Source organism: Homo sapiens, chromosome 2 (genome assembly GCF_000001405.40).
Source record: "Homo sapiens chromosome 2, GRCh38.p14 Primary Assembly".
In the NCBI taxonomy this organism is placed as follows: domain Eukaryota; kingdom Metazoa; phylum Chordata; class Mammalia; order Primates; family Hominidae; genus Homo; species Homo sapiens.
In genome coordinates, this window is record NC_000002.12 from 107,674,973 (window position 1) to 107,963,330 (window position 288,358).

Consider the following 288,358-nt stretch of genomic DNA (forward strand, 5'->3'; position numbering starts at 1 on the left):
TGCTTTTGCAAAGGAGAGCAGAATACTTGGGGCATATTTTTAAATGGTTAGTTTTTCCTTCCCCTTACCAAAAGCATAAAGGCATTTTCTCTTGTCTTCACCCTGAGAACCTGGTAGACATTTTGCTTTCCCACACCAGAATCTAGAGTGAGCTGGAGTTGAGTATTTCTTTCTTCCTAGGTTAGTTAGGCTCTGGTAAAACCCCAGTCTATTAGGCTTTGGTGAAATAGTTTCTTTTGATAGCAGGCCATGGTAAGAACTGAATGCTCTTGGCATATTTAAAAATGGCTATCCCCAATCCCACTCTTATCTTCACAAAGGTATTTTTCTCCAGTCTGCACTGTGAGAATCTGGTAGGGCTCTTGGAGATAAAACTCAGGAAAGAGAGTTTAAGGAATCTCCTTAAGACTGGCACCTCTGGAGGTTTGAACCCTCAGGCTTGTCCACCTGAATTGCCTTTAGCAATTCATTAATTATACTTTAAATTTTCCTTCCTTTGTACTGTCTCCAGCATCTGGCTTCTGCTCCAGTGAGCTGAGGTTCTCTGTAATCACCTGTTGCTCCAATCGTGGGGGCAATAGTCTCTCTTGTGACCTCAATTCTATGATGGACCTAAGAAAAGTTGATAATTTGTAGTTTGCTCAGCTTTTTCTGTTGTGAGGACAGGAATGATGATTTCCAAGCTTCTACGTCAGACTCAAAATGAATTCTTTATTTATTACTTGCTTTTCTACCTGCATACTACCATATAATACCAAATATGAATAACATTCATAATATGAATAATATTCATATTAAATATTAGAAAAGGTGGTTGTAAAGATACCATTCTTCATACAGATTACTAATTCCTTAATGTTGAGAAAGCCTGAGCAGCTTATGTCAAGCAGAAATATGTATCATTAATTTTTCATGGTTAAAATTATTGATTCACCTTTGTAAGCATTTCTCTGGCATGAAATACTTTAAAAAGTAATGCAGGCCAGGTGTGGTGGCTCACGCCTGTAATCCCAGCACTTTGGGAGGCCGAGGCAGGTGGGTCACGAGGTCAGGAGATCAAGACCATCCTGGCTAAAACAGTGAAACCCCGTCTCTACTAAAAAAATACAAAAAATTAGCCAGGCATGGTGGTGGGCACCTGTAGTCCCAGCTACTTGGGAGGCTGAGGCAGGAGAATGGTGCGAACCTCGGAGGTGGAGCTTGCAGTGAGCCGAGATCTTGCCACTGCACTCCAGCCTGGGTGACAGAGCGAGACTCCATCAAAAAAAAAAAAAAAAGTAATACATATGCCTTGGATATGTATTTTACTGGTCAATATACAATTACATTGTTGTTGTTGTTTTAAAATTTCATTTATGTTTCATATTCTCTCTCTTTTGTTGTGGATCCCTGGACCTCTTGTGTCTTCTCATTCAGAATTTTTACCATGGTCTTACCAATGCTTTGTGAGTTCACTAATCCATGAAACAGAGCCTAGGCCTGTGCAAACTGAAACTACATGAGATTTGCATTACCCTAAATGTTGTAAGTTTACTCTCCAATTTGTAGGAGAGGTCAAGTTTTGTTTTTTAAGTAATATAACTGCTTTTTAAGATTATTTCTTCCAGTGAATGTCTGTTTGATATTTCAATTCTTAAGATGTTCTAATATTTATATTTTAAGTTAAACATCATTTCATTTTTCCTAGAATATATATATAACCTCACCAAAATCTACTTTGCCATTGAGGTCACAAATAAAATGCTAATGCCTCCCAGCTTGGATATCATCTGAAAATTAATTATTAAAGCTTTTTATTTATTCTCCAAATTTGGTTAAAAGGCAAAGCTAAAGATATTTTGCTGTACAATAACCATAGACTTTGTGCTCCTCCAATATATGAAATACATATATATAAAAATACATTTATATTTTTATATATAAACTCTATAAAATATAGATTAATAAAAGGAGGCCTTTTCTTAGGTCACTGAATCATGATTATAATCTTTCTCCATCCAGAAGCTCTGAGTTTCCACATCAGCTATAGATGATGTGTAAAGGACCAGGGATGAGAATAAGACAGCTATGTGATATTGACCACATCAGCCATGAACAAGGGCTCTTCTGGGGAAATGTTCACTCCACAGCCTTTACTGAAGGACTGCTTCTTTTGGTGTTATCATCTGTGGCTTATCAATAGAGAACACAGATCTTTACATAGGGAAAAGGGGCCCATTTATGGAGCCATGTTTCATTAATTTATGCATTCAGTTACTTCTTCACTCTGCTGAGTCCATGATATGACTCAGGCTATTCTATTTCCTGGGGCTATAATGATGGATGGCAAGGACTGTCTTTAGTGAAGGAGTAGCTCAGAGACCCTGGAGGGTACATAAAAGTAAATACTTAGAAAAGATGATAATCACTATGATGGGGGTAATCGCAGGAGGCTAGGGAACAACACAGTGGAAGAGTACAAATGAGACTGGAGCGAAGGGGAAAAATAGTGTTCACATAGGAGATGCATTTCAAGGTCACATATTGCAGACTGATGAAATAATATTGAGATGAGGAAGAGGACTGTATTCCAAGCAAAAACAGATCCACAGGCAAAGGACTGAAGATTGCAAATAACCTGGTATGGCTTGATTATGATTAGGGAATATAGAAAAGTGTGTTTGTGTTTTTAAAGTAGAAGAATTTGAACATACTTATATATGAATGTGGGAAATAGCAAAGGACAAGTGTTGTTAATAAATATGGAAGAATCCGATAGGATGGATGAAGGCTTTCCACAACTTAGAAACAAAGATTTAACATGGACTTAAAGCGAGCAAACAGTTGTAAAATTATCTTGTCAAGTTCCACTAAGAAACACTTTACTATATTTTCAGCTAGTAATAAGAAAAACATTTTTCTAGATTTTCGGCTACATAAATAAGATTAGTAGAAAAAGTAACATTTTATCATGTACCACATTAAATATCTGCAAAATAATAAACCACATAATGCACTTATGGCAAACCCATAGATTGTTTAATGCCTTTGACCATCAGGGCCTTGATTTCTAGCGTCAAAGAAAATAAGACAGTAGATATTACACAGGGTTGATGATTGGCAAGAAAGAAATAGTGGGAAGTTATGGAGAGGTGGTAAGATACCAGTGTTGAAGAGAGACAGGGACTACAATGAGCATGAGGCTTACGTGTAGCCCCATGGAGGAAGAGAGCCAAATAAAATCAAACAGGGGTTAATGGGCTGGTACACTAGGATAGAACTGAGAAGAGGAAGACTGAGATGCAGATTTACTGAGAGCAAAATAATCAAAGGTAAAGTCAGAGAAGAGAATGTGGAAATTCAAGAATTTGAAGATAGAGTCATTTCAAAAGCTGCCAAAGATGGTAAAATTTAAGGTGGGTTCCCAAGGAAGTTTCCCTCAGTTACTGAGGAGGATGATTCAATGTCAGTGAAAATGTTATGGTTTTAAGATACGCAGCATACACACACACAAAGACAACAAAATTTATTTGGCATAGCAGAAAACTCTTTGTGTCAATTTTCCACCTGTGCTTATCATGGGCTATTTCATAACCTTTTCTAGCCTTCAGGCTTTGTTATTGAATTTCAGGTTTCTTGTTCTTTCATTAAAATGGTGCCTTCTCATATGATCTTCTGTGATTTTCACAAATGCTGGATCCTGAATTACAAAAGATAATAATTAAATTTAAAAAATAAAATTAGAGGATCATACCTATTGTGTCTCATTTCACTGCTACGTGGATACTCTCTCCCCTTAATATTCACCCATCTTTACCTGTTTGTAACACCACACATGAACACTATCTCCACCTAAAAATCTTTCCTAAGCTCACACTCCTACCATAGCCGAATTATTTGCCTCTTCTCCTTGCTACTGTAGCAACCTATGCATACCTCTAGCAACCCAATGCATCATGCAACAATGTATTATGACTATCCTCTTATACAAAGATCTTTCCGAATGACTTCAAAACTTTGAGGTGAATGATATCTAATTCACCTTGTTTTCCCAGTACACAGCAGTTACTTGATAAATATTTGTAGAACTGAACTCTCTTAATATATCCCCATGCTCTGCTTATATTTGTGGATTGTAATCTTTTTTCTACCAAAATTATAGTAGCTAATATGTATTGATTGCTTACATACCAGGCACTCTGTATGTATCACCAAACATAGCAAATCTGTGTGTTACACATTATTCCCATTTTACTAATGAAAAAAATACAATTGTTTTCATATACCACTTAGAGTATTAAATTCCTTGCATATGATCACAGGAATTCTCACTATAGAGCCACTTGATTGTATTTACTGACCATGATATGTCACCTGAGGGGTACCGCCACCAGTAACCATGGCTCACAAAAGGATAGTGATTCTTTCTGGAAGCAGGAAGGCTGAGGTGTACCATCAAGGAAAATTATAAACATTTCAGTAAAAGGAAGATGTGCTTAAGTGAATATTGATCAGATAGATGGCTTTGAAATCCACTGGATGTGGAGTGAAGACTTTTCCTTGTCTCCACACCGAGAATCACCATGTGTGCTGAGACTCATCTCTCCAGTGATCCAAAGATGAAGTGTAGAAAAAACCTAGCTCAGAGTGTGCATTTCAGAAGAGTAATTTTACTGGGTGATGCTGGTAGAAGAAAAGCCTAGCAATCTTACTGGAAAATGTATCAACCTCTCTTCTCATTTCCTGAGTTTACAAAAAATAATAAAACAGCCCTGGTAAGCAAATGTTTGGTGGATTTATGCCCTGAAGAAGAGGTTAGACTTAGGATGTAAGTGGCAAGAGGCTGGGCCTATGGATTGAAAGATACTCACATGTGTGGCATCCAGAACTCATAACTGATCGTGTCCTATCTTTATAGGCAGAATGAGTAGGGTGAGATTGAGTTAAGTACCACAACTCTCAACCTGTTTAACAGCCACCTCGTCTTCACTCACAACAGAGGAAAGAGCCATATATTCCTGATTTAATTCTCCTTTCTTTACTGTGATGACTTTCTAAAGCAATTCTAAAACTGCACCAACAATAAGAAAAAAATCATTGAAAAAATAGAATATCAATTTAAGAAAAATAATTCCAGATTTATAGGTCAAGCAGAATTAAGGTGCCATATTGAACATTAATTAAGGGTATCTCTTCTTCCCCTAAAACACTAATAAATGGTGACAAAGGACACACACATACACACAGAGAGAGAGAGAGAGCACAAAGGATGGAGGGTCATTAGGAGACAAGAAATGTTTAAAAAATACTATAGGAGATGAAGAACTGATGCAGAAGTGGTAGAGAAGCTACATGGGTAAAGGGAAGTGCCATTGGGAAAACTGTGCACATGTGACTTGGGCCTCCTTCCAGAATCTCAGAGAAGCTCTAAATTTAGAAAGGCCAAAGAAAACAGGACATGTTGTAAAATGTTCAAAACAAGGATAATATCTGAAAGCCTATCCCTCTACCATTTGTCTTTAAATTAGCTCAAGGAAGCTGAACACTTTTCTCCAATCAAAAAGTGGGAGTCTCAAGGCATTCAAAAAGCTTTAAATGAGTGATACTGCTCACTCTCCCTGAAGATCCCTTTGTTCACTCTTCCTGAAGTAAAGATTACCCCATGTACTGTCTTCATATATACAGATCTCCTATACTATATTCTACTATCTCTCACACACAAAAATAAGCTGCTTATTTCAGAGTGAAGGTGTTAGAATAAAAAAATTGCAAAGGAAGTCCAGATTCCCTGATTATTAACATCTTATATTAGTATGGTACACTTGTTATAACTAATAAACTGATTTTGACACATGATGATTAACTGAAGTTTTTCTCTTCCAGGATCCTATGCAAGATCCACCACATTTCATTTAGTCACCGTGTTTCTTTAGGCTTCTCTTGCCTGTGACTGTTTCTTAGATTTTCCTTATTTTTGATGAGCTTGACATTCTCTAACATCAGGCATTTTGTAGAATATCCCTCAATTGGGATTTGTCAGATGCTATTCTTATGATTAGACCAGGACTATGGTATTTTTGGAGGAAAAACACAGAAATGAAGTGCTATTTTTAACGTGTCATATCAAGAATACATGGTGTCAACATGACTTGCCGCAGATAATGTTAACCTTGATCACCTGGCTGAAATATTGTGTTTTAGGTTTCTTGGCTGTAAAGTTACTCCTCTTTCGCCTTTTTTGTGCTGTACTTATTGGAAAAAGTTACTGTGCACCGGCCACACTTCAGGAGTGGAAAGCTGAGGTCAGAGTAACTACATAAATTTTTGGGAATTCTCCTACATGGGAGAGGTGTCTCTTTCCCCAGTTATTTATTTAATTATTTATATTTATATTTATATGACTTGTGGATATTTATTTTACACTTTGGTTGATAATCCAACCCAAATATTTATTTTGTTGCTCAAAATGTTTCAGTGTTGGCCACTGGAAGCTTGTTCTGCTATCTCTTACTTTCCTTTGATACACCCCCATTGGTGTAATTTTTTTTTTTAGCTTTCTCACTTTCTGGCACTATAAGCTACTTGTCTTGCATATTCCCTGTTCCAACCCTAGGATAGACTATTTTTGTAAGGAACCCTGGATCCTCTTATTGAAGAATGGTATTAGAAATGAAGACCTTGGCATTGGGCATTATTACTTCCTTTAACATATAAATAGGGACCAAGGATCGCCAGACATTTACATAAATCTTGGAACAAGAAAGAGAAAAATAAAGTTAAATACTCAACAAGATATCCCAAGAACAGCAGTCCCCAACCTTTTTGGTACCAGGGACTGGTTTCTTGGAAGACAATTTTTCCACAGACCAGGGTGGGGGGATGGTTTCAGGATGATTCAAGCCCGTTACATTTATTGAGCATTTTATTTCTATTATTATTATTACATTGTAATATGTAATGAAATAACTATACAATTCACCATAATGTGGAATCAGTGGGAGCCCGAGCTTGTTTTCCTGCAACCAGACAGTCCCATTTGGGGGTGATGAGAGACAGTGAATCAGGCATTAGATTCTCATTAAAGCATGCAACTTGGATCCCTCACAGGCGCAGCCACAATAAGTTCTAGCTCCCAGGAGAATCTACCACCCGCTGATCTGACAGGAGGTGGAGCTCAGGCGGTAATGCGAGCAATGGGGAACAGCTGTAAATACAGATGAGGCTTCACTCACTCACGTGCCCTCACTGCCTGCTGTGCGGCCTGGTTCATAACAGGCCATGGTTGGATACCCGTCTGTGACCCAGGGTCTGGGGACTCTTGCCCAAGAAAGTAGTGCTAATTCAGGGTATACAAAGAAAAATATGCAGCATCCTCAGTTACAAGATATTGTATCCAAAATTTAAGAACAACATGCTAGGAAAAATGCTAAATTATATGCATAAGAAAGAACTCAAGGAAAACAGAAAAATGACAAATGCAATTAAAAATTATTTTGAAAGTCAATAGAAGCATTGGAAAAATAAAGTCAAAACTCAGAGAAAATAATGCCAAAAGTCATAAGATTGCAGTGTATATAAGAAAAGATAACACTCAGCCATCTATCAAAGGAGCTCAACCAAGAGTTTTAGAGTAAGAGAACAGTCAAATTGGTGAAGGAGAAGATATTAAAGAAATAATACAAGAGAACTTCTCAGAGTCAAAAGTTATACATCTCTGGACGGTTTTGATGGTTGGAAAAGACCATGTCTAGATACATTATTGTGAAATTTAAGAGCACCAAGAATAAATAGAGTATACTAAAAGTTTTCAAAGGAGGAAATTACTAGGTCCTTAACAACGGAAAATAGCATTAGATTGACATTAGATGTCTCAACCTCAATACAGGATGTTAGAAAAAAATATGTGAACATTTTCAAAGCTCCAAGTATAAATACTTTTTCAGTTTGGAATTCTATAACCCAGGAAACTTTCTCTTTTTTTTTTTAATTAATTAATTTATTTATTCATTTATTATTATACTTTAAGTTCTAGGGTACAAGGGCACAACGTGCAGGTTTGTTACATATGTATACATGCGCCATGTTGGTGTGCTGCACCCATTAACTCGTCATTTACATTAGGTATATCTCCTAATGCTATCCCTCCCCCATCCCCCCACCCCACGGCAGGCCCCAGTGTGTGATGTTCCCCATCTTGTGTCCAAGTGTTCTCATTGTTCAATTCCCACCTATGAGTGAGAACATGCAGTGTCTGGTTTTCTGTCCTTGTGATAGTTTGCTCAGAATGATGGTTTCAATTAATTATTAGATTAGAATAGAAACATTTTCAAACATATGGAGAAGTGGAAAATGCACATTCCATCAGTCTTCCTGAGGAGGTTACCAGATGTCCTCGTTCCAACAAAATGAAGGGGCACATTATAACGAAAGGCAGGAGGATGGGAGAGAAAGGAAGTCGTGGGCTTTTCTTGAATAAACAAACATAAATGCCAGAATGACAGCTCTGCAGCAGGCCTCACGGAGCAGCCTGTCCAGGATAATGCTGCAGGATAAGTGTTCTAGGAGGGTGATATCCAGGAAAAATGTCACATGAAATTTTGCACTATCCCTGAAACTCTGAATAACTCATACAGGCTCTAAGGGCAGACAATAGTGCAATTAGAAATGCCAGGAAATAACCAAAACTGCTATAAACAAAACCAAACCAAAACTGTGAGGGAATGCTATTCTATAATACCACTTGATGTATATAATATCTATACAGTTGAAATAATGTCAACCCAATTAATTAATGATAGTTGCATAACTCTATTAGGAGCAGGTGAGATGAAGGTGAATGCCCTTTATAGTAAAGTCTTCATTTATCAGAACAGAAAGTCAATCTACAATGACTAAAATTGAGGAATTCATGAATGGAAAAGCCTAAATTGTAAAAGTGGCAGTCTCTGGGAGAAGGGTTAGGGTACTTCTGGGGGAAAAAAGAGATTTCTGGGTTTTTATTTCTTATTATTATAAACATCACTTTTTTTTTTCTTTTTCAAGTATGTACACGTGCTATTTGCATATAAAATAAAATGCATTACCATTTAATATATACATACAAACTTAGGCAACTAGTTAAATGTTCTATGGGAGAGGAAACTGGTTTTCTAGTTCTCTGCCTCTCCACTGAGGGAGACAGAGCCTCTGTGCTATCGATTTGGGCATTTTTAGCATATAGATGGAATTGAAGCCATAAAGTTTTGAGTTTATCCAAAGAGAATGTGGAAGGACGAGGCAAGAAAGCCTCCGACAGATCCCAGTCATAAGCGAGGTAGGTGTCATAAGAATCGAGGGAAGAAAATTGAGAGATTGATCAGCGATCATAATATAGCTAACATTTTGAGTTCTTAGTTTGTTTCAGGGAATGTTCTCTTTACATATATTAAATCATCTAATTCTCTCCATGAAGTTGATACTACTGTCTATATTTTCCAAATGAAGTAAATAGAGATTAAATTGATTATACACATTTCCCAGGTTCATAGAGTTTACACTTGCAGGACCTGGGATTATTAAATAGGCATTCCCTTTCTGGAGCTCATATTCTTAACAATCCGGTTATCCTATTCTGTGGAACCCTGCCAAGAAATCAAGGATCGGGAACTGAGGGTTCCTTGACTTTAAGGCCCACAGCACACTGGCTTGCCTTGAAGAAGTTCAGCTCCACTTGAACGAGGGATGGGGACTTACTCAACAAACATTAATCAAAAGTCTAAAATGTGCAAATCTCTGTCTTGGAACACGTGGAAATAGAGAGAACTAAATATGTGGCTCCTATATGCAACAGGCCCATACTTGAGTTGAACTTCCCATTCATGACATTCAAGATCTAGAGAAACTATTACAATTAACAGTTCTTTTCTTCTGCCCCACACATTCCATTACAGAAAAGATGTCCACTTTTGCCCCCCCCCCGAACTATATTCTCCAATTAAGAAATCGATGCTGATTTTATTATCGTTTTTAGGTTCTGTGTGCACAGGGACAGCTTGATTATGCTAATCAACATCACTGAGTTTCTAGATTATGCAAGTGCCTTCATTTCAAATCTAGGGATGTTGCAGAACAGCAAATTGGTTTAATTTGACTTTTTTTTCAATTTGTAAATGTACGTGTTGTGCGTATGTTGCGTATATGTGTGTATTGTGTAGCTACACATCCAGGGAGCCAAGAGCTCTCACTTTATGATAATGCAGAAAGAAGGCAAAGCTTCTGCTACTGTAAAATGACACTTTCCATCCTTACAAGAGTCCTTTTGTTCCTGGGTTTTCTCTTGCTATATTTCCTGAGATTCTTTTCAATTCTTTCCATTCCTTTGTTTTTATTTTTCTCAAATCCCTTCTTTGTTGGTTGTTCTTTCAGGAGACCCTGAAGGGCACAAAGGACTGAAGTTACCACAGCATAAAAATGCCAGGAGTTTAGGAACTACTGAGCAAATGAAAGACTGATGCAGAAGCAAACACCTTCACAGAGCATTTCTATTCTGTTCTAGCCTCTAGGCAGATTCATCTTGCTCGCTCTTTTTATTTCATGCATATTGATTCTAGGACTGTTTTGTACAGCTATCCGCTGTATCTCCTGACAGAAAAAAGTGAAGGCATATAGATGTGCAATTACACTAGTCCAGCAACACAGCATGATGCATACAGTGAATAAAACACATTCTTTACCAGAGGTTTGAGCTTTCAGCAAACAGTGTGCCCTAATTTGCCCTAATGTTCTGTCCTCTGAGCTATGGCAGTGATAAGCAGATGATGGTGCAGGGGGCTCCAGCCGAGCTGAATGGAAGCATACTGAGTTCAAAGCACTTTAGCTTTAAAGCAAACCCCTCATTAAGAAACATGCAATGCAATATTGACTATGGTAAGGATAGAGGCAATGGCAAATGAAGACAGCATTGGTAAAAATAGCACACATTTACTCCCAACACCAGTATTTAATCCATTATGAAGTCATTTCTTTGCCTTTTTCTAATTCAACATTCCTTTTGAAAGCCTCCTCCAATGCCATTCAATAAAAGCAGCTGTGATTATCTGAGTAGCAGGTTGCAAAGCCTCAGATGGAAGAAAAGGTGGTTATTCCAGTGGCAGCCCTAGGAAGCCCAGTGTCTACTGCCCTTCGAGCCAAGAGGCCACCTTTGGATGCTTTCTGAGACCTGGTTCCTCCTGCTATCACACTTAACCTTTATATGAAGTGTTCTCCTTCATTTAAAATGAGCTATAAAATAAGAGGCTTCAATAAATACAGCACCTGCATCAAGTGGGATTTGAGTGTATAAATGTCTCCAAATAGTCCTTATTAATGGTAGCCTGGAGCCACTCCTGTAGCAACAAAGTCCTCAAGTCTAATGAACCATTACAATGAAGAGAAACAGTGACTTGGTCTTAATTCCACCCTCTAGAAACGTTCTCATTGAAGTTGTCTTACTGAGGAATTATTCTAAATATATATAAGGATATTCTCTCAATTCTAAATGTGTACTGTAGCCTAGAATTTTAAGTTTCATAGGCTTTCCCTTGATTTAGTAGAATTGACAACTTTGGTGATCTATATTTGGAAATTTCCAAAGCAGATATCTTACTCCATGTAAAATACTGGCTCCAGATTTTTTGTTAAGTGATTGCTATTTTTCTGTGACCTCATAATAGTTAAATTTAGGACCTGGAATTGCCAACACTTTGCTTCAGCAGAGGTAAAACTGCTACTTGTGCAGAAGCCAGGGAGGAGGAAACACAGAAGCCGTCCAGGCGGCGTTCATTCATGTGATACAAGCAGCCCTCCCCACCATTTTGCACCTGCTCTTGCCTACTGTCTGGATCTGGCTCTATTGTAACATTCTATACCTTGGTCTTATATTCTCTTATTGGTCTTACATTCTCTTGTTGGTTCTTCTATCAAATTGTTTTTCTCCTGAGAATTTTCTTGCCTTGCGTTGTTCTATAGCTCCAGCATATGAACAATGCTGGTCACACAGTAGGCATTTAATTATTGCTTTTTACATGAATACTTAATGAAAATCATATCTAAACTTACAGAACTACTGATCCATCTGGGAGGAATCTTAATCAATGCCACATGTGATGAATAAGGAAACATATCGACTGCCTAAAAAATCCATGTCTGGAGTAGCAGACCCAGGAGCAAAACTCAGGAAAACCTGCCCCCTCGCTTTGGCTGCTTCACTTGTTTGCAAAGCTCCTTCAGATTCAGCGTGCATGTGAGCCGGAGATTTGCCCTGAGGTGGAAATATGGGCAAGCAGTGCTTGCCTGAACTGCCAGGAATTCTAAAGCTGCACCAGGGTTCAGAAAGAGAGAGACAGAGTGCCACTGTTGGTTGGTGATGATTACTGCCTGAGGGTGTGAGTGTGTTGGCGGTTGTGGAGGGAGGGTTTGAGGATCAAGGGCCACACACATTTAAATAAGCTCCACGTCTCTGAGCACCTGCTTTGTGCAGGTCATTGTAGCACAGGGCTAGGGGTGGCATTTGAAAACAAATGAGGAACCTACCTAGGATCAAATATTAAGCAAGCTGGAAAGCTGTCATGAGTTTATGAAATGGTCACTGGACTCTGAAAAGAAACGCGACATCCAAAAATCTGGGATTGAGTTCAGAAAAATCTCATTTAGCAGCTGTGTAATCATGGGAAGGTTACTTGAAGTCTCTGAGCTGCGGTATCTTAGAAGGTATTAGGGAGAATGCCTTTAATAGTCAATAATAGACTAAAGATAGCGTATGTCGTAGAATAATTTACTGTCTCATTTAACCCAAAGTAAAGAAGTAGGTACTCCTAGAATTGGTGAGCTGCATAAACTGTTGATAACGTAAAAACACAGGGACCTCCCCGCTTTGACTCTGTCACATTAAGGATCAGGGTGTTAGAAGTGCCTCCACAGCAGTCACAGGGTGGCTGCACCAGCTCCAAAAGTTCAATGCACACACAATGATAATCCAAAGCAAAAAATGGGGAGGCAATGGGAAGCCTCTCCTTGTTGGTCTCTCATTATTAGGAAAGAAAATATATCCCAGAAATTTCGCTACAATTCACTGGCTGGAATTGATGCCTTCACCCACACCCCCAAGTCAATCCACAGTGAGGGGAAGCCACCTGCACGGTTGGTTAAGAGGAGCAGGATTCATTCCCTGGGGCCTGGCCCACTGCGGCGGCAGACCTGAATAGAGTGGGAACGCTGAGAGTAAGGAGGAAAAGGAATTGGTGTTTGTTAGGAAACCTATCCACCAACCTTTCCTGAGGCTTGAGGTGATGGGAACCGAAGTGCACTTGGTCAGCTATAAATCAGTATACGAGGTAAAATTATTTTCATCATAATTATTTTTGCTGACAGTGAGTGTTTGTACCTGGAGCATTTCACCTCATTCCTTCACTAAGAGAAACTCCATAATAATAGGTTATCCAAGAAAGGGAAAAGTATCCATTTTTTTCTTGGTTTCTGACCTTAGGTAACAGATCTGGTAGCTAGGACAATGAAAGCCTCTGTGCATGTTCTCCAAGGGCACTGTGTCCTGTGCCCAATGGAAGGCAAGAGGGTGATGGAGAAGAAGCGTGCAGGGCAAGAAGCAGAGCTGAGGCATGAATGGATGTTACCTGGGGGCTGCCCCACTCCTGCCAGTCACCCTTCCCTGGGAACATTCCATACACATGTGTCTAGTCTGTGTGGCCCAGCCCGCTGGTCAGAATGAACTGGTCCCAGGGAGGACACTGGACTGCAGCTGGTGCAGTCGTTTCCTCTTGCCTTGAAAATTGGGAACGGAGAGACACAAAACTAGAAGTTGCTGCAGCAGAACACCCTACAAGACAGAGCTGGAGCTGTGGTAGGAAGGCCCCTGTCCTCCAGCTCCTGAAGTTCCTAGCATGGCCCAGGCCCTTTAGATTTCACGGGAGACTAACAGCGTGCTTATGAGGAGAGTAATTGTGAACTAAACAAGCTGTTCTCTCATCCCCTACTCCCCTTTTTCCTTTGATATTGTTCACCTTTGACCACTGACCCACCACTACTGACACTGGGTCAGTGGGTCTCTTCCTACCTTCAGAGTTTCAAAATTTTAGGTTCTGAGGTGAGAATAGAAATAATTCCACACACATAAAATAAATTTGGCAGTCCAATCTTTTCTCAGGTTGATAAAGAGTATCTGTCTGGGTAGAGGAGAATCCCAGGGAAATCAATGAGGGCTCAGATGCTGATGGTTTTTGCCACCATGTACACACATTCTCACACACACATACATGCATGCACATGCACACACAAATCCATGCACATGTTCACACAGATATACATGCACTTGTGTACACACACACACACACATTTACCACCACTCCTGTACCACCCAAAATTGATCCTAGATTGCGGTGATGAAACTCCCAATTTAGTTTGTAGGATCTGAAAACAGAGAAATGGTTTTCTCTTTCCTTGGAAGAGTCATAGGACTCCAGAAGAATGACTGTGCAGGTGACTAGACAGAAAAACATTAGAGTCTCACTGAGATCCTGGTACCTTGGTACACCATAGGAGGAGAAACAATGCACTGGTGTGCAGCCGAGCAAGGAATGATACTGAAGAGGCGACAGCTCCTGGGTCTGAAAAGTCTACAGAGACAACAGAACAACCACTGGCCTGGACCTCTCCACAGATGTTGGTGTGAGCAGAGGGCCCTGAGGACAGAGCCACACTGCAGGCCACTGAGGTCCTCTTCCCTTAGATCCATATGTAAGTCTGAGTGAAAGGCGGTACAGCTAAGGGATAACTGCTGTGGGATGGGGGTTGAAATAGAAAAGAAATGAGTTTTAGAAAGGGAAATAATATTTCTGGCACATATATATATATATATATGTTTGTGAACTGAGATTTATACTCATGATACTTTCAACAAATTTCTTTTTATGCTTAAAAGCCACATAGAATGCAATTTTTCTGGAGGTATTTTTTTTTATTTATTTGTTTTGCTTCAATCAAAATACATAAACCAATACCAAAAGACATCTCATCCAGGTCTTTGTGCTGCAGCTACCAGACAAGCAGACTGTAGGAGTTTTTATTTCCTTCTTTCTTTCTTTTTTTTTTTTTTTTTGAGGCAGAGTCTCACTCTGTCGCCCAGGCTAGAGTGCAGTGGCCCAGTCTCGGCTCACTGCAACCTCCGCCTCCCAGGTTCAAGCAATTCTCCTGCCTCAGCTCCAGAGTAGCTAGGATTACAGACATGCACCACCACACCTGGCTAGTTTTTTGTATTTTTAGTAGAGACAGTGTTTCACCATGTTGGCCAGGCTGGTCTTTAACTCCTGACCTCAGGTGATCTACTCGCCTTGGCCTCCCAAAGTGCTGGGACTACAGATGTGAGCCACCACGCCCGGACTCTCATTTTGTTTTAACTAAAGTTTTTATTGAAAAAGTACATGCATACACAAAATTATGCAAATTGTAATCATCCAGCTTGATGAATTATCACAAATCAATCACCCATGTGACCAACAGTCATACTAATAAATTGAATGTCACATCTCTCAAACCCCTCCCAGTCATTGCCACATCCATTGTTTCCAAGGATTAACACTAGTCAGACTTCCCACATCACTATTAGCTTTGCCTATTACGGTCTTTTATAGCCACAGAATCAGGTATGTATATTCATGTCTGATTTCTTTCATTCTCTTTCTGTTTCTTTCCCTATGCCTCCTCCACCGCACATACAACACTTCTACACTAAATATCCCAGTCATTTCCTACACACTTCTGAAACAGTATACATTTATTCACTTATGATTTATTTTTGATCTATCCACAGTGTAATAATTTTGGACAGTAGTCTCGTCTGCCTTACTCACCACTGCAATTTCAATACATAACAGTGCCTGACATCAGTAGGTGTTCAATAAATATTTGTGGAGTGCATAAATTAATGATTTGAACATTGTCTCCAAAATGTTTCTTTCTACAAATATATGTTCTCAACATGAAAAAGTATTTGGCCATATTTATCTGGCTTCTCTTGTTTACAAACGCTGCCATGTCTTAAAACAATTAGAAATGATCCCTTTTGAGTTTGAAGTTTGCTGTTGACATTAGCATATTTTCAGAATTGGGAGAAATGGCTGTGAGCTCAGAAGCAGACGTTTTTCTTTGTACTTTTGTGCAGTAATCAGCAAATAACATGACTGAAGGAGGCAGAGCATCATGCAGTAAAATGGTGTGCATTTTAGGATGAGCTATGTATTTGATTTGTATAATTTGGAAATGGGAACTTCAGTGATAACTTTAGTCACTGAATAAAACAAAGCTCATGAGACAGGTTTGGCATACTGAGTTGGGTTTTTTACGCTAGCAATAAAAAGGCAATATCTTATTGTGTAGCCTGTATTGTGGATATCTTGAGTTCTCACATTCCATCAACATTTCTATTTAAGGAGCAGGTGACTGCACACTGTATGAGGACTTTCTACTTCTCAATGCATTTTATGCCCTGTGAAATAGCTGACTCTTTCAGTAATAGACAAAACAGCAGGACAACAACTGACCTCCCCCTACTGCCACTTCCACAACCCACACTGAAGGACAAGGTCTACCCCAGGTGCTCACTGGGTAGAAGAGATGCAATACCTGGGTGCCTACTAGAGAAAATCAAAGAGGGAGGCCACTCTGCTGTGGGAGTGACCTTTGACATAAAAACCTACCCAGGAGCAGAGCTCAAACCATTGGTATTCTCTGAATTTAATAAACCCTTCTTCCAAAGGGAGGAACAAGAGAGGTGGTTACAGAGCCTCACATAGCATAACTTCAGATGGAAACTTTCACATCGGTTCTACAGATGGGATCCCTTGGAAAACAGGATTATTTGCCAATACTGTCTCAAGAGCACAGAGATGTTTGTGGAAGTTCCTATTGTGTAAGCCATCCCAACCTGGGCAAAGATAATATTTTTCCCACTCTTAGGTTCTTCCCTATCATGTCTGGGGTCACTAAGCAAGTGGATACTGCCCCTCGCCTGACTTGCTGTTTCCCTCCTGGGTAAAGTCATCATCTGCTGAAATAGCATTTGTTACCATTCCTGCACCTGCCATGGCCTGGCTATCTGTGGCCAAAGCTTTAGGTAGCATCAATATTTCCTTACTGTCTTCTCTTATGCCTCTAATTTAAAACAAGCTAAAGCAAGAAACAAAACCCAGGAAACAAGAAACATAACGAACATCAAAATTGTGCTTTAAACTCTTTTTCCATCACCCAACCCTAGGAAAGATTTAAGCTTTTAATTAGGTTTTTCGCAACCAAACTTCACCTTTGAGACAGAAATATACTGGCTATTCACAAGACAATATTTTCAAAGTGTATTTCATGATAGAATAATTGTTCAGGATATTAATAGTTGTTCAATAAAGATAGGATCAAATATCATTAGAGGTTATACAAAGAGAGGGTCAATATATTGAAAACATGGGGATGAAGCAGATTTCTTGTAGCGTGGGACTTTATAGAACCTTAGACATGCCCAGATGTGTTGTGATTCTCTAAAAAGGACTGTAGTTGGAAGTAGTTCCAAAATCAACTTGACCACCAAGTACAGTAATTCTAAGAGCATCCTGTGGTTTCCATAACACTCTTTGATCAGTGCTGTTGTAGAGAATAATAATTGAGCAAACTCTCCGTCAGTTAGCACAGCATCAAATTTAATAGCATCCTTGATCCTTCTATCTCCTTTGCTTATATAAATTAATATTAAAGACCTGTTGTAGTTAGGAAGCACATATTTAAACAGATAAGGAAGCAAAGACAATGAGCCAGAAACGGTTTGAAAAGTGATTCAAATTGTTCTTTTTAAAAGAATTATCTGCCTTTGCAAGACTCAGAAACTCAAGGGAAGATTAGTTGATGAGACTGTCCCATTTCATGATCTTTGTTTTCCCTTTGTCCATATTTACAGAATTGAAGAGATATCAGCAAACACTAACTCAGAATCCCATGTACTGAACTGTTTAAAAAGAGAGTAAGTCTATTATGGCAAAGATACCACAGAGGCAGAGATGTGAACTGGAAAGGACTTTTACCTCCTCCACGCATGATATGACAGGGGTGTCTGCTGCTTCATGATAGCCCTGTTTGTCTTAACAAAATATGATGAGTAGCAATGGAGAATCCTGCTAGGAGCAGTAACTGAAACTTCAAAACAGAAAGAAAGAAACAATTATGGTTAAGGGGACTGAATGTAAGGAAAACATTTGTCTTCATACTCTGCTCAAAATGTGTGGATGAGCATATGAAAAAATCCAACCAATAGAGCTATCTAAATCATGAAAGCCTTCCATCTGTTAAATTTTATTTCTTATTATGCTTACCAATGCATGCTTGTTAAATAGCCTCTAGGCCCATGTTAATATCAAGATTAAAAACATAAGTTATTTTAATAATATTATCCAAGTGAGACAGGTGGCAAATCTACCACTCAGGAAGAAATCAAGCCTGGAAACAACATAATAATCCACAGCACAACTGAGAGAAAAATATTCAAAAGCTTCCAACAATTCATGAACTTATTATTAAATAAGATAGACAAAATAACTATTCAGGCGGTTTGTAGTAAATTTCTTAATCGAAGACCATCTTGCAGTATTTTTTATGCTGTGAATCCACTGAAATTTGGCAAAAAAAAAAAAAAGGAAATTAACTTCTTCCTTTTTGTTCCATTAGTTAAGTATAACTGAGATCTAGATAACCTCAGAAAGCGAGGACAGTATTTTCATCTGCATAGCATTCCTTTAAGTCTGTTATTACTCTCGATCCTTCAGTTGATTATTGTTTATTTCTGCCAAGTCAACAGATTCCACTGTAACAGTGCTTCAGTATGTTTTCAAAATTTGAATGTATGTCTATTTCTCTTTTCTACTGTAGGAGATTCTAAACATTATTTGTGTAACAAATCAAAGTTTTCCAATGCCCACAGAATACTAGAGATGTCTTACGTTAGAATCATGAGATCAAAAGTTTAGAACATGAGGATTCTTGGAGATAATCGCATTCCCACATTTTACCATCAGAAAAGCAATGAGGTGCATTGGTATGCAGAGTACTGGGATTTATCTGGCCACACCTCCAAAGGCTAATCCAGTCCCCCATCTTTCCACGTCTGCGTCTGCTCCCACAGCTGATTCCACTCTTCTTCTTCTTTTTTTTTTTTGACATGTAGTCTCAGTCTGTCACCAGGCTGGAGTGCAGTGGCGTGATCTCGGCTCACTGCAACCTCCGCCTCCCAGATTCACGCTATTCTCCTGTCTCAGCCTCTCCAGTAGCTGGAACTACAGGCGTGCACCACCACGCCCAGCTAGTTTTTGTATTTTTAGTAGACACAGAGTTTCACCATGTTAGCCAGGATGGTCTCTATCTCTTGACCTCATGATCTGCTCCGCCTCGGCCTCCCAAAGTGCTGGGATTACAGGCATGATCCACCACGCCCGATGGACTCCCCTCTTCTTACAGCATCAGTTCCTTCCCAGTCCTCACACCACCTGGGCTTCAGGCAAGAAGAGTTTTAATAACCTCCTGTCTCTGGTTAGGTAAGGTTTGAATCAAATCATTCTTGGATTGTTGATTGGGCTGCTGGGCTAAGTACTCAATGGTTTTTGTTTTCGTTTTTAGTTTGGTTTGTTTTTATGATGATTTTATTTAGAATATGGTCGTGCATACACATACATACATGCAAGCACACCCACATATGCACAGCACACACACCCACATGCACTCCACATGCACAGCAGCACACAAACGCACACCACATACACATCACGCACACACACCATGTGCATGGCACACCCACTCACATGTACACCCCATACCCACCCACATGTGCAGCACACACACCACATGCACAGCATACACACCACCACATACTCACATGTACACCACATACATACCCACGTGCACATCACACCCACATCATGTGCATAGCACACATGTACACATGCACCGCACACACACCCCACATGTGCAGCACACACACCCACATGCATACCACACACACCCACATGCACACCACACACACCCACATGCACACCACACACACCCACATGCATAGCACACACACCGCAAGCTTTCTCATCTACAGGGATAGGCCCTAAACACGGGCAATTTTCTCTTGTCAGTCAGATACTTTGCTGATTGACCTCACTTTTGATTATATTTACTCTGATACCTTATCCCTGGGTTCTGCCTGTCAGGATATCTTAGTATTGGATTCTGGAGAATCTCAAGGGTGATTGAATTCCATAATCCAAAACCCAAGCTATTGCTGCCTGACTGAGCCGCTGCTTTCAGCCAGGCATACCGCTCTGTCTCTGGCCCCAGGGAGCGTATGGTCCCTGGCTGGGTCTCAGTATAATCCAAACCCCCTCCACCTGCTTAGTCAAGTTATGAATACCTTGCCATGATGAAAAATTTTGAAATATTTAAACACCAATCTTTCTCGAAGTTGGCTATTCTTTCTTCCAAATTCTGTTAAATCTAATAATCCACAAAGACACACCTAAATTGACAAAGATGAATGCCTTTCAAAGAAATGTAAAAATTATTTTGTAGTCTAAAATATATTTTCTCTATGCAGATAAAGCTCAAATAACCGAGGATTTATGTCACATCTTCTTTAAAAAGTGTGTTCTCATAAGATAGAGGCATATGCTGCACAGTGAAATGCCAGAATTGAGATTAATTAGCCCAGAAATCAATGCACAGAAGTGCACCTAAGATTCATACGTCCTCATGCCTTGAGCTAATGTAAAGTAGCATTACTCAAGGGAAAAATAATTTCCAAAAGAACTGAATATATGAAACTGTTATCCCATGACAGAAAGTTAATAGGCAAGCGGAAGGTGTTATTTGGTGGCTGTGACAAAGCAGTATGAGAGATTCTAAATTTTTAAGTGTTCTTTTTTTGTAAATTAACTTTACCCGTCAGAAATTTTTCCTGTAGAGGAGAGCTGAAGATCGGATGTCTCTCAAAATCAGAGAAAAAAATGAACCCAAAGGCAGCAGGGCTAGTTATGTCTGGCAATCACGAGGAACCTGAACAAGTTCAGTTTATTATTCACTAGGAAGTTAGGGAGTCACAGAATGAACAGATGTATAAATTTCTAGTACAAGATATTCAGCTTCTATTACATGAAAGCAGGCTGAAGATTTTAGGGTGTTTTTCTCAGAGGCCCCATAGTGCCAAAATGTAAACCAAGAGAAAACTCTAAATAAATTGCTTTGGGATTATTTTAGCTTTCATATTATAATTTAAGCCAACATTTGCGTGTCAAAATCTAGACACTCCCAACATTAATTGCAACTCAACCAAGCCACCCATCCAACATATATAACCTGGATCGAAGAGGGCATCACGAAAAAGTGCATGTAGTTATGTTCACAAACACTGTGAATCCTAAATCAGCTCTCCCCAGCCTATTCAGGACACTCATCACGGCTGCTCATTTATGATGCTTGCCATAAGGAGGAAGTGAGGTGCAGTAGAAAGAGCATGAGCTAAGTAGAGAGACCTGTGTATCCTTGAGCAAGTCACTTGACCTCTCTAAACATCAATTGCTTCGTTTGTAAATTAGAAACAAGATCTACTTTGAAGACTTGAGTGCATTTAGAAACACAGTGAGTGACAAAAAGTGAGCACTCAAAAATGCTTGTTTCCTCTGTCTTCTTCAAAATGCGTATGCAAAGGAATACTCTGACAGTGTCACTGAAAATTTCAAAATAGACCTTGCATCCTTTCAATAGCCTTCGTATGCTCTTATTGACCAGGGTCTGTTGTGTGTCATGGAGGAAAAACTTTTTCTCTACTCTGTTAGGTCAGCGTCTAGGGGCCTGTGAATTAAACTAGCAAAAGACAGATTCACAGGAGAAAAATCACACATTTAAAATTAATATTTATGTGCATGAGCATTCACAAAAAAGAAATAATACTCAAAAAGGCAGTTAAACTTGGGGGCCTGTATACTATTTTAATAAAAGAGGTTTGGACTTAAAGGGAAAATAAATTGTGGGGAAGTGACTAGGAAACACATAGGAAGACTAATGGAGGATAAGATTTATTTTAGCAAGGGGTGTTTATGCAAACTCACCTTCACAGCACCTCTCCATCTCTAATGATAAGAATTGTTCTCTTCCTGATGGGAGGGGAAGGGAGTGGGCATTTTTCAGATAGGGAAATTTATGCCCCACTTTCAGACACATAAAAGAAGGCTTTCATACCTCTTCTAGCATGTGCTGATTCTCAAATGCCTGCAGGTCAAAATAATCCTTATGCCAAAGTTCAAGAGTTAAATTGTATAGGTAACTTACTCAGAATAATAGAGAAAGATCCAGAAGAAACATTATTTGCAGCTGTATCCTAAAGACGTGGTGAGGTTTCTGATTTCTGGAAGGCATCTTGCAACTATGTTTAAGTACAATTCAAAGAATGCTTTTACAAGATCAGTTGTTCAGAATAATTGCTTAACCAAACAGAGGTTAAATAAACTTTCAGGTCAGCTTTTCTTAAAACAAAACTGATGTATATGTCTCTGGGATCTTGCCATGCATTTATTCATCATATTCACCATTATGCTATTCTGGGGTGGTCCTGCCAGGCTAGACCTCCCAGTAGTAATGAATATTAATGTTATTGTGGAATGAGGTGTAATCCTGCATGTATATGGAAAAATGCTTCCTATTTTTAAATTTGATTAACCCTTCAGTTAATCAAACAGATAGTTTCCATTTATTTCACTGAGAGGTAGTTTGCTGTAAAATCTTAAGGTTTTGAAAAATTATAAACAGGAGAAATTGCAACTCAGAAATTCTAGGATCCTGTATTCACCTGGGTCACAGGAAGAATCTAACCCACTAAACAACACTAAATAGAGTGAGACTTCCAGGAGACTGTTCCTTCGCAACATCCCCATTCCAGAACAATCTTGCAATCAATTGACACATACAGTATTTTTTTTACTATCAAGTGGGTTCCATGCCTTCTGCTATTTCCAGTTCATCAATGCAAGGTCATTAGTCTTTCCAAGCTATGACACTGGAGAATACGTGTTTCCAAATGGATCTTGGCATAAAGAATCTTTAAGGATTTGTCTCTGTAATCACTGCGATTCATTCTATTATTTCCTTTTTTTTTTAATACTATTTCCACTGATGGCCAGAAAAGAAAATTTCTAGGTTTAAAAACGAATTAATTCCTCATGTTTTGTTGTTTTAGAAGTCAGATGTTGCCTGAAGCCAGGCAGAGACGATAAGGTGTAAATTCAAAGTCTGATATACCTCCAAGTCTTTTGAGTGGACTCCAAATCAACATTATAGAGAATCAAAATGCTGCTACATCCCATAACTCTTGCTATTCCTGTTTCTGGCTTCTTCAGATTGAAGACCACCAGCCGCAATGAATTATGCTGAACTCCATGGTGGTTTTGTGACAGTAACATATGAAGACCAGAATGAGACCACAAAGTCCACTTGAAACTTGAAGTTAGATTTCAGGGCTTGATTTTTAGCAACATGTATGCCTAGCTGGATGCAGCAGTCTCCAGATGTATTTGACAGATATTGTATCCCTGCTTTTGCAATCCTTCAGCTTGTGGTGGTTATTTTTTTTCCCTAGAGCATCTCAAAATTGTAATTAGATTCCTTGTTGTTGATGGCATAAATGGGTTTCAAAAAGTGCTTGTAGCCTTGTTTAATTTCCTAATGAATAAAACCAACAGCACACGCTTAAGACAAAAGATCTTAATCATTTATTAAACATTTACCTGATATCCAAGTTTCTATTAAAATTGTTTTACTATTATTCATAGCTTTTGACAAACCAATAAATAAGAGACCCTTACCCCTGTTTCAGAAGTTCTTTGACTTGCAAACTCAAGTTATAGATTATAATCAGTAAAAGATGATTCATTCTCTTCATTTTCACACACACTCAAAACAGTATCTCTCACTCCTTGTCAGTCTCAAATGCAGGCTTAGTATGCCTACAGGTCATTCCTTGTCTTCTTGCAAACTTATTTTCTTTGACTCAGTGTTCCCAATGAGCGAGGAATGACCTTAATCTGTGATGGAAAACATGACACAGCAGGTATCACTCAGATGACTGAATATCTCTGAATATATAATATGCACGCAATGTCTACTACACAGGGATATAAAAAAGATTGCTAGACAGAAAGAAAGCTTCAAGCAGCAAAGCTTCAAACTTTTGATAGCAATTTTATAACGTCTTCACATCCCCTTAAAATTTAGACCAAACAATTAAAAGACTTTTTTTGGATTATTTACAGTCCATTATGAGCTGAAACCCCCCCTCTCCCCCAATGCATATGCAGAAACCCTAAACACCAATGTGACTGTATTTTGAAACAGACCCTATATGGAGGTAATTAAGGCCAAATAAGGCCCTAAGGGTGGGCCCCTAATTCCACAGGACTGGTGTCCTTATAAGAAGAGGAAGAGACACCAAGGATGTGCAGGCACAGAAGAAAGGCCACGTGAGGACACAGAGAGAAGGCAGCTGTCTACAGGCTGTGGAGTGGGACCTCAGGAAAAATCAAACCTGCTGGAACCTTGATCTTGGACTTCCAGCCTCCAGAACTGTGAGAAAATAAACTTCTGTTGTTTAAGATACTCTGTCTGTGTTTTTTTTTTTTATGGCAGCCTTACATAGTCCATGTAGGGGTTTCACAGATTTTTTAAAAAGTATTGAGTTTGGTTTATATATTTAAAAAGCTAACATAAGAACAATAAAACCTCTAGCTTGTGAATAATATTTTTTACTGTTAATGAACACAATAATTCCAGATTGATGATAATACTATAATGAGAAAACAGACTTTCAAATTCCTTTATGACATTGTTTTTAATACGAAGAGGCAGTGCTTTGAACATGTAAAATTCATAAACAAATCTCATTTATCTGCATGTACAGGATACAGCAATGGCAACCCTACATGAAGGTACCATTATCTCTCGTAATATCATCCAGTCCCCAGCTGTCATCTCCAGATGGCATTTCATGGAGCTGACACCATTCTGTATGGCTTTAAGATTAAGCTAGAAAAAGTTATAATTAAACATAACAAAAATTACTAATAGTCATCCTTTGAAAACAATGCCTGAAAAATGTGAAAAGCAATAAATCCCATTAAAGAGATGAGCATACAATCATAGAGAATTGAAGCCCAAAAGCAGTTCATGGATAGTCTAGGGAGCTTCATCTACATTGTGCAGCTCCATTCAAATGTAAATATTACACTGAAAGGACTTTCAATTTATCTTCCCACTTCCGTTACTTCAGAACAGAGAAATGAAGTCTCTGGTAGCCTAGAGGTTAGGTTAGGGGGGGAGGGGCAGATGACAAAGTTGGTTCATCACAAGGTAAGAGCTCATAGCAGAGAACTTTACTTATAAGGGAGACTCCTGAAAGGCAATCTGTTCAGGGAGTAAATTAGGAAAAAATACCCTGCTCTGAGAACCAGACTATAAGAAGACATTCCTATTTTGATCCTGACTCTGTATGGAGGAGAGAAAAAGAGAAAAAGAAAAAAGCCTTCTTTGACAACGTCAACCTCATATAAATACAAAAGCAAGATAAATACTACATATGTGGCTCTGTGTAACTCCAGTCAAAACTTAAGTTAAATAAATTTCAGGTTTGCAGTGCCTCTAGGTGGCTTTCAGAAGCAAATCATCTCTGTGATCTCTGACCATCTCTGATGACCCCTTTATCTGGTCCAAAGTAATTCCCATAAATGATGTATCAAAGGAAATAAGCTTATAAGAAAACCATAAAGCATTTGCAGAATAAAACATGATGGGCAAAAGTGAGAAAAATAACTCATTGGAGAATTACAGTCATTAATTTTGCAGACAGTAGAATTAACTTTTTCTTTTTTTTTGAGACAGAGTTTTGCTCTTGTTGCCCAGGCTGGAGAGCAATGGCTCGGTCTTGACTCACTGCAACCTCCGCCTTCTGGGTTCAAGCAATATCCTGCCTCTGCCTCCTGAGTAGCTGGGATTACAGGCACCCACCACCACACTGGGCCAATCTTTGTATTTTTAGTAGAGACGAGGTTTCACCATGTTGGTCAGGCTGGTCTCGAACTCCTGACCTAAGGCAATCTACCCACCTCCGCCCCCCAAGTGCTGGGATTACAACAGGTGTGAGCCACCCAGCCCACCAGAATTAACGTTTTTAAAATATAAATATTTAATATGTTTATTAACATAGGAAGATTATGAAAAGTATAATAGAAGCCAGAAATATTTGAAGAACAAAATAGAGCTTCTAGAAGATAAAAATTTTAATAAATGAAATTAAAAACACAATGGAAGAAAACTATAACAGATTTCAAATTGCACAAAAAAACTACTAAGCTTTAGAATATAAAGGAATATTACAGAATGCAGTGTAGAGAGACTAACTGGAAACATGGAGACAGGAAGTAACGGTCAAGAGAGATAGGGGCTTGGTGGAAGGAGCTAAGATATATCTAATAGGATTCCATAAAGTAAACATGGTGAGAATAGGAAAAAAAAATAATTAATGGGTGAGAATTTGCAGAATTGATAAGAGATTCCAATTCTCAGATTTAGAAAGTCCCCCGCTCAAACAAAACAACAAAAAGCTATCCCTAAACACATCACGCCAAAAGAACAATTAGTATGGCAACTGAGTTTTCAAAGCAGTAATGAATGCCATCAGTCAATGAAATAATATATATGAAGCAATGAGAAAAATTAACTGTCCATCTTGTATTGTATGTATGGAAAATCTATGTTTTATGAATTAATAGGAATCAAAAACATTCACAAATCAACAAAAACCTGAGGGATTTTATTTACAAAAGATGCTCATTAAATAAAATTCTAAAGTATATAGGTCAGGAAGAATGAAAATGATACTAGATGGGAGGTCTGAGATACACAGAAAAAAAAGCAAAGAAATGCTAAACTGATAAACATGGGTAAATCTGACATGCATTGACTATAAAACAATAACTGTGTTCAAATAATGGGGTTAAAAACAAAGCTGAAATAGAGTACTAGACATCAATAGTATACAGTTCGGGCAGACAGCAAGAATGAGTGATTCTGAAGTCTACTTGTTTCTCAAAAGAGGCGCAGGGATATTGCTACAATTATTAAAATTTATAAAGCAACTCACAAAAGAACAGAAGCAGAGAGTGCAACTTCCAAAGCAGCAAAGAGAAAAGAAATGTGAACAAAATGAAGCAGTCCTAAAAGTATGCTAGACATGAGAAATCATAGAGAAGATAGAAAACTACAGAAAAACAAGCTACAAAATAATGTGATGGAAATTTCATCTAAAAATCTTAGAAATTACATTAAATATTCTTTGACAAAATGTCTTTGTTAAAAAATACAGATTGTCAGGTGTACATTTTAAGTTTTCATGTTAATAAAAGGATAAAAATAGTCAAATCAAGTCTAAAATTAAGCAAAGGAAGATGATGTAGCTATGTTAATAGCAGATAAAACAGACTTTAATAAAATAAATTTAAGAAAAGATTTTCTGATAAAATTCCCCACAAATAGAAATATATGTAATGTTGAGAAAGCTACAAGGCAACTTTGTTATTCCACCATTTGACCGGAAGACATTCACACTTTCATGTCAATATCTAGAGGTTTTGTCAGACAAAAACTTGGTGGGGCACAGGAGATTGGGAGGACACTATTAACAAATATGGTTTAGCGTCTGGTAGAAATGCATAAGTTTCTTCATCCAATAATGGGAAATTGTATATCAACTTCAATTTAAAAATGGAATATAAATATGGATTCTACTACATTATGAAGCAAATCTAAGCACATGTTAAAGTTTTATTGTTATGCAGCCAGTGGCCTCTAAAATGAAAATAAATTAGAAATCTATTATAAAATATTTAAAATAAAGTAGTCTTTAACATTGGAAACTGTACTCCTTAATAATGTCAAGGGTAAGAAAATAAATCATAATGGAAATATAAAATACTCAGAAATACATATCAAGGTTTTAATAACCAGGCATAAACAGAACATATCCCCCAAAAAAAAGCAAATTAGAAAACTGTTGTGAATGTGACGAGTTAGACAAGAACTAATTGAAAGAACTTCCAAATTCTTAGATTGGAAGACTCAGTATCAAAAAGTGGTCAGTTTTCCCTAAAGATGTTTATAAATTTATTACCATCCCCCCAAAATGGCATTTTTTTTTCTGGTGCTAAAAACTTAACTGCAAACTTTCTCTGGACATGGGTGAACTCCTCTAGAATCCATGAGTGGGAAGAACTTGCTTAGTGATGACCTAAAATGCATGGAAAAGAGATTGTTAAATTTAATTTTACAGAAATAATTTTTAAAGTAAAGCCTTATTTTGTGTCAGGTAGGCTCTTTGGCACTTCAGAATCATTTTTTCCTCTAATTATCGCAGAAACCATAGAAGATAGGTTTAACATCCAAATTTTACAGAAGAGAAAGCTGAATCAACATCAGTTTACATAATGTCCCCAAAGTTCCATCCTAATAAACTGATAAAAGTTCATTCAACCCTCATGTAATTTTACCACAGTACCCATGTACTTAGCCAGTATACTCGTATGACTACCAATAATTTAAGAAATAGGCTAAACAGTAAAGAAGAGGACTGGAGAATTATATTACTCCAGAAGTAAAATTGCCTCGGAGCCTTCAGTAAAATATAGCACAGCAAAAATAATTTTTTCCTGCTTTATTTGTTTAAATAAACTGAAAATTATGGAAAGAAAAACCAAACAAAAAGATTACATAAAAAACAGAGTTTTAACCCCAATGTAATTAAAAGGTAGTACCCAAACTTAAGCACCACCAGTAAGCAAGGCTTGATTGCAATGAGGATGGGTACAGCGTTGAGGGAAGGAGGGTCTCCACACTGGCTCAGGCTCATTCAGACCTCTGATGGGGCAAACATTCTGCAAAGGTAGTTGTCATGCTCATAAGCAGCAATGCCTTGCAATGTTCTGGGGGCTCGAAGCTTTTGTGACTTTTCTCATCATTGCTGAGTAGTGGGATGATCAGATAGAGGTAGTAAATTAAAAAATAGAGAGCAAAAATGATTTAACAAGAAGCTGCGTACTGACTGGGGGTCCGGGGAAGAGAAAGAGTGGCAACCAACTTTGCAGCTGCTAATCTTAGTTGTCTGCCAAGATCTAAGGCTAAATCATCCAAAGAAAGAAATATCCCAAGAACCCTCCTGGGTAAGGAAGGTCAGAAAAAAATACAGCAAATGGTAAAGTCCAGCAATGACGTGCAGGCTGAAGAATTCAAGGAGAAGTGTACAAATGCCTGCAAGGCCCTTTGAAATGCATCTAAAAATAATATAGATTGATGATTGGAGAGAAGGATGAATACATTGATAGATACATAATAAAGCTAATAAAATGGTAACTGCAGACTCTAGCCAGTGGGTACACAGGTGTTCATTGTACAATTTTTTCAACTTTGATGTATGTTTCTACATTTATATAATAAAATGTACAATAAGGAACTGTGTCAAATAAGTCATTTCTTAAAAAAAAAAACAAAGGCAAAGCTGAAAATTATGTAGACACAATAAAAACTCAAACAACAGTCTGCCTCAGATCATCGTGCTGATCTTCCAAATTTCAGCAGGGATGGTTGGTTTTCCTGCAAACCTCGAAACAATCCAATTTAGTGACAAGTAATAATTAGAGCGTAGCCATTGTGCAACCTTTGCAAAGTTGTTGAAAATATAAAGAAAAGAGAGTAAACACAAGAAATAAGAAAAGAAGTGAAGAAAATCCACCAGTAAACAGTACTCTGAAGGAAATAAAATGTATAAAAACAATAAAAGCAAGCAACAAGACCATCATTTTCCATGAAAGCAAATATATTTAAATTAGTTTCTTTCAAACAGAAACTAAATATAAGATACGAGGGATCAATTAAGGAATTTTTTTTTCTTTTTTTTTTTTCTGAGACAGAGTATAGATAGCTCTGTAGCCAGGCTGGAGTCCAGGGGCATGATCTCCGCTCACTGCAACCTCCACCTCCCAGGTTCAAGTGATTATCCTGCCTCAGCCTCCTGAATAGCTGGGACTACAGACACGCGCCGCCACTTCCAGCTAATTTTCATTTTTTAGTAGAGACAGAGTTTCACCATGTTGGCCAGGATAGTCTCCATCTCCTGACCTCGGCCTCCCAAAGTTCTGGGATTACAGGCGGGAGCCACCGTGCCCGCCCTTTTGTTTTTTGTTTTAGTTTTTGTTTCAGTTTTGTTTTGTTTTGTTTTTTTTTTTTGAGACGGAGTTTTGCTCTTGTCGCCCAGGCTGGAATGCAATGGTGCAATCTCGGCTCATTGCAACCTCCGCCTCCTGGGTTCAAGCGATTCTCCTGCCTCAGCCTCCCGAGTAGCTGGGATTACAGGCGCCCGCCACCACACCTGGCTAATTTTTACATTTTTTAGTACAAATGGAGTTTCACCACGTTGGCCAGGCTGGTCACAAACTCCTGACCTCAAGTGATTTGCCCGCCTCGGCCTACCAAAGTGCTGGGATTACAGCCGTGACCCACCGCACCCAGTCAGGTTAAGGATTTAAAAAATATATATGAAGAGTAAACTAGCACAGATTAGGAAAGAAACAGAAGAGAAATATAAAATCATTCCATAATAAAAGTAATATTATAAGAGTCAATTAGGAGAATAAACTCTTGAAAACAGGTAAGATAGTTAACAAAGAAAAAAAGGCTTGAGAAAAATGTGCCTCATAAACTGGAAGAGGATCATAAAATATTACAGGATTGAAGATGGAGTGATTGTTCTAGAAGAGAGAGAAATGATATTTTAAAAACTCTAATAATAACTGTGGATGAACTAAAAACATAAATGGAAGAACAAACTTATTCCCACATATAATTAAAAAAAAATTCTATAAAAAAAAAAGATCCACATGTAGAAAATGCAGAATAGTTCAGGAAAAAAAAAATACAGAATTATCAACACTTACACATAACTTGGTGAAATAATGTTTGAAAATATAAAGACAAAGCCATGTCATCCTGAGATAATGTAATTAATTTTAGTCATATGGTTTCCATTAAAAAATTTATAAACGGGCTGGCTGCCGTGGCTCATTCCTGTAATCGTAGCACTTTGGGAGTCCAAAGCAGGAGGATCACTTGAGCCCAAGAGTTTGAGACCAGCAGAGGCAACATGGTGAAACCTCGTCTCTACAAAAAAAATATATATAGAGAGAGAGTATATATATATATACACATATATACACACACATATATATACACATATATACATATATACACATATATACATATATACATATATACACATATATACATATATAAACATATATACATATATACACATATATACATATATACACATATATACATATATACACATATACCATATACATATATACACATATACACATATACACACATACATATACACATACATATATACATATATGCACATATACACATATATACACATATATACATATATACACATATATACATATATACACATATAGAGTATATAGAGTATATATAGAGTATATCTATAGAGTATATATGTATATAGAGTATATAATACAGCCTACCATATATATAGTATACATATATATATACTCTATATACTATATATATAGTGTGTATATATATAGTATAGACCCTACCATATATATATATAGGAGTATATATATATACACACTCCTACTATATATAGTATGTATATAGAGAGTATATAGAGTATATATACAGTATATATACACAGTATATATATGCCATATATAGTATCTATATACTTATATATAGTATGTATCTATATACTTATATATAGTATGTATCTATATACTATATATAGTATGTATCTATATACTATATAGAGTATATATGTATATAGAGTATATATGTATCTATATATATACTCTATATATAAATACTATATATATACACTCTCTATATATATACTGTCTCTCCCTCTGTCTCTCTCTCTCTCTCTCTATATATATATATATATGTATGGTAGGGTCTCACTCTGTCATCCATGCTGGAGTACAGTGGCACAATCTTGGCTCACTGGAACCTCTACCTTCTGGGCTCAAGAGATCTTCCCAACTCAGCCTCCCAAGTAGTTGGCATTACAGGCACTGGCCACCATGCCCTGCTAATTTTTGTATTTTTTGTAGAGACAGGGTTTCACCATGTTGCCCAGGCTGTTCTTGAACTCTTGAGCTCAAGCAATCTACCCGCCTCGGCCTCCCAAAGTGCTAGAATTACAGGCAGGATCCCCCATGCCCAGCCAAAAAATACTTTTATGAATGCCAACTATCAAACTGGAAAACTTGTTTAAAAAATAAAATATCAACTATTGGCAATGAAAAAGATCCTTCACACTCCTTTTCCTCGAAAGAGAAAAATCATACAAACCTTTCACAATACTCACTACTTTTATAAAAAACCAAATCCAAATCCCAGGAAAAAAATTTGTGAAACAGTTGTTCAAAGCCTAACAATTAGGAGCATTATGACTGCAAATTTCTAACCATGAGAGAATGATTAACTGTGGCATATACACCAGGAAGAGTATTATACAAAGTTTAAAAGTAGTGCTTCAAATACGTAAAAAAGAAATAAAATATACATGAGATAATATTGAGAGGCAAAAATTCTTTATACAATACTATAATAAACTGTATAACTATATATACTATATAACTATAAACTATAAAATAGTTTATAGAATACTCAAGCATTAGCAAATACATTGGAAAGTAAATTAAAATAATAACACAATGAAGCAAAGTTGGGCTGATCCCAGAAACCAAAAGATGTTTCAATACTAAAACTTCTAAAATTAGATCAATAATACACAAAGGTAACTGGATAAAAATGATAAAACATGTAACTATAAAACAAGTCATCATTAATATAGATTGGAAAAAGCACTGGACAGGATACATAATGTGTTCTGGACTAAAACGGATATATAAGCAGGTTCCAGTATGTATCAAGCATGTCTTTTTTCTTTCCTGATGCTTTGAAATCTTGGGTCCTTGCTGACCCTGGAACAACTGCCCTTCTCAGGGCCAGCCAATTCTTAGAGGTAGCACAGGACTCACCCACAAGCATGACCTTCATATGCAAACCAAGCAAATCCAGAGTCTACACTTCAACCACCTCCTTATGGAGCTCTTATGCTTTAGGCCACTATCCACCTAATCTAATCATTCCAGGATCAGGTACCAGACAACTAGGGCCAGGCCCTCTACCCCAGAGCCTGTTGAAATTATTCAAACTAGGAATAAGTGTATAAGAACCAAATTTCTTGCAGATCACAACTATAAACTCTGGGCAAAACAAATAAGCAAGCAATCAAACAAACACGAAACATGCTTTAGGGCTCTCAGGAATAAACAAAAGCAGGATGGTATTTGAGGGGTGTAAAAATTTAGAGAAAGCAAGGAGAGAATGAGGAGTTAATTTCCTGCATCTGTGATGTTGATCTGAGGATAGTCACAGTCACAACGTAGCACAGGTTGATAAAACAATGTAGAAAGCCTATAATTTTTCTGACCAGAGACACTAGGGAAGGATCTTGAAACACCAGACCTACTAGAAAGTAATGGGGCAAATCTAAAGTGAGAAAATCAGAAAAGGAGAATTCCACACTCTGTGCATATAGGGGTTTGTGCGTGTTTTTGTTTGTCTGTGTGTGTTTGTATGTGTGCATTTGTCTAGATATGTTACCAAGTCTCTGGTGGGCCTCAAGCATACCTGTAGAAGACTGTAAGATGCTCATGTTGTGGTCCACCACAGGCAAGACAGAGCTTGCAGTCTGCAGTCTGAGTCTAACCAAGTAAAATAGCTGCTAAAACAAAATCGTCAATAGGCTTTGAAGGAATGTAACAGAATCCAGAGCATCCACAACAAAATATTCACAATGTCCAGAAGATAATCCCAAATACTCAATATACGAACAACCAAAAAAATGTGGTTTATCTTTCTTAAGGGAAAATAAAATCAACAACAGCAAACCTTAAATTAACACAGATGTTAGAATTACCAGACAATAACTTCGAATGCTCTTTAAAAACTAAACTTGAGAAGGATAATAATAATAGTATACATGCTTCTAATAAAATAAGAGACAAAATATCAGCAGAAAATTAAAATATATATGAAAGAGGCAAATTAAAATTTTTAAAAAATATATACACTTTTATATTTAAAATTTCACCAGCTGGATTTAATAGATGATGATATTAAAATAAACTATGAGACAAATTGAAAATAAATCAATAGTAATTAACAAAGAAATAGCAGCAATGATAAAAATAAATGAAAAAGGAAAAAACATTAAAAAAATGAGCCAAGCCAAGGGCCTATAGGATAATGTCAGAAGGACTAACAAATAGATGATAAGCTCAGCAAATTAAAAACAGAATAAACATGAAGAAAATCATGAGTCAAATGATGAAAAGAAAAAAAGCAAAGCAAAACAAAATCAAACTTTGACAGTTGCCAGAGAAAAACACTTAAATCAAATGGTAAAAGAATTTATGGCACTATGAACATTGCTTCAGGAAGTATTAACCAGTGATATTGAAACAAGTCTTTCAAGTACTGAAAAAAAATGCAAACCCAGAATTCTATACCTGGCAAAGATATCCTTCAAAAATGAAGCCAAAGATACCAACTAGATTGATGTTAGTCAAAGTGGAAGAGTAAGAATCTCTGAAAATTTTCTCTCTGGTATAAGCAAGGGAAAAAACAAACAAAAAAAATGTTAGAAACAATTTTGTCAACACTCTGGAAAAGAGCCAAAGGCTTACAGCAACCCAGAGAGAATTTAGTTAAAAACAAACAAACAAAAACCCAGCAAATCATGGTAAGAAAAGTGACAGTGAGCTTTGTTGCATTTTAACTTAACCTAGTCTCCTCTACCACTCTCCAGTAGCCTTAAAAACTAAAGCTTGCATTTTTGGTACGAAAGAGAGAACAGATCAAGCTCTTGAAAACCCTCATCTTCAAAGAATAGTCATTTTTTTTATCTGTCTCTGACTCCTAGGAAGACCTCACTAAATATGCTTGTCTTTATTTTTCCTCACTCCTACTCACCTAGTTCTAAAAGCCTCTCCTCAGGGATTGTTTGTTGATAACAAGACTGCCTGAAGTGAGAGATTACAGTTGGGAAAATAAAAGTCTAACCAAAAAGCTTAAAAAGAAAAGCTGAGAAATAAAATGACCATAGGGGTTTTGAAATTATCCGACATATTCATGGGAATCTAGAGGTCACACATGTGCATAGGGCTGTGTGTGTTTTCAGGAAAGACTGGAGAAGACCCTACTCTCACCTTTGGCTGACATTGAGGCTCTGTACAAACAGCATTCTAAATGGCCTGACCAAGTGTTGAAGACATGCCCCAACACACACACAGCCCCCCTGCAGGCTGAGAGACTTATGGATCCCAGCATTCCAAGAAATCACTGTCCACTCAACAGATGACATGTAGAATAGGAAATTCGGTGGCCACACTTGACAATGATACAGATTTTATAGAATTAGCTTGGAAACACTAAACACACAAACAACAAAAAATTAAATAAGCAAAAACAGTAAAAGCAAATGTATGAAAAAGATATACTATGTAAATAGTAATAAAAAGAGAGCTGGAAAACATACAAATAACAGAGAAAATAGACTTTCAGACAACAATTCTTACATGAGGCATGTAACAATATTTTAAACAGTAAAATGGTTATTCCATCAAGAAGATATAAAAAATTTAAACATATATGCATGTAAACATATATGCATGCACACAGTACATGAAGCCAACAAAATGAGTTAAAGGGAAAAATAGACAATTCAATAAGTGGGATATTTCAAAATCTTAATTTTAATAATGGATATAATAACATAGAATATTAACCTGGAAAAAAGACTGGAAAAACATTGTATCCAAATAAATCTTACAGACATCTATAGAAATAGAACAGTCCACCCAGCAATAACAGAACACACAGTCTTCTCAATTGCACATGGAACATTCCCCAGGGTAGACCATATGTCAGGCCTTAAAGCAAGTCTCAATACCTTAAAAAGGAGTGAAATGACACTATGTTCTGTGACAACAATGGAATGAAATTAGAAAGGAGTAATAGAAGGATATTTGGGAAATTAAACAACACACTCCCAAATAAACAAATCTCAAATATAATTGTTGAGAGCATTAGTGAGCCAGAAGCTGCCTGTTGGACATGAACAGAAAGAGATACAGGGAAGAGGGCAGATTGAGAGTACAAAGAGGAAAGAGCCCTCTTGCCATACGGAGGAAGTGGGAAGTACATGATGTACAGCTGAGGATTTTGTTTAACTGCCTATGAAACAAACAAATTGGAACAAATCACTCAGTATAGAAAAACAAAGAAACAAACAACACCTTAGTCTCTATTTATGTATTTGTTTTGAGTGGGTAAAAATTGTCAGTGTTTATATGGTAACTAAGTTATAGGCAGACATTTTTATCTTATTTCTCCAGTCTGTGAGAATTTCAAACAAGATCTGAAATTTTAGAGACCTAAATATGATGTGAGGTATACAGTCTAGCTAAACTTTATATAAAATGGAAACTTTTATTTTCCATTTAGAGAAAACATGTTGAATAATGAAATTGGCACTGTTAGTATAGCCTTCTGAAATACTCGAAGTGGCATTCTTCTGAAAAAGGAATATGAAATAAGTAAACGGGCTTTTTTCTTTAAAAAATAAGGTTTCTAGCGATATTTCTAATCTGTTATATTTATAAACACAATGTCTTAAGTCAAGTACATGTTTGCAACTCATCTTTTAAATATTGTCTTGCAATAGACATGTATTTCAAGTAAGTAAATTATAGCGTAAATTTAGACATCCAATTGGAAAATACTTTCATTGCATTTCTGAAATGTGAAAAAAATGCTATCTTTTCATGGGCCAGAAGCTCTGTCCATGTGTATGTATGCACACATGTATGTGTGCACGTGTGTGTGACATTTCACCATGCATGTTCATGCCCACTCACATACACCTTACAGACACCTATAGAACAGTCCACCCAGCAACAATAGAGCACACAGTCTTCTCAGTTGCACATGGAACATTGCCTAGGACACTGTGTTCTTTTTTATTTCAGAGGAAAATCCAGGTGTAGCTTGTGATGGGTGTAATCTGCACTTCAACCACAGTAAAACGTTAGAAATTGCTAGGCACTTGTTTCTATTGGTCTCATCTTCCTTTAACGTCTAGTCTAGTTGTGGCCAGTGTTGATCTTAGTAAGAATAGGTCAGGAACAACTGGAACCCATGTTGCTTCGCTACAAGGGATGGTAATCTTTGTGTAGAATCTGGCTGAGTAGGTGCTCTTTGCCCTCCTAAATAACGAGGTTTACTGAGTGTAACAATAATTTACAGAACTCTTCCTTCAAAGCAAAGAGTTTGTAACTTGATGTCAAATAATGCCACAGCAAATAGTATACAGCTTTAATGGTTACAGCAGCACAAGTTTGGGCTTTCTCCCAGGGTACTAAAAGCAATGTGCAAAAACCTATTTATATATATTCTTTTATTTTTTGAGACAGAGTCTAGCTCTGTCGCCCAGGCTGAAGTGCAGTGGTGTGATCTTGGCTCACTGCAACCTCCACCTCCTGGGTTCAAGCGATTCTCCTGCCTCTGTCTCCCAAGTAGCTGAGATTACAGGCATGTGCCACCATGCCCAGCTAATTTTGTATTTTTAGTAGAGACAGGGTTTCACCATGTTGGTCAGGCTGATCTCAAACTCCTGGCCTCAGGTGATCCACCCACCTTGGCCTCCCAAAATGCTGGGATTACAGGTGTGAGCCACCACGCCCTGCCTTATATATGTTCAAATATATATACACTATAGCAATAGTGGGAAACAAGAACAAATGTAACGTGAAAGAGAAAGTGAAAGTCCTCAAACAAGAGGACTGCCAAATACAAGTATTTGTAACCTGAGCAGTCACAAAGCGTAGTAACGGGCTTTGAACAACTTACGGCGTGATACCATGACCTTTTGCAGCATACCTAGGAAGGAGAGGAGCAGAGAGAGAGGAGAGGAGAGGAGAGGAGAGGGATATGGAAATGCTGAGGATACAAGAGCAGAGCAAAGATGACTTAGCCATTCACCCCTGGCTGAAGTGCCAAGGTCAGGATTAGTTATAAAACAACAATAATACCCACAAATTGTATGTGGCTTAGGTTTTGCATAAATACACAAAGGAAAACCAAAAGCCTAATGATTTATTTACCAAATGAGCCAATTATTCTCTTCTATTAAAGAGCCCAGTTGCAGAATTATAATCACATGTGATCTGAAATAGCAATAGTCTACTAGACTATTAATTGTCCGGTTTTAGGACTAGATTCCAAATAGAGATGAATTGTGCTTGCTTTTCAAACCAAGGTGAGGTAGACGGCCGTATGAGCAACCCCCAAAAGTGGTTAAGTTTAATGTCACTCTCCAAATCCCCAAATTAATTAGAATTTCTGCAGTTCATATACTTTTCTCCAATATGCATATTAAAGATATATGTTCATCTACGTTTGGATTATGAACAAAAGCATCTTTATAATTGAATATAATAAACTCAGTTTATGAAACATAAATTTTATATATATATGCAACTAAAAAGTATCCTGCTTTTAAATCCCCAAACCTATAACACGTTGGAAATTTATTCAAATTTTAAAAGCAATTCAAGTTCTGAGAGAATATTCTTTATGCTTTTTCTTGTTTCTAACTAGAATATTGGATTTTTCCATATATTTAATCCTATCATAATATTTTCATTAATATAAGAAAAGGGACAAATTATCTCTGGTAATTACTTTTAAAAATAGAAAGTATCAAACTACAAATTAATTAAGCAAATTTTTTAATGTTCTTAAATATGGAAAAAAAATTATGTCAAAGAATCCCTATAAAAGCATAGGCTGCAAAAGGTATATTAGCTTGTTATTTTTCTAAAATTATCATTGTAGTAATAATTTCAGAGGTCCATTTACTATTAAATATTACTTAGTGTCTTGGAAAGTTAATCTTCTGAGTAACTTAATGTTCTAGTTAATTTAAAGTTAATACATTAAAAAATGTAATTTGGGGTAATGTAGGATGGCCATTAACAAAATTGACATAATGTGTAGGTGACAATCACAGTGATCTATTTTCTGTCCCTTTTATAACTCTCAGTTTCAAACAAGACAGATATACTTAGAGCTTTAACTCTGCCAAGGCCTTGCTGAATAAAAGCTGACACTGTGGTACCTGGAACTCCCTCTTTCTCTACATCAGTGGGGAGCAGGTCGGAGTCACCCAAGGATACCTGGGGTGCGTGGGGCTACAAGACATGTTATTACCGTGCTCAGAGCTCCTGAGCTCCCTCACAGGATGGGGCCCCTGGTTCCTGGCTTTCATCTCAGGGCCTGACTTGGACATTAATTCTGTCTTGAACTGAAATCTAGCTGCCTGAATTTCAGAACTCCTTGCCTAGTCCTTGCCAATAACTTCACGCTAAAGCCTGGTCCTGGTTTTTGGAATTTTAAAATTTAGTTTGTATGGACCTCCTGATCTGTGATTCCAGAATGTGTCTAATTCCCCACTCATGGCTGCCCCCATGTTCTCCCCCGACCCTCTTGGAGGCTGATCCTTACCCAGTCCAGATAAATCTGGGGTTAGCTCAGGCCTCTGAATAGGGAAACATCTCATTTTGGTAAGATCTTCCAGCTCCTGTGCCATGTTGTGCTGACATCTTCATATCTCTCACAAGTGATAACTGAATTTGCTGCACACCTGGGTGCATGTGATTTATCACACTTAACAAACACAATATGTGGAATTTTTGAAGACTGATATTTTTCAAAGATCAGCCCCAATCTCACCCATATCCCAATAGACTTGCTACTGAAGTTTTTGGTCACGAGGATCACTCCTTGGATTAATACAATATTCTTAGATCTATTCCAAAAGTATTAACAGAAAGAAATAACAGTTGTTAACATCCATTATCACATGCAGCAGAGTCCTAAAGAAATAAGGTACAAGATAGGAACAATTTTATTTATTCATTCCAAATATATATCTTGAACATCTGATATATGCAAGTCTCTGGGCTAGACACAGTAAAGAGAAAATGGATTGGTGGTGAGCTCAGAATAAGCTGAAACTTGGTATAATATACAGTTGGTAAATTGTACTAATATTAAAGTTACTATGAGATGAATTTCTACATCACACAGTTATACATTCATAACTATCTCCAAGATGAAAATATAGAACATTCACATCACACTGGAAAACTCCCTCATGAGCCTTCCCAGTCAGTATCCACCTCCTCCCCCACAGTAACCTTTATTTTTATTTCTATCATCACGTATAAATTTTGCCTATTCTTGTGTTTCTTACTAATGTGTCTTGCTTCTTTAACTGAGCATTATATATCTGTGAAATTCATTCATGTTATTATGTCTAATAGTAGGTAATTTTTTTCTTTTTCGTTACTGTGTAGTTTTCCATCATATGGATATGCCACAGATTGCCTAGTTTACTACTGATAGATTTTTGGGCTATTTGTAGTTTAGGGATATTATAAATAAAGCTGCTATGTATATTCTTATACATTTCATTCAGATGCGTACTTCTGTTTCACTATCTCAAGAGTGAAAAGAAAAATATGTAAGTCCACTGTTACAATAGCTATTAATTTATTCAGTCCTGATTTGGGAGACTAGACATCAATTATTGCAAGGCAACATGTTACAAATTAAAATTCATGGCTGTTTGTTTGTTTGTTTGTTGAGACAGAGTCTTGCTCTGTCACCCAGGCTGGAGCACAGTGGTGCAATCTCCGCTCACTGCAGCCTCCGCCTCCCGGGTTCTAGAAATTCTTCTGCCTCAGCCTCCCAGGTAGCTGGGATTACAGACACACACCACCATGCCCAGCTAGTTTTTGTATTTTCAGTAGAGACAGGGTTTCACCATGTTGGCCAGGCTGGTCTCGAAGTCCTGACCATGGGTGACCGCCCACCTCGGCCTCCCAAAGTGTTGGGATTACAGGCCTGAGCCACTGCGCCCAGCCAAGATTCATATTTAACCCACCTGGATCTCAAGGAATTCAACCTAATAGCTAAGACAGATAACTAAGACACAAACTGTTTTTCCCCTCCCTTTCTTCCTTTTTTCTCTTTCTTCTTTGCTTTTTTCTTTCTCCTTTACTCAACCATTTGAGAATAACCTACAGAGATCCTATCCCTTTGCCCTCAATAATCTTGCTTGTATCTCCTAAAAACAAAGACATTATTTTACATAATCACAGTGCAGTTACACATTTCAGAAATTTTAGCACAGATACAATACTATTATCTAACACGCAGTCCATTTTCAAATGTTGCTGATTATTCCATTATTGCTCCTTACAGAGACCGTTTCTTTTTCTTTTTTTTTTTCAGGGTACACTTTAGTGTCACATGGTTCTCCAAGTTTCCTTTGGGGTTTTTGTTTGTTTGTTGTTTTTGTTTTTTATTTGCAAAGTATAAGCTTGTTTCATTTTAGAATACCCCTCATAAGTTTGTCTGATTTTGTCTTATGATTCAATTGAAGTTATGCACTTGGGGCAAGAACTGCAATACTTCAACAATAACGCAGTGTCTTTCCCAGTGTCTCACACCAAACAGCATCTGATGTCATTAACATTGATAAAATTAGTATTTTCTGTAATGTTAATTTTGACATCTTGGTTAAGAGAATGTCTGGAACATAATATGTATAGATTTAAAAAACTCTAACAATATAATGTTTGAAGACATTAAAAAAAACAAAAATTCTGTGTTAGAAAAAATAATTCACCTCCAGATACAGTCCTTTCATTGTAAAATGTAAAAATGAAGATAAACAAATAAAAAAGAAAAATCATACTTCTCAAAACAGGTGACTATTGTTAACATTCTGATGTAAAGGTATATACCCTTCAGGTTTCTTTTTTCTCATAGTAGTATAGATATACATACTTACAGATTTGTAGTTTTTATAAAAATAGTATCACATTTTACAAAATCAATTTTCTTAATCTTTATGGTGAACATCCTTCTGAAGTAATCATTAAGCTTCTACAGTGTCACCTTGATACTTCATAATATTTCATTTGCTTTACTTTTATCTGTAGAAGACAGGATAAATGTAAAAAAGGAAGAAATTTGAGACATAATTTATGAGGCACATACATCTATATGCTTTTTTGCTGTTGTTTGTTTGGCCTTATGTGTTCATAACATCTTTTTCATCTTTCATTTGGGATTTAATTGGATCTCCACCAACCTTCAAATTTCCTTTAATGACTCAGTTATTCTGGAGATGCCAATTGGTCAGTTCAAAGAATAAGAAAGATGATAGTGAAGGAGAGAGAGGAAACATAACATTGGCTAAATAGTGTTAATTAAAAAGAAAATCTGTATTTTCTTATTCTTTCTAAGTAAGAAACGTTTGGTTGTATTTGGTATTGCCAACAGGACTTGGTGAATGTTGTGTGTCACTCTGTGTGTGTGTGTGTGTGTGTGTGTGTATACACCTTTTTCCTTTCCATTAATATGTGATCATATCTAGAGAATATCATGAACATAGTTTGCAGCTTATTCAAAAACTAAACAAAAATACCGGTTTCAGAAAAATCACACTATCAACAGTGTACGGTCTGGTTGAAAACAATAGCAACTCTTAACAGGGGCTAGAATGCCTTTGTAAAGTGTTTCAGTAACCTGATACCTGAGAGTCTAGCTAACAGGAAACAAAGATGAAGACAGTAAAACTACTCGGGGCGGTGGAGGGTGGGTGTAAGCAGAGGTAAGCAGAGGTGAGAGAAAGAGAGCAAGCCAAAGTGTTAGGAATCTCGCTTCAAAAATATGGCACTTATAAAAGAAAATTGATTCAGAAGAAAAGCATCATAGTAAATAGAAAATCCATAAGCCATATCACCAAGCGTACAATCTCTGGAGAGAATAGAAGCTTCCTACATATGGAATGGGGTTTGAGCCAATTCCATTGAATCTAAAAGTGTGGGCTACTTTAGTTAATAGTTGGTTGATGCCTGAATTATAGGGAACACAGTGTGTGACTAGAAGTCTGAATTAAAAAGAAGTAGGGTTTAAAAAAAAAAGCCAATTATTTAACCAATTAGCTACATAGTCATGTGGGAAAATGCTAACTCTGTTTCTCAATTTTTCCTTCTACAAAACAGATATGACCACCTGACTCACGTAACCTACATAATCACCTAAATATCAAATGAGAACTTTTAGAAAAGTGTAAAACGTCTTTAGGATGAAAGACATTTAAGAAGAACATACTCAGAAATCAGTGGCAATATGTCAATGCCTGTGATCTAGATTGCAAGCTCCATGTCTTTAGAGCCAACTGTATTTTGTTCTTATTCACATGAAAGTACACTCAAAATTGGCATGCAAGTAAATAATTCATCTTCTTACCCTTCAGTCTGTATGATGATGACAACATTCTTCACCTAATTGTTCAATGCAGAAACCTAGGCATCCACCTTGACTCACCTCCTTACCTCCATATCTAAGCAGTTGCCAGAGACCATCAAGTCCACCTGTCTAATTAGTGTACTTCTCCCTATCCCGGTTGCCACAGATTTTATTAAACACTGTGACACCCTCTTTCATAATGCTGCAGCTGATCATAATGTTGATGATTAAGGTGATAAGCAAAAGCTTTTATGCCAAGCACAGTATCAAGCACTTTTCACATATTAATTCATTCAATCTCACAGTAACTCTACTACATGGATATATGATTTTCTCCATTTTCCAAATGAGGAAACTGAAGCACAGAGATAATCATTAAATAACGTCTTTAAATGAAAGCACTTGGTAAATTGCGAAGCCTGGCTTAAGTTTGAACAGCCTGACAGTATATCTCACGTTCTTAGACACCACATTATAATTAGGATGGCTTCCTTTGCTCTTGTTATCCCTTCAAACTATTTTTCATAACAAGCCTAGAATATTATAAGAAATATATAACCATTATTTCTTGACCTCAGGGTAAAAATGCAAATTTCTTTTTAGGACACAAAACACATGGTTCTAGCTCAGACCTCTGGCCTAATCCCCTGACTACAAGGCATCAGGCTCTACTCATATTGGGCTGTTTTCATTTCTCTGAACACTATTTTGTGTTATCCTGCATCTGGCAGGCCACTGAATATTCTTTTTTGTCCACAGAGGACACATTCTTTGCCAATTTTGCATGACTAATTTCTACTCATCCTTCAAGTAACTGTTATGCAGTTCTTCCTCTGGTAAGTCTATCCTGACCGTCTCCCAAGATGGCTTTAAGATTGCTTGCAATGATACAGACAGGAGAGAGAGAAATACTGGGTAGAAGAGGGCAGTTCACCAGCAAAGACCCCACCCTCAAGCCTGGAAACCCGCGGCCCTAAATAAGAATAGGCGTTTCTGTTCTCACACACGAAAAGTTGCCTTTTGGCCTGCCACGACCCCCCATTTTATACCCATATAAATTCTGAACCCCAGGCTCCAGAAGGAGTTGAGCAGACAAGCAGACGACGAGACAAGGAGACAAGCAGATGAATGGTATAACCACACGGCAAAGAGAGAAGAGGAGGAACGTCTGAACGCTGAGAGGTGTTTGACTGGGGGTGGTCAGAGAGGAGTTCGGCCGCTGGACTCCAGGGGAATATCATCTTCCCACTCCATCCCCGCTTCTGGGTCCCCATCGATCCTACTGAGAGCCACCTCCACCACTCAATAAAATCCCCACATTCATACTTCAAGTCTGTGTGTGACCCAATTCTTCTGGGACGCTGGACAAAAGCTTGGGATACAGAAAGCTGTCACACTGGCCCTCTGCCGTTGCAGAAAGGCAGAGTCCACTGAGCTGGTTAACACTCAAGCTGTCTGTGGACAGCAAGGCAAAAAGAGCACACTGTAACACATGCCCAGTTGGGCTCCTGCGCCTCTCTGTCTGCGTGCTCCCCCTCCCATAAGGGGTTTGGGCAGCCATGGCAACAGAACAGACGAGCCACATCCCTTTAGCACATCCTGCAAGAGGGATCAGGGAACTGCCCCGTTTCAGCAACAGATTCCTATTGCATCTTGTATTCTCTCTCAATTCATTCCATGTTATAATTGCCTGCCTACTTTACTGTATCTTCCAATTGACTGTAAACTCCTTGAATAACATGTGTGTAATTTAATTGTTTACCCTAATAAATTCTGGCATTCAGAATGCTCTCAATTAAGGGTTCTCAACATGAGGTCATTGTACAAACTTCAGCAGTCCAATTAATCCCCATGAAATCTTATGCCGAATGCTGTATTCTTATGGAAGTGTACTTTTTTGGGAGTGTGGGAAATAATCAGTCTATGATTTACCACTGGGCTAGGGTATGTTTGTAGGTAAAATAAATTAGAAATCTTCCAATAGCCTTTCTACAGCACCTATGTCCTAAAAAAAAGCCCATAATTTCTCAATATTCTCTAGGGTCTGCTCTTCCTGTAACATTGATACCTCCCTATCTCTTGTGTGGCAAGCTGGACATGCCTTCTGGTTCCATGATTCCATTCACGTTAGGAATTGACGGGCTGTGATCAGAAAATCCAAATCATCAAAGTTCTTTTACAAATTAAATGTCATCATTGAGCCTGGGCAGGAAATATAATTATCTTAGTCAATCGAGTATTCTAATTAACGGAGAGCAATAACAGGTGAGATGTGACTATATGGTGATGAGGTGGACTTATGTAAGTGGTTTGTGGAATTAATCTTATCACTTTAGAATTGCAGTTACATGTAGATTTTCAGGTTCCGAGGAAGCAGAATAGAGAAAAGGCATGCTTCTGATTGGAATTTAATCTCTGATGATTTGGCAAGATCTTACAGTGCTTTTGGGTTAGTGCTAGAAGCATTCATCATCATTGCCATAGCTGTACAAGTAATAGAGATTTCTGGTTGAAGCCTCAGTTTTCACTCCTCTCATTTAGACCTCAGGAAGAAAAGAGAAAGGTGTTAAAAAATATAGTGGGTGACTTCAAGGAGAATAAAAGAAATCTGTATTCATTGGCTGTGGTGGCTGAATTGTTTTCTGTTCTCTAACATGTATTAACCTTCTGCCCCCTTCTGTGGCCTCGTAACAGATTCATTATTACTTTTTTAATGATAAAAGTGTTTGGACAAAGTGTTTCATTAAAAGGACAAGCCTGAACAGGTCCTAAGCACAAAGCTCTATAAAGTAGAAAGTTAATATTCACAGAACTCTTACGTCCTTTGTATCCAACAGAAAGACAATAACACGTTAGTCATTTTTCAACCTCATTGGGGTATGGGGTGTACAGGAAATAGGAAGAAAATAAGAGAAGTGAGGACTGCCCTTTCAAGGCAATCTGTGGGGATCTTGGACCAAGTATTACATTCAGTCTAGCATTAATCAGTCTTCTCAAACACCTTACAATTAATTCTGCATAATAATAAAGGTGTCCAAAAAATCAAGGACTGGAAACACATTTGAATCAGAAACCGGAGCTCACAAAGAACTCAAGCTGTCTTCAGTAACTTAAGACCTACCTTCCCAACTGCCTCTTGGTCATCCAAAAGGCTGTTACATTTATCATGACACAAAGGAAATTTATCATCTTCTCTCCAGATGCAATCCTCCTCATTTCTACCTCATTTCACCCAAGGGGAACAAATTAATCATCTCGTCCTCTGAACTGCTTCTATACTTTGTTTATTGCACTTATAATTTTTTGAATGCTTATCTTGTTACATGTAAGTAAGGCATAGTACAGATTACACTCTAGCCTCTCCCATGACAGTGAGTAGACTGAGCCCTCTGAGAGAAGGATCTTTCATTTTACATCGACTATATCTTGCACAGCACTGACCTTTAGATAATATTTAAAAATATTCTGTTATCAATGGCATTTGCTAAGATATAGCAAAAATTATGTGTCAGACACCATTCCAAGCAAGTTATATGTACTACCTTATGTTTGCATATATAACAGCCCTATGGAACATATATAACTATTGTCTCAGACTCATAAGTGAAAAGACAAGAAAAGCACAGAAAGTTTAATAAACTTTCTTAAGACCACCTACCCAGTAGCAGAAAGAGCCGAATTCAAATCCAAGTGCTCTTTCTGGCCTCTCCATTATCTTCTTAATATTCTGCATAATATTATATTGTATCATGTAATGGTTTCCCTTTTTATTAAAAACTCTCATTCACTGCCCTCCCCAACCCTATATAGGGCAATACTAGATTCAATACCTCCAGGAATTACCACTGATTGGCTCACCACCAATTGGTCATGTTAGCAGACAGTCTCAGCTCTATTTCCAACTGAGTGCCAGCCTCATAAGTGATCATAAGGTCATCTTTTACCTAAATTTTGGCAGATTATCCTATCTGACAGCATCTGATTTCACTACCAATACTAGAGCCTTGCCATGCACCCTAACTCATTGTGTAAATAGTAACAATTAAAACAATAGAAACAGCTGTATAAATTCAAAACCAGGATGAGAAAACAAGAAACAACAATAAAATCTCAATCAAGCACTCCCAATAAAAAACAAAAATAGAAAAATTAAAAGCATAATAGTCAAACGGAAACCTAAGTCAAAAAAGATAAAAAATAATTCCAAATACATGAGAAATCACATTAAATATAAATGAGTAAATCCTCGATAAACAATAGTCATTGCCATTTTAAAAAAAAATCTCTAGTTACATGCTATACTGTTATACTATACTAATACAAAGAGATAAATGCTTACCACAGGAAACTTCAGGTGAAACAGATACCTTGACAGCAATAAGCATTATTAGGAAAAGAGAGGATAATTACAGATAAGAGGTAACTGTGGACTAAACTGTGTCCCTACAAAATTTCTATGTTGAAGTCCTCGGGCACAATGTGATAGTGTTGGGAAATGGTGCCTTTGGGAGGTAATTAGGTTAAGCTGAGGTACCGAGGGCAAGGCCCTCATGACGGGAATAGTAGCACTATAAGAAGGGACACAGGAGAGCATTTTCTCCCACTTACCATGTGAAGACACAAGGAAATCATAGCCATTTGCAAGCCAGGAAGACAGCCCTTACCATAACCACGTAATCAGCCTATTCTGGCATCCTGATTCTGAACTTCCAGCTTCTCAAACTCTGAAAATGAATTTCTGTTGTTTAAGCTACTCAGTCTATGGTAATTTGTGATGGCAGCCCAAACGGACTAATACAGATGTCCAATATCTCTAGAAGATGTGAGTTCTTTGGAACATAATCTCAAAATAGATAAAATGTATAAAATATCACAGAAAATCTGAGGAAAATTTAAAAAAATTCACTACCTTTATGGAAGAGCTTTCAATTAGGCAAAAATGTCAGTGAGGATATAGAAGATGTGAAAAGAACAGTTAGCAACTGATAAACTCAAACAATTAGTGAAGACACATCTGATCATGCACAGAAGAAGCATTGTGATAACTATGCACTAGCCATAAGGCAATCTCCACACACCAAAAAACCACAGCTCCTTCTCTCATCCAAAGTCACTGTTCTGTACTGTAGGTCATAATCGTCACAAAAAAATTTAAGAAGACAAAAAAGCCAAAATGTATAAGGATTGGGAAAGAACAAACAAAACTATCATTATTCACAGATCTTGTTTTCTGTTAAAATAGACAAGAGAACTTATAGGGGAAAAAATAAATAATAAGGGAATTTGGAAACTTTGCTAGATACTTTATATATATATATATATATATATCTCAAGATACTTGATATATATCAAGATACTTGATTATATATATATATACATTACATTTTATTCTGTTATCAATGGCATTTCTATACCTAACAACAAAATAAAATGTAATTTTTCTAGAAGATACCATTTATAATAGCAAAAAAGTATGTGTAAAAAAGAAATAAGTATTTAAAAGAAGTGTATCACCTAGATAAATAAAATTTCAAGGCTTTATTCAAATATATTAAAGTGGCCAGGCATGGTGGCTCATGCCTGCAATACCAGCACTTTGGGAGGCCAAGGTGGGCGGATCACCTGAGGTCAGGAGTTCAAGACCAGCCTGGCCAACATGGTGAAACCCTGGCTGTACTAAAAGTACAAAAATTAGTAGGGCATGGTGGTGAGCACCTGTAATCCCAGCTACTTGGGAGGCTGAGGCAGGGAGAATTGCTTGAACCTGGGAGGTGGAGGTTGCAGTGAGCCAAGATCATGCCACTACTCCAGCCTGGGCAACAGAGTGAGACTCTGTCTCAAATTTAAAAAAAAAAAAAATATATATATATATTATATATATATATATATATATATATATAATATATATATATAATATATATATATGCCTAAATAATTGGAACTTGGTGCCATTTCCAGAGATAAAAAAGATGTCCTACAGTTATCAATTCTCCTTAAATTAGTGTGAAAAATCAATCAATGTAAATTCAATCAAAATTCCAACAGAGTTTTTCTTGAATTTTCTAAAGCTGGACATATTCATTCTAAAATATATGTGGAAGAGTATACATTTTACTAAGAATAGCTAATAAAATTGTAAGGAAAAGCAATATGGTTAGAAGTGACCGCACAGATGGAGACTCTAACATGAAGCAACAGTACGAAGACAAGAAAGTAGAGCTGAAAGGAATGGTGGGACACAGGAGCACAATGGAGAGACTAGAAACACACTAGACCTTTATAACACACGTCATATGCAGAGCAGGCACTACCTGTCAGACAGAAGATGGACCAGTCAGTTAAAGGAATTCATTTGTTTGCCCATATGGCCAATCTGGGAATTGGATCCCTCATATACGAAATAAACTAAAAGGAATTTTATGTGAAGAGTCAAACTTCTAAACTTAAAAAGAAAATAAATGATCACACCGTTGTAATATCAGGATCTGGTTTTGTAAACAAGTTATGAAACCATAGATTGATAAATCTGATCATTCACAAATGAAACCTCCTGTTTATCAAAAGCAGCATCAAGTGTGTGTGTGGTTGTGTGTGAGTGTGTGTGTGTGTGTTTGTGTGACAGAGGCAGATGGACAGACACAGAGATAGAAAAACAGAGACAGAAACAGAGAAGATAAAAAGACAGAAGCTATAGACTGCAGTACTTGTGTATCACATCTAATTGGCCAAGAATCAATATCTGGTATATGTAAGTTAAATCTACAAAAATTAGAGGAATATAAGTAATTCAACAGGAAACTGGTAAAATTAGCCAAAGAGGTAAAGTGAAATATCTTTTTGAAATTTTAAAAAGTGTCAGTCTCTCATCAGAGAAGTGAAATTAAAATCCAGGAAAGTATAATTTTACACTATCAGATGGGTAAAAATTAAGTTATATGATAATAACAAGTTCGGAAAGCTGTGAAAGCATAGGAACTCTTACATACAGGTAGTGGCAGTAGAATTAGGCACAAAAATTTTGCAAGGGTGTTTGGTCTAAAAATGTTAAAGTCAATAATAGTGTTGGAATGTACCAAAACTTCATTCATAAGTTTACAGAAAGATGTAGAGGAATTATAAAAGGAGCATTATATGCACTTTTAAAACAATGAAACATCCTAAATATAAATTAAGAGGTAAACGTATAAATAGATTCTGACATTTTTATGGAGATATCATATAGCATTGATAAAGGAGGCACAGATGTACACCTATCACTATGGAGAAATCGCACAAATAAATTGTGAAGGGAATAATGCAAGTTTAAAAACACAAACTATAAAGACACATGCACATGTATTTTTATTGTGGCACTGTTCACAATAGCAAAGACTTGGAACCAACCCAAATGCCCATCAGTGATAGACTGGATAAAGAAAATGTGGCACATATACACCATGGAATACTATGCAGCCATGAAAAAGGATGAGTTCATGTCCTTTACAGGGACATGGATGAAGCTGGAAAACATCATTCTCAGCAAACTAACACAAGAACAGAAAACAAACACCAAATGTTCTCACTTATAAGTGGGAGTTGAACAATGAGAACACAAGGACACAGGGAGGGGAACATCACACACCAGGGCCTGTCAGGGGGTGGGGGGCTAGGGGAGGCATTAGGATGGGGCATTAAGAGAAACACCATGCAGATGACGGGGTGATGGGTGCAGCAAACCACCATGGCACATGTATATCTATGTAACAAACCTGCATGTTCTGCACATGTATCCCAGGACTTAAAGTATAATAATAAAAAAAAACCCACAAAGTTTTAAAATACACAGAAGGTGAAGTGTATCTGTGAAAACCTATAGGTAACATTTAAATATTGAAGCTTTTCCCTTACAGTTAGGACAGGACAAGAATGATTACTTTTACTATTTGTATTTAAAATGTGCGGTAAGTTCTAATCAGCACAATTGGGAGAGAGAGAGAGAGGTGGAGTGGAGGAGAAATTAATCAACAAAAGGAAAGAGAGAAAAAGAAAGGGAGAGAAGGAGAGTGAAGAAGGAAGGGAGAAGAGAGAGAGAGAGTATGTAGATAGATGCGAAGTTTGGAAAGTAAAATGTAAGGCATTCTTTATTTGCAGGTTACATGATGGTGTTATAGAAAATCCGAAGGAAGAAGGAAGGTACAAACACTGGAACTAATAGGTAAATTTAGTAAGGTCACAGGCTAAAGGATCAGTATACAAAAGATTAATTGTATTTCTAGTAGCCATAAATGATTGAAAAATAAGGCTTTAAAAGTCAGAATTGTTATTAGCATTAAAAAGAAGCCCTAGGAATACAGTTAACAAAAGATGTGTAAGACTTAGAAAATAGTGCTGAAATAAAATTTCAAAAAGCCAAATAAATGGAAGTATGAACTATATTTTTATATTGAAAAACTCAATATTGTTGACTTTAAACCTCTTCCAAATTGATCTATAATGCAACTCCAATCAAAATTACATCAGTCTTTCGTAAAAATAGCGTTTGGCAAGCTAATTGCAAAATGTATATGGAAATGCAAATGACCTAAAATAGCAAGGCAATCATGAAGAAGATAAACACAATTAGAGGACTTAACACTCCCTGATTTCAAGGCTTACTCTAAAGCCGCAGTAATAAAGATAGTGTGCTATTTGCAAAATTATATACAGATTGATTGGTGGAAATGAGAAGTCTAGAAATAGACCCACACATATGTCATAGGTTATTCTAAAAAAAAAAAGGTGTTGAAGCAATTCAATGAGAACAAAGTCTTCTCAATAAACAGTGCTGAAAAAACAAGATATCCATTAGGTACTATTTTTAAACTCTATTTATTAACTCATTTGAATCCTTGCACACCATATAAAGAAAATACTGATGGTATTTTTATTTTTATAGAAAACAAACTGAGGCACAGAGGGGTTAAATAGCTTGCCTAATGTCACACAGCACACAAGTAGCAGAGCCAGAATTAGAACTGATGCAACAGAGAGGTCAACACAAGCTAGAATGAACAGAGGACAGCTGGCCAGAAGAAGCTGTTTTGATGTGAGAAAGATAAAAAGCATTTATTTGGGGACAATTTTCTTTCATGGTTTTCTCTGGTTTCTTTTTCTGCTTTTTATTTTTCTGACTCAAGAAGTCCTTGCCCCAGTTATCCTCCACTCAAGAGGTCACTCTCCTGGCCTGGCTTTTCTGCCTCTTATATGGGAGGTTACCAAAGAGAGAACCACTTTGAGCCAGGAGAAGATAAGCCACTACTCACCCATTATGAAGTAGATAATGTGAATAGCTCTCTATTAAGGAAACTGGGTTTGTAATTTATGCCCAGAAAAGAAATCTCCAGGCCCAAATGGTTTCGCTGGAGAAGGCTACCAAGAATTTAAAAAATTAACATGAAATCTGTATGATCTCTTCCAGAAAACAGAAGAGCACTCTGGTTTAACACATGTTGGAGGTCCTAGCCAGTGCACTAAAACAAGAAGAGAAAATAAAGGCATACAGATCAGAAATAAGTAAATAAAACTGTCTCTATTTGATGATGATACGATTGTCTTCACAGAAAATTTCAAAGAATTCTAAAAAAACTCTCAGAATTAATAAATGAGTACAGAAAGTTTACAGTGTACAAGATAAATATTTTAAAGTCAATTGTAATTATTTATAATATTATCTAGTTTATGTGATGCATTTATATATTAATCATGTATGATAAAAGTTTTTAAAATATAATTTATAATCACTCAAAATAAATAAAATACATGTAAATCTAACAAACATGTACATAAATTGTATGTATGCTGAAGACTATAAACCTTGATGAAAGAAATCAAAGAATAACAGTAAAGTATTTCAAGTATTGAAAAATTCAACATAGTAAAGAAGTCAGTTCTCCCCAAATTGACATATAATTCTCATGAAAATCTCAAAAAGATTTTTATAGACATATAAAAGATTAGTCTAAATTTTACATGGAAAAGCAAAGAAACTAAAATAGTTAATATAATTTCAAAAAAAGAATAAAATAGAAGAGTTAAATATATTGGGCTTTTAATTTTTTTTTTTTTAAAGACATAATCTTGCTCTGTTGCCCAGGGTGGAGTGCAGTGGCATGATCTTGGCTCACTGCAACCTCAACCTCCCAGGTTCAAGTGACGTTCCTGACTCAGCTTCCTGAGTAGCTGGGATTACAGACGTCTACCACCATGTCCAGCTAATTTTTACTAGAGGCGGAGTTTCTCCATGTTGGCCAAGCTGGTCTCAAATTCCTGACCTCAAATGATCCACCCACCTCGGCCTCCTAAAGTGCTGAGACTACAGACATGAACCACTGTGCGTTACTGTATGGCTACAATGAAAAAAATTCTGTGGAATTGTCAGAGGTACAGACACAGAGATCAATGAAACAGTACAGAGTATCCAGAAATAGACCCACAGAAATTTACTCAAAAGATTCTTGAAAAAAGAAAGGTGCAAAAGCAACTTAAAAAGGAATATAGACTATTCGACAGTTCAACAAATGGTGCTGGAGCAATTGGACATCTATTGGCACAAAAGAGATCAAAAAAGGACCCCGATCTAAGATGCAAAATTCATCCAATTAATCTGAAATGAATACATGGATCATGGACTTAATGTGAAACAGACATTATAAAACTTTTAGAAGACAACATAGGAAAAAACATTCTATCTCAGGAAAGATGAAATATTGTTAGACTTGACATCAAAAGTACCATCAATCAAACAAAAATTTGATAAAATGGACCTTATCAAAATTAAAAATTATGCTCTGTGAAAACTACACTGAAGATAAAGATAAAAGCTACAGAGTGGAAGAAAATATTTGCAAACCACATATCCAACAAAGAAATAGAATTTATAATATATTTTTTAAAAACTCACAAAACCTAACAGTCAAGAAAAAAAACAATTAACTTGGGACACAAACAACAGACATGAAGAAACACTTCACTGAAAAGGCTATATGGATGACACATAAGCCCATGAAATGTTTAACATCACTCGCCACTAGACAAATGTAATGAGCTAACACTAAACATCAATCAGAATGGCTACTTTAAAAAAAAAAAAAAAGAACACCAAACGGTCATGAGGACGTGAAGTAACTGGATTGCTCATATTTGCTGATGGGAATATAAAATGGTAGATTGAAAAATCATTTGGCAGTTTCTTCAAAAACCAAACATGCAACCATCATGTGACCTGGCAACTGCACTTTTAAGCATTTACACCAAAGAAACAAAGGCTTAATTAAGTTAACACAAAAGCTGCACATGAATAGTTATAGCAGCTTTATTCATAATAGTCAAACACTGGGCACAACTCTGACTTCCTCCTGTGGGTGAATGGTCAAACGGTTCATGGTAAGCACACTTACCATAGAATACTGCCCAGCAACAAACATACAGGAACTGTTGATGCATGCAAGAATCTGAATTAATCTCCAGAGCATTATTCTGAGTGAAACGCCAGCCTAACAAGGTTGCCCAGTGTATTATGATTCTACTCATATAACATTCTTGAAATGGCAAAATATTGAAAACAGAATAGTGGTTGCCAGGGATTAACGAAAGAAAGGAACTGGAGAAAAGTTGGTGTGTCGATAAAAAGGGTGATATGAGGGATCCTTGTGGGGATGGAGATGTTCTCTGTGTTGACTATATCAATGGCAGAATCCTGGTTGTGGTATTTTACTACAGTTTTGAAGGGTGCTACCATTGGGGAAAACTACATAAAGGGTACTCACGATCTCCCTGTTTCTTATAATTGAATGTGAACCTATAGTTATCTCAAAATAAAAAAGGAAAGGGCTCAACAATCTTTTTTTTTTTTTTTTTTTTTTTGAGACGGAGTTTCGCTCTTGTTGCTCAGGCTGGAGTGCAATGGCGTGATCTCGGCTCACCGCAACCTCCGCCTCCCAGGTTCAAGCAATTCTCCTGCCTCAGCCTCCCGAGTAGCTGGGATTACAGGCATACACCACCACACCCGGCTAGTTTTGTATTTTTTTTAGTAGAGTCGGGGTTTCTCCATGTTGAGGCTGGTCTTGAACTCCTGACCTCAGGTGATCCGCCCACCTCGGCCTCCCAAAGTGCTGGGATTACAGGCATGAGCCACAACAATCTCTTTCCATAGACCAAAGTTCCATGAAGGACTGTCCCCCTTTATATTATCATACTAGCATAGTTCTGGGAACAGTAGTTGCTAAGTAAGAATTTGCCAAATGAATGAATAGCTTATATGACCATATTTTGTTTGCTTAAAAACATCAGAGAAAAAAGTTAAAGGGCACAAGTACCAAAATCCTGAGCAAAAAAAGCACACACATGCACACATACACACACACACAGATATATAAAAATGGCTTTAAGCATGTGGAAAATATTCAAAATTATTCACAATGAGATAAATACAAATTAATAAAACCCAGTGACACCTTGAAATGATGATTGAAGAAAATGACAAATTATGACAACACATCCTGTTCATGTGGCTTTGAAGAATTAGTCACTTCCACACGTTGCTGGCAGAAATGCAAACAATCATTGTGTAGAGGAATTTGGCAGTATCTAACAAAACTGTAAATGAACTTACATTTTAAACTGGCAATGACTTGTAGGAATCCACACTAGATATACACCTTGGACAATATGAAAATACACATATACAAAGTTATTCATCGTAGCATTGTTTTGACTTCCAGAGTATTTGCAACAGACTAAACGTTCACATATAGAAGAATGGTTACATAACCTATGGTAAATCCACAAAATGCAACAAATGGGAGAACATCTCTATGTACTGATAGAGTGATTGTAAAAGATATTTTTAAATGAGAAAAGTTCTCCACCTTTCATGTTAGAAAGAAAGGGATATACAAAAATATAACTGTGTTGCTATTTTGTACAAAATAATTACAAGAAGGGTAAAATGGATACATCACACTAGTGAGATTGATTACATGGAGAAGGTGAGTAGCAATGGGGTAGAAACAAGAAGAAAATAGAATGTGGTCACAGGAATGAGGTGGTAGTGACATCTCTCCATAGATAGATGATAGATAGATAGATAGATAGATAGATAGATAGATAGATAGATATAGAGATTATATATACATAATATACATTTACAGAACAGAAATGGAGATATGTGATATATATTTGCTAGAAAATATACTTATATTTCCTAGTTCTGTCTGTTGGCAAGATCTACAAGCAATGAGACTCCTCCAATAGGAAGGAATATACCTAGTACTCAAATCTTAGTTTCTAAATATGTTCTCTAATAAAAGAAACAGCTGCTTGGAGAAATATCTAGCTCTACTGCCAGGATAAGGAAAACACAAGATGAACCCACACATTGTATGGTAAGTAAGTAAATGCTCAAAATTACTGGAAGTAAGTAAATGCTCAAAAAATAACAATAGCATGTTACAAACAACAACAATAACAACATAAAAACCAACTGGAATGAGCTCTGGATTGCCAAAGCTAAAACAATCTGAGCAACATACTAGTGAGATTATTGAATTGCAACTCGTAGATAGAATAAATATCTAAAACTGTATACTGAATAAATTACTGAATAAAGACTCGGAGAAGGACAATGACTCCTCAAAGTAGAATACAACTTAACACATCCCTTCATTGAAGAGATAAAGAAAGTGAGAAAACCATCCTGAGGCTGATACCACAGTGATAATTATTGCAGACAAAAGTTATCAATGAATACTAAAATTTATGGGTGTAAGTGTGATGAGAAACACAGTATTTCCTGGGTTTTATAATATCTCTTCCAAAATATTAATTCATCACCAACAAGAGGAATTTTACAGTGGAGAAACCCTGAAGATATTACCTTAAGAAAATGTTCAAGATAAACATCATTAGTAATAAAATATATCTGCACCACATATACCTTGGTATGGTGCATTGGGAAGAGAATATCATTTCTGTAGTATCATTGCCAAATAAATTTGTAATCTGAATCTTATCATGAGAATATATCAGACATATCCAGACTGAGTAACATTCTACGAAAGAGCTGACCAGTACTCTTTAAAAGTAGAAGTCATAAAAGACAAAGCTTGAGGAATGGTCACCAATTGGTGCAGACTAAGGAAACAAAAAAATACACACATTGTCACAACCTGGACTGGATTCTGGCCCAGAAAAAGGACAATAGTTGAACAACTAATGAACTTCATATAAGGTTCTACAGATCAGTTAAGAATACCAATGCTAATTCGTGGTTTCCAAGTTTGTATTATGGTTACATAGTATGTTAATATTGAGGGAATCTAAGTGAAGGTTATGTGGAAATTTCCCACTATTTTCACAACTTTTCTTTAAGGTTAAAATTATTTTAAAGGGTTAATTAAAAAACAAATACTTCCAGTGAAAATGGCTCAGTAAACCATCGCAACTGGATAAAGCAATCCAGGACAAGTATTAGATTAGGCCTGTAGCCTTCCCATTGAAGTTCATAGTCTTAAGAGAGTCTTCACAAAGAATTTAAAGTTAGGGATGTGAGAGCAGAAAAATAATTTTTAAAAATGTAACTATAAGGAAATTTGGATCTGGTTATTGGCATACAGAAATGCCTTGAAGCAAATATCACATATCTTCTAACTTTTGTAGAGAAATCGATTACGAGGTAGTATGGACTGAATGTTTGTGCCCTCCCTAAAATTCATATGTGAAACCCTAACCCTCAATGTGGTGATAGCAGGAGGTGAGGCCTTTGTCGGGTGATTAGGTCCAGAAGAGGTTATAAGGGGATTAGTGGCCTTATTTTTATTTTATTTTATTTTATTTTCATTAGTATTATTATTATTATTTGAGATAGTCTTGCTCTGTCACCCAGGCTGGAGTGCAATGGCACGATCTTGGCTCACTGCAACCTCCACCTCCTGGGTTCAAACGATTCTCATGCCTCAGCCCCTGGAGTAGCTGGGACTACAGGCACAAGCCACCACGCCTGGCTAATTTTTGTATTTTTAGTAGAGATGGGGTTTCACCATGTTGGCCAGGCTGGTCTTGAACTCCTGACCTCAGGTGATTAGCCCACTTTGTCCTCCCAAAGTGCTGGGATTACAGGCATGAGCCACCATGCCCAGCTGGATTAGTGCTCTTATAAGAAAAAGGAAGAGACACCAGAGCTCCCCCTCTCCACAGGAGCACAAACAAGTGTCATATGAGCATGTACAGAGATGGTGGCTGCCTACAAGCCAAAAGAAGAGGCCTCAGGATGAAACCTGCCATAGATGGGATGACTTAAACAGTGAAAGTTTATTTCTCACTGTTCTGGAGGTTGGCAACTTCAAGACCAAGGCTGCAGCACTTTCGGTGTCTGGCAAAGGTCTGGTTTTTTTGTTCCTAGATGGTATCTTCTCTCTGTGTCCTCACATGGTTGAAGACACAAGGCAGGTCTCTGGCATCCCCCATCTATGGTGTTTTGGATGGCAGCTCAAGTAAAGTAGGTCCAGGGAAACTGAGTCTGGATTCAGAGCCTAAGATTACTGAAAATTCTGCTCCCAATTTTTCACTAGAAGGAGGGCTGGTAATACTATGGTGGGCCTAGGGAAGGCATGAACACACTTCCGATGTAGCCATGGAGGATAATAGAAAACAAAAGGAAGAGCAGATCCAGGAACCATGAGAAACATGACCAGAAGATGTAGCTTCTCCCAGAGGAAGAGTCAGGGCTCCTCTCTCCTCAGTTTTCCTGCTCTTCCCCTCCAGATTGTTCACTGATGCCCAAGACATCATGGTGGCTGCTAGACAAGTGACTCATGAACAGCTTTATTGTACACACACTGTGTATGGTGAGAGAAGCTACAATCACAAAGCATCAGTGGCTGAACTCAGTAAAGGTGTGTTTCTTGTCCGTATCATAGAACAGTGTGTGTTATGGGAGGGCCCCTACTTCACCCATTCATTGTCTCCACCATACCCTGGAACCTCCACTGGGTCCATTGCCGCTGCCCAGGAGGACAGTGAGCAGCATGTGTGGACGATCCTGGAGAGGTTTGAATGGGTCAGGCCTGTAAATGACACTGACCACTTGTCTCTCCAACAGGTCACTGACCAGAGCTCAGTCATGTGGACTCACCCAACAGGAGTGTTATCCAAGTGCCCTGTTTGCTGAGCATCTACCTGTTTCTCTCCCACACACACATCCTGGTAGAAGGATGGGGATCCTGACATACTCACTTAAAAGTTCGAAAGCAACTTTTTAAATTAAAAAATATATTTTTGAAATATATTTATAGTAATACACATAAATCTGGTTCATTTACTTACACTTCTCTAAAATATCTCAGGGTATAAATAAAAAAGTTTAATTCTTTATAGGTGAGAAAATTGGTTATTTTTCAATTTCTAGCTATTATAAGCAAGGCTGCAATGAACATCATTTATATATCCTTGTGGCCATATGGGAGCATTTTATTTCTATAAATGAATTTGCACACAAAAAAATACTGCAATACTGTGTCACATGGATGATGGCATACATATAGACTAAAGATATTCTACAATGCATAATAATCTCACATACTGATTTCTTAATAGCACTCCAAGTAGAAAAGTAGGAACAAAGGAAGAGGTGGTGAAAAACTAAGCTAGAATTTTAACATTGTATTTTTAAATTTAAAAATAACGAAATATGACAAATGGTTAACATATGTTTAAGCTGAGTGATGGATATCTGAGCCTCAGTTATTTCCGGCATGTTTAAAGCATTCAGTAATTAGAAAAATGTACTGCCAGCTGAATTTTAGCCATTTTAACAATTGTTGACCCTGTGTGGTCTCATCAGATGAGTTCTCAGACCTACACACCAAATCTCTCTTCACCAAACTTTAGGACCCATTTTTCACATTTCATTTGCAAATTCTCATTGCAGCCCCTTGCTTGACCTTCAAAACCAGCATGACAGGCTTAGGCATCCAGGGACCTATTAACTAACCATGTCTTTAATTTCTGTGCCAGGAAACAAGCTTACAGGAGACATTTCCTAGCCCTAATGTTCGATTTCTAATGCACACAGCTGGAACACAAAAATTGAAATGTGCCAGGATTTGGCTAATTGGGGGCACAACAGGTATAATTCAATTGTGTGCTCAGTTTTATAGCCTCTATTTTTGGAAGGCAATGAATAAGTAAATAAATAAAGGCATAAATGCAGTGTAAAAACCCTGTGATAATGTTATCCCGTCAATTAATTATGAACCTTTCAATACAGCTTCCTCTCTGTGAGCCTTGAAACCCTGAATTTCATTACGGCATCAACAAGAGTTTTCCCTTTTCTATTTAATTAAGTTTACTTTTCGATTTAGAGCCGATCACACGGACAAATGCTGTAATTCACTTGGAGGTCCACATTTCACTTTGCATTTATCCCCTTCTTGCTTTTGGGAATTTGTTGTAAGAAAATTGTCCAAGGGTGGATAGGCCATGCAAAAAAATGCTTAGGGGAATATCAATGAGTCAAACTTGACTGGGAAATATTTCCCTGCAGACACCAGCCTCCATTTCCCCATAGGGCACCAGTGGATTATTCTGAGAAGCTAACTCAGCACGGTCACTTTCCTCTAGTCCCATATATTATATTAGAATATCTATGTACATTATGCAAAATCCTCATAACAATCCTGCCTAACAGATATCAGTATCCTCATTTTATAGACAAGAACATTGAGGCTAACAGAGGTAGCAGACACAGAAAGGAAACACAGGTTTGTTTGACTCCAAAGCTGCTGAGCCTACCCCTACCCCACACATCACCTAGCTCATTTTAGGGATGTAGAAACAAATTTATTGTGGAACCAAAGCAAGGCAACCAAGAAATACAGCATTAAATTTCTTTTAATATAATAGATGCTGAATTTCCGCTAAATTAACATGTAATTAACTTTAGGCTAGGAGAATACAAGATACCAGTTAAAAAGTGTTTTTTTAAAGGGTCTGATGGTAGGATAAAAGACATTTTACCAGTTCAACCACCCCACACAAGGCCAATGTCCTACACTGTCAAACTTGCACAGTAGAATTTCAGGGGCCCAAGGCAAATCACTCACATCTTTCAAGATCCCCTTTATTCCAGTAAAGAACAAAGTCCTTCATTCTACTGAGGAAGACAAACTCAAATGCAAATAATTTGGAGAGCAACAATACAAATTCTTTAATAGTTTACCCCTTAACCAAGCTTTAATGTAGACAGTTAGAAGAGCAAAAGAATACTCCTCTCTTTTGGGGGAAAGGAGAGGAAACATGACATCCTCATGTTCTCATCCTGCCACTGCCTAGAAGGATTTTTGGATTCTTCTTTTACATTGAAGTAGACATCTCTGAGATTAGCACAAATTTATCCTTAAATGTTTCCAAATGTCACAGCAAAAGTCCATCCAAAGAGTTAAAAAAAGCTTTGGCATCTGATGAAAGTACAAGAGGGGTGTGTGTGTGTGTGTGTGTGTGTGTGTGTGTGTGTACATGCACAGACTCTTTATTACACTTTTGAAATCAGGAGATAGTAATAGTTTTACCCTCTGTCAGTGGGTGAGGAAAGGGCTGAAGACCCCAGGTGTCTCTCTTTGCTGGCTGATGACGCCAGCCACTGGTGCTGAAAGAATATAAGAATATACAGGGGCAGAGTGGAGGCTCTAAATTACAGAGAAGACACCAGGACATCCTCTTTCCGAAGAAACAGATAATGAGATACTTACACCTGGTTCAGTCTGATTCTATTATCAAAACATTTAAAAAACCCGCAGTGTATAAAAATGCAAGTACAGAGAATCTTCCCACGATATATCCCACGTAACTTTTGCACTCCATCAGATAGCACCTTAGTCTGCTGTTTTACCCCAGCCATTGCTCTGCCAGAAAGCTATACTGGTGCACCCCGATAGCACCTCCACTTGGGCGTACTAAGTCTACCACCTTTCACTCAGGGATTTCTATGCCTCTACATGAGATTTCTTCACGAACTCACTTGGCCATTATGAAAAAAAAAAAAAAACTCAAAGTAGAAGGACAAGGGTATTATCAATCCATGGGCTGACTTTCCACCAAAGGAAAATGAAAGCTAGTATATAAGTGTTCACCTTTTCTACCTCTGGTTGGACAATTACAGATTTATTAATCACAGCTTTCCAGAAAGACCCCAAAAGAATCAAATCCTAGTTGTTGACAGACAGTGGTGATCAGCTCTGTCATGTCTTCTTGGACTGGCTTTCCTTCTTCCCCTATCTTACTTGTCCCAGTACTCCATTCCTGTGCTTTGGGACCAATTCCCAAAATAAACCACAGGCATGTATATATGCTCTGCTTTTCCCAGAACACCAGGCTAAGGCACATGAGATGTCAAACATACCATAGCTTCTCATTGCACATTGAATTTTGTTTTTAAAATTGGTGGTGTTTTTCTTACAGTGAGGAGCAATTTTCATATCTAGCCAAACTCCACTCAGCTGGAAAGTTGATAGTTGCAATTATTTGAAATATCTTGCCTCCCATCCTGAAGGTAAGCATAAACATTGAACAATTCCCAGTAGAGCTTTGCCATATGTCTAATGTCAGAAGAAAGCTTTCCCAAGTGAATTTCCTCCTCCTGTAAATGTGCCCACACTTGCAACTCTAATACTGTATTACCAGGGCTTTCTCTCCATTATAATTTTTAAAATGATGTAGCTATATGCCCATTCGGCCTTCTGAATACACAGCTTCAAGTTGAAAACTTGGCCTGGCTCTGTATTTTCTTTTTTGTGTGTCAGGTCATCAGCAAGCCCATCCCCCTGGTAGCACTAGAAGGGTGATTAATGTATGTTATTTCTACAATTAGGACTTAATGTTCCCTTACGTGATTTGCTCTGTTAGTTCTGGATGGGTTACTTTTGTTTTTATACTTTCTCACGACTGATTTGTATTTTTACGAGTCTTCTTTAAGACAGTGTAAAACAGAGCTGGCAGGAAGAAAATTACTACAAGATAATATTCAAATTACATCCTGATGTGTATACTTTAATTTACAAAGGGGAGGACAAATATTCATGAGGTGCTTTTCATGTTAACGGCAGAAAGGTCCCTGCATATTTGCAAAGCCAAAATCTTTTACTTGCCTAGAGAGCCCTCAAATAAAATGGGCTTTGACACCCAACTGTGCATGCCCTCTGAGATTCTCTGGGGACCTCTAAATTTTTAAGTGGTTTATCATGGTGTTCCTGCAGGAGGCATTATTTCTAATAATGAAATTGATGCATTATCACCTGGTTCCATAATGCCTCACCACTAAGTTGAAAAACTTGATTGAGAGGCTCAATATGGTCTTCTTTGTTCTTGGAGCCATCATTTCTTCTCTTTTTTTTTTTTTTTTTTTGAGATGGAGTCTCCCTCTGTCGCCCATGCTGGAGTGCAGTGGCATGATCTCAGCTCACTGCAAGCTCCACCTCCCGGGTTCAGGCCATTCTCCTTCCTCAGCCTCCCGAGTAGCTGGGACTACAGGCGCCTGCCACCACGCCTGGCTAATTTTCTGTATTTTTAGTAGAGACGGGGTTTCACCATGTTAGCCAAGATGGTCTCAATCTCCTGACCTCATGATCCGCCCGCCTTGGCCTCCCAAAGTGCTGGGATTACAGGCGTGAGCCACTGTGCCCTGCCCGGAGCCATCATATCTAACATAAAAATTTGCACTTGCATCAGTGTACTTTTTAAAAATGAAAGAAGTAAACTTTAAAATAAATATACTATCTATAACAGGTAGGTAGAAATTTTTATTTGCCAACCTGGAAATGTGCCACTTTCTGTGTTTGCAGAATGATTTAACAAGTCATATTAGTCAGGCTTCTCCAGAGAAACAGATCCAATGGGACATGGAGATAGATAGAGATAGAGATAGAGATAGAGATAGAGATAGAGATAGAGATAGAGATAGAGATAGAGATAGAGATAGTTGGAGACAGAGCTAGAGGTAGAGACAGACAGTGACAGAAACAGAGACAGAGATAGAGGTAGAGACAGACAGACAGAAACAGAGATAGAGATAGAGATAAAAATAGAGACAAAGATGGAAATAGACACAGATAGAGATTTATGATAAGGAATTAGCTTACATGGTTGTGGAGGAGGCTGGCAAGTCCAAAATCTGCAGAGCTCATGCCCCACTTCGAGTAGTAGTTCACCAACTACCACAGAACTGGGAAGATCTAAGGTTCCCACTTGGAGGCCCTCAGCAGGAAGATCTCACTTACTTGGAGTGGGGGAGGGTTTGCATTTTGTTCTATTCAAGGCTTCAACTGATTGAATGGAGCCCACCAACATTATGAGAGCAATCTGCTTTATTCACTCTACCAATTTAAACATTAGTGTCCTCCAAAAACACCCATGTAGAAACATCCAGGGTAATGTTTGTGAAAATATTTGGGCACTCTGTGGCCCAGCCAAGTTGGCAGATAAAATTAACCATCATTCAAGTCAACCTCTGCTCTGCAGTGGAGGATCATACCAATTCTCTGCTTCTCAAATTTCATAAGATGAAAAACAACTGGAGAAAAGTATGCCAATCTCAAATTCATGATAATATGACTCAAAAATTATCACAGCTTTTCTTATTGTCTAGCACTAAGTGTTCTCGATTATACATGGCAGGGAAACTAAGGTGTGTTATCATAAAAGACATATCCAAGATGAAGTGTGTTAAAAGGCTGTGCTATTTATATGAAACTTCATTAATGGTTGTGGTATGAAGATGGAACTTCTGGTCACTAATCTCTGGGCTTTACCTCAAGGCAAGCTCAACCTTACTACAAGATCGGAGAGGGGTGAGAAGTATAAATTAGGTTGGGTCCTACCCAGGATGTGGTTTTAACAGTAGGGCTTGATTTCTAGCCAAAAGCCCATATCACACTGCACAAAGCAGATGAGGTGAACTAGGACTCTTAATCTGAGCCAGCATTTGTAACCAGAGGATTAATATCTGACGTGTTAGGAGATTGTAGAAAGAATTAATACAAACTGCCATCTTCAATGTCAGTGTTGTGGTCCAGGCCAGTGGTTCCCATATGAAATAAGAGGAAAGAGTAAAGCTGATGGAATAATTGGAGATGCAAAAGCCAAGAACAATGTCTAGATCTTAGACAAGTAAATTGAGTCAACCCCAGAGGTAAATAAGAGATTAATCATAAAACCAGAGAAGAAGCCAAGTAACACAAAGCAGGGCCACTGGAAGGCTGCAGTATATTTGGCATAAACACACCAGAATGTCACAGATTGTAAGTGTAGAGTAACCCAACTAAGTTCAGAGCCCACACATGCATAGGTCCAAGTCTGCTAAAACACTGCCAGACTTGGCAAATTCTGTGTGAAGACAAGTTTAAGTGTGAGTTTGCTTGGAAAACATTTCCACAGGACCCTAGAAGTAGCTTTACAAAGTCAATGAAGTGCAAGCTTCAGGGCTGCTCAGTCGCATGGGCTACTTCCAAGGCCCTGTACCTATTTTCAAATGTATTATGCTATATTTTTTCTTTACACAAAGGATCCCAAACTTAACAAACTCTGGATCTCACAAAACTTGGATTCACTCCTGCTGAGACCCTATCAAAGCTCTTGAGTATAATCTGCAGTTTTCAGCTTTATCAGACCATGCACAACCCTTCCTGGGATCTGTTTGTGTATGGATCCTTCATAGGGAAGGTTTAACTTTTTACAGCATAAAGGGAATCCCAAAGCCTCATGGAACAAGATCTCATTCATAGCTCTCATATTCACAGCTTTAGACATTTATCTCAACTGAAAAATCCAACAGAAATAAGCTGTAAAATTGTACAAGTATTTTCCAAAATAAGGCAACTTTAAAAAAGGAGCCAATGCAATTCTATTTGTAGATAAGTATTGAAACAAGTCAGTAGAAACATAGAAAGAAACCAACTACTGTAGTTGACAGACACTAAAAATTCCTGAGCATCTCATCAAGTAAATGGTCCTGGAACTGGACACATATACCTAGAGTGTAAGTCAAGGGTAGCAGCCTACTAAATACTAACAGGCAAATAATATGATGAGGTAACCCTGAAGTGCAAATTATTTCCTAATATCTAATGTCATAAACATTAATAAGAGGGCAAAAGCTGAGTGTGCATCTATAGTACCAGTTACTCCAGAGGCTGAGGTGGTAGGATAACTTGAGCCCAGGAGTTCAAGTCCAGCCTGGGCAACATAGCAGGATCCAATTTATTAATAATAATAGTAATAAGAGGGAAAAAGTAACGCAGTAAAAGTGTCAGCAAAAATATACTCATTAGTGACAACAGGCAAGAAAATTAGATATAATGTTATCACTTTTAAAAGTTAGAGCCACAGAAACAAACATAAAATTATTGCATGATTGCACAGCCTAGAAATTCCTGCACACTCCTCTGTCACCTTCTCCCAGAATAAGAATGAGGAAAGAAGCTGATATAACAAAATCCTGAGAAATTGTGCTAATATTTCTCAAACCAGAGAGAATTGGACTAAAGTGGAAAACTAGGCTTATAGGTAAATAGTTTTGATGTTAATTAATACAAAATATATAAGGAGGTGATGAAGAGGAGATGCAAAAAAAAATGGATCCAAGAGGTACAGAAAAAATAAATACAGAAAATAATTGTCTGCAAAGTAACAGTGCTGGAAAACATTGGAAAATTGTAACATTTTGAGGAAAAGACAATGTAACTTTGGAGATAAGAATCATGGTTCTAGGCCAGTGGTTTTCAAAGTGTGGTCCCTACATTTTCTGGGGGATCCCCAAGACCATTTCCATGTGTCCTTAAGGCCTAACCCCTTTTCATCTTAGTACTTAAACATAATTTTCCTTTTTAACTGAGTTAACATTTGAATTGATGGTACAAAAGCAATAGCGGTCAACCGTAGGCGACCCCAGCCATATCAAGACAGTCACATAAAACTGTGCTAGTACTTATTGTATTCCTTATCACATGTTCACAGGAAACAAAATTAGAAAAGTCTGGTTTCAGGCCAGGTGCACTGGCTATCCGTGTAATCCCAGCACTCTGGGAGGCTGAGGTGGAAAGATTTCTTGAACCCAGGAGTTAAGAGACCAGCATGGGCAAGATAAGGAGACCTCACTTCTATAACAGAATAAAATAAAAAGGTTTGGCATGGTGGTGCATGCCTGTAGTCCCAGCTGAGGTGGAGACTGAGGTGGGACGATCCTTAGAGCCCAGGAGTTGGAGCCTGCAGTGAGCTATGATCACACCACTGCACTCTAGCCTGGGTGACTAAGGACTCTGTCTTTATTTAAATAAAATAAGTCCAGTTTTATTCATATCTTGAGTGAGGCAATAAATATTAATTATAATAAGTTTCAACCTTTACATAGAATTTTGTCATTATTCTGTCTGATGAAGTGGGAGGTATGAAAGTAGGAAGAGTATCCTGAGAAAACAATCAAAAAGCTGTGATTGTTCGAATTGCAAGCTGAACTAGCTGAATTTTTCATGAAACACCACTTTCACTTGAAAAATTATGAACACAGAAACTATGGTTTTTCAAACTTGGGTATTTGGCCAACACTTTCTTACAAATAACCAAAGTAAAACCGTTGCTTTAAAGAAAATAGCTGGCAATCTTTGTTGCAAGTGATATAATGCAAACTTTTATGTGAAAATTAAAATTTAGGAAAATTTGCGTTTGCCACCATGAGCTTGTCACATTTTCAATATTAAAAGACTTTTCTGTTTAAATCAGTGGTGATAATAACAAATATGATTTGATGGCTGTTATGGTTTGGCTGGGTCCCCACCCAAATCTTATTTGGAATTGTAGCTCTCATAATTCCCACGTGTTGTGGGAGGGACACAGTGGGAGGTAATTGAGTCACGGGGGCACGTCTTTCTCATGCTGTTCTTGTAATAGTGAGTAAGTCTCACAAGGTCTGATGGTTTTATAAAGGGGAGTTCCCCTGCATATGCTCTTTCTCTTGCCTACAGCCAGGTAAGAGGTGCCTTTGCTCCTGCTTCGCCTTCCACCATGATTGTGAGGCCTCTCTAGCCATGTGGAACTGTGAGTCAATTACATCTCTCTTCTTTATAAATTACCCTGTCTTGGATATGTCTTTATTAGCAGCATGATAACAGACTAATACAATGACATTATATAGTGAAATGTGTCGACATTGAGAAGATACGATATAATTCAGTGAACAATCATTCCAAATAAGCCCTGCTTGATAACACAAAATCAAGCATGAGAAAAGATCCATTCAAAGTGCAAGACAGACCTACTTTTAATGTCACAGGAGAAAAAGTTCATTGTTTTTAGATTCCACACTGCAACCACCTTTAAGAAATTCCCACTTGTCACACTTTTGTATGGTATCAAAGAGGAATGCTAATTATCTGAAAAGGTATTATAATACAGCTCTTTTGCAAGTACATATCTGGGGAAAGATGGATTTTCTTCCTATACTTCCACCAGAACAACACATTGAAACAGACTGAATTCAGAGATGAGAGAATCCACCTCCATTTTATTAAGGCAGCATTAAAGAGATTTGAAAAAATGTAAAGCAATGCCATTCTTTAAATTAATTTTCTTTTTGTTTTGAAAAATATAGGTTTAAAAAATAAAATATTTACGCTAACATGTTATAGGCTTTATTGTCATTAGTCCATGAATATATATATAAATATATATAAATATAAATATAAATATATATAAATATAAATATATATAAATATATATGTAAATATATGTAAATATATATAAATATATATATATAAACATATATAAATATATATATATAAACATATATAAATATAAATATATAAAAATATATAAAAATATAAATATATAAATATATATAAATATAAATATATAAATATATATAAATGTATATGTATAAATATATGTTATATATAACATATAATATAATATATAAAAATATATAATATATAAATATATATATAAATATATAAATATATATATAAATATATATATAGAAAGTGTTCTGTGTAAGCTTCTGATATGGTAAATATAGTAAGATATAAGCAGTATAAACAAAAGCTCTCTCTCGTTCTCAATAATTTTCAAGAGTGTAAAGGGGTGCAAAGACCAAAAAGTTTGAGAAACGCTATTCTAGGTCGTAGATTAAAAACATGAGCAAGACATAACTTACATTAGTTGAGGGTGTCAGACAAATGTGAAATATGGTTTTATAATATCTTTTCATTAAACTATATTGCACCTTAAATAGATTGCTTAAAAATAAATACCCTTTTTGAAAAATAAGTATTTATCTGAAGTTTAGTGTTGTTTGTAATGCCCTATCAATTTATTTTTCTTCTATAAAAATCGAGCACTATTTTTTCTGCCAGTTTCAAGTAAAATTAAATGCAACAGATTTTTACTAAAAGAAATATATATAGTCCAATAAAATTTAATTTTTTTCTATTTATTTATCTATCAAGCTAGCTATGCTTCCACTTTTAAATATGCACAGATGCACAGATAGGTGATGTAGACATGTGTTTATGCAATACCACCAGTGACTATTCTGAGTTGTGGGACTTGAGATGATTTTCTCTTTTTGCTCTCTTCTTGGTACTTTTTCTGAATAACTTAGGTTTCAAAAAATGAACGTCAACATTTGAGTAACAACTAATTTAAACACACACACATACACACTATAAAGACTGGCAAAGTAAGATTCCCAGCAACAGACGTCTCTTTGAAATACCTTCCATATCCAACACCTTCCTCTTCTTCCTAAGAGGAAGTTCTTGGCTAAACTTGACCTCGTCCAAACTTATAATAATTAATCATTGAGCATTTCCAAGTAAGCACCTAATATGGAACCACATTCCCAATCAAATCCCCATTTTTTTCTTAGGGTTCCTTAGTGCATCTATGACTGCTGTCTTGGTTCTCTGATTATGATCATATTCTAGTTGGGAGGCAAGTGGAAATACTTGTGTGATATTACTCAATTCTACACTATTTCCATGGCCTAGACTCCCAACTGAAAAACCCTAGAATTAAAAATCCTATTGTCCTTTCCTTGGATTTCACATCAATTAGCGCTGTAGGTACTCACTCTGCTAATTCTAGATATATCTATTATGCAGAGAAACCAATGACTGCATGTGTTTCTGAGGCCATTTCATTTCTGTTATGTTTTTCTTTCACAAGGCCAAATATTCATTTATTTTAAAAAAGAAAAAGCTGTTCATATGTTAAAGAGGTCAAAATGCAATTTAAGAGCATAATTCTCCCCAAAGAGAAGGGATACTAATAAATGCTAGGACATTTTCTACTGCTAAGTACCTTGTTGCTTTTGGTTAAGTAAACACAACAAATGGAGAAGAGCTTGGAGCCTCATGGGTGATCAGGGAGGGAATGTGAAAGGAAGATCAACAGATCAGCGTCTACCTGAACCACGGCTATTGAGAAGGAGCGATACAAGAGAGCACGGAAGACAGTTTTGTTAAAGAAAAATAGTCATTTATCTATGTTTCCATACATCAGGGAATATATATTTTAGCTTTGTTTCTCAGCAGAAATGTATTATTTCTACCTTCAATGATTAGAATGTTCTTCCCATTCTCCCACTGCTCAGAAATACTGACCTCACAAAGAGAACATCACTGCACTTCTGGTTAAAAGATTGCTCTAAATAGTTATTTCTCAAAAGAAGACATACAAATGGCTAATAGGTATATAAAAAGATGCTCAACATCACTATCATCAGAGAAATGCAAATTAAAACTAAAATGTGATGTCACCTCATACTTGCTGGAAAGGCTATCACCAAAAAGACAAAGGGTAACAAGTGTTAGGGTGTGGAGAAAGGGAAACTTTTATACACTGTTGGTGAGAATGTAAATTTGCACAGCCATTATGGAAAACAATATGCAGGTTCCTCCAAAAACTAAAAATAGAATTACCTTATGAACACAAATCCCACTGCTGGGTATACATCCAAAGGAAATGAAATCAGAATCTTGAAAAGACACCTGTGCTCCTGTGTCCAGAATTGGTGGGTTCTTGGTCTCACTGACTTCAAGAACGAAGCCCCGGACCCTCGTGGTGAGTGTTACAGCTCTTAAGGTGGCGCATCTGGAGTTTGTTCCTTCTGATGTTCGGATGTGTTTGGAGTTTCTTCCTTCTGGTGGGTTCCTGCTCTCGCTGGCTCAGGCACGAGTGAAGCTGCAGACCTTCATGGTGAGTGTTACAGCTCATAAAGGCAGTGTGGACCCAAAGAGTGAGCAGCAGCAGGATTTATTGCAAAGAGCGAAAGAACAAAGCTTCCACACTGTGGAAAGGGACTCCAGCGGGTTCCCACTGCTGGCTAGGGCAGCCTGCTTTTAGTCTCTTATCTGGCCCTACCCACATCCTGCTGATTGGTAGAGCCCAGTGGTCTGTTTTGACAGGGCGCTGATTGGTGCGTTTACAATCCCTGAGCTAGATACAAAGGTTCTCCAAGGCCCCACCAGAGTAGCTAGATACAGAGTGTCGATTGGTGCATTCACAAACCCTGAGCTAGACACAGGGGGCTGATTGGTGTGTTTACAAACCTTGAGCTAGATACAGAGTGCCGACTGGTGTATTTACAATCCCTGAGCTAGACATAAAGGTTCCTCACGTCTCCACCAGACTCAGGAGCCCAGCTGGCTTCACCCAGTGGATCCCGCACCGGGGCTGCAGGTGGAGCTGCCTGCCAGCCCCGCCCCGTGCGCCCGCACTCCTCAGCCCTTGGGTGGTCGATGGGACTGGGCCCCGGAGCAGGGGGCGGCGCTCGTCTGGGAAGCTCCGGAGGCACAGGAGCCCACGGAGCGGGTGGGAGGCTCAGGCATGGCGGGCTGCAGGTCCCGAGCCCTGCCCGGCGGGAAGGCAGCTGAGGCCCGGCGAGAAATCGAGCGCAGCGCCGGTGGGCCGGCACTGCTGGGGGACCCAGTACACCCTCTGCAGCCGCTGGCCCGGGTGCTAAGCCCCTCATTGCCCGGGGCCGGCAGGGCCGGCCGGCTGCTCCAAGTGCGGGGCCCGCCAAGCCCACGCCCACCCGGAACTCCAGCTGGCCAGCAAGCGCCGCGCGCAGCCCGGGTTCCCGCTCGCGCCTCTCCCTCCACACCTCCCTGCAAGCTGAGGGAGCCGGCTCAGGCCTTGGCCAGCCCAGAAAGGGGCTCCCAGTGCAGCGGTGGGCTGAAGGGCTCCTCAAGTGCCGCCAAACTGGGAGCCCAGGCAGAGGAGGCGCCGAGAGCGAGCAAGGGCTGTGAGGACAGCCAGCATGCTGCCACCTCTCACTCCCATGCTCACTGTAGCACTATTCACAATAGCCAAGACAGGGAATCAACCGGTGTCCATCAAGGATGAGTGGATAAAGGTATCCATTCACACACATACACACACACACACACACACCATGCCCACCACAAATGATTCCTTTTTAAAATAATGAAACTGAACATTTCCATCATCAAATCTACAGCCTTGATGTCATAATCCTTAGTACTCACATGTATTTTGGAGCTCTCCCTTCTGTAATTAAGCTCGTCAAGCTCATCAATTAAATTCTATCACTCCATGGAAAAACTGGGTGTTTTTTTTGTTTTGTTTTGTTTTGGTTTTTTTTGAGACGGAGTCTTGCTCTGTAGCCCAGGCTGGAGTGCAGTGGCGTGATCTCCGGCTCTCTGCAAGCTCCGCCTCCCGGGTTCACGGCATTCTCCTGCGTCAGCCTCCAGAGTAGCTGGGACCACAGGCGCCCGCCACCATGCCAGGCTGATTTTTTTTGTATTTTGTATTTTTAGTAGAGACAGGGTTTCACCCTGTTTGCCAGGTTGGTCCCAATCTCCTGACCTCGTGATCCGCCTGCGTTGGCCTCCCAAAGTGCTAGGATTACAGGCATGAGTCACCGCGCCCAGCCCTGGCTTCTTACATTTAATGGCAAAATAAAAACTTTCCTGGAATTCAAGGGAGCAATGTGAAATGCTCATATTTGAGATTGTTTGTCTCTTCAAATTGCCCACTGGAAATATTGATGTAGAAGAACTCCCTGATCTTCTTCAGATAATCAAATTAAATTGTATGGATTTTCACCGATTTGTGTATTGTGTTGTTTGTAGACGAGGTATCCAACATTTCATTCAAGCCACCCAAATGTCAACAGTGCCTATCCACAAATAGAGTGCCTTGATTTATTTTTGAAGTGCTAGTATTTTATTTTTTATTTTTTAATTTTTGAGATGGAGTCTCACTCTGCCGCCCAGTCTGGAGAACAGTGGCGTGATCTCAGCTCACTGCAACTCCACCTCCTGGGTTCAGGTTATTCTCCTGCCTCAGCCTCCCAAGTAGGATTACAGGCACCCAACACCATGCCCAGCTAATTTTTGTATTTTTAGTAGCGACTGTGTTTCACCATGTTGGCCAGACTGGTCTCCAACTCCTGACCTCAAGCGATTCGCCCACCTTGGCCTCCCAAAGTGCTGGGATTACAGACATGAGCCACTGTACCCCATCCAAAAATGCTATTATTCTAGAAAGTAGTTATCATGTAATTCTGCCCATAATGATTCATGATGGAATTCCTTCCATAAGTTTCCTGGGTACTAAAAATGTTGGTGGGTTAAAATAAATTTCCTAATTGAAAAGCATATAAAAAATTGTACCACATGCTGACTTAATTGGCTATTCTGCCATCATTTCTATCAAGATAAATAATCAGAAAACCTAGCCAAGACACCATATTCATTTTCTTAGGATTCTTTCAGAGGAGGAACATCTCTACCTTTGATAGACTCTTCCACAAAGAGTTACTCAGTCCACCAGTGGCGGCAATTGAAATAAAAGCCTCACCATTATCCCTTATTTCCAGTAGTGGGACTTTATTTACTTTAGCTCATTTTAAGGAACCTGTAGCTAAATCCCATTGCCATCCTGCCCTATCACCGTCAAGCAAATAGCCAAAATGGAAGGATGGTGCAGAATTCTCAGAACTCCCTTAAGCACATTGTCAGAAGAGATGGACCAGTCAGCTTTTATAGGTTCCTCATTACTCAAGATGTCACTAAACCTCTGTCAACAAGATAGTTCTACTGACTTATTAAGGGAGTGATTTCTAAAGACTTGCCTTTAAACCTCTAAACCAACTAAACTCTATAAGAAAATAGAAACATATTCTTATAGTTTGTCTGCATCTACTCACTCACCTTTTAAACATAAGATTCAGCACTTTCTAAAATTGGCTTATCACTCATTTGCCTGCAAAGGTTTAGATTGATAGTGCACTAGAGTGGTCCTGTGGTGGTTGTTTACAGAGTTATTTCTCCCCCAGGGGAACCCAAACAGAAGTAAGTCACAGACTCTCCCAGCCATCAGCATAAAGTAGCTCTCTAAACTTCCTGAGGAATCGTCAAAGCTACAAAATAAGAGAAGCAACGACCTTTTGGTATGGAGACTACATCGTTTAAGATAAGTGTATTTGTCAGGGCCCTAGCAAGATACAGATAACATACTCTGGGGTAATTTGAGGTAGGTTTAGTAAGGCACCTTTTACAATAGTGTGAGCAGGAAGTAGGTATACTTCAAGAGATAGTGCAGTAGCTTGAAACTAGTGTTGGTGGAAATGTAACCACTCTTAGTCTCAAGGGGCTGAGAGAAGGGAGCAGTTATTGGAAAGGTTATGAAGAGAGTTTATAAAGAGAACCATGTTGAGAAGAGCAATCACCTTCATCAAAGGGCTCATCAGCCCAAGGCAACTCTTCAGGGATGGACCTAAGGAAATATTGATCCTAGCCTCACTCATTTTCTTCCCTCTGATCTTCTCCCCTTAGTTAGTCTTCTACTAACTTCCCATAGGTTGGACCACCTAGAAACCAGAAGGCAAGGGATCTCAATGATGCAGTCTGTCCAGTGAGCCTTCCTGAATAAACGGAGGGTTGGAAGGGTAGACGGTGGATGCAGAGAGAATAAAAGAAGTGACTTCACTAGTACAACCCAGGGAGAGCCTTGCAAATGAACCATTTGTAAGGATTGAGCAGGAGGCAAGAAAAATGTGTGGGAATAATACCAGGGCTTAGTCCTTTGGAATTCCTGCCATCGTCTGTCTTTTGGATGGAATTACCCTCAGATAGTAGCATAACAGGTAAGTGTCTTGACAAAAGCCTGTTCTATGTCTCTCTTTATTATTCAGTAAGATCTCATAAAGAAAATCCAGGTAGGCGTTTGGAAGTTAAAATTTATTGCCATCTTCAGCCATTATCAAAACACTGGGATCAGAACCTGAAGAATGATGCTCTGAGTATAGGGGGTGGAGAGGAGAGTAAAAAAATTCAGGCCCAGGACTAGGTCAATAGAAGCTCACAAAGAAGATGGCAATAATCATGAGTCTATGTTTACCTTTCTATGTATTTATAATACATCCACAGCTAGATACCTTAAATATTATTTGTTTCCCTTTAATCTCTCTTTATGATATAAACAGAATAGCTCATTTTCTTTAAGAAAAATATTATTACCACTCACATACATTCATTTACATAGGTTGTGTATGCAGGTGCACGTGTGTGTGTGTGTGTGTGTGCATGCCTTTTTGCTCTTTGGCTCTCAAATTGGTATAACAAACATTGTTGTGGTGGTTCTTTATACTCCAATCTCCTGAAAGACAGGAACTGTTGCAAACCTCTCCTATCTCCATCTCCAGTACAGAGTTGTGCACTTATTGCACTGGCCACCCTTTTCATAGCTACACAATACATTTCTACAGACTGACTTGTTTACCAGAATTCTCAGTACATGTTTCAGATATCCTGTCTGTTCTGGTTCCCAAATCCATCACTTACTTGATCTGTGACTTCTGTTTGAGATGGGTGAGACAAAATGTGGCAACCTGTTTACTTTTTACTCTAAATACAGTTCATAGCAAATGAAAAGATCAAAGTATGTGCTCTGAATACAAAAAAAAAAAAAAACCTACCAGAGGTTTGCTATCCACATTTTTGTCTTGTTGTTTGCACTTTTAAAGGAATAAATGCAGGTATAATAAATAAAACTCTAAAATAAGTGAAAAAATATTCTATGTCAGAGAATTGTCTTTATCCTGGTCTGGGACATAGAAAGACTAGGTTCTAGCACTAGGTTTTCCAATAATTTGCTGTTTTATCTTGGGAAAGTCATTTAACTAGTCTGATGCTGGGTTTCTCTGATGATAACTGAAGAGGGTAAATGGGTGGATTTGCATATGAGATTTAATGCTATTTTCAGCTCCAAAGTTTTGCTTGTAACATAAACTAAATAGCAATAGGAGAAATGCATGCACAAAGAAAAAATAAAAAAGCATTAAGAAATAGCAACAAATTATTGGTAATCAGATGTTGATAATTATAGGATGCCATCCAAAGTCCTAGAAGAATGAGGCCATAATGGCGAAAGCTTAGGAAATAACTGCCTAGAAAAGTGAATGAATAAGGTCCCTCCTGACAGATGTCAAAAATCGAGAAGCAAAGAAAGCATTGAGTGATGGATGAGACTGAAATTAAACCTAAGGTGATGCTGGAAGAGATGACTAATGATGTGAATTTCTTCAGCTTTTGTCAGCTAAATGTCATGGCATTCCTGCTAAATCGGTACTGCAAGCTTGGCATTCAAAGCCCATGAACTACCCTAGAATAGAGCAGATCCACTGCACCATCATATGCTTCATTTGGAAAGGGTTATGATAAGGACATGTAAGTTGCTACAGCCACAACAAATATAGAATCTTTTCTTTGAGGACTTCTGGATAGAGAGTTGATGAGGGAGGGGCTTTGAGGAACCTAATTTTATTCAGAAAAATCTTTGCTTCTATAGAGGGAGAAAGATGTCATTATCCCAAACGAAACCCTTATCTATTCAGAACCCATGTAATATAAGCATGGTTCAAAAAAGAAACAAATCAACAACATAAATAAGCGAAAACTCGTGTGGTTTTCTAAAAATTCATGTAGAGTGTCTAGCTTCAGAGTCTACAAAAAGCCTTAAAAACATTCCTTTGCCCACTCACTCCTACCATACCCTGTACTGTTTCAAAGTATTTTGCTTCACAAGTCAAACTGCAAACCAGAAATTTTCTTCCCTCCCTAACTTATTCCCTTTCTCTCTCCTCTTTCATCACATAGCTAGGAGTAACTTTGCTTAAGCATGAAAGAATATCTTCCTTTTAGGAGTTAGGGAAGAAGGAACATTGTTGTGGGAATTCCAAAGTTCTCTTTGCTGGGCTGCTTGAGGATGGAGACTGAATAGTACCCCTTGATCCATGAGATCATCTGTGCCTAGCGGTACATAGAATTCATCCTAGAGGGCTAAAATGAAAAGAAGCTAATGAAACCTCTAGTTATAGAAGTGTGTGTAGGTTCAGGAAGAAACAAAGGATGTTGAGGAACCGGAGGCCAGCAATTAATGTCCGTTGGGCTGAAGCACTGGGAGGTGAGGACAGTGCCCCTGGAGCCCAGTGGGAACCGAAGCTCAGAGTAAGTTCTGCCCAGCAGCGGCTGTAGTCAAGGAAGGCCCAGCTGCAGGAAGAGACAGACTCAATGCAGAGGACTTGCGGGGAAGGCGCCCCCTGCTTCTCATGCCCACTTTTCTCCTGCCCCCTGATCCCCAGTCACCAATTAGCAGGAGAGCCTGGGTGACAAGGTAGAGCGGGTTCAGTCTCACAGGGCACAGAGCAGGGAGAACAGAGTCAAGAACAGAGAGGCAGAAAGACAAACAGAACAACCAGTACAGCTACCTCCTACTTACATAAACATCACTGCTTAGCCAGCAGTCCTGGTTACTTCCTAATCACTAATTTTATTCTGTCACGTAGAATCCCTTATTCTTTTCCTTACTTCTTAAGACTATATGCAAGCCAGGATCTCAGTCTGAGCTGGAAGAAAAATACTCTAGGAACTCCTGTGAAGGAAAATGCGGAATGCACTTCATACCCACCCCAGGCTGAGAACAGTCTGATAGCCGTGGTGTGTCCAGAATTGGTTCCTTCCAGTGGGTTCTTGGTCTCGCTGACTTCAAGAATGAAGCCGCAGACCCTAGCAGTGAGTGTTACAGTTCTTAAAGATGGTGTGTCCAGAGTTTGTTCCTTCAGATGTGTCCACAGTTTCTTCCTTCCAGTGGGTTCGTAGTCTCCCTTATTTTAGGAGCAAAACCACAGACCATCGTGGTAAGTGTTCCAGCTCATAAAGGTAGTGCAGACCCAAGGAGTGAGCAGCAGCAAGATTTATTGTGAAGAGTGAAAGAAGAAAGCTTCCACAGCATGGAAACGGACCCAACGGGTTGCCGCTGCTGGCTCAGATGGCAAACTTTTATTCCCTTATTTGGCCCCACCCACATCTGGCTGATTGGTCCATTTTACAGAGCACTGATTGGTCCTTTTTACAGAGTGCTGATTGGTACGTTTTTACAGAGTGCTGATTGGTACGTTTTTACAGAGTGCTGATTGGTGCGTTTACAATCCTTTAGCTAAACACAGAGTGCTGATTGGTGCGTTTACAATCCTTTAGCTAGACAGAAAAGTTATCCAAGTCCCCACTCGAACCAGAAAGTCCAGCTGGCTTCACCTCTCAATAGCCTGCCCATCAGCTGTTCTGTTGCCCTGTAGCCTGCTCCAGATTATCAGTGAAATCACCGCAGCCAGAGACCCTGTGAGTTCCCACATATTTGATACATTTATTACAAGATTTTCTCTCTTAGAACTTGACATTTTGCAGTGGGTGTTTTGCATGGTTCTGAATCAACTCCTTTATCCTCTAAGGTCTAGAGGTGGACTGAGCTTAGAGCTTATAGAGTTTCCATCAAGGATCAGAGAGATTTAAACTTAGGGCTCAGTGCTCACAGGAACCCAGCCATGAGCTAACATCAATGTTGTTTCATCTTATAATATCTATTCTGAGATTTGGGATGCCAGTTTGGGTACCCTAACCATCATCATAGTAATATGTTCACAGATTAAAAAAACACAAATTCCTTGTTTAAAACAAATTACATATATATGTCATTTTTGGATTACCTTTAGCTAGATATAAAGTTGGCTGTTGCACATTCCAAAAATTTATAGAGTGAAAAATTTAACCTGGAACAGTTAGGGAATAAATAAGGAAAAACATTTAGGTGTACTGAATCTGTTTCATTTTACAAATTCCACTTTTATAAACACACTGAAAGTGAGCTCAGATTCACTAAATATTGATTGCCAGCATAGCAAGAATTTTACTTAAAAATTTCTCTTCTTGTGTTGATGAATCTGTATCAAGCGTTCTGATATTTGGCAACTAAAAGGAGCAGAGTGCTCTGTAGCCCTTTGAGGCTGTTGCTCACATCCAGGCAGTAGTGATTGGGCATTGGTTCTTCCCAAAAGTGGAGATGGTCTCACTAGCTTTAGCTATTAGGAAGGGTACTGTGTTACCTCTCCTAGGAATGTACACTGCTCCATTTTCCCTGTCTGGAATTCTTTAAAAGTTTTTCTGGTTTTTTCCTTTGTTTTGTTTTTAAACCTTGATAATCTCACCCTTCATTAAAATCTCACCTTCCTCTTGTCTTTTCCTCTTGTCTCCAACATCTACTTCTTGTCTCCTTTGCTGGGCTCTCTTTTGTATTCTGCTGATCCCTAATGTGGACAGCATGTAAAGCTTTTTCTTTTTTTCTTCTCTCCTCTCTATTCCTGCAGGCCACTTGCCACAGCTCTCTCCAACTCCACACCTTCCACTGTTTCTTTAACCTCAGCTTCTCTTCTCGGCTCCAGCTCCACATTTCCAGCATTCTGGGGATGTTTTATAGTGTTCATTTCCTAGGACTCCTGAAAAAATTACCAGTAATTTGGTAGCTTAAAAAAAATTACAAATGTATTCTGTTGCAGTTCTAGAGTCCAGAAACCTGGTCTGCTTCTCTGGGCTAAGCCTCCTTCTGAAGACACCGGAGGAAAATCCCTAGCTTTGGCTTTTCCAGCGTCAAGAGCAGCCTTGCATTCCTGTTCCGGTGAGTAGTGGCCGCCTGTATTTTGGTCTCATGGCCCCTTCTTCCATCTTCTTGGCCAGAAGTAAAGGATCTTTAAATGGCTCTCTGTCTGCTGAGGGGGTCTCCCCCACTCCTCTCTTCTGTTTGTGTGCCATCTGCGTCTGCCTCTGTCTTATAAGGATACATAAGGGTCCATGCCGATCATCCAGGATAAGCTTCTGGATCAAAATTTTTAACTTAATCACATTCGCAAACATTTTCTTTTCTTTTTTTCTTTTCTTTTTCTTTTTTTTTTCCACATAAGCTAACACCCACGTTCACATTAAGATGTGAATATCTTTTGGGAGGGGGGCATTTTTTAACCTAATAGCCTTCCCTCTGGGTAGTTTTGAGCATCCTAATTTCAATACATAGTGGACCTTCTGTTTCCATGGGTTCTGTGTTCGTGAATTCAACCAACTATGGATCGAAATTTTTTTTTTTTAAATGGATGGTTGTGTTTGTACTGAGCCTTTTCAGACTTTTTTTTCCTGTTATCATTTCCTAAACAATGTAGCACAACAACTATTTACTTAGCATGAATGCTGTACTAGGTTTTATAAGTAATCTAAAGATAAAGTATACGAAAGGACATGTGTACATCATATACAAATACTATACCATTTCATATCAGGCACTTGAGCATCCTTGGATTTTGGTATTAGCAGGGGGCTCCTGAAACCAATGCCCTAGGGATACCGAGGGATGACTATACATGACTGATTTGAAGACTTTTGTATTTCTAGTATTGGTGTTTCAATCTCCTGGCTTGAAACCTCAGTCACCTCTCTCTCAGTGCTTGCATTTACACACAGTCACATTTTCCTCGCACAGTCCTTCTCACCTGCCCTTGTTTCCTCTCTTCCTATTGTTACCAACTTAGTCCAGGTCCCTATTTATTTATTCTTAGTCCACTGAAGTAAACTCTTAATAATCTTGCTGCCAGCAGTCTTCTTCATTATAAATGCCACTACTAGGTACAATTTTCCTAAATCAATCTTTGATTGTGGCATAAAACAAGCCTCCCAAAGCCACCTACCTGCCTGGAGTCACAGTCTCACTTAGCCACATGAGGCTCAAATCTCCTAGCCTGATATTCAAACATCCCACTCTATCTTTTAATTTGCTTATAAGCCTGCTCTTCTAGGTAAACCCATTACTCAAAGAGAAACTTCCATTTTCCAATTTTTGCCCCCTTTTTTATTATTTATGTTTTTTATGGAAAGGAGCCAAGGTTTTCTTTAAAAGAATAAAATATGTTCTATGCCATAAATTCGATACATGTCAAACAGTTATGAAAAGCATTTTATTCAAGATCGGTGGCTGGGCCTGGTGGCTCGTTTCTGTAATCCCACCACTTTTTGGAAGGCAAAGGCAGGCAGATCCTTCAAGCCCAGGAGTTTGAGACCAGGCTTGGCAATATGGCAAAACCCTGTCTCTACCAAAAAAAAAGTTGGGTGGAGTGCACACCTGTGATCCCAGCTACTCAGGAGGCTAAGGTGGGAGAATCACCCGAGCCTGGGAAGGTTGAGGCTACAGTGAGCCATGATCAGGTCACTGCACTCCATTCTGGGTGACAGTGAGAGCCTGTCTCAAAAAAAAAAAAAAAAAAAAAAAAAACAATAACAACAAAAGAGTGTTAAGACTTCCTGAAAATTAGAATAGTTGAAACCTCTCCTCCAACTCTTCCTCACGTTCAATTTCCCATATCGTTCTTCCTCCTCTTCACTTCTGCTGTTCTTAAACAACCCATTTCACATGGCCCCTCCTTTTTGAAGTCCCCTCTGGTTATGACGTCACGCAGTGATCTTTTCTTCCTCTGAACAACCTAGTTCTTATTGACACGGTTCTTGTAGTGCTTTGCACTGTAGTTATTTGTGTCAATTCTTTTTAACCTTATGAGATTTTAGGTTCCATGAACAATGTTACTACACCATATTTTCTAACTTCCATTTTCCCTTTGTGGAATGCTGGCTTACATATAGTAAATACCTATCAAAACACCTGGTAAGTAAACCAGTGAATTAGGAAATGGCTGGTTTCCCTTTGGTTCTTTCCGGTTAAGTCCTAGCACCATGTTTACTACCTTTGTCCCCTTAGTTCCAAATCATGAATAAAGCTAAAAAAAAAAATCCTATACTTAGGTATCCTTTGGCTATGGCCGTGAACTCTTTAAGAAAGCTCAGAAACAATGAGGACACTGTCAGCTACCTCATTTCAATTATCAAGGCCTGGGGGAAAGTTCTTTTTATTGATAGTTTCTGCACTGTCCTAATGTTGCATCATTCTCCAGAAACAGTTCTTTGCTAAAATTGGACATGCAAAGATTACTTTTCTATTTGATGAACTTCAACACCCCCATCAACAGTTACTAGAGTCACTTATGTGTGATGGTACAGATATTGCATAGCTGTTTTTTGTAACTGAAAGCATATGATCAGAAAAAGAGGCCATTACCAAGAATTATTCTCTAGGCTGCATGTTAAATCTAAAATCAAATTACAGTTTAATCGACTATTTCATAGTAATTGCAGCATTTTTAAAAAGGAGTGACACAATTATTTAGGCAAGTGATGTAGAGGATTAAGTCCAGTATGTAATTTAGAGAAGAAAGAAAAGGAGAGAAATGTGTCTCTCTTTCCTTATAACTCAGAAGTGATAAAAACAACAGTAATATTTGAATATAGTCCCTTATCGTCCCTCATGATAGGACAAACAATTAGTAATATTCTGTGAAATTTGGAACCACATTTATATCTTATTTTGCCTAAATGACAGGTGGGGTACACTGGTGCAGAGTAAGGGACAATGGGATTTTCCAATGGAATAGCCCACACCTAACCATTGGCCAATACAGGAGCCAACAGCCACATGTAGCTATTGAGCATATGAAATGAGGCTCCTCCAAATTAAGATCTGCTGTAAATAAAAATAAGCACTGTATTTTGTGGAGATCTTATAAAAAATGATGTAAATTATCTCTTCAATACCATCTTATATTATTAGCTTTGAATTGATAATATTTTGGAGACATTGGGTTAAGTAAGCTATATTGTTATAACTAATTTCAGCAGTTTCTTTTCACTTTTTAAATGTAGCTCTCATTATATTTCTGTTGTACAGTGTTGGCCTAGACCATGACTCTATTTATTTAAACAATTGCCCAATATACATTTATTGAATTATAAATCCATAAAGTGCCTCAAAAACCTATTGGAATGACCCAACATGAACATCATGAAATGAGAATTAGATACCAATGTTCAAGTAAGGTGAAACAGGTAGTTTTCCTGAACTTAACTGCATTCATTAAGAGCACTTCTCAGGTTACTTAGCATATCTTTTCAATTTGCTCCATAGAATCATACTAGTCATACATTTTCATCTTCAATGTTCAGATGAGAACACATCTGGGGCACAGTAAGGAGGACCGATTGAGGGTCACACAGTCAGTATTGGCAAAACTGGGCCCGAAACACAAATCTTTGTCTCCAGATCTTTTATCTTGAGTTCATTGGCATTAGGACTAAAGTTTAATCATGTGTTGCATTAGTCAAGGGCCTACAGAAAAATAGAACCCAAGGGATCAGAGAAGGTGCATGGGGTCCTTTAAGGACACTGAGGATCTCCTTCCAAGTGTAGCTGTTACAGCCCTGGGAAAGGGTGTACCCTGCCGCCTCTCCTAGGGTGGGTGAGCAGGTCTCACACAATAAATCCTCTCTCTAACATTCCAGTCTCCCTAAGCCTTTGGGTACCTTCCTCTATGGTATACCAAGGCCTCTCTGGCATTCAGCTTTATTTAATGCAGGCCACCTTTTCGTTTGTGTTTCAGCCAACTAATCAAACAGTTGGAACCTTTTCTAACCCCATGAGCTACAAGGTTGAATCTAAAATTTCTGCTTGGTAGGCCCATGTCAATACATTAGGCCTGATCTAATTTATGTTTCTTCCATTATACCACACCCTTATATCCATGCTTACATATATTCTATGGATTTTTGTTTGTATAAACTGAACAATCATGTAGTTCTTTTGGAGTGTTGCATATCTATTCATAGTTCATACTTTGTACTTGAGTCTAGTTATGGGTCTAGAAGTAAAGAAGGGAAGCAGAAGTAGGGTTGTGAAAAGAATCGGTAGTATTTTGAAAGGCAAATACCTCAGGGGAAACCATTACAGTTTTCTTGGGTAAAGCAGGGTGAACATCTCCAGACAGGGTGGAAGGGCTGCTTCTACCAGGAAAAAACTTTCACTCGAATTTTAGGGGTTCAGTGTCCTCACCTTAATCAGAATCTTCTCATATGTCTCTATTCCAAATTTCAGGGTCTTGTTTCTTCCCAATTAATGCCTTCACTTTAAAGCAGACACCCGACATGGTTGGGAAATTCATTTAGTGTTGTAAGTCAACCACTTGGAGGAAAAGACTCTGGTTTGGTTTTCAGCAGCAATTTCAGCTCTGCTGCTACAGAACATAAAAGTTTTTTTAAGGGCAAACATGGAGACTTTCAAATCTTTTATGCAGCTCTTGATCTGAGAATTTATGTCCCCGAACTTATCCTTTTGTTTCTCCACTTTGTCCATTGACATTAGGGCAACCAGCCAATCTCACTCATCACGCTTATTTGTTTGACAAAAATGTTCTGAGATATCAAATACATGATCACCAATCACCAAGACCTGGGTTTTTTGTTTTTTTGGTTTTTGGTTTTTTTGTGTGTTTTTTTTGAGACAGAGTCTCACTCTGTCATCCAGGCTGGAGTGCAGTGGTGTGATCTTGGCTCACTGCAAGCTCCATCTCCTGAGTTCATGCCATTCTTCTGCCTCAGCCTCCCAAGTAGCTGGGACTACAGATGCCTGCAACCACGCCTGGCTAATTTTTTGTATTTTTAGTAGAGACACGGTTTCACTGTGTTAGCCAGGATGGTCTCGATCTCCTGACCTCGTGATCTGCCTGCCTCGGCCTCCCAAAGTGCTGGGATTACAGGTGTGAGCCACCGCACCAGGCCAGACCTGGGTTCTTATAAGTGTTTAATTAGGAGCATCCAATGGTGATATTTTGTGTATATTTGCTGCCACGTCATGCTAGGATTATCAATGCTTTTTTTTACTACTAATTCCTAAAACCCTGAAAGTAATTTAGAGAAATCGCCTTTAAGTTTCCATTCTCCCAGAATAACTTTCAGTACCAAAATCTGATTAATCAGCATTCTCCAGAAAACTAGACCCAATACAATGAATATACGTATATACACACAAACATGTATTCCTATATCTGCATATATATAATATAACATATATGAGCATTTGCATATTGGTTCATGTGTGGCTTATGTGATTTGAGGGCCTTGTAAATGCTAAATCTATAGGGCAAACTGGCAGGCTGGAAATTTAGATGAGAGTTTATGTTGCAATGTTGATTCTGAAATTCACATGGAAAGCCAGACCGAGGAGACTCAGACAGGGTTACAATCATTAGGCAGAGTGGTTTCTTCTTTGAGAAACCTTAGTCATTGCTCTTAAGGCCTTCAAGTGATTGGATGAAATTCATCCATATTATGGAGAGTAATCTGCTTTACTGAAAGTCTGCTGATTTAAAAAGAATCACATTCAACACATTCCTTCATAGAACATCCAGACTGGTATATGACCAAACAACTCGGCACCACAGTCCAGCCAAGTTGATACATAAAATTAACTATATCACATGCCTTTAATGATAGAGGTTAAAAAGCTTATAACTGAGTATTTGTGTATTGGCTTCAGCAAATTACTTCATAGAACATCCAGACTGGTCTGTGACCAAACAACTCGGCACCCAGCCAAGTTAACACATAAAATTAGCTATCACATGCCTTTAATGATACAGGTTAAAAGGCTTATAACTGAGTATTTGTGTATTGACTTCAGTCATTAGAAACAGAGGATACCGTAAGTAGTAGTTGCAATATGATTGTCAATTTTTACCGAAAAACCCACCTCCCTGGATTATGGTGATGAGAATTTAGGAGTCTCAGAATAGTCAGAAAACAACAGCTAATATTGAGTGCTTACTAGGTATCAGGGGTTATATTAAATATCGTGTATTCGTTAATTGATTTTAATTCCCACAAAAGCCCTATAATAGTTGCTGCTATTTTATTTTTAAAAAGATGCACAAAATGGCTGAAGAAATTATCCAAAGTTTTGAAGCTAGGAACTGGTAGAGCAGGAATCAAACCCAAGCAGTTTGATTCCTGAGTTGATGATCTCAGGGAAACAAAGAAGAAAGCGTGTCAGCCCCCAAAATACTTGTGAGTCTAGTGGAAAAGGAAATTATCAGTATTTGCAGATTAACCTTGATAAAACATAAGATTCAGGTGCTCTCAATTATAAAGCCAAATCATAATTTCAGCTTTGCAAAGCACTTAAGGAAAAATGAACATACTATTTATGAGCTACAGGCTGAAATATAGACATGTCTTCTTAAAATTAGAGATGTAATACTTACATACTATATATAGCATATATGCATATACTATGTGTAGATGTTTAACAGTAAATGGTTAAGATGATTGTTAAGGGTGTGAACTATATCTCCAGAATGGAAAAACATAAACTTTAAAGAGTAAAAACAAAAAGAAAACAAAACAAAAGCCCCAATGCAAAAAAGCTAGGAGGTCTAATATTCCCTTTGATAAAAAGAAGTGCTTTTAGAAAATACAGGTCAACAGTGCTCATTCTTGGATTTTGTTTGAGCAACTAGAGAGGAAAGATGAAAAGATAGAGAAAAAAAAACCTCTAGTTTTGAAGAAAATCCGTTTATATAAGTTGTATTGAGTTGTTTTCTGCGATACAGCCTAACCTAGCTGTTACACCAGCAGACTTCCAGAAACCATCGCTCAACTGTGTTGTTATTTGGCTTGCGGAAAATAGGTTGGAGTCTAAAGCAGGGCCTTTAATGTCATTCTATTGGATTTTGGAATTCTGCTCTCCAGTTATTGTTCTTTGTTGCCAGTCCAGAGGTATAAAGTGACTGGGCGTCTGTAGCTCTACCTAGTGGCAACTTCATTCTGCTGAGAAGTGACATTCTTTCAGCATCCAGTTGGAGGGAGACATGTTTAGAAGCTGCTGAGAGAGAATATTCAGAAGTGCTAAAAAGAGGCCTCGCTAGTGTCACAGAGGCTTTTTTTCTGGGAGTCTGACTAGGGATCACATGTGTTTTAGAGCCTAGGTTGTTAAGCAGCTCGTTATATATGATATTTTGAAATCCCTTCACTAATTATCAAGAGATAATTTTAAGCATCTACTACAAGCAGAGCGTGCTACTCTACTGAGAGCTGTAGGAATTCAAACGTCTTTTTCTCTTTTATTTCTCTGCCTGGCAAGACTTTTCATCCATCTGAATACTACTCAAATGTCACCTCCTTTGTAAAGTCAATCAACCCAGGAAAGCAATGTTCTGCCCCCAGTCCTATCCACCTACAGTCCTTTGCACATACATTAAATATAGGACCATCATTTTGTGGCATGGTTATCAGACAATGTCAAGCTCCCCATTTAGGACTATGTATCACTTAGAGAAAAAACATATATTCTTCATGTAGGCATTCCCAGAGCCCAGAGATACTGGATTTTGCCTTCTCAATATTTAGATACAGTAGAGTTCTCTGTTTTGTCTTTTATTTCATTTTAATTGGGGAATAAATAAAGTAAAAAGAGGCAGGTGTAGTGGCTTACACCTGTAATCCCAGCATTTTGGGAGGCTGAGGCAGGATTGCTTGAGGCCAGAAGTTGGAGCTAGTCTGGGAAAGACAGTGAGACATCCATATCTACCAAAAAAAAAAAAAAAAAAAGAAAAGAAAGAAAAGAAAAAGCCAGTCATGATAGCATGTGCCTGTAGTCGCCTGTAGTCTCAGCTGTTTGGGAGACTGAAGCAGGAAGATCATAGGAGCCAAGAATTTTGAGGCTGCCATGAGCCATGATCATACCCCTGTACTCCAGCCTGGGTGACAGACTAAGACCCCATCTTTAAAATAATAATAAAGTAAAAAGAGAGAAGGATCAGAATATGTGAAGAAAAATTTGGAAAACTGCAGCATCTAGAAAATATGTGATTTTTAAAAGTATATTAATGCCTAACAGAGAAATAGAGGAAGAAGCTGTCCATTTTTGAGAAACTACAATCAGTAACAACAATAATGGGAAATTAATAGCTGCAATTTGTTGAATAGCTGCCAGTTCAGTATGTGACTTCTGTAACAGCAATTCCTTACAAGAACCCCATGAGGTAGGTGTCATTATCCCAATTTAACAGATAATAAACAAGGGCACATTAGTTCACACAACTGAATATCTGAATCATTTTGGAAGATTTTAAAAATAAATTATGGTTGGGCCTTATACCAGAGCAACTGTGATCAAGCCTGCTCTGCTAGCTGTGCAAAAAGTTCCCTCCTTCTCTATTTCCAGAGTCGTTACAGTGGAGATATGGAAGAACAGCCAGGGAAAATATTTCCCAGCCTCCTTTGCAACTTGGTGAGCCAAGCGAGTTAGTGGAACCTGAGCAGAAGTGATGTGTGTCAGCTCTCAAACTGCACATGCCCGATGACTCCACGAAGCAATCTACCTCTTACCTTATTAGAACCTAGACATGGCAATCGAGCCTTGATCATGCTGGTGATTTAAAGGCCTTAGATCCATGTTGTCCAAAACAGTAACTACTGGCCACATGTGGCTGTGTAAATTTAAGTGAATTAAATTTAAATCAAAGGACAAATTTGGTTCCTCAATCACACTAGCCATTCTTCAATCACTCAAGTGTCATCTGTGATGAGTGGCTATTGTATTGGACAGCATGGATATAGACTTTCCATAACTGCAGAAAGTTCTCTTGGGCAGCACTGCCCCAGAGGGTGAAGTAGCCCCCAGGATGATACAGGAAAGAGCCTGCATCTGCTTGAATCTCCGTGTGTAGAGATCCACCTTCTGATCTAGACCCTTGGACTGTTACATGACTAAGAAAGATTTTCTTTTAATAAATCATAAAATTTAGGGGCCCTATTTGTTGTAACACTTAAGACCACCTTAACTTTCAAACCAACAGAATCTAATTTTCTGAAGATGGTATCTATACCTCAGTATGTAAAAAAAATATAACCCAGGGACAGGAGTGAAAGGAATGGCATCAGCAAATTGTCAGACAGGCAGCTCCAAGCTCCTGTCCACCCACGGAAACATCAAACATCAAATAGCAAACAGAACTGGTCAGGAAAAGCTTTCAAAGAACTCTAGAAAACATACAAAGGCTTACAGCAACCAAGGGGATGCTGAGCCAACAAAAAGACCGCTTAAAAATGGTAGGAAAGCTCTATGACATTTTTACTTGTCCTTGTTCCACTCCCTTTCTTGACTTGGCAGCATTCAGGAAAACAGAAGCCCAGGTTCCCAGTGAGGGCCATTGGTGCCTGATTCTGGAAAGAGTAGAGCAGAGCAGAGTTTATTAGCAAATTATTGTGTATGCCTGTTCTAACTTGCCCAGGAGCTACCTGAAGGACAGATGCAAGGTGCTCCTCTGTGTGTCACATAATCTGGAATTTACTGAGGCCTGAAAAGCTGTAGGCATTGCTCAAAAAACACTAGCAACCCACAGATGCATGGAGCAAAAGATTAGGTGGAGACATGCAATAGGCCATGTAAGGCCCTGAAGGAACAGTGAGGTAGAGTTTCTTTGAAAAATCTGTGCATTCAAAAGCAGGTTGTATAAGAGAAACTTTAGAAAGCCATGCACATGCTCAGAGATGCCCTGAGAAGAACCTCAGCTTTCAGATCACACTCATCCCTCAGCTCAATGCACAACTCCTAAGTGTTGAAAGAATTCTCTAGCACAGGGATGATCTGCAAAGATTGAGAGTGATGTTTGTTTGTTTGTTTCTTGTGTGTGTGTTCTGTTTTGTGCTCTCTCAGTCTCTCTCTCTCTCTCTCTCTTTATTTCTCTCTCTGGCTCTCTCCTGTTGAAGGAAATCTGCTAAAACTAGCTGAACAGCAGTTAGGGAACAGAGATTACAGTGACCACACATGATAAAGAACACAATCTTTCAAAAATAATTTTTAAAAGTTACTAAACGTGTGAACTACTACTGTTGTCGACAATCAGAAAAAAATAGCAAAACCAAAGGAAGGGAGAGTATATGATTTACAAGGTTACTACATTATAATATTCAAAAGTCCAGCTTTCAACAAAATATCAGGAAACATACAAAGAAACAAAGCCATAGTTCCTTCAAAGGAACACAATAAATTGTTATTTATGATTCCAATAAATTACAGAAACCATCCCTGAGGAAGCCCAGACATGAGACTTACTAAATATCATTAAAGAGCTAATTGAAAACATGGACAAATAAGAAAAGATCAGGAAATTATATATGAAAAATGACATTGTTAGTAAAAATATAGAAATTTTCATGTAATATATACAGAGATTTTGTTGGAGATGATGAAAAAGTTTTGGGAATAGTGGTAATGGATGTACAACATTATAAATGTCATTAATGCTCCTGAATTTTCCACTTAAAATGGCTAAAATGACAAATTATACATGAATTTTACCATCATATATCATTAAATACCAAAATGCATTCGAAGGTTCACAAAGGTTCCTTTGGAAATTTATTTTACACACATGCGAAGTTGTTCCCTGTTACTAAGCAGTGATAGGATTTAAATGATTATATCAAGGAGTGCCTAATAGAGTTCTTAGCATATACGTAGTCTGTTCTCAATAAATAATTCTTAAATTGTGTATAAATGCAAAAATTTTGACTAAACCACAGACATACACATCTGGAGTCTCTAAGGAATGGCCAACATTGGCCAAATTAGATCACACTGACATTAGTTTCCACTCTGTCACACACTTGCACAGATACACACACACATGCACACATTTTATTTCTTGCCTAATTCTTCCAATTCCATTTCAAGTATGACAGCAGTACAAGTATAGGAACAATTAGAAGAGGATAATTGGACATGGAATCAAGTTGTAAAACAACAACGTTGTCAAAAAAGGAGTGTTTTAGAAGTTCCAAACAGAAGATGATTAATGGTCAAAGACCAAAGTTCACATGCAGGTAAAAATGAGAGAAAATGATATTTTGAATGTGGCCGGAAAACAAAAGAGAATGGGGAATGTCTGTAATAGCAACAACTGCACATGTAGAAAGAAAAACTTAGAAGATTTAGAAAGCTGTAAAGCTTAGAGTTAAGGGTGAAGTGTATACCACTATATTTTAGTATATAACCTATAAAATTGTAGGCGCTTTTAATATGCAAAAATAACAAATAGCACCAGGAGGTAGAAAAGTAAATAGAATAGGGAAGACAAAATATTGTCATGCACTTGTAACATTCTAGCAAAGTACTGAGCTCAAAAATAAAATTTAATAAATATTTGACCACTGAATGATATATTAGTTCATGAATTCTTAACAAGTGATAAAACTATTCATTTAGGGCTAAAGCAGTGGAAAATAAAAATATCTCCAAGAGAAGCCATGATTTATGTCATCACTGGCTTCAGTAATACATGGCATGGAAATGGCAATGGAACACTGGAGGCCAGGAAAGAGGGGAACAGAGAACCACCACAGGATACCCAGGAGCATGAAATTGGGATGAGATGGAAGTGACAGTGGCTTCCTGGAGAAAAAGGATAGAAGTTGATGATTAGAAAACATATTGAATAAGGATAAAGCTGGACTTTTTTGAAACAAAAGAAGCATAGTTAAAATTATAGTATGCATGAGGCCAGGCACGGTGGCTCACGCCTGTAATGCTAGCACTTTGGGAGGCCGAGGTGGGCGGACCACCTGAGGTCAGGGGTTCAAGAACAGCCTGGCCAACATGGTGAAACCCTGCCTCTACTAAAAATACAAAAATTAGCTGGGCATTGTGGCGCACGCCTGTAATTCCAGCTACTTGGTAGGCTGAGGTGGGAGAGTAGCTTGAACCCAGGAGACAGAGGTTGCACTGAGCCAAGATCGCACCATTGCACTACAGACTGGGTGACAGAGTGAGACTCTGTCTCATTAAAAAAAAAAAATTATAATACACATGATCTTAATTACCAGTAATTTTTAGAATTTTAGGATTGTAAGCTGATGCACACTGGTAAATGATATTATCATATCTTCCACTTCGTTTCCGGAGACTTGGAAATATATGAATTGATATTCCTCAAAGGGAAGAAGATGAGGATTGAGAGTAAATCAGGAATGACTTTTAGTTGTTTTGTTAAATAAATAATTCATCTGTGCAATTACATCTTTCCATCCACAGAGTCAGAGACAGTGCTGAATATAGATTATAACAAATTGGTGAGGGGAACACAGACATATCAGCGTAATTAATAGTAGTAACAAAAACATGGCATGAGAGACTTTTTCAGAAAATATACAACACAGGTTATTAATATAGGAATTCCAAGGGTTTCTACTTCTTCCCCCGCCCCACCTTTTTTAGAATATTATACCTTAAGACAGCATGTCTGGTTTAAAACTGAAAGAATGTGAAACCCTTGGGAATAGCGATACACTTCAATGACAGGACTCAGGCTGATGCTGGGCAGAACCAAAATGTCTTTGAAATATCCAAATAATAATATTTCTGGTAAAAATATATTTTATATGCCTTACTGTCAAAAGCTATAAATACAGAGTTATTCTACAGTTATCAATGCCATCATGAATATATTTTTGCTTTTTTCCAGTTCCTTAAGAAAGTGTTGTCAACAGCAATTAAAGAGCCTTGTGCTTATTTCACTTGGGAGAGCAAATGCACAAAACCTGAGCTAATCTCAAGTCTGGATTTAACAGTAAGATTAATTTGCTTGCTCCTGAGCCACATGGAAGGTTTTATTATGAAGCGAGCTCTGAAAGAATTTCAGCTCAGTATGTCATGCAAAATGTTTAGACTTTTGTTTATATACGCTTTCATAATTTACATAACAAACAGGGATATAATAAACTAGTCCAAAATTCCAAGGAATCAAAAATCCAGCTCTGTGGCTATTGGAGGATAATCCATGAATTTCTACAACACTGGAAATGTTCAGTAAATATTATTTTGGAGGAACATGATAATTAAATATCAATAAAATTTCTGACAGCAAAATGGAGGGTGACATGGAGATTTATTACAGGTCATTTCTTCAGTAGTGTTCTGCATTTGCACAAACTCCAATCTTTCTTAAATAAGGGTGTTAAAAGGCTGTAAGGCACCTAAGGGAATGGGAGCATCTCACTGAACCTAGAATATTCTTTTATGAAGTCTTTTGTGTCTTGTTACATGATTTGTTTTCTTTAGGGGAACTAGTCAAACTCATATCATATCTCCATGTCTTCTGCTCAGAATTTCTGTGTACAGCTTCTTATCTTAAAACAATTGAAATTGCATCTCTATTTTGTGAGAAAGGAAAATCGTATGTTCGTGAGGGTTTAAGATTCTGTATTTTCTGAAGAGATGAGACAGTACAGTTTGAGCATCCCTAATCAGAAAACCCAAAATTCCAAATGCTCCCAAATCCAAACATTTTGAGTGCTGTCATGATAACACAAGTAGAAAATTTTACACTTTTCCTCAGGTGATGGGTCACAGTCAGCACACAGACACACAACATACCGTTTATCCAGCATCCTCATGAGGAAGGTGCCTCCTCATCCCTAGAAGACCCGTTTCCTGGATCCCTCCACCACTTCCGATGTTTCTTCTTACTTAAAAAAATTCAGTGTACAGTAACCTTTTAATCAAAACACAGCACCACAGGTGGAGACTGAAAGCTGCCATGGTTTGCTGTTGCTGTTGCTTAAGAGCTGATACAGGTGTCCGATGAGGCTACTGTGCTTCCTAGTTACCTTGGACACGTTAGTTTTTACTGTTTTATTTTCTGGCATATTATTTACTGTTAAGTACTTACATGTGAATAAATATAAGAACATGATTGCTTATTGGTAGCATGTAAATCCAGAGCCAAGAAGGATGGTGGTGATAAACAACCACAGGTGGTCCACATGCATGGCTGAGACAGTGACACCTTTGCTTTCTGATGGCTCAATGTACAAGAACTTGGCTTTATGCACAAAATTATTTTTAAAATTATATAAAATTACCTTCAGGCTATGCATATAAAGTGTATTTAAAACACAAACAAATTTCATGTTTAGACTTGGGTCCCATCCCCAAAATATCTCATGATTTATATGCAAATAGTCTCAAATCCAAAAAAAAAAAAACTTCCCAAATTGGAAACACTTCTGGTCCAAAGCATTTTGGATGAGAGATACGCAACTTGAGGTAACTCAAGGTGAGGCCTTGAAATTTCTGCTACTCCCTCCCACAGGCCTAGAGAATATCTCTCTTGAAGGTTCCATAATATGCCACCCAAATTCATCAAGAAAAAGTTCTATTTTCCAACTTACAATACAGGAGCTCAAGTGGCATTTTTCACCAGTCCCACGCAAATTTTCATTTTTCATGTTATAGCTGTTGAATTTACTCATAAAATAGCAGGATATGTCCAAGAACTGACTCTGCATATCTCATACCATCAAAATAAGCCATTCATTAAAGGCCTTCTCTATGAATGCAGACTGTAGCCAAAGAATCAAAAAGGGCATCAATGCAAAGAAGGCTGCTGGAGGTTAAATGACACAGCCAGGACTTGAAAACATCCTTGCCTAGCATTGTTGTAAAAATCAAGGCTGATCACAGAACAGAGAGATAGGTTAGTAGAAAGAGTCCAAAATATTAACAGAGACTCAGTCCGAGGTGATTTGGAAAAATATTTTCTTTGAAAAAAATCCTTTGCTGTCAGAATTGAAATTCATTTCTTCGTGTTGATAAGATCTTCAGGTTTTTAGTCCAGCTGTAGCACCCAGTGGGGCCTTTTGAGTTTAACAAACCCTTGGGACTCCCAAGACTATTATTGGCAACAGTTGTCCCCTCTCCACTCTGAGGGATACAGGACAGGAACCTGAGCTCATTCATGAGGACATCAGTCCTGAGGCCCCCTCTTCTGTGGGAGTTGTCATCATGAGAGTCTTCTCGGCCATCTGGACCCTGTTTTCTCTGGCTCGCCAGGCGAGGGCTCACATATGAAGGAAAAGACTCACATGGACAGAGTGCAAAGACTTCCCAAGCTTAGAAGATTCATGAGCCACAAGAACCAAAACCTTTGGTAACAATTCTATGGGCCTAACTAACAGCGTCTCTGCAAGAGACATGCCCAGTGGAAGCAGTCACCAGCGGCAGGGAAGTGCAAAGCTGTGATTTCCCATGAAGTGTTCATTGCTCAACTGCAATTTGCCAATCAGGGGTCGTTTTTACCACAAGAAATATTGCATGTAGCATAGTGGAAGATCCACCTTTTCTCAGGATGCTGGGAGAAGAGTCAGAAAGTTAATTAATTGTTACATTTTCCTAGAGAAGGGGTAACACTTCTCAACCCTTTCACTTGAGTTGGCATTTCCTCACTTGAGTTCTATGAAATAATATAATGGATGCAGTGCCAAAAAGAAAAATGGAAAAAGAAAAAAAAAATGTGGGAGGAAAACAGGAAGGCAGGGAGGGAGGGATGGAGGGAGGAAGCAAGGGAAGGGAAAAAAAGAGACAAAGTTTGTTGACAAACACCTGCTAAGCTCCATATATTAATGTGAACTTTGAAACTCCTAGAGGAAAATACGGCACATATGATTTCCCCTACACATCATATAGCACACTGTGTGCCACTAATCTCCAAGATGCCTCACGTTCTTATGAACAAAAAGAGTCCTTCCCTTCCCAAGCTGTTTTACCAAAACTGTTGTATAATGCTATTGCAAAAAAAGCTAGAGTTACATTGCATTGTTAAATAGAAGAGGGTTTCCTTAATTCTTTTTCATTAGTACAGGTCTTATCACTGATCCTTACTCACCTTTGGAATTTTCTTGGATTCAAGGCTCTACTCTGATTTAAATTCCCAATAGCAAAATGGGAATTCAAATGAGCTAATCAGGAGAGCAACATAACCAAACTAAATTATTTTAGTTTGCATTTCGGCAAACTGGGATTGTGCTGAAACAGAATTTAATACACATTAAATTAGAGTGACTGGCAAGGACCCGGAATAATTTAAAATTCTACAAAATCAAAAATCTAAATTACAGTAAGTGAACAATTCTGCATGTATCAGAATATAAGATGGTGACAATAAATGCAACCCTGCTCGGCCCAGTTAGTTCTGTCCTCTATAATACAGTATTTAGTTTTTCTTAATAATTTTCTACCTATGGCTATATAGAGAAATTTTAAACTTTTGGTTGTTTGATTTTTAAATCTGTAAACTCATAAGGATATGTGCATAAGAAAACGAGTTTATGAAGAAAATAAATTTTCATGCATTAACGATGATACGAAATTTAAAAGTGTTCAATTTCTTTATAAATGCCTGTTACATTTTTAACTAGAAATACAATTAACAAATAAACTATACAGAAAAGTCTTCTTGTAGCATATTAAATTGAATGACTGATTCCAGGGAGGTTAATGCTGGTACTGCTTTTAGACATGATCACCGTTAGCTATGAATATGAACATCACAAAGAGCAGTGCTGGGAAAAACATGATACGTTCCTCCTCATATTGTGGACCAATACAAAAATAGGGTTTATGGCCACATATTTCAAACCTTGATCAGTAAGAAAGCCTGAGTCCTGGCACAAATGTAAACACGGGCCATAAATTAGCCATAAAAAGGGCGCTACACTGTTCAGGATGCGAGGCCCTGTCTAAATTTACAAGCTGTTTGCAGAGCCTCTGAGACTAATGGATGAATAAAATATTCCAGCCAACTAGTAAAGTAAGTACTATGCATGATTGAAAAGTACTGTAGCTGACTGCTCTGATTAATGAGGGGTAAATTACCATTAATGTTTGTAATAAATGTGACAGACTATATTTCACTGAGAAGAAGCCAGGGCGCTATACCGGCTCTACTGGTTTAAGAGCTGTGGATGAAATGATGACTAATTAATCACTGGGATGTTTTAGAATTCTGTAACACTTTCTGTCTAAAAGCAGAACAGCCCTTATGTGCTGCCTAAGTGGGGAGCTGTTCTGCCCTTACCTAACCTCTTCTGGACCAGGGGTGGAGTTTTACTGACTTTTCAGATCTGTTTTTGTTTTGAGGCCACATATAATATCACGTTTAAAGAAATCCAAGTCTCTGAGAAAAGGATGAATTTGAGCTATAGTTGTCCTCATCCATTACAAGTTTACAAGTCATCCTTGACACCCACTGCCTAGGGAGATGGAATAAATCTACCCTGATGAAGCCTGAGTCCGGGACTCAGCTATGAGTGGGACCTCTGTGCAGGTGGGCTCGGGATACATAAAGGAGGCATGTGCAAAAGGCCAAGTAATCCAATTCAAGGAGCCAGGTGGAGCTTTGCTCAGGTAAAGAGTGGTGGGCAAGAGCTCATTGCTAATTCTTCATCAAGAGAGTCTGGCTGACTTAGGAAAGCTCAGAGCTGGACGGGCAGGCAGAGGCCTGTCCAACAAGCCAAAATCAGGGCCAGGATCAGGGGAAGTCAGAGGCTGCATCAACACTGACAGACAGGTGCATTTACTGAACTGTGTTATTAATATCCAGGTTACACAGATCCTGACAATCCCAAATCGGGGTCCAGGCATATCAAAGCCTGTCCTCAAAGAGCCTATGGTGACTGGAGGAAAAACAAACATGCTCAAATTCCTATGGAGCTATCCCTGTGTGAATCATTTCTGGCACCAGGGTTCTAGGCCTGTGTGCCTGCTAAGCCTCAACAGTATCACCAGAACGCACCTGGAAAACGGATTTGAATTTGTGACTGAGATCAGCTGTGTGGTGATGCTGCATAATCACCATCATCATCATCCTCCCTTATTTTTGAGAACTATTTCATTTTCCAAAGCATTTTCATACATATTTAGTTTCTCACTTAATTTTCACAATCAACTTGTAAGATAAATAGATGGTAGTTTCCTCACTTTAAAGTATCTGATGCTCAGAGAGGTTAAGGATTTGACCAAGATCATACACTTAGTGTAAGAGTTTCAAATATAACTCAGATATGTTGATCTCTAGTTCAAGGCTGTCCATCCCCACAAACACGTAAATAATGCATGAATTAATATATAATTCAAATATCCATATATTCATTCATTTACCAATGCACCTTTATACCTATTTATCTACTCATTTACCCATTCATCACCTCCTTCCCTCCGTCCATCCACCTGTCAATCCATATTTCAGGGTTTTTATTCCACCAAGCACTGCGTGATTTGGCTCCCATATTCCTCTCCAGTGTTATTATGAATACAACATTGCCAATGTACGAGCCCACGTGTATCTAATTCTACAGCTCTTCCGTTTTCTGAACTACCATTTTTCTCTATCGATCGATCGATCAATCGATCTATCAAGTATCTCTAGCTCTGTGTCTCTCCTGTCTCCATTTTAGTGAGGTTCTGGTTAAGTGGAATCTTCCTCACAATGAATTTCCAGACACACATAGGCCAAAGTGGCTCATTTCTGTGCCCCACTGGCATCTGGCACACCTCCAAAGAATCCCGATACACTTTGCAGAATCAGTCATCTGACTACTTTGTTTTCCTCTATGGTTTCCAGGAAAGGGCAAAGACTCTGTCTTCTGTGTCCATTTATTCCCTATTTCTAAGCGCAGTGTTTTATTCATGGTAGAAATTCAAGAGTTGCATTAAATGAGTAATTAATTTATTAGTAATAGTAAGTAGATACTTAAAATAATTTATTCTCTAAAATATGCTAAACATATAATGATAATGGTTAAAAGCATGGACATTAGATCCAGGTAGCTTCCACTTCCATTGGCCACTGTCTTACTCTGTGACATTCAGGAAAAAGAAATAACTACTCAAAATTTCTGTTTCTTTAGATGCAAAGTGGGTATATATTATCTGCCTTATTAGAGTGCTGGTGGATTGAAACAATGAGTGTAAAACACTTAGTATGGTTTTTGGAACATAGTAAACACTAAAAAAAATCAGATGTTATGATTAACCTTTATTTTTTTCTCATGAATTTTTGGGGTTAAACTTTTTCTTTTTTTTTTCTTTTTTTTTTCCCCCAGAAAAATGCTGTACTGAAAACAATGGCCCAGACACAAGCACTGTGGAGTCTGTTACTTTAGTGGAAAGTATCCCTGCCAGGCTAACACAGAGGGCTAGGCTGGTGGGAACCTGCTAGACAAGAATCCTAGACCGTGGCTGGGTCAGGATGCATTCTGAATTTCATACTAGAATCCCCTATAACTGGTGGAAAATTACCAAAGGCTTTGTTTGGGAGTGCAACTAGATGACCAGTCAGAAAGTCAGTGAGTCTGTACTCACTGCCTACTATGGGCTGGATAACCTTGGCCTGGAGGTGTATTGTCGATCAGGACAAAATCAACAGCGTCAGAGATTTCTCTTCCAGTGACAGACAGTGAGGGAAAATAAAATAAATAAATTTGATGATTCCAGACAAGGATCAATGCTAACAATCAAATAAAACTGGGAATTGTGATAGAAAGCAACAGGGGCTGCATTTGCTAGGTTGCCAAGACAGCCCCACTGAGAAAATGACCTTTGAGTTGGGACCTGAAAGATGAGAAGGGCCCGGGGAAAGTGTAAGCAGCAAGGACTTGGTGGGTTGGGATTTCCAGTTGAAGAAATAACAACTGCAAAGGCCATTGTCAGTGAGCTCATGGGAAACCAATGTGATGGTAAGCCAAAGGACAAACAGGAATTGGAGGCGAAAGAGAGGCTGCTGCACGTCTCAGGGTCCGTTTGCAATGCTTCAAGGGAGCGGCAGCAATGAGCAGTTAGACCCACAGTGGAAGATGAGACAACAGGGGAGAAGATTTCATTTTCCTTCCTCTCATCTTCTCAAGACCCCAAATAAGAGGCATGAGGAGTGGAGGAAAAGAACAGCAGGCAAAAAAAAAAAGGGGATATTCAGTATCTTTTGATTCTGGTCAAGACTTCAGTGGCAAATTAAACAGTATGTTAATTTCTATATCATTTTTCCCACAAATAATTTTTAAAACTTTCAGTAATGTGATATAATTTGAGATTAGATCATGCCACTGAGTTAAATAGCATGTGCCCAGCAGAGAAACGGTATGATGGCTTTAGTTTTGGAATGCTGTTTGCTTCCTCCTCTCTCTCCCTCCTATCTCTTTAGAGACACACACATATTCAGCAACCTGCACTGGCAGCTTCTGCCAAGTAATCCAGCCAGTACATATCCATAGTCCCTAGAAACATATTCTTGTTTACTCATCAGGTGAATTTCCTATTTCTTGAAATTTATCCTGGACACCTTCCAAGTTGATGACATAAAATTACCATTCATGCCAAGGTGGAAATGGAAATAGAACTAGTGTTGTTAGAAAGCATGTCCTATGGACTTATGCTTTGCCTTGGAGAGAGGCTATTCTTTCCAATATTTATATTATTTGTTTCCATTCAACTAGTAAACCTAATAAATATACACTCGTTCAGTTCTCCGTAATTACACTTATTAAGCCCAATCTTCCCCTTGCCACACTTGAGAGCCCTAGCTGATCACTCTGGCTTGTAAACATTTGTAAGGCGAGAGCATCAGTAGCCAAACACAGAGAACCATATAAAAGAATATCTGGAATGGATCTGAGATATTAATCTCAATTCATCCTCTAATTTTACAAAAATGAAACATGGAATCCAAAGAAGCAAGTGATTTTCTCAATGTTTTACCGTGAGGTTGTGGCAGGACAAAGTCTGAGCCATCACAGACTCCAAATGCAATGATTTTTCCTCCTCAGCAGAAATGAATGACAGCTTGTTATCCAATAGACAGTCTGAGCAGGCTGGTAGTGTGGGAGACAAAAGGACTAAATGACAAGGTAGCAGTCTGCGCACACACTGAGAACAGGGCTTTGCTTTGGGTTCCTTTGGCCAGACAGCACACATTGGAGAGGCCAGGAGGTAGATGTAAATGTAAGGAGTAATTTCTTGCACTTTGTAAAACATATTGTTCTGTGTACTAGTCTGCTATTCACACTCTTTTCTGTTTATGATCTGGGGTATGCACACTTCTGTACTACTCAGCTATGTGCTGGCAGCAAAGGGTTGCCAAACATGAAACTACACGGGAAATCTGACTTATTATGAAAGTCAAAATTTTATTTAGTGGCAAGTATTTTAAATAATTACTACTATGAGAAACATGGACTATGGGAAAACACTATTATATTCAACTCAAATTTTAAGGTGAAAAATGAGATTTCAAAATAATTTCTTATTTTAAAAAAAAGTCTTTTTGAGTTACTCCCTTTATACTCCCAAAGGGTATGAATTCTTTTCGCCTCAAGAATTCCTAAGGGTTTGAAGGCAGAAGAATATTCAGGAGAATTTTAAATTAAAAATTTAATCAGCTGATTAATTATTTAATTTTTAGAAACAACATTGGTATGAAATATTCTGACCAAATAATATTCTAAATAATATTTCATAATGAACCATTTTAATCTCGAAATTGCAAAACAGTATACATTCAAGAACTCATGAATTTTTAAAACTGTATGGCTGAAAAATAGCTTTCTGCATTTGCTTCAAAATTTTCTCTGCAGATGTGTCAATTCTGGCATTTTATAACAGCCTAGAGGGAGACCTTCCAACCTCAAGTCTGACAGCAAATCTGTCAGCCCACCATCAGCTCTGTGACCAAGAAATGTCACATGTGTGCAGAAGAAGGTCCTTGAGGAGTCAGGAGAAGGAGAAATATGACTCTTTTTAGTTATGGTTCCTCTTTTTTCTATTTTAAAGACATATTTATCCCTGCAGAGTATAAGCAGCTGTATTTTGAGAGAGAGTTTTTCATTCAAGCTAAGCGATTGCATCTTCATATATATGGTTCTAAAATACTATTACATCCCTACTGTGTCCCAGACGCTGGGTTAGGAAGCTGCATTGCTTAATTTTTTGCCTGAGGCTTTTAAGTCTTTTAACTGCACAGAGTGTTCCTTATGCAAGTTTTTGAGTTCATGTAACAATTCTACCTATTAGAATGTTCCTTATCATAATGAACATGCTGTGTCGAACAGAAGACTAAAATACTTTGACCATGGATAGTAAGAGAATAATGAGAAAGCATATTCTCATAAGATAATTGTCATTAAGAAAAGATGACAAAATCACCTATGCTAGGGTTTCCTGAAAGAATGATAGGTTAACAACATATAGTAGAGAAATGCATAGAGACATACCATAAAGAGCAAAACACAGTGTGGCGTCCTCCAATAGGATGATAGGTTATGGATTGTTTCAATGGATGTATATTTCAGGTATTTTCCTGCATATAAAGCTTTTAAAGGAAAATAATGAAAGTAAAAAGGAAACAGGCATGAAATGTCTTACTTCTTCAAAGGGGTGGTTCAGAGAGGCAGGCATCATAAATGTGATGAGCTATGGTAATCGGTATGGATGAGCAAATCCAGGCAGGGCTCTCATGACTCAGGTCCAGGTGACAGTAATCAAAAGATCTTCCACTGATCATGGAAAGGCCAGGAGTGAAGTCTATATTCCTTTAATTAAAGCCCTGACTTCTGGTAACGCTAAGAAAGCAGGAAGAATATCCAGTTCTGTAACCCATTCCCACCCAAGATTTAGTAGATTTACTCAATATCATCATAGAGAATGATGTAAACGGATGATGCCAAATACCCTTATATTTATAAACACACACGAGACTTATCTGGCAATACAGTAATTTATTCTAAGTCACAATTCAATACATCTTGTTTATGCGTGAGAACTTGACTCCCTCATCAAAACAGACACAGCCTAACTCAGCCAAAAGATCAAATTTGTTATCCGAACCCATGCGGCACTCATTTGTTCATGACTTACTAATTTTTCAACATTTATTAGCATCTACTGTGTGTCTGGACATTATACTAGGTGCTGAAGCTACAGAAATAAATAATCAGACCCAGTCTCTACCCACAAGGAGCTCACAAACTTGTGGGGGAGAAAAACATATGAAGAATAAACTGTAGACTGAGACATGCTGTAATTAATAAACAAGAGGGCATGAAAAGGTACTGCAATGGGCTGAATATGTCCCTCACACCCCCAGGTTCATTCACATATTAAAAATCCTCACACTCAAGGTGATGGTATTAGAAGGTGGGGCCTTTGGAAGGTGATTAGATTGCAAGCCCTCATGAATCGGGTTAGTGCTCTTATAAAACAGGTGTCAGAGAGCTGCCTCATTCCTTCCAGCATGTGAGCACTCAGTGAGAAGACAGCTGTCTATGACAGCTAAGATCTGCTGTGGCCTTGATCTTAAACTTCCTGGTGAGAATGAAAATTAACTTTGGTTGCTTATAAGCTACCCAGCTTATGGAATTTTGTCATGTAGTCTAAATGGACTAAGAGGGACACGTACCTCTAAATGAGGGAAAACAGTCAATAGTCAGTGAAAACGTCACTAAAGGGGTAACCTTAGACCTGAGACTTCAGGTCAAACTTGAAATTCTCCAGAAAAAGAAGAAGTACTGTGCAAAAATAGATAAATGTGAAAGCATGGACTTTATTTCCGGGACCAGCAATTGATTTTACCCAACTAAAATATAGTGAGTTTATGGAGGTCAGTGACAAAAAAAAAATAGTAATCAAGTCTGATGATGAAGAGCGGGAGCCTAAATAGCGAGAAGCTTTGTATACAATGCACAAGCACTTTCTTGTGGTAAGGTGGAAACCATGATGCCTTTTAGGCAGCTGAGTATATGATCAAATTTATATTTTTATAAGGCTCACCATGGATGGTGATGCATGGGTGATGAAATGGAGAAGACAAAACTGGAGAACTGGAGGCCGGGTGGGCTTTATGAGACCAGTGAGATACTGCAGGGAAAAAGATGCTGCAAGCAGGAAGGAAAGCAATGGCCTTGAGGGGGTAGTGAGGAGGAAGCTATGAGAGGTCTGCGGGAGATGGAACCAGCCAGGCTTGCTCTTCAATTGACTTGTGCAGTGAAGAGGAGAAAGTGTAATGGGAGATGAGGAGGAAACAAACCTCAGTACAGACTTTTTAGACCTGAAAAATAATCAGATCACAATGCATAAAAAATTGCTATATAGCCGAGTGACACTTAAAGAAAAAGATAGAATCTTCAGTGAATTCATTAGGAAACAGGTCAGGTTGACGAATTTAACAAAAGTTTAAATTTAACAATTTAGTAGGAAAAAATACTATAATTTCAAAAGAAAAAAAGATTAATTTTAGCTGGGTGCTATGGTGTGCACCTGTAGTCCTAGCTGCTCCGCTGGGGGCAGGGGGCCAGGGTAGGTGAGAGGCCCCTGAGCCTAGGAGTTCCAGTCCAGCCTGGGCAACGTAAAAAGGTCCCTGTCTCTAAAAATAAATTAATTAAACACAATTAAAATAATTTAAAAAGAGAAAATCAGGCAGTTAAATAGAAATTTTTCCCCAAAGTAGAAATAGTTATTCAAAGCAAAATGTGACCATTTTTAATGTTTATGGGCACATAATAGTTGTTCATACTTATGGGTTTGAAATACACAGTAAAATATTGTTAACCATAATCACCATATTGTGCTACCACTCACTAGATCTTATTTCTCCTACTGAACTTTGTTTTTTACCCATTAATCATCTCCTCTTTATCCCCTTGCCCTCCCCATTACCCTTCCCAGCCTCTGCTAACCATCATTCCACTCTACTTCTGTGAGATCAATTTTCTTAGCTCCCACATATGAGTGAGAACATGCAGCATTTGTCTTTCTGTGTCTGGCTTATTTCATTTAACAGAATGTCCTCCAGTTCCATCTACGTTGTTGCAAAATGTGATTCCTTAAAGCAGTAACCATTGTTACCATTTATATAGGGCTTACTATTTTCCCAGGTACTGTTCCAAGCATTATATATTAATCTTTTAATTGTTCTACAAAATATGCACAAAACGGATACATTATTATACCAATTTTTAAATGAGAAAACTGTGGCATGTAGAATTTAAGTGAGTCTCCCAAGATCATATGGCTAGTAAAAAGATTAATATATTCGAAATGCTTTGGCAAGTGTGATCAGAAAATAAAACATATATAGAATCTATAAATGAAGAAAAAAAATCAGGAAGTTGGGCAACAGCTACCGATATAATAGAGACTTAAGAATTGATTAGAAATGTCTACGTTCAACTTAATACCAGTAAATTTAAAATATTAAATTAAACTAAAATGTTAGGTAGTGAGAAAACTAAATAGATCAATAACATAGGGAAAATTAAAATGCTAATCAAAGACTTACCATTACCATCCTAAAGGAACTATTCCAAAGAATTCTAAGAGATATTTCTACAAAATTCTCAAAGAATTGATTGTTCTCACCTTATAAAAATTGTTTTAGAAGAAGGCAAGGCACATCTTCTCACTTAAAAGATAGGTATAGCTAGACACAGCCTGATAAAAAACCAATGCAGCACAAGAAAAGAAAAAACAAAACGTACTGGCTAATATAAGAACATAGAAAGGAAGAAATGCAGGGAGAGAAGGGGGGAGGAAAGGAGGGAAGCAAAACAATATCAAAACAAATCAAGCTGTACTTTAAAATGATAGAACACTATGACTGTATCAGTTTTTATAGCAAATGAGAGACTTAAGCCAATTAATTAAGGCTGAAAAGAAATTAAATAAAGATTACAGGCGTGGTGCCTCAAGCTTGTAATCCCAGCACTTTGGGAGGGCAAGGCGGACGGATCACAAGGTCAAGAGATCGAGACCTTCCTGGCCAATATGGTAAAACCCCATCTCTACTAAAAATACAAAAATTAGCTGGGCGTGGTTGCGGGTGCCTGTAATCCCAGCTACTCAGGAGGCTGAGGCAGGAGAATCACTTGAACCCGGGAGGCGGAGGTTGCAGTGAGCTGAGATCACACCACTGTACTCCAGCCTGGTGACAGAGCGAGACTCTGTCTGAAAAAAAAAAAAATGCTCAGTAGCCCCCACAATCAAATTTGGTGTCCATACCATCAGGAACAGTTTTTAAGTTAACAGCCTGGAATGTTCCCCTGGAATTCTTCCACCACTCCTGAACATGCAAACTGCCACCAACACCAACAACCCAGGGAATAAGTCCCTGCTCTAGGATGGCCCCTACTGTCCCTAAAAGCTGGCTGTTTCTGCTTTCCATGCGCTGCAGAGTGGACTCTCCCATAGCCCTTCCTGTTACCATTCTCTTGTGACTGTGTCTTCCTTGGGTCCCGTGATCAACTGAGTGTAGCTCACAGGCCTGTGTCCTAGCTGCCACAAGGTGAAGAGGGTGAGTTTCTGGATTCAACTTAAAATAGGCACAGGCCACAGAGTGAGATGTGAACCAGACAGGAATAGTGATAAAAGGTCTTGGAAAGCCAGAAAGTTTATCCTAGTAATGGAAGAATATTTCAACTTTAAAAATCTATTATGTTAATTTACTTATTATAGGATTAAAGGACATAAATCACAAATCTAAATAGATGATAAATTAAAAGATGATACAGATTGATAGAACAGATTTGTATAATATATAACAAAGGAGTAATATCAACAATATAAACAACTTTACAAATTCACAAAGAAAGACAAAAATCCCAGTAGAGAAGTGAGCAAGGCAGGAATGTGTAAGTCACAAAAGGGAATATTAAAATGCTTTTTTCTAAGCATATGAAAGATATTAAAACTCATTATAATCAAGAAAAATATTAAGAACAATAGGACAATGCTGTTGACTGGTTACATTGGTAAAATTTAAAATTTTGGTATTCTCAGGAGTGGTGAGGATATACACAAACAGATTGCCTTATAAACTATGGTGGTTGTAAGTTTGTTGCAGCCACACCACATGGCAATTCAGCTTCCGAATCTATTAAAGTACATACACTATGACTCAGAAGTTTCTCTACTTGTTACCTCTCCCAAAGAAACAGTCTCATGTATGTAAAAATAAGTATGTTCCGGATGTTCATGGCAGAATTGTAGAATAAATTGGTGTTTCAAATACCTATCATTGGTGAAATAACTAAACAAATGGTGGTCTATTCCAACTATTAAATCTCATGCTATGGTTAAAATGAAACAAATATACCTATATGTGCAAAGATAGAAAGTGATAGGATATGATATTGTTCATGTAAAATGTAGATTTATACACACAGGCATACACATAAAGCACCATATTTATTCCGTGGGTCCCTGCGTATGAGAAGCGATAACTCAGAGAAAGAGGTCTGGAGTAGCCCACACAGAACTAATCACGCCACCCAGCTTTGTGGGAGCTGTAGTGGGAATAAACTTGCAAACTTGGGGATTGTAGTCAAAGAACAGTAGTATTAACATTGATTTTATAATGTTGATAAGAAGACCAGTAGAAAAGGAGAATGTAAAGACACGGGAAAGTGGAGGGATTGGTAGTTTGAGGTTCTTCAGAGGGCAGGAAGTGATAGGACCTGGAAGACAACTTGAGGAGTCAGGTTTACACAGGTAAAGTGAGAGCTCTTTTGTCACCCAGAAGGGAAAAAATAGATGAGTTCAGCAATGGTTCATCCACAGGTTGGTAGCTGAGTTTCCATTTAGTGCTTCAGTTTTCTCAGGAAGCAGAAAAGTTAAAGTCTAGAAAAAATAAAAAATGAGCTATGGAGAAGGGGAAATGTGTAAGCAGCACCAACCTCCAATGGGATTGGTGGAAACTGTGGGTCTGTAATAGCCTCGACTGAGCAATTTTGTGATGTCCTCTAGCAGCTCTCAGCCTTCCAATCACAGGCAGAGTGATTCCAAGCAGCAGGACTCATCTAGACAGGGATGTTCAAGACCAGTAAGATGAAAGCACTACCAGGCAAGGGAATTAAAAATATTGATACAAGAGAGTGGGAGTGAAGGGCCATGAAATGCTACAGAGTCAGAGAAGGAGGTAAAGATCAAATTGAGCTGCTGTGAATGGAGAGACAATGGGAGACAGGTCACAGGGCCCAGAGGCTCTAGAGGAGTAAAGGAGTTGAAAAGTAAACACATGCAACTGTAGGGTGGCGTCAGAGACTAAGATTCCTAGATGAGGTATTCCAGAAGTGGGGCAGTTCCAGGCAAAGTCAAGGTCCAATCTGCGGATAACCAAAGAAGGGTAGAGGTGTAGGCCACTTGGGACAGAAAGCAGAGGAAATGGGGAGGCTGGATTCTCAGATGGGGCATTCACAAGGGTGGTGTGACACAGGGTTAGGAGACACTCACTCAATGCCAGCAAACAACTAAGGAAGGGGTGGCGAGGACGAGCACAGCCTCTGGAGTCAGGTAGATGAGTTCAAATGCCTGTTTTCTCCAAAAAGAGATACCAATCAGGCACCTTTCCAAGCACCAATCTCGGTTTGCAAAAGAAAGTAAATAGTACTTTGTTGACATTAAGAGAAATAATGTATATAAAGCGACTACTTCAGTGCTGGCAAATGGTAAGTATGCAATCAGTGGAAAGGATTGTATTTTTAAATCAAGACTTGATAGCTATCAATCCCCTCTTCTGTGGCATTCTAGTCTTCTTCAGCATGAGTCTTCTATCTTCCCTTTTCTACATTATGTTTCACCCTCAGTGATACATCCCCTCACAGTTACTGCATTGCCAGAATCAACATTATCTCACAAATTAACACCTTGCAAATTTTCCCAATATGCATGATTATCTATCTATCTATCTATCTATCATCTATCTATCTGAGTCTTTAGGTGACATCACTAATAATCTTCTTTAGGAAAAGAAGATAATTCCACCAGTTGGGATTAGCAGACATCTGTACTCCACACAGCTATCGAGAATCGAGAAAGATGTTTGGCCAGTGCTGATCACAGATCTCCAGCTATTATTATTGCTAGTTACCTAGAAAAACTATCCACAATTCATTCAAATTGGTCCTGATTGTAAAATTGCTTTAAATTAAGGGTTGGACATCTTTCTCATAAGCCTATATTAAGAACTATTCTGATTAGAATGATATTTCCTCTCTGAGGACATCTTACATCCTCAGATAAGGACCTATGCTAATTCAATGTTACATACACAGTGCATGATGTAAAAAATTGGGGGGAACTATATTAGTGAGGTTGATGACAAGTGTCCTTCATTGAAAAGCAAAGAATTAACGGTCCACTGAAAAGTTAATATACAAAACCAAGGGCATATAGCAGTGCTTGTGCAGTGAATCCTCTGTCCTTCCCATACCCTTCGTAAAAGCTTTGTCTGAACTCTAGCACAAAGTAGACGATAAACTGGAAAGAAGTTCACAAAGCTTAACTAGCTGCACAACCTTGACCAAGTCATCAAGTCAGTTTACCTCCTTTGATCTCAGTCCCCTAAACAGAGAGAAAAAACAACACTGTCAAAATGATAATCTATAAGCTTCCTTCATCCTTAATATGGTTCTTATTTCAAAGTGATTCTATTTCAGATAGCATTTATTTTAAGTTTTTAAAAATTGTGAAGAGCTTGTACCACTTGGAGGGGCAATATTTCAGTGCCTTTAAGTCAACGTTGACACCATTGCTATGAGGATTAACGTTAAATTAATACAGAAGAAAGCATTTTCAAATGTGTAAAGTTTGTATAAATACTAAGGAATTTTTGCCCAAATTTTACCTGTTTCTAATTAGATAAATTTCTTAAAGAATCATAAAGTAGAGAAAAGTCCAAGAAATGTACATTCTGGAGTATGCTTTTCATCTAATTCATAGATATTTTATGTTATAGATCTGAATGCAATATGACCCAAGATGCAAGTACAGTGTCAAAAATTTTTCAGTCACACACCTCACAATATTACAATTAAATAAATATACCAGTTACTCATTAAATTCATCTCAAGTAACAGATTAAATATATATTGCAGAAAATCATAAATATACCACAATTTTCAACTTTGACATTTTCTGCTTATTATTGCTTTGACACAGATGAAACCAAGAGAAGTCAAAAAAATGGACAAGGAAGGTCAAAAGTACTATGTGGATGGACTCTAAATATAAAGTGTTGACAGTGGGATAGTTTAGACAAGGAAAGACAATGATATCTACTACTTAAGCTTTTTGAAGTTTGGTTTTGTAGAGGGAATTTTAAACTCTATCCTGTCTTCCCAGGGTATACTGCCTAGTCAACTTCCTTTGCCCTTTCATTGGTGTGGAATAACATGGAGGCACCATTTATTGCTGCTTACTTGCCAGAGCACAGGAACTATTATCTTCCATGTATGCAATTTCCGTTGGAAGATGAGTCAGTAGAAGCTGGTATTAGAGAATTTCTGTGATACCTTGAATTTCTCACCACAGGCTCAGGAAATCACAGTCTTAAAGTTAACTATAAAACTTATGTTAGAGGCAACACTATAGCTGGCTATAGGAAAGTGTTTCACCTTTAAAAGAATAATTTCCTCATTCTTGATTTACTTGTATAATACATAATAAAAGCCCAAGCTTACTTATTATAATTCATTTTGCTTTGAGTATCCTATAATCATTACCTAGAAGCATCTCCACGGTATCACAGAAAAAGTTCTGGAAGTTACAGGTCTTGGAAAATAAGCACAAAACTTAAAATATTTATGGAACCAAGTGGGAAGGAACCTTTGAGCATCATTATATTCTATATTTCTTAATATATATCTGTGCCTTTGCTAAAATAAATTAGGAGTATTCTGAGGCACAGTAGTCTTTCCTCATTTATTTACAAACCCCTTTTGCTGATTTATAGTGAGAAAACATCTAACATGTACTCTTCTTTCATATGGTGTACAAGGAGATACAAAGGAGTTGCTGCCGCATGTGAAATGAGTGTCTAATGCCTAAATTTCCTTCAAATATTGACGCATTTGATTCGTCTCAATACAGAGGCATAGTTACTTTGCAAGGAATTATAAAGTATCTCAAAGCTTCAAGATTTGTAATCTAATTAAAAATACAAGAGATTGTTTCCAATGTCAGGCAAGAGAGTGCTTTCTTGTCTTTTGTGAAAAGACAATTGGAGAGAGAAAATTAATGATGCAAATATCCTCCAAGACATAATCCCTGCATATAGGATCTTTTATGGACTCGACCCTCATACAAGTTCCTTGATGAAAGTGAGGGTGAAACTTATTTGGTAAGATATATGTTTTAAGGAGGCCATTTCTAGCTGCTTTATGGAGAATGGATTCAGAACTGGGCATGGAGTGGAGGTAAGAAAATCTACTAGGAGGAAATCATACTTGACTGATAACGGTCCATCCATGATGACTTTGATTAGGGTAGTGGCAATAGAGATGAAGAAAATTGTTAGAATTAAGAGATATTTTAGAGGTAGAAATAGTAGAACTTGTGTATGTAATATACAAAATGATAAAAGGGGAAGGATTCTCAGATTTAGGGTTTGAGAAATTTGGAAGATGATGATCTATTTTATTGTCTGAGTAGTAGTACTAGGAGATGATGGGTGAGTTTATGGAGACAAGGCATGAGCTTGAGAGGCTTGCTATAACATCCAGATCTCAGAAGGGAAGCCTGAGATGAAGACACACATCAGGGAATGGCCAGCATACGTGGGCACACTTTGAGCCTAGGAATAAATACAGAGTACATGTAGAGATGAGAACAAGGGAAGCAACAAACCACGGGAACTCCTGAATGTAGGTGCTGGGTACAGGAAAAGGATCTGGCAAAGGAGGCTTCGAAGGAGAATCTTGTGAGTTAGAAAGAAAACCAGGAATGTGATGAAAGGAGAAGTGAGTAGTCAACCATATTCAAGGTATTACTCAGTGAGGAAAGTCTGGGTGATAAATACCTATAACCGATGTACCTTGCCAGTAAAGGGTTGCATCACATACTTCCATAGACAAGAAAGAATGAATAGAAGCAAAACGATATCTGTCCTGCCCACCATGAACACATGACATTAGGGGTCATTCCTGTAGGGTCACTTTGGAAGTGGAAAGAAATGAAATTAATTTACTAGCAGCTTTTATGAACCTAACCTATTTTTCAATGTGTTAGCATTTCTAAATTGCATAGTACTTTCATATGTTAAAAGTTACCTTATTAGTATTTTTAAGAGCAGAATTTTCTAATTTCTTGGGCACTTTTAAAACGTTTATTTTCTCATCAAACCATAGCTTAGACTTCAAGTTCTACCAAGATGGAGTAACCCTATTTCTTTTAGGTCCTTCCTCTACTAAAAATTGTGGACATATGGCCAGTGCAGTGACTCATGCCTATAATTCCAGCACTTTGGGAGGCCAAGGAGGGCAGATCACTTGAGGACAGAAGTTCAAGACCAGCCTGGCAAACATGGCAAAACCCTGTTTTCTACTAAAACCAAAAAAATTAGCTGGGCATGGTGGTACATGCCTGTAATCCCAGCTACTTGTGAGGCTGAGACACAAGAATCGCTTGAACCTGGGAGGCGGAGGTTGCAGTGTGCTGAGATCGTGTCACTGCACTCCAGCCTGGGCAACAGAGTGAGACATTGTCTCCAAAAAAAAAAAAAAATTTTGGACATACGCAACAAATAAGCATAGAAGGACTGAAAAATGGGGGGTAAAAAAAGGATAGACATCCTAGAGACCTGAGAACTTCCGGAGCAACACAAAGATGAGTTCCCCGAGACAAAGCTCTGCAGAACCACCAACACAAAATGCCAGTTGTATTTTCTGAACAGAACAAAAGGCTCCAAGAAAAGCCTGTTCTCCCATCTAAAAGACTGGAAAAGGGTGGCCTAACAACAGAAACCCTTTTTGGCAATATCTGCCCTACTGCAGCCGAAAACCCAAAGAAAAACCATACCCTTCCCCCCTGGTTTTAGCAGGACTCAGCAGGAAGTAATCTTCCTCCCTATCCACTGGACAAAGTAGGGCACTGAATCCCAGTGCCCAGTGGTGGTGTGGGTCTGTGTGTGGAGCTGCTCTATCCTGGTTTTAAGAAACAATAGTGCACTGATTCCCCAGAAAAGATAGTATCAGCAGAGTATAGTAATGAGCTGAATATCTGCTTCCACCCAGTAGCAGGATTTAATCAGGTGAATTACCACTGGTTTCACTCCCCATCCTCCACTGTCAGCCAGCTTCAGTGGGAGTTGAGCTTCTGCCCCAAACCTACACCAGCAAAGTGGTGTGGGTAATGATAGCTTCCCGATTCTTGGTAGAAGCAAGACCCAGGGAGAGTTGTTCTTATATCCTTTTGGAGCAAACAGTGTAGCTATTTAGTAGCCTGCATTTACCAGGAAGATGTCAGCAAAGATGAGTAAGGAGCTGAATGCCCACCCTGTCCATCTAAAGGAAGGCAGTGGAAATCAGTTCTCCAATGGTGCTGGAGTGGTGCTGGCAAGGCAGGGTGGGAAGCTGAGCATACACGCCTGCTGACTACCACACCACACTTCAACAGGGGAGTGCCTGATGAGAAAAGAGTATTAAGTAAGGTCTGGATTCATATAATATAATATTAAATATCTAAAGTGTCCAAATCACTTATATATGATAAAGACTAGTATTTAGATTATATAAAAATCTCTCAAACCTCAACAGTAAAAAAATACTATTATCTTGGAAATTCACTCATACTAAGAATCATAAAAATTAAAATATGAATGAGATAAGACAATCAGCTGAATCAGATGTTGGGATTATGACAAGGATTTTAATGCAGCCATGATAAAAAAGCTTCAGTAAGAACCAAAGCCCTGTGTGCTACTGAAGTACTCCTCCTATCTACAAGAACAGAGTGCACATTCTTCTCCAGTACATATGGAACATTCTCTAATAGAGATCGTAAAACCAGTCTCAAAAAATGTTAAAAGATTGCAGCCATAAAAAAATCTCCAAAGATAATGGAATAAAGATAGAAATAATAACAGTGAGAAAATTGGGAAATTCACAAAAATATGGGAAATGTACAACAGAATATTAAACAACCAATACATCACAGAAGAAATCACAAGGGAAATTATAAAATACTTTGAGATGAGTGAAAGAAAGAGAATATACTGAAATTAATAAGATGCAGTGAAAGCATTGCTCAGAAGGTAATTTATAAATGTAAATGGTTGCATTTAAAAAGATGATACAACTGATTTTACAGAAATAGAAAGACTATAAGGAATACTATAAGCAAGTATATGCCAGCAAATTTGATAATCTTCATGAAATGGATACATTCCCAGAAACATACAACCTACCAAGACTGAAATAGAAAATATGAACAGACTTATAAATAAAGTAAGGAGATTGAATCACTCATCAAAAACCTCCCAACAAAGAAAAGCCCAGAACCAGATGGCTTCACTGGTGAATTCTACCAAACACTTAAAAAAGAACTAACAACAATCATCTTCAAACTCTTTCAAAAAATTTAACAAAGAGAGCGCACTGCCAAACCTATTCTATGAGGACATCATTACTGCAATACTAAAGCCAGACAAAAACATTACAAGAAAAGAAAACTATAGATCAATCTCCCTGATAAATATTGAAGCAAATATTCTCAACAAAATACTCTCAAATAGAATTCAACGGCACATTGAAAGGATACACCATAAACAAGTGTGATTCATTCCTGAAATGCAATATTTCAACATATAAATATCAATCAATACAGCACACCAAATTAACAGAATTAGGAGAAAAAAACCACATGATTATCTGAATAGATGCAGGAAAGTCATTAGATAATAATCAACATACATTCATGATAAAATCACTCAACAAACTAGGAATATCAGGAAACTACCTAAATATAACAAAGGTCATATGTAAACAGCCCTATATTAGTCTGTACTCACATTGGTATGAAGACATACGTGAGACTGGGTAATTTATAAAGAAAAGAGGTTTGATTGACTCACAGTTCCACATGGCTGGTGAGGCCTCTGGAAACTGACAATCATGGCGGAAGGCAAGGGGGAAGCAAAGTATATCTTACAGGGTGGCAGGTGAGAGAAAAAGTGTGAAGGGGGAACTGCCAAATACATAAAACCATCAGATCTCGTGAGAACTCACCATCAGGAGAACAGCAACCACCCCCAGGATAAAATCACTTCCCACCAGGTCCCTTCCTTGACACGTGAAGATTACAATTCAAGATGAGATTTGGGTACGGAACAGAGACAAACCATATCAAGCTCACAACTAACATTATACTAAGTGGTATAAGACTAAAATTATCTAAGATCAGGAAAAAGACAAGGATGCCTGTTTTTACTAGTTCTCACGTGAAGGTTTTACTTAGAGTATTTAGACAAGAAAAAAGACATCCCAATTGGAAAGGGATGAGTAAAATTATCTCTGTTTGCAGATGACATCATCTTATATGTACAAAACCATAAAGAATTCACACACACACACACACACACCTATTAGAACTAATAAACACATTCAGCAAAGTTTTGGGGTAGAAAATCAACATGCAAAAATCAGTTGTGTTTTCCATACAATCAATAGCCAACCAAAAAAGGAAATTAAGAAATTTTAACTTACTTCAATTTAAAATAACATCAGCATAAATGAAATACCCAGGAATAAACTTAACCAAGGAGATAAAAGACTTGTAAACAGAAAACAACAAAGTGTTGCTGAAAGAACTTAAAGATGCTACAAACAAATGAAAATACATGCCCTGTTATAGGCTAGAAGACTTAATATTATTGAAATGTCAGTATTATCCAAAGCAATCTACAGATGTAATGCAATCTCTATCAATATTCCAACAGCAGTTTTTGCAAAAATAGAAAAATCTGCCCTAAGATTTGTATGGAATCCCAAGGGACCCTAAATAGCCAAAACTATCTTTAAAAATGAAAGGAACTAAGTTGGAGGTTTCACATTTCCTGATTTCAAAACTTATTATGAAGGTATGGTCGTCAAAACAGTATGGTGCTGGCAGAGGCACATAATTATACACATAAAGAAATACACCCTCACATATATAGCCAAATGATTTGCAACAGGTTTGCCAAGACCATCCTGCTGAGAAAGGACAGTGCCTTTAAGAAATGGGGTTGGGAAGACTGGATATCCACAAAAGAATGAAGGTGAATTTCTCCTACCTTATACCACACTATATCATATACACAAATTAACTCAAAATGGATCAAAGGCCTAAATTAAAGACCCAAAACTGTAAAACTCCTAAAAGAAAACATAGGGGAAAAGCTGTATGACATTGTACATTACAATAATTTATCGTATATGACACCAAAAGAACAGAGAACAAAAGTAAAAATAGAAAAATTGGACTACATCAAAATTAATAACTTCAGTGCAGCAAAGGAAATAATCAACAGAGTGAAGAGGCAACCTACAAAATGGGAGAAAATATTTGCAAATATATATTTGACAAGGGATTAATATCCAGAATATATTAATAACTACTACAATTCAACAACAACAAAACAAATAATCTTATTTTAAAATGAGCAAAAAACTTGAATAGATATTACTACAAAGAGAATATATTATGGCCAATAAGCATGTAAAAAGATGCTCAATATCACTGATCATTGGGAAACTGCAAATAACAACCAGAATGAGAAACAAGCTCGCACTAATTAGAATGGCCACTACCAAAAAGTGACAATGAAGAGAAAATAACAAATGTTGACTAAAATGTGGAGAAATAGAAAAACGTGTACACTGTTAGTGGACATATAAAATGGTGCCACCACATCACTCTAGAAAATAGGATGGTAGTTACTAAAAAAATTAAGAATAGAATAACTATAAGATCCATCAACCCTACTTCTGGGTATATATCCAAAATAATTCAAAGCAGGCTCTGGAAAAAACATTTGCACACCCATGTTCACTGCAGCATTATTCAAAATAGCCAAAGGTGAATGTCCATCAATGGATGAATGGGTAAGTAAAATATAGTATATACACACAATGGAATATTCTCCAGTCTTAAAAAAGAAAGAATGAAATTCTGACACATGCTACGGCATCGGTGAACTCCAAGGTCATTATGCTAAGTGAAATAAACCAGTCACAAAAAGACAAATACTGTGTAATTCCACTTCTATAGGGTACCTAGAGGAGTTAAATTTATAGAAACAGAAAATAGAATGGAGGTGGCCAGACACTGAGGGGAGAAAATAGAGTTGTTTAATGGATATGGAGTTTCAGTTTTTCAAGATGAACATACTCTGGGGATTGGTCACACAACAATGTGAATAAACTTGAAACTACTGAACTATACACTTAGAATAATTAGCATGGGCCAGGCGCGGTGGCTCATGCCTGTAATCCCAGCATTTTGGGAGGCTGAGGCAGGTGGATCACCTGAGGTCAGGAGTTTGAGACTAGCCTGGTCAACAAGGAGAAACCCCATCTCTGTTAAAAATACAAAAATTAGCCGGGCATGGTGGCACCCGCCTGTAGTCCCAGCTACTCAAGAGGCTGAGGCAGGAGAATCGGATGAACCCGGGAGGCGGAGGTTGCAGTGAGCCAAGATCGGGACATTGCACTCCAGCCTGGGTGAGAAGAGCGAAACTCTGTCTCAAAAAAAAAAAAGAAAAAAAGAAAGAAAGAACGAAAAAAGAAATATTTAGCATGGTAAATTTTATGTTATATGTTTTATTTTTATCACAATTAAAAATGAAATTAAACTGCTTGGGGAAAAGACAACATATTTCAAATTCTCAAATTATAACCAAGCTTTAAACCTTAAGAAACTAGATTGTACTTAATGGTAAATTTTGTGTTGCATGTTTCCACCATAATATTAAAATAAACCAAATGTAAATTCTAAAACTAAAATGTATAATTTGAAAAACTGAAAAGGCAATAGCTCACTGGATGGGCTCAATAGTAGAGCAGAGACGAGAGAGAACAGAGTCAGTAAACTTGAGGAGAGATCAATAGAATTTACTCAGTCTGAACAACAGAGAGAAATACAGTGAAAATCATGAACCTATGACAATAGCAGGAGAGCTAACTTCCATACCATTGGAGATCTAGGAGAAGAAATAAAGCAAGACACAACAGAGAGTGAAAAACAGTTCTTAAAAAATTACATAGAAAGGCACAGGCTTTAGAATAGCCAGAACAATCTTAAAAGTAAGAGTAAAATGAAAGGAATCACTCTCCTCAATACTAATGTCTATTATGTAGTTATCATAAACAAAACAATGTGGTATTAGTGGACACGTAGACACATAAATCAATGGAACAGAGTAGAAAGCTAAGAAGTACACCCACAAAAATATGCCCAGCTCTTTTTTTTGACAAAAGTACTAAAACAGTCCCAAGCGTAAGGAGCTAGAATAATTGGACATCCATAAGCAGGAAAAAATAATGAAACTCAACCAAAACTTTATACAAATAAACTTTATACAAATAAACTTTACATCTTATAAAAATAAAAATTTTCATATATATGAAAATCCTTGGGAGCTAGGGCAAGACAAAGAGTTGATAAACTTGGCACTAAAAGCACAGTCCTTAATAGAAAATATTAATAAATTGAACCTTATCAAAAGTTAAAACTTTGCTCTGCAAAGACTGTGGGGAAGATGAAAAGACAAGCTACAGATGTAGGGGAAATATTTATAGACCACATATTTGAGAAAGACTTGTATGGAGATTATCTAACAAACACACAAACTCAGCAACAATAAACAAACAATATGATTAGAAAATGGGCAAAAGACATGGGTACGCATTTCACCAAAGAAGATATGCAGAGGGTACATAAGTACAAGAAAAAATGTTCAACATCACTGGCCACTAAGGAAATAAAATGACATATCACTACACACTGCTATCAGAATGGCTAAAATAAAAAATAATAATAAAACAGTGAAAACACCAAAGTCCGGTGAGAATGTGGAAAAGCTGAATCATTTACACAATCACTGGTGGGATTACAAAATGGTAGAGCCACTCTGAAAAATGTTTATCAGTTTCTTATAAAACTAAACATCCAATTACCACATGTCCAAGAAATTACAATTTTGGGCAGATATCCTAGAGAAATGAAAATTTATATTTACACAAAATCTTTCTATGCATGTTCATTACAGCTTTAGTTTTAACAGCAAAAGAAGGTAAACAACTCAGATGTTCTTCAATAGGTAAAAGGTTAAAAAACCTATGGGACATCCATACCATGAAATGCTACTCAGCAATAACAGGAAACACACTATTCATCTCCAGAAAATTATACTAAGTAGAAAAAGCCAATCCTCAAAGGCCACCTATGTATCATTTTATTTTTATAACAAGTTTGAAATGACAACATTATGGACATAGGAAACAGAATCACGTTGCCAATGGTGGGATAGTGGGATGAGGAGGGAGCGGGTTTAGCTATAAAAGAATAACATCAGAGGAGATTGGGCATGTTCAGGGTGGTATGTCCCGTAATCCCAGCACTCTGGGAGGCCAAAGCGGGTGGATCATCTGAGATCAGGAGCTCGAGACTAGCCTGGCCAATATGGTTTAACTCTGTCTCTACTAAAAATAGAAAAATCATCCGGGCGTGGTGTCATGCACCTGTAATCTCCGCAGTAATCCCAGCTACTCGGGAGGCTGAGGCAGGAGAATCACTTGAACCTGGGAGGTTGCAGTGAGTCAAGATTATGGGGGAAAAAAAGAATAACATGAGTGATCCTTGCCATGATAGAATGTTCTGGTTGTGATGTTTTACTATAATTGTGCAAGATATTTGCATAAGAAATAAAGGGGGCAGAGGTTCTCTTATTTCTTCCAACTTTATGTGAATCAGTAATCTCAAAGGAAAGTTTTAAATAAAAAAGGAAAGCTTACATTAATGGGTCCCACATTTTTAAAATTATGGTAAAAGATATGTAACCTACAAAATGGGAGAAAATAAGTAAGTGTTGAAAGCATATGAACAGACACTTCTCAAAAGAAGACATTTATGCAGCCAAAAAACACATGAAAAAATGCTCACCATCACTGGCCATCAGAGAAATGCAAATCAAAACCACAATGAGATACCATCTCACACCAGTTAGAATGGCAATCATTAAAAAGTCAGGAAACAACAGGTGCTGGAGAGGATGTGGAGAAATAGGAACACTTTTACACTGTTGGTGGGACTGTAAACTAGTTCAACCGTTGTGGAAGTCAGTGTGGCGATTCCTCAGGGATCTAGAACTGGAAATACCATTTGACCCAGCCATCCCATTACTGGGTATATACCCAAAGGACTGTAAATCATGCTGCTATAAAGACACATGCACATGTATGTTTATTGCGGCATTATTCACAATAGCAAAGACTTGGAACCAACCCAAATGTCCATCAATGATATACTGGATTAAGAAAATGTGGCACATATACACCATGGAATACTATGCAGCCATAAAAAATGATGAGTTCATGTCCTTTGTAGGGACATGGATGAAATTGGAAACCATCATTCTCAGTAAACTATCGCAAGAACAAAAAACCAAACACCGCATATTCTCACTCATAGGTGGGAATTGAACAATGAGATCACATGGACACAGGAAGGGGAATATCACACTCTGGGGACTGTTGTGGGGTGGGGGGAGGGGGGAGGGATAGCATCGGGAGATATACCTAATGCTAGATGACGAGTTAGTGGGTGCAGTGCACCAGCATGGCACATGTATACATATGTAACTAACCTGCACAATATGCACATGTACCCTAAAACTTAAAGTATAATTAAAAAAATAAAAATAAAAAAATAAAAAGTAAAAGCACAACTATATGCAGAAAAAATAAAATAAAATAAAATAAAATGTATCATTTTCCCATTTTTAAGTGCATGACTCAGTGGCATTAAGTACATTCACGTTGCTGTGTGACAATCACACCCTCCATCTCCAGAACTCTTTCATCATCCCAAACTAAAACTGTCCTCATTAAACAACACTCTCAATTTCCCCCACCTCCCAGCCCCTGGAACCAACACTTCACTTTCTATTTCTATGAATCTGACTACTCTAGGCATCTCATGTAAGTGGAATATACAATATTTGTCCTTTTGTGACGGGCTTACTCCACTTAGCACAATGTCCACAAGGTCCATCCATGTTGTAGCATGTGTCAGCATTTCCTTCCTTTTTTACTTTGGAATATTATTCTATTGTATGTTTATCCATAATAGGTCCTATGTGTTTGAGTGTTTAAGTCTTCATCCCAAAAAACAGCTTTAAAAACTGATTCATAAACAGTGCAATTTACCCTGGTAGGAAGAGATGAAATACTGTCAGACACCAGAGAGGGGCAATAACTCACTGGCTTTAGTTTATTTGCTTTCTGGTAGATCCCCAGAAACTGCCTGAAAAGCATGAAAGCCAGTGCCTAACATGCCAGCAGGTGCTTGGAAGCCTGAAAGAAATAGGCAGTAAGTAGAAAACCCAGGAGCCATGAGAGTCAAATAAAACAGGGGCTCAGGGTTCCAAACGGAAGCTCAAGTTTAGCAGCCAAATAAAAGTATCAGATATCTGGCAGTGACATAAATACTGCAAACTTAGTCTTATGGCCGGGCGCGGTGGCTCACACCTGTAATTCCAGCACTTTGGGAGGCCGAGGTGGGCAGATCACGAGGTCAGGAGTTCAAGACCAGCCTGGCCAACATGGTGAAACCCTGTCTCTACTAAAAATACAAAAATTAGCTGGGCATGATGGCACGTTCCTATAATCCCCAGCTACTCAGGAGGTTGAGGCAGGAGAATTGCTTGAACCAGGATCTGGGAAGCAGTGGTTGCAATGAGCCAAGATCGCGCCACTGCACTCCAGCCTGGGCTACAGAGTGAGACTCCGTCTCAAAAAAAGTAAAAAATAAAAATAAATAAATAAATAAATAAAACACCAGCAAGAAAAATTAAAATGATGCATAAAATATAGAACTAAATACAAAAATTCCATATTAATTCTAGCTCTTCACAAGCAGAAGGGAAGATTGCAGAAAAATGGTCTGTGATATAAAGATTAACATGATGTTCAGGAAGAGAAACTTCAATACCTGCTGATGACTTTTTATGTAGCAACCAGGGGTACTGTGAAGCTTCCTCAGGCCTGGAGTAAGCATTGTTTAATAAGCAAAAGTCGGCCAAGCCCAGTGGTTCCACCTGTAATCCCAGCACTTTGGGAGGCTGAGGCAGGTGGATCACTTGAGGTCAGGAGTTTCAGACCAGCCTGGCCAACATGGGGAAACACCATTTCTATTGAAAATACAAAAATTAGCTGGGCATGGTGGTGCTTGCCTGTAATCTCAGCTACTTGGGAGGCTGAGGCATGAGAATCACTTGAACCCAGGAGACGGTGAGCTGAGATTGCACCACTGCACTCCAGCCTGAGCAACAGAACAGACTCTGTCTCAGAAAAAACTACAAAACTAAAAGTGGCTTCCTGTGGCTGACTCTTCACACATTAGACCTCATTTGATCCTTTTTTAAAACACAATTATGTCAATTTCCTTCCCATTTTAAAAATGGGACATTCAGACATAGAAAATTGAATAACTTGTTAAGAGTTGTTATCTGACATTTTCTTAGCGTTAAAATGTAACCATGATTAGGAGATCCAAGAATATAAAATCCTAGTTTAGCCCACAATTCCACCTCATGGTGAGTTCCTGAGGGAAATGTATGTGTCCAAAAAGGATAACAGGCAGGAAGCAAAGGCATCAGAGGGCCCTGGCCCTGTCCCTCAGTGCAGGGGATCCTCCAGCCCATGAGGGAGGCAGGACATCAGGGCCACTCCTCACAAGCCTTAAACAGCACCCACACAACTGGGCCCTACCCTGAATATAGGAATCTAATAAATGTCCTGAGCAGGCAGAAGTCGAATTACAGGAGAGTTCAGGGATGTGTACAAATAAGGAAAAAAAAATGGCTTGGCCTCCTTCCAGTGAGGAAAATAATCTGGGTCAGCTTTGGCCTTGACCTCCTGGGTGGCAGAAGACAAAGGATGAGCATGGACAATGTGGTGGAATCCTCAACAAATGGGGACTGTACCCATGGTTAACTGAAGCCCAAACAGTGTCCTAGCATCATTGCAAGCATCAGGCTTCCCAGGTGATGAGGCTAGTGAGAGAGATGGGGAGGATGAAGGAAGCTGGTAGGCAGTGTTCCCTCCCTGGACCTTGAAGACATGGATGCATGATGAAGACATCATAGGCGCTGGCGGGCTGGCCTCAGCTGGGGGACAGCAAAGCCCACACACCAAGCATCTCTGTCAGTTTCAGTCTTTTTGAGTTAACTCCTTCAGGCCCTGGACAGTGGCCAGGAGCAAGATCTCAGGAGTTACAGATGGAAACCCTCCTTGGCTTTATGCGAGACAGAGAGGGCGTAATGTATCTCCTTGGCCCAGGAGCCTACTTTCTATGGATCATTAAAGGGATCTATTTGGGCTAAGGGCAAGTCTCACCCTTCATACACCTGACCTGCTCAGCCTGCAGGTGGGCTTGTGAGATGGACCAAGATCTGACCATGCATAGGGAATGGGAGTGGGCTGCCAGGGAAGGAGGCAGCACAGAGGCCTTCTCCCTCCTGGAGTAAAACAGTCTAAACCCTAGTAACGTCATCCATGGCTCAGGGGGAGGGCATGGCCCCTAGGTCCAGAACACTTGCAACATGTTATGGCTTTCATGGAAAGGTAGTAGAGTGAGCTGTGATTCTTAATGCACCTCTACTGTGAATAGTGTTTGGTGGTCATGAATTTTAAGAAGCAATCCATAGGGCTTCATTGAAGAAAAGATGCTCTGATGATATTTTCCATCTAAAACCCCAATGCCCCAGACCTGAAAGTAGCTATACATGAGTGGCTCTTCACACATTTTATCTTCTTACTTTTTATAAAAACCCAGTGAAAATAGCATTATCTCATCTTTAAAATGAGGAAATCAGGATTACAGTGTGAGGCTGACGTTAGTTGGCCCACTCAGAAAGGCAGGCTGGACCATTTGCTCCCAGCTGGCAGACCAGAAGCAGAGCTCACACTCCCTTCTCCTCGGTGGAAGGAGTTTGTGATCAGTTGCTACGGGAGAAGGAAAGAAAAGATGCTGCCATGGCTTTGCTTGTCTAGAACCCTGAGGTTCCCAAGGGAAGTATTTATGCACCATTTCACTTTATCCTCACAAGAGGATAGCCTCACCTGTAAGATAACTGAGTATATGTTGTTTCTAGTTTAACAGCTAATTACATTGGGGCATAGGGAACTTCAGTAACTTCCTGAAGGCTGGTTTCCTGTGGAGCATGTAGAAGTAGAATCTCCAGCTGGGCATGACCACCATGGTAGCACCTCAAGCTGCAGGGGCAGAAGGAGGCACAGGCTATGAAAACTCATCACCATTAAAGAGAGCACAGGGCCACTGAGTTAACAAAGCAACATTCTAAGAACAAAGCTAGATAAGTGGGAAAGGACTTTGTTAAATCTGCTAGAGTAGTTTGTCATGCAGACCGCCAAGTGCCTTCATTCAGCAGGTTGAGATCAGCCAGCTTGAGGACCACTGGCACCCACCCTCATTGCAACTTTCCCCAAAGGCAAAGACCGAGACTTCTTTTCTGTACTCACAGAATTGATATTACTGATTACTATTTAAGAGTTTGATGTTCAATAAATATTGAACAATATCAATAATTATAAACCTAATTCACACAGGTGTAGAAGTATGAATACTAGCACAAGAATATTTGTTGTTATTGAAACTTGGTATCTTGTCTGAGTAATGGTAAGATGTGCTGAAGGCTGCATAAAATTCAAAGTTAAGAAGTATAACTGGGTTTATTAGCCAGGCTTGGTGGCAGGTGCCTATAGTCCCAGCTACTCAGAAGGCTGAGGCAGGAGAATGACGTGAACCTGGGAGGCGGAGGTTGCAGTGAGCCAAGATCATGCCACTGCTACCACTGCACTCCAGCCTGGGCAACAGAGCGAGACTCCATCTCAAAAAAAAAAAAAAAAGTATGACTGGGTTTAAAGAGTTACGCAACATCTTAAAAAAATAGCAACACTCTCCCAAACAGTTTCCAATGACATCTATACAAACAAAGAATAAGAAAAAAATTTTCTCACCTTATCCTCTGTGTTCTTTCATAATACACTTTTATTTTGAGCTTAGCTAATGCAAATCAGAAATTCACTGTTGAAAATCCCACAACGAATACCCTTTATAAAATACCACATTGACTTAGGTAGAATCCTCTTGGCCCCATCTCCTCTCATCAGACTGAGGCTATTAAAAGTTGTTCAGACTGACCTCTTACAAAGACAGCAATTTCTAGGGAAGAAACTCCCTGTGACAATTCATGTCTTTGCACATTTCTGGGAGATGTCATTTTCTCAGGCAAGAAAAAGGTATTCTGTCATCTAACATGAGCTTCCTATCTGAGAAGTGATTTAACAGCCTTTCTTTCAAATCTACTAATAGCGGCTGCTCCCCATGCACATTTTATTATAAATACTTGAATTACAGACAGATAGTGAAAGGACATGATTTTCTTGCTTCTTTTTACCAGAATGATTAGTACAGTAAAAGGTCTGGAATTAAGTGGACGTCTACAGGGTTACTGCAGGTTAATTTCTACCCCTCTGAAAATTGTTTGAATTTGCTTTGATTTCAGCACTTCCTTTAGAGAGAATTTCCTGGATGTAAGCATCTGCGGACATAGCATGGTCTACATATTTGCAAGTGTCATAATTTTGTCTGCTTGTGAACTGTGCCTATCACTTATACCTGCCCCCACTTTGACTCTCACCTGCACTGAAGTTAATGGTTAATGATAAACACAGTTCAATTCCTTAATTGTGTTAATTTTTAATTATATATGTATAACAAACAACTCTAACCTACACAAATGAAATCTGCATTCTGAAAGTGGAAATATTTGTGTAACAAAGGATAATGAATGAGTAAGCAAAGTGTGAGCTTGCTGGCCTTGGCCCGTGGTTATTATCACCCCAGCTAGGATTCCCAGTAACCCATCAAACTGCAAGCTGGTGTTGATCAAAGGGATGAATCAGACAGCTGTCTCCATCTTCACCTGGCTCCCGCTGCTGCCAGCCCCACAGCTGCCTTCTTTGTCAATTCTTTCTGTGAGAGAGGCAGGTACCAAACACAGTGGTATCATTGGCCTTGTCAGAGTAGTAAGAATGTGATATGATAGTTTCTGCCTGGAGACAGGAAAACCAAGAGGGTAAAGATCAGATCTTAGGATCAGTCTGTTTATATAGAAACAGATTAAATAATTTAGCTAAAGACACCGCTATTACTAAATCTCAGAGGAATCCCAAAAAGCAAGCTCTCTTCCTCTTTACAATTTTATCCTCAATTATGCCTAGGCTTGGATAGTATCTGATTCATTTCTCATAATGTTATTTATTTTTATTTCTTGTTATTTTAAAATATACTTGTTTTATATTTGACGTTCATATTATTTTTATTATCGAAAGCCCCTGGGGTGACCTGTTGTTTGTTGTTTGTGTTCATTCTTGCTCATTGTGGCCTGTATCCTCATCTGTTTCATAATTTTGGATTGTGAGCACATGTTCAGTAGGGTTGTAAAATGGGAATATATACCACCTGGCTCCAAATACATTGTGCATTTGCTTGTGTAAACATCTCAGTGGGGTTTTCAGCCTTTTATGTTACTTTTACATTTGGAGGGTTTGGGATCATTAAAACAATGTAAATTCAAACTTTTAATCCATCTCTATGGAAGACTTGTGAATCCAAATTTTCTGGGAGGTTATTGATTTTTTTTTCCCCCACCAAGCTTACCATGATAGGTAAGCTTCCACATTCTCTCCCTTTATCAATGCACAGTTTCTTTTTATTTAAGGCTTCCTTTGAGGGTTATCCCTTCCCTCACTTCTGGTTCTAATCTTTCATCTTGATTGGGTACATGATTTACCTTTTTATGTTCCTTAAATGTGTGCATCTTGGCTTGGAAGAATTCCCAGAGCAGCTGTTGTTTGGTGCCCACTGACCACTGTTGTTTGTAATTTTCTCTTTGCTTTTGGCCCTTGGGAATTTCCCTTACTTTCTTACAAGCTTAAGTCTGGATTTAAAAGTGTATTTGTTACATTTTACCTGACATTTCTAGGTGTCAGTAGCAAAAAGGTTTCAGATCACCTAATGGGCCAACTTGCTGTATACAGTAGCCCTACCATCTCTGACCTCACTACCCTCACCCACCCCATCAACACACACACACACACACACACACACACACACACACACACACACTACCCCTACTGCCTCATTTTTACTCAGTGATTTCTGATGGTAAAGTATCCCAGACATAATTCTCATTTATTCAATGACCGACCAGACAGTTCCTTTTTCTGTATCCACTCCCATTTTATAGCTCATTTGTACCTCCCCTGGTGAAGAGCAGGGGAGAGAATTAGATAAGCATTGACAAGTTCCATTTTAACAGGACTAGTAAAAGGTTTCACAGTAGCAAAACTCTAACAGGAGCTTTCTGAGCTCTCTGAAGATCAAGTCATCTGTTTTCCTATTTTTATCTATGAATTATTTAGAACTCACTAAGTTTCAAGTTTAGATAAGCCTCTCAGTGTGTGTGTGTGTGTGTGTCTGTGTCTGTGTCTGTGTGTGTCTATGTACATTTTGTTCACTGCACCTGTCCAAGGGGGAAAAAAATTCTCATTACCAGACCCATGAGAATAGCAGCAGATTATCTTTGCTTTTTTATGCATTGAAGAGAGGGAGAGCAATTTTTATCTCTGGATTGTACAGACATGCCTGGCCTTTAGGAGACTTGTAGAAACAAGGGAATTTCTTTGTACTCTATTTCTAAAGCAACTCGGGGGAAAATGGCAGGCAGGGCACATGTCATGTGCTTGCACTGAGAACAGATCATTAAAAGATGAATATTACCCTCAAGAGTGGTGATCTGGGATCCTGATGGGCCTGCTCTGCACAGATATACTCAGAGGGTTATCGAGGTTTGTGCTGCGGAAGGACAGACAAAAGTCAACTTGTCTCAGCCACAAGAGCTGAAACTGTTTTGGTATGTAATTTGGTTCACAAAAGGCAGCCTGTGTCATCTCCAGAATGGCTGGTCCAGGCTTGATAGACTCTTTTTTTTTAGACGGAGTCTGGCTCTGTCGCCCAGGCTGGAGTGCAGTGGCGCAATTTCGGCTCACTGCAAACTCCGCCTCCCAGGTTCACTCCATTCTCCTGCCTCAGCCTCCCTAGTAGCTGGGACTATAGGTGCCTGCAACCACACCCAGCTAATTTTTTGTATTTGTAGTAGAGACGGAGTTTCACCGTGTTAACCAGGATGGACTCGATCTCCCGAACTTGTGATCCGCCCGCCTCGGCCTCCCAGAATGCTGGGATTACAGGCGTGAGCCACCGCGCCCGGCCGATAGACTCTTTAATGCGTTTCCATTCCACTTCATCCTAGTTCTCATGTCTCTCTTCTGAATCAATGTCAGAGGAGGAACCAAGGCCCAGAGAAGTTAAGCAGTCTGCCCAAGGTTACAGCGACAATAAATGGTGGGACAGTCATTGTTCAACATAATTCTTTCTAGTCTTGAAACACCTTTTGGAGTCTTATTTTTATGTTTTGTTTTGTTTTCTAAATATCCTAATATCCTGTTATTTCTAAAACAATGGTTCTCAAACTTCAGCATGCATGCTCGAGGTTTTCATTCATGTAAACTGATAAATTGTTTTGTTTTGTTTTGTTTTGTTTTGTTTTGTTTTGTTTTGTTTTTAACCATAGGAAACCCAGGGGATTTTAACGCAGATGTATCCATGGAACAGTCTTTGAGATACACTACATTTGTACATTCAAAAAAATAATAAAATAAAAATAAATTTTCATTGACAAATATCAATAAATTAGCCAGAGCACTTCTTGTCTCAAAATAATCATAAAATGTCACAAACAGTTCAATAAATGGTGATTAAAGTAGAAACAAATATGTTTCTTCATCTTGAACAACCAGCTGAGTTTTGATGAGGAACAAATTTCAGTTTTCTTCTCAGTAGTAGCTTGAAGTCTGTACCCATGAGGGTATTTCTGCCATAATTGCTAATATCTAATGTAATTACACACTTAGTAATATATTATAGAGATCCCCTTGGCTTGGCAAGGAGTCAGGAATGGGATTGTTCTTCTTATGAAAATTCCAAGCAGCTTGATCATAAGTAACCTCTACTTGCTTTTCAGGAAAACAATTATATTTGCTATGTGCCTAAAATGAGTTGAAGTTGTAGATACTAAAACCAGTGATCATTAACGGATCACGCAATATGCACCAGGAAGTATATTATATATGCTATCCCATTTCATCTTCACCACAGGACAAGTAGCAGCATTCCTGTTTCATAGATGATGACAGCGAACACTTGCAAAGCCCTCATGTTCCAGGTCTTACTCAAAATGCTTTGTATGTACTAAGTCTTTTATCCCTCACAAAACCCCCATGGCAGATGGGGAGAGAGGTATTCTATTAACATTACCATCTCCATCTTTGCAGAAGAGAAACCAAGGCCCAGGGCGGTTAAGCAACTTGTTCAAGATTACTGAGATAACGCGTGGTGACACAGGCATTCAAACACAGTCTGCCCAGCTCTGGATTCTCTCTCTAACTGGAGAGCTGCTCAGTTAGAAAGAGGAGTGTTGTTCTCAAACCAAAGAGTGCAGCTGGACCACCTGGAGGGTTTGTGAAAGCACAAAGTGCCAGGCCCAGGCCCACAGTTTCTGATGTAGGAACTCTGGCTGGCACTCAGATTTTGTTTCTAATCAGTTCCCAGGCAGCTTAGATGCCACTCCTCCAGCAATCCCACTTTGGGAACCATTGCCCTAGAGTACAGGGCTTATCAGATTTTTTTGATGTTTTTTGAATTCTAGTCTGAAATGACTGCTGATACTGATAATACCCGGAACTGGGCCAAATGTTTTTTTTTTTTTTTTTTTTGAGACGGAGTCTTGCTCTGTCACCCAGGCTGGAGTGCAGTGGCGCAATCTCTGCTCACTGCAAGCTCCACCTCCCGGGTTCACGCCATTCTCCTGCCTCAGCCTCCTGAGTGACTGGGACTACAAGTGCCTGCCACCACGCCCGGCTAATTTTTTTGTATTTTCAGTAGAGATGGGGTTTCACCATGTTAGCCAGGATGTTCTCAATCTCTTCACCTCATGATCTGCCCGCCTTGGCCTCCCAAAGTGCTGGGATTACAGCCACCGCACCCGGCCAATTGGGCCAAATTTTACAGGTTGAGTTCAGAGTCTCCCACAAGGTCACCCTCACTTCATACACCTGCTGCAAGCTTGGGGGGTCCCAGGGCCACCTTTACTTCCTAACCAACTGGATACAAATGGTTCCTGCACCCCCTCTTGTTTAATTATTCACTAAACTGATACGTGAAAAACAGGAAAGTGCCATACTATGTTTACAGTTTTATTGTGGGAAAAAGGATGCAGATCAAGACACCCAAAAGAAGGGTCACATAAGGTGAGGTCTGGGGGATCCCAAATATGAGGCTTCTGGTGTTCTTTCCCCAAGTGGTCAGGTTGCATCACCCTGCCAGCACATCGATGTGTAACAATACACACAGAGTACTGTGAATACTCACCTGGGAAGCTCACCAAGCCTCAGTGTCCTATGTTTTTATTGGGATTTCAATATGTAGTCATGAATGGTTGAATCACTGGCCACATGAATGAACTCTGTCACTCTACAGCCTCCTTGCCTCCCCTGAGTTTAGGCCAATATCATTTGGCACAAAACCCTGATTCTCTAATTCCATGATTGATCTTTCCAGCAGGGGAAGCCGTATCCTAAGTCATCTTCCATCTTCTTAGCATAAACTCTCAGGTCCCACATGAGTAACAAAGGCACTCTTCCCACTCATGAAATCTCAAGGGTTTAGAGGATACCTAGCTGGAATAGGAGACAAAGGCCAGCCAGATTCTTTATCACAGGGAATTAGCCAATGTGAAATCTTTAGCAGCAAGCTAAGAAGTGTCAGATTAACTTGCCCAAAGTTAAAACATGGTACGGGGCAGGAGCAAGACTTATGTCTTTCAGATGCAAAGGGTTGCACTCCTAATTGTTATATTTCCTACCTTCTATTATAGTTTTATCATAGTGAAAATCCAACATAAGGTATCGGTGAAGTAGATGATGGTGGAGGCCTGAGTGAGGAAGGGGAATGTGCAAATCTTGGGAACTGTAAATTGCTACTGCCAGGACTTACACTGAATATTCTTTTTAAAATATTTCTTTCCTATATGCCTCAAAGAATAAATCTTTCTCACTGTTTTTTTTCCTGTCTTAGCAGCGCTAACAACACTGCAACTAGTTAGCACATTACCTGCCAGTTTAATTGCCATCATTATCACCAGCAGATATCCTTCCCGCCCTATTTCACAGCACTGCTATATATAAGTCAAGTGGAGCCCATCTGTGATCTGTGCAGAGTAGGGCCTCCAAATGTTGGTGTGATAGATTCAAGAGCTCATTATGAGTGGCCTATATCTCAAAGTGGCAGCACGCTTTCTCCAGCACAATTATTTTCCCATTAGGTGCCGTGATAAGACATAAATAAAATATAAGGAAGTAATAAAGGCCAACATTTATTGAGTACTTATTGTGTTCCAGGTACTGTGCTTTATATATCTTACCCCATTCAAAGATGATAACCACCACAGGAAGGAAATACTATTATTGTTGTCATTTTCCTAACAAGCAAACAGAAGCATAGAATGGGTAAGAAAAGGGTCAGATGCACCTCTTGTAAATAGAACCAGTGCTTGAACCCATGTGGCGTTGCTCCAGGACACACACCCTTAACCACTATTCCTATGGTCCCAACTAATATAAAAACCTTAATATTGCCATTACTACATACAAACTAATTATCTTCATATTTCTGTTGTTTGTTTCACTAATTATATTCTCTGTCATGTACAAGAGTTTATAATGGAAAAAATGGAAGATGAAAGCAAAAGAGGAACCTATCTACTGCTATTTCTAACAGCTAATACAGTACAGTCTGTCTGTTACACATTTTTCAAAAGTGAGGATTCAAGATAAATTCCCTGGAATTATTCCTAAACAGTGAGGTCCATGGAGACAACAACTGAGCCATATCTGTCTTGCCTGCTGCTATTTCCAAAGGGGCAAACACAGTGTCTGTGAAGGGAGACTTTGTTTTCATTAAAAACAGCATCACACACTATGATACTCTGCATGGAAACTTTTCCAAAAGTGGCACTTTTCCATGATCTTTGTCTGATAATTCCATATCCCCATGAGCTGTGTGTGCCAAGGATACAGTATGGCCAGCACCAAGGACATTAAATTTGGGGTGTTCACATCAGCTGTACTGACAGACTGTGCCACCAAAAGCTGTGGGCACTATCCCTGCCAGGAGCCTCATGTCTGCATGTTCCATCTGTGGCCTGTGGATGGTCAGATGGTCATTTCAATGGCCAGTGTTTAGTGCCTCTTCCTCAGGAAAGCTTTAATGTTTGCTACGGGAAGTTGTTGGAGCATGTTAGTGCGTCGACAGTGATTATTCTGAAACCTGTCAAGTGACTCCGCTCTGTGACATTTGACAAGGGGACTGACTGTGAAATGTGATGCCATGGAGCTCTTCGGAGAAAACACTGATGTGTTTACGGCTCATAAAGAAGTTGTACGTAGCCACAGAGTAGAGGTTTTTGTTTTGTTTTTGTTTTTGTTTTCAGATGGAGTCTTGCTCTTGTCGCCCAAGCTGGAGTCCAGTGGCACGATCTCAGCTCACTGCAACTTCCACATCTTGGGTTCAAGTGATTCTCCTGCCTCAGCCTCTCGAGTAGCTAGGATTACAGGCATCCACCACCACGCCTGGCTAATTTTTGTATTTTTAGTAGAGATGGGGTTTCACCATGTTGGCCAGGCTGGTCTCGAACTCCTGACCACAGGTGATCCACCCACCTTGGCCTCCCAAAGTGCTGGAATTACAGGCCTGAGCCACCGCGCCCAGCCCAGAGTCGAGTTTTATTAGCGGCCGCTGCTGCCAGGTAATATTTTTAGCACAACCCTTTTGAGTCTGTGTTTACATTATGAGGTCATGATGTCTTTTCTAACAATGCTGCTTTATTAACTGTTTGTTTTAGTCCCCTTCTTAGGAATTCATTCCTAGCCTGTCAGTCCATGCCAATCCTGAGTTTGGCTTTTCAAAATGGAAGGATGTCAAAAAAAAAAAAAAATTGAAACGCTGGTTCTATGATAATTAAAGTAAAGCTCACATTGGAAAGCATTTGCTAATGTAGAAATTCAGCAAATACAGCATGTGTTGTCTTTAAATACAGCAATCTGACAGTCGAATGTTCTATTCACTTGGTATTAACAGTCTCTAAGTGTGTAAGACAACGTAGCAGATTCCATGAGGCAGCAACTTGGCAATAAAATGGAATCGGATTCATTCATGCCCTCTGCCTTTCAGCAGAAAATCTGCATGAGCTTCACTGCTCAGCCCAGGGATCGGTTGCGTGGTCAATGTGCCTGGCAGCTGAACTGTGACCTCATGTACCCCTTGGCACTGTTTAATGCAGCCATACTCCATTAGGCTCGCTGCTGTCGTAACAGTCCAGCACTTACAACTAAAGTCAGACATTGTTGTGTGATGACTGGTGAATACTCACTATCTATTTGGCTAATTATAGGCCACTTGTTTTACACAGTGTCATTTACAACACACCATTCATTTTATTCAAAACACTGGGCTTATTGATCTTCTGATGCATGGTTCCTAGTTTAATATTTAGAGGGGTCCTTATGAAGAAACTGGGTCATAAATTGGTTATGCCAGTCACTGCAAGGAAATTCCCCTGTTAATGTTAAGTAAATTGTACCATTTTCCAGATATAGGTGGCCAAGTGGCCTCACTGATACATTTGAAAAAAGTAAGTCCAGCTCAGGGATGGGTATAATTCATCCTGAGCACCATAAAACTTCTCAAAAAAGATATGGACAAAGACATGTCTTGTTAGTGTGAATTACTTTAAATACAATTTTCAGGCTTGAAGCTTCTTGAAATAATGAAGCTTCGGTTTCCACATAATACATAAATAATTATGTTTTCACAAGAGTTCCTGGCACCTAGACTCCAATATGAAATGTAAATACTTGACACAGAAACATGGAGTGTGAGAAGGGCATTTTGCTTGCTTTCTGGAGAATACACCAGAGCCTTAGTTCAGGGAGAGATTTCTGTGGGCTCACAGCTGTCCTTGTGTGCAAAGAACCTGACCAAGACAGAATGGTACTGCAGAAACTCTGTTTAACGGTGTTAGCCTAGTTGAGAGCAGCTGCAGGTAGGAGGGCTGTCTCAAGGGCCCTGTGAGTGGCATTTGGAGGGCAGTGCCCAATCTTGTTCATGGGCTCTGGGACGAGGCTGCACCTGGCCCCAGGCAGAATAGCATGCTTTGTGCAGCTCACCAGAGCTCAGGTAAACAGTCCTTAAGCTGCTCATACAAACTGGTATGCAGTAAAGTTTGGGTGGGCCAGGATATCAACTCAGTTGAATCCCTTGCCCACTGCCCCCGAAAACGCTGCCGTCACAGGTAGCCTCCAGATCTTAGGAAATGCTCCCTTGCTCTGTATAGTTTGTCAAAAAAGGAGGAGCCTTCAGAGCTATCCGCAACTTGCACGTGGTCGCTGACTCCAAGTTTTCTGTGCCACAAACAGAACCCTAGTATCTCTACCTGAATTTCTTTCACTATGATTCTTTCTCTGTGAGGATGCCATATTGTTTACTTCTGGAGAGGAGAACTACCTTCTACAGTGGAGCCTAACTTTTACAGGGTCTTCCTAGGGGAGGCTTGAAAAAGTAAACAATTTGTTTAAGTTTTCTACAGGTAATGTCACATCTAGGTTGCTCTGAATGTATCTGGCTCTAAATATAAATCTGAGAGAAAGCCGATAAAAAGCATGAGCCCTGAATGTCTGTTCTAGATAATCAGAAAATGTATTCTTCTCTTCTGTTTACAGGAGCAGAATTAGAACAATTTGATTCTGAATACATTTAAGAATTAAAAAAAAACAAAATAATGTAAGTAATTATTAAATTTTTAAATAATTTGAACACTTCATTTAGTTTTTTTACATAGCTAAGAGGGGACAGCTCCTTATTTAGCAGAGGCCTTATATATTCAGACATACAAAGTAGGCCCAGCAGCTAGCTACCCCTGGGAGTGGAGAAGGGAGAACAGTTTTGCATAAGAAGGTAGGGGGAGCATGAGTGTCGCAAGACACTGTCTGATGGAGAAATAGGAGAAGTGGGGAGGTGATCTAGTAACACAGAGGAAACCAGGGACAGAAGATAAAAAGAAGCCAGGGAGAAATGCTGGGTGAGGATGGGGGAAGAATGTTCCAGAATGACAGTACCAGCTTTCCACTGTAAGTTCTTCCCTCTCTGCACTTTCCAAACTTTTGCAAATAGTTCACTATCACAATAGCCATGTAGTGGCAGAGCTGTGGGAGAATGAAGAAAAGGCACATGTCCCGTCTTACTGGGAACTGCACAGAATAGCCAGTGTATGCCATGGTCACAGGCTGCAAACTGTGCTCCCTCCCGATCTCCTCCCTGCCTCTCTCTCCCTCCCCAGCTGCTCCAGCTCCTGGCCTTCCCTTGGCCTCTCAAACACAATGAGGTTTCCCGGCTCAGGGCTGTTGCCATTTCCTGGGCCCTTTTGTCACCCAGGTCTTCTCTTCTATGTCACCTTTCCCAAGAGCCTCCTTGAGCCACCCGATGTCAAAGAGCCCACACCATGTCATGCCCCCATGTCACCGTCTTCTGTTGTTGTCACCACCTATCATCACCTGGAATTTCTTTATGTATGTGCTGTTTTCTGCATTGCTTACCTCTGTGTCAGCAGAGCTGCATTTCATGCTCATACATACTTGCCAAATGAGTAAATTCAAAAATAAACAGGACAGAGAAAAGCCAAAAGTAGAATAAGAGCATATTGGGATTGCAGGCAGACAATAGCAAGCAATAATCCAGCATGGCTTAATCTGCCATGACTCTCCAAATGTTGTGTATGTGATGCAGATGGTATGGAATCTGTTTGCATATTAAAGGGAAGGCTGACCTCAGATGCACAGAGGGCTTGGGAGCATGGATTACCTGTCTTGTTTTGTCCTGAACAAGGAGCCTTTTTATCCATTTGAGTCTTAGGCAATCTTAGCCAATTCTTAATAAAGAATGGCTGTTTGTTTTTATGTTTTGTGTATGTATAGTTTTCCATAGTCACATTTATTTAGCAACACTTAAGTAGCACATATTTTATATATCAGGCAGTGTTTAGAGAACTTAATAAATATTATCTTATGTATTCTTCATCATAACTCTATCAGGTAATGACTATTATTATCCACTCTTTACAGTTAAGGAAGCAGATTTAAGTCATATCTCAGCCAAGAACACAGAGCTAGTAAGTGGCAGATCCAGGACCATGCCAGGAAGTGTGATTTCAGGATACAAGCTCTTAAGCATTACATTAGGCCGCCTCTCTTACGGAATCATCCAGTGTTCAATCTCAAAATACTTACTGGTGTTAAAACACATCCTTCCTTCCAATGCATCCTCTTTATCTTCACAGCCGCCCCTTTTATGGAATCATCCAGCGTCCAATCTCAAAATACATATTGGTGTTAAAATGCATCCTTCCTTCCAATGCGTCCTCTTTCTCTTCATGGCAAAATGCTGCATATGAACAAAACCCACACTCTCGAATGTTCCATTCTGAAAGGAGGGAGTATTTCAGGCAAGTGGGTGACACTAATAATAAATGGTGAACTTAGTGTCATTTCAGGTTTTTTTTGGTCAGATAAAAGCTATATATCACTTCTTGCTTTAATATATGATGGCAATGTATTGAGTAAGCGTAATATAAGTGAACCTGAAAAGTGATCCTCAGAGCTTTTAGCAACACGATGTCTGGAGAAACTAACACCAAGGAAATCCCCCCAGGATGTCCCTAAAAGTAGCACCTTTAAAGTCTGTAAAGAGAATACATTTATTAAGTTAATGACAGAGCTTTATTTAATGCTACCAAATTCTTTGAAAAGACTATCAAGCCTCTGATCAAACAGTATTTTATCCTGCCATTAAGTTGTTATAATTACTCAGTATTTAGCCAGATGGCAAATAATTCCCAAAATCAGACCAGGTGTTCAAGAAGCAGAGATAATCACAAAGCTGATGACCGTGGTGAAACTAATTTAAAATGCTGTAACAGTGGCACAGTGGTGCTTCACATGAAAACTGACCAAAAAATTTTTTAAAAAAGAAAAAGAAAAAAGGTAAGAAAAAAATTGTTATTTCATGAAAATGAGGCTCAATAAATGCAGGTGTGAGAAAGCAGTGTTTAATTCTACTGTTTTTAATGCCAAGTTTTATGTCAATCAACAACTGTTTTGACAGGTGTAAGACCTATCGGAGGCTTAAAATGTGCACCAGCAATAAACACTGAGAAGGCCTCAAAATTAGCACCCGTGGCAGACGGTGTCAACTCAAATAAGTATCAAACTTGGACACAATCTAACTTTTCTCACATTCCTGCTTCATGCATAGAAGGCTGGATTTCACAGTCACAGCTAAAAGTCACGGAGTTCTTAATTCGTTCTCAAATGAAGTGTTTCCAATAGGCAGTCATCCCAGCTTCCTATGCTCACCCCACTCAGATGACCTAAGCAACATTTAGGTTCAACCAGAAGAAAGCTGGATTTTTGAAGCCTTGTGAGTAATGACAGAGTCCCAGGAAATATCTCTTGAGGCTCTGTTAGGTATAACTATTGGCATATTATGAAGCACTTCCCATTTTTGATAAGGGATTATTTAGACGAGGCGAAGTTAGGATTGAAGTTAGCCTACCTAGGCCCTCATGCATCTCTAATACTGACTGAGGATGCCATGAGTGGGCCAGATTTGTGGATGTGTGACCCGTGCTTAAGATCTACATTAGAAGGACCCTGGGCTTGGTCTAAGTCTCTGTTATTGCCAAGTTGAAATTCTTAATGTTTTGAAGAGAGGACCTCATTTTTCATTTTTCACTGAGCCCTGCAAATTATGTAGAAGGTCCTGACTGGGTGAGCTACTTAATCTCTCTGAGCATTAGTACTCATTCACAAATACTATTTGAAGAAACATATGGTAGGAAAACACCTAGCATGTAGTAAGCACTCAGTAGAAGCTATAATTGTTGATGCTTTGCCACTGTTATTGTTATTGGTGTCATTGTTATTATTAGTATTGTGACTTTTTTTTTTTTTGAGACGGAGTCTTGCTCTGTCGCCCAGGCTGGAGTGCAGTGGCGCAATCTCGGCTCACTGCAAGCTCCGCCTCCCTGGTTCACACCATTCTCCTGCTTAGCCTCCCGAGTAGCTGGGACTACAGGCGCCCACCACCACACCCCAGCTAATTTTTTTTGTATTTTTTTAGTAGAGAAGGGGTTTCACCATGTTAGCCAGCATGGTCTCGATCTCCTGACCTCGTGATCCGCCCGCCTTGGTCTCACAGGTGTGAGCCACCACGCCCGGCCATATTATGACAAGGCAGCTCATTTGCCTCTCAGCAGCAATTGACAGAGTTGTCCATGCTCTCCTCCTTGTAGACTTTATCCACTTGCCTTTCAGGACATTTCATCCTCCTGACTTTCTCCTGCATCTCTGAACTCTCATTTTCAATGTTCTTTTCGGGTTTGCATCTCTCCAACCTCTAAGTATTGTAGGGCTTCAAAACTCATCCTTGCATGTTTGCTATTTTTATTTAAGCCCATCCTACATGGTTTTATCCAGGGTCATATGTTAAATATCACATATGTTGATGTTATAGCCAAATTGTCCCATCCCCAAATAACCATATTTTAAATTCCTAACTCCTAGTCCCTCAGAATGTAATTACATTTAGAGATAGGGTTTTTAAAGAGGTTATTAAGTTAAAATGAGGTCATGAGTGTACCATGAGGTACCTCATGAGGCATAGAGAGACCATGTGAAGACACAAGGAGAAGACAGCTGTCCACAAGCCAAGGAGAGAGGCCTCAGAAGAAATCCATCCTGTTGCCACCCTTATCTCTAACTTGTGACCTGCAGAATCGTGGGAAAATAAATTTCTGTTATTTGAGCCACCCGGTTTCTGGTACTTTGTTTTGGTAAGCTAATAGAGCACAGGGCTCTCAAATATTTATTCTCAACTCAGACATCGGCCCCAAATGCTAGGTGAATTACTGTCCACTTGACACCTTCACTTGGATGTCTGTTAGGCACCTCACACTTAACATGAGTTCCTAAGATTTGCCATTTCAAACTTTCATTCTTTGCTCTCTTAGTTAATGCTACTTGCAGGCTTTCATTTGATCAAACCAAAAACCTTGGAATCATCCTCACCCTTCCCATTTGCTCAGGCTCTGCATTGGATTGGTCCGTAAGTCCCACAGGCTCTGACTTCATACTGTATCAAGAGCCTGACCTTTCAGCACCGCATCCTCACTCTCACTGTGGTATTACTATCCTCAACCACCTCTCACCTGGGTTATTCCCTATGACCTTTCAGTCTATTTCCAACACAACAGCCACAGTGATCATGGGAAAAATTATAAGTCAGATCATGTAACTCCTATTTTCAGATTTCTTCAATGGCTTTCCACCTCATGTAGAGGAAAAACCAAAATCCTGACTATGGGTTGAAGTCTACCCCACTCCCACCATCTTTCTGATCTCAACCAGGCATCATCTTTGCTCCACGTGCTCCAGTCACTCTGCCCCAGGCTGTTATTCCAATGCTCCAAGCATGCTCACATCCGAGAACTTGGCGTGCCATTTTCCCTTTAGTAGTCTCATAGCTTTAATTTAACCAGAACTTCCAAACATTTTCTATGCTCCTTTCCTATTGTTTTTCTCCTTATCACTTACCACTTTTCAACATATTCATTTTACTTATTATGTTACTCATTATCCTTTTTCCCCCACCAAGTCTAAACTCCTTCAAAACAGGCATTTTTCTTTTGTTTTGTTTACATTCATAGCACCCAGTACAGGATCTTGCACATAGTAGGTTATGAAAAGATACTTGCTGAATGAAAATGAACTGTGAATGAAAAATGGAAAAGTTACTGCTTTTTACTTTCTATACACTTATACCAAATTGGAAGTATAGTCAAGTGTGTATATTGACACCGTGCTACATGATACCGTCCATAACACACCATCTGTCTCCAAGGCAGGGAAAGTTTATTTTTAATAAAACTCTGTTGACTTTTAAAATATATCCTTTATTTTCTAGATAAAATTTCAGAAAACTATGTGTAATTGGAGATATTCTGACCTTGGAAGTTATGTATCTTTTATTTATAATGCAGAGACTTGATATATCTCAGCATATCTATATCTATGTACCAAACTACTTCACAATTCAATTGCTGGCATCCATATCAAATAGAGGAGAAGTTGTTCTGCCACAATGTAAGTCATCTTCTTTTTCTAGCCTTCAAAAATAATTTAAAATGCCTGGATTTCCCCCCAGGAGGTTTCTCGCTGGTTAGCTCAGACTTTTTCTCATGGTATCTACCTTCCAAGAGGTCAAAAGAGGAGGCTGTGGCCTCTTGAGTCTGAGCTTGGAAGGCCTGCAACATGTCTCTGCTGCATTCCACTGAGTCAAGCAAATCGCAAGGTCAGCTCAGATCCAAGGGGTAGAGAAACAGACTTCACTTCTAGGTGGGAAGAATGGTGACCTCACAAAAGGTAATAGCAATTTCAACTTCGCTTGATCATGGGAAGAACAGAAACATTACATCATAGGGATCAGAGGAACTTTGTGTCATATTTTGCAATCTACTATTATCTGCCATTTGTCCGAAATTATTCATGTTACTTCTCTTGGCAAACTGTTCCTGTCATCTCAGAGACCCCATAAGGCCAATCGCACTAGTTTAGCAGGTCTAATTGTCATAAACTTAAATCTTCCTATGTCAGTGTTTCACAGTGCATGGTCTCCAATCCAGCAGCATCACCTGAGAACTTTCTAGAAATGCAACTTTTGCACCCCATTAAGAAAACTACCAAATCAGAACCTCTCAGGAGAGGGAAAGGATCTTCTGTTTTAATAAGCCCTTAAGATAATTCTTATGGATGCTAAGGTTTGTGAGCCTCTGTTGTATATTTTACCAAAGAGTCTGAGCTCTTGACTTGATCCTCAGCCAAAGGCCACTGCTTAAAATGGGAATCATTTGCAGAATAGAGAAACTAAGGATGAAAAATAATTTAATTTTCCATTCAGCCACTCTTAGAGATGCTAGATTTTCTCTAAATTTTGTTCGTAAGCTGAAAAGTTTCTGCTTTAGTTTCTCTCTCTTGTGCAGTAACATATAATGAAGCTAGAAGAACTGAATTGACCTTTCCAATATTCTGCCTAGAAATCTCCTTAGCTAGATCCATATATTTTACTGGGGACCTTTTCTGTCATCCAAGTTATCTCAGAACACAATCATTTCACAACTAAATAGCATGGGTTGCCCGGTTTTAGCCTTCAATAACAATTTACTCATGATTTCTTTCGGCTTACACTAACATTTTGCCATTTTGTTTCATTTTTTATTGGTCAAAAATTTCCCCACTGCTTCTCCAGTTTTGGCTACCACTCATTCCCAAAGCAAAGGCCACATGTTTTCAATTTTTGACTCATTAACATTCTACTTCTAGGTACTAAATTTTGTAATCATTATTTTTTGCTATGTATCGACCACCCCAGAACTTAGGATGTTAAAACAACAACCATTTGTTTCCTCCAAAACTCTCAGATTTGCAGTTTGGGCCCAGCTGAGCCACGGTTGGGGTTCTCTTTCATGCACGTGGAGTCAGTTGGCAATCCTGCTGAGGGTTAGTTCTTAGAAGAGAGCCTCGCTTACATGTCTGACAGCTGGCTAGGCTGTGAACAGAAGTGCCTCTGTCCTCTTTTCCATGGCCTTTACAGCAGACTAGGCTTTCTCACATGGCAGCTGGGTTCCAAGAGGGCAAAATGGAAACTTCAAGCCTTCCAACGTCACTTTTTTTGCATTCTTTTAGCAAGGTAAATCACAAACTTGGCCTAGGTTCCAGGGGGAGGAAAAAGAGACCCTCCTTTGTTGGGAGGTGCAAGAATGGCTCATTATAATACAATGTCTGGGGAAATATCTGGCCATATTTTACAGTATACCAGATTATGCTTGGGAATATTTGCAATCTAAGCTCAAATCAAGGTTGAGTTAGTGGCCCCCAACTCCATATAACCTAGAACCTTTACCAAAATAAGATACTATATAAGTCTCTGAACCAAGAGATCTATGAATAGATTTTATCAAAGGCGTCATATGAAATGAATAGTTATAAGTCAGTGTGTTATGCACCAAAGGTGGCAAGAGCTGAACAATAATGACAGCCACAGTGCTATGGGTCAAGTTCATCCCCTCTGAAACTCATGTTGAAATGTGATTCCCAATGTGGCAGTGTTGGGAAGTGGGGCCTTGTGGGAGGTGTTTGGGTCATTAGAGTGGATCCTTCATGAATAGATTAGTGCCCTTCCAGGGGAGTAAGTTTTCCCTCTCATGAGACTGGATTAGTTATTGCAAGAGCAGTTTGTTCCTTCTCATGTTTGGTCTTTTAGGACACCCTTCCTTCCTTCCTTCCTTCCTTCCTTCCCTCCTTCCTTCTCCTTTCTTCTCCTTTCTTCCATGAGTTGAAACAGTATGAGGCCCTCAGCAGATGCAGCTGCCCAATTTGGGCTTTTCAGCCACCAGAAACACAAGCCAAATAAACCTTTTGTCTTCATAAATTATCCAGCCTCAGATATTCTGTTATAGCAACACAAAATGGACTAAGACAAACTGTGACTTCTGAAATGTCAACTCCTAGAACTTCTTAAGGCTTTTTTTTTAAATTTTATTATTATTATACTTTAAGTTTTAGGGTACATGTGCACAATGTGCAGGTTTGTTACATATGTATACATGTGCCATGTTGGTGTGCTGCACCCATTAACTCATCATTTAGCATTGGGTATATCTCCTAATGCTATCCCTCCCCCCTCCCCCACCCCACAACAGTCCCTGGAGTGTGATGTTCCCCTTCCGGTGTCCATGTGTTCTCATTGTTCAATTCCCACCTATGAGTGAGAACATGCAGTGTTTGGTTTTTCGTCCTTGCGATAGTTTGATGAGAATGATGGTTTCCAGTTTCATCCATGTCCCTACAAAGGACATGAACTCATCATTTTTTATGGCTGCATAGTATTCCATGGTGTATATGTGCCACAATTTCTTAATCCAGTCTATCATTGATGGACATTTGGGTTGGTTCCAAGTCTTTGCTACTGTGAATAGTGCTGCAATAAACATACGTGTGCATGTGTCTTTATAGCAGCATGATTCATAATCCTTTGGGTATATACCCAGTAATGGGATGGCTGGGTCAAATGCTATTTCTAGTTCTAGATCCCCGAGGAATCACCACACTGACTTCCACAATGGTTGAACCAGGTTACAGTCCCCACCAACAGTGTAAAAGTGTTCCTATTTCTCCATATCCTCTCCAGCACCTGTTGTTTCCTGACTTTTTAATGATTGCCATTCTAACTGGTGTGAGATGGTATCTCATTGTGGTTTTGATTTGCATTTCTCTGATGGCCAGTGATGGTGAGCATTTTTTCATGTGTTTTTTGGCTGCATAAATGTCTTCTTTTGAGAAGTGTCTGTTCATATGCTTTCAATACTTACTTATTTTCTCCCATTTTGTAGGTTGCCTATTCACTCTGATGGTAGTTTCTTTTGCTGTGCAGAAACTATTTAGTTTAATTAGATCCCATTTGTCAATTTTGGCTTTTGTTGCCATTGCTTTTGGTGTTTTAGACATGAAGTCCTTGCCCATGCCTATGTCCTGAATGGTATTACCTAGGTTTTCTTCTAGGGTTTTTATGGTTTTAGGTCTAACATGTAAGTCTTTAATCCATCTTGAATTAATTTTTGTATAAGGTGTAAGGAAGGGATCCAGTTTCAGCTTTCTACATGTGGCTAGCCAGTTTTCCCAGCACCATTTATTAAATAGGGAAGAATCCTTTCCCCATTGCTTGTTTTTGTCAGATTTGTCAAAGATCAGATAGTTGTAGATATGCTTGTTTTATCGTCAATTTTCTCTTTCAGGTCAGGGACATTTTCTCTTTGTTTCAGTCCTGAGTCCCAAGTCTAGGCCATGCAGACACAGAGAAGACACTATTTTTAAATGAGGTATTAAATGAAATGAGTGTGCAAGCACTTGGCAATCTGGTGAGTTTGAATATTTCCTTAATTGTTAAATTCAAGAAATTATAATTCATTCTACTAAGTTAAATTCGTAGCTATTCTTTCATGTGAATCCTAGAATAATTTATGCTTTATTATGAGACCGAGAGTTTAAAAAGTCCTCTTACCTAGTGTTTTCTAAATTCATAAAATATATTAATTTGAGAGATATTTATCTTCAGGATTTGGGAATAAGCCATCAGAATTCCCTGGAATGTTCAGGAGCTCCTAAAATCATTTTGCACTGTATTTTTCATAAGACAATTTCCATATTTTACAGTGATAATTGTTTACAATATTAATAAACAACAAATATTTTTAAAACTAAAATGTTGGTGGCTTTTCTATTATAAAGACGTGATCAAAATAAATGGTTTATCATTATTATGAACCATTATATTATTTTGATAACATGTAAAAATAACTTCAATTTTACACAGACATTTGAAAATAGAAAGCATTAAAAGAAAAAATATTAACACAAAACAAATATCAATAAAAATCATTTAAAATTGAAAGATAGTAGAAAAACATTCATTGTTTAAAGGTAATTCTTAAAATAAAGTTTTAAAATAAAACCTGAGTTGTTCTATCTAATAATTTTGACCTTGCTTTGTGATAAATATTCTAGAACAAAAAGAGGTTTGTTTTCTATTTTGTTTTATTCGTTTATTTTTCAAAGATGAAAATATTTTTGTTTTCTTGCCCTAGTTTTGGTTCTGTCATTGAGAATGATACTGCTCTGTCCAATTCAGATTTTAGATAAGCTTCTGATTTTAAATAGCAGTATTCCACAATAGTCTTTCTGCATGTATTTCCTCTGTTAGATAACTAGTGCCCATGAGGAATGCTCAAACACTGCAAAACACCAGCAAACAGAGCCACATAAAACCCAAGTTGACAAGCACTACTCAGAATCAGAATTGGCAACTTAAGCACGTACTTTGCTTTCAATACTTACTTATTGTAATACAACTCGTAGGATAAAGTCTACAGTGCATATCAACTTATTAATACTTGTTTTATTTTAAGAATGTCCAACCTTAAGAGTGGATCAAGCGCTATGAACAAGACAATCAGAGCAGGGTCATTTTCCTCTGTCCCCTTCCTAAAATATTGTCCTTAACTCTGTGTCCACTTCCAACTCAGTGTCAATGGATCCCTTAACCAACTGATATCTCTATGTTGGTTGCCAAGCATTATTTCTCATAGGATATAATGCTGGTCTTTCCTGTTTTTCGAATTTCTTGTTGTTTTTCAGAATAAGGGACTCTTAAAAACATAAATTTCCCGAGACATACTGGGAATAAATTTCCACCTAGAAAAATTACGCCCACCTCACCATATGTCACTTCATAAAAACCTTGGTATTGTACTTTGAAACAATTACCGGGATGGGGGAGTTCTTTCTATGTAATGAATATTTGTAAGAGGTTATTTTGAAATAAAGTGAAGATGTATGTTCTGTTGAATGAAATTAAATATCTGTTTCATATCTGGTAATTTATTTTCTCTCCAAGCTGCACTTTGGTTTCTAAAGAGATGAGTCAATTTTATGCCTCAATCTTAAATTACTCAGATGTTTGCAAAGATTCAAACATTTCCATATTTTATGTTCACATTTTGTAAGCTCTTACATTGTGAAAATAGGTATTTGCTAGCTATTAAAATATAGGTAAAATAGGTAAACATATCTCCAGCGTCAAACATTGGTAAAGGAAAGGGCTGAAAACAAATTTATCTTATTAATACTTAAACAAAAGATTCTCATTCCATTTAATACAAAAGATAGAACATGACTTTTATAGCTGCTCAAAGAGAGAATATTGTACTTTTATTTCTGGCTTAAAATAAGCCTTTGCTATTCCTTTTAGGTTTGTTTTCTTTTACTCCCTTTTGTTAGTGAATATCTTACCAAAATATCTTTAGGAATTCTTAGATTTTGGGTCATCAGGAATTCTCCCAAATCTGATCATTGCTTTGTTTTTTTTTTTTGTTTTTTTTGGTTTTTTTTTTTCTACTTTATGCAACCTGGCACTTGGAACTATGCAGATACCTGCTTACCCAGAAGCTTGTTCTGACAGCCTTCTCATTTGAAATCCCAGGAAATATAGATAATTCACTCTGATTGCCAAAGAATAGCCAAAGCCAGCAGCAGTGTCTCTTTTATGACATCACGTTCTTAGAGAAAGCATGAAGGAGAGACCCTGCTGGATAAACTAAGGTCAAAGCTGAAATTATTGTTAGAACTCTGTTTAAGAAAAGCCTCTGTAAGTCTTGGTGCGAGTGATTATTAAATCTTCCTGTATCCGTGGATGTTGGAAATGGTGGAGAATGGGAGTGGAGGATTCTTATAGATTCAGAATAGATTCAGAGTAGCTGGCTCTACCAAGAAGCACAAGTTTTACAATACTATAGACTCTTCTGAATATCCATTATTGCGGAACTCCACAAAGCTACCTCCAGCCCCACTGACCTGTATTTGTTCTGCAGTTGTCTATGTTGGACTCTGAACCACCCAGGCTCTTTCTGCACTTCGGGCTGAGTATGCAGACTTGCCGTTATAGTGCCTGGAGCTAGTTACAGTTCTACCCCAGGAAGAGAAGGGCCAAGCCCTGCCTTCCACACCCAGTCTATTCTGACAGCCTAATATTTCATCCTGTATGCTTTACCTGGGCCAGCCTCTGAAGAAGCCATTGGGTTGCTTCTTTAGTTTTATTATCTTCCTGGTTATTGATACTCGTTTTGCCCTGAAGTGGCATCCATTGGATCATTCTCAGCTTCAAACTCAGAAATCCTGTCACCCAAGTAGAATGTCAGTTGTCCCCTTGACCAGAAGGAGATTTCAGACAGCAGGAGCTACTCATCAAGGAATTTGAAGGCTCTGTAACCACCTGTTGCCAACTCCCACTCCACCCCCCTCCATCTCTAAGATAGAGAGGTTAGATTAGGCAAAATCTAATCCACATCATACAACTCTGTATGATGCAATTAATCAGTGATTCTATGATCTCCCTATTAACAAATTTATGCAAATGGGATTCAAAGTAAAAGACTCACCAAAACAATCACAAATGTAGTTTATGAAAATAACATAGGACAAGTACTCTTATATGGAGTCTAGGTGCTTTTTAAAAACAAGTTCGTTAACAAATTTTCATTTTACATTTTCTCCAAACTGTTGTTCAAAGACTAAACTGTAAATGTAAATGTAAACATTTTACATTTTCTCCAAACTGTTGTTCAATATCGGCACCACCATTTTCTGGAAGTCAGGAAGGTGCTAGCCACTACTCATGATCTATATTCTTCTATAACTTTATGTAAATTTGGAGTTTACCCTGAATTTCCCTGCCATCTCATTCCCTGCTTTGGGCCTAGAAAATATAGGTTACCAAAAAGCCTATGGTCTATCCCTCATGACTGTCGGGAAGGCAATGTCAATATTTCCATTGCATATGCTACTCATATCCAATAGCATCTGTTTCACTTTGGATGCTAGGTTGTAGTTATGAAGACTTTAAAATAATAATAAAAGCCTTAACCTGTCCCAAGGGCTTACAGATGTAAGGGCATTTAGCTGAAAGGAGCACACAAGATATGGAACTTGAAAACCAGCTTATTTTGTTTCTCTCCTCGATGGTAAAATGACATGTCTCATTTGTGAAAATATGTTTTTATCGTCTGCCATGTTTTGTGTTCTGTTTAGTTGGTGCTTATACAGTCAGAATCATATTTTTTCCCTTATGGGGGAGAAAGGGTATAAAAACTGAAGTGATGAGTTTTAAATAAATAGTGGTTTGGGAATTTAAGCATGATGCTGGCCCACATTTACAAAAGTACATTGCCTGCATAAGTCAGTAAATGGGATGAATATTTTTAAATGCATCATTAAAAGCCAATATGCAAATAATCTTAGCAATTATAATCGCATCTGTGCCTGGGCCAATGGAAGAAAATAGACACATTTCACCTTATTAAGCATCAGCATAAAGAACTATCTTCACCAGCACCAATATAAAACACACACACAGAGGCATGTACAGACAGGTGAGTCAGTTGTATTCTTCATATGGAGTCTTGCCTCTTCCCTTTTCATCAACAATTTCATTCCTTTGTTTGTGGCTTATTTTCAGGTGACCCAGAGAAGGGAGGATCTGCAAACTGCATGTTAAATCTCATTGTCCTAATGGATACATTGAAATAGACAGAGGAAATTAGTTGCAGAATTTGAACTAAAACCAGATTTTTTTAAAAGGCTAATGTAACTATGCTTAAATCTAGCCTTGCTTAAAATCTTTCAACGGTTCCTTGTTAATCTGATAAAATCCCAAATTCAAAGCCCACCCTTCCAGCCTCATTTTGTTCAGCACTTCTCTGTCTTCTCTATTCTCTAGCCACACAGAATGTTTTCTGTGCTTCACATGTGCTCTTGCATTATCAACAACCTTTCACATGTTGTGTTCTTGGCCTAGAAAGCTGTCTTTTATTTTTGATTGGGTAATACTCATCTCATAAGTCTCTGTTTAAACATTATTTCCTAAATAATGTCTTTACTAACCCTGGAGTGAATTACATTCCCTTGCAATATGCTCTTCTTCTTTGTTAAGACTCATCACATTTGTCATTAGTTATTATTTTTCCCATGTGCATCCTCCCTGCTGGACCATAAGCAACTGGAAAGCTGGAATGACGTCTGTAGTATTATAATTATATCTTCCACTTTATAGGCAGTGCCTCAGATCTATTATATATTAAATTAAAATTGAATAATTGATGGTTAATTGCTTGGTCATGGTATCTTGCTTTCAATGATTTCTGTATTGTATCATACTTCCCCAATATAAAATACATTTTACAAATATATTGCTCTATAAATGTTTACAGTTTGTTGTGACTAAAGATGATTTGAGATGGTCCTTTCAGTAATTAAAATTACTGCATCTTCCAAGTAATGCATGGTGGAGGAAGTTACCGATTTGAAAGGGAAGCATTACTGCAGGGCCAAGCAGTTTTTTAAGAGTTCTTCCTTTACAGTCATCTTTTTGTGGTAGGGATTAGGGCAAATACTGATGATGTCATATTGTAGTATTGCTCCTACTCAGTTCCAAATTAAATCCTACACTTAAGAAAAATTTGTCTAGCAATATTTTAATATCACTATTTAGCAAAGCAATGTTGAGTCTCCTAAGTTCATCAGCTCTCAGTTAAAGCTAAATTTTCATTTGTTTCTCTTATTTTTATAGTCTTTTACTTCTCAGATTAGCTGCCTACATTCTTCCTGATGATGAATCTACCTGCTTTTTACTTTAGTACTTAAGCTCAGAAGAAAGCAAATTCTAACCTGTTCTTCTTGTACAACCAACCCACCTCATACTCTTTTTCCGACAACATTACCTATGACTGCTAAGTTATGGGCGTGTCTGGATATCTAATTGAAGTGCAAAAGGTGCCAGTGTCTAGAAAAAAATAGATCATGTCTAATCTCATTAGCATTTTTCTGGCCTTTAAAAATTTAAGCCTCCTATTCAAATGATATGATGTTCTGACAAGTTCAAATTGTTTATCTCTTACACCAGCTGGGGAAAAAATGAATTCTCAAGTACCTTATATTTTTAAAAAGCCTTAAATAGTTGACATCATCCAAAAAGTTTGGTTGATCTACTTACGGTCATTGTACATACAAAATGGTCTGACTGAGGCACACAGGATGACTCCAGTATAAATAAAAGGTAATGAAGGGAGTGACTTGGGATGTGATGAGTGACTTGAAAATTTTAAATGTGAGACTTCATCATTGCTGTTATCATCATTACTGTTATCATCACTGTCATGACATTCAGGACGCAAAGCGGCTGCTGCCAGCCCCATGATAGGGGGAATTGGAGAAGTGTCAGAGTGTTTTGTGTGATTTGGAAGAATTTCTTTTATAATGGAAAATGGTTTCCAACTTTTTTAGAATTCTATAAGCCTGGTAATAGTGCCTTTTTGATAGGTGTAAGGTCATGGAAATGATAGTCTAACACATTGGCTGATGGCTTTTCCACTTCTCTGGAAGATTTTGCTAGTAGACTTAGAGCCAGGACCAGTGGAGCTGAATTTTTCCTGGTGACTTTTAGAGTAGAATCTGGAATAGAATAAATACATCTTAGTCTTGATTGTCAGTGTTGACAAGATATTCACTTAGAGATATATAAATTGAATTAAAGGAATCAAAAAAGGATCAGTGGTCATGACTAGAGATTAAGATTGGAAGCATCTGCATGTAGATAGTAACTAAGACCATTTAAATTTTTTGTTTGCATATCTGCAGTTAAGCAAATAAATGCTGTTCCTGTATTTTTGAATAAATAATTGCCTATAGGGGAAATACCACTAAATACTGGTCTCATTTGTTGGCTTTTTCATTACTGTCCTTTCTTCCTGGGCTCTTAGTTCCTCAGGTGCCTCAAATCACAGTTTAGTCTTTTTTTTTTTTTTTTTTTTTTTTTCTTTTTTTTGAGATGGAGTCTTGCCCTGTCATCCAGGCTAGAGTACAGTGGGGCAATCTCACCGTACTGCAACCTCCACCTCCTGGGTTCAAGCGATTCTCCTGCCTCAGCCTCCCAAATAGCTGGGACTACAGGCACCCGCCACCACACCTGGCTAATTTTTGTATTTTTAGTAGAGATGGGCTTTCACCATGTTGGCCAGGCTGGTCTTGAACTCTTGACCTCAAGTGATCCGCCCGCCTCAGCCTCCCAAAGTGTTGGGATTACAGGCGTGAGCCACGGCGCCCGGCGGGCAAGACACCCTCAGAGCACAGGGTGCTGCCAAGAGCCCAGCGGAGTGCAGCTCGAGCGCCGAGGTCGCCAACGTTCCACACACTGTTGACGCAGGACACAAGTTCGTCACAGTGGTCCTCCGCCGGCTACGCGGAGTCAGTGGCTTTCAGGCGCTTTCCTGTTGGAATTGGCGACTGCTGCGGGGCTGAGCGCTGGTTTCACGCGTCTCGGGAGCCAGGTTGGTGGCGCGATGAGTTGCAGCAAGGCCTACGGGGAGCGGTACGTCGCCTCCGTGCAGGGCTCCGCCCCGTCGCCTCGAAAGGTGAGTGGATCTCGAAGAGACCGACGGCCTCGACCTGGCCGGGCGGCGGAGGCCTCGACCTGGCCCGGCGGCGGCCTCGATGGCTCAGGCGTCATGGCTCCCGACCGGCGCTGCTCCCTGGCGCGCTCTGTTGAGGCGGCGGCCTCGACCCGGCCCGGCGGCGGCCTCGATGGCTCAGGCGTCATGGCTCCCGACGGGCGCTGCTCCCTGGCGCGCTCTGTTGAGGCGGCGGCCTCGACCCGGCCCGGCGGCGGCCTCGATGGCTCAGGCGTCATGCCTCCCGACGGGCGCTGCTCCCTGGCGCGCTCTGTTGAGGCGGCGGCCTCGACCCGGCCCGGCCGCGGCCGCGATGGCTCAGGCGTCATGGCTCCCGACGGGCGCTGCTCCCTGGCGCGCTCTGTTGAGGCGGAGGCCTCGACCCGGCCCGGTGGCGGCCTCGATGGCTCAGGCGTCATGGCTCCCGACGGGCGCTGCTCCCTGGCGCGCTCTGTTGAGGCGGCGGCCTCGACCTGGCCCGGCGGCGGCCTCGATGGCTCAGGCGTCATGGCTCCCGACGGGCGCTGCTCCCTGGCACGCTCTGTTGAGGCGGCGGCCTCGACCTGGCTGGGCGGCGGCGGCCTGGACCTGGCCCGGCGGCGGCCTCGATGGCTCAGGCGTCATGGCTCCTGACGGGCGCTGCTCCCTGGCGCGCTCTGTTGAGGCGGCGGCCTCGACCCGGCCCGGCGGCGGCCTCGATGGCTCAGGCGTCATGCCTCCCGACCGGCGCTGCTCCCTGGCGCGCTCTGTTGAGGCAGCGGCCTCGACCTGGCCGGGCGGCGGCGGCCTCGACCTGGCCCGGAGGCGGCCTCGATGGCTCAGGCATCATGGCTCCCGACGGGCGCTGCTCCCTGACGCGCTCTGTTGAGGCGGCGGCCTCGACCCGGCCCGGCGGCGGCCGCGATGGCTCAGGCGTCATGGCTCCCGACGGGCGCTGCTCCCTGGCGCGCTCTGTTGAGGCAGCGGCCTCGACCTGGCCGGGCGGCGGCGGCCTCGACCTGGCCCGGCGGCGGCCTCGATGGCTCAGGCATCATGGTTCCCGACGGGCGCTGCTCCCTGGCGCGCTCTGTTGAGGCAGCGGCCTCGACCTGGCCGGGCGGCGGCGGCCTCGACCTGGCCCGGCGGCGGCCTCGATGGCTCAGGCATCATGGCTCCCGACGGGCGCTGCTCCCTGGCGCGCTCTGTTGAGGCGGCGGCCTCGACCCGGCCCGGCGGCGGCCTCGATGGCTCAGGCGTCATGGCTCCCGACCGGCGCTGCTCCCTGGCGTGCTCTGTTGAGGCGGCGGCCTCGACCCGGCCCCGCGGCGGCCTCGATGGCTCAGGCGTCATGGCTCCCGACGGGCGCTGCTCCCTGGCGCGCTCTGTTGAGGCGGCGGCCTCGACCCGGCCCGGCGGCGGCCTCGATGGCTCAGGCGTCATGGCTCCCGACGGGCGCTGCTCCCTGGCGCGCTCTGTTGAGGCAGCGGCCTCGACCTGGCCGGGCGGCGGCGGCCTCGACCTGGCCCGGCGGCGGCCTCGATGGCTCAGGCATCATGGCTCCCGACGGGCGCTGCTCCCTGGCGCGCTCTGTTGAGGCAGCGGCCTCGACCTGGCCGGGCGGCGGCGGCCTCGACCTGGCCCGGCGGCTGCCTCGATGGCTCAGGCATCATGGCTCCTGACGGGCGCTGCTCCCTGGCGCGCTCTGTTGAGGCGGCGGCCTCGACCCGGCCCGGCGGCGGCCTCGATGGCTCAGGCGTCATGGCTCCCGACCGGCGCTGCTCCCTGGCGTGCTCTGTTGAGGCGGCGGCCTCGACCCGGCCCCGCGGCGGCCTCGATGGCTCAGGCGTCATGGCTCCCGACGGGCGCTGCTCCCTGGCGCGCTCTGTTGAGGCGGCGGCCTCTACCCGGCCCGGCGGCGGCCTCGATGGCTCAGGCGTCATGGCTCCCGACGGGCGCTGCTCCCTGGCGCGCTCTGTTGAGGCGGCGGCCTCGACCCGGCCCGGCGGCGGCCTCGATGGCTCAGGCGTCATGGCTCCCGACGGGCGCTGCTCCCTGGCGCGCTCTGTTGAGGCGGCGGCCTCGACCCGGCCCGGCGGCGGCCTCCATGGCTCAGGCGTCATGGCTCCCGACGGGCGCTGCTCCCTGGCGCGCTCTGTTGAGGCGGCGGCCTTGACCCGGCCCGGCGGCGGCCTGGATGGCTCAGGCGTCATGGCTCCCGATGGGCGCTGCTCCCTGGCGCGCTCTGTTGAGGCGGCGGCCTCTACCTGGCCCGGCGGCGGCCTCGATGGCTCAGGCGTCATGGCTACCGACGGGCGCTGCTCCCTGGCGCGCTCTGTTGAGGCGGCGGCCTCTACCTGGCCCGGCGGCGGCCTCGATGGCTCAGGCGTCATGGCTACCGACGGGCGCTGCTCCCTGGCGCGCTCTGTTGAGGCGGCGGCCTCGACCTGGCCCGGCGGCGGCCTCGATGGCTCAGGCGTCATGGCTCCCGACGGGCGCTGCTCCCAGGCGGGCTCTGTTGAGGCGCCGGCCGGCTGGCGCAGTCCTGTGGGCGGCGTGGCACTTGCGAGCGCAGGAAGAGTCCTGGGGGGACCGCGGCGGGCGGGAGACCTTTGGCGCCGGCGCTTCCTCTTTCTCCCGGCTTGTTCCCGACGCTTGTTCCCGACGGTGCTCGCTCCTGGGCCCGTCCTGGCCCGGGCTTTCTGGCCCCGTAGTACCCGCGCAGCCTGGTTCTCGGGGGCTTAGGCACCCGGGTGCTGTATCGGCGGGTTTCTTCCCATCTCCTGGACATTTACTTTATATGCTGCGGCGGAGGTCGTACCTCCTTGGCCTGGAGGAACCCAGTGGGGACTGACGCAGCTCCGGGTGAGCTTTGGCGGCTGCGTCGAGTGACAAGGTAGGCATCTCAGCGCGGACATTTGCAATGGCCGGACGGCGCAAATGACACGGAAAGTCCCCTTGTTTTGAGTATGAGGTGTTTGTCGCTGTCCCTTTGTAAGGGTCCAGCTCCACTCCACTCCTCATACTCACCTCCCTCGCCCCCATCCCCGCCCAGAAGACTTTGGTAGCTGCCTTTGCTTAAAAAAAAAAATTCTAAAGTTCTTACAAATCGTTAGTATGGCTTGCAATTTTTAACCTTTTCCACAGATGTTTTAAGGGTATTTTTCCTCTTTACATGTAAATAATGCTGAGATTACAGGTGTGAGCCACTCTGCTCAGCCTGATTTTTTTTTTTTAAACAAGCTTAAAAAAAAAAAAAAAAGCATGTTTAGAGCCTTTCTGAGATTCTTAGTGGGGACCTTGGCTTCCAAAAGATTAAAAACCACTGGTCTAGACAGAAGTTAGAATGTTCTTTCAACTGCATAACTTCTCCATTAAATAAAGTGGAGTGGTGGCAACATTTTGACGATTGGTTATTATGGCACCTCTCTTACACTTAGAGTCTTTTTTTTCCCCCAAATTGAAAGTCATTTACATTAGAACCTGGGGATTTCAGCGGAATATGGATTAACTAGTGAGTAACTGGAACATGTGAAGCTATTCTGTGAAGTTAGGTTTGAGTGAAATGACAAAACAGGGTGCTTTGGATAGAAGGTAAAGAATGGAGGGAGAAGAGGCAGTGGCTGTGAAGAATATGAAGAGGTTAGTATTCTCCCCCAGTTTGGCAGAGGCTGGCCATCTGTGAACTGCCCATGCTTTCTAGAATGTCGGAGTTTTGGAGTGTGATGATGCGTCTGTATATCATATCTTTCTAGTCTTCCATTGTGCTTTCATTTGTTAGTCTTCTCTTGTTTTGCCATTTTTCTACTCCCTCACATGTGCTTTTGCCCTTCTTAAAAATATTCTTCGTCTGTAATCTGAGCACTTTGGGAGGCCGAGAGACCAGCCTGACCAATATGGTGAAAATCCATCTCTATTAAAAATACAAAAATGAGCCGGGCGTGGTGGCAGCGCCTGTAGTCCCACCTACTCGGTAGGCTGAGACAGGAGAATTGCTTGAACCCTGGAGGCAGAGGTTGTGGTGAGCAGAGATTGTGCCACTGCACTCCAGCCTGTGTGACAGAGCGAGACTCTGTCTCCAAAAAAGAAAAAAAGAAAAAAAATATATAATTCTTTCTCTAGTTTTTCTTTTTCCAGATGGCTTCTGTTTAGTTTTTCTATGTTCTGTCAAGTCGGTTTCTTATTCTGCAGCTGATTCCTACTTCTCAAAGTCTACTTGACAGCTCTTATTTTTATTTATATTTTTTTTAGAATAGGGTCTTGCTATGTTGCTCATCAAATTTTTGGGCATAAATGATCCTCCTACCTCTGTTTCCTGAGTACTTAGGACTACAGGCAGGCACCTTTGACAGCTGTTAGTTGTTTTTTCTGCCCTTTACATCTATACTTCATACTTCTGAGTAACACACATATATACTTTTGTTATTTTTAATTCCCTTTCTCCCATTTTAGACATTTTCTTTTCTTTTCTTTTCTTTTTTTTTTTTTTTTTTTTTGAGACGGAGTCTCGCTCTATCGTCCAGGCTGGAGTGTAGTGGCGCGATCTCGGCTCACTGCAAACTCTGCCTCCCGGGTTCACACCATTCTCCTGCCCCAGCCTGTAGCTGGGACTACAGGCACCCGCCACAACACCCGGCTAATTTTTTAGTGTTTTTAGTAGAGACGGGGTTTCACCGTGTTAGCCAGGATAGTCTCGATCTCCTGACCTCATGATCCGCCCGCCTCAGCCTCCCAAAGTGCCGGGATTACAGGCGTGAGCCACCGGGCCGGGCCCCATTTTAGACATTCTGTACTGGCTATTATGCTCCTCCAAAACTGTCCTCAGACACTTTGGTTTGCCCCTCATTCTTTCAGTACTGTTATTGCAGTTTTTGTTTAAATGAATATTTAACATTTATATAAATATAAGGTAAATATTTTGCATTTGAATTGCCCTTGTTGTGCAGTTTTGTTTTTCCTGGACTGAATAATTGCTTTATTTTTTGGTTTGCTTGTATGTTGTGTTACTACTTGCTTACTTAAACTCAGCAACTTAAACCCTCAAATGTGGTCAAACTGATCACATAATCCGTTCAATTTCAGCTTAAAACATTGATTGATTGATTGATTGTCTACCTGGAATACCCTTACTAACCGACTTCTCCAACCTGGATTGGGTTTTCTTCCTCTTTGCTACACAGCTGTGCTCTTGGGACTTCCCTTTATCACCAGTTTGAGAATTCCCTTCATCTTTTTTCTGAGTTAGACCCTTTGTTTCTTGTATCTCATGTCGTCTTCATTTACTTTCTTTGTTTTGGTGTAGCATAGTCTCACTTGCTTTGAGGAAAAGTGGATGAGAGGTTTTTTTGTTTGTTTTTGTTTTGGGACAGAGTCTTGCTCTGTTGCCCAGGCTGGAGTGCAGTGGCATGGTCTCAGCTCACCACAACCTCCGCCTCCCGGGTTCAAGTGATTCTCCTGCCTCAGCCTCCTGAGTAGTGGGATTACAGGTGTGCGCCAGCATGCCTGGCTAATTTTTTCTATTTTTAGTAGAGATGGGATTTCACCATACTGGTCAGGCTGGTCTGGAAACTAATGGTATGTCTTTAAAACGTCTTTACTTAATTTAGTTGATCATTTGGTTATCGAATTCTGAGTTTGAAATAATTTTTTTCGCAATTTTGAAAGCATTGCTCCATTTTCTAGAAGTTCTGTTGTTAGGAGTCTGATGAGATTCTTGTTCTTGGTAACAAAGGTTTTCTGGAAGTGTCCTTTCAATTGGGAAACTCATTTCTTTCAGTTCTGTAGCATTTCTTGTATTATTTCTTTGACCATTTCTTACCCTTTTTTTTAATGATGTTTACCTGAAAGCTGGAGTTTCTCTAATTTTTCTCTTATTCTCCTCTTTTGTTTGTTCTGCCTTTTGAGAGATTTCCTTACCCTTATGTTCCAGGGGAAGAAGATTGGGGAACTCATGGTTCAGTATCTAGACTTTTCCTCATTGTCCTGTATAATCGCGGCCTTCACCCTTGTTGGGACTCCACAGATTTGTAGCTGATCAGATGGGTTTGTTGAGAACAGCAGCTTTTTTGGAGGATTTTAGGGGGAGGGAGATTCATTTGACTGTGCAAGATGGGTGACAGAGCGAGACTCCGTTTGAATTAAAAAAAAAAAGAGAGAAATTTAGAACTGCATAATGAAAAAGTAGGCCACAAATGTTAAGTTTTGGACAATTACAATTACATCTCTATCTTACTGTGCAAGATAGTGATGATGTGGCATCTCTTGGGGTCTTACTGTTCCTGTTTTCAGCCCTGCATCAGTTCTTGATATTTGGCAGCTTAAGTGAATTCAGGTATTTGCTTATAGTGACATCTGCTGTCATGCAAAGAAGTACTGCTTGAATCAGATATTGTCCTGTTTACATAACATGGGCTGTGCTCCTTCCTAGCTATATATCTTTAAACAAGGCATTTGCCTGCTTGAGCTTCAGTTCCCTTGTAAAGTGAGCAGGTTAGAGGCAAAAGATCATACAGAAGAATAATTTGTAAAGTTGTTTAATTATCTTAAGATTGTCTACTTTAATAACATAGTTGGAAGCAAAGAAGGTAATGGAATTATTTTTCTATTATGTTTTGGCATTGTACCTTGAATCTATTTCTTCATTTTGAAAAGGGGGAACTGGCCGGGCTCCGTGGCTGACGCCTGTAATCCCAGCATTTTGGGAGGTGGAGGAAGTCAGATTACAAGGTCGAGAGAGCGACACCATCTGGCCAACATGGTGAAACCCCATCTCTACTGAAAATACAAAAATTAGCTGGGCATGGTGGCGTGCGCCTGCAGTCCCAGCTTGTACCCGGGACGCAGAGGTTGCAGTGAGCTGAGATCGAGCCACCGCACTCCAGCCTGGTGACAGAGCAAGACTCCATCTCAAAAACAAAAAAAGGAAGGGGGGAACAAGCCTTGTTCCTATACGTGCTGTCCTGACTGTTGTGTATTATTTTTGTTAAGATTGCTATAGTTCTTTTTTTTTTTGAGATGGAGTCTTGCTCTGTTGCCAGAGCTGGGATTGCAGGTGTTAGCCTGGCATTGAGCAACGTTTTGTAATTTAAGCATACAAGTCTCTCACCTCCTTGTTTACATTTATTCCCAGGCATTTTTTTCATTTAGATGCGATTGTAAATGGAATTGCTTTCTTAATTTCCTTTTCTGATTGTTCGTTGCTGGTACAGTAGTCCCTTCTTATCCACAGTATTGCCTTACGTGGTTTTACTTACCTGCGTCACCCGTGGTCCAAAAATATTGAATGGAAGATTATATAAATAAACATTTCATGAGTTTTAAATTGCAAACAGTTCTGAATAACATGATAAAAATCTCACAGCCTCCTGCTCCGTCCTACCCAGGACACGAATCATCCCTTTGTCCAACATATTCATGCTGTATGTGCTCCCCACCCGCTAGTTACATACTAGCCACCTCAGTTATCAGATCAGTTGTTGGAGTATTGCAGTGCTTGTGTTCAAGTAACCCTTATTTTATTTAAAATGGCACCAAAGAGCAAGAGTAGCGATGCTGGCAGTTCACATATGCCAGAGAGAAGCCATATAGTGCTTCCTTTAAGTGAAGAGGTGAGTTTTTGACTTAGGAAAGAAAAAAGATCATATACTGGGGTTGCTAAGATCTATGGTAAGAACAAATCTTTTGTCCATGAAATTGTGAAGAAAGAAAAAGAAATTTGTGCTAGTTTTGTTGTGACACCCCAAACTGCAAAAGTTACAGCCACAGTGTGTGATAAGTGCTTAGTTGAGATGGACAAGACATTAAATTTGTGGGTGGAGGACACAAACAGGAAACATGTTTCGATTGATGGCAACCTGGTTTGGTACTATTCATCGTTTTGGACATTCACTGGGGTCTTGGAATTTCAAAAATAAGATGTTTGAGTAGCTGTATACTCTGTATCACATGGATGGAACATACTCTGGTTGTATCAGCTTTTTTTTTTTTTTTTTTTTTTTTTTGAGATGGAATCATTCTGTTGCCCAGGCTGGAGTGCAGTGGTGCGGTCTTGGCCCACTGCTGCCTCCCGGGTTCAAGCGATTCTTTGCCTCAGCCTCCCAAGCAGCAGGGATTACAGGCGTGTGCCACCATGCCCAGCTAATTTTTGTATTTTTAGTAGAAAGGAGGTTTCTGTATGTTGGCCAGGCTGGTCTCGAACTCTTGGCTTCAAGTGATCCACCTGCCTCAGTCTCCAAAAGTGCTGGGATTACAGGTGTGAGCCACCGCACCCAGCCTGGTGTGCATCAGCATTTTGGACTTTGGAGTTTATGTAACCAAGGAGCCAGGCTGTGGACCTTGTTTATTACTTGAAGAATTCAATATTTATTTCTGCCTTTTTGACTCCTTGACTGTAAAATACTGATCTGATCTGTAGAGAGAACAGTACATGTACTATTGAGGCACAGGGAATCCTCAGTGCCTTAATAGATCCTAAGTACTTAGTTATTCTTTCCCATAGAGGCTTACACATGGTAGGAGAAGAGATTTCTGGAATACCTTTCCTCCCCAAAGAAAGCTGGTTTCTTTTGTTTGTTAAGTGAGAGAGTGGTACCACAGGGTTTCCAAGATTTCCAAGGCTGATGAAAATTCTTAACTTCTGTTGTCTGCTTGTCTTGCTTTCTTGAATTTATTTTTTGTATGTTATGTATTTATTATTTAGAGAGAGGATCTCCCTGTGTCACCCAGGCTGGAGTGCAGTGTCACAGTCATAACTCACGGCAGTGTCAACCTCCTGGGCTCAAGTGATTCTCCTTCCTTGGCCTCCTGAGTAGCTAGGAACACAGGCATGCTCCACTATGCCTGGCTATTTTTTTCCCCCTGGAGACAGGATCTTGTTGTGTTGCACAGGCTGGTTTCAAACTCTTGGCCTCAAAGCTAGCCTCCCACCTTGGTCTCTGAAAGTGCTAGAATTAAATAGAATTAAAGTTGTGACCAACTGCACCCAGCTTATTTATGATGATGATGATGATGATGTTTGGGAGATGGAGTCTCTGTCGCCCAGGCTGGAGTGCAATGGCACAATCTCAGCTGACTGCAACCTCTGGCTCACTGCAACCTCCACCTCCTGGGTTCAACTGATTCTCGTGCCTTAGCCTCCCGAGTAGCTGGGATTACAGGCACCCGCCATCATGCCTGGCTAATTTTTCTATTTTTGTAGAGACGGAGTTTCACCATGTTATAACGCCAGGCTGGTCTCAAACTCCTGACCTCAGGTGATCCACCCACTTCGGCCTCCCAAAGTGCTGGGATTACAGGCATGAGCCGCTGCACCCAGCTCTATTTTTTGTTTTGTGATAGGAAATTATAAAACATGGAATTATGCATTTGTCAGGCTTTAAAAAAAATTTTTAAGTGAATGAAAATGGCATATTTGAACATAAACTTAGGGCAGATTTTTACTACTTTTGAAAAAATGTTGGAAAATATTTCTGTATGAAATGTAAAACAACTTTTAATTTTTTTTAGAAGTCAACGAGAGGATTCTATTTTGCAAAGCTGTATTATGAAGCTAAAGAATATGATCTTGCTAAAAAGTAAGTACAAACTGTAACATGTATTCTTTTTTTAAAATCAATGCCTTTTCTCATTTTCTTCTTTGAAATAGGTAAAAATATATCCTTAGTAGTTCTTCCTAAGTGTATTCTGGAATAAGGGATTTATCACTCAGACTGATGCTAAGGACCAGCCTAGATTCCATTGAGATTGAAACTGTAATTAGTGTTTTCTGCATGCTGCTGCTTTATACCAAGGGCAAGAAATTGTTTGGCTTAAAACGACTTTTTCTAAAAATTGTCTTCTGTTGAAGTAAAAGAGGACCATGCCTATATCTTAATTTGTTTTTGGTTAGATATCTGATACCTTAATCAGATGGAAAATAGCAATGAATAAAAAATTAAACTGTAATTGTAAGGCAGGAGAATAGCTTGTATAAAAGATCTTTAATTGACACAATATGTGATGCTCTAAGGCTCTATCCTAGGGATAAGAAGCTTGGTGATTCTGATTTCCTGACTGGGAGTGGATTAAAGCAGGAAATTAAGAGGGAGGCAGGCTTTTTTTTTTTTTTTTTTTAGGCAGTATCTGTCTCTCTTGCTCAGGCAGGAGTGCAGCAGCTGGCTCCATCTTTGCTCACTGTAACCTCTGCCTTCTGGGCTCAAGAGATCTTTACACCTCAGCGCCCCAAGTAGCTGGGGATACAGATGCGCACCACCACGTGGACCTGGCTAAGGTTTGCATTTTTTGGTAGAGACAGGTGTCACTATGTTGCCCAGGCTAGTCTTGAACTTCTGAGCGCAGCAGTCTGCCTGCCTCGGCCTCCCATAGTGTTGAGACTACAGGTGTGTGTTACTGCTCCCAGCTGGGAGGCAGGCTTTTAAAGGCATCCAAAGGAAGATGGAAATGCTGGTAAGAAAGGAAAATGGTGGTACATAAATTATGTAACTAGCAGCACTGTGACTGTTAACTCTTGTACCTTTTTACCGTGAGACTTTAATCCCTTAGTTTAGGTCTGGCCTCATTTCTCTGATGGTAATACTGTCAAGGAACCTAGAGGATATTTACTTATTTTAGTTGTTACTTGATTTGAGAAATGGAAATTTCCTGTATTTGGTACTGTAATTAGTAATTTTTCTTCTGTTCGATTTTAGCTGGATATATAGTACTGTTAGAAATTACTTTCTTGCTTAAAGGGTAAGTGTATTTCCCTTTGTTGTTTGGGAAATTGTTGCTGTTTAGTATTTTGCATTATGATAACTTTAAAAATGTTTACTATAATCACTTCTAATTTATTTGCAAAACTGTTAGTGCTTTATTAAAATGTGATCAGGAAGAAAAAGCAATTTATATGTTCATTTCTTATGTGTGGATAACACTGGAGAAAAATTTGGTAAATGTGACATTTAATGGTAAAATGAGTATGTGGTCAACTCTATGTATGTGTTTTTAAGTATTACCCATTTCTTTCTATGAATACTTTTGAGTTATCTGTATGAATAGTGGTAGTTTTGAGTAACAATATAAACGAGTTTAGTGGTTGCTTTGGTTTAAGATGTATTCTTCGGTTAGCATTTAAAAGTACAGTTCTAAGTTTAATTTACTTTTGTATTACTTTTAAAAAACAGATACATATGTACTTACATTAATGTGCGAGAGATGGATCCCAGAGCTCACAGATTTCTGGGTCTTCTTTATGAATTGGAAGAAAACACAGAGAAAGCCGTTGAATGTTACAGGGTAAGTTATAGGATTCAAATATAGCCTTTGCATAGCCAAACACATGATGCCCAGAGAAATTTATATAAGTAAGTCAAATATATTTTATGAATATCATAAAACAGGCATTGGTATCATAGTACAGTTACGTGACACAGCTTGGAACAGATTTAGAATTGTTTAACACCTATAAATTGTAAGTCTAACACGGTCAGAAATGGTGTTCTTTTGTGTTTTTTGCATTCAAATGACACAAATATAATTTTTATTTGGTTCATTTCCAGAAAATTCCAAGACACTTTTATTTTAACACCTTTGAAGTAATATGTTTTCTCTAGAAGTAGAATTTTTTAAGAGTTGGAGTGATAATTTTTAACCTTTATATATAAGTATATAAGTATATATACTCCTACATACATACATACAATTTATTTACTAATCTTTAATTTCTTTTCTGATATTAGCGTTCAGTGGAATTAAACCCAACACAAAAAGATCTGGTGTTGAAGATTGCAGAATTGCTTTGTAAAAATGATGTTACTGATGGAAGAGCAAAATACTGGGTGGAAAGAGCAGCAAAACTTTTCCCAGGAAGTCCTGCAATTTATAAACTAAAGGTAAACAAACAAAACATAAAGGGAGAAAACTTAAGACATAACCATTTCTAATATTTGGAGTTTAAATTACTTTTCAATAGCAAACCTTAAGCCCAGGTGTTTGTGTTTCCTTTAACATTTTTCTTTTAAAAAGTGTATTAAAACCTTTCTCAGCATCTACTGTCTTATTAGGCATTGTTATACTTTATAAGTGACATCTCATTTACCCTTCTGGAATAATTAATATTTTAGGGATTTTACAGTTTAGTAGCTGTAAACTAAGTAGAGCTAAGATTTACATTAAGTTCTGTCTAGTATACAATTTTTGCTTCATTAAGTGAAAATTACCTACAGGATGACAATTTAGGGATATTTTAAAGAAGTGTTTTCTAATAACTATTGTCTGAAAGTGGAAGGGATTGTATTTTGAGATAGTAAGGTTTTCAAGCAAAAGATAAAAGGTGGTTTCTCTAGTATATAAGACGTAATTACTAAAAATGGTAGGAAGTTCTTGCTAGTGTGTTGACTGGTCCTGATATTCTTTATAGAGTAAAATATAGTTTACTAAGTAACTGTTCTGGAGAAAATCTACACAAATATGTTTGGCAAACATTTAAAATGTATATTGTAATGTTTTATCTATTAATGTATACTTTATTGTGTATGTACAATATAAAATTATAAATGTATATTTGCCTTTAGCCTCCTCCTACCCCCATTATATATGTTTCTGATAGAAATTTAAAAAATTTTAATTTTGAAATAATTATAGATTTTTTTGCACAGGAAGTTGCAAAGATTGCACAGAAAGATCCTATATGCTACTTCATTTTCCCCCAATGCTTATACAGGTTGAGCATTTAAAATCCGAAATCCTAAACGCTCCAAAATCTGAAATTTTTTGAGCACTGACATGATGCTCAAAGAAATGCTCATTGGAAAATTTTGGATTTCAGATTTTCAGATTTGGGATGCTCTGCCTGCTAAGTATCCTGCAGATATTCCAAAGTCTGAAAAAATTCAAAATCTGAAATACTTCTGGTCTCAAGCATTTTGGATAAGGGATACTCAACCTGTTTAACCCGCCCAAAGCACAATATCAAAATCAGGAATTTTGACATTGGTACAATGTGTATGTATAGTTTTCTTTCATTTTATCACGTGTAGATTCATACCACCACTGCCGTCAAGATACAGAACTACTCTATTACCACAGAGATCTTCCTCATGCTGCCCCTTTTGTAGTCCTGCTATTTACTTCTCTTCACTATGCCTGACCTCTGGCAACATTAATCTGTTCTCCATCTTTATACTTTGGTGATTTCAAAATGTTATGTAAATGTCATCATGAAATGTGTGACTTTTTTTTTCTTTTTTCATTGTTTTTGAGACGGAGTCTCGCTCTGTTGCCCAGGTTGGAGTTCACTGGCGCAATCTCGGCTCACTGCCACCTCCGCCTCCCAGGTTCAAGCAATTCTCCTGCCTCAGCCTTCCGGGTAGCTGGGACTACAGGCACATGTTACCGTGTCCCGCTTATTTTTGTATTTTTAGCAGAAACGGGGTTTCACCATGTTGGCCTGGCTGGTCTCGAACTCCTGACCTCATGTGATCTGCCCACCCCAGCCTCCCAAAGTGCTAGGATTACAGGCGTGAGCCACCGCGCCCAGCCAAGCATGTGACCTTTTGAGGTTGGCTTGTTCAGTCAGCATAATACCATTTGTGATCCATATTAAGTTTTGTATATCCATAGTTGGTTCCTTTACTTCTGAGTAGTATTTCATGGTCCACAATTTAACCTTTCACTTTTTTTATTTCTATTTTTTTGAGACAGAGTCTTGCTCTGTCGCCCATGCTGGAGTGCAGTGGTGCTATCTTGGCTCACTGCCACTTCTGCCTCCCGGATTCTCAGGTGATCCACCCACTTTGGCCTCCCAAAGTGCTGGGATTACAGGTGTGAGCCACTGTGCCCAGCCTTAACCATTCACTTTTGAGGGGCATTTTGGTTATTTCTAGGTTTTGGCTATTGTTCAACTGCTATGAACAATCATGTCCAGATTTTTGAAGCTGAAAAAGCATTGAAGATGCTTCCAAAGATAAATATTACTGCTAAGTTTTTCTCCCCAGTAATAAGCAGCTGGATTTTAAATATTAGTCTAAAACATGAGGTCTAATTGTGCAGATTTCTTTACTCTCTTAGGTGTTATGCCTCAAACATAACTCCCATATTGGGCGTGGCAATCCAGTTAATCTGGTGTCAGTAGTGTTAAAGAACATATGTAATGGTAGGAGATTCTTTTCTTGCAGTGTAACAAGTTAGATACTTTGAAGCATTCTTTAAAGATTTTCTTTAATAACTTGAAGGCACTGTTACACCTTTCCTGTATCAGATTTTTTTTTTTGGAATTGAAATCCATGAGATTTATAACTGTCATGCAAAGTAATTCCATTTCTCCTAAAATTTAAGGCTTGCTAAGGTAAACAGTTTCTGACATTTGTTTAATGAATGAGAGTATTACTGTTGAGAAGGCTTTTTCTCTCAAGTATGAGATAGAACTTTTTAAAAGCACTCATAGTGGTTTTTAAAAAAATGTTTAACATAGAGTCAAAGACTAGGGCTTTTGCAATAGGGAGAGGCCAGGGTTTCATCCATCTCATCCAGAAGAGGAGAAATTGATAAAGGAGAGAGGGGAATGAAATACAGAGTAGTAATGGGCGGCTTGGTCTTGAGAGTTGGGGAAAGACGAGTTTAAGTAGGTAAGGTAAAATGGAATTTATATGTGATAGCATCAGGTTTCTCAGTGAAGGATGAATCTAGGTTATAAGTTGAAAGTGAGGGTCAAAGGAAGGTATGGGGAAGTTGAGGAAATAGGAGGAGGTGTGAAGTGTCAGGGAGTGGAGAAAGTGAGTCTGTTAGTACTAAAATGGTATTTTGTTTTAGGCAGCACCAGTTTGATGGTTGAGATAATGCAAATGAAATCAGTTAGCTTGGGGTTATGATTTCCCAAATCTAAGCACACAGAAACCAGTTGGGAGGGTTCTGAGGAAAAGAGGGAATTAGTTGAAGGGATCTGTAAGCAAACAGTAATTATGGATATAAGGGATTATAGCATTTTTTGCCTGACAGAAGAAAGTGTGTGTATTTATATGTGTTTACAGGTGTTTAAAACTTGATGATGTTATTGTCTTGAAGGGAGCTTGTCATGTGGTATTTCTGAAAGTAAGGGTATGTAGGCCCTCAGTGAGGTGGAAGAATAAGAAGGATGGTATGGTGGTTTCGGTGGTATGACCAAAATGCAGATTTTGAAGACCTGTGTCAGTGGCAAGTGGATGGTTGAGGTTGGAGTGGAGGATAACATCACTGGAGATGAGGTGATTAAGGAACTGAGTAGTCAGCCTGGGCAACACGGCAAGACCCCATCTCTACAGAACGTTAAAAAAAAATTAGCCGGGCATGGTGGTGCATGCCTATGGTCCTAGCTTCTTGAGAGGCTGATGGAAGAGCATCGCAAATGAGAAGTGAGTGGCCACAAACCCTACTTCCTCTCCTTGTATGTAAGTTCAGAGAGAAAAAGCCATCATGGTAGTGGGGGTTATCCTGAGATGATACTGTCTTCATTTAAGGTCAGGAGGTGATGACAGTGCTTTGAGATGATGATGAAGGTAACAGAACAGTGGGAGGAGAGGGGATGCGGGATTGAGTCAGATTTAAGGAGATACAGAGCAGTTTGAGCATAAGGACCTTGTTGCTGAGGATTGACTGGGGAGGTCTAGGCTTCTGATGGTGACTCAGATGGACAGGGATGTGTGGCAATAGTCCTGGTAGTCTCTGAAGAGAGTATGAGCTACCGCAGTAATCACAGATGCTTTTCTTCACATACAGTTCTTGAGGCTTAGTTTCTGGGTTGTAAGCAACTCTCAGAAGGGACGAATAAGGTATATAGGATGGTGTTTTTGGTGGCATCATCATAAAACTAGACATAGTGGAATGGTGCTTTTTGGGAGCATGACTTGTTTAAAATTGCACAAGTGTTACTCTAATAATTTTTCTTTTTCCCCTCTAAATAGGAACAGCTTCTAGATTGTGAAGGTGAAGATGGATGGAATAAACTTTTTGACTTGATTCAGTCAGAACTTTATGTAAGACCTGATGACGTCCATGTGAACATCCGGCTAGTGGAGTTGTATCGCTCAACTAAAAGATTGAAGGATGCTGTGGCCCGCTGCCATGAGGCAGAGAGGAACATAGCTTTGCGTTCAAGTTTAGAGTGGAATTCGTGTGTTGTACAGACCCTTAAGGTAGATAAAAGCTATTGGGTCTTTACATTTCTATGTAGGCAATTAGCATACATCTTTTTGTACTAAAGCAGCAGTGCCCCGCAGGACTTAAATTTCTTTTATTTAGGTAGAACAGTTATAAAACGAAATTTTTACCAGGATCAGTTGAATTTATAATGGGAAAATTGGGGAGATAACTATGATAAATGTGTATATTTTTGGTGTTTTCATTTATAAGGTTGATGTAAAAATCAATGTAGTTTCACAAACGTGGTTGGAGTGAGAAAAGGAATTTGTAGGCATAAAATGGTTAATTTCTTAACACTTGATTAAGTTTTGTAACTTACTATTCATTCCACAAAATAGGAATATCTGGAGTCTTTACAGTGTTTGGAGTCTGATAAAAGTGACTGGCGAGCAACCAATACAGACTTACTGCTGGCCTATGCTAATCTTATGCTTCTTACGCTTTCCACTAGAGATGTGCAGGAAAGTAGAGAATTACTGGAAAGGTGCGTTGACTTTGAGGAGAATGCTTTAGTATAAATTGTAGTTTTTCTTTTTGCAGTAAGTTCATTGCTCTAAATTTCTTTACTGAATCATTATTTCTATAATGTACCTAGGAGTTATAGTTAATACAGTGAACCACTAGGAGGCAATCTTATTTTTCTTCTTTTACGGGGAAGTTCTAATTGGTTTTATATGACTTTCCTTTTTAGAGAACTCTTATAGTTCAAGCTTGATTAAAATTAGCCTTATGGTTAAATACTCAGTTTTGTCATAGTCAAGCTTAAAATGAATGTTCTAACTGCTATTTCATATTTTATTTTTTTATAATAGTATAATCTTGAGTGAAAATTAAGGTTCATCTGTCATCAGATGGCTAGGTTCACATGTACTAGTATAAGCACTTAGCATCACTGGTGTTTCAGAAAATACTGTTTTAGCTAAGAAACAAAATAACTCAACTATGTGATTTACCTTTTTTCCTAAATTTTGATTTTGAAAACCAGTGTCTCCATTTTGAAAATAAATTCCATTGAACAAAAACATCACTTGGATTTGTATAAAGATGTTAGTTTAGAGCAGGGGTTGTTGATTAGAACTTGTGGGCCAAATATGGCCCCTGCCTAATTTTGTTAATATTTATTGGAATGCAGCATGCCTCTGTTTATGTATTGTCTGTGGCTGCTTACATACTACAAGATTGGAGTTGAGTGGTTGCAGCAGAGATTGTATGCCTGTAAAGCCAGATTAGTAATCTCCTCCTTTTTGTAGAAAAAGTTTACTGATTGCTAGTTTAGGCTGTCCATTTGTTTGGAAGTTAATTTATTTCCCCATCTGGTATAAGGAAAGAAGTTCATTTCACTGAGTGCAGGGAGTAGGTAATTTTCTTGAAAAAGTACATAGTGTCCTAAATTGGTAGGGTAAGAACAGTATCTAAAAGAACTAACATAACTTTAAGATTATTTTAGAAAACATGTAGGATGTTTTATTTTGTGTTCTTTGTATACTCAAATTTTTTGGTCACAAGTTCCTTTTACATTTTTCTTAAGGACATCAAAGATGTTTGTATGTGGGTTCCTTTCTTTCTTTCTTTCTTTCTTTTTTGTTTTTTTTTTTTTTTTTTTTTTTTGAGAGGGAGTCTTGCTCTGTCACCAGGCTGGAGTGCAGTGGCACGACCTTGACTCACTGTAACCTCTGCCTCCCGGGTTCAGGCGATTCTCCTGCCTCAGCCTCCTGAGTAGCTGGGACCACAGGCGCACACCACCACGCCCAGCTAATTTTTGTATTTTTAGTAGAGACGGGGTTCAGGATGGTCTCAATCTCTCTTTTTTTTTTTGAGACTGAGTCTTGCTCTCGCCAGGTTGGCATGCAGTGGTGCAGTCTCAGCTCACTGCAACCTCTGCCTCCTGGGTTCAAGTGATTCTCTTGTCTCTGCCTCCTGAATAGGTGGAACTACAGGTGCCCGACACCACACCTGGCTAATTTTTTTTTTTTTTTTTTTTTTTTTTTTTTTTTTTTTTTTTTTTTTTTTGAGACAGAGTCTCGCTCTGTCACCCAGCCTGGAGTACAGTGGCGCAATCTCGGCTCACTGCAAGCTTCACAATTTCCTCTCAATGCTCTGAATAAGAGCTTATCCTCCTGCCTCAGGTTGTTCCCCACCAGGAAGCCCCAGGAGGGCCCTGAGGACAGCCCTTGGCCCTCAGAGGGGGAGGCTCAGGAGGGGAGATGACCATGGGAATGGAGTCACTCGGGAGAATCTGGACCATGAGGGGTTACTTGGGGGCCTGAAGGGAGGACCCTGAGGAAGATAAAAAGCTGGTGCCACCCTAGGCAGTTTCACAGTGTGGCTTAGGGCTGTGGGTGACAGATGGTTTGTCAGATCAGTTAATCAGGACTCATGGGCCCTTTGTTACCCGCCTTGTGAACCTCCCAGGTTCACACCATTCTTCTGCCTCAGCCTCCTGAGTAGCTGGGACTACAGGCGCCCACCACCACGCTCGGCTAATTTTTTTGTATTTTTAGTAGAGACGGAGTGTCACCTTGTTAGCCAGGATGGTCTCGATCTCCTGACCTCGTGATCTGCCCTCCTCGGCCTCCCAAAGTGTTGGGATTACAGGCGTGAGCCACCGCGCCCAGCCCACACCTGGCTAATTTTTGTATTTTTAGTAGAAACAGGGTTTCATCATGTTGGCCAGGATGGTCTCGATCTTTTTTTTTTTGAGACGGAGTCTCGCTCTGTTGCCCAGGCTGGAGTGCAGTGGCGCCATCTCGGCTCACTGCAAGCTGTGTCTCCAGGGTTCACGCCATTCTCCTGCCTCAGCCTCCCGAGTAGCTGGGCCTACAGGTTCCTGCCACCACACCCAGCTAATTTTTTGTATTTTTAGTAGAGATGGGGTTTCACTGTGTTAGCCAGGATGGTCTTGATATCCTGACCTTGTGATCCGCCTGCCTCAGCCTCCCAAAGTGCTGGGATTACAGGCATGAGCCACCGCGCCCGGCTGGTCTCGATCTCTTGACCTCTTGATCTGTCTACCTTGGCCTCCCAAAGTACTGGAAGGTCTCAATCTCTTGACATCGTGATCCGCCTGCCTTGGCCTTCCAAAGTGCTGGGATTGCAGGTCTGAGCCACTGCACCCGGCCGTATGTGGGTTATTTCTGTCAGTGTTTATTACATTAGAAATTAAAACAAATAAAAAATGTAATCCATTAAAAATGTAATAAGCCCTACTGTGTGTTAATAATTATAGCTTTTTTTTTTGAGACGGAGTTTTGCTCTTGTTGCCCAGGCTAGAGTGCAACAGTGTGATCTCGGATCACTGCAACCTCTGCTTCCCAGGTTCAAGCGATTCTCCTGCCTCAGCCTCCCAAGTAGCTGGAATTACAGGTGCCCACCACCACGCCTGGCTAATTTTTTGTATTTTTAGTAGAGATAGGGTTTCACCATGTTGGCTAGGCTGGTCTTGAACTCCTGACCTCAGGTGATCCACCCGCCTCAGCCTCCCAAAGTGCTGGAATTACATGTGTGAGCCACCGCACAGGGCCAATAATAGCATTTTTTATGAAAAATAATTATTTTCCAACAGCAAAAAAGTAGTCAGAAAAGTGTCATTGTTTTTGCATTTTTGTAAATCTTTTTAATGTCTCGCTTAATAGAACATAGCTAGATTCTCATTTACTTCCTCTTTCAGTCTGTAAAACTATTACATGTCATGAAGCCTCTAGAAAACTCAGCTCAGCGGGGCGCGGTGGCTCAGGCCTGTAATCCCAGCACTTTGGGAGGCCAAGGCGGGTGGATCACGAAGTCAGGAGATCGAGACCATCCCAGCTAACAATGGTGAAACCTTGTCTCTACTAAAAATACAAAAAATTAGCCGGGCATGTTGGTACGCGCCTATAGTCCCAGCTGCTCGGGAGGCTGAGGCGGAAGAATCGCTTGAACCTGGGAGTCAGAGGTTGCAGTAAGCCAAGATTGTGCCACTGCACTCCAGCCTTGTGACAGAGTGAGATTCTGTCTCCAAAAACAAAAACAAAAAAACTCAGCTCTACATACATGAGAAAATGAGTATGTAATATATAAATTTTTTTGGTATTATTGTAAAAGTAATTTTAGCTTCATGGATCCCCTGAAGGGGTTTTTGAGCACCCTCAGAGATCTTTAGACCTCACTTGCTCTGGTTGCTTTATTGTAAGCCACTTTAAAATCATGCTTCACGTTTAAGTGTTTGCTTTTTGCTTTTACTTTTCTTCCAAAGTGAGGATTTGGAGAAACATTAGGATTTAGAAGAACTAATTTAGAATATAGATTACAAATAATAGGCCAGGCATAGTGGCTCATGCCTGTAATCCCGGCACATTGGTAAGCTGAGGCGGGCGGATCGTGAGGTCAGGAGTTCGAGACCAGCCTGGCCAATATAGTAAAACCCTGTCTCTACTAAAAATATAAAAAAAGTTTATCGGGGCATGGTGGCAGGTGCCTGTAATCCCAGCTACTCAGGAGGCTGAGTCGGGAGAATCACTTGAACCTGGGAGGTGGAGGTTGCAGTGAGCTTAGATCGTGCCATTGCACTCCAGCCCAGGCGATAGTGAGAGACTCCGTCTCAAAAAAAAAAAAAAAAAAAAAGACAATTTATTTAATGCTGTAATGATCTATATAGTAAAAAGAGCAATTACTGTATTGATACTCAAATACCTGTCAATTATTTACTTATAATTTGGAAATGCTATGTCTAATTTGAGAAATTACAACTGTTAATTAAATAATGAAATTATATGATCAGGAAGAAACTACAAAATAGTCTCCCAACTTTATCCTGGTTTATTTTGAAATGTGCACCTATAATCACTAATCTTATATTTATCCTGTGATTGGAGGGCTGGAAATAACTGGGAATAAGACATCATTTGAGAGGTTAAGCATGAAGTATAGGAAGTATGCAGGATAAAAATAAGCATTAGATGATTCATAATTTATAACACGGGGAATAAGAATTATTAGAAGTTGAATGTGGAAGATGAAGCTTGAAATAAAATTTTTATTTTGTTTTGAATTAAATGAACCATGATTATTCACAGTGCAGTAAGTGTGTATCATCTGTTTGATATTTTCATATTACAGTTTTGATAGTGCTCTTCAGTCTGCGAAATCTTCTTTGGGTGGAAATGATGAACTGTCAGCTACTTTCTTAGAAATGAAAGGACATTTCTACATGCATGCTGGTTCTCTGCTCTTGAAGATGGGTCAGCATGGTAATAATGTTCAATGGCGAGCTCTTTCTGAGCTGGCTGCATTGTGCTATCTCATAGCATTTCAGGTAAGTCTTCCACTTGGAGCAATTGACATTTCACGGAGTCTTGATGTGTTTTAAATGAAGGTGTGCTCTGGTATGTAATGACAATATGTGAACAAACCTGTGGAATTAAAGTTGAAATGAAATAGTCAATTTGATACAGTGGAAAATAACTAAGCATACACAATACTGGTGAGGCTGGTGAAACAGGGATGTTGAGTGCACTCTTGTCGAAAGCCTGCATTGCCATGATTTGTTTGTAGACAAATTTGAAGAGTTTGATCTTTTTACTCTGCCATTTTTGGGAACATGATAAAGATGTAATCTCGTATGATGGGTAAACTTGATTCAAAAAGATGTGTTACTTGGACAAAATCCTAATAAGTAGATGTAGGGCAATGGCTTTATAGCCTATGATAGAAGAATATGATTGCAGTTTAACATGTTAATTGAAACACATGTATATAACATTTATGACTGTATTGTGTATATGTAACAGTATATCTATTAATCTTTGAAAACATAAAACCTTTTCTTATTTTTTATTTTTTTATTTTTTTTGAGACCAAGTCTCTCTCTGTTGCCAGGCTGGAGTGCAGTGGCGTGATCTCGGCTCACTGCAGCCTCCACCTCCTGGGTGCAAGTGATTCTCCTGCCTCAGCCTCCCGAGTAGCTGGGACTACAGGCCCGTGCTACCAAGCCCAGCTAATTTTTTGTATTTTTAATAGAGATGGGGTTTCACCATGTTGGCCAGGATGGTCGCAATCTCTTGACCTCGTGATCTACCTGCCTTGGTCTCCCAAAGTGCTGGGATTACAGGCGCGAGGCACTGCGCCTGGCGCGCCTGGCCTTTTTTTTTTTTTTTTTTTTTTGAGACGGAGTCTCGCTCTGTCGCCCAGGCTGGAGTGCAGTGGCACGATCTCGGCTCACTGCAAGCTCCACCTCCCGAGTTCACGCCATTTTCCTGCCTCAGCCTCCTGAGTAGCTGGGACTACAGGCACCCGCCACCACACCTGGCTAATTTTTTTTTTGTACTTTTAGTAGAGACGGGGTTTCACCATGTTAGCCAGGATGGTCTCAATCTCCAGACCTAGTCATCCACCTGCCTCAGCCTCCCAGAGTGCTGGGATTTACAGGCGTGAGCCACCATGCCCAGCCTTTTTTTTTTTTTTTTTTTAATGAGCCTGCATAACTTTTGAAAGGAAAAGAAATAAGCAGTCTTCCAAAAAAGCATTAAACCAGGCTTAGAAAAATGATTAATTTTAGAGAAGGATTTTTTGCTTAGGGAGGGAAAAAAAAGGATTCATTACTTTTAGAGAAGGCCCCTCCTAATATAAATCTTTTTTTCTTTTTGAGACGGAGTTTTGCTCTTGTTGCCCAGGCTGGAGTGCAATGGCGCCATCTGGCTCACTGCAACCTCCGCCTCCCGGGTTCAAGCGATTGTCCTGCTTCAGCCTCCCGAGTAGCTGGGATTACAGGCACACGCCACCACGCCCATCTAATTTTGTATTTTTAGTAGAGACAAGGTTTCTCCATGTTGGTCAGGCTGGTCTTGAGCTCCTGAACTCAGGTGATCTGCGCGTCTCGGCCTCTCAAAGTGCTGGGATTACAGGCAGTGAGCCACCATGCCCTGCCTAATATAAATCTTTTTATTTTTATTTGAGACGGAGTCTCGCTCTGTCACCAGGCTGGAGTGCAGTGGCGCAATCTCAGCTCACTGCAACCTGTGTCTCCTGGGTTCAAGTGATTCTCCTGCTTCAGTCTGTCACGTATCTGGGATTACAGGCACACACCACCATGCCTGGCTAATCTTTTGTATTTTTTAATAGAGATGGGGTTTCACCATGTTAGCCAGGATGGTCTCGATCTTCTGACCTCGTGATCCACCTGACTCGGCCTCTCGAAGTGCTGGGATTACAGGCATGAGCCATTGAGCCCGGCCTGTAAATCTTTTAAAAACACCGTTGATAGACAGTTCACATGTTAAGTGCTAATATTTGCTCAGTAGAAACTTCTGTGTTCATAAGGAATGGATTAGTGAAAATTAATGGATTTAGTGAGGTTCACTAGGTAATACAAACATTAAAAGGTTCTTATAGAAATTCTCAAGTAACTGATAGTTCTTATTTTTATTTATTTTATTTTTTTTTTTGAGACGGAGTCTCACTCTGTCGCCCAGGCTGGAGCACAGTGGCACGACCTCGGCTCACTGCAAGCTCCGCCTCCTGGGTTCACGCCATTCTCCTGCCTCAGCCTCCCGAGTAGCTGGGACTACAGGCACCCACCACCACGCCTGGCTAATTTTTTTGTATTTTCAGTAGAGATGGGGTTTCACCGTGTTAGCCAGGATGGTCTCGATCTCCTGACCTCATGATCTTGGCCTCCCAAAGTGCTGGCATTACAGGCGTGAGCCACCGCGCCCTGCCAATAGTTCTTATTTTTAATGGAAACTTTAAAATTTATCTGTCTGTGTGTCTATTAGAGTCTTGCTGTGTCACCCAGGCTGGAGTGCAGTTGCGTAATCGTAGCTCACCGTAACATTGAACTGGGCTCGAGCTTCCCAGAGTGCTGGGATTATAGGTGTGAGCTACTGCGCACAGCCTACAATTTTTTGATATGTAGTTTTGGGAGGTGCTGTGGCTGGAGTGCAGTGGCATGATCATAGCTCACTGCATCCTCGAACTCCTGGGCTCAGGTGATCCTCTCCTGCTTCAGCCTCAGCTCGGTAGCTGGGACTACAGGTGCCTGCCACCATGCCTGGCTACATTGTTAAATTTTTTGTAAAGACAAGGTCTTGCTATGTTTCCCAGGCTGGTTGGTCTTGAACTCCTGGCTTCAAGTGATCCTTCTGCCTTGCCCTCCCAAAGTGCTGAGATTACAGGTATGAGCCACCACACCTGACTGTGAACTTTTAATCATAATAAGTTAGTTTCCCTCTTAATCCATTCACTCAGGTCTCCTTTCCTAGATGACAGCTACTGTTAGGAGTTTCTTGGGTGTTCAGAAATATTTTTTGCATATGCAAATGTGCAATACATTCTTTCTCTGCTTTTAAAAAATATTGTGCCTCAATGTGGGTGTGCTTTACCTATTGCCAGATGCCTTGCTTTTCTAAATGTTTCTTCATTGTTCCACTTCAGCACAGAGATACCTACCTCAGTCTTTATTAACTACCACATATTTCTGTAGAATGAATATATAATAGAAACATCTTAGATGCTTGTATTTTATTTTATCAGTTTATTTTAAAGCTTAATGATCAAATGATTATAAGCATAAAATGTAGGTTATGTGCTGGCATTTGGGTATGTAAGAATTGGCTAACTTTTATGGCAAGATTTTCAGACTCTTAATCAGAGGAATACTGTGGTTCTAGTAAGTACATCTGCATTGCAGCTAGGTAGTTGACAAAGTATCTTGAAACCTTTTAGTTAAGATGAGGAAATAGCTAGGCGTGGTGGCTCACGCCTATAATCTTAGCACTTTGGGAGGCTGAGGCGGGCGGATCACTTGAGGTCAGGAGTTTGAGACCATCCTGACCAACATGGTCAAACCCCATCTCTACTAAAAATAGAAAAATTAGCCACGCATGGTGGCGGGTGCCTGTAGTCCCAGCTACTTGAGAGGCCGAGACAGGAGAATTGCTTGAAACCAGGAGGCGGAGGTTGCAGTGAGCCGAGATCGTGCCACTGCAGCACTGCAGCACTGCAGCCTGGCAACAGAGCGAGACTCCATCTCAAAAAAAAAAAAAAAGGAAATAGTGAATTGAGATGATTTGATTGAGTGGATTCACAACTAATTAACTGGTCACAAATTCAACTGTTGAATAATTTTGTAAAAGAGGCCGGGTTTATGAATTGAGGTCAGTTTGAAAACAAAAAGAATGATGTCAACATTTTGTTTCTTATTTTGTGTGCTCTTTTCAACATATAGATGACAAACTTTGACATGATGTTTAGAAAACTTGTGAGTAAAAGGATAGGCGATACGAATATTTCTAAAATTCAAAATCAGAAGCTTTTAGGTTCATAAATCATATATTTTGAAAAATGAGCATATTTGGAAAGAATTATATATACATGGTTTAAAATTCTGGAGGCTCTTAAGAATATGCTATGAAGACTCCTTTCTGTTCCCTAGTTATTTACTTTCTCCACCCCCAAAGAAACTAATGTTATTGCTTTCTTGTGTGTTCTTCAGGAAATGTTTTATGCATCTCCAAGTAAACACACATATATCCCCTGTCTTTAAAAGAAGGAGGAAAACGTTTGAACATTGCATTTACTTTATTTCCATTAACTGTATCTTGGAGATGTTTCCATGTCAGTATATATAAAGGGTATTCTCATTAGTTTGGATGCTTGCATATTATTCCATTGTATGGATGTACTGTAGTTTTGGAGTTTTTAAAACCAGGGTCCTAAAGCCAGGACATTAGCTTGCTTTTACTTTTTTTTTTAAATGCTACTTCAAGTAATTTAGCAATGATTAACTTGTGCCATGAATTCCTGAAAGAATTGCAGTATCAAAGTATATCTGTGCATTTATAATTTTTAGAGCTGTTGCCAAATATCTAACCCTAAAGAGGTTGTATCAAATTACATTTCCACCACCAATTAAGAAAGTGGTGATAGAATTAAAAGCCGATGCTCTAGTCACCCATATAGTTACTTTTGGCATGTTTCTAGTAAGTGGGCATTGCCTATGACTGGACGTTTTCAGTGATGGACATTCATTACTTTTCAAGATAGCCCAGTGCATCTTTAGGTGGTTTGGCTCTTGGTACTTCCTTATATAGAATAAAAATATTCTTCAAGCCTTCTACCTGTTGGTCTTGTTTCTTCTTTTGATGATTTCTTTTATAAAATAATTTTAATATTTGAAGGCAGCTGTCACGTCTTCCCTTCGCCATTCTATTCATCATGCTTTTTTTTTTCCATAGGTTATTGCATGAGGATCTCTTTAATTTCCTGGTTGTCCCATTTATTCCAGTGCTATCCCCTATTATCCATACTCTGAAAATGTGTTATCTACAATGTGGCATTTCCAAGTGTCATTTCACCTGTACTTTTTAAAGTAGGGTGTCATATCTACTCAAATAGGACAACATCTGCTGTTGTCCTATTTATGCAGGGTAGAAAAGTAATGTAATTAAATTTTCCATTTCTCTGAATGTAACATGAATGTGCTTTTAGTAGAAACTAATTTCTCAGAGCTGCTCTGTGTATGCTTTTTTTTTTTTTTCTTTTGTTGGAGATAGGGTCTCACTCTGTCGCCCAAGCTGGAGCACAGTGGCATGATCATGGCTCACTGCAGCCTTGACCTCCTGGATTTAAGTGATCCTCCTGCCTCAGCCTCCTGAGTAGCTGGGACCACAGGTGTGTGCCACCATGCCTGGCTAATTAAAAAAAACTTTTTTTAGAGATAGGGTCTCACCGTGTTGTTCAGGCTGGTCTTGAACTCTGGGCTCAAGTGATCCCCCCACCTTGGCCTCCCAAAGTGCTGGGATTACAGGTGTGAGCCAACATGTCTGGCCCCTCTCTTTTTTTTTTTTTTTTTTGCGATGGAGTCTCGCTCTTTCACCCAGGCCGGAGTGCAATGGCACAGTCTCGGCGCACTACAACCTCTGCCTCCCAGGTTCAAGCTATCCTTGTGCCTCAGCCTCCTGTGTAGCTGGAATTAACAGGTGTGTGCCACCACGCCTGGCTCTTTGTTTTTTTTTTTTATTTTTAGTAGAGACTGGGTTTCACCATGTTGGCCAGGCTGGTCTCGAACTCCTGACCTCAAGTGATCAGCCCACCTTGGCCTCCCAGACAGAGTGTTGGGATTACAGGTGTGAGCCACCACGCCTGTACCTGGCCTATCTTTCATAGGTTATATAAATTCCTTGGTTCCCAGTTTTTGCAGTCTTTTCCAATTCAGTTTAATTAATGGTTAACTGTTCATTCATTATCAAAAAAAGTACAGTGTAATAGATAAGACCATGTTACTATTAGAAGTATGGGTATCATCAAATTAAGATTTTTGATTCTAAAATTATTAGGTTCCAAGACCAAAGATTAAATTAATAAAAGGTGAAGCTGGACAAAATCTGCTGGAAATGATGGCCTGTGACCGACTGAGCCAATCAGGTAATAGTAATATTAAACTAATTTAATTTAAAAAGAAAAAGGAATTTCTGTTAAGGCATATCTTATGATAAAATCTCCATCTGTCCAGGAGATAATTTGTCAAAATTATTTCTTTTCGCCGTATCAGTTAAGAGCAATAGGTATGGAAGAGATGCGAAGAAATAGCACATTCTTTTAAAAAAATGAATATTTGATATTGTTTGTTCCTATGTGGAGAGGATTTCTTAACTCTTTCTTCATCTGGCTGCTAGAGCCTCTATCCTGAATATTTAGTCACTTCCTGAACTAAGTATAATTATTGATTTGCCAACCATTTAACACCAGCTGATTCTAAAAACACTGCTGTGGGGATATAAAGATGAAGAAGATACGCATCTGTCTTAAAGAACTGAGAGCATAGTGAGGAAGATAGAAGATATATACTTACCTTATATTAGGCTCTTGGAATTTGTGGATTTTTTCCCCCATTTTTGGCTTGGGATGAATCCTAAAGGTCTGTTGCGTATTACCTGTGATTTTGCTAAGATACAAACTTTAAGGTAGTTAGATGGCCATTGAATCAAGCAGTGAACTGAAGAAACATAATGCTTTCTATAAGGAGCAGTTCTGATATAAAATTGGATGAATTTTGTAAAGAGCAAGATGTAATATTAATCAAAGTTATTATAAGCTTTGGTGTATAGTTAGGCTGTTGGCCAAAGCTCACATTGCTCTTTTATTCCATAGCCCACTTTTTTTGTGGGAGTTAGGCTTTCAGTCCTTAAAGTGACTTTCTACTTTTTTCCTTTTCTCTTTTCCTTCTACCCTTGCAGGGCTCTCATAAGTGCCTTTGCGTGGTGTCACAGTTAGATAAAAATTGCCTGTATTTTTTTTTATGTCTTTGATCTGGGCATCCCGAGGGTGCCTCTGTAAGTGTGCTGAGACACAACTGTGTAGTGGTAACCAAACCTAATTGCCCAGCAGAATTAACTCGAAGGAGGGTTTTTTTAAAAAGTTCAATTGAAATATAATTCGTATACCATACGCTTCACCCATTTAAAGTGTACAGTTCAGTGGCTTTTACTATGTTCATAGAGTATTATCACTGTCACCACAGTCAGTTTTAGAAGATTTTCATCACTCCATGAGGAATTCCTTACCTATTAGCAGTTACTCCCCATTTTACCCAAACCTCTCAGCCTTGGCAACCGCTAATCTGTCTCTGTAGGTTTGCCTCTTCTGAACATTTCACATAAATGGAATCATATAGTATGTGGTCTTTTGTGACTGGCTTCTTTCATTTAGCAAGGTTTTCAAGGTTCATCTGTGTTATAGCATGTATCAGTACTTTATCCGAGGACTATGATTTTTTGATTGCTTACTGTAAACCTATGGCATAAAAATCTCTGGGAACAAGGCCTGGAAATAATTCTTTTTTTTTTTTTTTTCCTGAGACAGTCTTACTCTGTCGCCCGGGCTGGAGTGCAGTGGCGTGATCTCGGCTCACTGCAAGCTCCGCCTCCCGGGTTCACACCATTCTCCTCCCTCAGCCTCCCCAGTAGCTGGGACTACAGGCACCCGCCACCAGGGCCGGCTAATTTTTTTTGTGTGTGTATTTTTAGTAGAGATGGAGTTTCACTGTGTTAGCCAGGATGGTCTTGATCTCCTGACCTCATTATCCACCCAGCTTGGCCTCCCAAAGTGCTGGGATTACAAGCATGAGCCACCATGCCCAGCTGGAAATAATTCTTAAAAGCTGTTTAAAGGAGGATTCTGATGAGCCAGGTTTAGAAATCAGTGTATCAGATCAGAGAATAAGAGCTTGTCCCTGTTCTCCTATGGCCACTTAAATCCAGACCTTTTCATCTAAAATGCAAATACGTTTGGCATTTTTCATACACATTCCTGTCTTTTTTCCCCCTTCTGCTGTCTTATGTAGATACTGAGAATATTAAACCTGTACTCTTTTCATTTGCTACATAAGCACCCGTTTTGTTGTCCAGCTGTATTTTTTGGGTTGGAGGGTTAGGTCTGCAATAATCATATTATTTCCCCTTTGGGTATACAAATGAGACAACGTGAGCAAATACAATCTGTATTTTTAAAGTGATGGAAATAACTTAAATTTTTTTTTCAGGGCACATGTTGCTAAACTTAAGTCGTGGCAAGCAAGATTTTTTAAAAGTGGTTGTTGAAACTTTTGCCAACAAAAGCGGGCAGTCTGCATTATATGATGCTCTGTTTTCTAGTCAGTCACCTAAGGATACATCTTTTCTTGGTAGCGATGATATTGGAAACATTGATGTACAAGAACCAGAGCTTGAAGATTTGGCTAGATACGATGTTGGTAAGTTATATGTTTCAGAGGAAATGGTCTCCGTCTTAATTCTTATAAATTGCCCATAATCTTATTACCCAGAAATAACGACTTAATATTTTCCTGTATTCCTTTTGTGTGTGGGTTGGGCTGGGGGGAGTTTGAATGTGGTGCTGTGGGGGTGGCATGTATTTTTTGTTGTTGTTGTTGTTTTTGAGACCAAGTTTTGCTCTTGTCGCCCATGCTGGAGTGCAGTGGTGCGATCTCGGCTCACTGTAACCTCTGCCTCCCGGGTTCAAGTGATTCTACTGCCTCAGTCTCCCAAGTAGCGGGATTACAAATGCCCACCACCATGCCCGGCTAATTTTTTTGTAGTTTTAGTAGAGACAGGGTTTCATCATGTTGGTCAGGCTGGTCTCAAACTCCTGACCTCAGGTGATCCACCTGCCTTGGCCTCCCAAAGTGCTGGGATTACAGGTGTGAGCCACCGTGACCAGCCTTGTTGTATTTTGAGACAGGGTCTCGCTGTGTCACCTGGGCTGGAGTGTAGTGGCGTGATCGTAGGTCACTGCTGCCTTGAACTTCTGGGCTCAAGGGATTCTCTTGCCTCAGCCTCCTGAGTAGCTGGTACCATAGGCACATGCCACTCGGCCCAGATAATTTTTTTTTTTAATTGGTAGAGACAGGGTCTCCCTTTGTTGCCCAGGCTAGTCTCCAACTCCTAGGCTCAAGTGATCCTCCTGCCTAAGCCCCCCAAAGTGTTGGGATTAAGCCTGACACAGTGGCTCATATCTGTAATCCCAGCACTTTGGGAGGCCGAGGCGGGCAGATCACCTGAGATCAGGAGTTCAAGACCATCCTGGCCAACATGGTGAAACCCCGTCTCTACTAAAAATACAAAAATTATCCGGGGGTGGTGGCATGTGCCTGTAGTCCCTACTCAGGAGGCTGAGGCAGGAGAATCGCTTCAACCTGGGAGGTGGAGGTTGCAGTGAGCCAAGATGACACTGCTGCACTACAGCCTGGGCGACAGAGCGAGACTTCGTCTCAAAAACAAAAAGTGTTGGAATTATAGGCATGAGCCACTGCATCTGGCCATATTTTTCATCTAAATGGTTATGTATGATTTATCTTGCTTCCTTCATGAATTCTCTCCCATAGTCTCTGTATTAAAACTATAAATATCACTTTTATTGGCAATATAATCTTTTTTATGAAGTAGTCATAATTTGCTTGCTACTTTCTGTTATTGGGCATCCAAGTTTTCTCAACTTTTCCACTGTTAATAATCATACTCTGATAAAAACTTCAACAAAAAGTGTCTTCATGGCAAGTTATTTCCATAGAGATACCTATAAACATAATTACTGAGACAAAGGACATGAACATCTTTAAGTCTTGCAAATTGCCAAAATGACAGAAAGATTATACCTCTTCATGCTTCCAGAAGCACATAACCTTTTCTTTTCTTTTCTTTTCTTTTCTTTTCTTTTCTTTTCTTTTCTTTTCTTTTTTTTGAGACAGAGTCTCACTCTGTCACCCAGGCTGGAGCACAGTGGCGCAATCTTGGCTCACTGCAACTTCCGCCTGCCAGGTTCAAGCAATTGTCTTGCCTCAGCCTCCCACGTAGCTGGGACTATAGGCACGTGACACCGTGCTCGGCTAATTTTTTGTATTTTTAGTAGAGGCGGAGTTTCACCATGCTGGCCAGGCTGGTCTCGAACTCCTGACTGCGCATAACCTTTTCAATATTGACTTTCTTGTAGAAAAACAGATTTCTTTACTGTACTGATGGATTATATAGTGGTGTTCCATTGCTTTAATGACTTAAAGGAAAACCCATTGTTTTGGGGTTTCTTATTAGGTTAGGTGTTCTTTATTTGGCTTTTGTCAGTTGATTTTGGTTTATTGAGTTCTAGTCAGTGTCATTTTTTAAGATGGACTTAAACATTCTTCATCACTACTATTTTTATTAAAATTTCTAGAAATAATCAAGTGAGAATGCATTTAATAAGAACATGAGATTTTGCCTAACATAGAATTCCCTCCAGCTTTGATATAGAAAAGCAGTTATATAATTAAGATATATATAATGTGAATTGTTTATGTTGGCAAAACTAATGGCACAAGGAAAAATTTCAAACCCTTAAGCCAATTTTTTTATTTTATTTCAGGTGCTATTCGAGCACATAATGGTAGTCTTCAGCACCTTACTTGGCTTGGCTTACAGTGGAATTCATTGCCTGCTTTACCTGGAATCCGAAAATGGCTAAAACAGCTTTTCCATCATTTGCCCCAGGAAACCTCAAGGCTTGAAACAAATGCACCTGAATCAATATGTATTTTAGATCTTGAAGTAAGCAAAGATTTTAACAAATTAAATATTCTGAATTTTGTTTAATTTTTTTTTCTAACTTAACTTTTCCTTAAATAAAACAGGTATTTCTCCTTGGAGTAGTATATACCAGCCACTTACAATTAAAGGAGAAATGTAATTCTCACCACAGCTCCTATCAGCCGTTATGCCTGCCCCTTCCTGTATGTAAACAGCTTTGTACAGAAAGACAAAAATCTTGGTGGGATGCGGTTTGTACTCTGATTCACAGAAAAGCAGTGTAAGTAGTAAAACAAAAATATTGCTTTCACTTAGTGCGTAGGTTTTACCAGGGATTTAATCCTCATGTGAAGATTTAATTTGTCATGTGACCCATTAACATATATGTATGTAAGCGCTGAACTGTGTATTTAGAAAGCAATTTTAGTAAATTGAACTATTTTTTAGACCTGGAAACTCAGCAAAATTGAGACTTTTAGTTCAGCATGAAATAAACACTCTAAGAGCCCAGGAAAAACATGGCCTTCAACCTGCTCTGCTTGTACATTGGGCAAAATGCCTTCAGAAAATGGTGAGTTTTAAAGTATAAGCATTTTAAAAGAACATTACCTTAATTTTTTAAAATCATGAACTTTTTATTGAAAGTTTTTTTGTTCTGAAAACAGCAGCTTTGTCATATTATGACAGATGTGTTTTTTATTGCTGCAAAATAGTTAATGTAGTTAAATATAAGCACTTAGAGGAGCAATGCCTGGCACACAGTGAATGTTACATATTAGCTGAGCTGTTACTGTTATTCCTTAATAATTAAGTTCTGATAATTATTTAGCCTGAAAATTAAAAAAAAATTAGCACAAGGCTTTGTAGGTAAGACCATTATAGATCTTTCTAAATATTTAAGGTGTGTTTTGTGTCACCATTAGGTGTAGATGGTCAGCCTTTTGAACAAACTGACACTACAGAAGAGGCAGGTTTCAGCTATCTAAAAATGGCAACTGTTAAAAAGCAGTTGGGATTGCTACGTTAGGGTGGTATCATTAGAAGCATTTAAAAGTTGAGTGTAGAGGCCGGGTGCGGTGGCTCACACCTGTAATCCCAGCACGTTAGGAGGCCGAGGCGGGCAGATCACAAGGTCAGGAGATCGAGATCATTCCTGGCTAACACGGTGAAACCCCGTCTCTACTAAAAATACAAAAAAAACTCTACTAAAACTACAAAATTAGCCAGACATGGTGGCAGGTGCCTGTAATCCCAGCTACTTGGGAAGCTGAGGCAGGAGAATTGCTTGAACCTGCACGGCAGAGGTTGCAGTGAGTTCACTGGTATTAAGGTGGTTTAGTTATTACAGTATTTAGAAGTTGAACAAATGACTATTGAGGTACCATTTGGTTTTGACTTGAAATTTTAGCCAGTTCTTACAACTTGTAAATGAACTTTAGATCTAATCATGCGTGTTCCTTAAAGTTGTGTGCTTTTAACTTTCTTTTTTAGGGCAGTGGTCTTAATTCTTTTTATGATCAACGAGAATACATAGGGAGAAGTGTTCATTATTGGAAGAAAGTTTTGCCATTGTTGAAGATAATAAAAAAGAAGAACAGTATTCCTGAACCTATTGATCCTCTGTTTAAACATTTTCATAGTGTAGACATTCAGGTAACAGAGTTCCTTTATGAATTTATTGGAGATGGGAATTTCCAGTTTATAAACAAAGACATGGAGCTATACACTGCTTAAATTAATTGCCTTGTTATTTAACGGTAATCTTGTTTTCTAAATTCACTAGCTCTCACAGATAAGATATGACAGAGAAGAATAATGAGATGTTTGTCTCTTAAGATCATATAAAATCTTTGGAAAATCATTTGGGTTTTATATTCTGAGTATAAACAATTTGACTAAAAACTATTCTGTGTGTTTAGGCATCAGAAATTGTTGAATATGAAGAAGACGCACACGTAACTTTTGCTATATTGGATGCAGTAAATGGAAATATAGAAGATGCTATGACTGCTTTTGAATCTATAAAAAGTGTTGTTTCTTATTGGAATCTTGCACTGGTAAGTAGATGCAGTACTTGAGCTAAAAGTTTTATTTATTTATTTATTATTTCTTTTAAAAGATGGGGTTTCTCTGCTGGCCAGGCTAGAGTGCAGTGGCACAATCTTGGCTCACTGCAACCTCTGCTTCCCAGGCTCAAGCGATTCTTGTGCCTCAGCTCCCGAGTAGCTGGGATTACAGGCATGAGCCACCATGCGTGGCCAAGCTGAAAGTTTTTTGTTTTAAAAAGCTAATGATTTCATAAAAGCATTATTTGTATAGATTTTTCACAGGAAGGCAGAAGACATTGCAAATGATGCCCTTTCTCCTGAAGAACAAGAAGAATGCAAAAATTATCTGAGAAAGACCAGGGGCTACCTAATAAAGATTTTAGATGACAGTGATTCAAATCTTTCAGTGGTCAAGAAAGTAAGTAGCAGGTTGTTGTATGTACGTTCTTACTGATAACCCACTGGTCAGTGTTTTTGCGTTGGTCTTATATTTTGGTAATTTCAAAAATACTCAGTAATATGTTGTTATTAATGCACAGAAGGGATGTGTGTGTCTAAATGCTTAGATTTGCTTGCTTTGTCTTAGGTTTGGTGTGTCTTTTTAAACTTGGGAATCTAGGTATATGCTCTTAAAAAGTACTTCTTGGGGAATTAGAAAAGATTTCTAAGATAAGACATTGATTTTGTTATCTTAGCAGTGTAATCAAAACAAATATTATAACCTCAGGACTAATTCTTAATGAACTTTGCTGAAATTGAAAGTTGTTGCTGACAACTTAAGAGCATTTCTTCTCATCGTCATCAGCCATTATGAACGCCCTTGTTTTCTTGCTGTCAGCTGTTTGAGATTGTCATGATGATGTTAAATTATGTTCAGTCTTCTGAGTGTTTTGTTGGTTAATTTGTGTTACTACTCTTTTATTAGGATTTATGTTGTCTGGTGTATTGTAGCATCTGTATTTCTGTCACCATTGAAAATCAGTTAGAAAACATCAGTAACTTATTTTGTTCACTTGGAAAAGCTTTCCAAGTTAACATTCCTCTACAATTATCATGGTTAACAGAAGTAATAGAAAGAGCATGGACTTTAGAATCAGAAGATGTTAGATTGTACAACACTTTTCTGTGTTCATGAAGGAAAAAATAGAATAAAGACAAAAAAATAAAAATAATACAAAACAGCAGAAAAACAAAGAAAAAAGATAATTAAAAAACACTTTCACGTGTATTATTATTTAAAGTGTAAAGTGCTTATTAAAGTGACAAAAATGTAAATAAGATAAAATATATCATTTTAGAGTTTTTACTTTTGGAATTTTTTGCAAATGAAAGCCCTTAATTAATGTCTTTTATTTTTAGTTGCCTGTGCCCCTGGAGTCTGTAAAAGAGATGCTTAAGTCAGTCATGCAGGAACTCGAAAACTATAGTGAAGGAGATCCTCTCTATAAAAATGGTTCTTTGCGAAATGCGGATTCAGAAATAAAACATTCTACACCATCTCCTACCAAATATTCACTATCACCAAGTAAAAGTTACAAGGTAAACAGGAAAGAATGGAATCATTTCATTGTGAAATTGTTTCTAAGTGTTTTAAATGCTCTTTTGTGATTTTTATTTTTTTTTTAGTATTCTCCCAAAACACCACCTCGATGGGCAGAAGATCAGAATTCTTTACTGAAAATGATTCGCCAAGAAGTAAAGGCCATTAAGGTAAGTCACTTAATTTCTCTAGCTGTACTTTTTATTCCAAGATTCCTTCCCTGGCCACTCTCTCACTTTTTTTCTGAAGCTGGTCAGAATGTCCCCTTGCCATCCAAATAGTATGGCAAGGGGACATTTTGGTCTTTTTTTTTTTTTTTTTTAAGGCAGGGTCTTGTTGTGCAGGCTGGAGTACAGTGGTATGATCACAGCTTACTGCGGCTTCGACCTCCTAGCTCAAGAGAGCCTCTTGGCTTAGCCTGCCACGAAGCCAGGACTACAGACAGTCACACGCCACTAGGCCCAGCTAATTGTATTTTTTGTAGAGATGGGATTTTTCCATGTTGCCCAGGGTGGCCTTGAACTCCTGGCTCAAACAATCCTCCTGCTTCAGCCTCCCAAAGTGCTGGGATTGCAGGTGTGAGCCACTGTGCCCAGCCTACATACCTTGGTCTTGACCCTTTTCCATATTTTATTTTATTTTATTTTTGAGACAGAGGCTCGCTCTGTTGCCCAGGCTGGAGTGCAGTGGTGCAATCTTGGCTCACTGCAACCTCCACCTCCCAGGTTCAAGCAACTCTCCTGCCTCAGCCTCCCGAGTAGCTGGGATTACAGGCACCCGCCACCAGGCCCAGCTAATTTTTGTATTTTTAGTAGACACAGAGTTTCACCATGTTGGCCAGGCTGGTTTTGAACTTCTGACCTCAGGCGATCTGCCCGCCTTGGCCTCCCAAAGTGCTGGGATTACAGGTGTAAACCACCGCACCCAGCCCTTTACTATATTTTTGAAAGTACTTTATGTGTCTCTCTCCTCATCTTCCACAAAATTTGAGACCTTCAAAGGTAGAAACTGTTTTATTTAAAATATAAGAGTTCCTGACACAGAGAAGGTTCCCGAGTGATTGAACTGCTACAATGTACTAATCATACTCTGGTCTATGAGTTCATTCCCAGATTAGCTGTGGATTACATGTGTTTCAAATGTATAGCTAGGAATTGAAAAGTGGTCTGAGCTTCAAAAAGTCTTACTATATTTTAATACTTCCATATGAATTTGACTTAATTATGTAAGGAAATAGTTATGTATATATATCGTATTTTAACAATAGGGTTCAAAGGAGCTTGACTTTTTTGGAATTGGAAATAAAAGTAGGTTCTTTCATGTTTATCAGGCAAGAACTAAATTATACTGCTAAAGTTACATCAAGGATATGCTGATGTGTGGCGATTATTACAGTGTGATCAGCAGTATTTGCAAATTAAGAGAATACTATTTGGTGGGGAAGACATTTTTGAATTTGCACAAAAATCTTGAATGTTAATTCTGTGTAGTCATGGCCTATGACAATTACATACAATTTTGACTTAACATACAGGTTTCAGGCTCCCAACATTGTATTCTGTGGAAGTATAGTGGAGCACCGGTCCATGAGCTTGAAAAGCTTGGTACTAGTACTGACTCTGCCATTAATTAATGATCTTGGGCCAGTCACTTCCTTTGTGACCGTTTGGCTTCTTATCTTTAAAATGAGAGAATTATCGAAGCCAGTTCTCATCACACTGAATGTTAAAAATTACAGTTACAGCAGTGATTGCAAATTCAAAGCTCTGGTGCAGATACCAGCAGTGACCATAAAGTTTTCTAGGTGATTCCACTAGTTTCTTATTTCTTGGATGTGTATGTGTAGCATCTGGACTAGGCACTGTAGATGGATGAGTGGGGGAAATTTTATTTAGCTTGAAAATTGAGATAGTTTTGGACCTCATGGTTAGGTCTTTCTGGGAAATTTTTATTTGAAACACTTGTAGAAAAAGAAAGCAGACATGCTAGATCTGTCCCTGACCTCACTTGTTAGAACTGGTCGGATTCCTGGGCTGATACAGAGAAGTTTGAAACTTTTCAAAATTTACCTGTTTTCTGATACCACTACAATTTCTTTGGAAAAAGAATTTCCTGTTAAGTGTCTGTTTTGTAAGGGGACATTTTGTAGGTTCTAGGGTGTTGGGTATGGTGCTGTCATTTAGTTTTCTTCAGCAGAGATCAGGTAGCCACATAGCTACACTAGACGGCATTGTATCTATCTGCCATCTTGTCAAGGCAGCAGAGTTGTGTTAAGAAAACATTTTTGGAGTCAGATGTGGTTCAAATTCCAGCTGTTATTCCCTGCATCCCTTTCTCTCATTTTAAGATAGGAGCTAATATTGTTTACCTAACAGTGTAGATAGTATAAAAATTAAGAGTTTAAGTGCATTGGACGTATTATTATATACATAATAAATTCTCTGCAGCTACTACTTTTTTCCCTTTCCTGGTGGAGCATTTGAACATCACCTTGAGAATTAGTTGTATTTTGTTTGAACACAGGGTTAAGTGAAAAGCTAATTTGGGGAGGTGATTTGGAATGTCAGGTAGTCCAGATTGCAGTGTAGAAAGAACACACTGAAAGGATGGTCACTGTAATGTTAGAGGACTGTGAAAGTTGGGGAAAGAAGTTTAGTTTGTAGGTACTTGTTTTTTTGAGCAGGGAATTGTCTTGGCTGGAGGTGAACGTCAGAAAGGTTAATGTAGGCAAGTGTAGAATGGAAATGAAGGTGTGATCATTTAGGAGGTTATTTGTTTAGGTGAGAGAGTTAATGAATTAAGTTTTGTATTAACGAATGAAAATGGGAGCAGATAAATTTTTAACAAATTAAGAATCATATTTTAAAATCAGCACCAGGTACCTAGAACTCATTGGCAAATAGAAACTTTCAAAAGATATAATCAGGTCCGGGCGTGGTGGGTCACACCTATAATCCCAGCACTTTGGGAGGCTGAGGTGGTGGATCACTTGAGGTCAGGAGTTCAAGACTAGCCTGGCAAACATGGTGAAACCGCATCTCTACTATTATACAAAAAATTAGCCTGGCGTGCTGGCTGACACCTGTAATCCCAGCTAGTTGGGAAGCTGAGGTGGGAGAATTGCTTGAGCCCAGGAGGTGGAGGTTGCGGTGAGCCAAGATTGTGCCATTGCACTCCAGCCTGGACGACAGATCGAGACACCATCTCAAAAAAGAAAAAAAGAAAAAATCAGTTATTTAAATTTAAAAGAGTAAGTTTCCCCAGCACTGTTTCTGGCATGATATAATTAAATGATTAAAATTATTTGATTTTTTTTTCTTCCAATAGGAAGAAATGCAGGAGTTGAAACTAAATAGCAGTAAGTCAGCATCCCATCATCGTTGGCCCACAGAGAATTATGGACCAGACTCGGTGCCTGATGGATATCAGGGGTCACAGACATTTCATGGGGCTCCACTAACAGGTGAGCTGGCAAGTGGATAATCGCATATTTTAGTAAAACTACTTTACTTCCCTCTTTTAAGTAGATAACGTGTGAAATCACCTTGTTTATATATGTTTGTTAATATACATGTCAACGTCTGTTTATATGTGACTTCAAAAGCTGTATTTGGTGTTACGGAGATTTTTATAATCCCAAGCAGAAAAAACGAGCCGTATGTGATCACGTGTATATAAAGGCTTAAAGAACACTTAATCCACACCTCAGATGAGCTGAGATGAGATTATTCCTTAAATTGAAAAATGTTATTGAATAGAGTTATGCACTAAGAAATGCTTAATTAAGAACCTACACCTCTGGGGAATTATTTTGATGATAATGATGAGAGGCAGGACGTTATATAGGAAATCTTACTTAATTTGAAATATTATGGTTATATAAAGAAAGAAAAGGAGTTTGGACCTGAATCATACTGGGTTTTTAAGTTCTGCTCTATCACTTACTATAATAGCTGTGTAAGTTAACCTGCCTGAAATGTGGAGATAATACTTGCCTTACATAATTACTATGAGCATTTGTGTATGTGCAGGTGGGCATGGGTGTGTATCAGACATTTATTAGAGTATACAGTAAACAGTTAATGAACTAAGGTTACTAATAGTGTTTACTGTGGGTTGGCTATGTGCAAAAGTGCTTTGTGAATGTAATTTTATTTAATTACAGTAACTTAGAATGGCCGGTACCATTATTAATCCCTTTTTTATAAATAAGGAAATGGATAAAGAAAGGTTAGGTAACTTACTCATTATTATACAGCTAGTTATTGATAGAGCCGAGATTCACACTCCAGTGGTGTAACTCCAAAGCACTTGCCAGTATAATACATTGCTCCCAGGCAGCCAGAAATAACAAAATTGTTCCTTTTATGTACGACAGACTTCTGAAATGGTAGTAGTAGTGCCCTTTTTTTTCTCTCTCTCTTTTTAGCCCAGGAAAGATTTAGAATAAAATCTGGTTTAGATGAGCACATTTGTGTGATGGTCCATATAGTTAAGGCAACCCCACTAGCCTTTTGTGATAGTATCTTCTCAACACAAGCAAAATAACAGAAAATCTTTGTGAAGTCAAGCTTATTAAATGTCGTAAGTCATAGATAAGTATATGAAATGTCTAACGTTCAAACCTTGTTTTCTTAAAACCTTACACATCATATAGGTCCTTGTAAGAGGATAAACAAACCGGCTAGCCTTTCCTGGGGCTTTTTTAGTGATGTGTGCAGTCAGTTATTTGGTGCCTTTTGGGTCATGATTTCCATTTCTTCTGTGTACAGGCATAAAAGGTCTTCTGTTCTTATACAAGCATGTAAATCCAACATTCTCATTGTCTCATTTTATTCTTGCAATGACCCTGTGAAATGTGTAGAAGCAGCACATCGTCATTTTACAATTGAGAAACATGGAGACTCCAAATGGATTATTTACAGGTTCACAAAACAGCTTTGTGGCACTGAAAGGGCGAGAGCCAAGATCTCCTGATTTCTGTTCCTGTGTTCATAGATTCTTTTTCCTTAATAAAAGTAAACATATATCAAGATGGTCCTTGTTTTTTAAAAATAAGATGATTAAAATTAAAGATTAATGAGCTCATAGGAGATACTCAGAAGTACTGAACAGGGTGAAGAAAACTAAAAACTAACCACCTTATTAACATTTCTTATATTTGAGAGCATTTCCTTCTGGTTCTTTCTCTATACATATAGTATTTTTTATGAGATTGTTACCATGTTACTATGTTGTGTGTAGATGAGCTAGCCTGTTTTTTAAATGTTACTTTAGTTCTGAGCATTTTTAAACTTAAATGTTTTTTGAATATTAATGAGTTCATGGTATCCCATCACATGGAAGTACTGTAAATTCTGTTCCTTTATTTATGTTGTTTCTGGTTTATGCCATTACAAATTCTAGGACACTGTCCTAGTTTTGTAGGGTATTCAAAATATTCAGTTTATGCTCTTACCACTAGTATCTGATAGTGCCATTTTCGCACTTTTGCTAATGCTGACTTACTAGTTTATAAAATCCTTTGCCAATTTGTAGGAACAAAAGTGATATCAATTTTTAAGTTTTTTTAATACTAGTCATGCTCACCAATTCATGCAAATGGCAGTTGGTAGTTTTGCCATCTTCAACGTGGGTACCTTCCAGTTGTTTGGTTTCTTGGTAAAACTCACACAAAACAGATGGAGAAGAGTTTTTGTATATCAACATGAATGTTAATGTGATTTTTTTAAAGCCAACGAACACATTTGTGTTCCTTGTGAGATCCTGTGCATGAATTTGTCAGGTAATTTTTTTGACCTGAACATTCTCATAATAGCTTCAATTTGCACAATGCAACCTCGTCATTTTGCAGATTTTCAAGGCTCACTTCAAAAACATGTTCCTTGAGGCCTATTAACATTTCTTTCCTAAATTGTCTATTCATATGGTGCTTTTAAAAGTTAGATTACTTTTAGTAGATTTATTAGAGCCGCACAGTTTAGAGTCAGTAGTCAATTAAAGTCCCTACTTAAACTTCAGACTAAGATTTTTTTTTTATTTAATATTTTATTTTTTTCTTTTTGCTTTCATGCAGACAGACATCTTGCAAGACTTTAAGATTCTTGGGCCATTTCTGTCAGGTTGTTCTGTGTTCTGTGCCTGCTTCCTCCCCATAGTAATTTCAAAATAGCTATCCTCACCTCTGTAAGGTTTCCAAAATCAAACTTGGGCTTCTGGCTAGCCTTTTCTGGGTCTTGATTTTTCAGTGCTTTCCAGAGGCAATTGTTTGGAACCTCTTGGCACAGTTTCTGTTTCTTCTTCCATGTACAGGCATGAAAGATCTTTTGGTTGTTTTCTGGTAAAACTATCATAAAACAGTTGAAGCAAATGACTATTGGTAGTTTTGTCATTAACAGGGGTGCCTTCTAGTTGTTTTGTTTCCTGGTAAAACAGACCAAACAGAGGGAGCAGACAGTTTGTACATCTGTATGAGTGTTGATGTGCTTTTTATTTTAAGCCAGGGAACACATTTTATGTTATTTATGACATCCTTTCCATGAATTTGTCAGGTGATTTTTGAGCTGAACATTCTCAGTAATAGCTTTAGTTTACAAAATACAACCTAGTCTTTCTGCAGATTTTCTAGGCCCACTTCAAATGCATTGACCATCAGATGGCATCTTGGTTCCTTACGTCCTTTCTGTGACTGAATGTCCATAATTCCACATCATACTGATCTTTCTTAGAAAAGGCAACAGTTACTTTCTTCTTTATTCCTTTTTTAATGCTTGTGAGGTAGTTCTTGTTGATCACAGCGATGCTATTCTCTTATTCTTCATGTCATATTTAGCAGTTTTTTTCTAGTTTGTCATTTGATAATCTTGATTGGTGTATTTTGATGTACAGAAATTTAAAATTTATGTAGTTAAATCTTTCTTTAATTTCTATTGCTTTTGTATTTGTAGCTCTTGACTAGATAGTCTTAACTGTAGTATAGACTTTAACAGTGTTTTCTTTCTTTTCTTTTTTTTTTTTTAGTTGCAACTACTGGCCCTTCAGTATATTATAGTCAGTCACCAGCATATAATTCCCAGTATCTTCTCAGACCAGCAGCTAATGTTACTCCCACAAAGGTAACAAAGGAATAATTTATACATTTATAATTATTTCCTTTTTAAATTGTTTAGGGTTCCTTCAAATAAATTCAAGAGAGCAGTTCACTATTAAAACTTTTATGTCCCTTAAAATGTAGATATTTTAAATTTATCTCCAAATACAGAAATTATCCTTCTTAGTCACCTTATTTTTGAGTTAATAAGTGTGAATATTTAGAATATTTTAAAAATGGGAGTGGTGGTGGTGGATCCTTCATCGTTCTGTTTTAACAGAAATAGAACTGTAATGCCCTTGCTGACCCACTATGTGGTAAGTACTTTCAGGCCTGATACAGCTATATATATAACAATTGATTGAAGACTCAATATTACAGTGGTAGTTGAATGTGACAGCTTTGAGGATAGAGTGTTGGGGTGCATTTAGACCCTTGCTCTTCTGCTTATTTTGACCACAGGCAAGTTTCTTAACCTCTCAATGCATCAGTTGCCTCATATGTAAAATGAGGATAATAATAATACCTTAATTCATAGGGTTTTTGAGGATATTAAAATGAGATAATAATGTAAAGTGCTTAGAACAGTGCCCAGCTGGCACATTAATAAATGCTCAATAAATGTTATCATCATCATCATCATCATTATTGTTAACATCATTTGATAAATTGTTTAGGAATGAAGAAGGTATTTATTTCATGACTATTTTGGGCATGTGGATCAAGAAAATTCACCTTCATTTATGTTTCAGGGTTCTTCTAATACAGAATTTAAGTCAACCAAAGAAGGATTTTCCATCCCTGTGTCTGCTGATGGATTTAAATTTGGCATTTCGGAACCAGGAAATCAAGAAAAGGAAAGTGAAAAGCCTCTTGAAAATGATACTGGCTTCCAGGCTCAGGATATTAGTGGCCAGAAGAATGGCCGTGGTGTGATTTTTGGCCAAACAAGTAGCACTTTTACATTTGCAGATGTTGCAAAATCAACTTCAGGAGAAGGATTTCAGTTTGGCAAAAAAGACCCCAATTTCAAGGGATTTTCAGGTGCTGGAGAAAAATTATTCTCATCACAATGCGGTAAAATGGCCAATAAAGCAAACACTTCCGGTGACTTTGAGAAAGATGATGATGCCTATAAGACTGAGGACAGCGATGACATCCATTTTGAACCAGTAGTTCAAATGCCTGAAAAAGTAGAACTTGTAATAGGAGAAGAAGGTGAAAAAGTTCTGTATTCACAGGGGGTAAAACTATTTAGATTTGATGCTGAGGTAAGGCAGTGGAAAGAAAGGGGCTTGGGGAACTTAAAAATTCTCAAAAACGAGGTCAATGGCAAACCAAGAATGCTGATGCGAAGAGAACAAGTACTAAAAGTGTGTGCTAATCATTGGATAACGACTACAATGAACCTGAAGCCCCTGTCTGGATCAGATAGAGCATGGATGTGGTCAGCCAGTGATTTCTCTGATGGTGATGCCAAACTAGAGCGGTTAGCAGCAAAATTTAAAACACCAGAGCTGGCTGAAGAATTCAAGCAGAAATTTGAGGAATGCCAGCAGCTTCTGTTAGACATACCACTTCAAACTCCCCATAAACTTGTAGATACTGGCAGAGCTGCCAAGTTAATACAGAGAGCTGAAGAAATGAAGAGTGGACTGAAAGATTTCAAAACATTTTTGACAAATGATCAAACAAAAGTCACTGAGGAAGAAAATAAGGGTTCAGGTACAGGTGCGGCCGGTGCCTCAGACACAACAATAAAACCCAATCCTGAAAACACTGGGCCCACATTAGAATGGGATAACTGTGATTTAAGGGAAGATGCTTTGGATGATAGTGTCAGTAGTAGCTCAGTACATGCTTCTCCATTGGCAAGTAGCCCTGTGAGAAAAAATCTTTTCCATTTTGGTGAGTCAACAACAGGATCTAACTTCAGTTTTAAATCTGCTTTGAGTCCATCTAAGTCTCCTGCCAAGTTGAATCAGAGTGGGACTTCAGTTGGCACTGATGAAGAATCTGATGTTACTCAAGAAGAAGAGAGAGATGGACAGTACTTTGAACCTGTTGTTCCTTTACCTGATCTAGTTGAAGTATCCAGTGGTGAGGAAAATGAAAAAGTTGTTTTTAGTCACAGGGCAGAACTCTACAGATATGATAAAGATGTTGGTCAATGGAAAGAAAGGGGCATTGGTGATATAAAGATTTTACAGAATTATGATAATAAGCAAGTTCGTATAGTGATGAGAAGGGACCAAGTATTAAAACTTTGTGCCAATCACACAATAACTCCAGACATGAGTTTGCAAAATATGAAAGGGACAGAAAGAGTATGGGTGTGGACTGCATGTGATTTTGCAGATGGAGAAAGAAAAGTAGAGCATTTAGCTGTTCGTTTTAAACTACAGGATGTTGCAGACTCGTTTAAGAAAATTTTTGATGAAGCAAAAACAGCCCAGGAAAAAGATTCTTTGATAACACCTCATGTTTCTCGGTCAAGCACTCCCAGAGAGTCACCATGTGGCAAAATTGCTGTAGCTGTATTAGAAGAAACCACAAGAGAGAGGACAGATGTTATTCAGGGTGATGATGTAGCAGATGCAGCTTCAGAAGTTGAAGTGTCTAGCACATCTGAAACAACAACAAAAGCAGTGGTTTCTCCTCCAAAGTTTGTATTTGGTTCAGAGTCTGTTAAAAGAATTTTTAGTAGTGAAAAATCAAAACCATTTGCATTTGGCAACAGTTCTGCCACTGGGTCTTTGTTTGGATTTAGTTTTAATGCATCTTTGAAAAGTAACAACAGTGAAACTAGTTCAGTAGCCCAGAGTGGATCTGAAAGCAAAGTGGAACCTAAAAAATGTGAACTGTCAAAGAACTCTGATATCGAACAGTCTTCAGATAGCAAAGTCAAAAATCTCTCTGCTTCCTTTCCAATGGAAGAATCTTCAATCAACTACACATTTAAAACACCAGAAAAGGGTAGGTACTTTGTTGTTAAAGTTAAGCACAATTTTTCTTTCTTTTAATGTTTAGCTTGATGCAGACTCTTTGTGGGATACTAATGTTGGGATATAAACGATGCTTTGTGAACACCCCCAAAATATTTGAGCAATTTTTTTTCTCCCTTAATAAGTTCACGGTGAGGTTTCAAAGAGCAAGAGAACTTAGTTAAAGACATTTCAGTAACTGGAAGATACTTCTATCATGCTAGGGCAGAGCAAAAGAACTTGGTACAGTGTACGGACTCATGCTTGAATCATGCGCATTAACGTGAGTCTTTTTTTAAAGTGTTCATTTTCATTTGTTCTGTTTCTTTTGTCACTCAGAAAACATGATATTGAGGCTGGGCACGGTGGCTCACTCCTAGAATGCCAGCACTTTGGGAGGTTGAGGTGGGCAGATCACTTGAGCTCAGGAGTTCGAGACCAGCCTGGCCAGCATGGTGAAACCCTGTTTCTACTGAAAATACAAAAATGAGCCGGGCGTGGTGGTGCGTGCCTATAATTAGCAGCTACTCAGGAGGTTGAGGCAGGAGGATCGCTTGAGCACAGGAGATGGAGGTAGCAGTGAGCTGAAATCATGCCACTGCACTCCAGCCTGACTGAGTGACTGAGACTTTGTCTCCAAAAAAAAAAAAAAAAAAAAAAAAAATATGATATTGAGATGTTCTCATTTTATGTGTTGTATGTCAGTCTTGCTCATGTATTAAAGGAGCAAAGAATGAAACTACAGGGATAAATGAATATGTAAGACAGATTGGTGGTATAAATTGAGGGATTCTGGCTTTTTATGTTTTAAAAGCATATTCATTTTGTTTCCTAAAATGTTAAAAAATGAAATATTCTTTATTTTCTAGGATTTAATTTTAGCCTTTTTAAATCTAATCCCATGGCCTTTTGGACTAGCACCCCTTCCTCACAGCCTGAGAGCAAAGGTATAGAACTAGCATTCTCAGTATGAGATAACAGCAGTTTTTAGCAGCTGGGTAGCCCTTAGCAAAGTATTAATAACTGTGGCTGTATGAAATGAAGTACTTACCACTACAACATGCATGTTAAAGAATGCCAGTTTAAGCAAAGTACCTTTTGACTGGTGGCATGACACCCTTGTTGGTTTGTTTTTTAAAATGTACTGGGATGCTGATTTGTAATGTACTTCATTGCTCTGCTATTTCAGGTCTGCTCAATGAAGACCTATGTTTTATCTAATGTTTATGTTTAGCCACTAACGTCTGCCAGTATTCACATGTAGTGGCAACGGCATGTATACAGTATGGAAGAGTGTCCCTGTAGGGCTGTTCTTTTGTGCATGGTTTAGAAAAATGTTGTATTTGAAAATGGACCCCGTTTTTAACAGCCAGCATTCTACAGCTTGCATATTATATATGTTGCACCGATCAATTTTAGAAGTGTGGCTACTAGAGTGGAACAAGAAGTGGGATCTGTTGAAGGCCTTCAAGAACAGGTTAGGGAAGTGAAATCTCACCCTTAGTGACCAGTAACACATCTTAGCCATGCCAAACAAGTACAATGATAAAGTAACAATCTCTGATTTTTTTTTTTAAGTATACCAGTTTTATTACCAGCTAAGGTAGCTCTTAATCTTTTATTTTAAAGATACGGTCTTTGAGAAATGTGAAAAGTGTTAACTTAAAAGTGAATGTATACTTGCGTACAGTTTCTGTGAGCTCTAGGTTAGGAATCCCTGACCTAAGAACGAATGTGCCTATACACTACTGTAGAACATAGAGCCTTATTCTGTTTTGAATCTGATAATGTCATTGTCCCAAGGGACCTTAGAAATGAAGACTTTAGACATGAGTAAACTGTGGCCAAGAGAGGCTATCTGATTTACCCAAGGGGTCTTTACTGAGTAATAGCAGAAGTGGAACAAGAATCTGTATCTTACGGTGTACTGTTATTTCTCCTAGCTAGGAAATGATACTAAGTTTTTGTTTATAATGAAGGAGAGGGACAGATTTAACATTGTAAAAGGAAGGGCACTGGTTCTGCAGAGCAGTGTCATCCAATAGAAATAAAATATTACCTGTGTATGTAATTTAAAATTGTCATTTGGTGCAATGGCTTGTGCCTATAATCCCAGTTACTTGGGAGGCTGAGGCAGAGGGATCACTTGAGCCCACAAGTTCCAGGCTTCAGTGAACTATGATCACATCACTGCACTCCAGCTCTGGGTGACAAAGGAAGACCGCATCTCAAATAAATACATAACTAAATAAATTTTCTAGTAGCCATATTAAAAAGAATAAAAAGAAACAGTTAAAAAGGGAAACAGATGAAAGTAACTTTATCGATAGATTTGATTTAACTCATTATGTCCAGAATATCATTTTAACTTCTAATTAATACAAAAATTAATGATATTTTACATTATTGTTTTTCACCAAGTCTTCAAAATCCAGTGTGTGTGTTTACACTTACTGTTAGCATGTCTTGATTTGGACTAGCCACCTTGTGAGGTTTTAATAGAATGTGGCTAGGCTACCATATTGGACACCATAGCTCTCAGAATGTTTCCCTGTCACCAGTTGGTATACATGGCATGCTTCATGACTGGCTTACTTTATTAAACTCCTTTAGCCAGAAGTTCTTCTTTACATTAGTAGATCAGAACAGGTTGCATATAGAAGTTTTTTCTGTTTCTAATTTTTTGCGCTTTGCATTAATGGTGGCTGGGGATGGGTTGTTTTCAGCCATATGAATGGTCTTAGATTTTATAGTGTTAGCTACCCATAGAGTAACAGTTTTTATTTAATTTTATCTAGTATCATGCTTGAACACAGGCAAACTAGATGCAACTCTAGTCACCTTCCATTCTTGGCAATTGTTAACTTTCCTTACAGGAACTAATCACAGTTGGCTTTGGATTAGTTTCATATGTATACTAATACTTGCTTATGTTTTAAGATTTTTTTCAATTGCTGCAAATGCATGGATATTTTGGTAAACTATTGTATGCTAAGTATAGTTAGGCAACACTTTAAAATTTTTAACCTTTTTAAATTCTAGAAATTTGTAGTAATTCTTTTCAATGACTATTAAGTAAACACAAGATTTTTTTGTTTTCTTTGGTTTTAAATAGATTCTGTGTTCACTTAGGGTTTTTGGTAGAACACTAAATCAGGATGCTAATTCTAATTCATGATTATCGTACATCTCTGCATCAAAGTATATGTGTTTTTTATCAGTATGCTGTTTTAACCTATAGATAGGTTCCATGGTTTTTATTTTCAGGTAGAGTATTAACGTCAATACTTAATACCTCATCTTTGTCAATTTTTTTGACTGGTGTTACAGCAAAAGAGAAGAAAAAACCTGAAGATTCTCCCTCAGATAGTCTCGGTCTCCTGACCTCGTGATCCACCCGCCTCGGCCTCCCAAAGTGCTGGGATTACAGGCATGAGCCACTGCGCCTGGCTGACACATGTCCTAATTCTGGTATTCACCAGATTTGTTTCTTGTTCTCCGTTGTTAGTCATCAAATTTGTCTACTTTTTAAATAGAAACATTAGCTAGAGCAAGGAACTTAGAAACACTCAAGTGGCACTGAATGTGTAGAACTGCATAACCAATATAGCTTCTTTGCTTTCACATTTACAATTAGTTGGAGTTTTAGTTCAGCCGTACCCAGTATCTTCCATTCTGCTTCCAGGAAGAAATGGAAAAATGTCAGCCATGATGATGCAGTATTTTAGTAGCAAGTTGATGGTGTTTTGGTTTCCCATGGGAAATATTGTCACTGGAGCATTAGCAGCTATCGGTCACTTATTAGGGTAAAAAAGCAACTTCAGAAGAATTTAGTATATGCCAAAGAATCAACAAAGGAAGTAATCAGCCAGGGCAAAGGTCGCACAAGAGATTGTAATCTAGCAATCAGCAGTGGAATAAGCAGTCAGCTTACCAGAAACCCAGGAAAATGCTTCAGAAAGGGCAGTCAGGACTAAGGCAATTTAATGAAATGCAAAATAAATGAAATCTGAAGTTTAAAAATCTAGATTACAATTCTGGTTTCTAACTCAGTTATGAGACCTTGGGCAAAGTCATTAAATTTCTCTGAACTTCAGATTTTTGGGAGTCAATAAACCAATACATGTCAAAGGGCCTGGTAAACTTTACAGTTTAGACCAGGTGTGGTGTCTCACCCCTGCAATCTCAGCACTTTGGGAGGCCAAGGCGGGTGGATCACATGAGGCCAGGAGTTTGAGACCAGTCTGAACAACATGGTGAAATCCCATCTCTATTAAAAGTACAAAAATTATCTGGGCGGGATGGCATGCACCTGGAAGTCCCAGCTACTTGTGGGGCTGAGGTGGGAGGATGGCTTGAGCCTGGGAGGCAGAGGTTGCTGTGAGCCAAGATCGTGCCACTGCACTCCAACCTGTGTGACAGAGTGAGACCCTGTCTCAGAAAAAATAACACTTTACAGTTTATCAGCAAACAGGAAAGTCTTGCTAGGCAATGTAATTGATTAGTTCCGTGCCCTGGATTCTGGGCTCTTAACTGTATGAGCACTGTAGGTGTGAGCAGCAACAATTAAGAAGCTGCAGAGGTAAAGGTATAAGGGCAGTGATTGAGGATGTCTACCAAGCAGATTTCAGCAAGTGTGTTTCAAGAAGTATGCAGCAATCTGAAATACCTAATCCTGAAAAATTGCTAGAATCTAGTCTTTTAATTTTGGCCAGTATTTAGCAGTAGTTTGGCCCTCTACTCTAAATTAATAAAAAATAAGTAGTACTATATTATGAGCTGTGTTATCTAACAGTTTATCTTAGCTAGTAGCAATTAATTTATAGCTGCTATTAAAATGACTAACGTAGTTAAAAGTTTGATGACTAAGGTTTTTTTTGTTTGTTTTTTTGTTTTGAGCTGGAATCTCGCTCTGTCGCCAGGCTGAAGTGCAGTGGCGTGATCTTGGCTCACTACAACCTCCGCCTCCTGGCTTCCAGCAATTCTCTGCCTCAGCCTCCCCAGCAGCTGGGATTACAGGCACCTGCCACCGTGCCTGGCTAATTTTTGCATTTTTAGTAGAGATAGGGTTTCACCATCTTGGCCAGGCTGGTCTTGAACTTGCTGACCTCGTGATCCACCCACCTTAGCCTCCCAAACTGCTAGGATTACAGATTTGAGCCACCACGCCCGGCCTTGATGACTAAATTTTAAGAAATGTTTTAGCAATTCCTCATACACCTTTCACTTATCTTATAGTTACTTAATTCCTCTACTCTTATCATTTGATATTTTCATTTTATTGTGTACCTCTGTAAGGCCGAATCAATAGATTTTGAACAATCTCACACTTAACCTTTAAAAAAAATCTAATAGGCCCAGTTTCCTCTCAACAATCTTTGAAGAACCTTCGAGAAAGGAGAAACACAGACCTCCCACTTCTAGACATGCACACTGTAACCCGGGAAGAGGGAGAAGGCATGGGACAACTGATACGGAGTCTGTGTCTTCCGCCAGCACATACACACAGTCTTTAGAGCAGCTGCTTAATTCTCCCGAAACTAAACTTGGTCTGTTACTCTGTCTAAATATGTTCTTCTTTAATTTCACTGTCTTATTTAATTACTATTACTCTAAGGTACATATGCTTTTTTGGGCTGCTCCAATAAAATTTCTTTCAATATTCCACTACCTGTTTGCATTAGGGTTCTCTAGAGGGACAGAGCTAATTGGATGGTTGGATGGATGGATGAGATGGATGGATGGATGCTTATTAAGTATTACCTTACACGATCACTAGGCCATCTGCAGACTGAGGAGCAACGAGAGCCAGTCCAAGTTCCAAAACTGAAGAACTAGGAGTCTGATGTTCAAGGGCAGGAAGCATCCAGCACAGGAGAAAGATGTAGGTTGGGAGGCTAGGCCAGTCTCGCCTTTTCAGGTTTTTCTGCCTGCTTTATATTCACTGGCAGCTGATTAGATGGCACCTACCAGGTTAAGGGTGGGTCTGCCTTCCCCAGCCCACTGACTCAAATGTTAATCTCCTTTGGCAACACCCTCACAGACAACACTCAGGATTAATACTTTGCATCCTTTAATCCAATCAAGTTGACACCCAGTATTAACCATCACACTGTCCAAATGGAAAAATTATTAAACAAATCTTTTTTAAAATAAAATGCTAGCTCTTGCCCTAGGCTTGAACCATAAATAAGTGGTGGGAAGTTTATAGTCACAAATAGGTGGTGGGTATTAGAAAGCAGGATAAACTATCCTCTCACCCTTCCAAGAAACTGACAGTTTCAGTTTATTCCTCTTGATGAAGTAATGCTAAATTTTTGTAGTGATGTTTTGGTATATTTTATTACCTGTAATTAATATTACTGTTCAAAATTTAGGGGGAATCTGTCATCTTCCTGAAACTTCAGAATCACCTGGAGTAAGGGTCATTTGTATTCATGGTCACTGACCACGTGGGGTAGAAACAGCAAGTCATGGTTCCTTCAGGCAAAGTTAATAGTGGTGACATGGAGGCATCATGATAGAGCAGCAGACTCCAGAAGCCAATTTGACTTTGTGATTTCTGCAAAAATTACCTGTCAACTGTGAGCCTGTTTCATCGTCTGTAAAGTTTGAATAATGATACCTACCCCGCCTGATAGAAGATTCTTATGAGGGAACATGATACGTGACCAGTAAATGTTAATGCTTTCCTTATACGTGAAATGACATAAAATCTTGGAATATTAATAGATGGGAAGAAGATGTGTAATAAAACTGTCTATAAACACAATTCTGACAAATTTCAGAACTGGGACTCATAGGGCTTGTATTCAGTTAGATGACATGCTTTACAACAGAGATACTGTTTTATTTGTGTCACCTACAACATATAATCTGTTGATTGAGGTATGCCGAATAGATGAATGGCAAAGAAAGCAGACCTATAAAATATCACATAGTAAGATATTTATATTTAGATTTTTCTTATTTAGAATCTTCATCTGTAATGTATGATTTTGAAAATTAATTCTTGGAACAACATGTTGCAGAGCCTCCATTATGGCATGCTGAATTTACCAAAGAAGAATTGGTTCAGAAGCTCAGTTCCACCACAAAAAGTGCAGATCACTTAAACGGCCTGCTTCGGGAAGCAGAGGCAACCAGTGCAGTCCTTATGGAGCAAATTAAGGTGAGATCAGAAAACCTGGCCACCATGAAAACTGCCAATTTGGTTTTCTGGACCCTCCATACACATGTACCCAAGTTTAAAAATTCACATTGCAGATGCATCTATAACGTCTTGATCTTTATATTAGATTCCTGATGGTGAGAAATATTGCCTTTTTTTTTTTTTTTTTTTTTTTTGAGACAGTCTTGCTTTGTCACGCAGGCTGGAGTGCAGTGGCACGATCCCGGCTCACTACAAGCTCCACCTCCCAGGTTCACGCCATTCTCCTGCCTCAGCCTCCCAAGTAGCTGGGACTACAGGTGCCCGCCAACATGCCTGGCTAATTTCTTTGTATTTTTAGTAGAGACAGGTTTTACCATGTTATCCAGGATGGTCTCGATCTCCTGACCTCATGATCCACCTGCCTTGGCCTCCCAAAGTGCTGGTATTACAGGCGTGAGCCACTGCATCCAGCCAAAATACTTCTTTTACACCTATTACATAAAGATTATTTCTTAATTCCTACTTTTCCTAAGAAACCGTAATAGATTTAGAAACTAGAGAGATGTTCACAAATCATTGTTCACATATGCTTAAATAAAAAATGGGTGTGAGTCTTTGAATTCTAAAGATAACCAGTGAATTTAAATTATTCAACTGATATTTATAGTACTGAACTACTAAACAGTTTTCAGGTGGAGATGGCAAAGTGGCATGGGAAGTTTTTCCTGTTTAAAGTAGACACCAGAAACATCTAGGAATGTTGCAGAACAGTTGAGGATTACTCAAATGAGGTATTTCCACCCTGGCTCACTGATAAATCACCCCTCAGAATATAGTCATACTGCTTGTTGAGGAGTTCTTATGACCCAGGCCCTGGGCTCTACATACATTATTTAATCTCATCACTGGTTAAGAGAAAAATTGAAGCTGGTAAATGGTGGAACAAAATTCAAACTCATAGCTGTCTGAAAAGTACATGCTTTTCCCCTGTACTTTGCTGCTCCTAATAGATCTGTCCTGCCACTGTGCAAGGCCACTAGCTATCCTTGTCAGATTATTTTAAAGCCGAATTCAGTTATTTTCAGTAAATTGTATATATCATGACATTCCACCATTAAATACTTCAGTATGCATCTCTATAAAATAACATTTTCCCACTAATAAAAACATTATCATAGCTAACAAATCACTAACTAGCCCAGTAAACCTAAATGACTTATTTAAATGTTATATTTTCTTTTTTTTTTTGAGATAGTCTCGCTCTGTCACTAGGTTTGGAGTGCAGTGGTGCAATCTCAGCTCACTGCAATCTCCGCCTCCCAGGTTCAAGCGATTCCCCTGCCTCAGCCTCCCGAGTAGCTGAGACTGCAGGCACGCACCACCATGCCCGGCTAATTTTTTTTATTTTACTAGAGGCATGGTTTCACCATGTTGGCCAGGATGGTCTGAATCTCCTGACCTCGTGATCTGCCTGCCTCAGCCTCCCAAAGTGTTGGGATTACAGGCATGAGCCACCACGCCTGGCCAAATGTTATATTTTCATAAATTTATACTCTCTTCATGATTTCTTCGTCTTCTTTATTGTCACTTTTTTAAATGGTCCTAGGTTTGAGGACAAAGTTCGCTAACTTTCTTGCCTAACCTAAAATGAAAATATACTAAAAGCTATGGCTTGGTTTCAACCTGGAAATCTTCCTCAAAGACTTGAACATGATATTACCTTTTTTATATCATTCTTTGCCTCATTTCTCTGATAGTGTTTTACATTGTCTTATATTCCTGAATTTTCACTGTGTCTGAACTTTTGATTAAGTGCCGTTCACTGTGGACGTCTTAACTGCCTGGGACTTCAGGAACAGCGTAGGGGCAGGGGGTTAGTGGAGGCTACCAATGTTCCCCTCAGCCCATTTTCAGAGCCCCATGCCATACTGGCTTAGTTTCTATCGAAAGTAGAAGGCAGAGGGAACATCTTGGTACCAACCCATGGCTCCAGTTATTTGCTCCTCATGGAGACGTTCCATCAGTTCCCCAGCTTTCAACTCCAATTTCCATGATACCCTGTGCTTCTGAGACAAGAACTCCAGTATTTACACAGGATGCATCCTCTCCTCTTGTCAGTGATACTTGGTAAGCTGCTGGACTGACTCATTTCCACCTCTTCATCTGTTTCTCGTGAGAATTTCTTGATGTGTCTCATCTACTTTTTCTCCTCTTGTATTAGCTTGTTGCCTTTCTACTTCACCCCTCTTCCTTCCAACCCAAATAGCTTAGGACAGTGGAGTCCTATAGCCCAACACTTGGTTCATATGCAGCAATCCACTTTCTAGGCAAATGCAGCTTTGAAACTATCTCATAGTTGGAGTTCCGGTTTTCATGTCAAATGGATTTTATACGGTGATGTCATAAACTCCTTTGAAATGCTTCACATGCAGCTGCTGTAGTTAACTGAATTCCTTCCTTTATTGCCATATGGAGGGAAGGGGGAAATTTGGGGGGAAGAGAAGAAAAATACATGAGTTCAGTCTGCCATATTTAATCAGAAGCTCCTAAAGCCCATTTTTAACTCATTTCTCTAACACCAGCTTCTCAAAAGTGAAATAAGAAGATTGGAAAGGAATCAAGAGCAAGAGGAGTCTGCAGCTAACGTGGAACACTTGAAGAACGTCTTGCTGCAGTTCATTTTCTTGAAGCCAGGTAGTGAAAGAGAGAGACTTCTTCCTGTTATAAATACGATGTTGCAGCTCAGCCCTGAAGAAAAGGGAAAACTTGCTGCGGTTGCTCAAGGTGGGTAAAAGGAGAGTCTCAGAACTTCTGACTTCTAACTTAAACTAAACAGCCTGGTGGTTGAGAAGTTGTCTGTATGTGTAACTTTTCAATTTTGCTCATTTGAATTGGGTCTGTCATATGAGTAGGCCGTGACTAGATTTGAAAAGCTGACTTTTTAACATCTTGGGGCAACTGTAGTACATTTATATAATTTTAACGTTCAGCAAAATACAATAAGTGCTTAGCTTGATCTTCTAGCTCTTTGAAAATTGGATTTTTATCCTGGTGTTGCGTTCTGGTGTTCAGCTGAACGTGGTTTTGTTTTAAATTCTACTTTTTAAAAAACATTTATTAGCTTGTTCCTTTTCTACTTCACCCCTCTTCCTTCCTCCAACCCCAAATAGCCTAAGACAATGGAGTCATATAGCCCAACACTTGGTCTATATACAGCAGTCCACTTTCTAGGCAAATGCAGTTTTAAAACTGTGCCATAGGCCAGGCGCTGGTGGTTCATGCCTATAATCCCACCACTTTGGGAGGCCGAGGCAGGCGGATCACAAGATCAAGATACTGAGACCATCCTGGCCAACATGGTGAAATCTCGTCTCTACTAAAAATACAAAAATTAGCTGGACGTGGTGGCATGCGCCTGTAGTCCCAGCTACTCAGGAGGCTGAGGCAGGAGAGTCACTTGAACTCACGAGGCGGAGGTTGCAGTGATCTGTCACACCACTGTACTCCAGCCTGACGGCAGAGCGAGACTCCATCTCAAAAAAAAAAAAAACAAAAACAAAAAACTATGATGTAGTTAGAGTTGGTTTCCATGTCAGATGGATTTAATACTGTGATGTCATTAACTTCTTTGAAATGCTTCATATACAACTGCTATAGTTAACTGAATTCAAGCTGTATCTTAAGAATTATGGTTTCATTTTTGTTTTAGTTTTAAATTACTTTTATTTTTGACATTTACAAGCACAAGGAAGGCGCTATAATCTCTCTTGAGTTGTCACCCATCTCTAACAGTTTTCAACTCATGGACAATCTTTTGGCATAAATAGGGGAGAGTTAGAGACTTAAATCCCACACATCATTTCTTTCCCCAGTGAATAATTCAATGTTTATTGAATTTCTCTGTCACCTATACCTAGTTTATGTTCATTTTGCCTGTGTTATTGTGAATGTCTTTTTATAGTATCCTAAATAGGGCTCATATATTGCATTTGGTTGATGTTCCTTAAGCTTTATTTTGTTGTTGTGTTTTTGTTTGTTTGAGATGTAGTGTTGCTCTGTCACCCTGGCTGGAGTGCAGTGGTCCGATCATGGCTCACTGCAACCTCCGCCTCCCGGATTCAAGCGATTCTCCTGCCTCGGCCTCCCAAGTAGCTGGGACTACAGATGCACGCCAGCTAATTTTTCTATTTTTAGTAGAGACGAGGTTTCACCATGTTGGCCAGGATGGTCTCAATCTCCTGACCTTGTGATCTGCCCACCTTGGCCTCCCAAAGTGCTGGGATTACAGGTGTGAGACACCACGCCCGGCCATTTTGTTGTTTTTTTATCTATAACAATTATATATATAAATATATTTTTAATGTGCCACTTATTAATTGAAGAAAGTGGTCATTTATGCTATAGCAGTTCTATATTTGGGTTTTAATCATTACAGGGTAACACTGAGCTTGTTCCAATTGCCTATAAATAGGAAGATCCAGGTGCAATTAGGTGGGATGGTGGACAAAAATACATCATAGATGGTATTGTGTGCTTTCTAAGACATCAGGAGGCCCAGAATGTCCAGACATCTTACTTTTGACTGATTGACCTTATCTAGTTGGTGTTCTTTAACATGTTCCCCATCCCCTGTAAACCCTAATAACTAAACTGATAAGAGTCATCCTCAAAATTGAGCAGGCATCTGAATCATCTGGTATACTTACTAAAATTCCAATTGCTGGTCCCCAATTTCTGACCCAAGATTCTGCATTTTTAGCAATTTGTTGCTGATACTTCTGGTCTGGGGCCCATACCTTGAAAACCCCTGGTCTAGAGGCCTGATAAGATTCAGGCTTAATTTTTTTTACAGACATACTTCATAAGTAGTATTGATAGTTTCTTTGAATCTGGTTTTTTATAATCTTTCTAATGATGAAGGAGGAATGTTCTCAATACTGACAGTAATCTCAGTTCTTCAAACTACAGGATAGGTTTCTATAGCCACAATAGTATTTTTGTCACAAGGGCCCAAATAAGAATACATCATGTATATTTTTAGTAGTTATTCAGATTACAAATTCACTGTCTTTAATTTATTCTAACAAAAGTAAACCTAATTTTATAGTTATAAAAAAGAAGAAATCTACTTCTAGTCACCTAAGAGTAAAACTGCCCCTATAAAAAACAAGACAGAAATCTCAAAATTATAACTAATTTTATAGTTATAAAATTAACCAGGACTTTAAGAACGTTTGCATTTTAAAATTAAAGTTTTCAATAGTTTTCAATACAACAATGATATTATCTCAAAATACTGAGCATGTCTAACAGCCCTCTTTTAAAAGCTCAGCATGTTTAATGTAGATGTTGCTAATGTCCAGGTGGCTCCTATAAGTTAAGGGTCCATTGATTTAGAAGTTCTAAAAGAGACTAACCTAAGGGATACCAAGAACAGATATTTTTAAAGAATTTCATAGAGGAGATACACATTGGAAACCCAGAACTCTAAGATGTGCATTTGGTAAGTCCTGTAAACAGACAGGAAAACACATTTAAATTAGTTTGCCCTTTAAAGATTATTTACTACTTGTCTCTTATCAATGTGAGTACATAAAAGAGACCTTATTACAATTAAAAACAATGATGGTTTAGCAGCAGATTTAGATACCTTACATTCTCTCTTTAAGAGAGAGAATGTAAGGCCTGGCACGGTGGCTCACACCTGTAATCCAGCACTTTGGGAGGCTGAGGAGGGTAGATCACCTGAGGTCAGGAGTTCAAGACCAGCCTGGCCAACATGGTGAAACCCCGTCTCTACTCAGAATACAAAAATTAGCTGGGCGTGGTGGTGCATGCCTGTAATCCCAGCTACTTGGGAGGCTGAGGTAGGAGAACTGCTTGAACCCAGGAGGCAGAGGTTGCAGTGAGCCGAGATGGTGCCATTGCACTCCAGCCCGAGCAACAAGATCAAAACTCTTATCTCAAAAAAAAAAAAAAAAGTAAACTACAAGATAGTTCAAAAGAAATTACACAGAATTCAGCATGGGAGAAACAAAAAACAAGAGTGGGAAAAGACATCAAACATGTTTTTACTAATCGAAGTTCTAAAAGGAGAGACAAGAATACAGCACAGATAATATATGAAGAGAATGGCTGGAAATCTTTCAGAACTGTTGAAGGATATCTATCCACAGATTCAAAAACCCAATAAAATCTCAAGCAGTATTAAAAAAAAAAAGAAGAAATCTACTTCTAGTCACATAAGAGTAAAACTGCCCCTAAAAAAGACAGACAGAAATCTCAAAAGCAGCCAGAGAAAGAAGACACATTGCCTCACAATAGACTTCTCAACAGCATTGGTGTAATACTATCTCATGTACTAAAAGAAATAACTGCCAACCTTTTATATTTTCCAAGATCTCTTCTGGAAAACAAAAACTTTAAGAATCTGCCTTCACTGAAAATTCTTAATGATGTACTTCAAGCAAAAAGAAAATTTCCTAGGTAAAAGGTCTAAGATGCCAGAAAGAAAGACATGCAAAGGAAACTTACCACCATATTACAGATATGGACTGTCAGTCTGACTGGTCACACTAGGGGGGCATTTTGTTACCAAGGCCTTGAAAATAATAACCAACACTGCATACATGAGGGATGCTAGAAGAAAGGTCTGAGAGCCACTCTTCCTGGCACTGAAGGAAACAGGGCCCATCAGAGCAAACAAGTACCTTTTACCTCTCTCATCTCCTTGGAAGCAAATGTTTATAATCTCTGGTTTTGTGTAAAGTTTATAATAGTATTTTTCATTCAGGTTGCTACCTATTAGTGGATGGTGAAATTAATTTGGTGGATCACATTCAGAATATTTTTTTAAAATCAAAAGAATACAAGCTGGGCTCAGTGACTCACACCTGTAAGCCCAACAGTTTGAGAAGACCAGGCAGGAGGATTGCTTGAGAACAGGAGTTCAGAATCAGCCTGGGCAACATGGCGAGACCCTATGTCTACAAAAATTTTAAAATATGCCAGTTCTGGTGGCATGTGCCCATAGTCCTAGCTACTCGGGAGGCTAAGGCAGCAGGATTCTTTGTTATAAGGAGTTCGAGGCTGCAGTCGAACTTCTGGTCGAAATCCTGGTCACGCCACTGCATTTCAGCCTGGGCAACAGAGTAAAACCCCATCTTTAAAAAAAATTAAGAAATAAAAATAATATGTGAAACATTAGAATATGTTGAATCTAGTAAGGCTAATGTTGAATCTAGTAAGGATAAGCAATTATTTCTTGACACTCTACATATATACATGAGTGTTGGTAAATACCTGACTGTATCATCAGCTCTAGATATAAAATGTTTATGATGTTGGCTGTGAGTTAATGATGAATAGTTTTCCTTTCTGTGGGTTTGGGTGTATTTGGGAAACATTAGCTTAGGGGGTAAAGTAGGTTACCCAACTCTGAAAAGCAGCATCAAAATCTTTATAATAAACACATACTAGGGGCCCAACTTAAATTTCAAGCAGATGTCATGAGCTGCTCAGAGTAGCGTGTTACAACTCTGCGTTATAAGGTAAAATGACTTAGAGTGTAGCAGTAGTCCCCAAACAATGTCAAATAGACAGTGGTAAGTATAGATTGCTCTTCTCCTTGCATCACAAATGTTAATTCACCCTGCCCCCACACGCATTAAAACTCAGCATATTTCACAAATTGAGTGTTTCATTTCTATTTGAGATAGACTTATGGTAAGTCAGCTTTGCTCCCCAAATAAGTTAGCCATATAGTACTTCTATATGCAAAATTTGAATCTCAATTTTACTACTCAAGCCGGAAGTAAAAGTCATTTTTCTATATCTTCTTTGCTCCCAGACTGGGTTACAGTTTACAGATCTGAATATTGTCACTTGTACACCATACATACACAGAGGTCTAAAACTCTCTACAAGTAAATAAAGAAAAAAAGCCCAGCAACCCAATAGGAAAATAGGCCAAGCCTGTTATAGGCTTTTTGATCATCTCCAGACTGGCAGGAAGAGAATGCATACTCACACTGTAAGTGCCTGATTTGATTTGCAGAGGATATAGAACCTTATCAGAAAACAACCTTCCAAGGCAAGAGCAAATGCACCCTATCTAAGCACAGCTTTTCTCCAATTCTTATTTACCTAAGGAGATGAATAGTTACCAGGAACATTGTTTGCACAAGGGCAGGAGCCTGCCAGATCTGAGAACACAGCAAAATTTTTATTTTGTCAAAAATCTTATATTCAGCTTACACCATTCATTGCAGGTGAACATACAACAGTGCATTTCAGTTTAGGGAAATGTTTACAGTCATCTGGTTCTCTTTATTCCTGGGAACAAGGTTACCTCACTTGGAACACATAACCAGTGCCAAGTTGTCCATCCCTAAGCAATATCGCTTCCTTCTACTTTCTAGAAGTTCTTCAGATTGTGGAAGAGAGACTTTTCAGAGTTCTTTGCCCTCATTCCCTCCTCCAGAAATTCATGCCTTTGTATAATCTCTTCCCCTTCAGAGCCAGTAGGCTAACCTAATGAGTTATTTTTAACCAGTAGAATACAGCAAAAATGATAGATTACAAGAGATTGTGGCTTCTATCTTGCTAGTGGACTCTCTCTGTCTTCTCTGCTTGCACACTTTGTTGAAGCAAGCTACCATCCCAGAGGCAAGGAACACAGGCCATCAGTTTAGCAGCCTTGAGGAACTAAACTCTTCCAACTACCACATAAGTTTGGAAGTAGATTCTCCAGTCCAGCCTTCAGATGAGACCCCAGCCATGCCAACATCTTGATTGCAGCCCTGTGAGAGACCTTGAAATAGAACCATTTCTGATCTCCTGACCCACAGAAACTGTGAAATAAATATGTGTTAAGGTACTAAGTTTGTAGTAATTTGTTACGCAGCAGATTGTAAATAACACGCAGATAAAACCAGACAGAACAGAAAAATAAAATGACTTTAACTCTAGAAAGTTTCCCCATGTAAAATTTTGAAAATGCTACTCTGCGTAAGGTCAAACTGTCATACATATATACGTATGAAAACACAGAATGGTGTCTGGAAGGGTAATGCCAAATTAAATCTTTATCCAAGAGGAATGAAAACCAGTATTCACACAAAATCCTATGCACAAACCTTGTGAATATATTAAAAACCAGTGAATTATGCACTTTAAAAAGGTGAATTATGTGGTATATGAATTATATCTCCAAAACATTTAATTAAAAACCTGTACACAATTATTCGTAGAAACTTTCTTTAAAATTGCTAAAAACGAGGAAGATCTCAGTTATCCTTCAACTGGCAAATGAATAAACAAACTGGTACAGCCATGCAATTGAATACTGCTCAGCAATAAAAAAGAATGCACTGCCAGTACAGCAACATGGATAATTCTCAAATGCATTATGCCAGTTGACAGAGGTCAGACTCAAAATACTATGTACAGTGTGATTCTACTTATATGACACTGAAAAAAGCAGAACTATAAGGACAGAAAACAGGTTAGCGGTTGCCAAGGAGTGGGAGAAGCAGCCAGGGAGAACTTTGAGGAGGTGAAAATGTGCCAGGCCTTGGTCGGTGGTGGTACGTAACTGTGCATTTGTCAAGACTCAGTGCTATACGCTGAAAAGGGCAGGTTTTACTATAAGTAAGTTGTACCTCAATAAACATGATTTTTAAATGATTAAAACTTTGGTTTTTGTTTGTTTTGGTTCAGTTTTAAGGTTTACCATAAATCTATTGGTTTTAGATTCTAAGTTGTATATAAGCTTCTGTTTTAAAAGAATTTTTTTTAAAATCCTCTTATCATCAACAATATTTAGTTGTGCTGGAAATTTTATTTTGGAATTGTTTAATAGAGAAAGACAATAAATAATGTTCAAGAACAGACATTGATTCATAACATCAAAGTATATTGTGAGAAGATGGTATTTCAGAATAGAGGAAGAATTTCTTATGTGCTGGTAAGATTGTAGATAATCATTTCTGCATAATTTTCATAGCTGGATTGCTTTAATAAAGCCATTTAAAGGTTAAGTTCTAGATTGCTTCATGTTGCTTATCAATGTTTTAAAGCTAAAATAGAAAATTAGCTGTTAAGTTGGCTCAACCGGAAATTCAGTATATCCTTTAAAAAGAGAAATTTAGTAAGCAGTGTGTCTAAAGAATGACATATGGTTGGGTACAGTGGCTCGTGACTGTAATCCCAACACTGTAAGGCTGAAGTGGGAGGATCACTTGAGCCCAGGAATTTGAGACCAGCCTGGAAAACAGTGAGACCTGCATCTCTACAAAAAAACAAAAAATTACCCAGGCATGGTGGCACACACCTTGTGGTCCCAGTTGCTTGGGAGGCTGAGGTGGGAGAATCACTTGAGCCTGGGAGATCAAGGCTGCACTGAAGTCTCATCACGCCACTGCACTCCAGCCTGGGTGACAGAGCAAGACCCTGTCTCAAAAAAAAAAAAAAAAAAAAAAAAAGAACCCCCCCCCCCCAACAAAAAAGGCATGTGATCAGTAAAAAAGACATTATTTGCTTATATTGTAGAGTGGTTCTAAAATATAGATTTTACATTGAGAAATTTTAATACTCTCTTTTTTCTTTTTTTTTTGTTTTACTTTCCAAAGGTGAGGAATAAAATGCTTCCCGTTCTTCTGGATGGGCATCCTATCTTCGTAGTTGGTTTGGACTTCGATAGGTTGATGGAAGGAATATTTTTATTAACCAAATAAAATCTATTTACAAAAATGGTTCATGTGTATTACCATCATTCTTTTGTCAAAAAGTGTGTATATGTTTGCATTTACATATATTTGTACATCTATATGACAGATGTATTTTAAAAGTTTCAACTTGAAGTAAAAGTACAACAGCTTGAAGTATTGATACCAGGCCACAGCCCTCTAACTCATGTGATCTCCCATGCATGCTGCCAGAATAAAACCACCAGGAATGAATTCACTCCCCACTTCTCTGGAACCTCAGGACCCGCCCATTTCTCGGCAGTACTGTGAATTTTGAAGTTAAACTAAATTTTGGTACCATACCAACTGGAATTTAGGCTTTAAAAATAATGTTTCAAGGCCAGGTGTGGTGATTCATGCCTGAAATCCCACTACTTTGGGAGGCTGAGGCTGGAGAATCGTTTGAGGCTAGTGAGCTGTGATTGTACCACTGCACTCCAGCTCGGGGAACAGAGCGAGACCTTGTCTCTAAAAATAATAATAGTAATAAAAATAACATTTTATGACTATTTATTGCAAGGTCAGATTTACAGATTGTTATAAATTGTTGAGAAATTTTTGTGATTAGAATATGAAGGAAAAAGCTTTGTTGGTAAAAGTGACATGTTAAGGGGCTATGAAGTAAATATGCTGCAGTTAATTGTGCTAAGTTAAAATACAGTTTAGTTATTTGCTTTAAAATAAACTCTTCTTTTTTTCTTTAAAGTATACTATCTCAAAACTCATTATGTTGTCAGAGCCCTAGAGCTGGCTAATGTAACACTGACTATGAGTAGGTGGGCCCACCACTTGAGTTGAGGTGATTTCATGGTGTCTTTCCAGGCTCTTGATAGGGTGTCACTGCATGCAAGCCATGAATCTGTTTTGAGAATCCTCTCCATTTTCCCAAATAAAAACCTATCCCAACAGTGACTATATCACTCAGCATTGGATCTAAATATAAAAGTGGTGCTTTCAGTGTTTTTGGCAGATAGTGTTCCATAAGCTTTCCATCAGAAGGGATTTTAGACACCTTAGAGGTCCGTGCTACATCTTCACAGTTCCTCTGAATAACCTTAGGTGGTAGTGTTACTTGCCTTTGACACCTCTGCATATGTTTTAATGACTAGATCCAAACTGTGTTGTTCTTAAATCAAAAATTGGATAATTTTTAATATTTATGTATTAATCACATAGTATGCTCTCTGAAGTTCTCTTAAGCCTTCAGTTTATACTCTTAATTTTCTTTCTGAGCTGGGGAACTGACTTTGCACTTTGGTTACACAGAACATTGGTTTCCAATTTAGTTTAACTGAAATTTGCTGCTGATATGTTGAGTTTGTTCTTTAAAAAATATCTCATATGTCTCGTCTTTCCTCCTTAGAAGAACAGACCTAACTAGCGAATGTATGAATGAAAATGCATCTATTTCAGAGCCGACATGAAGAGTTTAGTTTTTTTACTTTATAAACTGTGAATATGAGTATGCCAGCTGCATTAGATGTAACTAATCATATTTAAATATATTTCACTTTCTCTTTGACTTGAGACCTTTTGAAGTCTGTATAAACTTGTTTTGAAATATAGTCTCCACTTACAAATGTCATAACAAAATACTTTTTTGCATGATAAAAAATTGATTACAAAAGGCATATTCTTTCATGGTTTCTGCAATGAGAGGAAGTGTAATGATTATTTTAATATTTCTATTAAATATGTTTAACTGTATATTTTTATGGCAGCTCTTTTATGTTACACACTGTCTCTTTGGGGTTGTTAATTGGTTTCTGAAAGGGAACTTCAAACTCCTTTACTACTGGCCTTCCATGGTTGGTCCCTATTAGGTTGTTGTGAGAACGTCGACCAACTCTTTGATACCCGCCACGTAGACCGTAGTACCTGCCATGTCTGACACCCTGCATCCAGCTAAAACCAGAAACAGCGCTGGGCCTCCCTGTGGACAAGACATTGATTTGACCAGAAGCAGATGTCTGGCTAAGGCTGCCAACCAAAGGGTGGCCTTAGATGAAGGGCTTTGTTCAGTTAGGGGCAGAGGTCATTAATTTTTTTTTTTTTTTTTTTGAGACAGAGTCTTGCTCTGTCGCCCAGGCGTGAGTGCAATGGCGCGATTTCGGGTCACTGCAAGCTCTGCCTCCCAGGTTCACGCCATTCTCCTGCCTCAGCCTCCTAAGTAGCTGGGACTACAGGCGCCCGCCACCATGCCCGGCTAATTTTTTGTATTTTTAGTAGAGACGGGGTTTCACCGTGTTAGCCAGGATGGTCTCGATCTCCTGGAGGTAATTAATTTCTTTGGATGTTTGGACTAGGAGATGGGGAGAGGCAGAGCAGAAAGAGAAACACAGATGCCGCAAGAAGGAGGAACAGAGCTAACCCTGGATAGGACTGGACACAGCAGCCAGACCAAGAGAGGCATCTAGTGAGAAGCAGCTCTTCAGCCCTGGGCCTGGTGCACACATCACTCCTTGGTTTCTAAGAACCAAATTTGGCCCAGCACAGTGGCTCATGCCTGTAATCCCAGCACCTTGGGAGGCCAAAGCGGGTAGATCATGAGGTCAAGAGATCGAGACCATCCTGGCCAACATGGTGAAACCCCGTCTCTACTAAAAACACACAAAAAATCAGCTGGGCATGGTGGTGTGCACCTGTAGTCCCAGCTACTTGGGAGGCTGAGGCAGGAGAATCACTTGAACCCGGGTGGCAGAGTCCAGTGAGCTGAGATCACACTACTGCACTCCAGCCTGGTGACAGAGTGAGACTCCGTCAAAAAAATAAATAAAAATAAAGCCAAATTCATACAGTCCCTGAGGAGTGGGAACTGATGCACATCTCTTGTATACAATAAGCTATGCTTGTGCTCTGAACAGTGTAAGATTGAGAATTGTATTCCTTTAAAGAAAGTTCAGCAGAACTGTAACTGAATTACTAACAAGGCACTGAGAAGGCATACCGTACTTTGTATTCTTTTTAAAGTCCCTGTTAGGTGGTGGTGTAGCTGGAAGTGTATAGTATTGAGGATGTAAAGTTTCCCCTAAAAAATTTTTGGTATTTGGCGAATGGCATAACACATCAAAAAATTGGTTGTATCACATGATTAAATTGCAACGTGATGATTTCAACTTGGTGGAAGACTTCTGCTTCGTCTTGGTATGTGAAAATCCCCTTTGCTTCAAACTTAATACACACCAAGGAAAACAACCTGATACAAGTTTGCAAGTGTCTTTGAGCTAATGGCTTTTCATGGGTATTAAAAAGCATTGAGTTATTTATGTATAATTACGTAGAAAGAAAATGTTTGTTCCATTCAAGATACGGTTACACGAAAAGGCATCTAGTTGTGACCTTCAAATTATTACTTATATACCTACAGAAAATTCCTATAAATAGTCTGGGTGCGATGGTTCACACCTGTCATCCCGGCACTTAGGGAGGCCAGGGTGGGCAGATCACCTGAGGTCAGGAGTCCAAGACCAGCCTGGCCAATATGGTGAAAACTTGTCTCTACGAAAAATACAAAAATTAGCCAGGCATGTTGGCCCATGCCTGTAGTCCCAGCTACTCAGCAGGCTGAGGTAGGAGAATCGCTTGAACTCGGGAGGGGAGGCTGCAGTGAGCCAAGATCACACACCACTGCACTCCAGCCTGGGCAACAAAGTGAGACCCCCATCTCAAATAAAGAAAGAAAATTCCTATGAAGAAACACTATACCTCTGAGTTTCAATAATATAGATGATTAACCCAGTTTCCCTGCAAGGATGTGCTCACTGTGAACAGATGTAGTGGTTACCACTCCAGATGTCTGCCTAGCATTTGAGACAACCTGTCACCCCTGCCTCTCTCTGGGAACTTTTGCCCCACCACCATACAGAGGGGCAGTAGGCCCAGCCATAATCAACTGAAACAGATACAGAGTTATGACCTGAGCCTAGGCAATTAGGTTTTCTCAGGAATATGGATCTGGGACTAAAGAACTCAGCATCTTCCTGTGACTGGAATTGTAGCATGTAAGTACAGAAGCTTTGGAGTGCCCAGAAAGAGCAGAGAAAGCCAGCCAAGAGAGTGCCAGGTTTAAGTTGACAGAAGAGGTCAACAAAATCGTGAAGTGAGTGTTCTGGGGACCTGAGAGTCAAGGGACTGGATTCTGTACAATGTCTCTGCATCATCATAGTAAACTTTCTACACATGCTTTGAAAGTAAATATCAGATAATTTGGAGCACAGTATAATGGTAAAGTATAAACTGTGAACTTACACAAGGACACCACAATTTCCGCCTCACTGACGAATAACTTGGGGCATGTTCTTGACTGCTCTGAGCCCCCATTTCTTTATCTGTAAAAAGGAAATAAATTACATAGTTGTGAGTTATTGGACGACATAAAACCCAGCACAGAGGGCTGGGCGCGGTGGCTCACGCCTGTAATCCCAGCACTTTGGGAGGCCAAGGTGGGCGTATCACAAGGTCAGGAGATCGGGAGCATCCTGGCTAACACGGTGAAACCCCGTCTCTACTAAAAATACAAAAAATCAGCCAGGCATGGTGGCGGATGCCTGTAGTCCCAGCTACTTGGGAGGCTGAGGCAGAAGAGCAGAAGAATGGCGTGAACCCAGGAGGTGGAGCTTGCAGTGAGCCGAGATTGCGCCACTGCACTCCAGCCTGGGCGATAGAGCAAGACCCCATCTCAAAAAAAAAAAAAAAAAAAAAAACCCAGCACAGAGTAGGCATGCCAGCATTCTCTCACTTCTCAGCCTGCAAAAAGATTTACCAATTTACCTCATTTTCTTCTGTTCCTTGTTCTGACCTCAGTGCATGACCCATAGCACCAAGTGTTACTGTCGTTTATGAGTGAACAATTGTGTTAATAAGGAAATAAATTGAATGTTTTCCAGCATTTTGACCTTATTTTTTAAAACTTTGTACCTCCCAGAGCTGGGAAGAGATTCCAGATTTCCAGACTTAGTCCAGAGTCATGACTAATGCTGGACTTCGTCTATAGCTCTTATTGAAATGTCAGAAAACATTTTTTGCCCCAAAAACTATTAACTGATAAATTTATAGCATCAAACTGCATTTTTTAAAGGAGGCTTTTTGTTTTTTCTTTTTTGAGAGAGAGAGTCTTGCTCTGTCGCCCAGGCTGGAGTGCCTTGGCATAGTCTCAGTTCTCTGCAATCTCTGCCTCCCGGTCTCAGGTGATTCTCCTGCCTCAGCCTCCCAAGTAGCTGGGACTACAGGTGTGTACCACCACATCCGGCTGATTTTTGTTTGTTTGTTTTTGGTAGAGACGAGGTTTTGCCATGTTACCTAGGCTGATCTTGAACTCCTGGACTCAAGTGATCCACCCACCTTGGCTTCCCAAAGTGCTGAGATTTCAGGTGTGAGCCACCACACCTGGCCAAAAGAGACTTTTTTTTTTTTTTTTTTTTTTTGAGACGAGTGTCGCTCTGTTGCCAGGCTGGAGTACAGTGGCATGGTCTCAGCTCACTGCAACCTCCACCTCCTGGGTTCAAGTGATTCCCCTGCCTCAGCCTCCCGAGTAGCTGGGACTACAGGCACGCGCCACCACGCCCGGCTAATTTTTTGTATTTTTAGTAGAGATGGAGTTTCACTGTGTTAGCCAGGATGGTCTCGATCTCCTGACCTCGTGATCTGCCCACCTTGGCCTCCCAAAGTGCTGGGATTACAGGCGTGAGCCACCGCGCCCAGCCCATGCCTGGCTAATTTTTTTTTTTTTTTTTTTTTTTTTTTTGGATTTTAGTAGAGACAAGTTTTCACCATGTTGCCCAGCTGGTCTTGAACTCCTGAGTGCAGGCAATCCACCCACCTCACCCTCCCAAAGTGCTAGGATTACAGGTATTTGGTTTTTTGTTTGGTTTTCAAGCAACCTTTCTCAATTTTGCTATGCTCACTCTTTCTTCACATGTTGGTACTGGCTAGATACAGATTTTGCTTTCCTATTGGAGACTCTTTTGAGAGCTGGCTATTCCCTCTTGCTCCTTTTCTTTTTTCTCTTCCCTACTTTCAAGTTTCTTGCTCTTTTTCTTACCCCATAAGTTACCAGAAATTCATACCCCCTTGAGAGGGCTTTTTGTTTGAACTTGTCTTTAGTTTCATCAACTTTTCTAAGGAAATTGATCTGTTAATGAAAGTTGGCTTGCTTGACTTCAGAATATCTGTATTATTCAGTGATATGTGTTTTTCTGGTTGCTTTGTTTGAGCATAGTGTAAATATCACCCATTGCATAGCTATGGCAGTGACATAAATCTAGCAGCGTAAGATAGAGAAAAGCTAGAAGTCCCACCACAGATTGTATTTCAGTGAAAGGGATTCATTTTAACTGCTTATAAAACTAAAGAAAACTTATAAACATGGAAAACAATTATTAAACCCACCATATGCTCATACTGATATTAAATGGTGTGCCGGATTCTAGAAAGAGTTACCTTTTGGTAAGAGCACTGCATGTTAACTATGGTTGGTTGCTTTAGATGTCTAGTGTGTACACAAAAGCATGAATTTTATTCCTTATAACCAAAGTAGAAACCTACTCTGAGCAATTTGACAAAAGGTTTACATTATTTATTTTAGTGTAGTTTAAGATTACAGTAAGATGCAATTCCCAAAGAGTGAAATATAAGGCTGGGCGTGGTGGATCACACCTGTAATCCTAACACTTTGGGAGGCTGAGGCGGGTGGAGCACCTGAGATCAGGAGTTCGAGACCAGCCTGGCCAACATGATGAAACCCCATCTCTACTAAAAATACAACAATTAGCCAGACGTGGTGGTGCCCACCTGTAATCCCAGCTACTAGGGAGGCTGAGGCAGGAGAATCCCTTGAACCTGGGGGGGTGGAGGCTGGAGTGAGCTGAGATCATGCCATTGCACTCCAGCCTGGGCACACTCTCAAAAAAAAAAAAGTGCAATATAACTTTTCACAAAATATGGAACTGTGGTAGTCTAGAACAATGTCTCAATATACCTCCTACACGAAGTATAATAGTAAATATCTGTATTTGGTGGCATAATATGCTCTTAGTATAAACCAAAAACATATGCTGAGCATTGGACATTGTCCAATGTTTAATTCATATGATTCATTCTGAGTTTCTGACTGAGATCATTCTTTCAGACTATGTGTATTTTTCCTGGGATCCATAAAATATGCAGCCCTAACATGATTTCATTTTTGTTTCCTTTCCTGGAAAAGGAGAAATCATTCAGATCAGCTTTCATATTGCCTTATAGACGATGACTTCAAAATAGTTTTAAAGGGACTCCTTTGTTCTAGAACTGCTCTAACACAGTATCCACTAGCCACATGTGGCTATTGAAAGATTGAAATGTGGTTATTCCAAATCAGGATGTACAGTAAATATAAAATACCCACCAGATTTCAAAGGCTTACATGAAAAAAGTAATGTGAAATATCTCACTAGTAGTTTTTATAGTGATTACATGTTGAAATTTTAACATTGTGAACATATTAGTTTAAATAAAATGTATTGTGAAAATTAATTTCACGTTTCTATTTACTTTTGATAAAAGTACTACTAGAGGCTGGGTGTGGTGGCTCACTCCTGTAATCCCAGCACTTTGGGAGGCTGAGGTGGGAGGATCACGAGGTCAGGAGACCGAGACCATCCTGGCTAACACGGTGAAACCCCGTCTCTACTAAAAACACAAAAAATTAGCCAGGCGTGTTGGCAGGCGCCTGTAGTCCCAGCTACTAGGGAGGCTGAGGCAGGAGAATGGCGCGAACCTGGGAGGCGGAGCTTGCAGTGAGCTGAGATCGTGCCACTGCACTCCAGCCTGGGCTTCAGAGCGAGACTCCGTCTCAGAAAAAAAAAACACTACTAGCACATTTTTAAATTACTTGTAGTGATCTCATTTGTACCACATTACATTTCAATCGTATACTGCTTTTCTAAAGAGTCACTGCTAAGCCCTGAAATTAACTCCAAATACCTCCCTGGAATACAGTGCCAAGGCAGGGGCTTCCTTGAACTTCAACCTCTAAAACTAAGCAAGAATTGAGAAATATCTTCTGCTTTGAAAAATATTCACTCCCCAACGCTAATACATCAATTACATATTATTTGGGGGCTAACTAAGCTCCTATTTTAAAATGTAAATTGAAGAAATTAGGCCAGAGTCATTCCCATCTTAGTGCCAATCATATAATCAGATAATTAGATTGCTCTTTCCTTAAAGCCTGTTTAGTTTTTTTGTTTGCTGGTTTTGTTGTTGTTGGGTTTTTAAATTTGTTTTTGTTTTTGTTGTTGTTGTTGTTTTGAGATGGATACTCACTGTGTCACCCAGGCTAGAGTGCAGCGGCATGATCTCTGCTCAGTGCAACCTCCAACTCCTGGGTTCAAGCGATTCTCCTGCCTCAGCCTCCTGAGTAGCTGGGACTGTAGGTGCATGCCACCACGCCCATCTAATTTTTTTGTTTTTTGGTTTTTTTGTTTGTTTTGAGACAGTCTCGCTGTTTCCCAGGCTGGAGTGCAGTGGCACGATCTCGGCTCACTGCAACCTCCACTTCTGAGGTTCAAGAGATTCTCCTGCCTCAGCCTCCCAAGTAGCTGGGACTACAGGTGCATGGCATTATGCCTGGCTAATTTTTTGTATTTTTAGCAGAGATGGGGTTTTGCCATGCTGGCAAAACTGGTCTCAAACTTCTGGCCTCAGGTGATCCAGCCGTCTCAGATCAAAGTGCTGGGATTACAGGCATGATCCACCATTCACAGCTCGCTAAGGCCTTTTGCCAAGACAAATTAGCTCTTAGAGAACCACAGGATTCCTTTTGTAATGTATTACAAACTAAAGTCTTACCTACTCTTGAAGAGTAGAAAACATGAAAAAGTTCTATGTTAGCCCTTAGAATAATTAAAAATTCATAAGCTCTGAAATAAAGACAGGTAATAAAATCATTGCATATGACAAAACAAAAGTTTAAATTGGCGTTTGTAAACTCTGCATGAAAGCCAGGTTTCTCACTACTAGAAAAAGAAAAAAAGTTATAAATAAGCCAAAGAGAATTCCAGAATGAATCCTGTGGTGCCAAATATATGTTAACTACAAGGAATAACAGTGACCTTACACTGGAAACACCTTAACCATGGGCCAAGGTTAAAGATATAACAGCATTCTCACACCCCTTGCACAGCTACCCCCAATGTTAACATAACTGTTAACAAATTATCAAAACTAAGAAATTCGTCTTGGTATAGTATCACTAACTACACTCCAGACCTCAGTCAGGTTTTCCCAGTCTTTCCTTCAGTGTCCTTCCTCTGTTTCAGGATTCAATCCATGATCCTTGACACTTGGTACTTTGTCAGATGTCCCGCTGTATGGGTTTGTTTGATGTTTTCCCATGATTAGGGATAGACACTGCAAGACTCAGAGCTACTTTACAAAGAAGCCTCTAGGGAGCTCCCCAGAGAAGACAGGGGAGACAACACAGGGACACTAGAGGAAATTTTAGCCTCTGACATCCATGACTATATAGCAAAGAGTAAACAAAGCCTAACTCCTAGCCAGAGAAACACAAAATCTCATACTAAAGCCTTATTTAACTCAGTTCCTTTCACCCAGTACATCATATACAGCCTCAAACAAAAAATTACAAAGCATACTAAAAGACAAGAAACCCCACACTTTGAAGAGATAAAGCAAGCATCAGAACCAGACTCAGATATGAAAGAAATATTGGAAGTATCCAACCAGGAATTTAAAATAACTAAGATTAACATGCTAGGGGCTCTAATGTAAAAATGGCATAACATGCAAGAACAGATGGGTAATGTAAGCAAAGAGATAAAAACACTAAGAAGAAATAAAAATGAAATACTAGAAATAAAAAACACCATAACAGAAATGAAGAATGCCTTTGATGGGTTCATCAAAAGAATGGATATGGCCAATGAAAGAATCAGTGAGCTCAAAGAGATGCCAATAGATACTTCAAAAGCTGACACACAATGAGAAAAAAGAATGAAAAAGAAAAAACAGAACAAGAGTCAAGAACTGTGAGACAATTACAAAAGGTGGAACATGGAGACTTTTTGGAAATACCAGAAAGAGAAGAAAAAGAGAAAGAAAGCCAGGCGTGGTGGCTTACACCTATAATCCCAGCAATTTGGGAGGCCGAGGCGGGCAGATCGCAAGGTCAGGAGATCGAGACCATCCTGGCTAACACGGTGAAACCCTGTCTCTACTAAAAATACAAAAAATTAGCAGGGCGTGGTGGCAGGCGCCTGTAGTCCCAGCTACTTGGGAGACTGAGGCAGGAGAATGGCGTGAACCTGGGAGGAGGAGCTTGCAGTGAGCTGAGATCATGCCACTGCACTCCAGCCTGGGCAACAGAACAAGACTCTGTCTCAAAAAAAAAAAAAAAAAAAAAGAGAAAGAAACAGAAGAAACATTTGAAGCAACAGTGACTGAAAATTTCCCCAAATTCATGATAGATAAAGCTATGGTCTGAATGTTTGTGTCTCCTCAAAAGTTATATTGAAACTTAATCCTCAATGTGATAGTACTGAGGTGGGGCTTTTGGGAGTCAATCAGGTTACGAGGGCTCTACCCTCAGGACAGAGATTAGTGCACTTATGAAAGAAGCCCCAGGGAATTAGCTAGCCCCTGACACCATGTGAGGACAAAGCCAGAATGTGTCATCTATGAGGAAGCAGGGCCTCACCAGACACTGCTAGTGCCTTGGTCTTGAACATCACAGCCCCTAGAACGGTGAGAAATAAATTTCTGTTGTTTATAAACTCTCCAGTTTATGATATTTTTGTCACAGCAGCCCAAATGAACTAAGGTAGACATAAAGGAACAGATCCAGGAAGCTCAAAATACATCATTTCAATAATGATCTTTAAAACTTTGTTTGAAATTATACTCATCATTCTGCTGACTGCTGAATGACCTGGCACCGTCTCAGGGTTTTAGTCTGGAGTTTTTGTTTATGCTCATGGCCTCACGGAGAACAATATTCACCTGAAGTGATGGTGCTTCTCTTTTTATGTTGTTGAGAAGCATGATTGGCTCTTTTTTTGCAAAATTATTCACAAACTTAAACTTTGATTCAGAATTATTGAAGTAACATGGTGAGGCAGAGTAATATGTGACTTAAATTTTATGGAGTACTAAGGAAAATGGGCAGACTTAATATAAAAGTGATGCATTGGTGGTGCTTAAGGGCAAATACCGATAACATGGTGTACAAATAAAGGAGCCCGATGATTCAAACAGGTGGAAGTGATGGGAGAACTGAGTTGTCACACAGTACCATATCCACACTGTCACACACATCTCACCTTTATTTATTCCCTTTTGCACTAACGTAGCCAGAAATGTGAAACGATGACAGTTTTTTCAGTAGGAATTTTTTTTTTAGTTTTTAGCATTGACCTTTGAGGTGCACTATTAAATTGCTCAGTCCATTAAAATAACGGATTGCTGATTTAAAAACTGGTTCCTTGCTTAGCTTCAGCAAAACAGCAAAGTCTACCACATTAAATGTATATTGTTTATTTGATTTTTATTGACTTTGTTGTTTTATTTTAACTACTTAATTGCAAATCTGTCTTGGGGTTAACACTGTGTAAGAGTTTTAAGCATAAGAAGTTTGTACTTAGAGTTTAGATGTAGTTTTATATTTGTACATGTTGATGTAACATTTTAATAATAATAATAATTCAGGTCTGCTGGGCATGGTGGCTCACGCCTGTAATCCCAGCACTTTGGGAGGCTGAGGCGGGTGGCTCACCTGAGGTCGAGAGTTCAAGACCAGCCTGGCCAACATGGAGAAACCCTGTCTCTACTAAAAATGTAAAATTAGCCAGGCATGGTGGCACATGCATGTAATTCCAGCTACTTGGGAGGCTGAGGTAGGAGAATCGCTTGAACCCGGAGGCGGAGGTTGTGGTGAGCCGAGATCGCACCATTGCACTCTAGCCTGGGCAATGAGAGCAAAATTCTGTCTCAGAAAAAAAAAAATCAGGTTAATTCTGGGATCTGAGCAAAGTTTTGCTCCTTTCCGAGAGGTGAACACGTTACGCAATTATTAATAATATCCCTGTGGGAAGGGGCTTTACAACAAATTATTTTACAGGTGAAGAGCAGAAATGAAAACATTTTCTAGAGCCACTCCTGCCCTTCACACTCAGGAATGTCGCAGTAGTCATATCTCTGTTCTGGATCAGTAGTATAGCACCAGGGCCCCTGCGCATCGTTGTCTGGATTCCTCCAGTCCCTCTGAGGGGTGTGTAGCAGGTGAGAATCTGGAGAGGATGGAAGAGAAGCACTTAGACTATATTCTAAAAATCAGCTCAATCATGTTTAACTTCATGTTAAATTCATGTTTAACTTTTTAAGAAATCACCGAACTGTTTTCCAAATAGCCTGTATCATTTTATATTCCCACCAGCAAAATATGAAGGTTAATGTCTCTTTATCCTTGACAGGATTGGATATCATCACACTCTTTGATTGTAGCTATTTTCCAGTGGTTGTGAAGTGGCTTTAATTTGCTTTTCTCTAATGCATTCTGATGTTGATCATCTCATGAAGTTATTAGCCATTCATTTATCTTCTTAGGAAAAATATCTATTCAGATCTTTTGCCCATTTATTTACCTTCATATTTTGAAATACGATAGATCACAGGAAGTTACAAAATAGTAAATAAGTCCTGTGTACCTTGCATTCTTTTTCCCTCACAGGTAACCTCTTATATAACTATAATACATTATCATAACCAGGAAATAGATGATCTACACACGTTATTTCAAATTTCATCAATTTGACATGTACTCATTTATGTGTATGTATGGTTCTATGCAGTTTTTTCACATATGTAGATGTGTGTAAATACCACCACAATCAAGATACAAAACATCTTTATCTGTCTTACGTTAACTCCTTATAGTCACATACACCATTACCCACTGATGCTGGTAACCACTAATTCTCCATCTTGATAATTTGGCATTTGTGAAGGTTTTATAAATGGTCTCATACAGTATGTAAACTTTTGAGATTGTCTTTTTCTGTTCAGCATAATACTTTTAATACCCATACAGGTTATTGCATGTATCAAGTTTCTTTTTTATTTTATTATTTAGCTGTGTAAAGTTTCAAGAGAGTAATGATAAAACCCAGCTCATCTTTGATTCAGTGACCAACATACCAGCAAAGGATGCAGCACCAGTGGAGGTAATGTAGGCACATTTGAGAAGTTGACAATTACGCTTCATCAGATTTTTCAGTCAAAAAATCTGTTAATTTGCTCAGATTGGGAAATAAATTTTTTGTCTTTTTTTTTTTTTTTTTTAAGAAAATAGACACCATGCTGGTCTTGGAAGGCAGTGGAAACCTGGTGCTATACACAGGAGTGGTTCGGGTAAGCAATAAGTAGCACTTCATGCCTTTAGTAGGACTTCAGGCTGCCTGCATGAATATTCGTAATGTTACTTTAGATTGATATTTTAAATTTGTTATGTTCCTGTCTGCACAATTTGGCAGAAGAATTTTGTTAATAATTCTCAGTGAAGCTTCCCATTTAGGTGGGTCCTAATATGGAGGGCTATGGCTCACTGCTATTAAATGCATTGGTACTCTAAACCTGTCACAGATGGGAAACCTTCAATGAGTATAGTTAGATTTTTTTTTTTAAAGTTAAACTAGTTTTGAAATTGAAGCATGGGTCCCTTTGGTAAGTACTAAAGTTTTGGTAAAGTTTCACTATATTAAATGTGGTATATGTTAGCTGTATTTTTTTTTTTTTTTTTGAGATGGAGTCTCACTCTGTTGCCCAGGGTGATGTCGGCTCACTGCAAGCTCCGCCTCCCGGGTTCACACTATTTTCCTGCCTCAGCCTCCCGGGTAGCTGGGACTACAGGCGCCCGCCACCAAGCCTGGCTAATTTTTTGTATTTTTAGTAGAGATGGGGTTTCACCATGCTGGCCAGGCTGGTCTCGACCTCCTGACCTCGTGATCCACCCGCCTTGGCCTCCCAAAATGCTGGGATTACGGGCATTAGCCACCGCGCCCGGCCTATTTGAACGTTCTTATGCCTGTTACAAGTGCAGCAGCGGAATCTCCACACATCTTGCGTGCGAAAGTTTCCTGTAGTTCCTTTAGCATGGAGAGGCTGGGGAAGGTTACAGACTGATTTGTACTCTTTAGACATATAGTTGATCATTGAACAACACACGTCTGAACTGTTACACACAGATTTTTTTTCAATAAATGTGTTAGAAAATGTTTTGGAGTTTTGCAACAATTTGAAAAAACTCAAAGACAAACCATGCAGCTAGAAATATTAACAAAAATAGAAAAAGTTAAGTATGTCATGAATGCATAAAATGTATGTAGATACCTAGTCTATTTTATTATTTACTGCCATAAAATATAACAAAACTATTGCAAAAGTTAAAATTTAGTAAAGCTTATGTACACACTCACAGATCGTATATGGTGCTATTCTCAGTTGAGAGAAGTGTATACAAACATCAAGATGCAGTATTAAATTGTAACTGCATAAATTTAACCGTAGTGCATACCACAGTACGGTAATAATTTCATAGCCTCCTCCTGTTGCTGTTGCAATGAGCTCAGGTGTTGCAAGTATCCACTTAAAACGTTCTGTGATACTCAACATTCCATCATAAGCAGGTCATCTCCAGTGAATTGCGCATCACAGTAAAAAGTGCCCTCTCCCTGTTCACATGTATTTTTTGTCCTGTTTCGTGCTGTACTGTAAACCTTGAATAACACCATGGGATCCACATGAAGTGGCACTAGTGATGCTGGAAGTGCTCCCAAGAAGCACCCAGGTATATGAAGCAAATATTATTGTAGCTAAAGAGAGAGATAGACCCCCAATACAATAATAGCTGGCGACTTCAACAACCCCCTTTCAGCATTGGACAGATCTCCCAGACAGAAAATCAACAAAGAAACATCAAACTTAATCTGCCCTATAGAAAAATGGACCTAATAGATATTTACAGAACATTTCACCCAATGGCTGCAGAATACACATTTTTCTCCTCAGCACATGGATCATTCTCAAGGATAGATCATATTTTAGGTCACAAAATGAGCCTTAAAACATTCAAAAAAGTGAAATAATATCAAGCATCTTCTCTGACCACAATGAAAGGAAACAATAACAAGAAGAATTTTGCAAAACTATACAAGCATATGGAAATTTAAAAATACACTCCTGAAGGACTAGTGGATCAGTGAAGAAACCAAGAAAGAAACTGAAAAAATTTTTTTTGAAACAAATGATAATGAAAACACAACATACCAAAACCTACAGTGAAAGCAGTTATAAGAGGGAAATTTATAGCTGTAAGTGCCTACTTCAAAAAATACGAACAACTTCACATAAATAACCTAATGATACATCTTAAAGAATTAGAAAAGCAAGAGAAAACTGATCCCAAAATTAGTAGAAGAAAGGAAATAATAAAGATCAGAGCAGAAATAAATGAATTTGAAATGAAGAAAACAATACAAGGCTGGGCACAGTGGCTCATGCCTGTAATCCTAGCACTTTGAGAGGTTGAGGCAGGTGGATCACCTGAGGTTGGGAGTTCAAGACCAGCTTGACCAACATAGAGAAACCCCATCTCTACTAAAAATACAAAATTAGCTGGGCGTGGTGGCACATGCCTGTAATCCCAGCTACTCAGGAGGCTGAGGCAGGAGCATCACTTGAACTCGGGAGATGGAGGTTGCAGTGATCTGAGATCACGCCATTGCACTCCAGCCTGGGCAACAAGAGTGAAACTCCGTCTCAAAAACAAACAAAGAAACAAACAAACAAACCAAAAGGAAACAATACAAAAAATCAATAAAACAAAGAGTTGTTTTTTGCAAAGATAAATACAATTGACAAACATTTAGGCAGACTAAGAAAAAAAGAGAAAACACGCATAAATAAAATCAGAGATGAAAAATAAGCCATTATAACTCTGAAATTCAAAGGATCATTAGTGGCTACTATAAGCAACTATATGCCAATATATTGGAAAATCTAGAAGAAACAGATAAATTCCTAGACACATACAACTTACTGATATTGAACCATGAAGAAACCCAAAACCTGAACAGATCAATAACAAGTAACAAGAGCAAAGCCATAATAATAAGTCTCCCAGTAAAGAAAAGCCTGGGACTTAATGACTTAACTGCTGAATTCTACCAAAAATTTAAAGAAGAATTAATACTAATCCTACTCAACTATTCCAAGAAATAGAGGAAGAGGGAATACTTCCAAACTCATTCTTTAAGGCCAATATTACCCTGATAACAAAACTAGACATAGACACATCAAAAAAAGGCAACTACAGGCCAATATCTCTTATGGATATTGGTACAAAAATCCTCAACAGAATTCTACATTAAAAAGATCGTTCATCAGCCAGGCATGGTGGCTCATGCCTGTAATCCCAGCACATTGGGAGGCCAAGGCAGGAGGATCACGTGAGGTCAGGAGTTCAAGACCAGCCTGGCCAACATGGCGAAACCTCATCTCTACTAAAAATATAAAAATTAGCTGGATGCGGTGGCACATGCCTGTAGTCCCAGCTACTCAGGAGGCTGAGGCTGGAGAGTTGCTTGAACCTGGGATGCAGAAGTTTCAGTGAGCTGAGATCACGCCACTGCACTCCAGCCCGGGCGACAGAGCGAGACTCTGTCTCAAAAAATAAAATAAAATAAAATAAAATAAGATTCTATCATTTGATGTTCATGGAACTGGAAGTCATTATGTTAAGTGAAATAAGCCAGGCAGAGAAAGACAAACATTGCATGTTCTCACTTAACTGTGGGATCTAAAAATCAAAATAATTGAACTCATGAAGATAGAGAATACAAGGATTGTTCCCAGAACCTAGGAAGGGAAGTGGGTGGGCAGAGGGGAGGTAGGCATGGTTAGTGGATACTAAAAAAATGTTAGAAAGAATGAATAAGACCTACTATCTGATGGCACAGCAGGGGAACTGTAGTCAGTTATAACTAAACTGTACATGTTAACATAACTAAAAAAGATATAACTGGATTGTTTGTAACACAAAGGATAAATGCTTGAGGGGATAGACGCCTACAGCAAAATGTCTCATGTAAACCATAAACATATACACCTACTATGTACCCACAAAACTTGTTTTTAATTATTTTATTTTATTTTTGAGACGGAGTCTTGCACCGTCGCTGGGGCTGGAATGCAATGGCGCGATCTCAGCTCACTGCAACCTCTGCCTCCCGGATTCAAGCAATTCTCCTGCCTCAGCCTCCCAAGTAGCTGAGATTACAGGTGCCCACCACCACACCCAGCTAATTTTTTGTATTTTTAGTAGAGAGAGGGTTTCACTATGTTGGCCATGCTGGTCTTGAACTTCTGACCTTGTGATTTGCCTGCCTCAGCCTTCCAAAGTGCTGGGATTACAGGCGTGAGCTTTTTTTTTTTTTTAAAGAAACACACACAGACTGAAAGTAAAGAGATGGAAAAAGATATTCCAGGAAAACACAAACCTACAGAAAACATGGTTGGGTATACTTAGATAATGTAGACTTTAATTTAAAAACTATAAAAAGAGTCAAAGAAGATCATTACATAATGATAAAGGGCACAGTTTAGCAAAAGGATATAATAAGTATAAATATATTTGCACCCAACACTGGAGAAATCAGATATATAAAGCAAATATTATTAGACCTAAAGGGAGAGATAGATCCCAGTACAGTAATAGTAGAGGACTTCAACACACCACGTCAGCATTGGACAGATCATCTAGACAGTAAATCAACATAGAAACATCAGATTTAAACTGCACTTTAGACCAAATAGACCTAACAGACACAGAGCATTTCATCCAACAGCTGTAGAACACATATTCTTTTCATCAGCACATGGAACACTCTTCAGGATAGACCATATGTGCAGACACAAAACAAGTCTCAACAATTTTTTCAAAATTGAAACTATATCAAGTATCTTTCCTGATCACAGTGAAATAAAACTATAAATCAATAACAAAAGGAACTTTGGAAACTGTATGAATACATGGAAATTAAACAACATGATTCTGAAGGACCAATGAGTCAATGAATTAAGAATAAAATTTAAAAATTTCTTGAAACAAATGAAATTAGAAACACAACATACCGGCAGGGTGCGGTGGCTCACACCTGTAATCCCAGCACTTTGGGAGGCCAAGGTGGGCAGATCACAAGATCAGGAAATCAAGACCATCCTGGCCAACATGGTAAAACCACATCTCTACTAAAAATACAAAAAAATTAGCTGGGTGTGTGTTGGGGTGATCAGATCCAACACCAGGCCGTGAGGGCTACAAAGTCTTGTGGAGCCAAAGGAACAAGACAAGACAAGCGTACATAAAGTGGGACCAGGGGGCCAATGCTGGTATGGAGGCTGCGAAGGTCCTGAGCTCTGGAAGCCTGCGGTATTTATTGGTGATCAAACAAAGAAGCAGGTAGTGAGGATGTGGGGGTTGAAAGAAAGCAGTGCATCAAGTGCATAATCTACAGCTGTGACAGTTTAGCATTTTCTTTGAAGCATATGGAACATGTTCTGCTACTTGAGATAATGGGAAACATGTTCTTCTAGTTTAAGATACAATCGATCTATGAGCCTGGGAATGCTAGAAGCAAGAAGCCAGCAAGCCTAGACACATTCCAGAGACCACGAGGGGTTTTATACCCTGAGTCCTGGATTCCATCCAAGCCACGAGGGGTTTTATGCCCTGGGCTTAGATTATGGTGTGACAGGGCAGCCTTCCACCCTTTAGCACAGAGCTTGGTGTTCCAAAGGCCGTGAGGGGTTTTAGACCCTGGACCTCGGACATACTCCAAGACTCTTTTACATTATATCAGTCATGCAAGCCCTGACTCAGCTTTTTTCCCAACACTCAGCTTTTCCCCAACAGGTGTGGTGGCGCGCACCTGTAATCCCAGCTACTCGGGAGGCTGAGGCAGGAGAATTGCTTGAATCCTCAAGGCAGAGATTGCAGTGAGCCAAGATCACGCCACTTTACTCCAGCCTGGTGACAGAGCTAGACTCCATCTAAAAAAAAAAGAAAAAAAGAAACACAGCATACCAAAAGCTATGGGATAAAGCAAAAGCAGTACTAAGAGGGAAATTTATAGCAATAAATGCTGACATCAAAAACAAAAGAAAGATTTTAAATAAACAACCTAATGATGCACTTCAAGGAACTAGAAAAGATAGAACAAACCAAATTAGTAGAAGGAAATTAGTAGAAGGAAAAAAATAAAGATCAGAGCAAAAACAAAACAAAATAGAGACTAAAATATATATATGAAAGATCAATAAGGCCGGGTGCAGTGGCTTACACCTGTAATCCCAGCACTTTGGGAGGCCGAGGCAGGCAGATCACCTGAGGTCAGGAGTTCAAGACCAGCCTGAGCAGCATGGAGAAACCCCATCTCTACTAAAAATACAAAATTAGCTGGGCATGGTGGTACATGCCTGTAATCCCAGCTACTTGGGAGGCTGAGGCAGAAGAATTGCTTGAACCCAGGAGGCAAAGGTTGTGGTGAGCTGAGATTGTGCCAGCCTGGGCAACAAGAGTGAAACTCCATCTCAAAAAAAAAAAAAAAATCAATAAAAAGAAAAGTTGGTTTTTTGAAAAGATAAACTAAATTACAAAACCATTAGCTAGGCTAATTTAAAAAAGGACAGAAAACCCAAATAAATAAATCAGAAGTGAAAAGGGAGACATTACAACTGATACCACAGAAATACAATGAATCATTAGAGATTATGAAGAACTATATGCCAAGAAATTGACAAACCTAAAATAAATGGACATAATTCTAGACACATATAACCCACCAGAATTATACCAAAAGAAATAAAAAGCATGACCAGACCAATAATAGGCAATTAAATTAAATCAGTAATAAATAAAAGTCTCACAAAAAGAAAAGCTCAGGGCCAGATAGTTTCACCGCTGAATTCTACCAAACTTTTAAAGAGCTCGCTCCAATTCTTCTTAAACTCTTCCCAAAAATTGAAAGACAGGGAATTCCAAATTCATTTCACAAAGCCAGTATAAACCAAAAAAGTGTCTGAGACAGGCCTCAATCGATTTAGAAGTTTATTTTGCTAAGGTCGAGGATATACCCAGGAAAAAGAGACACAGTCACAGTAGAATTTGGGGCCTACACTTTTTCCAAAGTGGGTTTTGAGGGCTTCAATATTTAAAGTGGAAAAACTAGGCAGGAGGAAAAAGATGAAAGCAAAAGAAGAGGGAGGATATACAGTGAAGTAAGTGGTCACATTCTTATGAGGCTTTGACCAGCACTCACTGAATCCACATGTTGCACATAATAGGAGGGAGTAAAGGAACAGTCAATTATGTATTTGTCTTGTGCTCAGTAAATCTTCATTTTACATAAGATAAAGTAAACATAGAGAAAGAAGTCAAATATGCATTTATCTCAGAGTAGGTAGGGGGATGATTTCTAGCCTTGCCTTATCCTATACTCATAAAGATAAGCTGTTAATTTACATTATCAGGGTGAGGGAGGCCACCTGAGGAGATGCATGCCCTTCTATCTTTCAGCTGTTGCTTTAAGAACAAGAAGAAAGGCAGTTTTTTGCTTGACTCAGTTTCCAAGCTTAACTCTTCCCTTTGGCATAGTGAGTTTGAGGTCTCAAGATTTTATTTTCTTGTCACACCAGCATTACCCTGACACCAAAACCAGAAAAAGACACAGCAAAAAAGAAAAGTACAGGCAACCCTCAATAAAATACTAGCATATCAAATCCAACAGAACATCAAAAAGATTATACACCATGGCCTACAGGGATTTATTCTAAGGATGCAAGAATATTTCAAAACATACCAGTCAATAAATGTGACATATCACATCAATAGAAACAATAACATAACAAAGACGATAACTTGGCTGGGCATGGTGGCTCATGCCTGTAAACCCCGCACTTTGGGAGGCCAAGGCAGGTGGATTGCTTGAGCTCAAGAGTTGGAGACCAGCCTGGCAATAGGGTAAAAACCCATTTCTAAAAAAAAAAAAAAATACAAGAATTGGCCAGGTGTGGTGGTGCATGCCTGTAGTCCCAGCTGTTTGGGAGGCTGAGGAGGGAGGATCACTTAAGCCTTCAGTGAGCCGAGATTGCACCACTGCACTCCAGCCTGGACGACAGAGCCAGACCCTGACTCAAAAAAACAAAGTAACAAAAAAAGGTAATTCAATATTCAATATATGCAGTAAAAGCATGTGATAAAATTCAATATCCCTTCATGATAAAAACTCTCAACAAATTACTATAGAAGAAACATACCTCAACATAATAAAAGCCATAGATGACAAACCCCCACAGCCAATGTCATACCGAAGAGCAAAAAGCTGAAAACCTCTCCTCTAAGAACTGGAACAAGACAAGGATGCCCACTTTTACCACTCTTACTCAGGTAGCACCGTAAGTCTTAGCCAGAGCAATTAGACAAGAGAAAGAAATCAATGCATCCAAGTTGGAAAAGAGGAAGTCAAATTGTCCCTGTTTGGTTTTCATCCACTGTTTCTGGATCATAATTCCCATACTCCTTGATACAGTCTTTTGTTATAAGGTTGGGGGCATTAGGCCTCAAGGACAGGCCTCTGACATTCTCCTGCCCTCCTTTCACTCTAATGTTCCCCTGCCTTTCTGATTGTGAGTCTCCAGGGGGTCTCACCCTATACCTCTGGGGGAAGAATGCTGCTGCCTTGAAACTTCCATAAAAATCCAAGAGGACAGGGTTCAGTGAGCTTCCTGATAGCCGAACACATGGAAGCCGACAGGAAGGTGAAGAAAAACTCGCCCACGTGCTGGGAGGGTGGCGCACTCCAGCTCCACAGGATCAGAAGCTCCTGCATTTGGGACCCTTGCAGATCTCATCCTATATATCTCTTCATCTGGTTATCTGCATCCTTTAAAATATACATCTTAGTATAACAGTAAATGTAAGCGTTTGAGTTCTGGGAGCCACTTAACAAATTAATTAAATCCAAAGAGGGTGTTGTGGGAACCCCAACTTGAAGGCAATCAGTCAGAAGTTCCAGAGGCCTGGACTTGGGACCGGTGGGTTAGGGGAAGGAGAGAATAGGCTTGGGGACTGAGTCCTTAACCTGTGGGATCTGGCACTCTCTCCATGTAAATAGTGTTAGAATGGAATTGAAGAACATTCAGCTGGTGTCTGCTGCTTGGTTGTGGGAAAGATCCCCATACATCTGGTCATAGAAGTTTTCTTCTGTGTAGATGATTGTTGAGATGGGAGAGTAGAGGAAAACATGATTTGAGGAGAGATTTTTCCCCATGCATATGAAGAAAAACTTTCTCTGCTGAATTCTACCAAATTTTCAAAGAACTCACTCCGATTCTTCTCAAACTCCTCCAAAAAATTGAAAGAGAAGGAATTCTAAATTCATTTCACAAAGCAAGCATACACCAAAAAAGTGTCTGAGACAGGTCTCAATCAATTTAGAAGTTTATTTTGCCAAGGTCGAAGATGTACCTAGGAAAAAGAGACGCAGTCATGGTAGGATTTGGAGCCTACACTACTTTTTGGTAGTCTTAGAACTGATAAACAAATTCAGTAAAGTTGAGAATGTAAAATCAGCATACAAAAATTAGTAGCATTTCTATGCACCAATAACAAACTTTCTGAAAATGAAATCAAGAAAGCAATTGTATTTTAAAAGGCGACCAAAAAAAAAATGCCTAGGAATAAATTTAACCAAGGAGGTGAAAGACCTCTACAATGAAAACAATAAAAGACTGATGAAAAAAATTGAAGAGGACCTAAAAATGAAAAGACATTCCATGTTCATGGGTTGGAAGAATTAATATTGTTAAAATGACCACACTATTCCAAATGATCTACAGATTAAGTACAATCTCTATCAAAATATCAATGATATTCTTTGCAGAAATAAAAACAATCCTAAAATTCATATGGAACCACAAAAGACTTGGACTAGCCAAAGCAAACCTGAGAAAAAGAACCAAGCTGGAGGCATCACACTACCTGACCTCAAAATATAGTGCAAGATAGTAACCAGAAAAGCACAGTACTGGCATAAAAACAGGTACATAGACTACTGAAACAGAATAGAGAACCCAGAAATAAATACATGTATCTACAGCCAACTGATTTTCAACAAAGACATCAAGAATATACATTGGCAAAAGGACAGCCTCTTCAATAAGTGGTAATGAGAAAACTGGATATCCATATGCAGAAGAATAAAACTAGACCCCTATCTCTCACCATATACAAAAATAAACTCAAATGGATTACAGACTTAAATGCAAGACCCAAAACTATAAAACTACCAGAAGAAAACATAAGGAAAATGCTTAGGTCATTGATCTAGGCAAATATTTTATGGATGAGAACACAAAAGCACAGGCAACAACGAAAAAATAGACAAATGGGATTATATCAAACTCAAAAGCCTCTGCACAGCAAAGGAAACAACAGAGTAAAGAGTCAACTTGCAGAATGGAAGAAACTGTTTACAAACTACTCATTTGACAAGGGATTAACATCCAGAATAAACAAAGAACTCAAATAACTCAACAGCAAATAAAACACAACAAAAAATAACCCTATTTTTTTTAAATGGGCAAATGATCTAAGTAGGCATTTTTCAAAAGATCTACAAATGGCCAACAAGTATAAGAAAAAAATGCTTAATATCACTAACCATCAGGGAAATGAAAATCTAAACTGCAATGAGATTTCATTTCATCCCAATCAGAATAGCTATTATCAAAAAGACAAAAAATAACAAATACTGGAGAGGATGCAGATTAAAGGGAATTCTTACACACTGTTGGTGGATATGTAAATTAGTACAGCCGCTATGGAAAACAGTATGGAGGTTCCTCAAAAAACTAAAAATTAAGCTACCATATGATCCAGCAATCCCATCACTGGATATACATCCAAAGGAAAGAAAATCAGTACGTTAAAGAGATATCTGGCTTTCTGCCTCCGCTGCTGCCATGGTGCCCGTGAGAAAGCTTGTGGAGAAGGCGGGCAAAAAACAAAGCAGGTTCTGAGGTTCACTCTTGGTTGCACCCACCCCATAGAAGATGGAATCATAGATGCTGCCAATTTTGAGCAGTTTTTGCAAGAAAGGATCAAAGTGAACGGAAAAGTTGGGAACCTTGGTGGAGGGGTGGTGACCATCGAAAAGAGCAAGAGCAAGATCACCGTGACATCCAAGGTACCTTTTTCCAAAAGGTATTTGATATATCTCACTAAAAAATATTTGAAGAAGAATAATCTTCATGATTGGTTGTGCATAGTTGCTAACAGTAAAGAGAGTTACAAATTATGTTACTTCCAAATTAACCAGGATGAAGAAGAGGAGGAAGACGAGGATTAAATTTCATTTATCTGAAATATTTTGTATGAGTTCTTGAATAAAACTTGGGAACCAAATTGGTGGTTTATCGTTTTGTCTCTGCAGTGTAGATTGAACAGAGAACTGGAAATCATAGTCAAAGGGCTTCCCTTGGGCCTCCACTCACTTATTTGTAACATGATTTTTTTTATTTTTTATTTTTTTCTGCTTGAAATTTTCAGTTCTTGTGGTAATACTAGAGTAGAAGGAGAGGGTAACTTTACGGAACTGACAGACATTGGGCAGACAGATGAGGGCGTGGAGGTATGGACTGAAGGGAGTGACTGTTTTATTTTAAAAAGTGTGACTGTCAATTGTTTCTGTTGCTTTCCCCAAAGAATGATTCAGGGATACAAGTGGGCTCCTCTCATTCATTAAAAGAAAAGATGGCCAGGTGCGGTGGCTCACACCTGTAATCCCAGCACTTTGGGAGGCTAAGGCTGGCGGATCATGAGGTCAGGAGTTTGAGACCAGCCTGGCTAACATGGTAAAAGCCCGTCTCTACTAAAAATACAAAAATTAGCCAGGCGTGATGGCAGGTGCCTGTAATCCCAGCTATTCGGGAGACTGAGGCAGGAGAATTACTTGAACGTGGGAGGTGGATGTTGCAGTGAGTCGAGATTGCACCACTGCAGACTCCGTCACAAAAAAAAAAAAAAAAAGTGACATCTTTCTAAGATTCTCTGTCTGCAAAAATGACAGTGTCAATAAAATGCAGGTTTCTGGGGCATTAATCTTACTTTGATTTTTTTATTACAAATTTCTCTTGATGCACACAATTATGTCTACTAATCCTCTTCTTCCTAGAGAGAGAAACTGCTCCTTCAGCATTGCTGAGTAGTCTGTCACTCTCCATAAAGGGGTTTGGGGAATCTATTGTAAAAGTCCCAGGTTCTAAATTAACTAAATGTGTACAAAAATGAATGTGTAAGTAATCTGTTTCTACACATCTTTGCAACAATCTGTCACTTTGGTCTCCAGCAGAGGGAGCTGGAGGAATAGTGCTTCCAGATGTGGCCTCCTGTGTGGGGCCTGAAGTGGTTGGGAAGCCTCCCATGCCAAGGAGAAGGGAGGTGCCTGGGAAATAGCTGCCTCATGCGACTTAGGCCATGACTGGATTTAATGTCAGAAGTCATTCTACAGTGGTGAGGCGCAGTGTGTGCAGAGGCTAGAGAACTGTGGAAGGGGGCTACCAAGGCTGGAATAAAAAGACAGAATTGTTGCCGTGGGTGACTTTGAAAGACCCTGGTGACTTGGGGTACCCTTCTGAAATTTGAACAATAATGCAGAAGTGTGTGTTTTAGAATTTACGGTGTATGAAATTCATGTTTTTAAAAGAACTTGCCTACAGATGGCTTCCACACCTGAAATTGTGCTCTGTGAGTTGCATAGCTGGAAATTCAATGTTCAATCCTACTTTGGCTCCAATTTAACATTTGGTGCTCTGTGGATTGAGCTGAACATGTTGAGGCTTTGCAATTTCACTTGTCTTAAAGGCTTTAGCATTTTCCATTCCTAGCAGATTTCTTTGAAGCAGAATTGCCTGCATATTTCTTCTCTGCCTTCACAGAAGGCAGAGTTTCTTTCAAACTTCACTGAGGCATCAGTTGCTCTGTGGCAATGTCCCTTACCATGATTATTAACTGTAAGTTTGTGGCTTGAGTTTACAAATTTTCCTTGTTTGTTGCATTGATGTTCCCACGTAGTAAGTAATTTTTAGTTTGGTTGTGAAAAAACCCAGAGCTGAAGTTAGCATTTAAGTTAAAAAACAAAACAAAACAAAAACATAAAGACTAGTTCCAGATTTAAAAACTTGTAATGAAATTGAAACTCACTGGTTTTTCTCTGAACTCTTGTAGTCAGGTTTTGACCACATTTTCTATTAAAGTGACTAACACATGGCTACAAAAAAAAAAAAAGAGATCTGCATTCCTGTGTTTATTGCAGCACTATTCATGATGGCCAAGATATGATATCAACCTAAGTGCTCACCAACAAATTAATGGATAAATAAAATGTGGTCTATAACCACAATGAAAAATAAAAATAAAAAATAAAATTCTGTCATTTACAGCAACATGAATGAACCTAGAGGATTTTGTGTTAACTGAAATAAGCCAGGCACAGAAAGATAAATACCACATGTTCTCACTTATATGTGGAAGAATAAAAAGTTGAGCTCATAGAAGCAAAGAGAAGAATAGTGGTTACTAAAGGCTGGGAAAGGCAGGGAGGTGGGGAGAATGGGGGAGGTTAGCTAATGGACAAAAAATTACAGCTGGATAGGAGGAAAAAGTTCTAATGTTCTGTAGCATTGTAGGGTGACTATAGTTAACAATAATTTATTATATATTTTTAATAGCTAGAACAGAGGATTTTGAATGTTCCTACCACAAGGAAATTATAAATGTTTGAGGTGATTGATATGTTAATTATCCTGATTTGAGCATCACACTTTGTATACATGTATCAAAATATCACACTGTGCCTCATAAATCTGTGCAATTATTATGTGTCAGTTAAAAATAAAAAAAGAAAAAATCCATTCACCATATATATGAGACCTTTTTCTGACTCTCGATTCTATTTCATTGGATATGTCTGTCCTTATGCCAGTGCCATTCTGTTTTAATTACTGTAGCTTTGTAGTAAGTTTTGAAATCAGAAAGTGTGAGTCTTCCAACTCTATTCTTCCTTATCAAGATTGTTTTGGCTCTTCAGGGTCACTTTCAATTCTATGTAAATTTGAGGATCAGCTTCCTCATTTGTGGAAAAGAAAAGGCTGTTGGAATTTTAGAAGAGATTGTGTTGAATTTGCTGATCATTTTCAGTAGTATTGACATCTTAACAGTGGTAAGTCTTCCTATCCACAGACACAGAATGTATTTTCAATTACTTTGATCTTTTTAATTTTTTTGTAGTTTTTATCTTTTATAGTTTTCAGTGTATCAATCTTTCACCTCTTCAGTTAGATTTATTTCTAAGTATATTTAATTTTTTAGATGCTATTGTAAATGGAATTTTTTCTTAATTTCCTTCTAGTGTATAGAAAACAATTTGTTTTTGTGTGCTGATTTTGTACACTGCAACTTTGCTGAATTCATTCATTAGCTCTGAGTTTTCTTGTGGATTCTGTGGTGTTTTGTTTACAAGGAATTATGTCATCTATACACAGAAATAGTTTCATCTATTCCTTTAGATTTGGATCACTTTTTTTTTTTTGAGATGGAGTCTCACTCTGTTGCCCTGACTGGAGTGTAATGGCACGATCTTGGCTTACTGCAACCTCCACCTTCTAGGTTCAAGCGATTCTCCCACCTCAGTCTCCCGAGTAGCTGGGATTACAGGCACCCAACATCATGGGGGGCTAATTTTTGCATTTTTTGTAGAGGCAGGGTTTTACCACATTGGCCAGGCTGGTCTTGAACTCCTGATCTCAGGTGATTCACCTGCCTCAGCCTCGCAAAGTGCTGGGATTACAGGTGTGAGCCATCGCGCCCGGCCACTTTGTTTTTTGTATTTTTTGTAGAGACAGGGTGTCACTATGTTGCTGAGGCTGGGCTCAAACTCCTGCGCTCAAAGGACCTGCCCACCTCGGCCTCCCAAAGTGCTGGGATTACAGGCATGAGCCACCACACCCGGTCTATTTGCTTTTCTTGTCTAGCTAGAACTTTCAATTCAGTGTCAAACAGCACTGGGAAACTTTTTCTTGTGCCTTATCTTAAGGGGAACTTATTCAGTTTTTTTTACCATTGAATATAATGTTAGCTGTAAGTTTTCCAGAAACACACTCTATCATGTTGAGAAATTTTCCCTCTGTTCCTAATTTGCTGAGAGTTTTTTGTTTGTTTGTTTGTTTGCTTGTTTTTGTTTTTTGTTTTTTGAGATGGAGTCTCACTCTGTTGCCGAGGCTGGAGTGCAGTGGCACCATCTCAGCTCACTGCAACCTCTGCCTCCCTGGTTCAAGCAATTCTCCCTGCCTCAGCCTCCCAAGAAGCTGGGATTACAGGTGCCCACCACCATGCACGGCTAATTTTTGTATTATTTAGTAGAGACGGGGTTTCACCATGTTGGCGAGGCTGGTCTTGAACTCCTGACTTCAGCTGATCCACCCATCAAGGCCTCCCAAAGTGCTGGGATTACTGGTGTGAGCCGCTGCACCCAGCCGAGAGTTTTTATTATGAAAGGATGTTAAAATTCCTCAAATGCTTTTTCCATGTCAATTGAGATGATAATGTGATTTTTTTTCTTTTGTTCAAATAATGTGATGTACTACATTGATTAATTTTCTTCTGTTGAAACGTCCTTGCATTCATGGTAAAATCCCATTCAATTGTGAATAATCCTTATAGTATACTGATGGAGTCAATTTGCTAATTTTTTTTTTTTTTGAGCTGGATTCTCACTCTGTCACCCAGGCTGGAGTGCAGTGGCATGATCTCAGCTCACTGCAACCTCCGCCTCCTGGGTTCAAGCAATTCTCCTGCCTCAGCCTCCGAGTAGCTGGGATTACAGGCACCTACCACCATGCCAGGCTAATTTTTGTATTTTTAGTAGAGGCAGGATTTCACCATGTTGGCCAGGCTGGTCTTGAACCCCTGACCTCAGGTTATCTGCCTGCCTCGGCCTCCCCAAGTGCTGGGATTACAGGCGTGAGCCACCGTGCCCGGCCTTGCTAATATTTGTTAAGGATTTTCCATCTATATTTATAAGCAATGTTAGTCTGCAATTTTCTTTTCTTGCAATATCATCTGGCTTTAATAGCAAGGTAATGCTGGTTTCACAGAATGCATAGCAAGTGTTCCTTGCTATCCCCAAAACTTCAATTTTTTGGATTATTTGAGAAATAATTTCTGTCAATTTTTCTTTCTTTAGTAGAATTCACCTGTGAAGCCATCTGATTCAGGACTTTTCTTTTGGGGAAGTTTTTTCTTAATTATGTTTACAATCACTTTGTTATAGAACTGTTGAGATTTTCTATTTCTTCTGTCAACCTACATAATTTCTATGTTTCAATAAATTTCTTCATTTCATCTAGGTTGTCTATTTTTTCATCTATTTTTCTATTCTCTTTTAATCCGTTATTTCTGTAAAATCAGTGGTAGTGTCTCCATTTTTACTTTTATTATTATTTTTTGCATGTTTAGAGCTTTATTATCAGTCTATGCATAACTAAAGTTCAAGGCAAATTTAATTTTGCTTAAGGGAACATTGTAAAGTAACAATTCTTGGTATTACATGCCTCACATGATCCATTTCAAACCATAGAGAATTATACCTTTGTGTCACTGTTTCAAGAGACAAACACATATGAACAGCTAAAACATCTTAAAAATGCACCAAGCTTATGAAGTCTCAAACAAAACTTGAATTTTCTGTACATACTCCTGTCAAATGAAGTAATTTCTTGTACACCACTTCTCTTGCCAACTGGTCTTCTTTGTTTTTTTTTTTTTTTTTTTGACCTAGATCGGCTACGAGACCTAGAGAAGGATCTGGACGGCTTGTGATTTCTCTCCCGAGACAGAGATCTCTCTCTTCTATCTCTAGAAAGGGACCTGCTCCAGCTGCGAGAGAGGCTTCTTCTTGGAAATCTGCGACGAGGTGGAAGACTCCTCCTATGATAATCATCTCAAGGACGAGGACCCCAAGAGGGAGGTGGGCTACGATTTCTACTTCTTTTATCACCATTCGACAGTTCCACTCTTACACAGCGGCCACATGGTGTTCTTCCATCTAGTTCTCAGACCACATCAGCTGCATCTCGGGGATCTTCAAATTCAACAAAAGCAAAGCCGCGAGGGTTTCTAGCAACCCACACGCTTTGGAGTGGTCCATACTAGCCAAAAGCCCGTTCCAGTTCGGTCTTGTTGCCATTGTTTCCAAGATTGCCTACATAAACCTTACAGTCCAATGGACAGGAATCACGATGCATTTCGACATCTAGGGTAAAAAATGCGGAGGCTCAAATCCATACGCTCCGATGGGTCTTCCCGCTTTCCTCCGGCCCAGTACCCAGCGATGCTCTCGCTCACCCGGCGTCCACAAAATGGCAGTCCATTTTTATTTTTATTTAAGTCATTTGCATCTTTTCTCTTTTGTTTTTTGTCAGTCTAGATAGAAGTTTGTCAATTTTGTTTCTCTTTCCCAATAAATTATTTATTGATTTTTTCTATCGTTTATTGTCTCTACTTTTTAAAAATCTCTGCTCTAATCTTTATTACTGTCTTATTTCTGCTATCTTTGGGTTTCATTTGCTCTTCATTTTCTAGTTCCTTACGATATAAAGTTGAGTTATTGATTTGAGATCTTTTGTAATATAGACATTTACAGCTGTCAACTTCCCTCTTAGCCCTGCTTTTTTGTTGCATCTCATAAGTTTTGATATGTTGTGTTTTTATTTTCATTTATCTCAAGATACAAATATTCTTTGTGGTTTCTTCTTTGATGCATTAGTTTTGTGAGAGTGCATTGTTTAATTTCCACGTATTTGTGAATTTTCTGGTGTTTCTTCAGTTATTGATTTCTGACTTCATACCATTGTGGTTAGAGAGGATACTTTGTGTGATATCTATACTTTTTAATCTATTAAAACATGTTTATGGTGGTCTATCCTAGAGAACATCCCGTGTGTGCTTCAGAACAATGTGTATTCTATTGTTATTGGGCTGAGTGTTCTGTATGTGTCTGTTAGGGCTAGTTGGTTTATTTTGTTGTTCAAGTCCTCTAATTTCTTATCTTCTCTCTGGTTGTTTTATCCATTATTGAAAGTGGAATATTGAATTCTCAAACTATTACTCTAGGATTGCCTATTACAATTCTGTCGTGTTTTTGCTTCATATATTTTTGTTATTAGGTATGTAAATATTTATACTTGCTATATTTTTTTTCTGTTTTAAACCTCTTATTAATGTCCTTCTTTGTCTCTTGTAACCTTTTTGGATTTAGAATCTATTTTATCTGATATTACTATAGCCACCTCAGCTCTCTTTTGGTTACTATTTGCATGAAATATTTTTTACCATCCTTTCACTTTCAACCTATTAGTGTCTTTTGTCCTAAAGTGAGTCTCCTGTAGATAATAATTAGATCCTGTTTTTCTGTATCCATTTTCCGCATCTCTGTCTTTCAATTAGAGAACTTAATCCATTTATACTTAAAGTATTTACTGATAAGGAGTAAATATTATTGCCATTTTGTTATTTTTTTTCTATCTGCCATTTCTTTATTGTCCCCTTTTTCTTCCATCATTGCCTGTTTTGTGTTTAGCTGATTTTTTTCAGGGAAAAATTTTTATTTTCTTCTTATTTCCTTTTGAGTATATTGTATAGATATTTTCTTTCTAGTTACCATGAGGATTCTATTTAACTTATTAAAGCTACAACATTCTATTTTGAATCTATACCAACTTAACTTCAGTAGCATACAAAAACTCTGCTCCATGCATCTTTGTCTTCTGCTTTTTGTTATTGATGTCCCAAATTACATCGCTATATATTATGTGCCCAATAAATAGGTTAATACTTGTTTTTTGCATTTGTCTTTTTAAAGTGCAGAAAATTATTAATAAAAATGGAATTATAAGTGAAAATTACAATAATACTACCTTATAATTGCCCATGTATTTATCTTTACCAGAGATCTTCATTTTTTTCATATGGCTTCGAGTTAATTCAAATATAGATGTATTTATTTAAGGCATGTTTCCTACCACCAGCACTGGGCACATGTTCAGATTGGCAATCAGATCCATAAGTCTCAATGGCTTTAATTTAGCACTGCATTTACTTAGCTGTACAGAGAATGAAGAACAGAAAATACAGTATACCCAACATCTTACAGCTCACTGGGAGGCCCAGCAGTACCCATGCACATAGTTTCTCATCCCTTCACTCACCCACATGCAGAGCGTGCACAGTGACTAGAGATGAGACGAAGAGCCAGGCGTGGTGGCTCACACCTTTAATCCCAGCTCTTTGGGAGGTCAAGGAGGGCAGATCATGAGGCCAGGAGTTTGAGACCAGCCTGGCCAACATGACGAAGCCTCGTCTCTACTAAAAACCAAAAATTAGCCGGGTGCGGTAGCACGCGCCTGTAGTCCCAGCTACTTAGGAGGCTGAGACAGGATAATCACTTGAAACCGGGAGGCGGAGGTTGCAGTGAACGGAGACCACGCCATTGCACTTCAGCCTGGGCTACAGAGCAAGACTCCATCTCAAAAACAAAAACAAAAACAAAAACAAAAGAGGTGAAGGTGTATGTGGTTCATATTGACAGAGGGAAGTCCCCGCCTTGGTTTCCCATGAGTCTTTTATATTCTCCTTGTGATGAAGGCTCCAGGCTTGTGTGCATTCCCAGGGCAGGAACAGTCCCACAGACCAAGGGCTTCACAGTAAACAAAGTAGGTGACCAGTTCCCAACATACATTATTCCACATTGAACTTGATACATTTCCAAGGAAACAGTGTTGTGAGAAGGCGGCCTAGGTCTGTTCAGGATCTAGGCCCACAATTAATTAATACTTTACTCACAGCATTCAGAAGGGAAAAAAGAATAATATATACACGTATGGCCAGGCATGCTGGTTCACGCCTGTAATCCCAACACTTTGGGAGGCTGAGGCGGGTAAATCTCTTAAGCCCAGGAGTTTGAGACCAGCCTGGGCAACGTGGCAAAACCCTGTCTCTACAACAAATAAATACATAAATAAAATTAGCTGGGCATGGTGGTGTGAGCCTGTGGTCCCAGCTACTCGGGAAGCCAAGGTGGCTTCAACCCAGGCTGGGTTGAAGACGATGTAGAAATGTCTGCCTGACAATCATATATACTTAAGATAAATGGGAGGATACTCTTGATATAGACTCCCCCTTAGGCAACATTATATTGTGATCATTCTTTGTATCTGTCTCTGGATGATATTTGATGACACGGATTTTAATGGCAGCTTGTATTCCTTTGTCTAATGTTTCATAATTTACTTGGCTAATCTCTACTATGACATCTTAAGTATTACAATTTCAACTACTATAAATGCATAAAATAACGTCAATAAATATTCTTGAATATAAATCTTGTTTTGTGTCTCTAACTATTTCCTTAGGATATATAATTCAAAACAGAATTACCGGGTAAGATGGTCTAAAATGTTTTAGGTCTTTTCATACATATTGCCAAAATGCCCTCTAGAAAGATGGTTCCATTTATATTTATAATCCCACCCTTGCTACCACTTAGTATTAGAATTATTTTATTTTAAATTTAGAAATAATATATGCATATGATTAAGAAATTTAGAGTCCCATTATTTGATTTAGAGTCCCATTATTTTGATAAATTCTGCTTTCAGTGCATCTGCTGATTAACACTGTAAATCTATGTAACATGTTTTTAACTCCATTTCCTGATTTATCAAATTTCAATTTCAATTGTCTTTATTAATGTCTGTGCTATAAAATAAGTAAAGTAGCTGAATTAGTCACGGTTGAATTCTCCAGAGATACAGAACCAATAAGATGTATAGATAAGGGAGATAGATACATAGATAGGTGGATAGATGATAGATAGATAGATAGATAGATGATAGATAGATAGATAGATAGATAGATAGATAGATAGATAGAGGAGAGACAATTTATTAGAGAAATGGTTTACCTGATTGTCAGACTGAGAAGTTGCACAACAGGCTGTCTGCAAGCTGGAAAATCAGGGAAGCTCGTAGTGTGGCTCAGGACAGTTCTGAAGGCCTCAGAACCAGGGAAGCCAATAGTGTAACTCTCAGTCCAAGGTTGAAGGCCCAAGAAACTGAGAAGCCCACTGGAGCAAATTCCAGAGTCCAAAGGCCAGTTTTGATATTTAAAGGCAGGAAAAGAAGGGTATTCCAGGTATAGAAAAGACAGAGAGCAAATTTGCCATTATTCTATCTTTCTGTTCTATTCAGGCCTCAGCTGATCCGATGTGAGGGTGGGTCTTCTTTACTTAGTCCACTGATTCATATGCCAGTCACCTCTAGAAGCCCCCTTGCAGACACCCGGAACTAATGCTTTACCAGCTGTCTGCATATCTCTTCATCAGTCAAGATGGTACCTAAAATTAACCATGTGGTAGTTTGGCATACCTATATTACCTCCTCCCCACAACTTTTTCTCATTTTTTTAAAATGTTATTATATCATTATAATTTGATCTTCTAAAATGAAAAGTTTTTACTTTTATTTTTTTGAATTTTATCAAATTTAGGCAGAATCCTTGATCTTTGAGTAAGTTTGTTCACAATCACTTCTCCAACTCTTCCCTACCATAAGTCCTTTTACTTTTCTCTCTTTCTTCTGTCAACTACAGCATCGCTTCTACTCCAGAGAGGCCATGAAAGTGAATAGAATCTATCAGACCAATATGGCAGATGCTGCAACTTGGATATAGTGAAAAATCACAAGAACAAGGCATGAAAAGCATAATGTAACATTACTAAAATAATATTGAAAGTCTCATTTTATTGGTAGGAGGGTTTCTCCACCTCAATACTATTGGCATTTTGGACCATATAATTATTTGTTGTCAGGGACTGCGTTGTGCATTGTAGGATATTTTGCAGTGTCCCTAGCCCCTGCTCAGGGACCCTCCCAGCTGTGACAACCAAGCATATCTCCAGGCACTGCCCAGTGTCCCTGTGCATATTGCCCCAGTGGAGAGCCGCTGTTCTATAGGTGTTCCCCAGTAGAACTTCGTCTGCACTGCCGTTTTAATTTCAGTGGGAAGAGTGGTCTGACCTGAAAGCACAATGGGAGCATATTCTCATTTGCAGGGCAAGTACAGATGATACGGTTACACAGCGGGTGATCTAGCAGGGATCTTCTTGTAGTGATGAGATTGTGAGCTTTAATCTTAAGGGGCAGATTTGTGCTTTTCCTTTTGAGGCAGAACAGATTGTTTTTGTTGTTTGTTTGCGTGTGTGTGTTTTTCTTTCCCCATGCATGTTGTGGATACTTAAGTTCTCCATTTCCCTAAGGAATATTCCAACCCAAAGCCCTAAGCAGCAGTTCTCGCATATTTAAGTTCCCTTTCAGTTTATCTGCGATATTTACTTCTTAATGCTTTGGTCTTTCCTTATAGAGTCCAGCGCCACTTTCAGCATTTTGAATAATTCAAGCACATTTCTTTAAAATTGCTTTTAGATCGCTCTGAAGTTAGAGCTCATTGGTTAGGAATTCAGATGGTGTTGCATTTTTGCTTTTAATTTTTGACTCTGAGCTTATCTTCCATGTGAATCATTTTTTGCAGAGTCTTGCTAGGGTCTGGTGATGAAGATATTTGAGTAGGGAAGTTTTTGCCTCTCACTGGGCACTGTGAGTTAAATCAGTTTTAATAATCAAGTATTTAAGGTTAATTTCTCAGCTTATGGTGTTCTCACCCTGTACAAAATTAAAGACTAAATCCTAAGATCATGCAGAACACAAATTTGAGTGTCTGGGTTTTGTTGCCGTTGGCACTCTTTCCAAACCTGTGGTCCAAGGCTGGCAGCATGCTACATATGGCACCTCTGGACTGGTGAAAACAGTTTTGTTTTAGTCCTCCTTTCATGGGCATGACTCCTCTTTCCAGCTGCTTCTTACTCAGGGGCCTCAGTTACATTTAATTTAGAATCCGGGGAATACAGCCTTAACTCTTCTACAGAGTGAATATGAAAACTCTACCTCAAGACATAGGAAAAATTCCAGTGTCTTTTTTAGGTAATGGGTAATTTCTGGCACCTGGGGATTTTCTTTTCTTATCTTCCAGCTCAGCTATGCTTCTTATTTTGCTTTTATTTTGCTTATTACTTTTTGCTGTCATAAATTATGCAGCTCGTCTCTATGTTTAGAATGGAGGTGGGAGGCCAGTGTTGCACAAGAATCGAGTCTGGCATGTTGACTCAGAGACTCTGGCCAGCACCACTTTGCCTGGTGGGGAAGGGTGCCCTCAGTGCAGATTGAGACCAGGTGCACGAAGAGTGAGACAGGCAGAGCAGGGACAGTGAGAGGGAAAATAAGCAGGTGTGAAGGTCTTCACATGGCAACAAAAAACTCATGCCTTTGTTTCTTTGTAGGACCAGAGGTCAATGGAAATTTTTAAGTATTAGCAGTGCATGGCCAGAATTATTTTTGAAGATATTCTGGCAGTCTGTAAGATAATTGATGATAAGGAGTGTAAAACATCTAGTGAGAAAAACAAATTAGAAGGCAGATGGTAGGTTAAGCTGAGATTATATGATAAGGAAGATCATTAATGCAGTAGTAGTTATAATGGATAGCAGGCTAAATTTAGGAAAAGTTCCTGACGTAGACTTGCAGTATTTGGTCACTAATGAAGAATGAGGAAAAATAGAGCTTGGGAGGATACTGAAGTTGCCATTTAGCAGGTCTCTTAGTCCATGCAGACTGCTATCAAAGAATATCATACAATGGGTGGCTTATAAACAACATATATTTATTTCTCAAGTTGTGGAGTCTGAGAAGTCCAGGATCAAGGCATGAACAGGTTATATATCTGGGGAGGGCCTTCCTCCTGGTCACAGGAAGCCATCTTCTCCCCATAGCCTCACAAGGCGGAGAAAGTAAACAAACTATCTGGGCCTCCTTTATTAGGTACAGATCCTATTCTGAAGGCTCTGACCCCATAATTTAATTACCTCCCAAAGGCCCAACCTCCTAATACCATCAACTTGGAGATTAGGTTTCGCCATGTAAATCTGGAGGTACACAAATATTTGGTCCATGGAAAAGGTACAATACATGAAGTCATGAAAAACTAGCAGGTCAGATTTGGATGAGGCTGTACCATACCCAGAAATCTGTCTAGTGGTCACATGAAAATGGTGCTCAAATAAAATAGTCAAAGCTAGAAACATACATTGAGGAAATGTGAGGCACACAGAAATAAAGTGGGACAGGTGGACCACATCTCTAGATTATGGTAAAGCAACAAGACATCAGAGCCAAGATAAAACATGTGAGGATCCCAACTGTTAAGGAGCAAGTGAGGAAGGAAGAACAAACAAACACAAATGAAAAGTAACAGCTAGAAAGTACAGAAAGAGAATACAGGAGACATGGCAGCGTTGAGGAGAAGCTGCATGTTCTAAAGAGAGAATCGATCATCAGCACGCACTGCAGAAAGTGTAATAGGAAAGATACTGCAAGTAAGGAACACATGGTCAGCATTTAGATGTACTGAACCATTTTATTCCTTAAGTGGGGGAGTACTGAAGAAAATATGATAAAATATTCACACAAGTTATACTCTGGATGGTTCACTTGTGGATATATTATGTTGTATGCTTCCTGTACTTCCTATGTGTCTAGAAATATGCAATGTGTCGTTATTAAAATTTAGTAGAAATTTAAAGTGAGAAAATTCAGCTCCTGATTAAGTTGGGCAATTAAAAGAGCTTAGCTACCTTATTAAACGTCTCTCTGCAGTAGTAGTAGGCACACATCTCAGGTCACATTGGATGGAAGGAACACGCTGGGGAGGAGGTGAGGACCAAGAAGACAGTCTATTCCTCTAGAAAGTCTGGAAGTGCAGGAATGACTGCAATTAGAGTAGTTGCCTGAGGTGGCAACAGGATTGAAGGAAGAGTTTTTAAAATGTTTAGCATGGGTCACCGGTTTGTGGACTCATAACAGAAAAAGAGAGATTTAAGATTTAGGAAGAGGCACAGGAATAGTCACTGATGAGTCCTGGAAAACATAAGCCTTATTCAGGTTAATAATTATAAGCCACTTGGGAAATTTTTAAGTGCAGTATTCAAATTATCAGTTACTACTGAGCAACGGTTCAAATCTAAACACCAGTTTTCCTGGACACAGAATGTGTCTTAAATAGAGATTTCCTATCCAAGCTTTACAAGGGCAAACTCCACAAAACTCACTCTCAGAAAATGCCCAACTTGCCCTAGGGGTGGACCGGTGAGAGCACCTTATTGTTTCCCAAATCTCAAAGAGCCAGGGAGATAGCAGGCAGCAGGCTGATGCTATGTGCAGTAGTGATTGATTGCTGTTTAGTAAACCCTTCTGTAAATACAGACATCCAAATTTCTAATAATCTCAGAAAACAGATAAGCAAAATGGATCTTTAAGACCTCTTTCAACTGTAATTTCATCAACATGTAAATTTTTATTAAATCTAAGATACAGTAAAAAGAGTCTAGTTTTAATAATTAGTTTAATTGGTTTCAAATTGTTTGTATGTTTGGCATAAAATTTTCAACTCAACAAATGGAAGGAAGCTAGATATAGCTTAGCATCCAGAGAACATTAGCTTTATCTTAGCTTTTTCTGCATTATCAATGACAAACATTTTTGAACATCAACTATACGTATATGAAGCACTGATCTAGGCATAGCAAGGATTAAGATAATAATACATCTGCATTCTAGGAATTCACATGCCAGCAGAGGAGACAAGCAGATGCAAAGCCATCTCAATAAGAGCAGAATGTGGGCTGAGTGTGGAACTAGTTTGGTAAAATTTTAAAATGGAAATTTTGTACTCATTTTACATTTTGCCCCAATAACAAATAGGTAATTTTAGATATAGAAGTGAGGAAAAAGTAAGAATACATGGGCTACCTGTAAATCTGCATATCATCCTTGAGATGAGAAAGCTTCAAAAGGCAATGGCATTTGCAGGGGCCGAAGTGCACCAGACTCAAAACCTGGACCTGAATTTGTGATTCGTGTCCCACTCTGCCACTTTCTACCCTGTGTAAGCTTAGCAAGGAAATTTAATCTCTCCAAGTCCCTGCTTCCTCATCTGTAAAATGTGGCTAGTGATTCCTACCTCAAAGCTATGCTAAAGATGAAATGAGATAATGCATTTTGAAACTGTCTTACAAATGTAAAGCTTTATATAAATGTTAGTTACACATACACATGAAGGGAGTCATAAAAAGAAGAATGTTGTTAAATATTGAATAACCTAAATACATCTGCAGAGAATATGTATCCTACGTGTAATGTAAATACTCTCAGGAATAAAATATTCATTAGTTTAATAAAAGCAATGAAATCTATGCCCTAGTATTCCTCCTCATTAGTAACCCCAGAAATGATACATGACTTTTGATTTGATATGATTCCATATAGGAGATAGTATGTTTAATCATCTACATTTTAAATTTCAGTTTTAGATTATTAGGATGGGGGAAAGGGTTTTTTTTTCAAATATGTTTCACATTTTTATAAACCTAGACATAGCCAATAAAACTACAAAGCTTCTAGCAAAGAAAACACATTTTCCGCTATGAGATCATAAAAATAAAATATTGATTACACTGGGTAGTATTTTAAATTAACTCACAGTGCTAGATTTAATCACATTTTATGATTATATGAATTACTGTTTCTCTTTGCTTGCTTTTTTTTTTCTCACTAAAGACTACACGTTTTAAAGTTTCTATCTATCATTTCTGCACAGAAGCCACAATTAGTTTACTTGTATTTTAAGTGAACTCCACCTCCTGTGCCTAAGAAAGATAACAGTATATCAAACCAATAAGCCACAGTGGTAGAGTCAACAGAAAATTCAAACCAGAATGGGTCAAACATGAAGGGATACATGGAGGACAGTTGTGTGGATCTGGCTATGGGTTCTGATTTATAATAATGGCTTACTCATTTCTGCAATGTACTAAATAGGCTTATGGCTTTTCATGGTTGAAATGAAAGGATTTGTTACATATTACTTGGAAAATGTAAAACATCTAGAAAGAGTATTAGGAATGCATACATTTGCTTTCTAGATCATAAAACCAACATAAATAATTTAGGCCAGACTGGAAAACTGTAACTCACTGTTCCCTAGCAAGGCCCATTGCTTATCCATATTTGATGGAACGTACATATTTAATGAAAGAGGAACAGTATTCCATTGCACACTGAAATGAAATGCTGGTTGTTCTGTAATTAAAGGGAAAGGAGAAAACACCAGGTTTGCTTTTCACAATTCAGCTTCCAGGTGGTGACTCTTGCCTGAGGGAGAGGCCTGCCATTTTCTCCTGCCTCAGTTCTTTCCATTTCCTCTTAAAGCTGAGAGGCAGAGGGCAGGAACCGTGTTCGCTTGCTCACAGTCTTTCTTTAAACAGAACTCTCTGCAGATATTTAAAGCCCATTCCAGATGTGTTTGCCTCACTACCCCAGGGAGATTAAAGAAGAGGCCCAGAGGACTTTTTAATCTATGGGCCAGTTTTGTATACTTTCGTAGAAGGCTTTGGCCTATATCTGAGACAGAACTGGGCAAGGCTTTGCAGTGCCGGGATGTGAAAGGAAAGAAGAGCACATTTCATCCAGACTACTCATTTCTGTATTCGCATAGAGAGAGACACACTGAGATCATGCATTTTGCCTGAGTTTGAACACAGAGAGAAGAGATGCACAGGGAGAAGCCTGAGAAACAAAGCAAAGAACAAGGAACATTGCTTTGTGGCTTGCTCATGCTCAGAATTTAACTGTCCAACATGTAGCCCTCTGGGTAAAAATGCCTATGTAGCCAGAAAGATCCCACAAACCTACAAAACCCCTAAAAAGTCATATGTCAAGGCTTGATGAATCATTTATACCTTGACATGTATTAACATAAGGCTGCTTGCTGTGTTTTAGGAGAAATGAGCTACAGAACAGATGAGTCTTTCTGGGAAAACTTACACAGATCCAGGGCAAGGAATAATACTCCAAAAAGAACAATCAGTGATCACAGTATATATTGGCTGGTATCCCAGTACTTACAGATCCGTACTGGGGACACAGGCCCTAGGAATGTGGGGTGGAAGGAGCTCTGATTGAAGGGGTCACAGAGTAAAACTTTAGAACCAACTCAATATACGTTTATTTCATACATAATGGCCTTCCTGTTACAATGCAGGCTATCAAATCAATATGTCTAAATGATTCAAGAGTAATGCAGACTGGAATATTGGATTGCAGAGGGCAAACCTAGAGCTATTAGGATGAGAGAGAGAGAGAGAGAGAGGGAGAGATATTTCTCTCTGTGGGTACCTAGGAGAGGAAAAGAAAGGAGATACATTGAAGAGAAATATCACCTTCTCAGAATCTTGCCTAAAGTCAACCATGTCACTACATTCAGAGTAAGTACAGTCATTGCTATTTATTTGTTTATTTTTTGAGAAACAGAGCCACCCTACCATTTTCAGATTCCTTTTCAGAGAGACAGAGGTGTAGGGACTGTTGAATGGGCAGGCTCATGGGCAGGCTCAGCGAAATAACAGAAGGGAACTCAAATCTCAGGCACAACTCTGTGGCCAGAAGCATTAAGATCTCTTTCTTTTTAAAATATAAAGATTGAGTCATCCACTCCCTAAAAGGGATAAGGGGGAGGATTTGGCTATGTAATTGGCACATTGCCACATTAGCTCATATGGTAGATGAACAGAACTATATGCTTTGATTCCTAGCAATGTTCATGGCTTAATGCCAACTTCAAAACTTTAAAAATGCTATTCTACTGTCCATAAGAGGAAATTTGGGAGACCAGTAAGGAATTGATTTTCTCGGGATATTTCCAGTGAAAACTCAGTTGAAAGGAGACGAGAAGAAACAAAATAATTATTTGTGAATGTCTTTAATTGACACAAAAACAGAAGACATCAAATTCAATCAGCAATCAACTCCTAGCCAATGAATGCATTTACTAAATTATCCGTAATACATTTATCCTCAAGATGAGGGCCTGGAAAAACAAGCATTCTAATTTGCTTCACCATTAGATTTGACATTTGGGCTCAAAGTTGTCTTTTAAAAGGTACAGAATACTAACCTACACAGATATTGAGTTTTCTGTGTAATTTCTGTCTTAGTTTCTTTGAAGCCTTTTCCTCTGCCTCCCTCTACTGATTCAAATGCAGCAAAGCAGAAGAAACCCAAGTAACTGGTTTGGCTAAAAGTTTAAATTGGAAGAAGAAAAAATACAGGGAACTCCAGGCTCCTCACGCTAAATGGCAAGGTAACTTGCTCGTCAGTCCTATATTTCTCTTAGTTTGGGCATTATCTTTATCTTCTGTTTTGTGCATTTTTTTTTTAGAATACCAATAATGAGATCTTTAGAAGTAGTGTAGAATAAATTGGGAATATCCAGTCAAGATACTACAGTAGAGCAACTATGATCAGCACTGGTCAAGCTTTTCGGAGACAGAGCTGGCTCTTCAGAACTGGGTGGTTTTTCCTAGGAATGCAGGAAACGTGATGCCTATGCCCCTCTAAAAGATCAAGGGAACGCAGAGAAGAGACGACACAATGTCAGGAAATCGTGGCCCCTGCTTTCTGCCAAGCTCCTCAAGATAAGGACAAATCTTACAGGAACAGAAGAAGCTGAACTACATGCCAATCACATTCAACAAGTTCCTATCAAATGTCTGAGCTACAAGTTGACAGAAAGGAAAAATGGAACACAAAAGCACTTGCATTATGCACTCATATTACATGTGAAGTGTGTGAGTGAGAGGACGGGTGAAAATGTCCACTTTAAATGACACTAGGAAGGCTTCACTAAAGACATGTTTACAAGCTCTCAATTATAAGCACCTTAAAAGGATGGGTTTCCCAGCACAGAATCAGAGATTACAGTGGCATCATGGAGATAAGGGTGGAGGTCTACAGCAAAACAAGACGGAAAAGCTTGCTAGGGGTAGAGATGTTGATAGCATCAAATAATATTTCAGTGTTATTTAATTACAGTTATCATGTGCCATGGCTTTACACATTAACTTTGTTTATAAACTGTGATAGTCTTCAAATTATTCAAGGGCATTCCGTGTTATACGTCCTGCCATACTGTCATTGAGAAACACCATGATTCTGATTTTTAGTACACTTTCACATTTACTTACGCACCATTTATCTGTCATATATATTGTACAGAGGCTTTCCTAAGCCTTCAGAAACAAATTAAAAGTGACCTTTACTACCAAGACATTCAGTCTAGCAGAGAAGTCACAAATATATTTCATTAATAGCAATACTATGTAATAAGATAGAAGATAAAAAGTAAACACAGTGGATATGAAAACACACAGAAGAGAAAACACAGGTGGAGAGGGAACAGCGGGGAAAAACACAGGGAGTTTCCCTAGATGAGGGACACATGAGCTACCCATCTGCCATAAGGTGCCCAGGAAAGACCTGAAGACATGAGTGAGACTTTATAGACTAGTCTCCAAGTCAGCCTCCAAGAATGGCAATAATTATAAGTTCAATAGTTCTGAATCTCACAGGATGCTAAGATCAGTATCTTCCATTGTTTCTGCATTCCTTTATCAAGTAAAATCTCATTGAGTGCTTACATGGAGCACTTTTTTTTTTTTAACTCTTTTAGGTCTCTTGAACACAGCAGGAAAACTGGAGAGTCAAGGTTATTACCCTCCAGGAGCTTCCAGCTGGGAGACAGGGAACAAACTAGTGGCTTACTGACCAGGGAGTTTGGCTTACAATAAGCCCTAGAAAATAGGGTGACATGTTAAAAGGTGAAAGGGACAGGGTGAGGGGAGCATGCAGAAGCTGGTCACAGACAGCTTCTTTGAGGCACTGATACGTGAGTTCAGAACTGAACATGAAGAAGGAGCAGGCAAGTAAAAAGTTGAGGTGGGACGGGAGGCATCCCCTGCAAAAGGTATGGCCAGGACAAGCACTGAGCCTGAAGGAGAGAAGGAAGGTCAGTGGGTGGAATGCATGGATTGTGGGGAGGTGCATCAGGAGAGATTGGAAAAGTAAGCAGGGCCAGAGGGGGATAAGGAGTTTGGGGTGTATTTTAAGTGCAGTGGAAGTGATTGAAGGAAGTTAATAAGTAGGAGACGACAAAGCCTGATTTACCTCTGAAGACAGCCACACTGGCTGGTGATAAGTGGAGAATGGACAGTCGGAGGAGAGGGCAAGAGTGAAAGCAGAGACCGGATCTGAGGCCGCTCGGGAGCTCCGGCTAAAGACAATGGTGGCTTAGACTAGAGAGATGACAGAGATGGAGAAAGTGAGGTCACAGAAGAGCAATATGGTGCAGATATGAGAGACAGAATGATTTTCAGTTGATTCCTGGGTATTTGGGAGATAACCTGGAGGGATAGTGGTATCTTTTACTGACCTTTGGTATTTTTTTTGAAAATTGATTCAAAAGGGATGATTAGAGAGTTAAAGTTTGACAGGAGGAAGGTGGGCAGCTTCTTATAGGCCAATGTGGTAACACAAGGAAATGTGTCTGTACAGGACCGGAGAGAGACCAGCAAATTCACAAAATTCTATGGGACCCACCCTCTGACAGCACTGTTTGTTCCCAGAGCATGGGATGGGCCTCCTTCTGCTCTCCCTGAGTCTGAGCTTGCGGTCTTCTTGGTGGCTTATGAAGGGAACACGCTGCTCCACCTGTTTCTAAGTGGGGCTGAGCAAAGGGGAAACAGTTCTTTAAAAGAGAGGGCTGGCCGGGCGCGGTGTGTCATGCTTGTAATCCCAGCACTTTGGGAGGCCAAGGCGGGCTGATCACGAGGTCCAGGAGATCGAGACCATCCTGGCTAACATGGTGAAATCCCATCTCTACTAAAAGAAAAAAAAAAAGAAAATTAGCTGAGCGTGGTGGTGCGTGCCTGTCATCCCAGCTACTCGGGAGGCTGAGGCAGGAGAATCTCTTGAACCCGAGATGCAGAGGTTTCGGTGAGTCGAGATCGCACCACTGCACTCCAGCCTGGTGACAGAGCGAGACTCCGTCCAAAAAAAAAAAAGTTGGGGGGGAGCTTACGCTTTTCATTAAATGTATACTTAAAATTTTAAAAATAGAAAACGATGGGCCAGGTGCGGTGGCTCATGCCCGTAATCCCAGCACTTTTGGAGGCCGAGGCGGGAGGATCATGAGGTCAGGAGATCCAGACCACGGTGAAACCCCGTCTCTATTAAAAATACAAAAAATTAGCCAGGCGTGGTGGCAGGCGCCTGTAGTCCCAGATACTCGGGAAGCTGAGGCAGGAAGATTGGCGTGAACCCGGGAGGTGGAGCTTGCGGTGAGCCGAGATCGCACCACTGCACTCCAGCCTGGGCGACAGAGCGAGACTCCGTCTCAAAAAAATAAATAAATAAATAAATAAAATAAAATAAAAAACTATGGATTTACAATCTTTTAAAACCTAGAGATCTGCTAGGCCTTCTAACTCATTTTTTTATAAATGAGAAAATACAGACCAAGAGACAATAAGTGATTTGCTAAATTCATACTGTGTTGCTGTTACTAAGAGAGCTTGTGGCCTTATCTGACAGTTGATGCTGAAGTATTTTCTTCATACCTCTGAGTCTCTCAAGTCAATTTCAAGTAGTGCTCAAGACTTTGCTAATCTACAAAGCCAGATCACATGATTTGAGACAGAATGGGAAAAACCTTCTTTTCCTTTATACACCCAACGATGCCAACCTGGGGTAGTTGTTTGTGATGGCCTTGCTTTCATTAAAAATAGACTATACAAAAGCTAAGCAATAAAATTTAAAATAAATATAATAAAATTATGTCAAGATTTAAACTTATCTTCACATAATTAAGTGGAACCACCCAGGACCTTTGATTTAGTAAACAGTAGTAAAATATTTTATCTTTCCCAAATCTTAACCTGTTTTCATTAATTATGTGGGTTCACCAGCAGAGGGCGACGTGATACCTTTTTTCTTTTTTGCCCCCTCCCCCAACAAACAATTTAAAACAAGTGGCTAGAAAATCAGAATCCCCTTGATTACATCCTATTGATAATTCACTATTCATAGGAGCAATTAGGGATTCTCTTAATGTCAGCAGAGTATACTTGTTCATTCTTTGGGGTAAGGATATGAGACTGGGTGATCTGGAGGACTTGCTGAGAGCTGGTAGGAATTTGAAGCTGTTTCCATGAATGTTTCTGCTGTGTGAGTTAACGAACTCGAGCTAGCATGGCAAGGTCATGTTATTTAATGTGAAAATTCTTACAAATAATGTTTCACAATTAACATTAAAAAGCTTGTTTTTGAAAAGGATCTGATTTTTGTTTCACAGACTAAAACTGGGAGTTTCATCTTCAATCAAGCTGGAAGACCCAAGACTATTATTTTGTTTGATATTTGGTCAAAGCAAATTAGTTAAATAAATTTTATCTGCTTCCAGCCTACGTTTAATTGGTAAATTTGAACTTTTTGAATGCAGTGTGTATTCGTATTGTCTCTTTGAAGAGTAAACTATTGTAAATCTGTAAGTGATCTTACTTCCTGAACTCTATTTTGTTTCTCAAGGCATTTAATGGTGATTAACAACTTCATATGTCTAATTTATTTTATTTAGGGAAACGTTGTGGTCTTCAAATTTTAATGAAAGTTTTATGTTCTATATGATGTTGTGTTGATGGATATTTGACATTATGCCTTCGCTAAAACCCATAAAACTGTACAACAAAAAGAGTAAACCCTAAGGTGACTTGTAGACTTTAGTTAATAATGTATCAATATCAGTTTATTAATTCAGACAAATGTACCACACTAAGGCAAGTTAATAACAGGGGAAAATGGGAATGTTCTCTACAATCTGCTTAATTTTTCTGTAAACCCAGTACTGCTCTACAGAGAAAGGAGGAACTAGAATGAGATTCCTATATCCTCCTTCTCCCTCCAAGGGAGGGAGAGACTGGTAGTTCCTGCCCACTCTTCCTGGGCAGAGCCTTTGCAGCATGGAGGCTTAGAGAATTTGCAGTCTGCTGCTGATTGTGTTTTAGTCAGTATTTCTGATTTAGGAGGTTGGTGGGGAGGCCCTAGAATTTGCATTCCTAACAAGTTCTGAGGTGATGTTTCAAATATGTCCAGGCAAAAAAGACCCCTCACAGAGATTTCTACAATATGGCATGTGAGTGAAGCCACACATATCTCAAACTTCAAGCCTAAAAACAAAAGACAGAAACCCAAACACCAGAGTGAACAAAGAACGTCTCAGAATGTCTGTGGGGACCAGTGATGCAAGGGATTGACATCTCCCTCTTCTCTTCATCTTGGCACTTCAGAAATCTCCCCAGCTTCGACACCGCCCTGGGGATGGGGCAGGACCTCTCATTGTTAAGCTATTGTCACTGCAGGCTAATGGGGACTTCAAATAGAACTAAGGTACAATTCCAGAAAAAAAAAATCTATTTGTGGCCGGGTGCAGTGGGACACGCCTATAATCCCAGCACTTTGGGAGGCCGAGGTGGGTGGATCATCTGAGGTCAGGAGTTCAAGACGACCCTGGCCAACATGGTGAAACCCTGTCTCTACTAAAATACGAAAATTAGCTGGGCATGATGGCAGGTGCCTGTAATCCCAGCAACTCGAGAGGCTGAGAAGGGAGAATCTATTGAACCCAGGAGATGGTGGTTGCCGTAGCCAAGATGGTGCCACTGCACCCGAGCCTGGGTGGCTGAGTGAGACTCCGTCTCAAAAAAAAAAAAAAAATCTATTTGTTACACACACATAAATTAAAGTTTTTTTAAAACTCTTTGTTCACCAAAATTAAGATGCAAAAAAAGTCATGACAGGCCAAAACAGAAATTCAGTCTTCGTAGGTTTGTGATATATTGGGCTTTTCATGTTTAAATAAATTCATTTGTGTTCAAGCATAAAGATGGGTACAATAATTGTCTACAAAGTGATATTTATCAATTTCAATACCGAAATTGGTCAGGGACAATGACAAGAACTTCATGATATAAACAAAAAGGCCCTGGATAGTTTTTGCTAGTCCCTTTTTTTATAGGTTGTTCTTATGCAGAGGGTTTTTATTATCACATCCTTATAAATAGTTGTATGCTATTCCTCAAGACAAGAGTCCACTTACTTCCATTCCGACAATGCTAGCTAACATAATTCATTAGCCAGAACTGTTCAATTTTATCACTATAGCAGAGAAAAAAAATGGTTATATTAATAATTTTAAGCCAGCATTTCTAAACATATAAGGATGTTTCTGGTGCATGCCTTATATGCAAAACTCATAATCCTCACAAAACTTTACAGGTGGGACACAGTAAAAACTAAAGCTTGAAGTTCTATTTAAACATTTGCAGATGGATTTTATGTTGCTCTATTCAAATTGATGTGAATACATTTTTTCTACTGTCTATTTATTTCCTGGTGGGGCTAGACATGTTTCTCTGTCAAAAGTAAATTGTCTTCTCTAGCTTCAGATTTCTTATATCAGGAGTATTCTATGAATGTAGTGACAAATTTTACAGAGAAAGTGACAAAAGAGATTTGTAAGACCCTGCCCATCATTATTCAGGATCTCCATTGTCCTTTCAGCTTCAGCCATCAGAGAAAGTTGAATGAACAAACGATACCCCCAGACAACCTTACCAAGTCATCTGTAGACTTACAGTCAAGTTTTAGTGCAGTTCACCCTAATTCACAACCAACAGGTATGGGCAGCTTTTCCCATGAATAAACTATAAGAACCCCTGTACAAACTTCAGCCCAGAGACCTGGGAGCAGCATCAGTGTATGATGCTCTTGAACCTCATGCTCTTGAACCATCAAATATCTTGTCAGGTACTGTTAAAGACAAGAAGAAAAAAAATTGCAGTTAAAGCTCCACGGAATTAACCACTGGGTTCATATTTCTCAGTTAAAAGCATATGACACAGCCATTTCCCGGGTTCCCAGGCCTCTGGGATATATATATACTCTCTGAGTATTTTTAAGAAGCAGATGACAGCATGAAAGAGAAAAATTCCCAAGACTTTCCCACACTCTAGATATGAGTGAGCTTTTGCTACAACATTTGGATCAGGGTGTAGAGTGCAGGAGCCAGTGGCATTCTCTGTTGTGGCATTCTCCTCCTTCTTTTCCAGCTGTCTTGTACCCTCACTGCTAGTGTCATATTCTAATTGTTCATTATCAGGGATGGAAACTTTAATATACCTTTTTTAATTCTGATGCTTGGTTTCTAAGGCTAATTCCCAATATTTTGACACTTGACTCACAGGAAGAAAACACAAGTAAGCTTGGAGACCCAGAGAACGTGCCACACTGTGGGTTGCTTGGGAACTCACATGGAGGCTATGATGAGGGAAAAATAAGAGAGAGGCTGAGGGGTGTATTTTGTGGCACCTTGATTCTTGTCTTTATCTGCATTAAGATGGTCACATACACCCCTATTCTTCACCATTTTTATTGCATCTGGAAAATTGAAAACAAAAACAACATATCAATTTTTTCTGATGCTATTCCCAAACTTCACTGAAATCAGACCTCTTCTCAGAGAGAGTTCTGACCTGTGCCCAGAAATTTTGAAAAAAATCCATTAAATGTTATTTTTTGCACTTTTAATGTGTCTCCAATCAAGCTCTTTACTCCATTGAGCATTTTGATTGTGTGACGTTTTTGACTTCCAACTATAAGCTTTCCTTTAATAAAAAATACTGGGTTGCAAGAAAACAGCTTTAAAAAGATGTGTATGGAGGTCTCTAAAGCTTTGTGGTTTCTATAATAACAAACATAATTCATTCAGTTCCCACTGCATAGCAACCTCTGTACTAAGGACTATATGTTTACTATCTAATTCAATCTTCAAAACATTATTTTGAAGTAAGATGATGAAACTGGGGCTGAAAGAGACTAAATAATGTACCCTAGGTTAAGGCATTGGTCAGTGGGAATAGGACCTATCTACGAGATACTAAATATCATTGATGCTAGAGACATATCTAAGATTTGTCTTTTTGTTAAGAAGACACATACCTACACTCTAAGCATCACTTTATCTATTGTAAAATTAGATTGTGAATGCAGACATTATTGCTTCAGCTCAGAAGTCAACAAAAACCTCTGTTGTAGGTATGAACACTATCTTCTGTGAAGTAGCTTACTTTCTGTGAAATTGGGTAGACTACGCAATATTGCCATAGTCTGACGGAAACATTAATAGCCCTCCCTGAGCAGTCTTTATGGGCCACTATTAATTATGTGAGTTGCTGGGTACAGTTATACTCAAGAGCAATTGCCTTACTATTGCAATGCACAAGTAAATAAGTTCCATTTCTTAAACTGACATCCTCTGTAATCTTGCCCCTTCTTTCCTCAAGCCTCATGTATCTCTTCTAAAGCTAAGTTGTACTTTACCGTTTGGCAAATTTTTTAGGTTAAGAATCAGATAGCAAATATCTTGGACTTGGTGGGTCATAGATCTCTGTTGCAATTTTTCACCTTTGCAGTTGTAACATCAAAGCAGCTATAGGTAATACATAAACAAATGAGCATCACTGTTTTCAGTAAAACTGTATTTGCAAACATATGCAGGGGGCTGGATTTGATCTGTACACTAGTAGTTTGCCAACTCCAGTTCTAAATATACATTAAATGACCTTAGATGAATTAAAACTTATAAAACACAGAACAGAGCCAGATACACAGTAGTTCTATATAAGTTAACAAAATAAAATAAACATAAAACAAAAACAGATATATGCAATTCTCTAAATATATCATGCTCTCTTCTGTTCCCTTGTTTTTGCCCATGTAACTCCTTTTTCCTATAATTTTCTCTCCTCTTGTACTTGAACACCTTTATGACCCTCAAGATTCTACTTGATGTTGACCTACAACTTCAAGACACCCCTCTGTTCTATATTCCTAGTTTGGGTTGATATGCCTGCCCATCCACTCTCACAGTACCTTGTACCTGCCCGAAAGACAGTCCTCCCAATTTGGTATGGAAATTCTTGCCCTGATGTGATATTTGGCTCTCTATCAGACAGCAAGCTCAGTGAAGGCAAGGAGTTTGCCCTTCCACTCAAGTTCCTCAATTTTTTTTAACAGGCAATGCTTACTAATTGTTTTTTTGAAAATCACTGAATGAATAAAATTTTTTGAATGAATAAACTCATTTTTTTTCAGAGGCAAAAGTAACTAAATGTATTATCTAAATGAAAAGTTATAAGTCTTTTCTTCCAATTTATTGTCATTTATTGCTGAGATCAGCTCGGTCATGGAGACCCTAACCCAGCGGCGCTAGAGGAATTAAAGACACATACACACAGAAATATAGAGTGTGGAGTGGAAAGTCAGGAGGCTGACAGCCTTCAGAGCTGAGAGCCACAAATGGAGTTTTACCCACGTATTTATTGACAGCAAGCCAGTGATAAGCATTGTTTCTATATATTATAGATTAACTAAAAGCATTCCTTATGGGAAACAAAGGGATGGGCTGAAACAAAGGGATGGGCCCTGGCTAGTTATCTGTAGCAGGAACAAGTCCTTAAGGCACAGATCACTCATGCTATTGTTTGTAGTTTAAGAACGCCTTAATGGAGCTTGTAGTGAGCTGAGATCATGCTACTGCACTCCAGCCTGGGCGACAGAGTGAGACTCCTTCTCAAAAAAAAAAAAAAAAGAAAGAAAGAAAAAGAACACCTTAAGCAGTTTTCCACCCTGGGTAGGCCAGGTGTTCCTTGCCCTCATTCCAGTAAACCCATAACCTTCAGTGTGGCCATCATGGTCATCATGAACATGTCACAGTGCTGTAAAGATTTTGTTTATGGCCAGTTTTGGGGCCAGTTTATGGCCAGATTTGGGGGCCTGTTCCCAACATGTTCCCCCTTTTGGTTTTTGCAAGCAAAGGTGGCTTTATCATGGTGAGCTACTGCTCACGGAGTTGGGATCCACATCTGCAGACTATACAAAGACAAACAACAGAGATTAAAAGCACAATCATCATTGAAGTCACAGAGCTTCCAAGTGTTTTTATCTATTTTAATGGGTTAATAGCTGCTAATCTGTCTGCAGCTCCTTCAAGCACTCTAGTCCCTGACATTAAGGTCAGGTGTGCCTGGGATGCTTTAAATATTTGTTATTTTAATTTTGCAATATCCAAAGACAAGTTTGTAGAGTGTCCTTCTAGATGCTTTTTTATTCTTTCCCAAATTTTGATCTTATTAAGAGCTATTAATAATTTCCACAAATCCTTATGCTTAGCTCCTAGAGCGGGCCATATCATTTGAGGTTGAGGTGCCACTATACCGCCATGTTTCCAGATAATAGGAACTCTTGTCATATTTCTTACCATTTCTACCATCTAACCATTTTGTTTAGACCAGCTGAACATAGCATGGTCATGGCATGCAGACTGAGAGGTGTAATTCAAGTTAAACCTCCCCTTTGGGCACCTATCAATAATGATTCCATAGGAATCATTGTGCAGCACCTCTGCCTGTTCTGCAATACAATCTTCCCAAACAAGTATGTTCAGTTTTTCTGGCCAGGTCCAATTCTGTTTACAAATAGGTTTTTGAGGGTGGTATGCCTCAATTATTGGAGCGGATTTATTATGGTAAATACTGAGATCAGAAAGCATGTGCAACCGTGTCATAGAATGATTACATCCAGGCATTATTGCCAGCCAAAATTGATACATATACCCAATAAGTATACTTGTTCTCTGTGTCAGCCCTTATTGAAGGAATACTCACGGCAGTGGTGATCACCGCTATCATAGCTATCATTAAATTACTCATTGTGACTGGCTGTCCTGCTTTCCTCAGGTTTTCTTCTGCCATCTGCAACAGCTTCTTGATCTGCCCCCAGGTAGGTGGGTGTGTTTGACAGGTGTTGCTTGTGACAGTTGGGATCCTCCTCAACATCAGTCTCAACATGGCTGCAACTGGTGGGTCTTTGGGATCCTCCCAAAACCTCTTCCTGGGTATCTGGCTCATAGTAAGGTTTCAGGTGTCTTGATGGTATCCAAATTGGCTGCTGGTTCTGTCCTGGAGAAACACAAGCATAACCTCTACCCCAAGTTATTATTTTATCTATTTCCCAAATTTTTGTTATCGGATCTCTCCACCAAACCAGTTGTTGTGCTTCTGTCTTTGAAGCTGGTTTCTGTAGATGCTGTTCAGCTGCTGAAAACATCTGGCCTTTAGGCAGGCTCAAGAAATTTAAAGTCAATAATGCTAGATTCAATTGCGTATGGGGTGTCCCGAAGTCTCTGTTTCCCCCTTTTTGCTTTTGCAACTGCTGTTTCAGGGAGAGATTCATTCTTTCCACTGTGGCTTGTCCTTGAGAATTATATGGGATACCAGTAATGTGTTTAATATTCCATACAGAGAAAAATGTAGCTAGCGCTTGGCTAGTATAGCCTGGGGCATTGTCCGTTTTAATAGAAGCTGGAATGCCCCTCACCACAAAACACTGCAAAAGGTGACGTTTAACACAGGCAGAAGACTCTCCTGATTGGCATGTACCCCAAAGTGAGAAAAGGTGTCCACACATACATATACATAAGCTAGTCTCCCAAACGAGGGAACATGTGTGACATCCATTTGCCAAAGAGAATTAGGTTCCAATCCTTGAGGATTAACCTCTCTTGTAAAAGATGAGGAATGCACCATTTGGCAAGTAGGTCATCGCTAGATAATAGCTTTAGCTGCTTTCCAGGTAATGCTGTATCTGCGTTTGAGACCAGAGGCATTAATATGGGTTAAATTGTGAAAGTGTCTAGCATTAGATATTGCAGTAGCAACTAGGCAATCAGCCATTAGATTCCCTTCAGTTAAAGGTCCTGGAAGAGGTGTATGAGCCCTAATGTGAGTGATGTAAGAAGGGTGCATTCTACTCCTAACTGCTGTTTGCAATTTGGGTAAATAAAGTCATCAGTTGCTCATCTGTGTGGAATCATAACTCAGCATTTTCAATTAAATGTGTAGAATGAACCACATATGAAGAATCAGAAATCACATTAATAGTCATATTAAAAGCAGTCAATACCTCAATTACAGCTACAAGCTCCACTTTTTGAGCTGAAGTGTAGGGTGTCTCAAAAACTTTACCTTTCGAGCCAGAATAAGAAGTTTTACCATTACTAGACCCATCTGTGAAGACATTCTCAGTACCTTCAATTGGTTTAAATTTAGTTATTTTAGGGAGAATCCAATTAGTTAATTTCAAAATTGAAACAGTTTTGTTTAAGGAAAATGATTATCAAGAATACCCACAAAGTCAGCTAAATGGGTTTGCCAAGTAAGACTATTTATAAAAGCCTGCTGTATTTGTGCCTTCGTGAGAGGGACAATAATTTCTCCAGGATCATATCCATGTAATTTAACAATCTGAGTTCTCCTATTTCGTATCATAGTAGCGATTTGATCAAAATAAGGAGTTAGAATCCGTGAATTAGTATGTGGAAGAAAAAACCATCTACTAAGTCATGCTTTTGGACAATAACACCAGTAGGTGAATGATGAGTTGAAAAAATTAGCAAATCTAGAGTCTTCTCTGGATCTATTTATTTGAGCTTTATGGACTTGCTTTTTGATTAGCTGCAGCTCTGCCTCAGCTTCTTTTGTTAATTGCCAAGGGGTAGTGAGACTAGGATCTCCTCTAAGGATAGAAAATAGATTACTCATGGCATAGGTAGGAATACCTAAAGCAGGTCATATCCAATTAATGTCCCCTAGTAATTTTTGAAAGTCTTTTAATGTTTTCAGTTGATCCCTACGTAGAGGTTACTTTCTGTGGCACAATTGTAGTGTCATTTACTAAGGTCCCCAAGTAGAAGTGAGGAGTAGTAGTCTGAATTTTGTCAGGAGCTATAATTAAACCAGTGCAAGAAATTGAATTTTACAAGTGATCGTAACATTGGAGTAATTTTTCTCGAGTGGGGGCAGCACAAAGTATATCGTCCACATAATGAATAATGTAATACTGTGAAAACTTTTTATGAGTAGGTTCAATTGCTTGCCCTACATAAGTCTGGCAAATTGTTGGGCGGTTTAACATGCCTTGTGGCAACACTTTCCAATGAAAATGCTTAGCAGACTGCAGGTTGTTTACTGCAGGAATTGTAAATGCAAACCATCCACAGTCTTGCTCAGCTAAGGGGATAGTAAAGAAATACTCTTTTAAATCTATGACTATTAAAGGCCAATTTTTCAGAATCATAGCAGGGTAAGTCAATCCTGGCTGTAATGTCCCCACAGGTTGTATCACTGAATTAATGGCTCTAAGATCTGTCAACATTTTCCATTTACTTGATTTTTTTCTTAATCACTAAGACTGGAGAATTCCAGGGGAAAATGTTGGAGCTATGTGTCCTTTTTCTAATTGTTCAGTAACTAAGTCCTCTAAAGCCTCCAGTTTCTCTTTACTCAGTGGCCATTGTTCTATCTAAATTGGCTTATCTGTTAACCATTTAAAGGTATAGGTTCTGGAGGCTTAACAATGGTCACCATCAAAAGTGATATCCTGAACCTTGGTGGGAATTTTGTCTTTCTGCTTGAAGTGGTTCCTTCAAACCTTGCAAATTTTTTCCTAGTCCCATACCAGAGACATACCCCATTTCATGCATCATATGTTGACTTTGAGGGCCATATAATTGTTCTGGAATTAGAACTTGTGCTCCCCACTGTTGTAATAAATCTCTTCCCCATAAATAGGTTCAGAAGTTATAATTGGTTGAATAGTCCCAGGTTGTCCATCAGGCCCTTCACAAGACAAAATATACTATTTTTAGGGGCTTTACCAACTCCAATTATGTTAAATTGAGCTGGTTGAATTGGCCACATGGACAGCCAGTGCTATAGAGAAATAATTGACATGTCCACCCTTGTATCTACCAAACCTTTAAATTTCTTTCCCTGGATAGTTATTTCACAGGTAGGACATTTATCAGTAATTTGATTCACCAAATAAGCTGCTTTTCCTTGTTTACTTGTGCTTCCAAATCCTCCTGTTTGTTTAATTTCACTTTTTCCCATTTCCACATATGGTACAATTAGGAGCTGCACTATACACTCTCCTGGGCTCTGCTTTCCAGGGAACAGAAGTAGATATAACCATTTGAATTTCCCCATTGTAATCTGAATCAATGACTCCCATATGTACTTACGCTCCTTTTCAATTTAAACTAGACCTGCCTAGAAGTAGTCCTATCGTCCCCACTGGCAAGTGTCCACAGACCCCTGTTGGGACCTTTTGTGGGTGTTCCCCAGGCAGAAGGCTCACAGCTCAGCTTTTGTGCAGCATAAATCTACTGCAGCACTACTGGCTGTGGCAGGGGACAGACATTGTACAAGGGTGAAGGAGAGGCCTGAGCCAGAAATGCCCCAGTTTGGAATGGGGCCCATGACAGGCCCCTCATGGTGTTTCCCAAAATTGGGTTCCCATCTTCATCAAACTTAGAGTGACAGCGATTAGCCCAATGTTTTCCTTTTTTACACTTTGGGCATAGACCTGGTTCATACTGATTGATAGCCTGTTTAAACTCTTTAAGTATTTTATAAGGAAAAGGCTCAAACGTAGCTATAACATTCCCCTGTTGATCTGTGGGGTGTATTCTAACAGAGAACTGCCAAGCCTCTAAATCACCCTCTCTTCTAGCTTTCTGGATTCCTGCCTGAATAGAACTGAGAGCGGTCGCTCAAGGTGCGCTCGAACAGTCACTGGGGCAACTACTTTTTGCCCAGTGTCCTCCAGAAAAGAAAGATCTGGAGGGTCAGACCACTCTTTTTCTTCAAATAATGAGGGGATGCAGAAGGTAGGGATGAACCTCTTCCTCCTTTGCTGCTTTAGCTTTAGCTTTAGCTGGCAAACAAACCTGCTCTGTCACCTCTTCTGTTACTTCATTATACTTTCCTTCTTATCATCAGTGTGAAAAGGTTCCAAGGTGGAACGAACCAGAGCCCATACTTGTCCCATTGTTACCCTGATGCTTCCGAGCTCCCCTTCTTACTCACCACAAGTATTGCTTAAGAGTACTTGGTGTCCTCCAGCTTAGTTCCACGTTCCCCAACTGTCACTCTGGCAACCCTTTGCCCAAGATTTGAGCCCCACGTATGGGCACCACTTGCTGAGACAGCTCAGTTCTGGAGACCCTAACCCAGTAGCACTAGAGGAATTAAAGACACACACACAGAAATATGGAGTATGGAACAGGAAATCAAGAGGCTGACAGCCTTCAGAGCTGAGAGCCACGAACAGAGTTTACCCACGTATTTAATGACAGCAAGCCAGTGATAAGCATTGTTTCTATAGATTATAGATTAACTAAAAGCATTCCTTATGGGAAACAAAGGGATGGGCCAAAACAAAGGGATGGGTTCTGGCTAGTTATCTGCAGCAGGAACATGTTCTTAAGGCACAGAACACTCATGCTATTGTTTGTGGTTTAAGAACACCTTAAGTGGTTTTCCGCTCTGGGTGGGCCAGATGTTCCTTCCACTCATTCTGGTAAACTGACAACCTTCCAGCGTGGGCGTCATGGCCATCATGCACATGTCACAGTACTGCAGAAATTTTGTTTATGGCCAGTTTTGGGGCCAGTTTATAGCCAGATTTGGGGGCCTGTGCCCAACAATTCATCACAGCCTATGGGAGAATGAGGATAAAATATTTATACTGGGGAAAATCTCTGCTCCTTTTTAACCTCAAGTAAGTCCTAAAGAAGAAAAGTGTTTTGTGAACAGAAAAAAATGCACACTAGGAACTGAGAGCTATAAATATAAAGATGAAGAATCAAAAAATGAAAATATTTTAAGAAATGAGTAATATGAATATAAATGAAGGTGTGTCTTAGTCCATTCAGGCTGTTACAACAACATACCATACACTGGGTCGCTTATAAGCAACAGAAGTTTATTTCTCAAAGATGTGGTGGCTGGGAAGTCCAAGACCAAGGCAACAGCAGGTTTTGTGTCTGGTGAGAGCTCATTTCCTGTTTCATAGTTGATGCCTTCTCTCTGTGTCCTCACATGATGGAAAGAGCCAAGCCACTCTCTAGCACTTCTTTTATAAAGGCAATTATCCCATTAAGGAGGGCTTCCCTCTCCTGACCTAATCACTTTCCAAATACTCTGCTTCCTAATACCTTCATAATAGGGGATTAGGTTTCAACATATGAATTTGGGGGTGACACAAACATTCATATCATAGCATGGTGGGAAATTCATCTAACTTTGTACTTCACATGTTACTCGAAATATTTGTTTAGGACAGACATTCTTTCAGTTTTTCTCTGTCTTCTAGAAAAAAGTCACATGTATATATCTTTGTATTCATTAAGCAACTGTGTGTGTGTGTGTGTTTGTGTGTGATGTGCTTAGTCTGGTAAGGATCTAAAAATAAATAAAACGGGAGGTAAAACATCAATGTATCTATAATATGAGTCAAAAGTCATTGAGTATTGGAAGTGTAGTGACTATCTTTTGTTTGTTTGTAATTCAGCATTCCTTCCCTATCATAGTCAATTTGTTCTGTTATAACAAAATATCTTAGAAATTTATTTCTCACAAATCTGGAGGCTGGAAAGTCTAAAATCAAGGTACTGTCAGATTCTGTGGCTGGTGAGAGCTGCTCTCTGCTTTATAGACAATGCATCTTGCCACAGCCTCACATCGTATAAGAGGCGAAGGCTATGTGCTCACATGGTGAAGAACAACACAGCTCCCTTCAACTTCTTTTATAAAGGCACTAATCTCATTTCTAAACTTGGAGCCCTCATGATCCAATCATCTCTTAAAGGCCCTACCTGTTAGTACTATCACCTTAGTAATTAAGTTTCAACATACGAAGGAAAGGGAAGACACATTCATATATTCAGGCTATAACATTCCCCTTTCTTTTGTTACTTGAATACCCTATTTTCATGGAGAATGACCTCATTCTGCTTTGGTATAACTCCCATCCATTATGGTATCCTGCCTTTTTCTACCCAGGTATGGGTGCTTGAGCCCAGCAAGATCAATTAGAACCTCTATTCAGAGGTTTTACAATTTTAATGAACTGGCACAAGGATGAAAAATGATTGGCCTTGAGTCTTTTCAAGGAGCATCCTGAAAAGGTTAACCTCTTATTCATATTACTTAGCTCCCCAGAACAGAGACTTTGGTAAGATATTCAGTAACAAAAGGGAGTAAAAGAAAACAAACAACAAAAGGAATAGCAAAGGCTTATTTTAAGCCAGAGATAAAAGTACAATATTCTCTCTTTGAGCAGCTATAAAAATCATGTTCTATCTTTTGTATTAAATGGAATGAGAATCTTTTGTTAAAGTATTAACAAGATAAATTTGTTATTATTCAGCACTTTCATTTACCAATGTTTGACACTGGAGATATGTTTACCTATTTTACCTATATTTTAATAGATAGCAAATACCTATTTTCACAATGTAAGAGCTAACAAAATGTGAACATAAAATATGGAAATGTTTGAATCTTGGCAAACATCTGAGTAATTTAAGATTGAGGCGTAAAATTGACTCATCTCTTTAGAAACCAAAGTGCAGCTTGGAGAGAAAATAAAATATCAGATACGAAACAGATATTAAATTTCATTCAACAGAACATACATCTTCACTTTATTTCAAAATAACCTCTTATGAAATTTTGGAAGATGATAATGGACACTTTAAAAACAAAAAATAAGAGATATTTGTGAGGATACAGAGAAAAGGGAATGCTTATACCCTATTGGTGGGAATATAAAGTAGGACAATTTTTATGGAAGACAATATGAAGACTGAAGAACTAAAAATAGAACTACTCTTTGATCTAGCAATCCCACTACTGGGTATTTACCAAAAGGAAAAGAAATAATTATATCAAGAAGATACTTGCACTCCCATGTTTATTGCTGCACTACACACAATAGCAAATATATGGAATCAACCTAGTGTCCATCAATGGACAACTTGCTAAAGACAATGTGTTATATATACACAATAGAATACTATTCCACCTTAAAAAATAATGTAATCCTGTGTTTTGCTGCAACATAGATACAACCAAAGGCCATTATCTTAAGGAAAACAACTCAGAGACAGAAAGACAAGTGCTGCATGTTCTCACTTATAAGTGATAGTTATATAATGTGTACACCTGGAGGTAGAATGTGGAATAATAGACCATGGAGACTCAGAAGGATGTGTGGATAACAGGGTCTTGATGATGAGAAATTACTTAATGGGTACAATGTATGTTATTCCAGTGATGGATACACTAAAATCTCTGACTTCAGAACTATGCAATATATCCGTGTAACAAAATTACACTGATACCCCATAAATTTATACAAATAAAAATTAATTAATTAATAAATAGTGTGACAGATATAGAAAGTATGTAAAAGGAAGAAATAACTAATAAATCTTAAAGATAGATTTATCACAATTGGTTAAAAACCAATTTGTGGCACATAAAGAACTTCTGCTCTACAATCTAGTAAGTGATACAAAGATAAATAGCAGGTATGTATTCCCCCCTCCAGTTTCAATACTCATTCTAACCTTAGATACCTGGAAAGAGAGCATATTTCTTTCTAAGGGCCACTATATTATTAAAATATTGGTGTTTCCATTGAAATGGTATGGATAGGACTTTATAAATTGTAGCAACTTTTCTATATGTTAACAATGCCGTAACATTGAATTAGAAGATAAAAAAGTTCTATTCATAAGTAAAACTTATAAGTACTAGTAATAGACCTGTGAGAAGATATATATATATAGTCTCTAAATATATATATATTTTTTTTTCTACTCTCTCTCTCTCTCTCTCTCTCTCTCTATATATATATATATATATATGAAAATAGGGAAGAGTAGAAATAGTAGAGATTTCAATATTTCTTTAATTTGGTTAGCAAAATCTTACACAAAGTCACAATTTTAATTTTAAATTAAATTTTAATTCAAGATTTATCTGAAAGAATAAATAAAGAATAGTCAAGAAAAATTGGATAAGGAGCAATAATGAAAAGGTGTTGGCTGTATTTGACGATAAAAAACAATAGACACACAGGTGAATAAAACACTGCATATGAGGCAGAAACAAACACTAGGTTGAAGGGTAGAGGGTAATGGGAGGAATATATATTCACAAATAGCACCAAAAATCAAATGAGAAAGGAATGGATTACTCAATGTCAGTGAAAAAAATTGCCAGACATTTGGCAAATAAAGTTATTTTCTAATGTTTGCCTGATATTATATACCTTCATGACAGAGTAGGAGCATCGTCATCTTGGACAAGCACCACCATTCTACAGTTCCCCTTGATCAAAAACCACCTAAATCCAAAGGGCATCAGCCTAACGGCTAACGTCAGCTTGATCATAAATCACAAATGACATCTCTGACCAGCAACATCCCAACCATCAGACAAACTCCTCCCTGACCAGAGATGTGCCAGCCCTGAGATAACCTTCCCTCCAGCCAGAGAGATGTCAGCCCCAAGATAACCTCCCCTCCGACCAGAGACATTCCAACCCCGCCATAAACTTCTGCCTGACACAGAAACATTCCAAGCCTGCGATAAGCTCTCTCATCCTGAAACCAATAAATACTCTTAATCAGTAAGAGAGAGCGCTCCTGACTGAAATTGGCCAGAAGCCCCTCTCGGGTTTATTCTCCAAAATAAACCTGTCTTTGATGGTTGAGCCACTTTTTGTGTTTCTTTCCACTTTCTTCAACTCTTAGACTTTACACATTCTGTTAGATTAAGTAGTTAAATAATAAAAATAATCGTAAAAAACTAAAATCTTAACTAAAAAGTCATTTAATTTTTATCTAATCAGTCTCATGAAGAACAGCTTTCTAATCATAAATACAATAGAAGAAATTAAAGTGAAAATATTATAATGCAACAAAAAACTGGAAAATGTATTTTGACATAAATAAAACAAAAAATGGTTGATATGTTTCATATACAGATAAATGTTTAAGCAAATCAGAAGGAAAATATAAGGTACCAATAATATGTTAACTAATGTTATAAAAAGACCAATCATAAAAGAATAATTTAAATTGAACAATACATTTATTTTAAAATCAACTTTAATACTAATCAAGGAAACAAAAACAAGACTATTGTCCTATTAAATTAACATATTCAACCAGATAATGGTTAATACATACAAATACATATATTATATATTTATGGGTCATATATATATGGGTCAAAGAGTACAAACTTTCAACTATAAAATGAATGAGTACTGAAAACCTAATGTGCAGTATGGTGTCTATAGTCAGTAATAATGCAGTATTAATAATAATGTAAAATTGCATACTTGAAATTTGTCAAAAGAGTAGATCTTAAATGCTTTCACCACACACACATAAACACACACACAGAGGTAACTGCGTGGGGTAATATCAATATATTAATTAGCTTCACTTTGGTAATTATTTCATAATGTACACATATATCAAAACATCACACAGTATAACCTAAATATGTGCAATTTTTGTCAATCATACCTCAATAAAACTAGGGACAAAAGACACATGAGTGCAATAACAGCCAAATCATAGAAGTAAACTTAAAGTTAAATAAAAAATAGTTCAATAAAATCTCTTCCCAGATAGCTCAACAACAACAACAAAAGAATTATTAAAGGTCAAGAGAGTGAGGATTTGGAAGAGAAAATCTGTTGAGAAGTATTTTGGAAAAAGCAGTTGAGCACCTCAAATCACAATGTCTTCCAAAACGAGAAGTAGTTATTGCTTGTTCCCTTTCCTCCAATCATAAGAAAGGAATATGTCAGCTAGAAAACATACTTATGGTATACTTAAATAGAAAAATTGAAGAAGGTTTAATAAAAAGACTAGTCACAAATTTGTGAACAGGGATAAGGGAAACAAACAAAACGTGGTAAAGCACCCTCAGTACTAGCAAGAACAGGGAGCAGTTGCAATCCCTATGAGTTTGTTATTGGAAACCACTGAGACCAATAGCTATACAAGAGAGATCAACAGGGCCTAAGGAACAGGCATAAGGTAGGGAAACTCAAACCCAAATACTTGTATGCAAACGTTTATAGTAGCATTATTCATTATAGCCAAAATAGGGAAACTCAAACCCAAATACTTGTACACAAACGTTTATAGTAGCATTATTCATTACAGCCAAAATATGGAAACTCAAGTGTCCCTGAATGGATGAATGGGTAAACAAAACGTGCCATGTCCATACAATGTTATATTATTTGGCCATAAAAAGGGATGATGTACTGATATATACATATGCTACAACATGGATAAACCCTTACAACAACATGCTAAGTGAAAGAAGTCAGTCACAAAAGGCCAGGTGCTATATGATTCCATTCATATGAAAATTCAGAATAGGGAAATCTATGGAGACAGAAAGACTAGTGGTTACTTAGGGATGAGGAAGGAGGTTGAGGCTGGGGCTGTAGTGGTGGGGCAGGATGGTGATAGCTAAAGGGTATAGGTTTTCTTTTGGGGGATTTTTGAGGTGACAAAAATGCTCTAAATTTGACTATGGTGATGGTTGTATAATTATGTCAATCTTTTAAAAACTATTGAATAGTACACTGTAAGTTGTATGATATATAAATTATATTTCATAAAGCTGTTAAAAATACAGATGCAGAACTACTGTTATGCCAGAGAAAGTAAATTTATTTCTACACCCAAATTGGCCCCCAAAACAACCTCTGGCAGTGCTCTGGAAATCAGCCAAAGTCATACATTAAAGTGAGCAGTCTTTAATTATGAACAGTTATAAAACTGGGTAAGAACAGAGGGAATCTTTGATGTTCTTTCCTGAGACTGCTCCCATTATTCCCTTCTATCCCCTAGAATAGTCAAAGTGTTAGCTGTAATGAGGAGATACAAGATACGGACACCAGAAGTTTTGCTGCCAAACAGGGCTCAATTGATTTGGCACAGAGCACAAAAATGACCACATCCAACAATGTTGTTAGTAACAGCAGTAACCTCCATGTCCAACAAATAGGGATGGTCAGCATCTCAGTAAGCCTGAGGTCAGTGCAGAAACACACCAGCAAATAAGCCACACATTTAACAGGGTGATCCAGAGAATGAGATAGGCATGGAAGGCCTTTATAAGCTCTCCATTTATATCAGACTTTCTGGAAGATTGTGTGCACATGCAGGAGAGAACAGATGAGATGCAAGCTAACCACATACCTTTGGGGAACATGGAGCTGTGTTCACACAAAAAAGAGATGCAAGAAACTGCCTGAACTTTATGAGCCCTCCAAATCACACACAGTTCCACCTGCAGAGGGTAACATTTTTACTGACTTGAGATGTCTAATCGCTGACTGACCAATAAGCCATGCAGTTACAAGGGTAAAACCTGAGAAGCCAGGCTTAAAAATAAAAACAAGAATTTTAAGAAGTTGCTCTGTAGAGACACTACAGAGGATGTGATTTAGGCAGGTTTTTTTAAAAAAGTTAAAAAAGAAAAACAAAATTGAAGAAAAAGGGAGTCAAGAGTTGCTATAGTATATTATCTGAAATGTTCAACTTTCAATAAAACATTGCAGGATATGCAAAGAACAGGAAAATGTGGGCCATACTCTGGAAAACAAAAACAGTCACTTGATATAGTCTTTGAGTGGCTCAGATGTTGTACTTAACAGAAAAAAATACTGCAAAGCAGCTGTTTATACATATGTGTAAATACCAAAAGGAAAGTATGTTTAAAGAATTAAAGGAAAGTGTAACAATAATGTCTCAATAAATAAATTATCTCAATAAAGAAATAGAAATTATAAAAAGAATCAAATGGAAATTCTGGAGTTGAAACATATAATAACTATAATAAAAAACTTCACTAGAAGAACTCAATAGGAAATTAAGGATGGCAGAAAAATAGTCATTTAAAGATAGATTAATAGGAATACTCAAGTAAAGAATAGAGGGTAAAAGAAAAATTAAAGAAGTTTAGAGATTCATGGGACCATATCAAACATACCAATATATGTGTAATAAAAGTCCTTGGCGGAGACAAATAGAGAAGGTGGAGAAAAATATATTTGAATAAAGAATGTCCTAAAGTTTCCAAATAATTCATTAATTTTATTAAAACAATCTACACATCCAAAATGTTCAATAATCCTCTTATTAGATAATTGCATAGAAAATCAAACCTAGATATATCATAGTGAAACGTTTAAAAATCAAACACTATGCAAAAATCTTGACAAAGGCAAGAGAAAAATGACTCATCAATAGAGATCCAGAAATAAAATTAAGAAAATTCACTCTCAATAGCACCAAAATAAATAAAATATTTAAAAACAAATTTAACAAAAGAGGTATACTTGCACACAAAACATTACTACAAAACATTACTGAGAGAAAACTACAAAACATTACCGAGAGAATTAAAAAGATGAACTAAATGGAGAGATGTTCTGTGTTTATGCATTAGAACACTTAAGGTATTCCAGATGCCAATTCTTTTTGATTTGAACTATTGATTAAATACAGTCTTTATCAATACTGAAGCTGGCATTTGAACTTTTTTTGGTAGTGCAAGCCCTGAATAGCAAAAGCAACTTTTAAGAGAAGAACAATGTTCAAATACACATACTACACAACATTAAAACATAAAGGTACAATAATCTACACGGTGTGATACTGGCATAAGAGCAGGCATATAGATCAATGGAATTGGCCTGAGAGTCCAGAAACAAATCCTTACATTTCTGGTCACCTAATTTCTAACAAATCTCCCATTATAAGTCAATGGGGAAAGGATAGTCTTTTCAACAAATGGTTCTGGGTCAAATGAATTTTCACAAGCAAAATAATGAATGTAAGTTTCACCTCACACCACACGCAAAAATTAATGCAAATGAATCATAGACCTAAACGTAAAAGTGAAAACTGTAAATCTTCTAGAAAAAAGATAGAAGACATTTTTGCATCCTCGGGTTAAACAAAGATATGACACCAAAAGCACAATTCATAACAGAAAGAAATGATACACTGGACTTCATCAAAATTAAAAAGAGATAAAAAGTCCTCTCTTTAAAAAAAAAAGAAAAAAAGAAAAGACAAGGCATAGACTGAAGGAAAATATTTGCAAACCATATGTCTGTTTAAAGACTTGTATCCAGAATATGCAAATAACTCTTGCAATTCAATAATAAGACAAAGAGCAGCTTAAAAAAAAACATGCAAAAGAGTTCTGCTCTTGACCAAAGAAGGTATAGAAATGACAGATAGACACATGAAAAGATTCTCAGCATCATTAGTCATTAGAGAAATAAAAATTAAAACCACAGTAAGATACAACTACACACACTCTAGAATGGCTATAACCAAAAAGACAGACGTTACAAGTGTTGACAAAGACAATTGAGAAACTGGCTTTCTCAGAAGTTGGTGGTAATGGATTTTTTATTTACAACTTTTAGGACTAAATATACAATTAAAAATATGCACTATTGGCTTCAACATTGTAAATTAAACTCCATGAATATTTTCCATATTCCTTCAATTAGTCATTAGACATGAGGAGACTTCAAAACATATGAGTATAATCCTGGAAAAATCTCAACAATATACTTAGAGGAAAGCCTTGCTGCAGGGTTTTGAAACTATCTTGTTTCAGTATTCAGGGTCATGGAGAGTGAGCCAAGGTGGGGTGGTAAGGTAGAGAACCAACTAGTGGGACTCAGCAATGCCCTCTCTCTCTCCACACTCTTCCCCCTCACTTGAACCAGAACAGCACTATTATGGTATCTTCACCTTGATCATGTATGTATCAGGTTACATATAGAGGAATTAGATTAAAAGAGAGGCACATCACACTGCTAAGGCCTGAATCACGCAATTCCCTTGAGATGGAGATAGGGATATGAGGATGCCTTCTGAGTGTTTATACCCCTTTCCCTGGAAATCTAAGAATTCACACAGAAAGTGTTTTTCTTAAGGAGCAGGATAATCTGTGCTACTTCACTAATTTCACCTTTATTCAATAGACTTTTTGGTAGTTTGCTTAATTTGATATGAACCTGCAGAAAGACCAAAAGGGCCTCCATAACCCCCACTAATAGGGAAGCCCAGAGACAGTTTCTAAATATTCCTCTTGTTGCTGGAGGCTTTGCATGTATCTCCACTATTCTGTGGTCAGCCAGTGCTCACAGCAGCACTGTATTATATTTCTAGCACCCCTAGGGTAGAAGTGCAGGGGAAAATAAAGCCTCTTTAGTTCCTAATTCCAATTAAGTATTTCAAAAATCTAGTGTCCATCTATTGAAAGATTACTGTCCTGTATTTCTGTTATGAGACTCCCTTTAGGTAGTAATGTGAATAAATTATAAAGACAGTCATTTCCATGATGCTTACTTATTCAGACACGGATGATTGGAGGTGATCCTTATGGGTAAAATACATATGACAAAAACCCTTCAGAGAAAAAGTGGCTTTTATGACTCATTTATGTCCTCATCACAATTCTAAAGCATTCCAATAGGTACATTCAAATATCATAGTAGGAATACAACTAATGCTATAGCATTTTATTTTATTTATTTATTTAAGTTACAGAAACAAAGGAAATTCCTCTTTTCTAAGCAATATCAAGTATCTTGAAACATGCTGATACATCTTTCAATCTACTGTGTAGCCTTTTGGAAAAAATATAAACGAAAAGTTTTGTATTGACTGTAACTGTCTCTAACGTTGACAGAGTTTCTTATATAGAAATCTATTCTCATCAGTAAAAAAAACGCTTCTACCCATTTTCACAGAGGTCTATTGGACAGATAGTGAAATGATGCTGAGAAGGCTTTTCAGCTTCCTCAATAGCTTAATTTCAATGGCCTTATGCCACTAATAGTCCTTACTAAACAAACAAAAATATTCTATCACCTCACATAAGCCTGGATCGTATTTGATCCACATAAGATTATAGCAGTCATTAGAGGAGGGATGCCAATGATTAGAGTCTATATGAAGAATAGCAGCTTCATTGCCAGCCTTTGGGGCCTCTCCAATAAATGAAAACTTCTACAATTAGTCAACAGGCTATTCATTTAGGAAGATTTTTGTTGAGGCTCACCAGGGTCTTTCTTCTGGTGAGAAGAAGTAGTGAACGAGTTTCAGAACAGAGTCATGAAGTGTATAGGAATCCAATGGAAGATAGTAGTAGGGGGAATTTGTCATTTTCAATAACTACATTATGTCGTACCAAAGGAAAAGATGGACAACATTTATGGTTTCTTTTTTCGTTAGCTTAAACCAGAGAGTAACTGGAGAGCACCAGTTTCTCAAAATTTTCTCAAGAAAAAATTAAAACCTGAGGTTACATGGTCAACTATTTTAGGAAATGCTTCCTCAAAATCAGTCATGTTAGCTAACCAAAGATTCTCTGATATTCTTCCTTAAAGAAATGTACTCATGCCTAGACCTGCATCTTCCAAACTGAAGTAGCCATAGGACAATTTTATTTTTTCATCATAATACAGATCAATTTGAGGAAAACTGGCATAAGCCTTATTTTCTTCTCATTCTCAGGCTTCAACAAATAGAAATCAATTAAACTCCGTTACTATCTTTTTTGCTGTCCTTGTATTTATTATTCATTAATGATGCTTTATTAGTGTGTTCAGTTATGATTGTATTCTACATGATATGCCTATCCTAGAAGAAATTGTATAAGGTTGTCACCACTAAGGCTGTACGGAAGATTCCGTCCTGTGGATGTGACTAATGGCATGAATATGACGTCCACACGGTGGCCAGATAGCTAGTGGTAGCCACCCAGGTACCCAGAACCTGTTTTAGTGAGTGAGAAGGGATCTACAGAGGAGTTGAGTCTGATCTAAGAAAGGAAGAGAAAAGGATCCATGCTGTGCATTCAGAGGCACTATAGGAACAGAGACAGAGCATGAACTTTGGAGTCATGGATAATTGCATTTGAATTGCATTCCAGTTGCACTGCTTGCTTACCAGCGGTATGGTTTCAGGCAAATTATTTTATTTCACGAGGACTTTGGTTGTCTTATCTGTAGAATAAGAATAATGACACTACCTCATTGCAATAGGCTGTTCTCGCATTCCTATAAAGAAATACCTGAGACTGGGCAATTTATAAAGAAAAGAGGTTTAATTGGCTCACAGTTTCTGCAGGTTGTACAAGAAGTATGGCAGCATCTGCTTACGGGTTGGCCTCAGGGAGCTTTTACTCATAGCCAAAGGCAGAGCAGGAGCAGGCAGCTTACATAGCAGGAGAAGGAACAAGAGAGAGAAGTGGGAAGTGCTACACACTTTTAAACAAACACATCTCATGAGAACTCACACACCATCAAGAGAACAGCACTGGTGCTAAACCATTCATGAGAAAAATGCTCCCGTGATCCAATCACCTCCCACCCACCAGACCCCTCCTCCGTCTTTGGGGATTACAGTTCGATGTGAGATTTGGGCATGCACACAGGTCGAAACCATATCACTCAATATTTGGAAAGGTAAAAAAAGTAATGAATATAAAGCATTCGATACATAATACATTTCTTTCTTCTCATTCCTTCCTCCTCTTTTGTCCTAGTCATGCAGAGCACTGAACAATAGCAAAAAGTTCAATACATATGCTACCTCATATCCTTTGGGCAATTAGGCCATTGTCCAATCCAGTAGCACTGATTACAAAAAGGAATACAAAGATACTCAAGAAGATATTTGCTCTTAAATGGGTTTTGTAATATTACTCAGGGAGAATAGAGTAAATTTATTAAGGAATATTATCTCTGATTGCAGTTACTCATTCAGCCTTTAATATAACACTTTATTCAGGTGATACTTTTAGCTCATTACCCATAACTATAATAATGTTACTATTAAATGAAGATAGTTTATAGATGAGTGAAATATAAAGGAAATAACTTACAAAGATCATTTTCTTAAAGCAGTACAAAGAAATCATTTCCCAGTGTAGTTAGAGGCAATACAGGGGATATGTTTTATACACTAAATTATGAGATCTTACGAGATTCTTAATATTTACCAATTTTGACACAAGAGATATTTCAGACATACTATCTTAAAAAGTATTAACATATTTTGCATTCTAAAGAGAAAAAGGCTATCAGCAGTAAAAAGCATTGAATCACAGGACTCATTTCAATTCCAGAGGCACAACGGACATCAGATTAAATGTTTGCTTTTTTCATATGATCCTAAATTATCACAGTTGTTTTTCTTTGATCATTTTCAAGCAAGAGTAGCTTTAAGAGAAAAGAAGAAAAGAGAATAATACAGCTGTGTTATAGAGAAGGCAAATTTCTGATAACTTTCCTAAGAATTTCTTTTCCTAACTTCCATTATTGTTACCTAACAGCCTCCAAATTAAGCCACGGAATTTTCCTCTAGCTCCATTCTTCTTTTTCATAATGGAGAGTCTCTGGCCTCATCTTTAATAGCACATCAACCAATCCACACTCACCTCGAGGATTACCAGCTCTCAACGGAGCAATCACTTCTGGCTTTAAATTGTAACAGCCACAGCTAAAGCTGCTGCCATTGTGACTTATGAGTTGACTTCTCTCCTGCGTGCTCCTTCAGGTGGATGGATTAACAAATAGAAACCCATCATTTTGTGAATCTCCAGTGTGTATAGTGAAACTGTTGAAAGTCAGTGATGGTAAAACCTGCCTGAAATGATAGATGTTTGCATATCTTTTTTATTTTCTCTTTCAAACAGTATTGTAAATCTATCAATGCTAAAACTTATGGACTATGAGTGACATTGAAGTAACTACAATGAAATAGATCTATTTTTCTTGGATAAAATTTTTCCTTTTCTTTAGGTATAACTGTATAATTCTTACCAAGAATTACCTTTTCATAAACAGAAATCATCTTATCCTCTTTAACACATCAGTGATCAAGGTATTTTTTAATGTACAGTATTAAAAAGCACTGCATATGTTCCTACTGTTTCATCAATAAAAACATAAAAGTACTGGAAAACTTGTTTCTTAGACTTAAAACCTTCGAATTTGTAAGTTTTAATTTTTGCTTACATCAAAAAATTAGTATATCTTTGTACTAACAATTAATGAGACGGGGAAGTCAGCTCGGATTAAAGGGATTATCATGACGCACATAATAAAAACAAGTATGTTTTTAAAAATGTAAAATGAACTAGAAAACAATTATTAGGGACTTCCATTATAGTTACCTAGACCATGCACCCCATAATAACAATATTATGTCTCCTGAATTTCTCTATCTTCATTTCTCTATCTTCAGTTCCTAACACAGTGTTACACAGTCATTACCCCTTGTTAAGTCAATGATCACTTCTCTGAATTTAACTAATGAAATCCCCTAACACATACACATACATACACAAGTGCATATTTGTTTCAAAAAATAGTTAAGTGTACTGGAGATCACAAACTTAAATATGTACGGGGTTCAGGCAGACAAAATAATAAGTGAGATGGGAATGGTAAAACAATTGCCCCTGTCTGCTCATCTTTTATTTTCCCACTTTTGAATGAGACACTAATTCAATTAAAATGTTCCTTTTCTCCAAACCCTTATTTTAAGAAAAGCAAAGTAAAAAGATCTGAGGTAAATGCAAAGTGACCGTGATACTTGCCGTCAGTCTCAGGAAAATGAGAACAGATGATAAGGTCTATGGTTCCACATTGAAAGGGAGCAAGTGATTATTCAACCCCTCCAATTATTCTCCTGCGGAAACCAATAAACATATAGGCCAGCTTTTCAACTTTCATGAGAAATCTGAACGATTATGTAAAATCTGACTTTAAGATGTTTATATATGCCAAAACTCGGTTACTCAAAGAAAACAGATCTGCTGATGGAATCTGTCTCATGAAACATCACTTTACTGCCAAGAGAGCAATCTCAAATCTGGGTAATGCCAGAGGACCGAGTAAATAGGATTTGAAGCCTCACTCAAAGTGCGTTACCAACAATACTAACAAGGATAAATCATAGTGTATTTTTCTAATTTGTAATAGAGATTTACACTCACATAATTAGCATAAATTATTAAGATAAAAATAAAATGATATCCTTCCACCCAGGATTATATTCCCAAGATATAATACCTTAGAGATGTGGAGAAAAGAGAACAGACAAATGGGCCAAAATTGAGGCTCACACTGCCTTGGTCGCAGCCCAACAAGACATAGTAAGTGACAGTTACTGAATTATTTATTTTTTCAAAATAAAAGACTGCTCTTTCTATAATAATGCTGTGTT

At 38.9% G+C, this 288,358-nt stretch overlaps 1 protein-coding gene, 3 long non-coding RNA genes and 2 pseudogenes across 12 annotated transcripts, besides 5 other annotated features; 3 read left to right on the plus strand and 3 right to left on the minus strand.

Moving 5' to 3' along the window:
* Positions 14,408-14,608: a silencer, noted in NCBI's record as "peak3808 fragment used in MPRA reporter construct". NCBI's record gives its function as "represses an SCP1 promoter by STARR-seq MPRAs in K562 erythroleukemia cells {active_cell/tissue: K562}" and the evidence as "EXISTENCE:reporter gene assay evidence [ECO:0000049][PMID:32103011]".
* Positions 29,957-30,155: a silencer, noted in NCBI's record as "fragment chr2:108321385-108321583 (GRCh37/hg19 assembly coordinates)". NCBI's record gives its function as "represses an EF-1alpha promoter that drives an FKBP-Casp9 reporter gene in an ReSE screen in K562 erythroleukemia cells {active_cell/tissue: K562}" and the evidence as "EXISTENCE:reporter gene assay evidence [ECO:0000049][PMID:32094911]".
* On the plus strand, positions 79,140-147,157 carry GACAT1 (gastric cancer associated transcript 1). 2 transcript variants are annotated; one of them, NR_126370.1, is made up of 5 exons: positions 79,140-79,298; positions 80,510-80,628; positions 135,708-135,768; positions 144,890-145,012; positions 147,080-147,157. It is a non-coding gene; the product is annotated as a gastric cancer associated transcript 1 (long non-coding RNA). The 2 variants fall into 2 exon arrangements; NR_126369.1 differs by lacking the exons at positions 144,890-145,012; positions 147,080-147,157 and adding an exon at positions 137,106-137,376.
* Positions 147,401-147,695: an enhancer, noted in NCBI's record as "tiled region #10849; HepG2 Activating DNase matched - State 8:EnhW". NCBI's record gives its function as "activates a minimal TATA promoter and a strong SV40 promoter by Sharpr-MPRA in HepG2 cells {active_cell/tissue: HepG2}" and the evidence as "EXISTENCE:reporter gene assay evidence [ECO:0000049][PMID:27701403]".
* RGPD4-DT (RGPD4 divergent transcript) lies at positions 148,092-151,797 on the minus strand. Its single transcript, NR_024439.1, has 3 exons — positions 151,709-151,797; positions 150,697-151,154; positions 148,092-149,213 (listed from the first exon to the last, which is right to left on the minus strand). It is a non-coding gene; the product is annotated as an RGPD4 divergent transcript (long non-coding RNA).
* A 122-nt stretch (positions 151,798-151,919) lies between these two features.
* On the plus strand, positions 151,920-217,572 carry RGPD4 (RANBP2 like and GRIP domain containing 4). 8 transcript variants are annotated; one of them, XR_922911.4, is made up of 23 exons: positions 151,920-152,113; positions 161,630-161,697; positions 163,285-163,396; positions 163,840-163,992; positions 168,037-168,267; positions 168,613-168,758; positions 173,369-173,564; positions 179,584-179,671; positions 181,788-181,997; positions 184,142-184,323; positions 184,407-184,582; positions 184,750-184,873; positions 185,794-185,955; positions 186,222-186,359; positions 186,622-186,768; positions 187,710-187,889; positions 187,977-188,060; positions 191,218-191,353; positions 194,911-195,005; positions 195,733-197,956; positions 204,996-205,135; positions 205,803-205,908; positions 207,700-207,754. XR_922911.4 is itself a non-coding variant. In NM_182588.3 (23 exons), the coding sequence occupies exons 1-23, from the start codon at positions 152,042-152,044 to the stop codon at positions 215,757-215,759; spliced, it is 5,277 nt and encodes a 1,758-aa protein (NP_872394.2). In that variant the 5' UTR covers positions 151,920-152,041; the 3' UTR covers positions 215,760-217,572. The 8 variants fall into 8 exon arrangements, 6 of the variants coding, with proteins under 6 accessions (NP_872394.2, XP_011509319.1, XP_011509322.1 ...); NM_182588.3 differs by lacking the exon at positions 205,803-205,908 and adding an exon at positions 215,749-217,572 and having other exon boundaries at positions 207,700-207,901; XR_007073111.1 differs by lacking the exons at positions 205,803-205,908; positions 207,700-207,754 and adding an exon at positions 203,649-203,848 and having other exon boundaries at positions 204,996-205,094.
* Positions 173,266-220,329, minus strand: LOC124906057 (uncharacterized). Its single transcript, XR_007087170.1, has 2 exons — positions 220,114-220,329; positions 173,266-173,661 (listed from the first exon to the last, which is right to left on the minus strand). It is a non-coding gene; the product is annotated as an uncharacterized LOC124906057 (long non-coding RNA).
* Positions 239,917-240,522, plus strand: RPL22P8 (ribosomal protein L22 pseudogene 8; annotated as a pseudogene).
* Positions 240,523-245,634: 5,112 nt separating this feature from the next.
* Positions 245,635-246,343, minus strand: SRSF3P5 (SRSF3 pseudogene 5; annotated as a pseudogene).
* Positions 246,399-248,012: a mobile genetic element, noted in NCBI's record as "direction; reverse".
* Positions 246,595-246,991: a non allelic homologous recombination region, noted in NCBI's record as "2q12.3 proximal recombination sub-region, recombines with the 2q12.2 recombination sub-region". NCBI's record gives the evidence for it as "EXISTENCE:nucleotide sequencing assay evidence [ECO:0000219][PMID:23657883]".

Bases quoted from the DNA above. Each gene is read 5' to 3' on its own strand.
- RGPD4 (NM_182588.3), top strand. From the start codon at position 152,042: ATGAGTTGCAGCAAGGCCTACGGGGAGCGGTACGTCGCCTCCGTGCAG. The intron at 168,759-173,368 runs GTGCGTTGACTT...TTCATATTACAG, and splicing joins AGTAGAGAATTACTGGAAAG to TTTTGATAGTGCTCTTCAGT. The intron at 205,136-207,699 runs GTGAGATCAGAA...CTCTAACACCAG, and splicing joins TCCTTATGGAGCAAATTAAG to CTTCTCAAAAGTGAAATAAG.